The 288,358-nt window shown below is 41.9% G+C and overlaps 4 protein-coding genes, 1 long non-coding RNA gene, 1 other non-coding gene and 1 pseudogene across 22 annotated transcripts; 3 read left to right on the top strand and 4 right to left on the bottom strand.

The window, feature by feature from the left end:
• Positions 1 to 14,047: 14,047 nt before the first annotated feature.
• On the bottom strand, positions 14,048 to 44,406 carry LOC126948920 (sulfotransferase 1A1-like). Its single transcript, XM_050781371.1, has 3 exons — positions 44,302 to 44,406; positions 34,189 to 34,326; positions 14,048 to 14,134 (listed from the first exon to the last, which is right to left on the bottom strand). Exons 1-3 carry the CDS (start codon positions 44,404 to 44,406, stop codon positions 14,048 to 14,050), a joined length of 330 nt encoding a protein of 109 aa, XP_050637328.1.
• SLC35G2 (solute carrier family 35 member G2) lies at positions 43,481 to 80,986 on the top strand. 10 transcript variants are annotated; one of them, XM_050779631.1, is made up of 5 exons: positions 61,461 to 61,707; positions 63,454 to 63,536; positions 66,692 to 66,774; positions 67,101 to 67,260; positions 79,546 to 80,986. In XM_050779631.1, exon 5 carries the CDS (start codon positions 79,564 to 79,566, stop codon positions 80,800 to 80,802), a length of 1,239 nt encoding a protein of 412 aa, XP_050635588.1. In that variant the 5' UTR covers positions 61,461 to 61,707; positions 63,454 to 63,536; positions 66,692 to 66,774; positions 67,101 to 67,260; positions 79,546 to 79,563; the 3' UTR covers positions 80,803 to 80,986. The 10 variants fall into 10 exon arrangements, with proteins under 10 accessions (XP_050635587.1, XP_050635591.1, XP_050635586.1 ...); XM_050779632.1 differs by lacking the exon at positions 67,101 to 67,260; XM_050779638.1 differs by lacking the exons at positions 61,461 to 61,707; positions 63,454 to 63,536; positions 66,692 to 66,774; positions 67,101 to 67,260 and adding exons at positions 54,684 to 56,693; positions 61,093 to 61,435.
• Positions 80,987 to 87,623: 6,637 nt separating this feature from the next.
• On the top strand, positions 87,624 to 179,410 carry NCK1 (NCK adaptor protein 1). 7 transcript variants are annotated; one of them, XM_050779647.1, is made up of 5 exons: positions 87,624 to 87,776; positions 140,840 to 140,930; positions 158,358 to 158,601; positions 175,878 to 176,590; positions 178,539 to 179,410. In XM_050779647.1, the coding sequence occupies exons 3-5, from the start codon at positions 158,376 to 158,378 to the stop codon at positions 178,731 to 178,733; spliced, it is 1,134 nt and encodes a 377-aa protein (XP_050635604.1). In that variant the 5' UTR covers positions 87,624 to 87,776; positions 140,840 to 140,930; positions 158,358 to 158,375; the 3' UTR covers positions 178,734 to 179,410. The 7 variants fall into 7 exon arrangements, with proteins under 7 accessions (XP_050635604.1, XP_050635606.1, XP_050635601.1 ...); XM_050779649.1 differs by having other exon boundaries at positions 87,624 to 87,742; XM_050779644.1 differs by lacking the exon at positions 140,840 to 140,930.
• LOC126949398 (U6 spliceosomal RNA) lies at positions 103,136 to 103,242 on the bottom strand. The gene has a single exon (XR_007723704.1). It is a non-coding gene; the product is annotated as a U6 spliceosomal RNA (small nuclear RNA).
• On the bottom strand, positions 127,347 to 128,396 carry LOC126948921 (RAD51-associated protein 1-like; annotated as a pseudogene).
• LOC126948168 (uncharacterized) lies at positions 176,281 to 203,680 on the bottom strand. The gene is made up of 4 exons (XR_007723352.1): positions 203,528 to 203,680; positions 184,844 to 184,918; positions 181,496 to 181,705; positions 176,281 to 176,626 (listed from the first exon to the last, which is right to left on the bottom strand). It is a non-coding gene; the product is annotated as an uncharacterized LOC126948168 (long non-coding RNA).
• Positions 187,734 to 231,325, top strand: IL20RB (interleukin 20 receptor subunit beta). 2 transcript variants are annotated; one of them, XM_050779654.1, is made up of 7 exons: positions 187,734 to 188,300; positions 201,930 to 202,056; positions 203,625 to 203,815; positions 209,722 to 209,846; positions 212,223 to 212,373; positions 215,672 to 215,814; positions 230,352 to 231,325. In XM_050779654.1, exons 1-7 carry the CDS (start codon positions 188,213 to 188,215, stop codon positions 230,460 to 230,462), a joined length of 936 nt encoding a protein of 311 aa, XP_050635611.1. In that variant the 5' UTR covers positions 187,734 to 188,212; the 3' UTR covers positions 230,463 to 231,325. The 2 variants fall into 2 exon arrangements, with proteins under 2 accessions (XP_050635611.1, XP_050635612.1); XM_050779655.1 differs by lacking the exon at positions 187,734 to 188,300 and adding an exon at positions 191,601 to 191,701.
• The last annotated feature ends 57,033 nt before the right edge of the window (positions 231,326 to 288,358 follow it).

Consider the following 288,358-nt stretch of genomic DNA (forward strand, 5'->3'; position numbering starts at 1 on the left):
AGACCAGCCTAAGCAACATGACAAGGCTCTATTTCTACAATTTTTTTTTTTTTTTAATTAGCCAGGTGTGGTGGCATGTACCTGTAGGATGTTTCTCAGGAGTAAGAGGGTGCAGTGAGCTGTGGTCACGCCACTGCACTCCAGTCTGGATGACAGAGCAAGACCCTGTCTCTTAATAACATTAGGCGGGGCAGGATGGCTCATGCCTGTAATCCCAGCACTTTGGAAGGCTGAGGTGAGTGGGTCATCTGAGGTCAGGAGTTCAAGATCAGCCTGGCCAACATGGAGAAACCCCATCTTTATTAAAAATACAAAAAATTAGCTTGGCTTGGTGGCGGGCACCTCTAATCCCAGCTACTTGGGAGGCTGAGGCAGAGGAATCACTTGAACCCGGGAGGCAGAGGTTGCAGTGAGCTGAGATCACACTATTGTACTCCAGCTTAGGCCACAGAGCAAGACTCCCTCTCAAAAATCATCATCATCATCATCATCATAGAGGAAAAAAATGTTTCTAAAGCTAAACAATAGTATATTATATATTTTCACATATTTATTTCTAGAAACTGAATACAATTGCAAATATCATTTTTATATTTTTCCTCTGAGGCTATAAAATAATTTCATTTAAATAATTACAACATACCACATATAGATGACATAAAAACACTAATATTGATATTTAAATAATGAAAGAGGTATAAAGATTACTGCATCAGCTGATTACTGGTGGCTCACACCTGTAATCCCGACACTTTGGGAGGCCAAGGCGGGTGGATCACGAGGTCAGGAGTTCGAGACCAGCCTGACCAACATGGTGAAACCCGTCTCTACTAAAAATACAAAAAAAAGAAAAAAATTAGCCGGGCATGGTGGTGGGCGCCTGTAACCCCAGCCACTCAGGAGGCTGAGTCAGGAGAATCGCTTGAACCCAGGAGACAGAGGTTGCAGTGAGCTGAGATCGTACCACTGCACTCCAGCCTGGGCGACAGAGCGAGACTCTGTCTCAAATAATAATAATAATAATAATAATAAATAATTGCATCTAGGTTGGGCGCAATGGCTCATGCCTGTAATCTCAGCACTTTGGGAGTCTGAGGTGGGCAGATCACTTGAGCCTAGGAGTTTGAGATCAGCCAGGGCACCATGGCAAGACTCCATCTCCACAAAAAATAAGCTGGGTGTGGTGGTATGCACCTGTAGTCCCAGCTACCTGGGAGGTTGAGGTGGGAGGATCACCTGAGTCCAGGAAGTTGAGGCTGCAGTGAGCTGTGATTGAGCCACTGAACTACAGTCTGGGTGACAAAGTGAGACCCTGTCTCAATAATAGTAATAGTAATAATAATTGCATCTAATTTTCACGTGTGAGAAGATTCTTTTAACTTAGGGCTAAAGCAATCGATGGTCCTTTTAAATGAGTGGTTCCTAAGCATATATGCCATAATCAGACATCTAGAACTGGAAATGGACCATCAGATCAAAGTCCATGAGGACTCCCACTAGCATCAGTCTCCAAGAATCTGTATGTGGCTCCCAGAGACTGAGACCAAGATACATTGTGAGTTCTAAAAGGAATTTCCCTTCTGGTAGAAGTCAGGGAGAACCTGAGAATGGAGGAGTGCCCGTAAGTCATGCTTTCATTCATTTAACAAATATATTTAAGTGCCTATTATATGTAAAGTACCATGTTAGGCGCTAGGAAGACAAAGATTCACAAGAGATAGTCCTTGCCCTCTTAGAAATTTATATTCTAGGCTGGGCGCCGTGGCTCAAGCCTGTAATCCCAGTGCTTTGGGAGGCCGAGACGGGTGGATCATGAGGTCAGGAGATCAAGACCATCCTGGCTAACACAGTGAAACCCCCTCTCTACTAAAAAATACAAAAAACTAGCCGGGCGAGGTGGTGGGCCCCTGTAGTCCCAGCTACTCGGGAGGCTGAGGCAGGAGAATGGGGTAAACCCGGGAGGCGGAGCTTGCAGTGAGCTGAGATCCGGCCACTGCACTCCAGCCTGGGCAACAGAGCGAGACTCCGTCTCAAAAAAAAAAAAAAAGAAATTCATATTCTAGCAGAAGATAAACACACTAAACAGCTAATTATATAACTTTTTATAGATAAATGACTAATTATATAAATAGTAGGTATATAGTAACTATTCTGTTATATTAATAATTGTTATAAGTGCTATGAAAAGTACGGGATTCTATGAAGCTACATAATTGGGGCACCTGACTAATGTGGGAATTATCAGAAAGGCAACTTCAAAGACAAAATGCTTTAGCTGACATCTGAAGAAGATGGGTTGCTGAAGTGAGGAACCCCTTGTACAAAGGCCCTTATCAATAAGGACCTGAAGCATTCAAGGAATTAAAGAAGGCCAGTATGGAGAAAAGGCAGAAAGCCATGGGAGAATGCACAAAGCACTGCATCCACTCTGGCCCTTCTCCAGCCACTCCCTTGCAATGGGGTGAGGAATTCACAGAAGTCAAGAGGACGTGCCCATCTGAAACCTGCATCATCCTTCTTTCTAGAACACACTCTGGGTTCTCTGAAATTCCCAGCCCAAATGTCTCTGAACCTGCTTCCAGGGCCTGTGCAACCCTCTTTCCTGGTCTTTTCTTTTAAGTGTGGACCTGGTCACTGATATGCACACTGCTGGGCCCAAAAATTGTCTAAAGGGCAGCTATTTATCAGGGATGTGGAACATGCAGACTTGGGTGAACACACATGTGCAAGTGAGGTCCCTGTGATGCTGAATGGAACCTGGCGTGGTGAGAAACATAAGAGCCAGGGCTTGGGGCTCACCTCTCCCTGAGCCAGAAACTTCACGTCTGAGAATTATAAATGTAAATCTGGTCTCATTGGGAGTCATGAAGATATATTTGTCAAAATAGGAGGATATTACATATTTTTAAAATTTCTTCATCAGCTTGTTTTATAACTTTTAAATATCTAAAAATTTAGTATGTCGGCCTCTATTTGTGTTCTTGTTTCAGCCTGGTAGATGTTAGGGATGAGCCTGACCATGTTTCTAAGTCTCATTTTGATCTTTATTCTAAGAACAATAGGAGACAATTAAAGGGTTGTAAACAGAAAAGTGATTTGATCAGATTTACAAAGATCACTAGTTGCTGTGTGGACAATGGATTAGAGATGGACCAGAGGAGATGTACAAAGGTCTCCTGAGTAGTGCAGGCTAGAATGGAAAGCAACTTAGACAAGTACAGTAGTGGCAGAGACATCAAAAATCTCTTTAAGTGATGATTTGGCAGTGACAAAATCCAAGAGACAAGATAATTGATAATCACAACCAGAGTTAAGATAATTGATTGAATATAAATGACTCTGGAATTTCTGACTGGTGCAACTTGATGGAGAGTCGTACCATTCACTGAGATGAACAAGAAGAGGACTAGACCTTTCTTTCCTTTTCTTTTCTTTTTTTGGTTGGGGGTGGATAGAGTCATGTTCTAGCTAGAACCATGGCAATTACTTCTTTAAATAATATTCGATCATGTGTTTTACAATTACAAGTAATGATTTTCGCTAATCAAATGGAGCTCTTCTTTTTTCTCTCAATCAAATAACTAATAGAGGGGGAGGCAACTTATTTAAGGAGGCACCAGAGCCAGTGCCCACAGGAAGAATGGTCGACAGGTGCACTGGGGTCAGCACAAACGACTGCAGCTATGGGTCATGAGCAATGGCAGGACAACTCAGCAGTCAAGAACCCAGCTCCAATGGAACAGTAAGTCTATGCTGGGGTGGGAATGGGGTAGGTGGGCACCTCTGCTTTGCCCCTTGACAGGAACTGCACAGGTGAGAGAGTTACCAGATTCACTGATATGTGTTGATAGGCTCATTGTCTGTGGGAAGCCTCCTGTACTGTGGAGAATGACATGGACAAGGCTAGAGGAGGAAGATGGATGGTTGCTTCTCTGGCCTCAGTGTTAAGGATGCTTAGAAAGGAGACAGCTCCATCTTCATTGGATTTCCAGTCTACACCAGATGCCAAACCAACATGAAGTAGAAACAGGGGGAAATTTTGTCACAATTATCTGCCATAACGATTTCTCTTCTTACCACCCTGTCTTTTTACACTTTGACTATGTGTTGCATTAAATATTTGAATTTTGCAGTGAAAAAAGGTTGCTAAGCAGGATTTACACGATAAATTTAAAGGTAGAAACTAGAAAAGATTTCCATTCACATTTTTAAAAGCAATTAAGTAGAGAGATATAAGGAAGACAGAGTGAACTGAATGTTTGTGTTACTCAACTGTCAATAGGCAATTAGAATAAAACTGATGTGTGAAAAACATGACCGCATCATCAGATGGAGGACAAGGCTGCAAGGGCCAGCAGCCAATGTAATTGGTGAAACAGTTGTTGCAAGTACAACTTTACAATGTTACTTTAACATAACACACATTGTCTTTTTAAACAAAATTCATAGTTCTTCCATAAGAAATGAATCCTGCGGCTGTGGGGCATGCTGTGTCTCACGCCTGTAATCCCAGTACTTTGGGAGGCCAAGGTGGTGAATCACAAGGTCAGGTGTTCAAGACCAGCATGGTAAACATAGTGAAACCCCCGTCTCTACTAAAAATATAAAAAATTACCCGGGTGTGGTGGTGGGCACCTGTAATCCCAGCTACTCGGGAGGCTGAGGCAGGAGAATCTCTTGAACCTGGGAGGCAAAGGTTACAGTGAGCCGAGATCATGCCACTGTACTCCAGCCCTGGCTACAGTGCGAGACTGTGTCTCAAAAAAAAGAAAAAAAAAAAAAAAAAGAAATGAATTGCCTGGCTGGGTGCGATGGCTCAGGCCTGTTATACCAGCACTTGGGGAGGCCAAGGTAGGCAGATCACTTTAGGTCAGGAGTTCAAGACCAGCCTGACCAACATGGTGAAACCCTGTCTCTACAAAAAATACAAAAATTAGCCAGGCGTGGTGGCAGGTGCCTGTTATCCCAGCTACTGGGGAGGTTGAGGTAGGAGAACTGCTTGAACCTGGAAGGCGGAGGTTGCAGTGAGCTGGGATTGTGCCACTGTACGCCAGTCTGGGCATGAGACTTTGTCTCAAAAAAAAAAAAAAAAATGAATCTCCTATGACATTGCTTATCAATCAGTACTTAGGGTTGGTTAGTTTGTGCCAGCTAATTACGCGCCTCTTCCAGCAGTGAGAGAGACTGTTGCCCCTCTGCACCTACAAGCAGGAACAAAGGAAGGAAGGGGGCTGGACCAAGTGATGGCACGTCAACGCAAACACTGTTTGGGGGAATGTACATTATCTAGCACGGTGTTTTTGCAAATCTGGGGTGTGGAATGATCTCAGGTGTTACAAAAACAAGCCATGGAATTACACTGAATCAGAGAGAGAAAAATATTCCTCTTTAAAATAACTTTCAATTCTCCTAATTATAGAGAGAAAATTGTCGTTTGCTGGTAGGTTATTGTTGATACTTGTTGACTTCCTTTTTAACCAAAAATAAGTTTTGACTGAGAGGTTAAAGGGACCTTATTTAGCTAGAATTTTTTAATTTTTTAAATCTATTTTTTATTTTTTGAGATGCAGTCTCCCTCCGTGTCACCCAGGCTGGAGGGCAGTGGTGCGATCTCGGCTCACTGCAGCCTCCGCCTCCCAGGTTCAAGCGATTCTCCTGTCTCAGCCTTTCTCGAGTAGCTGAGATTACAGGCACGTGCCACCACATCTGGCTAATTTTGTATTTTTGGTAGAGACAGGGTTTCACCCTATTGGCCAGACTGGTCTCAAACTCCTGACCTCAGGTGATCCGCCCACCTTGGCCTCCCAACATGTTGGGATTACAGGGGTGAGCCACTATGCCCAGACAAGACTGTAACTTTGAGAGAGGATAATCTCTTTAAATGAGAAAATCTCTGAAGGGGTTGATGATTGAAGACTATCTCTGCCAATACCACTCCCAGCAGTTGGGGCAATAATCCTTCATTGAAGAGGATTTGAGTGGCATATCACTATGTCTATGACAGTCACAAAGAAGAAACTCACCTGAGCTAGACAGCCCAGCTGTCTAGATGCAAGGAGATAGCCTTTGGCATTGTATTTACGAAAAATGAAAATTCAGTTGGAAATCATAACTTCAAAAATTTTAAGTTCTATTCTATTTTCTAATGCATCACTAAATAGTCTCACAAAAATATCACCAATATTTGGAGGACATTTCTCAGAAATAACAGTTTCAAACTTTGGGGGTAGTTTCAAACTGAGAAGTGAGAGAAGGGTCACTCAAAAGTAGCCAGCTGACTGAGTGCTTGAAATTTTATAGTTTCTTCAAATTTGGACTTTGTAATTTAAAAAAAAAAAAACTGGTTGTTTCTGACCAGGCATAGTGGCTCATGCCTGTAATGCTAGTGCTTTGAGTGGTCAAGGTGGCAGGATTGATTTGAGGCCAGGAGTTCAAGACCAGCCTGGGCAACACAGTGAGACCCTGTCTCTACAAAAAAATTGGAAAATTAGCCAGGCATGTTGGTGCAACCCTCTAGTCCCAACTACTCTGGAGGCTGAAGTGGAAGGATCTCTTGAGTCCCTGAGTTCAAGGCTGCAGTGAGCTATGATGACACCACTACACTCCAACCTGGGAGACAGAGCAAGACCCTGTCTCAAAAATAATAAATAAATAAATAACTGATTGTTTCCCTTCTACCTTTGATTCTGGCACAATGCTTGTCCACTTCTTGAAATTCACTGATGTCTGGGTGTGGTGGCTCATACCTGTAATCCCAGCACTGTAGGAGGCTGAGGCAGGTGGATTGCTTGAACTTAGGAGTTTGAGCGATCAGCCTGGGCAACATGGCAAAACCCCATCTCTACTAAAAATACAAAAAAATTAGCCAGGTGTGATGGTGCATGCCTGTAGTACCAGCTACTCAGGAGACTAAGACATGAGAATCGTTGAACTCAGGAGGCAGAGGTTGCAGTGAACTGAGATCACACCACTGCACTCCAGCCTGGGTAACAGAGCAAGACTCTGTTTCAAAAAAAAAGGAAAGAAAAAGAAATTCATTGACGGTTAATTCTTTGATCTTTTTGACAACAGCAAAGGAGCAGTGAGGCATATGTTTCATATTTCTTGATGGAATCTTCTCTGGCCCCTAGCCTGCTGGCTTCTTGAAATGAAAGAAATATAGTGCCAACAAGGGCCCTGAGTGAATGCATCCCAACCTGCACTCACCACGTGCAGCTGCAGCCTCTGGAAAGGGCTGATTTCAGCTTGCATGTGGCCAGGAGGCAGAGCTGAGAGGTCAGCACAGAAGCTGGCCCTCATCCTGTCCTAATTCTGCTTTGAATGGAACATGTAATCACTCTGGCATCCCAAGGAGAAGTAGCAGAGGGCACAGGACTTAGTACCTCCAAAGCTGATAGGAGTCTTGAAGGACATCCCAGATGTGAAAATGCTCCATTAACTGCGATGCACTGGACAATCACCAGGCAAGATTTCTGTTTGTGTTTCTACAGTGTGGCTGACCTTATAAAATAAATACTGTTTCCTTGGCAAAAGAATTTAAGTTCTCTCCAAGAGCTAGGGCACCCTGATGCCCTGGAACATGCCTTCGGCTTGACTCACAAGTCAACACGAGGTTTGGATTCTAATCCTCGATCTTCTGTCACCTTAATCTCACTTAATCTCTCCTCCAAAGCAAGAGAATTGGATTCCATGAATACTGAGTTCAGGCCAGTTAGGTTAAACTGATGGGTTCTAAAGGGAATTGGACACATTGAGGTGCAGGACAAACTAGAATGCAGAGAAAAGAACACTAATTAGAGTCCCTGTCACCAGGACTCTGCCTCTCTATATTACTCTTTTTTCTTCTCAGTTAGCTGTTCCCAAAAAGGGCTCAAGCAGCTGCAGGCAGGCATTCTCCTAATTTCACAGTGAGCAAAAGGAAAGATTATTTTCCCTCATGGTTCCAGAAGAAGTTGCAGAATTAAATCTCATTGCCTAAGATTAGCTTGGTTGGGACACATGCAGTAGTGGATGTTTTGGCACTCCACTCAGATCCCTTTTATCAGCTGGTGCCTCCCTTCCATTCCTTACCCTCTCCCCCACTCTCTGCAGTTATTTTGAGGCTGTGGCCAGCAGTTTAAACCCGTGATCTTGGTTTATGAGAGGGGTTTTTGGTTGTCAAAAGCCTCCCAGCCTAGGGATGCTGGGAAAGTTACACTGTCTCAATATATAGACTAATAACCGATAGATACGGAGTTTCTTAACAGGCTAACCTCCTTGAATCAAGGCAGAAACAACTCGGTAGTGCAATTTGTGTTCCAGAGGCAAGCTTCCCCCTCCACATACAAAACCAGATCAAGACTAGATTTTACCTGACACCAGGTCGTTACTTGGCTCCTTCCCCTTCTCTATCTTGCTCCCTTAGAGGTTTCTTTAACAGCATTCCCTGTCTTTCTTACATCTGAATCCTTGCCTCAGGCTCTGCTTCTAGGGAACCTCATCCAAGACACATTTCTGAACCAGTCATTGAAGGAGTGGCTAAGTGTTGTTTAGGGACAAGCCAGGTCATAGGCCCACCTACACCTCATAAACCTGAATTCCTGAATGTTTCATAGAGGACTTTGATTTGTTTACTACCATAATCCCAATATTCAGAATAATCCATTTACTTGTATTACTAAAATAAATCAAGGAAAGAATGTACTGAGTGTGTGTGTGTTTGAATCCTTGAAATGGAAGAAACATAGTGCCAAAAAGGGCCCTGAGTGAGTGCAGCCCAGCCTGAATTTACCACGTGCAGTCAAAACAGCTGCTCTCAGCTTGCATGTGGCCAGAAGGCAGAGCTGATAGGTCAGCACAGAAGCTGACCCTTGTCTTGTCTCAATTTTTTTTCCTTTCTCTCCTTCTCCTCCTTCTCCTTCTCCTTCTCCATTTTTTGAGATGGAGTCTCACTCTGTCACCCAGGCTGAAGTGCAGTGGCATGATCTCGGCTCACTGCAACCTCCACCTCCCGGTTTCAAGTGATTCTCCTGCTTTAGTCTCCCTAGTTAGTAGCTGGAATTACAGGTGCCCGCCACCATGCTGAACTAATTTTTGTGTTTTTAGTGGAGACAGGGTTTCACCACGTTGGCCAGCTTGGCCTTGAACTCCTGACCTCAAGTGATCTGCCTGCCTGGGCTTCCCAATGTGCTGGGATTACAGGCATGATAAACTTTTGTGTGTGTGTGTGTGTGTGTGTGTGTGTGTGTGTGTGTGAGACACAGTTTTGCTCTGTTGCCCAGGCTGGAGTGCAGTGGCGCGGTCTTGGCTCACTGCAACCTCTGCCTCCCAGGTTCAAGCATTTCTCCTGCCTCAGCCTCCTGAATAACTGGGACTACAGACATGTGCCACCACACCCGGCTAATTTTTGTAGTTTTTTAGATACAAAAAAAGAGACGGGTTTCACCATGTTAGCCAGGCTCGTCTCGAACGCCTGACCTCAAGTGATCCACCTGCCTCAGCCTCCCAAAGTACTGGGAATTACAGGAGTGAGCCACTGCACCCTGTCCAATTTTGTTTTGAATGGAACATGAGATCACTCTGATACTCAAAGGAGAAGTAGCAGAGAGCACAGGACTTGGTGCCCTCCAAAGCTGATGGGAGTCTTGAAGGATATTCCAAATGTGGAAAAAAAAAATTTTTTTCCCAAGAAAATTTGTTTGTGTGAATGTGGGTGTGTGTGTATGACTGTTACTAGAAGAAAGGGGATTGAATGTAGGAATGTGAAATGATAACTATGGACTACAACGATAAACAAACAAGCGGAACTGAACGTAAAAACCAAAGCTTTCACTCCACCAAAGACCAAATTTTTGTCAACGACCATATATGCCAAGCATTTGTGATTCTAAGCACTGCTTTCACTTTAGGATTTAAAAAATATTCTAGGAAGTGTGTTTGTTGCTTATTTGTTATCTGGTGAGTAATGGAATTACTTCCAGTAGATAATGAAAATCTGCTTTTTATTTAATATAAGAATTGCAGAAAGCAGTAACTAAAATCCTGTAAACAATTTCTTGCTGAGTCATTCACCTTTGCTCAAGACAAGCTTTCACTTTGCTTTGAATTTTATTTGGTTTTTTTTTGTTGTTGTTGTTGAGACAGAGTCTCGCTTTGTCGCCCAGGCTGGGGTGCAGTGGCCAGATCTCAGCTCACTGCAAGCTCCGCCTCCCGGGTTTACGCCATTCTCCTGCCTCAGCCTCCCGAGTAGCTGGGACTACAGGCGCCCGCCACCTCGCCCGGCTAGTTTTTTGTATTTTTTAGTAGAGACGGGGTTTCACCGTGTTAGCCAGGATGGTCTCGATCTCCTGACCTCGTGATCCGCCCGTCTCGGCCTCCCAAAGTGCTGGGATTACAGGCTTGAGCCACCGCGCCCGGCCTTTTGCTTTGAATTTTAATGTGATGTTTCTTCATCTTCCTCCGCCTTCTCTACCATAGTCAGCTAGTCAGTAATTTATCTTTGGCCAGAGTGATACTGCCCTCCCAGAATGGTCAGGCAGACTGCTGAGACATTTCTAGGGATCTCCACACCTTTTCACTTCCAAGGATCCATTCATGATCTTTCTCCCAAGGGTCCATGGGTGTAAGACCACGTTGCAACACTAACTATGCATCTGGAAAATAATTCATTTGTATCCTCAAAATTTATTAATTGTAGTAACCATGCTCATATAACTCCAGCACAAACTAAAGTAGTTTTTTAGTTACTTTTAAAAGCACTGTCATGAGTTAAAGTGGGATTTCTATCAAGCTTTCTGAAATAACAAAAATGTTGGAAGTCATTGAATAATTTTATTCCAGGGAGATACATGTTTGCAAAGATAATTCTGGTTTGGGTATGAGAAAAGCCAAGTCAAGGAGATCTGCCAGAAGACTGTTTTGGTCATCCAAAGAGGGACAGATTTGTTAATAAAGAGAAGCATGAGAAATGCCCTTTGGAGTAAAATTGACTACCTCAGAGTGTCTGGCTTCACTGTGCTAAATAAGGTAGGACCTGCTGTGTGGAGACCAAAACTAACAAGTCTCTCAGAACCACTGTACTCAGTATCTCCCCTGAACAGTCTGTGTAGCTGTCACCAGGTGGCAGGTGGTAGGAATCTGGGTCATGGTGTGTAACCTTCCTGGTTAGGCCATGAAGAAGTGAGAGAAGTGCAGTCCTTATGATTTGGTCCATAAATACAAAACTTATCCTTGATATCAATTAACCAACTACTAACAGGGCCAAATTATAACATTCATGAGCTTTGGGGGGTTTTGAATCTGTGGGCCCCTTCCTCCATAATAAATATTAAAAATTATATTTTACAACTGCATTGGTATAAAGATGAATACAATCCATGCTGGGTTCTTTTTTATTATTGTGGTAAAATATACATAACATAACATTTCCCATTTTAACCTTTTTTTTTTTTTGAGACAGAGTCTCGCTCTGTCGCCCAGGCTGGAGTGCAGTGACCAGATCTCAGCTCACTGCAAGCTCCGCCTCCCGGGTTTACGCCATTCTCCTGCCTCAGCTTCCCGAGTAGCTGGGACTACAGGCGCCCGCCACTACGCATGGCTAGTTTTTTTGTATTTTTTAGTAGAGACGGGGTTTCACCGTGTTAGCCAGGATGGACTTGATCTCCTGACCTTGTGATCCGCCCGTCTCGGCCTCCCAAAGTGCTGAGATTACAGGCTTGAGCCACCGGGCCCTGCCCATTTTAACCATTTTTTAACTGTAGAGTTCAGTGGCTTTAAGTACACTGGATTATTTTTATGTATTTATTATTGTCTATTTATTTTTATTTATTCTGATTTTAAAAGAAATTAAAATTAAAACAGTTCTGCAGGCCCTTAAAAGTATCTCAGTCCCTAGATACTGTTCTAACTGTAGCTAATGGATGAGTTGGCCATGACTATTAGACGGCAAAAAAAAAAGGGCAAGAAAGAGCAACTTTGAAATGTAACCAAACTCATTTTACAGTTCACACACAAAATGACATTCAAACTTACTTTTCCTTTCTGCAAGGAGACATTAATTCTAGGAAGCAGTGTGTTTACTGGATGGAACACAGGACTATGGCACACTGAGATCAAGCATTATTTTTGTCCCATACTAGCTATGGATCATACTCAGCACAATGTGCAGTTCAGACAGGCCCACCCGAGGAGCCCAAGGGAGTCAGTGCCAGCAGACTCAGAAATAGCACCAGCTCCAGGGTAAGAGGTTGGGGCAGAGACTCCAGATGAAGGCCAGGACAGCTCCCAAGGGGTCCAATAGGAATAATCCAAAGTTTAGTGGGGGACATATGTACCAATCATAGCCACAAACTAGAGGATGGAAACAAATAAGCAAAGGAGAGAACTGAGGTAAGAAGACCAAATGCCAGCCAGGCCCACTTGAGCCTCTTTTATTTTATTTTAAAATTTTTGAGGAGACAGAGTCTTGCTATATTGCCCAGGCTGGGCTTGAACTCCTGGCCTCAAGTGATCCTCCCACCTTGGTCTCCCAAAGTCTTGAGATTACAGGCATGAGCCACCATGCCTGGCCTGAGTCTCCTTATTCTTTTTTTTGTTTTGAGTCAAAGTCTCACTCTTGTCGCCCAGGCTAGAGTGCGATGGCGTGATCTCTGCTCACTGCAACCTCGGCCTCCTGGGTTCAAGCGATTCTCATGCCTCAGCCTCCTGAGTAGCTGGGATTACAGGCACCTGCCAGCACGCCCAGTTAATTTTTGTACTTTCAGTAGAGATGGAGTTTCACCATATTGGCCAGGCTGGTCTCAAATTCCTGACCTCAGGTGATCTGCCTGCCTCGGCCTCCCCAAGGGCTGGGATTACAGGCGTGAGCCACCGTGCCTGACTGAGTCTCCTTGTTCTTATTGCAAATGCTACTGTTGCCTGGAACTGTGTGCCCTCGGGCATTTCTTCTCTCCAAGCCTCAGTTTCCCCATCTATGCAATTAGAAATTGGACTAATGACCCCTCAGATCCTATAAACCTCTTTGCCTGTTTCCAGCTTCTTAGTAGCACCACCCTTTTTCCTGTTCTAGCACTAGATGATTGAAATTCAGAGATTAATGCTCAAGTTTTAGAGTAGAGGTTGCAAATTGATAGCTGCAAGGCCAAATCCAGCCACAGGAGAACTTTGTTTGGCTTGCTCAACATCTTAAAACTTCGTCACACCTGTGATCCCAGCGCTTTGGGAGGCCAAGGCGGGTGGATCACAAGGTCAGAAGATTGAGACCATCCTGGCTAATGCGGTGAAACCCCATCTCTACTAAAAGTACAAAAAAAAAAAAAATATTAGCCGGGCGTGGTGGCACGCACCTGTAGTCCCAGCTAGTCAGGAGCTGAGGCAGGAAAATTGCTTGAACCTGGGAGGCAGAGGGTGCAGTGAGCCGAGATTGCATCACTGCACTCTAGCCTGGGCAACAGAGTGAGACTCTGTCTCAAACAAACAAACAAACAAACAAACAAAAACTTTGAATTAATTCCCAACATCCAAAAAATCAGGAAATTACTCATAAAAATCTGAATTTCTGCCTTCTCTTGAAACGTTGTCAGCTCTCCCTTCCTTGGCTTTGTGTTCCCACATGACCTTTGCTGGAACTGAGTAGAATCTATTCCTTCTAGATGAGGCACAAATTCCCCAGGGTGCCACAATCTCCCCCAGCCTACTTCACTATTGCCTTGTCCCTGTAGGCAGTTGGACGTGCTCCCTCTGCAGTCAAAGGTCAAAGTTTTTCTTACCTTACTCACCTCTCCAGGGCCCAAGTACTGCCCATCATGAGGCTGCTTGAAGCTGAACTTCAGGCCTCCCAAGCCATCCCCTTGTGGCTAAGTCTGAACAAAGCCTTTGAGCACTAAGTCATCCACAGCACATCTCCCCAGGGTGACCATGATCCACTGAGTAGTTTTCCCTGTTACTCATCTGCCTCCTGATAGATGTACTACATCTGAAGATGTGGAATTCCTCTGCCAAGATGTGCCTCCGTCCTTTTGGGACATTGACTAGATGGTCCAGAGGTGCCTGTCTCCAAGGATCCAGTCATCTAGAGGCTGAAAGGCTGAAGAGGGGAAGCATCAGCTGGAAGTTCTTGCCAAGAATGAGGAACCAAGAGAGCATGGGAATCAGAAACCTGGAAATTTTGGAAACACTCCTAAGGGTTATTAGAATCAACCTTCTGGCTGGGCGCGGTGGCTCATGCCTGTAATCCCAGCACTTTGGGAGGCTGAGGTGGGCAGATCACGAGGTCAAGAAATCGAGACCATCCTGGCCAACATGGTAAAACCCCGTCTCTAAGTCTCTATCTCTGTGGAGATAGCACAGACTGTGTGCCCACCTGCCACAGGAAGCCCCCTATAAAATCTATCTCCTGTGTCTCCTCATAAATGGGCTCTGTGGCTGGGAGCAGTGGCTCACATCTGTATTCTCAGCACTTTGGGAGGCCAAGCCGGGTGGATCATGAGGTCAGGAGTTCAAGACCAGCCTGGCCAAGATGGTGAAACCCCATTTCTACTTAAAAAATAAATAAATAAAAAAGCCAGGCATGTTGACAGCTGCCTGTAATCCCAGTTGCTTGGGAGGCTGAGGCAGAGAATTGCTTGAACCTGGGAGGCGGAGGTTGCAGTGAGCCAAGATCGCGCCACTGCACTCTAGCCTGGGCAATGGAGCAAGACTCTGTCTCCAAAAAAAAAAAAAAAAAAAAAAGAGAAAGAAAAAAGAAAAAAGAAATGGGCTCTGTGTTTCCTGTATAAGACATCTCAAATACAACTGGTATAGAATAGAATGAGCTCTTAAAACAGCTCTACATGGTTTTGCTTACAGTAGGTTGAAACAATTCCACCAAAATGATATATAAATGGAATGAGGAATTAAAGAGCAGTGACATTTTCTGGATTATTTTCCTGAGTCAGTTCTAATATTGCCTACTCTGCAATATCTTTTCCTCTTCCCCTCCCCTATCACTAAACATTGTTATTCCTACCAACGAAATATCCCTGGGACCTCTGCACTTCACTCCCAGGGCCTCTGCTTTGGTTCAAGCAGGTTGGCCCGCCCACAGTTCCCCAGTGTCTCTGACCATCTCCTCACAGCTGTCAGGGCAAAGGTTCTAAACACAAATCAGCGCATCTTACTTTCCAGCTTAAAATCTCTCAGGGGTTCTCACTGCTTCCAAAGTAAAAGCTACGTTTCCTCACTTGATGCCAGAGTCCTGCTGACACCTGGCCCTGCTCTCTCTCCAGCCTCATCTTGTGCTCATACTCCCATCACATACAATTACCCATAGAGCCTCAAAAGGTCCCTTATGTTTTCTGCCTCTCAGCTTTGGCTCTTGCTATTTCTCTGTGCCTGGAATCCACTTTTCCCCCTTGTGAAACTCCCCTCAGCAAACTCCTACTCATCCTTCAAGACCCTATCCAAGTGATTCCAGATCAATGAAGCCTCCTCTGTCTACCTTGCAAGGGAATAGCACGGGGCAGAATGACTACATGACAGTTCCTTGTAGGCTGAATACCAAAAAGAGATGGGGCTCTGGCCATGGGTAGGGATCAAAGGAATAGATCAGAAGTTGCAAACTCAGAACTTCTCCAGTCCTTATTCTGTCTCCAGAAGTGTTTTCTTTGTCAGGCATGAGTTTCAATTTTTTAATTTTGAGCAGCTGTTCTTCAGATCTCAATTTATGTTAATGGTTGGTCCCGGAGGGCCTCTGGGTAAATGGGTGAAGGGGTTGTGGGAGGGGAACTGTTAAGAAGGGATATATAGGGCCATATGTGGTGGCTCATGCCTGTAATCCCAGCACTTTGGGAGGCTGAGGTGGGCGGATTATGAGATCAGGAGTTCGAGACCAGCCTGACTAACATGGTGAAACCCCGTCTCTACTGAAAATACAAAAAAATTAGCCTGGCGTGGTGGCGTGTGCCTATAATCCCAGCTACTTGGGAGGCTGAGGCAGGAGAATTGCTTGAACACAGGAGGCGGAGGCTGCAGTGAGCTGAGATCATGACACTGCACTCCAGCCTGGGCGACAGAGCAAGACTCCGTCTCAAAAAAAAAAAAGAAGGGCTATATAAGTATTTGGTATTTTTGGTTTTTGGACAGTAACATCTCTCCGATACACAAGGAAGAGTGTGGTGCTCTACTACTTGGTATGTGTATGGCTCCAACCATAAGACTTCTTATAAGTTCGGTTAGAGGCACCCATGAGAGTAGCTGTGCTCAAAGCTAATTGTACAAACAGAGCCTCCTCAACAAGATCTGCCCCTTGCTGCCTGGGTATGTAGCTGGAAGGGCTAGGGCTGAGTACTCACAAACTGGCAATCAGTGGTACAAGGCTGGCCACCATCAAGCCCTGTTCTACCTCTCTGTCATCTTCGTGTCACAAGCTGAAATTGGAGTGCCATGTTTACTTAATTGAGAAAGAAAGAAGGCAATTTGATTTTCATCCTGCTGGTAGAGTCCTGTATCTTTTTCTGTATCCAAATAAGTCAGAACCAAGGTAGAAGCTTGCAAAAAGCTTCCCAGGGAGCTCAAATACTCTCATGCTGCTTCCCCCTCCCCTCATTGCTTGGCCCCTTCTGTTCTTTGTATGTGCTTCTGTCATAGCACGTGGCACACTAGTATACCAAATGTTTTCCATTCCAAAACACTATAGATTGTAAGACATCTTTTAATCTATTAATTTACTAATAGAGAATTTAATAATAGATATTTGTGTCAGGGGAATTCAAAAGATTAAATGAACTCATCTATTCATGCATCTGACTTTGGAAGCTTTAAAATGTTTTTTAAAAAGCATCTTTAAATTGAGGAACTAAGTCAATGATTTTTTACACTGTTTCTCTTCAACAGAATGTGAACTTGGTAAAGTCAGGGACAGCACATTTTTGTCCCTCTTCTCCCCAACTCCCCACCTCCAGGCCATGCCTGTTGGTATCCTGAATGAATGTTTCATTTGGAAATTTTTCTAGAAGCTCCCTTGGTTACTATGGTAACCCAAAATTTGTTTCAAAGCCCTGTGTACCAAGGGAAGCCCTGCTGAGGATGGCTGCCTGCTGACCTGGACTCTGAACCAGGCTGCATATGCTGACCTCCCTTACTGGGCAAACAGAAAAATGATGGAAAAAAAACACTTTCGATAAAAACTGCAGAGATGGCAGCTTTGCTAATATAAAACATTTTTAAAAAATAATTCTGTTGACATTTTTCAAACTTTTTACCAATGCAAAAAAAAAAAAAAAAAAAAAAAAAAAAAATCTGACCTCTCAAAGTGTTTTCTCAGTGAGCTCCTAGACAATTTGAACAAAGGACCCTTAGTGGAGAGTTAGAAAATCTGTTCTCATGGTTCAGTAATTTGTTGAACTTCTGTTGAATCCATTTATTCTCTGAAAATATAAAGATTCCAGCTAAGAAAGACTGCATATAAATACAATAATAGTGCCATTTCCCAGGTGCCTATTCATGCTCCAGGTACTTCACATAGACTTACTTGACAAACACTGGTATATCATTTACTGTGTACTAAGCCCCTTTCTATATTCCTTACACATATTAATTATTTTGATTCTTATAACAAGCCTATGAAGCAGCTTATGTTGTTATTCACATTTTAGAGATCAGAAAACTGAGGCATAGAATTGAGGCATAGAGGTTAAGTAACTTGTTCAAGGTCACATAGCTAGTAAGCTCTAGAGACCAAATTAAATCCCAGGGTGCCTGGCTCCAGAATCTGTGCTCCTCACCAAATTGCTACACTGCCTCTTTCAATCTTTTCAATAATCCAATAAAATAGTGACATCTATTTTATTGAATTGTACCAATTGAACAGATTTGATACTGAAGCTCAGTCAGGTAACATGTCTCCATAGCTTCTCTGCATCTGACCACATTCTGCCCTGGGAAAATTCTGAAAACACTCCCAAGGGTTATTAGAATCAACCTTCTGGCTGGGCATGGTGGCTCACGCCTGTAATCCCAGGACTTTGGGAGGCTGAGGCGGGCAGATCACGAGGTCAAGAAATTGAGACCATCCTGGCCAACATGGTAAAACCCCGTCTCTATTAAAAATACAAAAATTAGCTGGGCACGGTGGCGCATGCCTGTAGGCCCAGCTACTCAGGAGGCTGAGTCAGGAGAATCACTTGAACCTGGGAGGTGGAGGTTGCAGTAAGCTGAGATTGCACCACTGGACTCCAGCCTAGCAACAGAGCAAGACTCCGTCTCAAAAAAAAAAAAAAAAAAAAAAAGAAAAGAAAAAAATCAACCTTCCATCTCCTACTTCCCCAAACACATACATTCATAGGAAATGCATAATGTTTCTCTCAAAGTTATTTTTAGGAGTCTAGGTGCCCCAAATGCACAGAGACAAATTATTTTGAAGTGATGCTCTAAGGCATGCACTGGCAGGAATTGAATATGCAAACATAATGAGTTCAATTAATTAGAAGAGAGTGTTTCTTTTAAGACCACAAAATAACTGCTGTTTGAAGTGTGAGCTCATAATCAGAAATCCTGTAACTTAAATGCCTAAACTGTTTGAACTGTATTAGCCTAAGAAAATGCTCTTGGGATATGGAAGAGCATTGTCTTCCACAGACCTGTCAGCTGGGAGAAGATATAATACCCTAAGGCTGGTTCCACTCCCTCAGGTGAAATTTTGAGTCACTTGAACATACAATAGTAGGGTAATCAGCCATTCTGATTGGCCTGGGACTATCCAGGTTTTAGCACAGAAAGTCCCTCATACCAATGAAACCCCTTAGTCCTGGAAAAATTGGGATGGTTAGTCACCCTCAATTAAGAACCAGTTATGGTCCGGCAAGGTGGCTCATGCCTGTAATCCCAGCACTTTGGGAGGCTGAAGTGGGTGGATCACCTGAAGTCAGGAGTTCGAGACCAGGCTGGCCAACCTGGTGAGACCCTGTCTCTACTAAAAATACAAAAAATCAGTCTGGCATGGTGGTGCACACCTGTAATCCCAGCTACTCGGGAGGCTGAGGCAGGAGAATCACTTGAACCCAGGAGGCAGAGGTTGCAGTGAGCCAAGATCGTGTCACTGCACTCCAGCCTGGGCAACAGAGTGAGACTCAGTCTCAAAACAAACAAGCAAACAAAGAAATAAACAAAACAGTTATAAGTGACAATTTCTGGTAGAAATTCCCTTTTGGCTGGAGAAGAGGAACTGAGGGTAGTGAGAGGTAAAGTTCATGCCAGGCAGAGAGAGCAGCTTGAGCAAAGTCCCAGAGGTATGAAATGTTAGGGGGGTTTTAAGAAGTTGCAAGCCTCCCTCATGGCTCTGGTTTAGAGTTGAGGAGGAATGCAGAGCAGAAAGTGAGGGGAAAGGGAGGTGACTGGCCAGATATTAAACTAATGGAATTTGAAATTCCTGGATAGAGCTTTATGAGCCTGGTTCAATATTAAGGAGCTGTCACCAGGACCAAGAGCACTTTTCTGGTGATGATGGTCTTTTTGAGTCTTGGTTAAATTAAAAACAAAAGAAAACACAACAAAATGGGCTTGGGGCCGGGAGCAGTGGCTCATGCTTATAATCCTAGCACTTTGGGAGGCCAAGGCAGGCATGTCACTTGAGCTCAGGAGTTCGAGACCAGCCTAAGCAACATAGGAAACCCTGTCTCTACAAAAAACACAAAAATTAGCTAGGTCTGGTGGTGCATTGCTGTAGTACCAGTTACTCGGGAGGTTGAGGCAAGAGAATCACTTTAACCTGGGAGGCGGAGGTTGCAGTGAGCTGAAGTCACACTGCTGCACTCCATCCTGGGTGACAGAGTGAGACCCTGTCTCAAAAAAAGAAAACAAAAAAAGTAAAACAACAAAAAAAGGCCTTGGCTTATAGAATCTTAAATCAGTGGTCATCAAACATTTTGACTCACATGTTCCCTAAAATAATTTGAAAATTATGTATCTCCTTGTATATTTTTAAGTTGACATTTAACATTTTTATCGTTAAGTTTAATCCTTGCAAACTATATAGTTTCTGGCACTTAAAAAATATAGACATTTAAAAATAAGTCAGGCCGGGTGCGGTTGCTCAAGCCTGTAATCCCAGCACTTTGGGAGGCCGAGACGGGTGGATCATGAGGTCAGGAGATCGAGACCATCCTGGCTAACATGGTGAAACCCTGTCTCTACTAAAAAATACAAAAAACTAGCCGGGCGAGGTGGCAGGCGTCTGTGGTCCCAGCTACTCGGGAGGCTGAGGCAGGAGAATGGCATAAACCCGGGAGGCATAGCTTGCAGTGAGCTGAGATGCGGCCACTGCACTCCAGCCTGGGCGACAGAGCGAGACTCCGTCTCAAAAAAAAAAAAAAAAAAAAAAGTCATTATATAACTTTAAAATAAATCCAGTGGAATCTAAATAACAAAGCAATTCAATGTTTGATATCCTCCCCATCAACATTATTATTATTATTACTATTTATTTATTTATTTTTTGGAGACAGAGTCTCGTTCTGTGGCCCAGGCTGGAGTGCAATGGTGCGATCTTGGGTCACTGCAACCTCTGCCTCCTGGGTTCCAGTGATTCTCCTGCCCCAGCCTACCAAGTAGCTGGGATTACCAGGCACCCACCATCATGCTGGCTATTTTTTGCATTTTTAGTAGAGATGGGGTGTTGCAGGAAGTCAGGGACCCCAAACAGAGGGACTGGCTGGAGCCATGGCAGAGAAACATGAATTGTGATGATTTCATGGACATTTATCACTTCCCTAATAATACTCTTATAATTTCTTACGCCTGTCTTACTTTAATCTCTTAATCCTGCTTTCTTTGTAAGCTGAGGATGTATGTCACCTCAGGACCCTGTGATGATTGTGTTAACTGTACAAATTGATTGTAAAACATGTGTATTTGAACAATGTGAAATCAGTTCACCTTGAAAAAGAACAGAATAACAGCGATTTTCAGGGAAACAAGGGAAGACAACCATAAGGTCTGACTGCCTGCAGGGTTGGGCAGAATAGAGCCATATTTTTCTGCTTGCAGAGAGCCTCTAAATGGACATGCAAGTAGGAGAGATATCACTAAACTCTTTTCCTAGCAAGGAATATAATTTTAAGACCCTAGGAAAAGAATTGCATTCCTGGGGGGAGGTCTATAAACGGCCACTCTGGGAGTGTCTGTTGTCCTTGTCCTGTTTCCTCAGAAGCATGTGATCTGTGTTCTCTTTTTGCCCTTTGAAGCATGTGATCTTTGTGACCTCCTCCCTGTTCATACACTCCCTCCCCTTTTGAAGTCCTTAATAAAAACCTGCTGGTTTTGTGGCTCAGGTGGGCATCACGGACCTACTGTTATGTGATGTCTCCCCCAGTGGCCCAGCTGTAAAATTCCTCTCTTTGTACTCCCTCTCTTTATTTCTCAGACTGGCCGATGCTTAGGGAAGATAGAAAGAACCTATATTGAAATATTGGGGGTGCATTCCCCCAATAATGGTGTTTCACCATGTTGGCCAGGTTGGTCTCAAACTCCTGACCTCAGGTGATCCACGCATCTTGGCCTCCCAAAGTGCTGGGATTACAGGCATGAGCCACCATGCCTGGCCAACACTCTTTTTTTTTTTTTTTGAGATTGAGTCTTACTCTGTCACCCAGGCTGAAGTGCAGTGGCAAAATCTTGGCTCACTGTAACTTCCATCTCCTGGGTTCAAGTGATTCTCCCACCTCGGCCTCCCAAGTAGCTGGGATTACAGGCATATGCCACCATGCCTGGCTAATTTTTATATTTTTAGTAGAGATGGGATTTCACCATGTTGCCCAGGCTGGTCTTGAACTCCTGACCTCAGGTGATCAGTCCACCTGGGCCTCTCAAAGTGCTGGGATTACAGGTGTGAGCCATCACGCCCAGCCCCAAACCAACATCCATTTAAAAAATACATGAGTAGTCCATCTCAGTGGTTCATGCCTGTAATCCCAGCACTTTGGGAGACTGAGGCAGGCAGATCACAAGATCAAGAGATGGAGACCATCCTGGCCAACATGGTGAAATCTTGTCTCTACTAAATATACAAAAATTAGCTGGGTGTGATGGTGTGTGCCTGTAGTCCCAGCTACTCAGGAGGCTGACGCAGGAGAATCACTTGAACCCGGGAGGCGGAGGTTGCAGTGAGCCGAGATGGCGCCACTGCACTCCAGCCTGGTGACAGAGTGAGGCTCTGTCTCAAAAACAAAACAAAACATGAACAACCTCTTTTTCAGCAGAAAATTTTACATTGGTCTTTTTTTCTCCTTGAACTTATATTTCCATTCCACTTTCTCCACAGATTTTTTTTTTTTTTTGAGACAGAATTTCATGCCTGTTGCCCAGGCTGAATTGCAATGGCACAATCTCGGCTCACTGCAACCTCCGCCTCCCGGGTTCAAGTGATTCTCCTGCCTCAGCCTCCCAAGTGGCTGGGATTACAGGTGCCCACCACCATGCCCGGCTAATTTTTGTATAGTAGAGATGGGGTTTCACCACATTGGCCAGGCTGGTCTTGAACTCCTGACTTCGTGATCTGCCCACCTTGGCCTCCCAAAGTGCTAGGATTACAGGCATGAGCCACTGCACCCAGCCCACAGAATTTTTTTATACTTGAAAGTCTTTTGTTGATCATACCATCATACTTCTTGGCAACAAAAATTATGCATGTAAATTAAAATGGAATTAATTAGAAATAAGTTTATTAATGAGATGGAAGCCTATTTTAAAAAATTGTTTCATGAATGCATGGGTGAAAATTTTTTATTGCTGAAATGAGATTGCATTTAGAATCATTCATATTTCTTTTTTGCTTATGTTTGTATATATATATGCATTATATATGACTGAGAAATCTTTATATAAATAAGATGATGGGAATAGAAGAATGGAAGATATTTTGTTATAACCAAATATCACTCAAGCTTCAAACTCCTCCTAAGTTATATGCCAAAAGAAGATATATAATAAAAAATTATTTTTGTTGAACTATCAGCTGACAACTTGATTAGATCCTCCTTTGATTTTGTTGAAATTAAAGAATAGGAAACACCAGGCTTACAAATAATCTTGTTATCCAATGATTCACTTTCTCAACACTAAGATCAAAATATCGAACCTCCCCCAACACACACGGATGCATGCATGCACACGCATGAACACACACACACTACACCACCACAGACACACACCACCCACACACCCTTTCACTCTTTCTTGGTGCACTAGAGTGAGATTCAGGATGGGTGGGAGCTGTGTGCTTTTTTTAGTACAGAGGGGGAAGGATAACTGTAAAAATGGTATATAGGAAATGAGAACCTGAGAGAAAAATCAGTACCAAACATTTAGAAAAAAAGAAACAAGAAAGTTGAGGATCTGAAATTTGATTTTCTTTTCTTCTATTCTTTCTTTCTCTCTTTTTTTTTGAGATGGAGTCTCGCTCTGTTGCCAGGGTGGAGTGCAGTGGCGCGATCTCGGCTCACTGCAGCCTCTGCCTCCCAGGTTCAAGCAATTCTCCTGCCTCAGCCTCCCCAGTAGCTGGGACTACAGGCGTACACCACCATGCCGGGCTGATTTTTGTATTTTTAGTAGGGATGGGGTTTCACGATGTTGGCCTAGAACTTCTGACCTCGAATGATTTGTCTGCCTTGTCCTCCCAAAATCCTGGGATTACAGGCGTGAGTGGCTGCATCTGGCCTGAAGTTTGGTTTTCTTAGAACTATCTTGCACTTGAATCCTTTGGAAAGTCTTCACATACTTCTAAGGCTACACACATTCCTCAGGTGGAGGACCATTGTATTAGAAGATATTATTGCTGTCCTGTGTGGGAGCAAGAATGGGAATGTCTACCTCTCATGTCCAGAATAAACTTTCTAAACAAGAATTTCCTAAGAAAAGGAAATCCCCTCCTTGTATCTTGCCATATTGGCCTTGCCTTAACCTTGAAATGCTTGTCTTGGGGGTATTCCTTCTGCATCTTGAGTTTTTCTGTCTGTACATGATCCTTTTTCAGCTTCATTTCTTAGCCTTGGGTCCTTCCTTGGTGGTGTCCTCATAGATGAAAAATACTAGGGGATGTCTTTTCTGTCTCTATCCTGATTCACAGGGATTGACCCCAGGAAAAGACTCTAAGACAGTCATTATCTTTGGTGGAGGAGGGACAGATTCTTGTTTTGGACCTACAGAAAAGGATATGAGAATGGATCCGTAAGTCTGATCCAGTAAGTCTTCAAGCTGGGTGCATGACACAAATTTCCCCAATTCTGACTATCCACACGCCTCTAAACGCTCCCTCCACACCAACTCTCCCAGAAACCTGGAAATGTTTTAAATAGCAGAGAATCTATTTGGCAGAAGTGTGGAAAAATGTATTGAAAGAGTCAAGACTAAAAGCAGTGAGATCATTTAGGATAACTTTGGGACCACCTAAAAGACCTTTATGGTCTGTGCAAGAGATTATGATGGCCTAAATTCAGGCAGGAGCAGTGGGGATGGAAGGAATGTGTTAACTTGGGAGATGTTAAAGAAGTGGAAAGAACTTACTCAACTTAATGACTGATTGGATGAAGGTGATGACAGAGGGTATGGTTTAGGATGAGCTCCATTTTTCTGATATGGGCAACTAGATAAATTGTAGTACAGGTATGGTTTGGATCTGTGTCTCCATCCAAACCTCATGTTGAATTGTAATCCCCAATATTGAAGGTGGGAGGTGATTGGATCATGGGGGCAGTTTCTCATGGTTTAACATCATCCCCCTTGGTGCTGTCATGGCAATAGTGAGTTGTCATGAGATCTGGTTGTTTAAAAGTGTCTTGCTCCTGCTCCAGCCATGTAAGAGAAGCCTGCATCCCCTTCGCCTTTTGCCATGATTGTTAAGTTTCCTGAGGCCTTCCCAGAAGCCAAGGAGGTGGCCAGCATCATGTCTCCTGTACAGCCTGCAGAACTGTGAGCCAATTAAACCTCTTTTCTTTATAAATTACCCAGTCTTAGGTATTCCTTTATAGTACGTGAGAATAGACTAATACAAGTACCATTCACCCATTAGCACAAAGAAAAAATGAATTTGAGGAGAAGATGGCAAGTTCAATTTTTGCATGATTAATTTGAGGGAGCTGCTGGATAGACAGGAATACTTATAAAGTAGGTGGTTCAATACATGGGTCTGGAGCCCAGGAAAGGGCTCTGAGTTAAAGATACAAATTTAGGAATCAGGAGTGTATAGGTGTAAATTCAAGCCATGAGAGAGGATTAAATTACCCAGAGAGAGGGTATAGAAAGGGATGAGAAAAGTGCTAAGTGCAGAATGCTTAGAAAAACAAACACAAGTCTGGGTAAAGAAGAGACACCAGCCAAAGGCGTGTTTAAAACAGAAGAGAGGGAGGAGAGCTTCCAGGAACACATGCATTGTCTTAGAGTCATATGTCTCAAAATATGAGTGGATTTTTCTTTCTTTTTCTTTCTCTCTCTCTCTCTCTCTCTTTTTTTTTTTCTCTTTTTCTGAGACGGAGTCTCACTCTGTCCCCCAGGCTGGAGTGCAGTGGCATGATCTTGGCTCACTGCAACCTCCGCCTCCTGGGTTCAAGTGATTCTCCTGCCTCAGCCTCCCAAGTAGCTGGGATTAGAGGTGCCCGCCACCACGGCCAGCTAATTTTTGTGTTTTTAGTAGAGATGGGGTTTCACCATGTTGGCCAGGTTGGTCTGGAACTCCTGACCTTAGGTGCTCCACCCACCTTAGCCTCCCAAAGTGTTGGGATACAGGTGTGAGCCACCACGTCTGGCCTTTTTTTTTTTGAGATGGAGTTTCTCTCTGTCACCTAGGCTGGAGTGCAACGGTGCAATCTCAGCTCACTGCAACCTCTGCCTCCCGGGTTCAAGTGATTCTCCTGCCTCAGCCTCCTGAGTAGCTGGGATTACAGGTGTGTGCCACCATGCCTGGCTAAGTTTTGTATTTTTAGTAGAGACGGGGATTCACCATGTTGGTCAGGCTGATTTCGAACTCCTGACCTCATGATCTGCCCACCTCAGACTCCCAAAGTGCTGGGATTACAAGCATGAGTCACTATGCCCAGCCAAGTGGATCTTTCCTAGACAAATGCAAATAAAATTAAAACTTTATTCAATCCCATTGCCCCATTAGTGATTCCCCCTTTTCTTTCATCTACATGCTAAACTTGTTGAAAGAGTTGTTTTCCATTTCTGTCTCCAATTCCTTATCTCCAACTCTTCTCTTAGAATCCAGCCATGTAGTTTCTGCCTTTTCCATTCTACTGATCTTGACCTCTCAAGGATCTTCAGAATATATTATCAATGGCTTTTTCTCATCCCAGACTTTTGGAGATGATGCAAAGAAGCACCAGTAGGGGTGTAAGGAAATGAGAAAAAAAAGAGAAGGGAGATAATAAATGGTGTATTTTCAAGTCAGTTACCACTGTGGGTAACTGGAACTTAATTCTGCTGGGGAACTCTCAGAGTCAGTGTACAGCACAGGCTCAGAGTTATTCTAAGGGGTGAGGAATCTGGTGTATATACATACCAATTCTAGTCAGTCCTTGATTGAGGGTTGCTACACTGGGGTGAAGATGAGGAAGCATTAATTCCCCTATACTTCTGGCTTGACAGTGCTGAGGCCGAATAGGATCCAACGACTAAAGGTCCTAAGACATTAGGAGTCAGGAGTCCTGCCCTATGCAATAAGACCTGAGAAGATATGGACAGGACACTAAATGGGTCTGCCACATCCCTTCTTGGTCTCCCCAACATATTTTACTCTGCCATACACTCTTTTTTGAAGTATTCTCTTTCTTTGATTCCTGTCCTGATACCCTAACCTGGTTCCTATTCCCATCTTTGCCCTCTCTTCACCTTGAATAGTTACTTTTTTCTTTCTTCTACCTCTTGAACAGGAGCAAACTGGAAGATAGAACTTCAGTTGTCAGTCCTCTGTTCTTTGTTTCTTTATAGACTCACTTGATTATTTTTCTAACTTCACTACCTCAACTCTTGCTTTTATGCAGATTACTCCCAGTATGTTGTATATAATTACGTTCAATGACTTAGCTGTTGAGATCAAGATTTATTTGAAGGTCTTCGGAAAAAAAAAAAAAAAAGACCTTGGCTATCTTTTATAACTCAACGGACTGAAAAATCTATAAATGTCTGCTGGGAGTCATTCAAGAATTACACTTCCAGCTGACAGTGTGAGAAGCAGGCTCAATAAATGACTCAGCTTGCAATCAATAGAGCATTATGCTTCAAGGAAATGGGAAAGTCTCATACCAATTTAGAATTTGTCACTAAATTTAGTCTGACTCTTTGTCCAGAAAGAAGTGCAGCTCTCTACTGTCAAAAGCTGAGCTCTTGGGAATTTTTTTGCCTATTTCCTGGGCAGAGCCATAATTAACAATGTTTGCTCTCAAGAAAAGCAGCATGACGCATGTCCTTAAATCAAGCCAGTGTGAGTGAGTGAGTGTGTGTGTGTGTGTGTGTGAGAGAGAGAGAGAGAAAGAGAGAGAGGGAGGGAGGGAGGGAGAGAGAGAGAGACAAGGAGATGATCATGTGGTGATCAGGGAAAGGTAGAGTGAAGGAATTGGAGCCTAAGGGAAGAATAAAGGGATGGCTTCTGGCTCCATCCATCTCACTGGCTTCTAGGAAGTAGCGTGGAAATGAGGGAATTTTAGATTTTTAGACTGTGCTCCATCTTTTTTCATGATCATTTACAAATTTCTTTGGGCCTCTGTCTGATACATAAGAGGGGAACACTGAAAATTTTACTGGAAGCTCTGGGCACATAGGAGGGGCTTGGTAAGAAACCCAAGAATTCTGATTCCTGATTTTTTACTGTGGCCAATTTTAAGCATTTTGGGGGCTTTGTTTGTTTTCTTTCTAGATCTTGGAGATCTGTTTGTCCTCAAGGTTCTGAAATTTCACGAAGCTATGCTCCGGTGTGGGCAGACTTTAGAGTGCTATACCGGCACTCCATAGGCCCTTTCAATCTGCAAACTCTAGGATATTGTCCTGAATTATTTTGAGGATTGTTTCCTTCCCTCTTTTTTCTCTTTGCTTTTTCTAGACTCTGTATTTGGATGTTGGACTTCCTGACAGGTCTTCTAATTTTCTTACCTTTTCTGTCCTTTATTTCATCATTTTGTCCTTTTGTTCTATGTTATAGGAGACTCTCTTTCAACCCATTTACTGTGTATTTGTTTTTTAAATTTTTACTGTCTAACTTTAAATTTTCAAGGCTTTCTTCATGTTCTCTGGGTATTCCTTTTCATAAACACACCATTTTCCTCTTTCATTGATATAATATTCATCTCTCTGAAGATTTTTGGTGATTTATTTTCTGTTTTCTTTCTTTCTTTTTTTTTTTTTTTAGAGACAGGGTCTTGCTCTGTCACCCAGGCTAGAGTACAGTGGCATGATCATAGCTCACTGTAACCCTGAACTACTGGGCTCAAGTAATCTCCTCAGCCTCTGAAGTACCTGGGATTATAGGTGTGCACTACCACACCTGGCTAATTTAAAAAAAATAAAAATAAAAAATAAGCTTTTTGTAGAGATGGAGTCTTGCTATGTTGCCTATGCTGGTCTCAAACTTTTGGCCTCATTCAACACTCCTGCCTTGGCCTTCCAAAGTGGTGGGATCACAGACATGAGCCACTGTGCCTGGACTAATTCATTCTTTCTATTTGTCATCTTAATTTAGGTGTCCTGAGACAAAACCTTGGATGGTCCACCCTACTTAGGGCCCTCTTCTAGGAAACACAGGTAGTGAGGGAAAGGTGTGAGTCACTGGAGGTGCCCCTGAAGAAGGGAATTCTGTGAACCTAGAAAATTTAATCTTTCCCCCAGACCAAAGAGAGTGGGGATTCCTGCAGTTCAGTCCATACTGCTTCCTGGGGCTGTGTATCTGCTGAGGTTCGCTGGAGATTCTGTAGGGGAGGGTCAGGACTGACAAAGATTATTTGCTTGATCAAACTTTAGCCAAGCTTCTAACACTTCTCTTAGGCCCATTTGTACACTCCTTTGTAAAATCCAGTTTTAGCAAAGAACCTGCTAAGTTGGTTTACCAAGACCCTCCCACACTTGATATGTGATCACCCTCAAGATCTGACCAGGTTCCACATCCTCCACCATCCCCTAGGTGATGTCTGATCATCCTGGCGTATCTTCAGCAAGAATCCTGTTAGGTTGGTTTAGCCAGAATATCCTCCTTGTCCCTGATGTTTACTCTTTTTATTTATTTATTTATTTATTTATTTATTTATTTATTTATTTATTTAGATTTCCTTCCTTCCTTCCTCTCTCTCTCTCTCTCTCTCTCTCTCTCTCTTTCTTGATGGAGTCTTGCTCTGTCACCCAGGCTGAAGTGCAGTGGCATGATCTTGGCTCACTGCAACCTCCACCTCCCAGGTTCAGATGATTCTGCTGCCTACGTCTCCCAAGCAGCTGAGATTACAGGTACACACCACCACACTCAGCTAATTTTTATATTTTTAGTAGAGACAGGGTTTCTCCATGTCTCTGAGGAACTTGTAGGTCCAGAGGGGTTAATTGGTTTGCTCAAGGTCACACAGCTACTAAGCAGCAGAGCTAACAATAGAACTCAAACCTTCCATCCCTCCTCAGGAGCCTGTGCCTAACACCACCTGCTGTGTGGGCAGGCTGCCAGTCTGCATGTCCGCATCTCCTTAAAGATCATTAACGTGGTTCATAAACCACCTTCCTGCTGAAGAAGATTTCACTCTAATTTTATCACATTTGTTATTATTACATATAACATTAAATACCCACAGTGAGCAGTCACATCTTTTATTTTACTTATTTATTTATTTATTTTTGAGACAGAGTCTTGCTCTGTCGCCCAGGCTGGAGTGCAGCCGCGTAATCTTGGCTCACTGCAAGCTCTGCCTCCTGGGTTCACGCCATTCTCCTGCCTCAGCCTCCCGAGTAGCTGGGACTAGAGGCTCCTGCCACCACGCCTGGCTAATTTTTTGTATTTTTTGTAGAGACGGGGTTTCACCATGTTAGCCAGGATGGTCTCTTATCTCCTGACTTCGTGATCCGGCCATCTAGGCCTCCCAAAGTGCTAGGATTATAGGCATGAGCCACCGTGCCCAGCCCCGAGCAGTCACATCTTGAGTTTTAAAATGAAAGACTCTTTCTGGATTAATGGAGAGAGAAGTTACTCTGCATTTAGGAAATTTGGTGGCAGGCTGATTGTTCTTTGCCATTAGGCCCCCAATACTTCCACTGGGCCTAGCTCTGGTGATTCCTCACAGCAGATTCCCTCCCCACTGCCATGCCTTTTGTTTGTATTTTCACAGTTAAATCTGAGCAGAGGACTCCTAGGTAGTAGATTTTAGTGTATCAGGTGCAACTACTGGATATTATTTAAACATTTTTTTTTCTAGAGCACAGATCAGGAGTCAAAAAGGATCTTGATGCAGAAGTACTGACCACAGGAAAGAGTTGCCAAGATTAAGTTGTTTCTGTTTTGCATTATTTTTTTATTTTTTATTTTAATTTTTTTTAGTATTCTGTCCAATAAATGCTTGTTGAGCAGTAAGTCAAATCAGATTTGGTAGATATCAGAGGTGGTGAATATTTGCTGTTCTGGGCCACTCAACACAAATTTCCTCTTTTCTTAGAACTGGTATCTAATATTTATTCCCAGGGTCCACGTACCTCAGGGAAATCTGATGCTATCCCTCTTCTGCTTTAGAAATGGGATATTGATATGGGATATGAAGCTATCTTAAGCTAATAAACATCACCCTTATAACCACAATGATTGGACAGGGAAGAGAAAGTCCAACCAGACTCAGCTCTGGACTTCGGTTCATCACTCAGAGTGGAGAAGTGCTCGTCTTCCTTTCATGTGAACAAAGAAGCCTGTGGATCCAGGAGCCTTTGATAGTCATCTTAGAACGACAGTGAGAGAAGCCTGCCAAGAATGAAACCAACAATGAAGAAGTAGAATTGAGAAACAGAGAGAAACTGGGTCTTGATCTCGTCATTTTAGGAGCTAAATAAAGCCTGGCCTGGAGCTCTGGACTGTTCAATTACATGAACACTTATATTCCCCTATTGCTCAAAACAGCCTGTTTTACTTAATTTAAAATAATATATCAAGGTCAGTCTCATGCCTGTAATCCCTTTGGGAAGCTGAGGTGGGCAGATCACTTGAAGTCAGGAGTTCAAGACCACCCTGACCAACATGGCAAAACATACAAAATACAAAAAATACAAAAAATTACCCAGATGTGGTGGCAGATGCTGTAATCCCAGCTACTCAGGAGGCTGAGTCAGGAAAATTGCTTGAACCTGGGAGGCGGAGGTTGCAGTGAGCCAAGATAATGCCACTGCACTCCAGCCTGTGTGACAGAACATGACTCTGCCTAAAAAAAAAAAAAAAAAAAATTTACGTATTCTTCTCTTTTCCATTTCTTTGTATATGACCTTCTCTACAGTCAGACACAAGTATCTACCAACCACTGGGGATGGCAGTGGAGATTAGTACTCCTAAAAAAATAGAATTAATTTAGGAAAAAGAAGAGTCAAAGTTTAGCTTTTTACTTGGGTGCAGAAAGGGTAAAAAGGGGAGATAGTGGAGTAAGTAGCCAGACTCTTGTATCACAATTTTAACCTTCAGGCAGAAATTCCATGAAGGCTATTAAATTGACTGTGAAGAAAGCTGAAAGTAGAGGGTCTTGGATTCCACTCCCTGTTTGGAAATACGACAGGAGAAAGCCTCACAGGGTGGCTCTGCACCAATACAGGATGGCTAAAGCAGAGTGAAAGAGCAACACGGCACAGACAAACAGAGTGAGGCCTGAGTTGACAGTCCTGATTCTATTCAGGCTTTAGCATGGTATGGAAGGGACTCACAGGTTGCACTGTTAGGTACTTAGAAAGTAGCTGATGGTGCTAGCTAGTCTGGCAGAAGGTTATCTTGGTGGCAACAAAGTGACCTTGTAGCCAAACCTACAGGCAAATTACCTGGGTTGGCAATTCTCTGGGAGTCACAGCCAGACATCAGGGCGATCAACAGTGCCAGTGTCAACCAAGCAGGGACAGAGATAATCTGCCCTGTTGCATTGACTTGAGTTTCCCTCATATGATTTAAAATGTTTTAAATGTACTCATGTTTTTCTCTGAGAGTACCGTGTACTATGGGTGGTGACACACTTGACATTTGTGTTTGCATTTTTCAGCCAAAAAAAATATTTTTTTTTAAAGACAAGGTCTTGGTCTGTGGTCCAGTCTGGAATGCACTGGCATGATCCTAGCTCATTGCATCCTTGAACTCCTGTGCTCAAGTGATCCTCCTACCTCAACCTCCTAAGTAGCTAGGACTACAGGTGTGTGCCATCACACCTGACTGTTTTTAACTGTTTTATTTTTTGTAGTGATCAGGTCTTGCTATGTTGCCCAGGCCAGTCTTGAATTTCTGGTCTCAAGTGATCCTCCTGCCTCAGCCTCCCAAAGTGCTGGGAATACAGGTGTGAGTCACCGCACCTGGCCCAAGTTAACGTTTTTTTATTGTGGTGAAATATGCATAAGATAAAATTTACCATTTTCACCATTTAAAAATTTGTAAACTTCATTTTATTATTTAATTTGTAAGACTAATAAAAATACCATGAAAAGCAATTAAAATCATAAAGATAGTATTGTGGGTTTTTTTTTTTTTTTTTTTTTTGGAGACGGAGTCTCACTTTGTCGCCCAGGCTGGAGTGCAGTGGCCGGATCTCAGCTCACTGCAAGCTCTGCCTCCTGGGTTTACGCCATTCTCCTGCCTCAGCCTCCCGAGTAGCTGGGACTACAGGTGCCCGCCACCTCGCCCGGCTAGTTTTTTTGTATTTTTTAGTAGAGACGGGGTTTCACCGTGTTAGCCAGGATGGTCTCGATCTCCTGACCTCGTGACCCGCCCGTCTCGGCCTCCCAAAGTGCTGGGATTACAGGCTTGAGCCACCGCGCCCGGCCGGGGTTTTTTTTTTTTTTTTTTTTTAGATGCTGTCTCGCTCTGTTGCCCAGGCTGGAGTGCAATGGCCTGGTCTTGGCTTATTGCAACCTCTGCCTGCCGGTTCAAGTGATTCTCCTGCATCAGCCTCCCAACTAGCTGGGACTATAGGTGTGTGCCACCACACCTGGTTAATTTTTATATTTCTAGTAGAGACGGGGTTTCATTATGTTGGCGAAGGAGATTCAAACTCCTGACCTTGTGATCCACTGCCTCGACCTCCCAAAGTGCTGGGACTATAGGTGTGAGCACCCGGCTTGTATTGTTTTTTTCTATGTAGACTTTGGAATTCTTTGATTATTGTATTATAAACCATTAATCCGAGTAATTAAGGAAACATCACTAGAGAATTTTCTTTCACTAAATGTTTAAAGGAATTTCTTTTCTTTTAATTTAGATGCTAGTTAAAAGAGATGGAGAAAGAGTAGGTCCTTTTTTTTTTTTTTCCTTTGAGACAGTTTCGCTCTTGTCACCCAAGCTGGAGTGCAATGGCGCGATCTCGGCTCACTGCAACCTCTGCCTCCTGGGTTCAAGCAATTACCCTGCCTCAGCCTTCTGAGTAGCTGAGATTACAGGCTCCCACCACCATGGCTGGCTAATTTTGGTATTTTTAGTAGAGACAGGGTTTCACCACGTTGGCCAGGCCAGCCTTGAACTCCTGACCTCAGGTGATTCACCCTCCTCGGCCTCCCAAAGTGCTGGGATTACAGGCATGAGCCACTGCACCTGGTGAGCAGGTCCTCCTTAGATTTCTGATTGAAACTGCAGTGTAGACCCTTTCATTTTCTTTTCATAATCTTCAAATTTCTCATACTAAGCGACAGAGAATTGATTCTTCCAGTCTGCAGAAATATCCTTTCTTATGAAGGGAGACAGAATGGTCCATCTGATTATTTTCCATAGTGGTATAATTTCCACTAGGATTCTGCTTTAGCACATCAGAAGAGCTATACTAGAAGATTTTTCCCACAGTTTCTTCTGGCATTTCTTTTTCTATTTAACAGCTTCTGAATTCCACACTTTGAATTCTCTTTCATGTCTTCATAAAAATAGGTAAAAGATACAAAACCCTTTCCTCTTCTCCCAGCAGTTTCATACCATAAAAGATACATCATAAAAGATACATCAAAAAAGATACAAAACCCTTTTCCTCTTCTCCCAGCAGTATAGTCATACCAGAAACCAAAACACACCTTTACAGCCATGAATTTATCCAGGAACTCCTCCCAGCTTTCAGGCTCTGGGTGCATTTTTGCCAACTGGTAGAAATAATAAGACACAGCCACATCTTTGGCATTCCATGCCATGTAGATTATCCTGCAGTCATTCTTCTGAAATAAAGAATGGAGAAGTTGAATGTGTAGGTATGTTTTCACCAATCAAGGAGATTGCATGTTTTTATTTCATTTATTTTTATTTTTTATATATTTTTTGAGATGGAGTCTCACTCTGTCACCCAGCCTGGAGTGTAGTGGCGCGATCTCAGCTCACCGCAAGCTCTGCCTCCCAGGTTCACACCATTCTCTTGCCTCAGCCTCCCGAGTAGCTGGGACTACAGGCGCCCGCCACCATGCCCAGCTAATTTTTTTATATATATATTTTTAGTACAGACGGGGTTTCACCATGTTAGCCAGGATGGTCTCGATCTCCTGACCTCGTGATCCACCCGCCTCGGCCTCTCAAAGTGCTGGGATTACAGGCGTGAGCCACCACGCCCGACCAGCGATTGCATGTTTTTCAACTGCTCAATACCACTTGTGAGTCTGGGAATTATAAATTCCATGAAAGGCACTTGGTTTGTATATTGCAACCCATTTAAATTTCTCTGCATCCCCATTGTTACAGACCAAATCCAGTGTTTCACAGATCCGGTTTTGGGATAGATGGATGTCGGAAGGTCCTTTGGTTGTGCCTCAAGCAACCCCACCTGGGACCACTCCTTAGCAATGCTCCAGAGGAGGAGAATATGCTGAACATTCACTCATTCCCTCCTGAAGCTATTCTGCTTCTTGTCAATTTGAGGAGATTTTTCTGAAGTGCAATTTTTTATCTTCCTTTGTTTCAAGCTTTTTCAACTCCACCCCTGCCTTATCTCATTCAAATTGATTGATTGATTGATTGATTGAGATGGAGTCTCACTCTGTCGTCCAGGCTGGAGTGCAATGGCATGATCTTGGCTCATTGCAACCTCTGCCTCCCAGGCTCAAGCGATTTTTCCCGCGTCCGGCCTCATTCAAGTATTTTTTATTTAAAAAGATTACAGGGTGGGCTCAGTGGCACATGCCTGTAATCTCAGGACTTTGGGAGGCCAAGGCAGGTGGATCACTTGAGGCCAGGAGTTTGAGACCAGCCTGGCCAACATGGTGAAACTCCCATCTCCACTAAAAATACAAAAAAGTAGCTGGGCATGGTGGCACAGGCCTGTACTCCCAGCTTCTCAAAGAACCTCTTGAACCTGGAGGTTGTAGTGAGCTGAGATCAAGTCACTGCACTCTAGTCTGGGTTACAGAGTGACTCTGTCTCAAAAAAAGAGAAAAAGACAAGACAAGAAAAGGAAAGGGAGGGGAGGGGAGGGGAGGGGAGGGGAGGGGAGGGGAGGGGAGGGGTGGGAAGGGAAAGGAAAGGAAAGGAAAGGAAAGGAAAGGAAAGGAAAGGAAAGGAAAAAAGATTATGGTTATGGCTCAAACTATTTGGCAAAAGACAATGACAAAATTATAGGCTGTGCACGGTGGCTTACGCCTGTAATCCCAGCACTTTGAGATGCCAAGGCAGGCCTCCCAATCACCGATCACCTGAGGTCAGGAGTTCGAGACCAGCCTGACCAACATGGTGAAACTCCGTCTCTACTAAAAATACAAAAATTAGCCAGGCGTAGTGGCAGGCGCTTGTATCCCCAGCTACTTAGGAGGCTGAGGCACAAGAATCACTTGAACCCAGGAGGTAGAGGCTGCAGTGAGCCGAGATAGCACCCCTGCACTCCAGCCTGGGCAATAAAGTAAGACTCTAAAAAAAAAAAAAAAGTTATAATAAATTTAGCTTAAATACTTCAGTTGGCTTTATTTGTGATTCTAGAATCAAGACAACACTTTATTCCTTAAAATAGAGTAAGTGTTCCCCCATTTTTGTTATTTTTAAGTGAACAGTTCTATGGCATTAAACACATTCACATTGTTGTTCAACCATCACCACCACCCATCTACAGAACTCTTCTGTCTTTCCCAACGGAAACTTGGTACCATTAAACACTAAGTCCCCATTCTCCACCCCAGCCTCAGTACCACCATTCTACTTTCTGTCTGTATGAATTTGACTACTCTAGGTACCTCATATAAGTGGAATCATAAAGTATTTGTCCTTTTGGCCTATTTCACTTAGTATAATATTATTAAGGTTCATGCATGTAATAGCATGTGTCAGAATGTCCTTCCTTTTCAAGGCTGAATTATATTTCATTGTCTGTGTATACCGTACTTTTTAAATTCATTCATCCATTGACAAACACTTGAGTTACTTCCACATTTTAGCTATTGTGATTAATGCTGCTATGAACACGGTGTACAAATACCTGTTCAAGTCTCTGGTTTCACTTCTTTTGTTAGTGTATCATAAGTAAAATGACTGGATCAGGCTGGGCACAGTGGCTCATGCCTGTAATCCCAGCACTTTGGGAGGCCAAGGTGGGCAGATCATCTGAGGTCAGGAGTTCGATACCAGGCTGGCCAACATGCTGAAACTCCGTCTCTACAAAAATTAGCTGGCATGGTGGCACATGCCTGTGGTCTTAACTACTCTGGAGGCTGAGGTGGGAAGATCACTTGAACCTGGGAGGCAGAGGTTGTAGTGAGCTAAGATCATGCCATTGTACTCCAGCCTGGATGACAGAGCGAGACTCTGTCTCAAATTGAAAAAAAAGAAAAAAGAAAAAAAGAAAAGGAAGTAAAATTACTGGATGATATGGTAAATCTGTTTTTAATTTTTTGAAGAATCATTACACCAGTTTCCCAGTGGCTATGATGCACGATTTTTTACTCCTTAGTTCAGTTAAAATCCAGAGTATTGTCTCAGGACCAGGAAAAATTAGGCATGCAGACACATTGAAGGGTAAGGAGGGCAGATTTATTGCGTGAAAAGAAAACTCAGCAAAGAAAGAGGGGGTCCTGCCAACAGGATCTCACCTCACAGATTGAATACCAGGCCACCACACATGTGCTGAAGAGGCCAGGCTCCTCCCCTTATATAAAGTGTGAATTCCCGGTGGCTCCACCCCACTCTCTCAGGGCACAGGCATTGCAGGCATGCCCAGGGAAGACTCTGGGCAGGTTCCCTCATCTGCACAAAGGCATCTGATATTTGGGATAGTGAGAGATTCTCTGGGAACCCTCGCTTATTTGCCTCCTGTATCTATCAGCTATAGCATTTTACAGTTCCCACCAGCAATGCCAACAACGCCAATTTCTCCACATATCCTTGCCAAGAATTGTTAATTTTTGGTGTTTTGATAATATTTTTCCTCATGAATATGAAGGGGTATCTCATTGTGGTTTTTAATTTGCATTTCCCTAATAATTAGTGATGTTGAGCATCTTTTCATGTGCTTATGTGCTTATTGGCCATTTGTATATATATCTTCCCTTTTTTTTTTTTTTTTAGACAGAGCCTCCCTCTGTCACCCAGGCTGGAGTGTAGTGGCATGATCTTGGCTCACTGCAACCTCTGCTTCCTGGGTTCAAGGGATTCTCCTGCCTATAGTCCCTCCCTAGTAGCTGGGACTACAGGCGCGTACCACCACGCCTGGCTAATTTTTTGTATTTTTAGTAGACATGGGGTTTCACTGTGTTAGTCAGGATGGTCTCCATCTCCCAACCTTGTGATCTGCCCGCCTTGGCCTGCCAAAGTGCTGGGATTACAGGCGTGAGCCACCTTGCCTGGCCTTTTTTTTTTTTTTTTTTTTTTTTTGAGATGGAGTCTTGCTCTGTCACCCAGGCTGGAGTGCAGTAGTAGCATGATCTTGGCTCACTGCAACCTCTGCCTCCTGGGTTCAAGTGACTCTCCTGCCTCAGCCTCCCAAGTAGCTGGGATTACAGGCACCTGTCACCATGGCTGGCTAATTTTTGTATTTTTAGTAGAGACAGTGTTTCACCATGTTGGCCAGGCTGGTCTCAAACTCCTGACCTCAGGTGATCCGCCCGCTTCAGCCTCCCAAAGTGCTGGGATTACAGGCGTGAGCCACCACACTCAGCGCATTTATATATCTTCTTTAGGGAAATGTCTATGCAAATCCTTTGCCTGTCCTTCCCCTCCGGCTTTTTTTTTTTGAGACAGGGTCTCACTCTGTTGCCCAGGCTGGAGTGTACTGGCTCTATCTTGTCTCACTGCAACCTCCTATTTCTGGATTCAAGTGATCCTCCCACCTCAGCATCTCAAGTAGCTGGGAACTACAGGGACATCCAGCTAATTTTTTTATTTTGTGGGGTAGAGATGCCCAGCTAATTTTGTATCTATAGTAGAGACAGGGTTTCACCATGTTGGTCAGGCTTGTCTCGAACTCCTGATCTCAGGTGATCCGCCCGCTTAGGCCTCCCAAAGTGCTGGTATTACAGGCGTGGGCCACTGCACCCAGCCTATCCTATGTTTTCTTCTAAGAGTTTTATAGTTTATGCTCTTATATTCGGGTCTTTGATCCATTTTGAAACTCCACACAGTCAATAATCCACACACAACTTTTGACTCCCCCCAAACTTAACTATTAATAGCCTACTGTTGACTGAAAGTCTTACTGATAACAGAAACAGTTGATTATCACACATTTTATATGTTATATGTATTTGGTGTGTATTCTTACAATAAAGTCAGTTAGAGAAAAGATAATGTTAGTAAGAAAGGTAATCCACCCGCCTTGGCCTCCCCAAGTGCTGATATTACAGGCATGAGCCACTGTGCCTGGCCGCAGTTATGATTTAATACTGCATCTTCATGTTTGTTTATATTTCTCTTGACTGCTAATGGTGACATATACAATCTGTGTTTGCTTAAGTTTTGATAAGTTTTTTTTTTTTTTTGAGATGAAGTTCTGCTGTTTCACCCAGGCTGGAGTGCAGTGGTGCGATCTTGGCTTACTGCAAACTCTGTCTTCCAGTTTCAAGTGATTCTCCTGCCACAGCCTCCCGAGTAGTTGGGATTACAGCCACCTGCCACCATGCCTGGCAAATTTTTATATTTTTAGTAGAGACAGGGTTTCACCATGTTGACCAGGCTGGTCTCAAACTCCTGACCTTGTGATCTGCCCGCCCTCGTCTCCCAAAGTGCTGGGATTACAGGTGTGAGCCATGGCGCCTGGCCCAGTTTTGATAAATTTTGACTTTTTTTTTTTTTGAGAGAGTCTCACTCTGTCACACAAGTTGGAGTGCAGTGGCGCAATCTGGGCTCACTGCAACCTCCACCTCCTGGGTTCAAGTGATTCTCCTGCCTCAACCTCCTGAGTAGCTGGGATTACAGATGTGCACCACCAGGCCCGGCTAATTTTTATATTTTTAGTAGAGATAGGGTTTCCCCATGTTGGCCAGGTTGGTCTCGAAGTGATCCACCCACCTCAGCCTCCCAAAGTGCTGGGATTACAGGTGTAAGCCACCACAACTGGCCTGATAAATTTTAATGTTTTATAATAGATCTGTGTATATTTTATGATAGTAAATGATAGAATGGACTAGTATCTACATATATTTTATGCATTCATGACGTACCTAACTTTTTCTTATTTTTTTTCTATATTTCTAGGCTATATGGTTTGCAAATTTTTTCAAATGGTCACCAATTTTCAAAAACTTTTCCAATATATTTACTGAAAAAAAAGGCCCACATATAAGTGGATCTGTCTAGTTCAAACTGATGTTGTTCAAGAGTCAACTGTATTGAGTTTTGTATCTGATTATGAGAGTGAAGTCGATGATGTTGATAAGAGGAAATAAGTATCTCCAGAATGGTAATGAGGAACTCTGGTAACTTATTCAGGGCTGTGAGGATTCTAGTTCTTTTCTGGGATCAGAAAACGGGACTTTTTACTTAAATAAAAATTGTGAGTATATGAAAACTCAGACTAAAATACATTTTAAGAATCTTTTCTGGTATCTCTTTGTATAGGAACAGCAAGACATTTCACTTTATTTTTTGTTTTGTTTTTTATTTGTTTTTTTTTTTTTTTTTTTTTTTTTTCCCCTGAGACAGAGTCTTGCTGCAATGCCCAGGCTGGAATGCAATGGTGTGATCTCAGCTCACTGCAACCTCTGCTTCCTGGGTTCAAGCGACTCTCCTGCCTCAGCCTCCCGAATAGCTGGGATTACAGGCACATGCCACCACGCCCAGCTAATTTTTGTGTTTTTACTACAGACGGGGTTTCACCATATTGGCCAGGCTGCTCTCGAACTCCTGACCTCAAGTGATCTGCCCACCTTGGCCTCCCAAAGTGCTGGGGTTACAGGCGTGAACCACTGTGCCGGCTGACATTTCACTTTATTTTTTAAGTTAAAGAAACATTTCAGCTGCCTTGCTGTCATTTTCAAAAGAAACACTAGTTTGGTGTCCACAAAAAATACTGGAAAGCAATATACATCTTAACCGAAGTTGTTTTGAGAGGTACCTATAGTGGATATTTTCTTTTTTCACCTGCCCATCACTATATGGTTTCTTCTGGTAAAACGAATCTTGATTTTCTTTTGGAGGATGAGCTCTCCCCTATTCTCTGTCTCTAGATTTTTCTTTTTTTTTTTTTGAAATGGAGTTTTGCTCTTGTTGCCCAGGCTGGAGTGCAATGGCATGATCTGGGCTCACTGCAACATCCGCCTCCTGGGTTCAAGCGATTCTCATGCCTCCACCTCCTGAGTAGCTGGGATTACAGGCATGTGGCACCACGCCTGGCTGATTTCTTTCTTTCTTTTTGAGACAGAGTCTTGCTCTGTCGTCCAGGCTGGAGTGCAGTGGCACGATCTCGGCTCACTGCAAGCTCCAACTTCTGGGGTCATGCCATTCTCCTGCCTCAGTTTCCCGAGTAGCTGGGACTACAGGCGTCTGCCACCACGCCTGGCTAATTTTTTTTTTGTATTTTTTAGTAGAGACAGGGTTTCACCGTGTTAGCCAGGATGGTCTCGATCTCCTGACCTCATGATCCGCCCGCTGCAGCCTCCGAAAGTGCTAGGATTACAGGCGTGAGCCACCGTGCCCGGCCCTAATGAGACGGGGTTTCTTCATGTTGGTCAGGCTGGTCTTGAACTCCCGACCTCAGGTGATCTGCCTGCCATGGCCTCCCAAAGTGCTGGAATTACAGTCATGAGCTACTAAGCCCGGCCCTGTCTCTAGATTAAGGTATATGAATTTGCCAATGAGACATAAACTTAAGATTTTATTGGAACTACTGGGAAATAAGTGCTCTGCTTATTTTGGAATGGTTAGCTATAAAGATGATATAAGTTGAACACTGGGGAAAGGTGGGGAGGTGGCAAGAAATCACTATGTGAGAACAAACTCTTTGAAGTCAACAAGTAGGAAAGGAGAGATCATGTCCTGATGTCAATGTTTACATTCGTGAATCTAGTCATATCTGAAGTTACCTATCTATGGATTTTTCAGTTATTAAGCCAAATATACTCCTTTTCTTAAATCAGTCTAAGTTTTTGACACTTGTAAGGAAAAGCCCTATGTATCATAGCACAAAATAATTTCATTTATTAAACATCACAAAAAGTCTAAAAATCCTCTTTCATATCTTTCTATACCTTGGTGTCACTCAGAATGTCAGCTGTGCTAAATCCCTAGTCTCACTCTCTCAAAACTCCCAGAAACCATCTCTCCTAGAGTCAGCTCATTCTAGGTCTTTTCTTCTTACGCCCTTACTCAAACTTTGCTGGTTGTCTTCCTTATCCCCACCCCATCCCACCTTCTCCAAAACAAAAAATCTAACTGAGCCTTGCAGATCAGCCTAGCCTTCTGAAGCTCCTTTTGCTTCTTTACCTCTACTCCTTATTGAGATCAGCACAATTAATGCCTGTTTGAACAACAAATGATCCTTTCTCTTTGGAAGGGTGAAAGTATGGAAATATTTACATGTTAAATGTTCTGTTCTGGTCTCATTTGTATTCAGTACAAATAGTGTGTTTGCTTGGACATTAATTTTATTTGCAAATAGCTACAGCTGGGGGTCCCTTTGGGTAAGTCTTGCTAAGATACTGCATTGGTGGGTTTTTTGTTTGTCTGTTCATTTTGTTTTTGTTTTGTTTTTTAAGGGGATGGGGAAGGAATCAAAGTAGTCAAATCAGTTTGGTTGTTTTTACAAGCCTGAGAAATGGTCAAATTCTGGATTCAGACCAAGCACACCATAGTGTGCTAGAGGCAATTTAATGACTTCCCGCCCTCTTGCCTTTTTCCCCCTCTTTGGGAACATTCTTGGATTTTCTACAGAAACAGCCAGAGGCTCCCAACTGACAATTGCCTCACTCAGCAGTTTCTTGTTAGCACATTTATCAGCCACTGTTCCCAGGACTCTCTTAAGTGTCCTAAGAATATTGACTCATTCAAAAGCAGCCCAGTTGTAGTTGGGAGAGCACCAGCACTTGCTCTATAAAGATCTAGATTGTCTCTCTACCTCAAGAGGAATCCAAAGTCCTATTATGCTGGACTCTCAAATGATCCCCAGCCCTTTGGTGCTCACAGTGTTTATGAGCAGTCTGAATATCATTCTTGGGTCTACCTAAACCGGCACCCTCGGGCTATGGGGCCCAGTGGGGAGACCACCTAACATGCTGGCTGCCTGGAGCCCAGGGAACTGTCAAGATGGCTCTGGAAGACTTCTCACCTTTTAAAAGCCCCATATTTCTTTTACATATCTTTTCGTCTTCATGAATTTTGCCAACCACAAAGGACTAAAATCTATTATAGTGTCCTGGAAAGGTGGGGAAAAGATGAGATAGTTGAATAGAGTTTAATGAAGGGACTATTTAAAAAGGTGTGGATGGGGTTAAAGGAAACCTCTGGGCGTCATTACCCACCCCAGGCCTGAAGCGGCAAGGGTAGTTAGTGGTAACCAGAACCTGGAGGAAACTGCAGGAGAGGGCCACAGGATGGGAGTAATGGCTTTCAGATGAAGAACATAGCCACTGCTAACAGGGTGGCCCGCTGGGGATGCAGGGGAGGTCCTGAATCACATTCTGCCTTCAGATCTGCTGGTGCTTCCCACTTGCCAAAACCAATTGAAAGCCAGATTATAGTTGACGTAGCCCATAAAGGTCAGTCCTGAGTCACAGAGTGGAGTGGACAGTGGGTCTGAAGGGACAGAGGAAAAAGCAACAGGCAACTCTTGTTTTTTCCCCACAGTCAGCACCTTGGTTCAGCCCTCACCCTTTCTTGCCTGTTCCCTGGACCCATCAAATCCACTGCTTTTGATGACCAGTCTGTTTCCAAGAGGCTATATTCATTCCACTTGGGACTGCGGCATATGGACCTGGGTAGAAGAACCAGGTGTGCAGTGTCAAGACCCTTCCTTCAGAGACCTCATCAGTAAAATGTCGGGTGGACTCGGGATGCCCGAAGACTTTTCCGGACCAGGATTTTCCGATGCTGGACACATGTTTAAACATCAAGGAATCGACTTGCGACTTTTAAGCACAAACAATGGGTGGAAATGGACAGAAACTGCCTCCCTGCCCACTTGCAGCGGACTACATAGCCCTGGCAGGCAATTTCTTCAAACAGGCGCCCTCCAAGGGCGTAAGCTAGAGGGGCCCGGGCAGGCGCTTTCCCGTACTTTGACCCTCCCACCTCGCGGGTAGAGGAAGTCCTTCAGTTCAGTCACAACCCTCGGCGCCCCCGGCAGTCTCCGACTCCGGCGCGAGTCAGGTTGTGGGGCGGGGAGGGGGTGGTGGCGGCGGAGAGCGCAGGCGCAGAGTCTGCGCCGGCGGCGCCCCTCTCTCTCCGCACCCCTCCGGGCAGCGCCCGCCTTGATTTTCTCAGGCGAGTGCACGCCCGCCTCAGTCGCCTCTGGGGGCACCTTCCTCGCCGCGACACGCAGGTAACCGGGCCCCGGGAGCCGGTCGGCGGCGGCGGACTGGGACCTTGACCCTGCCTGCCCGGCCGCCCCACAGGGGAATGAGAGCGGACCCCGAACTCCACACACCCGCGTTTAGCCGCCACACCTAAGGGGCAGAACAGTCTTTTTGGGTAAGGGCCGGGTTGGAGGCGACGCGCCCCGCCCGCTTTGCAGACCTCGGGGTGCTCTGCACGACGCCTGAAAGGCCGCGGGGCCCGCATTTCTCTGCGCTCACCTCCTGGAGAACCGGGACACGGGGACGGCAGGGCCAGCATCGGCTACGGCCCGGTTTCCCGTTTCTTTCCGCTGTCGCGTGTCTGGGCCCTCCTGCAGCGTCCATGATGAAAGCCAGGGGCTGTTGCTTTCCTCTCGCCCAGTAGCCCACCCAAGCAAGGGGTGAGTCCCTGTGGCGTCATGGAATCAATTTCAAATACAAGTTTTAAAAAAGGCTGGATGATTTTAGAAATATGGTCAAGAATGTGTATTTTCCATTACTCTCTTGTCTCATGTCCATGACTCTTGAACGCCAGTCTATGGGCGCTGAGATTTTCGTGGTACATCGACAGTTTGTAGAAATATTTTCCCAAGGGAAGACGAGGGCAAGGGTTAGTGGAGGAAGGGCCTGGTCACGGCCGAGAGTGGCGGAGGCGGCTCAGGGCAAGTCAGCTCAGCCTCCAGCAGCCACGGGGAGGAAAAGGCGAATCTTTCCTGACGGTGCTCTGGGCGCTGTAGAATTTCTACGCCACGTGCACCCATTTGGCCTCATTTGAGAGGAGGAGAGGGAAAAAGGGTCGCGTGGACCGGCAGGAAGTCGTGTTGCGGCGTATGAGGGCTCAGCGCGGATTTCCATCTCGGGCCAGGTTTTCTCCCGGCTCCGCGAGGAGCGAGGCGGAAAGCTTGCGGCCGAGTGACGATCAAGGGCGCGGAGATAGTAACGCCCAGGGTTCAGAGGGCTGGGGGCAGCTCCCGAGGAGCGATCTTCCTCCGCGAGAAAGGACTTGGATCAGGCTTGCCTGTGTCCGTGGTGCTGAAGTGCCTCGCGCGCCCTGGTCGACTGACTTCCTGGGCGGCGGCCTGCGTTGCCCTTCTACTCTGCACCTTTGCCAAAAATAGCCCATCTCCACGGCAGGTGGCCAGAGTGGAGCAGGCCCAACACTGAAACCCTTTTCAGACAAGTTGAGGCTGGTTTCCTGAACATAACATGAAAGCGAATTGTGGCTTGCCTTGGAGGTACAGATAAGCATATGCATAACAGATTTTATTACCTATGAGAAAGTACACACCATGAGCATAAACAGGAATTCTCACATATACTTAGGAAAGATACAGGGATGTGTATTTACACACAAACCTAACACACATGCAAATACACTCATCCCTTTTGAAAACCATCATACACTACGAGCCACACATTTTTTAGAGCTTTTGTAATCCATCTTTATTTTTTGACACTTCTAGTAAATGTGAACTCTGCAGCACCATTTATTTTCATAATCATCTGTTCCAAAGGCACAGAGCCTGTGGATTGAAGTGTTTGGTATTTGGCTGAGCGATTAAGTATTTACACTTATTTAAATTCCAGAACAAAGTCTAGGAAGTTGTAAAATTGATATTGATAGCAAAAAAATTCCTTAAAGCTTAAGGAAAATGAATTAATGTAAATTTTAATAAGAACAACATATAACTCTTATAGAAATTTATAATCTGAAGAACATATGACTAAAATGTATCATAATGCAGACAATTTTAAGTATATTGGTGGTATGTGGTTTGTGAAGTTCTTAAAGTTTACATTTGTATTTTTCAAAAACATTGGTATTGTTTTTTCTCAAAAAAATATATGCTCATTGTAAGAAATTTAGGTAATAGAGAAATGCATAAACATAGAAAACCATTGTAAACAGATTTTCATTTAGATGAACATACATACATTTTAAATGGACCAATCCTCTATTGGTTGCATTTTTGCTATATAATTTATAATTAATGTCTTTCAAACCAATACATATAAAACTAGGTCATCATTAACAGTTGCATAATATTGATCTGTGTGGACAGAATGTAAGTAATTTAAACAATCCCATAATAATGAACATTTACGTCCAATTCTTTGGACTTTAAAACGATTATTGTGGAAAGAATATGTAACATGAGATCTGTCCTCTGAACAAAAAAATTTTTTCTTTTTTTTGAGACATTGTCTTACTTGTTGCCCAGGCTGGAGTACAGTGGTGTGATCTCCGCTCATTGCAACCTCTGCCTCCCGGGTTCAAGGGATTCTCCTGCCTCAGCCTCTGGAGTAGCTGGCCACCACACCCAGCTAGTTTTTGTATTTTTAGTAGAGACAGGGTTTTACCATGTTGGCCAGGCTGGCCTTGAACTCCTGTCCTCAGGTGATCTGCCTGCCTCGGCCTCCCAAAGTGCCAGGATTACAGGTGTGTGCCACTGCACCTGGGCCTATCTTTTTAATAAAATTTTAAGTGTATAATACATCATTGTTGATATATATTGTTGATAGATGCGATGCTGTATAGCAGATCTTTAGAGCTTATGCGTCTTGCTTAACTGAGTCTTTATGCCTGTTGATTAGTAACTCCTGATTTTCCCCTGGCCTCCAGTCCCTGGAAACCACCATTCTACTCCTTGATTCTATGACTTGTGACTACTTCATTTTAATTTTAATTTTTAATTTTTGTGGGCACATAGGTATATATATTTATGGGGTACATGAGATACTTTGATATAGAGATGCAACATGTTTAATAATCACATAATGGTAAATGGGGTATCCATCCCCTCGAGCATGTATCCTTTGTTTTTATAAACAATCCAATTATAATGATTTTAAAATGTACAATTAAATTATTATTGACTATAGTCATCCTGTTGTGCTATCAAATACTAGGTCTTATTCATTCTTTCTACTTTTTGTATCCATTAACGATCCCCAGTTTTCCCCACACCCCCAACCCTCTCCCACTACCCTTGCCAGCTCTGGTAACCACCATCCTTCTACTCTTTTTTCTGTTTTTTTTGGAAATTGAGTCTTGCTCTTGTTACCCAGGCTGAAAGCTGGAGTGCAGTGGCATAATCTCGGCTCACTGCAACCTCTGCCTTCTGGGTTCAAGCGATTCTCCTGCCTTAGCCTCCCAAGTAGCTGGGCTTACGGGCACCTGCCACCATACCTGGCTAATTTTTGTATTTTTAGTAGAGATGGGGTTTTACCATGTTGGCCATACTGGTCTTGAACTCCTGACCTCAGGTGATCTGGCTGCCTCAGCCTCCCAAAGTGCTGGGATTACAGGTGTGAGCCACTGCGCGCAGCCTACTCTCTATCTCCATGAATTCAATTGTTTTGATTTTTAGATCCCACAGATAAGTGAAAACACGTGAAATTTGTCTTTCTGTGCCTGGCTTATTTCACTTAACATGATGACCTTCGGTTCCATCTATGTTGTTGCACATAACAGGATCTCATTCTTTTTTATGCCTAAATAATACTCCATTGTATATAAGTATTTGTTGATGAACACTCAGGTTGCTTCCAAATCTTGGCTATTGTGAACAGTACCGCAACAAACATGGGAATGCAGATAACTCTTCGATATACTGATTTCCTTTCTTTTTTTTTTTTTTTGAGACAGAGTCTCGCTTAGTCGCCTGGGCTGGAGTGCAATGGCGCGATCTCGGCTCACTGCAAGCTCCGCCTCCTGGGTTCACGCCATTCTCCTGCCTCAGCCTCCCGAGTAGCTGGGACTACAGGCGCCCGCCGCCTCGCCCGGCTAATTTTTTGCATTTTTAGTAGAGACGGGGTGATTTCCTTTCTTTTGGTTATATATCTAGCAGTGGGATTGCTGGATTGTATGGTTGCTCTATTTTTAGTTTTTTGAGGCACCTCCAAACTGTTCTTCATAGTAGTTGTACTAATTAATATTCTCACCAACAATGTGTGAGAGTTCCCTTTCTCCACATCCTTGCCAGCATTTATTATTGCCTGGATTTTGGATAAAAGCCATTTTTACTGGAGTGAGATGATATCTCATTGTAGTTTTGATTTGCATTTCTCTGATGATCAATGATGTTGAGCACCTTTTCATGTTTGCTATTTGTATGTCTTCTTTTGAGAAATGTCTATTCAGATCTTTTGCCACTTAAAAATTGGATTATTAGATTTGTTCTGATAGTTATTTACCATTCCTTATATATTCCGGTTATTAATCCCTTGTCAGATGGGTAGTTTGCAAATATTTTCTCCCATTCTGTGGGTTGTCTTTTCACTTTGTTGACTGTTTCCTTTGCTGTGCAGAAGCTTTTAAACTTGATGTGACCCCATTTATTCATTTTTGCTTTGGTTGGCTGTGCTGGTGGGGCATTACTCAAGAAATTTTTGCCCAGAACAATGTCCTGGAGAGTTTTCCCAAGTTTTCTTGTAGTAGTTTGTAGTTTGAAGACTTATATTTAAGACATTATTCCGTTTTTATTTGATTTTTCTTTTTTCTTTTTCTTTTTTTCTTTGAGGTGGAGTCTCCATCTGTCGCCCAGGCTGGAGTGCAGTGAGTGCCGTGGCTCAATCTCTGCTCACTGCAACCGCTGCCTTCCAGGTTCAAGCGATTCTCCTTCCTCAGCCTCCTGAGTAGCTGGGATTACAGGCATGTGCCACCACGCCCAGCTAATTTTTTTTTTGTATTTTTAGTAGAGACGGGGTTTCAGCATGTTAGTCAGGCTGGTCTCGAACTATTGGCCTTGTGATCCACCCACCTCAGCCTCCAAAAGTGCTGGGATTACAGGCTGATTTGGTTTTTCTATGTGATGAGTGATAGGGGTCTAATTTCATTATTCTGCATATGGTTATTGTTTTCCCAGTATCATTTATTGAAGAGACTGTCCTTTCTCCAGTGTATGTCCCTGGCACCTTTGTGGAAAATGAGTTTACTGTAGCTGTATGGATTTGTTTCTGGATTCTCTATTCTGTTTCATGGGTCTATGTATCTGTTTTTATGCCAGTACCATGCAGTTTTGGTTACTATAGCTCTGTAGTATAATTTGAAGTCAGGTAATGTGATTCTTCCAGTTTTGTTCTTTTTGTTCAGGATAACTTTGGCTATTCTGGGTCTTTTGTGGTTCCATATAAATTTTAAGATTTTTTTTTTCTATTTCTGTGAAGAATGTCATTGCTATTTTAACAGGAATTTCATTGAATCTATAGATTGCTTTGGGTAATATAGACAGTTTAACAATATTGATTCTTCCAGTCCATGAACATGAAATATTTTTCCATTTTTTGGTGTCCTTTTAAATTTCTTTCACAAATGTTTTATAGTTTTCTTTGTAGAGATCTTTCACATCTTTGGTTAATTCTTAGGTGTTTAAATTGATTTGTGGGTATTGTAAATGGGTTACTTTTTTGATTTCCTTTTCAGATTGTTCACTTTTGGCATTTAGAAATGCTGCTGACTTTTGTATGTTGATTTTGTATCCTGCAACTTTACTGAATTTGTTTATCTGTAAATAATAGTTTACTGATAAATTCTAAAGTTCTAACAGTTTTTTGGCGGAGTCTTTAGGTTTTTCCAAATATAAGATCACATCATTTGTAAACAAGGATAATTTGTCATCTTTTCCAGTTTAGATGTCCTTTATTTCTTGCTTTATTATTATTATTATTATACTTTATATTCTAGGGTACATATGCACAACGTGCAGGTTTGTTACATAGGTATGCATATGCCAGGTTTGTTTGCTGCGCCCTCCAACTCGTCATTCACATTAGGTATTTCTCCTAATGTTATCCCTCCCCCAGCCCCCGACCCCCAACGGACAGGTGTGTGATGTTCCCCCCGCCCCGTGTCCATGTGTTCTCATTGTTCAACTCCCACCTATGAGTGAAAACATGCAGTGTTTGGTTTTCTGTCCTTGTGGTAGTTTGCTTAGAATGATGGTTTCCAGCTTCATCCATGTCCCTGCAAAGGTGGATGTCCTTTATTTCTTTATGTTATCTGATTGCTGTAGCTAGGACTTCCAGTACTGTTTTGAATAACAGTGGTGAAAGTGGCCATCCTTTTTCTAGATCTTACAGGAAAGGCTTTCAGTTTTTCCCCATTCAATACGATACTAGCTGTGGGTCTATCGTATATGTCTGTTGTTCGGGCTGGAGTGCAGTGGTGCCATCTTGGCTCACAGTAACCTCTGCCTCCCAGGTTCAAGCAATTCTCATGCTTCAGCTTCCCAAGCAGCTGGGACTACAGGCATGCACCACCATGCCAGCTAATTTTTTGTATTTTAGTAGAGACAAGGTTTTGCCGTGTTGGCCAGGCTTGTCTCAAACTCCTGGCCTCAAGTGATCCGCCCCCTCAGTCACCCAAAGTGCTGGGATTACAGACATGAGCCACCATGCCCAGTCACATATGGCTTTTATTATGTTGGGATATGTTCCTTCTATGCCCAGTTTTTTGAGGATTTTTATCATGAAGGGATGATGAATTTTATCAAGTGCTTTTCCAGCATTAATTGAAATGATTATATGGTTTTTGTTCTTCATTCTGTTGATATAATTTATCACATTGATTGATTCACACATGTTGAACCATCCTTGCATCCCTGGGATAAATCCCACTAGGTCATGATGAATGACTGTTTTAATGTATTGTTGAATTTGCTTTACTAGTATTTTGTTGACAATTTTTGCATCAATATTCATTAGAGATATTGGCCTGTAGTTTTCTTTCTTTGATGTGTCTTTGTCTAGTTTTGGTATCAGAGTAATGCTGGCCTCATAGAGTGAGTTCGGAAGTATTCTCTCCTCCTCTATTTTTGGGAACAGTTTGAGCAGGATTAGTATTAATGCTTCCTTAAATGTTTGGTAGAATTCAGCCATCAGGTCCTGGGCTTTTCTTTTCTTTTCTTTTTTCTTTTTTTTTTTGAGACGGAGTCTCGCAGTGTCACCCAGCCTGGAGTGCAGTGGCGCAATCTCTGCTCACTTCAAGCTCCACCTCCTGGGTTCACGCCATTCTCCTGCCTCAGTCTCCCAAGTAGTTGGGACTACAGGCACCCGCCACAATGCCCGGCTAATTTTTTGTATTTTTAGTAGATACGGAGTTTCACCATGTTAGTCAAGATGGTCTCGATCTCCTGACCTTGTGATCCACCTATCTCGGCATTCCAAAGTGGTGGGATTACAAGTGTGAGCCATCGCGAGGTCCTGGGCTTTTCTTTATGGGGAGGAAAAGAACTTTAGGATACAGTAAAGTTGCAGGATACAAAATCAACATACAAAAATCAGTAGCATTTTATTGCAACTTTGATCTTGTTACTTGTTATTGGTCTGTCTAGGTTTCAAATTTCTTCATGGTTCAATCTTGGTAGGTTATATATGTCTAGGAATTTATCCATTTCCTCTAGATTTTCCAATTTATTGGCATATAGTTGCTCATAGTAGCCACAAATGATCCTTTGAATTTCTGTGGCATCAGTTGTAATGTCTCCTTTTTCATCTCTAATTTTATTTTATTTTTTAGAGATATGGTCTGTCACCCAGGCTGGAGTGCAGTGGTGCAATCTTGGCTCACTGCAACCTCTGCCTCCCCTGGCTCAAACAATCCTCCCACCTCAGCCTCCCAAGTAGCTGAGACCACAGGCATGCACCACCACACCTGGCTCATTTTTTATATTTTTGGTAGAGATGGGGTTTCACCATGTTGCCCAGGTCTCAAACTCCTGAGCTCAAGTGCCTACCTCACCCTCCCAAAGTGCTAGGATTATAGGCATGAGCCACCTTGTCCAGCTGCCTCTGATTTTATTTATTTGGGTCTTCTCTCTTTTTCTTAGTCTGACTAAAGGTTTGTCAATTGTGTGTATCTTTTAAAAAAACCAACTGTTTGTTTCAGTGACCTTTTGTATTGTTTTCCTCATTTCAATTTCATTTATTTCTGCTCTAATCTTTATTATTTATTTTCTTCTACTAAGTTTTTTCTTTTAAACAGAGTCTTGCTCTGTCATGCAGGCCAAAGCGCAGGTGCATGATTATAGCTCACCATAGCCTTAACCTCCTGCTGCCCAAGTGATCCTCCTACTTCAGATTCCCGAGTAGCTGGGACTACAGGTGTGCACCACCACGCCCAGCTAATTTTTGTATTTTTTATAAGGATGGGGTTTTGCAATGTTGCCCAGGCTGGTCTCAAATTCCTGGGCTCAAGCAATCTGCCAGCCTCAGCCTCTCAAATTGCTGGCCTCTTCTACTAACTTTGGGTTTGGTTTGCTCTTGCTTTTCTAATTCTTTAAGATGTGTTATTAGGTTACGTATTTGAAGTTTTTCCTCTTTTTTTGATGTAGGCACTTATAGCCATAAGTTTCCATCTTAGTACTGCTCTCACTGTATCTCATAGCTTTTGGTATGTTATGTTTCCATTACCATTTGTTTCACGAAATGTCTCAATTTCCTTAATTTCTTCATTGACCTCTTGGTCATTCAGGAGCATATTGCTTAATTTCCGTGTTTAATTTCCATTGCTTAATTTCCAATTTTTTTTTTTTTTTTTTTTTTTTTGAGACAGGGTCTTGCTCTGTCTCCCAGTCTGGAGTGCAGTGGCAAGATCTCGGCTCACTGCAGCCTCCACCTCCTGGGTTCAAGCGATTTTCCTGCCTCAGCCTCCCGAGTAGCTGGGATTACAGGTGCGCACCACCATGCCCAGCTAATTTTTACATTTTCAGTAGAGACGGGGTTTTGCTATGTTTGCCAGGCTGATCTCGAACTCCTGACCTCAGGTGATCTGCCCACTTCAGCCTCCCAAAGGGTTGGGATTACAGGCGTGAGCCACTGCACCTGGCCTTTTTAATGTTTTAAGACTTGTTTTGTGACCTAACATGTATTCTATTCTTGAGAATGATCCATGTGATGAGGAGAATATGTATTCTACAGCAGTTGGATGAAATGTTCTGTAAATATCTATTAGGTCCATTTGTTCTATATTGCAGATTAAGTTAAATGTTTCTTTGTTTATTTTCTGTCTGGATGATCTGTCCAGTGCTGAAAGTGGGGTGTTGAAGTCTCCAGTTATTATTGTATTGAGGTATCTCTCTTTCGCTCTAATGTTTAATTTACATATCTGGGTGCTTCAACACTGGGTACATATTTATTTATAGTTGTTATAGCCTCTTGAAGAATTGACCCTTGTATTATTATACAATGACCTTCTTTGTCTCTTCTTACAGTTTTTGTCTTGAAATCTATCTTGTCTGATATGAGTATAGCTACTCTTGTCCTTTTTTGGTTTTCATTGGCATGGAGTATCTTTTTCCATCCCTTTATTTTCGGTCTATGTGTATCTTTATAGGTGAAGTGTGTTTCTTGTAGGAAATAGATTCACTGGGTCTGGCTTTTTAATCCATTCAGCCAGTCTATGTCTTTTGATTGGAGAATTTAGTCTGTTTATATTCAATGTTATCAATAAGTAAGGACTTCTGCCATTTTGTTATTTGTTTTCTGGTTGTTTTGTGGTCTTCTCTTCCTTTTTACCTTCCTTCTTGTCTTTTAGTGAAGGTGATTTTCTCTTGTGGCATGATTTAATTTCTTGCTTTGTGTGTATCTGTTGTATGTTTTTGACTTGAGGTTACCATGAGGCTTGCAAATACTGTCTTTTAACTCATTATTTTAAACTGATGACAACAAAGATTGCATAAACATGCAAAAAGAAAACTAATAAAAACTCTACACTTTATCCTTCTGCTTTTTAACTTTTTGTTGTTTCTCTTTACTTCTGTTGTACTATGTCTTGAAGTTATTTTTGATTGGTTTATCATTTAATCTTTCTATATAAGAGTAGTTTACATACCACAATTATAGTGTTATAATGTTCTATGTTTTTCTGTGTGCTTACTATTACTAGTGAGTTTTGTACCTTTAGATGACTGTTTTTTTTTTAGATGGAGTCTCGCTCTGTCACCAGGCTGGAGTGCAGTGGTGCCATCTTGGCTAACTGCAACCTCTGCCTCCCGGGTTCAGACAATTCTCCTGCCTCAGCCTCCTGAGTAGCTGGGACTATAGGCGGCCACCACTATGCCCGGCTAATTTTTGTATTTTTAGTAGAGACGGGGTTTCACTATATTGGCCAGGCTGGTCTTGAACTCCTGACCTTGTGATCCGCCCACCTCAATCTCCCAAAGTGCTGGTGTGAGCCACTGCGCCCAGCCTCCTTTAGATTATTTTTTATTGCTGATTAATGTTCTTTTCTTTCAGATCGAAGAGCTCCCTCTAGCATTTCTTGTAGAAAAGGTCTGGTGTTGATGAAATCCCTCAACTTTTATTTGTCTGGAAAACTATTTCTCCTTCATGCTTGAAGGATATTTTCACCAGCTATACTACTCTAGGGTAAATTTTTTTTCCCCCTTGGCACTTTAAGTATGTCATGCCACTATCTCCTGACCTGTAAGGTTTCCACTGAAAAGTCTACTGGCACACATATGGGAGCTTCATTATATGCTGTTAATATTAAATATTAACATTTAATAAAGGTAAGTAATATACAATGCTATTGTATACAGTTACTATACAACACCATATACAATACAATAGCATTGTATATTATTAACCTTTATTAAATATGTATGTTAATATATATTACAATACATAGAATTAAAGACCATGAGAGTTTAAAAGACTTTGGGGATCATCTACTCCAATTCCTTTGAGAGTAACTGTATCCTCTCTCTTGCTGCTTTTAGGATCCTTTCTTTATCCTTGATCTTTGGGAGTTTGATTATTAAGTGCCTTGAGGTAGTCTTCTTTGGGTTAAACCTGCTTGGTGTTCTATAGCCTTCTTGTACTTGAATATTGATCTCTTTCTCTAGGTTTGGGAAGTTCTCATATTATTTCTTTGAATAAACTTTCTACCTCTATCTCTTTCTCCATCTCCTCTTTAAGGCCAATAACTCTGAGATTTGCCCTTTTGAGGCTGTTTTCTAGATTTGTAGACATACAGTCTTTTTTTTCTTTGTCTTTTTTTTTTTGACGGAGTCTCGCTCTGTCGCCAGGCTGGGGTGCAGTGGCCCGATCTCAGCTCACTGTAACCTCTGCCTCCCGGGTTCAAGCGATTCTCCTGCCTCAGCCTCCTAAGTAGCTGGGATTACAGGCACGCACCACCACGTCCAGCTTTTTGTATTTTTTTTTTTTTTGAGACAGAGTCTTGCTCTGTCGCCCAGGCTGAAGCGCAGTGGCACAATCTCAGCTCACTGCAAGCTCCGCCTCCCGGGTTCACACCATTCTCCTGCCTCGGTCTCCCGAGTAGCTGGGACTATAGGCACCCGCCACCACGGCCAGCTAATGTTTTTGTATTTTTAGTAGAGATGGGGTTTCACTGTGTTAGCCAGGATGGTCTCGATCTCCTGACCTCGTGATCCGCCCGCCTCGGCCTCCCAAAGTGCTGGGATTACAGGTGTAAGCCACCGTGCCTGGCCTACTTTTTGTATTTTTAGTAGAGACTGGGTTTCACCACACTGGCCAGGATGGTCTCGGTCTCCTGACCTGCTGATCCGCCCACTTCAACCTCCCAAAGTGCTGGGATTACAGGCATGAGCCACCGTACCCAGCCCACATCATTTCTTTTTATTCTTTTTTCTTTTCGCTCTTCTGACAGTGTATGTTCAAATAGCCTGTCTTTAATCTCAGTAATTTTTTCTTCTACTTTAAGAATTCTGCTGTTAAGAGACTCTCATGCATTCTTCAGTATGTCAATTGCATTTTTCAGCTTAACACTATTTTATAGTTATAACCATATATGAACTCAATCCACATGCCTGCCATCTTTACTAAAGTGTGTTTAATCATTTTCTAACTGTATAAAATCACTTGCTTTGTATCTCTCTTTTATTTAAGACCCCAAAGTATCAGCAACTTTACTGAACTCTTTTACTTTAGGAACTCAATGAAGGAAAGAAGAAATATTAGGTGATCTCATTTCCCATTTATTTTGCCTCTGGTTTCTGTGTAACTCTGGCTGGCCACTGTTGTAAATGTGAGTGAAGACCCTGAAAAATGAATGAGGCTGCTGAAGAGGATGGTGGACAACAGCCAGATACTCACATTGCTTATTGGATTCCCTCACTTCAGAGTTAGGAGATACAAGACAGAGTTAGGTTGCACAATTGTGACAACCAAAGCTCTGCACTACAACTAATTAGATCCAGAATTAGAGGTGCTTGGTTAAGAAGGTGACTTTCTCCAAAGCATGTCAGCTAAGCCAGAGGACTCATTCATTCTCCCAGCATTTGTTGAGTCTTACACTGAGCTAGGAGTTGGAGATACTAAGAAGAAAGATAAAGACATACATAATGCCTTTTCTTGGAGTGGTAACACTTTATCAGGGGATACTGGTATATAGGCACCTCACAATGATACAGTATGTCAAGGATGAATGTAGAGCCCTGTAGAAAGTGTTCTAGAATCCAGAGAATGAACAGATTGTTCAGTGAGGGGTTTTACAAGTAGGTCACCAGGGAAGTTTTAGACACGTGGGTGGGAATTTGCCAGAGATTGCTTTGTTGGGCATTAAGTAGCTGATAATCTCAAGTTGTAAACGAATGGCCTGGAAGGTGACAGCCTGGGTTTGAAGCCTGACTGCACTATTTAGCACCTTGGTAAGCTTGGGCAAGTCACCAAACCTTGCTGAGCTTCATTTAAGTTTTTTTAAAAAAGGAGTAATACTAGTACCTACCTTGTTGAACTTGTGGGTTTAAGTGAGATAATACATGTAAAGTGCTTGAGTCTAGTCTTTTTTTTTTTTTTTTTTGCCTATTTAAAGAATTGCATGTAAATCACTCTGCACAAATAATTATTATTCCTGTTGTCAGAGCTCTCAAGGGTTAAAAAACTGTATAAACTCTTTGTGTCTTCTGCATTTGTGTGATCATTCTTCTAATCTAGAAGTTTTTCTTTTAGTGTAGTTTAAATCTCAAACTGCTCCTTTTCACCAATTCTCATGCTATCCCAAAACAAATTAGTTCTAGGCTGAAATTGTCATTACTTTTGCTTTGTTCTCCCATATTCTTATGTTAAAGCAAATCTATAGTTAATTGTATAATTTCCTTCCTTTAATGTGCATAGTACTTGTTGTGTCTGTTTTGTGGCATTTATTACCATACATCTTTTCTCACCCATTAACATGTATGTTCCTTAAGAGAAAGCTTATGTCTTCTTGGTCTTGTCTCTTATAATATCTTAGCATGGTGCCTTCCACATCACAGGCACTCATAAATACTGACTGAATGAAGGAATAATCATGAATGCATGAGATTGCAAGATAGCTGATGTGATCTCAGACTGCCTTCATAGAAACAAAATCCCCCTGAACAGGACAAAGTATAGAAACTGAGGAGAGTGGTTAAGATAGTGAGAGGACTGAAAGCCATGATTATACATGGAATAATTGAAAACTCGGGGGATATTCAGTTTGGAGAAGAGGAAACTTACAGTGGGAGAACTTAGTTGAGGAGGGTAGGGAATAGTAGTTTTTGTTATCGAAATGTTATGTGGAAGAGGGAATCAATTTGTGACCTCAGAAGACATGTATAGTAGCAGCCTCTGGAAATTACATGGAGAAAGATTTTGACTCATTGTTAAAAAGTAACTTTCTAACAATCAGGAATGACTTCCAATTGGCTGTTCTGAGAAGGAGTGTTTCCTGTCATTGTAGGTGGTCAATCAGAAACTACTATTTGATGGGGATGCTATAGAGCAGTGATCCCCAACCTTTTTGACACCAGGGACTGGTTTCATGGAAGATAGTTTTTCCATGGAAGGAGTCAGCGGGGTGAGGGGTGTGCTCACTAATGGTTTCAGAATGAAATGGTTCCACCTCAGATCATCAGGCATTAGTCTCATAAGGAACATGCAACCTAGATCCTCCACATGCACAGTTCACAATAGGGTTTGTGCTCCTATGAGAATATAATGCCACTGCTGATCTGACAGGTGGTGGAGCTCAGGCAGTAATGCTCACTTGCTCTCCACTCACCTCCTGTTGTGTGGCCTAGTTCCTAACAGGCCACGGACCAGTACTAGTTCATGCCCTGAGGGTTGGGACCCCTGCTGTAGAGAGAGGATACAGTTACTCTCAAAGGAATTGGAGTAGATGATCCCCAAAGTCTTTTAAACTCTCATGGTCTTTAATTCTATGTATTGTAATATATATTAACATACATATTTAATAAAGGTTAATAATATACAATGCTATTGTATTGTATATGGTGTTGTATAGTAACCGTATACAATAGCATTGTATATTATTTACCTTTATTAAATATGTTAATATATGTATATATTTATGTATTGCATATTCTCATTATCACCATATTGCCTAAATTAATGAAAGGTGAAAATGGATTTTTAAAAATTTGATCTTGGATTATTTAAAAAATATTACTAACATGTCTTTTGCTTGGGGACACTAGTATATAAAACATTATATGAACAGTGTTTAAATTGCAATAAACAAATTGACATTGTTGTTAGCATGTCAAATGCAAGTAAATACTATTTTAATTTCTTTGTTAAATCTAAAAGGAGAAAAGTGAGCCAGAGTCAACTCATCCCAATTCAGATGAATTGTGTGTTTATTGTTTATTTATTTTTGAGATGGAATTTCACTCTTGTGACTGAGGCTGCAGTGCGATGGCGTGATCTCTGCTCACTGCAACCTTGGCCTCCTGGATTCAAGCGATTCTCATGCCTCAGCCTCCTGAGTAGCTGGGATTACAGGCACCTGCCACCACACCCAGCTGATTTTTGTATTTTTAGTAGAGACAGGGTTTCACCATGTTGGCCAGGCTGGTCTTGAACTCCTGACCTCAGGTGATCAGACTGCCTTGGCCTCCCAAAGTTCTGGGATTACAGGTATGAGCCACTGCGCCTGGACAAATTGTGTGTTTAAAATTCAGGACTTCACCACCACCACCACCACCATTGTCTATCACCATCATTGCTAACATATATCTAGCATTTATTATGTGTCTAGCTCTGTTATAAACATACCACAAATACTAATTCATGTATTTTTACCCAAAGTCCAAAGAATTAAATACTGTTATTGCCATTTTCTTAACTTTTTATTTTGAAATAATTTCAAACGTATGTAAAAGTTGCAAATATAGTACAACAAACTCCTGAGTAAAAGATAACTCTTTTATTATTCTTCACCCAAGTTCTCCAATTGTAAACATTTTACATTTGTTTTGCCATTCATTCTCTTTTTCTGAACCAATTGAAGTAAGTTGCAGAGGTGACATTCAATTATCCTTAACTACTTAAGTGTTTTCCTTTAAGACAAGCACCCTCTCCTGCATAACCACAGTATTATCACCAAAATCAGAAATTTACCGTTGATATAATTCCTCTAATCCACAGACCACATTCAAAATTTGTCATTTGGTCAAATAGTTTCCTCTTTGAAAAAATATTTCTTACTTTTGGTCTAGAATCAAAGTCAGAATTATGAATTGCATTTAGTTGTTATGTCTCTTTAATCTTTAATTTGTGACATTTCCTCAGTCCTTCCTTGTTTTTAGTGACCTTGACATTTTTGAGTTCAGGCCTTTCCCTCCCTCCCTCCCTCCCTTCCTTCTTTTTCTTTTCTTTCTTTTCTTTCTTTCTTTTTTTTTTTGCAGAGTTCCTCATTTTAGGTTTGTCTGATGTTTCTTCATGATTAGATTCAGGTAATACATTTTTTGGCAGGAATGTGATAGAAGTGAAATTGTATTCTTCCAAGTGTATCATATTAAAAGGCACATAATATTGACTTGTCTTTTTGCTGGTGATGTTAACTTTGATGGCTTAAGGTGATAATTTCTCCACTGTTAAGTTATTCTCTTTCCCTTTGAATTAATAAGTATTTTGTAGGAGGACACTTTGAGGCTATGTAAACATCCGGTTTCTTAAACTTTCACTTGCTTATTTTATGATTCTTGCATAAATTGTTACTAGGATGATTGCCAAATTGTAGTTTTTCCAATTAAAACATTTGTTTTCCATTTACTAGTTGGGATTATATTGTATAGAAGTTTTTTCCTCTCCCTTCTTATTTGCTTATTTCCATCAGCATGGACTTGTGGATTTCTATTTTACCCAATAGATTTTTTTTTTTTTTTTTTTTTTGAGACGGAGTCTTGCTCTGTAGCCCAGGCTGGAGTGCAGTGGCCGGATCTCAGCTCACTGCAAGCTCTGCCTCCCGGGTTTGCGCCATTCTCCTGCCTCAGCCTCCTGAGTAGCTGGGACTACAGGCGCCCGCCACCTCGCCCGGCTAGTTTTTTGTATTTTTAGTAGAGACGGGGTTTCACCGTGTTAGCCAGGATGGTCTCGATCTCCTGACCTCGTGATCCGCCCGTCTCGGCCTCCCAAAGTGCTGGGATTACAGGCTTGAGCCACCGCGCCCGGTCTACCCAATAGATTATAAGCCATTACTATCACCATTGGTTTTAATGCTGAAAATGCTCCAGTTCCAGCCATTGGGATACCCTTCAAGCCAGTTCCTGTGTCCTTTTGACATCTCTATGTCATTCTGAGAGTACTTTCTTTGGGGTGCAAGACATTTCAGGCTCTTCTGATATTTTTTCTGCCACAATCATTGCAGTTATTTCATCAGCTGTTTCTCCACTGAGCTCTGGTTCCTTTTACTTGAGAATGCATTTTTAGAACCAAGATCTGGATGCTAGGTGTGGTCATTGCTACTGGAGTGTTACTGTTTTTAGGTCATTTTAGCAGACAGAGCTAGGGAATTCACACACACACACACACACACACACACACACACACACACCCCTATATCTATTTATATATCTTTCTGTCTATTTATATTAAAACTCATGAATTTACTCCAATATCTCTAGCTCTACTCCAACACTACAGGGTTCATTCTAGTCTTCACCCTTATTGTATTTGTAACTTCCTTCTCTCTTGGTAAAAAAAATCTGACTTCCATTATCCTTGATATATTTAACTATTTACTCATTCTTCTTTTATGTAACCAATCTCTTGACCTCACAGGCCAACTCCTTAATTGTTCCTCAGACTCAGGCCTGCTTATCCCACCAGTCTCTTCCCAACATAAATCAAACAACTAGAAAATTGTGGAGCAGAAATTTAAACCTCAGTGCTGTAATTACTTGATAGAGAGCCCTTTATTAGGTCTTCAACACCAATGGAGTTGATTTGTGAAACAGCTTCTATGAAAATGCTCATGGAAAAAAAAGCCCTTGGGCTAATGAGATGAAGATTTATCCAGGCAGAGTGTCAGCCCCAGAGATGTGCCTTCCATAAGAAGCTTGGGAGCATCAAGCCAAATGCTACTACCTGCCAAGAACCACAGCAAGGGGATTCTCCAAAATTGGTGAGGTTCAGGGACCAGATAGCCAGCACCACCAGTGCCATAAATATCCCACTGTGTTTCATCATATCAAGAGTACATTTCATTAAGATGCAAATATATTACTTAGTTATATTTCTATAGAGGGAAATATTGCTTTTATTACAGATTCTTAGATTGAAATTCTAGGAGATGGATGATGGTGTCTCCTGTTTTAGTGCTGACTTCATTTCCTGGTCCAGAAGATCAGAAATCTGTTCATGTTTTAGAGAACAGCATGAGGTCCATCTGTTCAGGTCAGATTTTTCCACATTAACATAAAGATTTATGGGGTGGTAACTTACGTAAGAAAAGCCAAAGGTAATTATATTCTTTGCTGCCATTTGGAACCTACATTATGTTTTTGGTTAGTAATGAAAATATACTAGTATATATCTACACACACACACACACAGAGAATTATTTCGAACACTATGATAAAGTCATCCTCTTCAGTTTATATAATATTTCACCTTTGTTTTGGTTTAGGCACTAGACACCATTCATTCAAATTTTCTCTGTAATATGGTCTGTTTATACACAGTTTTCCTTCCAACAGAAGGCACAGAAATAAAAGAGCTACAATTGGCTTCTTGGATGACTATTTTAGTGTGACTGAAATACAGAGTAATGATTTTTTTCCTCTGATGAAAATAGCTTGATTTTTTTTCGGATTTTAAAGGAAATATATACTTATATGAAAAATAAACAGAAAAGAGAGAAAATACCATATAATTGAATTTCCACCATTTGCAAGGATGAATAGAATCACATCATGAATACTCATTGACATCTTTCTTTTTACTCAGCAATATGACATGAGGGTTTTCTTATATCTCTCTCTATATGTAAAAATTACCCTTTTAGATGGCTGCATATTACATTAATGATTTTCTTTAACCAGCATCCCATTAATGAGCAGTTTATTTCCAATTTTTCATTGTATAAAGAAAGCCATGATGAATATTCTTACATGCACATCTTTATATACTTTACTGGTGATGATCTTAAGATATATCCCTGAAAATAGCATTGCTGGGTCAAAGAGTTCACATAATTTTACATTTTGACACATGTTCCTGGTAAAATTAACTTTTTTTTTTTTTTTTTTTTTTGAGACAAAGTCTTGCTCTGTCACCCAGGCCAGAGTGCAGTGGTACAATTTTGGCTCACTGCAACCTCTGCTACCTGGCTCAAGCAATCCTCCAGCCTCAGCCTCCCGTGTAGCTGGGACTACAGGTGGGAGTCATCATGCCCAGATCATTTTTGTGCTTTTTTGTAGAGTTGGGTTTTTGCCATGTTGCCCAGGCTGGTCTCAATCTCCTGAGCTCAAAGTGATCTGCCTCCCAAAGTGTTAGGATTACAGGCATGAGCCACTGTGCCCGGCCATAAAATTAACTCTTGATGAGGTGAATTACAGTATGTATAGTCTTATATATAATGTCCCTGTCAATGACAGAACTTGGTAAAGTCTCTTTTTAACTTTGCAGTAGTATTTATATATACATATATATATAATGCACACGCACATGTGTGTGCTTGTGCATGCATGTTCTCCTATAAAGGACTGCAGTGATTTTAATAAATCTAGGTGTGCTACTTAACCAATCAGGTATTGTTAGGTTTATTCAAAATTTGACCTATGGTTTGGTCTGAAACGATGGCATCTGGTAACCATTTCTTATCTTACGTTGATTTTAATGAAATATGGTATATGGGAAGAGGTGACTGAGTTGTAGTTTTAGTGAGTGGTATCTATGGTGTGAAGAATCAATGGTGTCAATAGTATGAAGAATCAGTTATGATTAAGCCAAACCAAATTTGTAAAATTTTGAACTGATTCATTTGGTATATTTTAAAGTTTTCACCCCAAGAAGGAGTTCAGGGTTGGCTTTTTTGTGGATAAGTAGTAGCAAAAACAAGACAAATGTGAGCATGTGGCGCATGTAGTGTTTGAAGGATTTGATAGTAGCTTCTGTTGATCCTGGGGTGTTCTTTTTTAGTTCAGGAACTGATGCGTATCCTGGGCAGTTGGAAGCCTTCTTTGAACTCAGCTGGGCTGTTCTGAGGATCTCTCAAGAGTTAGGTAAATTACAAACAACCAAGAAGTACAACTTTAACGTGCATATTGGAACAGCCCAGTAATTTTACATTTAATTAGCATCTAACCTAAATGGGTATTTAACCATTTAAATAGAAACATAAAAAATCATGGAAATAGAAAAGGATCATTTTATTCCTGCTCCTCCCCCTTCTAGTGGTGGCTCCTTCCTACCCTTAACAGCTTCACCCAGCACAGCTGAATTTAAAGCTGCTGACTCACAGCAAGGTGATTCTGCTTTTTTTTTTTTTTTTTTTTTTTTTTTTTTTTAAACAGAAGGAAAGTTAAGTGGTAGATGATAAATATGTGTTCATTGAGGATGGCATATTTTATGCAAATTGATAAGTCCACTGATTCGAAGATTAGAAAGGCCCTTTCCTGGAAAGGGAAGTGTCGATTATAAATGCTGAAAGACTTGCATACTTGCATTCTAGCAAGTTCTTAGCTGCCAGTCGACACATTCATCACCGTGTGCCAAAATGGATTTTAAAATGTCACAGCACAAATTGCTCTGCTCCAAATCAGGCACCATCACAGTCACACAAGCCAAACCAACCTGCTTGTTTAAAAGTGCCACATAAAGCTTTTTTTCCAACCTCAGTTAACCTTTTCCTTTCCTGGTATGCATGGTTCATTACAGTCTCCTAAAGTCATGAACCATGACTGAGTAAAGTGAGGCCAGGCTTCTCCCTTTGACTTTGCCTATACAGCAACTAACTGGTCCAGGTGCTTTCAAACTAATGATAAGACTAAATGTTTAGCCCAGCTCTAACCAGCCTGATAACTCTCACCCCCTACTTTTTCCCCTCATACCTTCTGCTCTCATTTATTTATTTTGTTTTTCTCAATCTTTTCCCTCCCAGAGCCAGCTGTTGACTTCTAGAAGCTACTGCATAGCCCAATAGCCCCTGACTATTCCTTCCCTAATTTTCTGCTTTAGAACTGTCAGTGGAGTGTCCAGCTCAAACCTGGGCTAGCCCTCCTGTTTGATGCTTCTCTTTCCAGCCCCTACCTCAATACCATCAGATCTGTCTTCTTACCTTCCCTCATCTCCAAGTCCCTTAGCTGTAATTTCCACCCCCTCCCATAACCCAGACTGACATAGCTCGGCAAAATCCTCAGGTCTGTCTACCATTCTCCTATAGCCTAGCTCAGCCCAAAATGTCTTAGTCCCCTTAGATCACATTCTACCGTGCTCCTCCCAACATGGCCCACTCTGGAATCCAGTATCCACTACTTTTCCTAGTCCAACTAAGCAGCCTTCATCCCCAGCCTAATTGGTTGGGGGGACTGCCATACCTTCAGCTTCAGTGTATCCTCCCTCTTGGGAAGCTTCTGCTTTTCAACCCAAAATAAGGGTTCTCTTGTACCCAGGTAGCCAGCCCTCTTTTAAGCTGATTTTGGCTAGCATGCCAAGGAGCTTATCATTCAGCCTAGTGTGCCCAGAATTTTTTCTAGGCTGCAATGAGTGAGCTGTCATCCAGTTCTGGCACTCTTGTGCCGCCATTAGTACTGCAGGGAGTCATCCTCAAAGAGGATATCACCACTGACCTGTCACCAGAAAGGCACAGTGATGATGATAAATTTGGGCTGATTCATCCATATTCTTCCCCTGGTTGTTGCCCTTCTTTTCTTTCTTCTTCCTCCTCCTCCTCCCCTCCTTCCCTCCCTCTCTCTCTCTCTCCCTCCCTTCCTTCTCCTCCTTTTTTTTCTTTCTCTTTTCTTTTCTTTCTGTCTCCCTCTCCCGCTCTCTCTTTTTTCTTTCTTTTCTTTTCTTTCAACAGAGTCTCACTCTATCATCCAGGCTGGAGTACAGTGCATGATCTCGGCTCACTGTGACCTCTGCCTCCCTGGTTCAAGCAATTCTCCTGCCTCAGCCTCCCTGGTAGCTGGGACTATAGGCGCATTCCACCATGCCTGGCTAATTTTTTTTATTTTTAGTAGAAATGGGGTTTCACCATGTTGGCCAGGCTGGTCTCGAACTCCTGCCCTCAGGTGGTAAGCCCGTCTCAGCCTCCCAAAGTGCTGGGATTACAGATGTGAGCCACTGTGCCTTGCCTTTTTTTTTTTTTTTTTTTTTTTTTTTTTTTGAGATAGGGTCTCACTGTTGCCCAGGCTGTAGTATAGTGGTGTGATTTTTTTTTTTTTTTTTTTTTTTTTAAGAGACAGTTTCACCATTTTGCCCAGGCTGGTCTCCAACTCCTGAGCTCAAAGTGATCTGCCTGCTTCAGCCTCCCAAAGTGCTGGGATTGCAGGCATAAGCCACCATGCCCCACTCCTTCCCTGGTTCTTCTAAGCAAGAGGATGCATTTGCAAGATGGTTGGCAGGGTCAGGAGTGCAGTCAGTGGCTATGGAAACAAAAGTTAGTTGTTGCTATGGTAATACAGAGCTGCACTCTATCTAAAGGATGGACACAGCACCAAAACTAGATTCTGGAATGTAACAAACTTATCATTCCTCAGACTCTCAAACTAAATTTTTTTCTTAAGAACAACGAGCTCATGGATAGAATGAAGGACTTCATATCCTACTAATTTTTGAGTCAGGTATCAGTTCCCTACTGGCCAATAATGTGAATATAAATATCAGAGTCGATCCCCAAAATAACATTTTTAGCATAAATACCTAAGAGTCACCATCAGACAGTCATGTCCACAAATTGTGTGGAAAAACCCCAGTTTGTAGTCAAAGTCTAAAATTATATCCTTTTTACTCTGAAAAATCTAAAATGTAGAAGAGAATCACTTCTGACTAGTATAAACAAAAAGTAATAAGCAATCATTTTAATACAGGATTTAATAAGTTGTCTTAATATTTCTGATATTCAGATGACTACTTTGAAGTATTTTGAAATAAAGATACTTTTCATATTTCATAAAGCTACTTTTAATATATTAACGTTTATTGCTGTTGAGTTCAAAGTATATCTTATTCTAGCCACCAAAACATTTAGAAAATAGAAAAAAAGGTAAAAACTAATGTTTTTGTTTCTTACATTCCAGACACTTAATACCCTTACCCCATTCACTGAATGCAATTCATTGCTATTTCCTTGTTTTGTCCTTTTGAGTGGTTTGGGATCTGCTTCAAATGACAAAGAGATGTGAGTAATAGGGTTCAATGTCTTTCTTATTTTCAGATTTAAAGCTCTTCAATGATGTAGCTCAAAATGAAAGTTCCTTCAATCCAACAACTTTGCAGAGATGCTGATCCCTCTCCCAGGTGAATCCTGGCCAGGCCTTTCTGACAATCCTGGGATACCCTGGGGCCAGTATAGAGTTCAAGGGCAGACCAGACTGGCAGAGGGGTTCCTGAGGGACCTGGAACCAGCGTCACCAGCATAGTCAGAATTGCAACCTAGTGGCGAAGATAACTGTGAGAACAATCTCAAAGGTGGGGCCAGGACAGAAATGGTAGAATAAATAGCAGAGCTTGTGATGGCTATTATAGGATGGGACAAAGCTCAAGGAGCAGTTGTAGAATGCAGTTCAGGACGAAGTCATTATTTTTGTTTAATCAACTTTTATTAAATGTGCTCTGTGTGCCAGGAACGCAAATATGAATGAGAGCTCTCTTGCCATCATGGAATTCACAAAGGAGACTGTGACTTGGCATGCCCCAGTTAGATGGTGCCTGGATTTGTTGGAGGAGTGGACATGGCAGCTTAAATGAGCCATCTTGGGCTGTGCACAACCCAGAAATTTCGAGGTGTGCCAATGTGTCTGTCTAGTATCATTGTAGGAGGATGTAGAGTCATTCTATGATTGTTTCTGATGTCTCTGTGGCTCTGAGTCTTTTTAGAAGGAGCACTTTAAAAATCAGAGTTCTGGGTCGGGTGCGGTGGCTCAGGTGTGTAATCCCAGCACTTAGGAAGGTTGAGGCGGGCGGTTCACTTGAGGCCAGGAGTTCGAGACCAGCTTGGCCAATGTGGCAGAACCCTGTCTCTACTAAAAAAAATACAAAAATTAGCCGGGTGTGGTGGCACACACCTACAATCCCAGCTGCGTGGGAGGTTGAGGCAGGAGAATCCCTTGAGCCCAGGAGGTGGAGGTTGCAGTGAGCTGAAATTGCTCCACTCCACTCCAGCCTGGGCGACAGAGTGAGATCCCATCTCAGAAAGGCCAGGCGCAGTGGCTCAAGGTTGTAATCCCAGCACTTTGGGAGGCCGAGGCGGGCGGATCACCTGAGGTCAGAAGTTCGAGACCAGCTTGGCCAACATGGTGATACCCTATCTCTGCTTGAAAATACAAAAATTAGCTGGGCATGGTGGCGCATGCCTGTAGTCCCCGCCACTGAGGAAGCTGAGGCAGGAGAATCCCTTGAACCCAGGAGGTGGAGGTTGAGGTGAGCTGAGATTGCCCCACTGCACTCTAACCTGGGTGGCAGAGTGGGACTTTGTCTCAAAACAAAACAAAAAAATCAGAGTTCTGAGTGAATTTTACTATGTACACGTTGACACTTACCCTTTGCCCTGAGCCTAGCTGAGCCTAGATGAAGGTTTGAATAGAAGTTATTGGGAGGTGGACAGGATGTGCAAGTTATAAGAAAACAAATTTGCTGGCCGGGCACGGAGAGAATCAAAGAGAATTGCTTGAACCCGGGAGGCAGAGGTTGCAGTGAGCCGAGATTTCGCCACTGCACTCTAGCCTGGCGATAGAGTGAGACTCCGTCTCAAAAAAAAAAAAAAGAAAAAGAAAACAGCCGGGTGCGGTGGCTCACACTGGTAATCCCAGCACTTTGGGAGGCCGAGGTGGGCGATCATGAGGTAAGGAGATGGGGACCATCCTGGCTAACATGGTGAAACCCCATCTCTACTGAAAATACAATAAACTAGTTGGGTGTGGTGGCAGGCGCCTGTAGTCCCAGCTACTTGGGAGGCTGAGGCAGGAGAATTGCTTGAACCTGGGAGGTGGAGGTTGCAGTGAGCCAAGATTGCGCCACTGCACTCCAGCCTGGGAGACAGAGTGAGATTCTGTCTCAAAAAAAAAAGAAAACAAATTTGTTGACTGGGCGTGGTGGCTCACACATGTAATCCCAGCACTTTGGGAGGCCCAGGCTGACTGATTGCATGAGGCCAGGAGTTTGAGACCAGCCTGGCCAACATGGCAAAAATCCTGTCTCTACAAAAAATACAAAAATTCGCTGGGCGTGGTGGCTCACACCTGTAGTCCCAGCTACTCCTGAGGCTGAGGCACGAGAATTGCTTGAACCTGGGAGGTGGAAGTTGCAGTGAGTGGAGATTGGGCCACTGCACTCCAGCCTGGGCGACAAAGCAGGACTCCGTCTCAAAAAAAAAAAAAAAAAAAAAAAAAAAAGAAAAGAAAAAACAAGACAAAACATTCCTTCATGTACATTCAATGGAAAAACTTCAAAATTGTTATCTGTTTATTTTCACATATGTGGCATTTCCTGTTATTGCTATGAATCTAGCCCTGCATAAGGGTAGTTTGTCATCCCATTTGCCTTTCAGCATTAGGAGGGCTGAAGTTAATGTGTTCAAAGCCCTTCTTGGCTCCATATTAACTAGCCATTAAAAGTGATATTATGTAATTTTTAATGACATGGAAAATGTTTACAATGCATTGTAAAATGGGAAAGTTATAAAATAGGATATGATGTTTGATATCATTTTTGCAAGAAAAATCTTTCTAGAGGAGTCTGTAGTTGTCTCTGGTAGGATTATGAGTGATTTTTATTTTCTTTGCTTTCTCACATTTCTAATTGTTCTATAGTAAACACATATTGCTTTTGTAATAGGAATAAACAAAATGTTATTTATTTAGAGATCTGATGGTGGTAAATAGAATAAGCTCTTGGGTGAGAAGCTTATTCTGAACAAGCTCAGATATGGAACCACTGGGAAGCTCCTGATGTGGAATCACTGTGGATTTGCTGGTGCTGGGACTCACTTGACTGGGCCAAAATGTAAGGCATACACTGGGAAACTATCAGGAAACTAGCAGTTGAAACTCAGCCTGAAGATGCTGAAACACATGTATTTCCAGCACCCTTCAGAAATGACTGAGAATAGTTTAATTCTCTAGTGGTTTAAAGCAGATACAAATTACTTAAGGAACAGCTGCAGTTATGCCCTAAAAATTTAATTCTTTTCTTTTTTTTTTTTTCCGACACGTAGTCTTGCTCTGTTGCCAGGCTGGAGTCAGTGGCATGATCTCGGCTCACTGTAATCCACCTCCCAGGTTCAGGCAATTATCCTGCCTCAGCCTCTCGAGTAGCTGGGACTACAGGCGCGCGCCATCATGCCCAACTAATTTTTGTATTTTTAGTAGAGACGGGGTTTCACCATGCTAGCCAGGATGGTCTCGATCTCTTGACCTCGTGATCCGCCCACCTTGGCCTCCCAAAGTGCTGGGATTACAGGCGTGAGCCACCGTGCCTGGCCCCTAAAAATTTAATATTAAAGGAAATTTGGGAGACCTAGCAGCAGAAATAGTGCCAGGGGTAGAGAAGCTGAATACACAAATTCTCTTAATAGCCAAACTGTATACTGTGATGTTTTATTCTTGAAATATTAGGAACTTTAAAGTGTTTTAATGGATAAGGCTTCCTATTTGAGTTGCTAGCCATTTAAATCCATTTATTTATATTATTTATATTTGGTTGGTACTAAATTTTGCTTCATTAAAAAAATGGTTATTCTTCATTTGACAATTACTGAATTCTCATCTCATGCCGAGTACTATATTAGATGTGGTTTCTGTAGTTGAGACCGTCACAGGTTCAGTGGAAGAGAAAGACAAACATTTGTAATTCAATATGGTAAATTCTGTGACTAAAGGTATAATGAAAGTTATATCCCCCACTCAGGTGCAGGTATCTAACTCAGATTGGATTGGGAGGTAGGCCTAGGGAAGTTTTTGAGAGAAGGTGATATTTAATCTGGGCCTTGAATAATGAGTAGGTATTAACCAGGTGAAAAAGCAGGAAAAGAATATTCCATAAAGAAGGAACAGCATATTAGACAACCTAGAGACATGAAAACATGATGTGTTCAAAGAATTCCCAGTAGTTGGGAATAGTCAGAAGCTTTGTGCATATGGGAGACAAGCAGGGGATAAGACTGATGGTTACTTTTCTTTTTTTTCTTTAAAACAATCTTTTTTTGTTGCTTTTTAATGTTTTCTTTTTCTTTTTCTTTTTTTTTGGTCTTCTATTATTTTGAGACAGAGTCTTGCTCTGTCACCCAGGCTGGAGTGCAGTGGTGGCATCTGCCTCCTCTGCAACCTCTGCCTCCTGGGTTCAACCGATTCTCCTGCCTCAGCCTCCTGAGTAGCTGGGATTATAGGTATGTGCTACGACGTCCAGCTAATTTTTGTATTTTTACTAGAGATGGGTTTTGCCATGTTGGCCAGGCTGGTCTCGAACTCCTGGCCTTGTATGAGCTGCTACACCTGGCCTCTTTAAAAAAAAAAAAAAAATTCTATGGTTACTTTTATGTGTCAACTTGGCTGGTCAAACATTATTCTGGATGTTTCTGTGAGAGTTTTTGGATGAGATTTACATTTGGAAGGGTGGACTTTGGGGGAAAGCAAATTGCCTTCCATAATGTGGGTGGGCATCGTCCAATCAGTTGAAAGCCTGAAGAGCACAAAAGACTGACCTCCCCCAAGCAAGAGGGAATTCTTTAGCCGACAGACTTTGGACTTAAACGGCAATACTGGCACTTCTCTGGACTGGCCTGCTACCCACTCTGCAAATTTTGGACATGCCGACGTGCCAGCCTCCATAATTGTGTATTACTTTTCTCAACCATAGGAATGAGGTGGTCTCAGGCCTCATATTCTGGGATCTAGCTTGGAAAATAGTTCCTCTTTTGGATAAAAATAGTGGTTTTAAGCTCGCCACACTGAATGTGCCCATTGTTCAAGCAGACACCAAACTGCATACTTTTAATCCATTTGTATCCAGTATTTTTGGTGGAAACATTTGTAGCTAAGCAGACTAGACTTCTGGTTCTATTTCATATTCCCTCTAATTAGCTGAGTTGCTCTGCACTGCTGAAGTAGACACCTCTGCCTTAGTGGTCACTTTCCCCATGTGAATCCTTGTCAGAGGAACTAAAGCCATGATACTGGTTTAGAGCACTTGTCTCTGAGGAAGGAGGAAAAGTTGAGTTGGCACTTTGATCAGAACAATTTAGAGCAGACTGCAGAAAGTTACAGTGGCTAAAGTACATAGTGGTCTTGCATTGGGAGAAATATCAAAACACTAGAAGTATGAAGTCATTAAAAAGACAAACCGATTGTGAAGACATGTCAAAAGATCCCAACAGTTACCATCCAAAACACTTTCTCTTAAGACAGACAATAATTATTACTCTTGTTGGTGGCCAAACCAGAACTCAAAATTTCTGAGTCTTAAATTTCTTATCTCTAAAATAAAATTTCCGGCTGGGCATGGTAGCTCACACCTGTAATCCCAGCACTTTGGGAGGCTAAGGCGGGTGGATCACCTGAGGTCAGGAGTTTGAGATCAGCCTAGCCAACATGGTGAAACCCCATCTCTACTAAAAATACAAAAATTAGCTGGGCGTGGTGGTGCATGCCTGTAAACCCAGTTACTCGGGAGGCTGAGGCAGGAGAATCACTTGAACTTGGGAGGTGGAGGTTGCAGTGAGCTAAGATCATGCCACTACATTCTAGCCTGGGTGACAGAGTGAGACTCTGTCAATAAATAAATAAATAAAATTTCCTAGTTTCCTGGTGCCAAGTGAATACTGTTGGTTCCTGCCCAGGACAGCTGCCTACTAGGCAAGAAGACCAAACAGCAAAAATCTGTGGACTCTTAAGTCTCAAAATGTAAGGCTCTCCCACATCAGGGATTTGTACTGAGGAGGCCCTCCAGATTTTACCTGAGATAACCTACATTTGGACACTTGCAACCGAGAGAATATTGGTGGCCTATTAGAGTTAGCAGAAGACAACAAGCAAGGAGAGAATTCTAACGTATATCAGAGTTAGGAGTTAATTTGAAACACAGAACCAGTAGGGGATTTATTATAAAGAATTGGCTTCATTGCACTTCATTGCACTCCAGCCTGGGCAACAAGAGTGAAACTCCATCTCAAAAAAAAAAAAAAAAATTGGCTTATGTTCTTGTTGGGGGCTGGATAAGCAAGTCTGAAGTCTGTAGGCAGTCATTCAGGAAGGGGAGATTAAGGGCCAGTTAGGGCTGGGAGCAGTGGCTCATGCCTGTAATCCCAGCACTTTGGAAGGCCGAGGCAGATGGATCACTTGAGGTCAGGAGTTCGAGACCAGCCTGGCTAACATGGCGAAACCCCACCTCCACTAAAATACAAAAATTAGCTGGATGTAGTGGTGGCGGCAGTGGGTGCCTGTAATCCCAGGTACTCAGGAGGCTGAGGCAGGTGAATCGCTTGAACCTGGAAGGCAGAGGTTGCAGTGAGCCGGGATTACATCACTACACTCCAGTCTGGGTGACAAAGCAAGACTCTGTCTCAAAACAAAACAGAAAAAACTGGTTAGAAACCCATGAGCACAGGATAATGCTTGTTGTCCACAGGCAGTAAAGAAAAAATCATGAACAGGCTGGAACCCCAAGGGTATAAGCTGTTTGGAATCTCTGAATTTAAGGAAGGCCTAAGCTCCCACCTTTAAAGGGCTCCCCTTATTAAGTCAGGCCTACCCAGGATAAAGTCAACAGATTAGGGGCTATTTATTTATCAACACATTTACAGCAAACAAAAGGGACTTTTATCACATCTGTAAAATCTCTTCACAACAGCAACTTAGATTAGTGTTTGATTAAATAAATTGCAAAGTGTAGTTCAGCATAGCCAAGTGTACACACCAAAAAGCCATCAGAGGCTGGGTATGGTGGCTCATGCTTATAATCCCAGCACTTTGGGAGGCTGAGATTGGTGGATCACTTGAGCCCAGGAGTTTGAGACCAGCCTGGGCAACATGGCGAAAACTCATCTCTACAAAAAATACAAAAATTATTAGGTGGGCGTGATGACAGGCGTCTGATGCCCCAGCTACTTAGGAGACTGAGGTGGGAGGATCACTTGAGCCAGCCATATTCACTGGGTGATAAAGTGAATCTAGAGTGACAAAAAGCCATCATAGTCATAAAAAAGAATGAAATTATGTTCTTTGCGGCAACATGGATAGAGCTAGAGGCTATTATCCTAAGTGAAATAACTCAGAAACATAAAATCAAATACAGCATGTTCTGTCTTATAAGCTCTTATTAAGTGGGAGTTAAACAATGGGTACACATGAAGATGGAAATAAAAGACACTGGAGACTCCAAAATGGGGTAGAGTGGGTGGGAAGAGAGGGTTAAAAAATTACCTGTTGGGTACAATGCTCACTATTTGGGTGATGGATACACCAGAATCCTAAATCTTACCATTACATAATATATACATGTAACGGACCAGGCGTGGTGGCTCGTGTCTGTAATCCCAGCACTTTGGGAGGCCGAGGCAGGCGGATCACCTGAGGTAGGGAGTTCAAGACTAGCCTGACCAACATGGAGAAACCCTGTCTCTACTAAAAATACAAAATTAGCCGGGCGTGGTGGCACATGCCTGTAATCCCAGCTACTCGGGAGGCTGAGGCAGGAGAATCGCTTGAACCCGGGAGGTGGAGGTTGTAGTGAGCCGAGATCGTGCCATTGCACTCCAGCCTGGGCAACAAGAGCGAAACTCTGCCTCAAAAAAAAAAAAAAAAATATATATATATATATGTGTGTGTGTGTGTGTGTGTGTGTGTGTGTGTGTAACGAATCTGCACAGGTACTCCCTGAACCTAAAAAAAATTATGTATTATAGTACCTAATTTTTATTGTGTGCTAAATACACCACAAGTTATGCCATTTAATTTACATATATTTTATCATTATACTTTGTAATAATCAGAGGTAATAAGTATTATTATCTCTTTTATACATGTAGAAACTAAAGTTTATGAAAACAAAATCATGTACCCAAAGTCATGATTAATAAGGGGTAAAGTTGAACCCAACTTTTTTTTTTTTACTTTAAGTCCTGTGCTTTTACTTATTTTTATTTTTTATTTTTGACACAAGTTCTCACTGTGTCTCCCAGGCTGAAGTGCAGTGGTGCGATCTTGGGTCACTGCAACCTCTGCCTCCTGGGTTCAAGTGATTCTGGTGTCTCAGCCTCCCAAGTAGCTGGGACTACAAGCATGTGGCACCACGCCCAGCTAACTTTCTGTATTTTTAGTAGAGATGAGGTCTCACCATGTTGGTTAGGCTGGTCTCAAACCCCTGACCTCAAGTGATCTGCCCGCCTCAGCCTCCCAAAAGTGCTGGAAAATGATATTGATGGACCCAAGTGATACAGTTTGTGCCAGCATATTGAGAGATTGGATCCTTCTAAATTCTTCGTTCTGCTCATGACCAGTTGCCATATACTGCAGAATGTCAACTGCCTACAAGGTAAATTTCACATTGGTCGACTCACCCTTCCTATCACTCCTGATAATGCACTCATGGTTTATGGGTTGTTTTAATAGTATGTGGTGAACTATAAGCTGTTACAATGGGAGAAGTTTTTTTTTTAAACCTCTTAAAAGTTGATGTATATATATATACTTACCACTAAGCATAACTTTTGAATTAGGCATGTGGCAATTCCTTTCTTGATGTTTTTAGGGAAAATGAGCCAAATAATATTTTAAAAAATGTATATGCCAGGCTAGTTTCTATCCTTTCCTCTATTAAACTCAGGATCACACAAGTAGGCACGAGTGTGCACAAATATTTATACCTTGCATTGTTCTGAGAATTAGTAAAAGAATATCTTGAAAGCATGATATAACTTTGTGTCCAATAATATAACATATAAAGTTGTTGAATTAAAAAATAATAATAATAATGCCACGGGGCGTGGTAGCTCACGCCTGTAATTCCAGCATTTTGAGAGGCCGAGGCGTGCTTATTGCTTGAACCCAGGAGTTTGAGATCATCGTGGGCAACATGGCAAAACCCTGTCTCTACAGAAAGTGTAAAAAATAGCCAGGAGGGATGGTGTGCAAGTGTCTCAGCTGAGGCTGAGGTGGGAGGATTGCTTGAGCCCTGGAGGTTGAAGCTGCAGTGAGCAGTGATCACGCCACTGCACTCCAGCCTGGGCAACAGAGTGAGACCCTGTCTCAAAATAACTATTATTTGACATATCAAATTTGGGCACAGTGACTAGAAACAAAATTCCACTGAGTTGAGACAGCTAGATCACAAAATTATTAGATTACAAAATATTAGGTTAGAAGTACTACTGCAGATGTTTAAACAAAGAAGAAAAACATACAAGTGGCTAGAGGTCAGGAAAGGCTTGTTTCTAAAAGATAGAATTTGTACTGGGCCTTTAAAGATGAACAGTGTTGACCGGGCACGGTGGCTCACACCTGTAATCCCAGCACTTTGAGAGGCTGAGGCGGGGATCACGAGGTCAGGAGATCGAGACCATCTTGGCTAACACGGTGAAACCCTGTCTCCACTAAAAATACAAAAAATTAGCCGGGTGAGGTGGCGGGCGCCTGTAGTCCCAGCTACTCGGGAGGCTGAGGCAGGACAATGGCGTGAACCCGGGAGGTGGAGCTTGCAGTGAGCCGAGATCGCACTACTGCACTCCAGCCTGGGCAAAGAGTGACACTCCGTCGCACAGGACAATGGCGTGAACCCGGGAGGTGGAGCTTGCAGTGAGCCGAGATCGCACTACTGCACTCCAGCCTGGGCAAAGAGTGACACTCCGTCGCAAAGGGAGATAAACAGTGTTTACAAAGTTGGAGCAGAAGGGAAACTAGTGAAAATAAAAGCTTAAGATACATATGGAGAATGAGGACAGGGAAGACACTGGACTGACTGCTCAGAGCAAAGTAGGCGTGTTGAGCTAAGTACTCAACACGTGTTGAGCTAGATTAGCCAGGTTATGGAGAGCCTGGCAGAGTAGCTGAAATTTGATAAGGTAGAGATTAGCAAATCACTGTAGGTTCTTGAATGGGGAAAGCTTGAGAAAAGTTTTTTTTTTTTTTTGAGACGGAGTCTCGCGCTGTCACCCAGGCTGGAGTGCAGTGGCCGGATCTCAGCTCACTGCAAGCTCCGCCTCCCGGGTTCACGCCATTCTCCTGCCTCAGCCTCCCGAGTAGCTGGGACTACAGGCGCCCGCCACCTCACCCGGCTAATTTTTTGTATTTTTTAGTAGAGACGGGGTTTCACCGTGTTAACCAGCATGGTCTCGATCTCCTGACCTCGTGATCCGCCCGTCTCGGCCTCCCAAAGTGCTGGGATTACAGGCTTGAGCCACCGCGCCCGGCCTTTTTTTTTTTTTTTTTTTTTTTTTTTTGAGTCTTTTAAAGGCAGATCAATGTGACAGTGGGATAATATAGATAAATTTTAGAGAAGGACTGGGATCCAAGGGAGGCTAGTTAGGATGCTTTTGCAATATTCCAGATAGGAATTCCCAATAACCCAAACCACAATTATAAAAGTTACATAGAATTGGAGGAGAAAGGGAAAAACTGAGAAAGGGAAAAACTGAGGAATATTTCAAAGACAAAAACAGTAAGATTAGTGACCAAATGCAAGTAAGATGGCAGAAAAGATAATTCACAGTATTCCCTAATCTCTAGCTTGGGGAACTGGAGAAATTGTGGTATCACAAACATAAATGAGGACATTAGGAAAAAAATCTATTTGGGAGAACAAGACTATTCAGTTTGCGATGACTGAAGCTGAAGCTATGATTTGACATGTCCTGGCAAAAGTTGGAAATAAAGAACAATCAGATTAGGCTGATAGTGGTGTGCAGGAAGAAGGGCTGCAAATGGGACATCCAGGCTAGGAAACAGAAGGGTTTGGAGGCACAGGTGATACTTTTTTCATGACTTCTTCCAGCTGAAGGTGGTGCCTTTTCAAAAAGAAAGGAGTAAATAGGAATACAACAGTTGGCTCCCTAGATGGTGTCAAAGAACAAAATGAGATTTTATTTCTGGGCCATTGTTTAAGATCTTGGAACCGATGAGTTTCTGGCAAGAAATCAGGGAGTCACGAGGAAGAAAAAAAGATTTCTTTTTCTTTTCTTTTGTTTTTTTTTTTTGAGATGGAGTCTTGCTCTGTTTCTGACGCTGGAGTGCAGTGGCACAATCTCGGCTCACTGCAACCTCTGTCTCCTGGGTTCAGGCAATTATCCTACCTCAGCCTCCTGAGTAGCTGGGATTACAGGTGTGCGCCAGCACACCCAGCTAATTTTTGTATTTCTAGTAGAGATGGGGTTTTACCATGTTGGCCAGGCAGGTCTCGAACTCCTGACCTCAGGCGATCCGCCTACCTCGGCCGCCCAAAATGCTGGGATTACAGGCATGAGCCAGAGTTCTTGGCCTCTTTTTTGTTTTTTAACTGGGAGGAGAGGAATCATTGGGAAAGAAATAGGAAATTGCTGAAAGGAAAGAAAGAACCAAATGAAAAAATAAAGGTCTAAAAGAAATAATAATATTGTAGAAGATACCCAGTGTTTCATAAAGTTGTTATAGGTGAAAGGAAGCCAAATTTATTGCTAACATTTATTGAGAGTTTACTACATGCCAGCACTGTGGCAGATTGTTTATGTGCATTATTTTATTTAACTCTTACAGTAAGTTCAACTTTTTTTTCCACTTGACATTATATAGTGGACATCGTGTTTTTTTTTTCTCTTTTGAGACAGAGTCTCTGTCACCCAGGCCGGAGTGCAGTAGCACAATCTTGGCTCACTGCAACCTCTGCTTCCTGGATTCATGTGATTCTCATGCCTCAGCCTCCCGAGTAGCTGGGATTACAGACACATACCACCAGGCCTGGCTAAATTTTATATTTTTAGTAGAGATGGCGTTTCACTATGTTGGCCAGGCTGGCCAACTCCTCTCAAACTCCTGGCCTCAAGTGATCCCAAAGTGCTGGGACTACAGGCATGAGCCACTGTGCCTACATTGTCATTTTTAATAGATAGATAGCATAGTATTCCATTGTATGAACATTCGTTATAGTAAGCTACAATGAACTCTCCTGTATGTATATTTTTGCCACATTTTTGGGTATATTCTTTTTCTTAAGTAACAGATAAACATTTTAATTCTATTTTTTTTGGATAAAATCACAATTCAAAAATAAAAATGTAAAAAAAAAAAACAAAAAGGTTTTCTTCCATTGTGTTCCTCCTGTCACCTGAACCACTATTAGTTTTCTTGGTATCTTTTTATAATTTGTTGTGTAAGCAAATATAAATATGTATTATTATTCCCCCCCTTTTTTATTCAGAATGTAAAAAGCATATTGTGATCATCTCTTTAGCATAAAATCTTAAAAGTGGTATTGCTGAGGGTAGTTAAAATCTTAATACATATGGCCCAGTTGCTCATGAGAGAGGTTGTACAATTTAACCTTTCTACCAACAATGCATGAGTGTTACTAAATTCATGTTATTTATGTTCTAATTGCAGTGTATTTTTATATCTCAAAACTTATGGGGAGTCCAGAATAAATATTTTAAAATCACTATAATTTATAAGGTGAATTCTGGTATTATACAGAATTGATTATACAAAATACTTTGGACTTATAATTTATAACAGACAAATGGACCCAATGAGAAGGAAAGGTTTGACCTAAGTTATTATTTATCTTTCTGTGTTTTGCTTGTTGGATAGGTAGAGAAACAGGTAGAAAAGATGGAAAAATCGGTTTGTAGTATAAAGATAGAAAATAGAGCTGAATGAAACAAGCAAGCAAAGAGAAATGGGGACAGACTTCAGATGAGAGTGAAAAAAGGGTAAACAATTCCAGTAGGTACCATAATCTGATAAGGCATATTGCCAGATCATCTCTATTTTTTTTTTCTGGACTACTGTTACAGCCTCTACTTTCTATCATTGAATTGGTGCATATGATTATAATAGAAATTAAATTTTCAATGAAATGAATGTCTTTTTGTCATTTTTTTTCTTTAAATAGAATTGACTATCTGAAGAAATGGATACTTCTCCCTCCAAAAAATATCCAGTTAAAAAACGGGTGAAAATACATCCCAACACAGTGATGGTGAAATATACTTCTCATTATCCCCAGCCTGGGGATGATGGATATGAAGAAATCAATGAAGACTATGGAAATTTTATGGAAGAAAATCCAAAGAAAGGTCTGCTGAGTGAAATGAAAAAAAAAGGAAGAACTTTCTTTGGAACCATGGATACCCTACCTCCACCAACAGAAGACCCAATGATCAATGAGATTGGACAATTCCAGAGCTTTGCAGATAAAAACATTTTTCAGTCCCGAAAAATGTGGATAGTGCTGTTTGGATCTGCTTTGGCTCATGGATGTGTAGCTCTTATCACTAGGCTTGTTTCTGACAGGTCTAAAGTACCATCTCTAGAACTGATTTTTATCCGTTCTGTTTTGCAGGTCTTATCTGTGTTAGTTGTGTGTTACTATCAGGAGGCCCCCTTTGGACCCAGTGGATACAGATTACGACTCTTCTTTTATGGTGTATGCAATGTCATTTCTATCACTTGTGCTTATACATCATTTTCAATAGTCCCTCCCAGCAATGGGACCACTATGTGGAGAGCCACAACTACAGTCTTCAGTGCCATTTTGGCTTTTTTACTTGTAGATGAGAAAATGGCTTATGTTGACATGGCTACAGTTGTTTGCAGCATCTTAGGTGTTTGTCTTGTCATGATCCCCAACATTGTTGATGAAGATAATTCTTTGTTAAATGCCTGGAAAGAAGCCTTTGGGTACACCATGACTGTGATGGCTGGACTGACCACTGCTCTTTCAATGATAGTATATAGATCCATCAAGGAGAAGATCAGCATGTGGACTGCACTGTTTACCTTTGGTTGGACAGGGACAATTTGGGGAATATCTACAATGTTCATTCTTCAAGAACCCATCATCCCATTAGATGGAGAAACCTGGAGTTATCTCATTGCTATATGTGTCTGTTCTACTGCAGCATTCTTAGGAGTTTATTATGCCTTGGACAAATTCCATCCAGCTTTGGTTAGCACAGTACAACATTTGGAGATTGTGGTAGCTATGGTCTTGCAGCTTCTCGTGCTGCACATATTTCCTAGTATCTATGATGTTTTTGGAGGGGTAATCATTATGATTAGTGTTTTTGTCCTTGCTGGCTATAAACTTTACTGGAGGAATTTAAGAAGGCAGGACTACCAGGAAATACTAGACTCTCCCATTAAATGAATACTTGATTATTATTATCTCCTTAATGTTCAATTATTAATACGTATACTGCCATTTTAATGTTTACCTATGAATGTCTTTTGTGTTATATAATTGACAGAGTACTATATAATATATACAAATGCAGAAAATTTATTCTAGTCTAATATATTCAAATACAAATATTAAATTATAAAATACGTTATGAATCTGGTATCTTTATTGGTATTTATCAGTGTCTTTCCAGGTAAATTGTAGTAGAAGGAGAATGTTAACTGCTATTACTAAATAATAGAAGACTCAAAGAAATGACCCCTTTCAGATGGAACTGAAGTTCAGAAATTAGAAATGTTCTACAAATGTTCAACAAAACTCCTTCATTTGTGAAAAATACACTATAAGGTGAAATGTTGAACACCAAACCCTGTTTTGTCATCTACTTGCATTAGAAAACTAGAAGTCATACGGCTGGGTTGAGGCAGGAAAAGAGGAAACAAGGGAAAAGAAGTGGCTTTTTAATGACAATGGGTGGTTGTCCAAAGTTAGAACAGGAAATTGGTATTCCCCTTATTATGGCTACATTAGGTGATACATAGGAAACAGAAATAGGGAGAAGTGTGGATTCTCGCCAGTCCCACCTAGTCCATGCCATTTTGTCCCTGATGTTCGGAGACTTAACGTTGGGGTAGGGTCTGCTTATCCTCAGTTATGTAGATCTCTTCCAAGGCTGCCCTTGTTTATGATTTTGTGGCTAATGTATGTGTAAACTGCAGTAAACGTACTCCTTACTCCTGAAAAAGGCACCAACAGTAATCACAGTATAGCAGAAAATTGACATGGTATCCTGAGATTCTTTTCAAAAAGGTCTAAAAGTCTGTAAAAGGCTATATGATGGCATTAAGTCTCATTTTGGCCATTCTTACCAATTTAGCACAAATAAATGATATGGTGCTGGTTATTAAACTATTGTCTCAGGTCCACATTCCCCCTTCTATACTTTCCTCTGTAATGCTATGGCTCAAACCCTGCAAAGTACATTTTTTCTATGCCAGCTGATGTCTCACTAGGTTCCATCAATAAAGGGCATTAGAGGGAGTCTGGAAGGCAGAAGGCAGGAAGGGACTTCCTCCTTTCCATTTGTTTGCAGTTTCTGTCACTGTTATCCCAGCAACAAGCAAGAGCCCTTTGCTCCAGCAGCAGCAATTGATTTCAGCCTTGAGCTTCTTTTGACATCCTCCCCACCCACAACTAGTCTCATCATATCCTTCCCCGAAGTAGTAGGATCAGCCAGACAGCATCCTCTCGGGGGTCTGAGCAATACTCAGCCAGGTCATTTGTCTAGAGTTTCTGAGACCTCATAGTCCACCTTGATTCTCCCTTCTCATTAGATCTAACATTGATAGCTGCTCCCTGCAGCTGTCACCTCTGGGTGACCTCAGTGTTCCCTTTTTGCTTTTTCAGTCAATGAAAACTCAATAGTAAATCCTCTCTGTAGTAATACCATCTAATTTCTGATTTCCTGACTAACATATCTCTAAACCTTCCCCCAAAGGAAACTATAGCCATCAGCAGGGCACTGTGCTTTGGGAAAATGTCAACATTTAGATTTTTTCAGGGATTACTAGACAGTGGCTCTCAATAGAAATTATGCAAACTGAAACACAGAAAAAGATTTGGAAAAAAAGAATGAACAGAGCCTGAATGACCTGTACTAAGTACTGAGAAGTCTAGCATGAGTTTAATTGTAGTCCCAGAAGAAGAGGAGAAACAGAATGGGATAGAAAAAAAAACATTTGAAGAAATACTGGATAAAAGTCTTCCAAATTTGATAAAAGAATTAAAAAAGAAAGAAAGAAAATGAGAAAACAGCAACCCACAGATCCAGAGAATGAAATGAACCCCAAGCAGGATAAACAGAAAACCAAAACAAACATCACAGTGTAATGAAACATCACAGTGTAACTTTTCATAAATATAATGAAAATCTTAAAAGCATTCATAGAAAAAGACACCTAGAAACATCAGTGTAACTTTTGATAAACAAATATAAACAAAATCTTAAAAGCATTCATAGAAAAAGACATAAGACATACAAGAAAACAATGATAAGAATTACAACTAGTTTCTCACAGAAACAATGGAGGCTGGAAGATGAGAATGACGTCTTTAAAGTGCTGAAAACAAAAACAAAAACACCCTTTGATGGCTTCTCATTGCCTACAGAATAAACTGTAATGTGCTTGACTTCCATAACCTGGTTATTGATTGTATTTCTAGCTATCTTTTGCTGTAGCAATATTCTACTGTTGTTTAATGCCTTTTTATTATGCAGGCTCCTCTATGTGGACAGCTTTTTTCTAGTTAATTGCCTGACTAACCTGACCACACAACTCCTTTCCCCTGTGGCTTAATGTCCTCCTTGCACCTATCTATTTTTGTATTTACTAAACTAATAACAAATACCTGTTTACATTTCATTCTCTGACACTGGTTTGAGCACTGTTTTTGTTTTTTTTTTTTTGAGATGGAGTCTTGCTTTGTTGCCCAGGCTGGAGTACAATGGCTCGATCTTGGCTTACTGCAATCTCTGCCTTTTGGGTTCAAGCTATTCTGCCTCAGCCTCCCAAGTAGCTGGGATTACAGGTGCACACCACCACGCCAGGCTAATTTTTTTTGTATTTTTAGTAGAGATGGAGTTTCACCATCTTGGCCAGGCTGGTTTTGAACTACTGACCTTATGATCCACCAGTTTCAGCCTCCCAAAGTACTGGGATTACAAGCGTAAGCCACCGCACCTGGACTCCCTGTAACAATTTCTAACTATAAGCTATCAGGTTTCTGGGACAGGTCTTGACATGGAGGCTTATTTTTCCCTTTCTTGTGTTCCCAAATTCTTTTATTTGGGATTGATAAAGTAAGCCACCTGCGTGTTTTTAATCGTAGACAGATTAGCTGCCCATATCCAAAGCACCACCTGTAGTCCCTAGATAAATTTTGTTTTTGTTTTGAGACGTGGTGTGATCATAGCTCATTGCAGCCTGAAATTCCTGGGCTCAAGCCATCCTCCCACCTCAGCCTCCAGAGTGGCTGGGACTACAGGCACGTGCCACTATGCCCAGCTGATTTAAAAAAATTTTGTAGAGACAGGGTCTAGCTCTGTTGCCAGGGCTGATCATAAGTTTTGACTTACATTTTCTTGTTGCCTGATTCTGGTTAGTCCCTGATCCACTCAGCACTAATTAGCAAGGCTGATTCCTGTTTTTGGTTTGAGTTCCCCCGAAAGAGAGGAAGCAGCAGCCATGTGCATGTTTATATTTGGAAGCTGGGTAGACAGACTGTGAAAGGAAGTCTCTGGGACAGCTCCCACCCCATGAAAACATGTACTGCATCCCTTCTAAGTGCAATTTCATAAATGCCTTTCTGCCTATCTGCCCTTCCAGTCTATGCTTTCCTTTTTCATTGCTGTTTCCTTATTCTTCTTCGACTCCTCTTTTGCATATATTTTTGGAGGTTTCTTAAATTTTTTTTTCAGAGTTCCTGGTAAGAATGAGTGATGAGAAAGATTAAAGAAGGAAAATTAAGATAAAGTGGCTGGGTGCTGTGGCTTATGCCTGTAATCCCAACACTTTGGGAGGCTGAGGTGGGTGGATCACCTGAGGTCAGGAGTTTGAGACCAGCCTGACCAACACTGTGAAACCCGTCTCTACTAAAATTACAAAAAATTAGCCAGGTGTGGTGGTGTGTGCCTGTAGTCCCAGCAACTTGGGAGGCTGACGCAGGAGAATTGCTTGAACCTGGGAGGTGGAGGTTGCAGTGAGCTGACGTGGTGCCACTGTACTCCAGCCTGGGCAAAAAAGCAAGACTCCATCTCAAAAAAAAAAAAAAAAAAAAAAAATCTGAATGTATGACTTAAGCATATTTTTTTCTGGGTTAGTTTTCCCCACTTAAGGTGGTGGTAAGCTACGTGAAGGCAAGAACTGTACTTCTGTCTTTTACCTGTTGTATTTGATTTCACACCTTCTGCCTCCATCAGATGTTAAGTATGTAATTAGAATTAAAATTGAGTCAGGCTGTGCTAACAATTTGATGGGTGATTTTGCAGCAATAGTTTTAACTCTGGACAAGTTTCTTCAAAAATGAATATAATATTAATATCTCAGTCTGTAAACTTTATAAAATGTATCAACAAATAAAACCATTGTATTAGCTTGGGCTGCCATTAACAAAATACTAGATTGGGTGGCTTACACAACAGAAGTTTATTTTTTCAAAGTTCTGTAGGTTGGGAGGTCCAAAAGAGGGTGCTGGCATGGTCAGTTTTGGGTGAGGGCTCTCTCACTGGCTTGCAGATGTCTGTTTTGCTGTGTTCTCAAATGCAGAGAGCTCTCTGGTGCCACTTTCTATAAGGACATTAATCTTACGGGATTAGGGCCCCACTCTTATGACCTAATTTAATTTTTATTACCTCCCTAAAGGCTTAGCCCCAAATAGAGATAGTCCCTGACTTAAGATTTTTTTGACTTTATGGTGGTGCAAAAGCCATATGCACTCTAGAATCTGTACTTTGAGTACCCATAAAACCATCCAGTTTTTCATTATTTAGTAGATTATATGAAATAATACATTATTAAAAAATAAGCTTTCTGTCAGATGATTTTGCCTAACTGAAGGCTAATGTAAGTATTCAGAGCATGTTTTAGGTAGGCTACACTAAGCTATGATGTTTGGTAGGTTAGAAGCATTAAATGCATTTTTGACTTACGATCTTTTCAACTTATGGTATTTTCAATTTATGGTGGGTTTATTGGAACATAACCCCTTTGTAAGTTGAGGGACATTTATATAGTCACATTAGGAGTGAGGGCTTCAGCATATGAATTTTTTGGGGGGATGCAATTCAGTCCATACCAGTCATGATAAAACATGCAAAGCTATTTAAACCCTTAGAATAAACTCAAAATCCACCGCCAATATTCACTTTGGATGCCAATAATAGAATGTAGACATAGAGTAGCTGTTGCCAAGTTTCACGGTCTACTTGTCTCAGCCAATCTGAGGATAGTACAGCATAGATAGATAAATTTGTGCTTGACCTTGTGATCCTACATATGGCAGGTTGTCTTAGTCCCTTTAGTGCTGCTAGAAAGGAATACCCAAGGCTGGATAATTTATAAATAAAAAAGGTTTATTTGGCTTACGGTTCTGATGTCTGGAAAAGTTCAAGACTGAGCATCTGCATCTGATGGGAGCTTAAGACTGCTTATATTCACAGCAGAAGGCAAAGGAGAGCTGGTGTGTGCAGAGATTACATGGCCAGAGAGGAAAAAAAAGAAGGGAAGTGCGACGTTCTTTTTAGCCAGCTCTCAGGGAAATAAAGAGTTACCCCCTTCCCAGGGAGGACGTTAATCTATTCATGAAGGAACCACCTCCATGACCCAACACTGCCCATTAGTCCCTACCTCCAACATTGGGGATCAAGTTTCAACAGGAGGTTTAGGGGGACAAACATCTAAATTACAGCACAGGCTAACCACATGCATGCATTACCAATCAAATAATTTGAAGTTAAATGCAGAAAACTGCAAACTTTTGAGGCTTATAGCCAGGGCCAGGATTAAAATAAATATTAATGCCTTAAACAGTATTTACTGACCATCTACCCTACTACAAGGCCCTAGGGAGAAACTGAAAGGACATGGTTCCTGATTCAGTGGAGTTTACAATCTAGGTAGGGATACAGGCAAACCATTTCAATAGCTCGGATGGAGAAAATACCTATGCTCCAAAGAAGGTACCTAACTCAGCAAACTTCCCTGAGGAGCGACTCTAAACTGAGCCACAAAGATGGTTAAGAAGAAATGAGGCGGCTGGGCGTGGTGGCTCACGCCTGTAATCCCAGCACTTTGGGAGGCCAAGGCTGGCGGATCACGAGGACAAGAGATCGAGACCATCCTGGCCAACATGGTGAAACCCCGTCTCTACTAAAAATACAAAAAAAAAAAAAAAAATAGATGGGCGTGGTGGTACACACCTGTAGTCCCAGCTACTCGGGAGGCTGAGGCAGGAGAATCTCGAACCCGGAGGCGGAGGTTGCAGTGAGCCGAGATCGCGCCACTGCACTTCACCCTGGCGACAGAGCGAAACTCGTCTCAAAAAAAAAAAAAAAAAAAAAAAGAAATGAGGCAGGTACCGGCGAGGGGAAGAACCAACTTACTGATACCTCAGCCAGTGGCTGGAGCCCTAAGAATGGGCAGACCTGGCTCCGAAGGTGGTCTTCATAACACTACTGTCGCCAAGAATGTAATGTAAGTAAGCTGCCCAAGCACAAGGACACTTTTAGCGGGCCCTCAGCTTCTTTTGGTCTGTGCCTCAAATTAAGCACGTCTTACATTTCTCCCAGGTCCCAATTTTCAGGTCTGCTTTTCTTTGTCTTTCTTTGTCGCTCCCCGTTCCTAAGAACCTTTCGCTGGGAAGACATTCCTCAAGTGCAGAAACCGGGGGAAGCTCCCAGAAGAGTGGGGGCTGAACCCAGGACACAGTCATTCTTGCTGTGGAGTCTCTCCTGCGGCGCTGAGAAGGAAGGCTCGAAGTAACCAGCCAGAGCAATCGCACAGGAAAAAGCGAAGACGGTTCTGGTCGGGCCCGGCGCTTCTCACCCTCCAGCTCCCTTCGCTCCGCGGCTCAGCCTCCGCTCCCTTCACACCGCGCACGGCGCTTGATTGACATGTGGGCCCGCCCAATCCCAGTGTGGCACAGACCGCTGTCGCATCAGGGACCGGGAAAGGGGGCGACTGAACGTATCAGATTGGGCCGAGAGTGGGTTTCCTGCCCGCGCGGATCCGCCTGCCCACCGCGCGTGCCCCGCCCCTCTCCCGAGAGCTACGCGTCGGCGGCAGAGCGCAGGCCTCGTGCCGTTACGGCCATCACGGCGGCCGCGGTGGCGTCCTGGAGCCCTCCTCAGGTGAGCTGGAGCTGCCCAGCTCGGCAGCAGGAAGGTGAGACGGCCTTGCTAGCAGGCAGACACACCCCCACCCCCCTTCAGTCGGCTGTCCATCCACACAGCCTGTTAGTCGCTGCGTTGCTTCCTCTTCCCCGCTGAGTTAGCCCCGGGGGCGCCGTCTGCAGGCTCGGAGCTGAGCCGGAGGGGGCGCGGAGGCTGCTCAGAGGGTCCGAACTTCTGCACCGGGATTCCGCGAGGCCCTCGGGCCGTTGCCCCGGGGAGCGCGACCCTGCGGCCTCCTTGTCAGCCCCTGGAGCGCTGCGTCGGGGTGAGAGCCCGGGCGGCCGCCCCTGCGAGGCTGGGAGGTCGAGTGTGGGGCGCGCTGGCTGACTTGTCTGTTTTCTCCTGAAAAAGACCTTTTGCCAGCTGTGGCGTAATCCGAGGCCGGGAAGGTAGGACGTGGTAGGAGGAAGGGCGCTCTCACCTCCAGCGCGAGAAGAGGGGAGGCGGCAGCCTGCGCGGTGCTGCGGGTGGACGTCTTCGGGACGCGCCCTCGCCCCTCCCCCCACCCGCCTGACGTTTTCTAGTCCGGGGCTGTGACTTTAATCGTCTGGACCTGCTTCAGATTCGTACGCGAGTTGCTGGGGCTGTGAACTTTTGACTTGAGTTGTAATATGTTTGGTTAAAAAAAAAACCATTTCGATAGGTTTTGTAACCTTTCTTCTATATTAACATGCAAGTTAAATTCGCCGTTAGAAGCTCAGGAAGCTGAGTTTTGTTCAGGGCTGAGGACGTAGAAACCGTAGAAAGGCTCTCGGAGTCAAACTGATGAACTTGGAGTCACCTGATCATAATTATACACGTTAGATTAGGTAAGAAGCCCTAGAAATTAGGAAAGAATGAGGTTAAGGAGAATTTCCTAACCCTTCTTTGGGTGGGGAGCAAAGCAGCTCAATGTCCCTCCAAAACGAGTAAGTGTTGCTAAGAGGTACTCATTTTTAAAATCTTACTTTGTTAGACTTATGACAAACCATCTATAACGATTTCTTCAGCACCTGGAAACCAGTGTGCCTAAACTCTCAGCCTTCAGCGAGGTCACACAGTAAACGGAGAAATAACCTAGGAAGAAAGTTTTGTTCGGTAATTGTCAATAATATTCGTTCTTTTCTTTCTAAAACACTTTATTTTCTTGTGGGAGTGAAGTCAGTGATGTTCTTCAATAGGCATCCCATTCACAACTTGATAGTAGTGTGCACTGGTTGATAAATGGTACTGTCTTTTCAATTTGACCACAAACTCTGAGACTTCTTTGGGAAAATTGTGATCTGTGGGAATTGTCTTTAATATCCATAACCATAGTTTGCAGAGTGTTCAGATCTACTCAGCTGTTGGCTCATGTATTACATTTTAAAATGTGTGCTTATTTTTCCAGGCATTATCTTTTGTCCAGATTTCTGCAGTGCTTTCAGGTCCAACTAAATAAAATTTGAAACCTACGTGTAATGTTGGCGGGGCGCGGTGGCTCACGCCTGTAATCCCAGCACTTTGGGAGGCCGAGGCGGGCGGATCACGAGGTCAGGAGATCGAGACCAGCCTGGCCAATATGGTAAAACTCCGTCTCTACTAAAAATACAAAAATTAGCCGGGCGTGGTGGCACGCGCCTGTAATCCCAGTTGCTTGGTAGTCTGAGGCAGGAGAATTGCATGAACCCGGGAGTCGGAGGTTGCAGTGAGCCAGGATCGCCACTGTACTCCAGCCTGGCAACAGAGCAAGACTCCATCTCAAAAAAAAAAAAAAAAAAAAAAAAAAAAAAAAAAATTTACGTGTAATGTTTTGTTAGATACTGAAGGAGACCCAGGCAGGGTAGTTCAAGCCTGTAATCCCAGCACTTTGGGAGGCCAGGATGGGAGGATAGCTGGAGGCCAGGAGTTTGAGATCAGCCTAGGCAATATAGTGAAACTCTCTCTAAATTAAGAAAATTAAAAAAAAAAAAGGAAAATAATAAAAGATATTAAGTGATACTTCATGGTTCTGGGTTTTTTTCTTTACTGTTTTTTTTTTTTTTTTTTGAGACAGAGTCTCACTCTGTTGCCCAGGCTGGAGTGCAGTGGCACGATCTTGGCTCACTGCAACCTCTGCCTCCCAGGTTCAAGTGATTCTTGTGCCTCAGCCTCCCTAGTAGCTGGGACTACAGTGTGTGCCACCTTGCCCAGCTAATTTTTGTGTATGTATATATATATATTTTTTTCTTTTTTTGTTGAGACGGAGTCTCGCCCTGTCGCCCAGGCTGGAGTGCAGTGGCACGATCTTGGCTCATTCCAACCTCCGCCTGCCGGGTTCAAGCAATTCTCTGTCTCATCCTCCCCAGTAGCTGGGATTACAAGCACCCGCCACCACGCCCGGCTACTTTTTGTATTTTTAGTAGAGGCAGGGTTTCATCATCTTGACCAGGTTGGTCTTGAACTCCTGACATTGTGATCCACCCGCCTCGGCCTCCCAAAGTGCTGGGATTACAGGCATGAGCCACTGCGCCGGGCCTGTACTTTTAGTAGAGACGGAGTTTCACCATGTTGACCAGGCTGGTGTCGAACTCCTGACCTCAAGTGATTCACCTGCCTCGGCCTCCCAAAGTGCTGGAATTACAAGTGTGAGCCACTGCACCCGGCCTATATTCATTTTTCAAAATTCTTCTAGAGTTTTACCTTTTCATTGTTTTGTACTTTTACTTTGTCTTACTTTACTTTTTCACCATTGTGTTTTTCAAAGCTGAAGGTATATATGATGTGATTGTTATAAATCACTTGTCAGGAAGACTTGACTTAGTGAATACAGATACAGTTCATTTTAAAAATCATGGTTTAATAATTTTTAGAATTTATAATATGGAAAAATACCAAATGTTCTTCATCTGCACTAGAAAATTAAATGATTATTTCATTGATAAGTAAAATTGAAGGGAACTTTAAAAATCACTGAACCTTTAACAAATTCTCTATAAATACTGTGATGTTAGGAAGACGACAAGGCTAAATATGACATTTAAAGATTTAAGGCAACTTTATGTCTTGCTGATCCTCACCTTAAACTCTAGTGAAGATAGAAATGATAGTCTTCCCTTCAAAACTGATTCCATATGCTGACTTTGTTTTGGTGACATTATCATGCTTTCAGTTGCCCAGACACAAACTTTGGTGTTATCTCTATGCACGTAACAACATTGGCCGATTTTTGTCAGCCATTTTTATCTTTGAACTACTCATGGGCCTTTAATTGGATTTTCTGCTTGGTTTTTCTCTCTAGTTAGTATGTCTTCCTAAACCTTAGAATCATGCTTCAAACATCCTTCACTTTTCGGAAACCAGTGATAACTGTTATCTTCAGAGTATAGGTCAGAATTCATAGCCTTCTAATAGTCTGCTCAAATCTGTTTTTCTGGGGCCAGCACTGTTTCTTTATAGGAGCTGTCCACTCTCACCAAACCAATCTCTAATTCTTATTTACCCTTTGTATTTTTCTACCTTCATATCATTCCTCTTTCTTTCTTTCTTTCTCTTTCTTTCTTTCTTTCTTTCTTTCTTTCTTTCTTTCTTTCTTCCTTTCTTTCTTTCTTTCTTTCTTTCTTTCTTTCTTCCTTCCTTCCTTCCTTCCTTCCTTCCTTCCTTCCTTCCTTTCCTTCCTTTCCTTCCTTTCCTTCCTTTCCTTCCTTTCCTTCCTTTCCTTCCTTTCCTTCCTTTCCTTCCTTTCCTTCCTTTCCTTCCTTTCTTTCCTTTCTTTCTTTCCTCGCTCTGTTGCCCAGGCTGGAGTGCAGTGGTGCGATCTCGGCTCAGTGCAACCTCTGCCTCCTGGGTTCAAGCGATTCTCCTACCTCAGCCTTCCTAGTAGCTGGGACTACAGGCATGCGCCACCATGCCTGGCTAATTTTGTATTTTTAGTAGAGACGGGGTTTCTCCATGTTGGTCAGGCTGGTCTCAAACTCCTGACCTCGGGTGATCCACCCTCCTTGGCCTCCCAAAGTTGGCCTCCCAAAGTGCTGGGATTACAGGTGTGAGCCATTGTGCCCGGCCTCTTTCTTTTTCTTTTTATTTGAGGCGTCTCACTCTGTCACCCAGGCTGGGGTATAGTGGCACCATCTTGGCTCACTGCAACCTCTGCTTCCTTGGTTCAAGTGATTCTCCTTTGTCAGTCTTCTGAGTAGCTAGGATTACGGGTGCATGCCTGGCTAATTTTGTATTTTTAGTTGAGATGGGGTTTCACCATGTTGGCCAGGCTGGTCTTGAACTCCTGACCTCAGGTGATCCACATGCCTCGGCTTCCCAAAGTGTTGGGATTACAGGCGTGAGCCACTGCACCCGGCCAGGTTGCCTAGTCTTTAAACAATTTTTTTTTCTCCTAAATTACCAAGTAGCAAATGAAGTAAAATTTTGTTGAAGTTTCGCTTTTGGTCCTTTGGTGCAGCCTTCCAAATGTTTTTCCTGTTCCCTATGTTGCTTGCTTATTCTCTTTTCTTTTTCTTTTTCTTTTTTCTTTTTAACAGGGTCTTGCTCCGTTGCCCAGGCTGGAGTACAGTGGCCTGATCACAGCTCCTTATTGTAACTTGAACCTCCCAAAGGCCAGGATTATAGGTATGCATCAATGCCTGGCAATTTTTTTTTTTTTTGCAGAAATAGGGTCTCACTGTGTTATTCAGGCTGGTTTTGAATTCCTGGCCTCAAACGATCCTCCCACCTTGGCTTCCCAAGGTGCTGGGATTATAGGGGTGAGCCGCTGTGCCTGGCCTGTTGCTTTCCTTACCTCTTGTTATTTTATTATCCCCTTGGTTTTTGATCTTATGTGGACTCGTATCATAGAATCATAGAGCATTATTGCTAGAATGTTGGAATCCAACCTTGTGTATTATAGATAAGGAAACTGAAACACAAATAGACTAGATGCACCAAAATTCAAACATTTAGTGATGGGGGCAGAACAAAGACTCTAACCTTAATCTTCTAATGTAAATTCTGTGTATTTATGAAACCATACTACTACTCATCTCTTGTAATTTTGCATTATTTGCCTCACATTATTTTGCATTTTGTGTATTTATGCCTTCTCATAGATTGAAAACTTCAGGGCAGGGGAACCTTCATACATACATTGTGAATTTTCATTTGTTTATTTATTTTAAGACAGTTTCACACTTTTTGCCCAGGCTGGAATGCAGCGGGGCTGTCTCGGCTCACTGCATCCTCTGCCTCCCGGGTTCAAGCGATTCTTCTGCTTCAGCCTCCTGAGGAGCTGGGATCACAGGTGCCCGCCACCACACCTGGCTAATTTTGTAATTTTAGTAGAGACAGGGTTTCACCATGTTGGCCAGGCTGGTCTCAAACTCCTGACCTCAAGTGATCCGCTCACCTCGGCTTCCCAAAGTGCTAGGATTATAGGCGTGAGCCACCGTGCCCAGCCTTACATTGTAAATTATTTAAACAATGATTTAAAGTCTGTATACAGTTTTTTTCCCCCATGCTTGTTAGATGTATTAACATCATTAACAATAATAATATTGTCATGTTTACCGTTGAGTTTTTTTTTCTTGAGACAGAGTCTTGCTCTGTCACCCAGGATGGAGTGCAGTGGCGCAATCTTGGATCACTGTACCCTCTGCTTCCCAGGTTCAAGGGATTCTCCTGCCTCAGCCTCCCAAGTAGCTGGGATTACAGGTGCCTGCCACCATGGCTGGCAAATTTTTGTATTTTTAGTAGAGACAGGGTTTCACCATGTTGGCCAAGCTCCTAATCTCAGGTGATCTGCCTGCGTTGGCCTCCCAGAGTGTTAGGATTACAGGGATGAGCCATTGCACCTGGCCAGTGTTTACCATTGAGTTCTATCATCTACTAAAAAATGAATCTCTTACAGGTTTTACTGCTGAAATTTAGTTTGTCTTTTCGAATCTCTTGATAATGCAAATTAATCTTTGGAGGCCTTGAATGTGGATACAGAACAAAGTAATGGTTTAGAGGAAACCTGGAGGGCTTATCATATAACTAGATGCAATGATCTAGCTGTAATGTTCTTTTTCTCTTTTTTGAGTGTTAGAACTGTAACACTTTTACATTTTGCTACTTGTCCTCTTGTTCATCTGTCAGGAACCATCAGTTCTTGTTGAGCAAGACAAGACAAAATGTCTTGTTGAGGCCAGGCGCCGGTGGCTCGTGTAATCCCAGCACTTTGGGATGCTGAGATGTGTGGAGCACTTGAGTCTAGGAGTTTGAGACCAGCCTGGCCGGCATGGTGAAACCCCATCTCTACTAAAAATATAAAAAAATTAGCTCACTGTGGTGGCGCATGGCTGTAGTCCCAGCTACCTGGGAGACTGAGGCAGGAGAATGGCTTGAACCTGGGAGGCGGAGGTTACAGTGAGCCAAGATCACACCATTCCACTCTGGTGTGGGTAACAGAGCAAGACTCCGTCTCAGAAAAAAATTTATTCCGCCAGGCCTGATGGCTCACTCCTGTAATCCCAGCGCTTTGGGAGGCTGAAATGGGCAGATAACTTGAGCCCAGGAGTTCGAGACCAGCTTGGCCAACATGGTGAAACTGTGTCTCTACTAAATACAAAAATTAGCTGAGTGTGATGGCGAATGCCCGTAATCTCAGCTACTGAGGAGATTGAGGCAGGAGAATCACTTAAACCGGGAGGCGGGGTTTGTGAGGTCGTGCCACTGCACTGTGGCCTTCGGTGGCAGAGCGAGATTGTCTCAAAAAAAAAAAAAAGAAAAATCATTTGTTCCATTTGGTGAGGTAGAGTGCTTTTATATGTTTGTTCTTCATGTTTATTTTTCCTCTTAACTGTATAAAGTTTCTGTAACAGAAACAATGTAGGGTTGCCTTGGTATTTTTCTTATGTATATGTAACAATAGTAGAATGCTGTAAGACAGCATAGAAAACTCTCTCTCTGAAGGTAAAATCTCTCTGAAGGGAAAGGAATGCTTACTCTTTTGGTCTGTTTTTCATTTATTTTTTGATTGTTAATAGTTGCTTTTTCTGTATGTTTAAATTATCAGCTAAAAAAAACTGTTAAAACACTGATTCTCTTGTTTCTTATTCCTGAAATTGTAAGTAATGATTGCTGAATTGGACATGAATATGGTATGGATAATTTTTACTTTTGTTCAAACAACCAGTTGAATAAAACAAGCAGTGAAAATACGTGGAAATGTTTAAAAGAATGGATGTTTCTCAAAACTTTTTTTTTCTTTAGAAGAATCATCCTGGCCGGGCGCAGTGGCTCACGCCTGTAATCCCAGCACTTTGGGAGGCCAAGGCAGGTGGATTGCTTGAGGTAAGGAGTTCGAGACCAGCCTGGCCAACATGGTGAAACCCCGTCTCTACTAAAAATACAAAATTTAGCCGGGTGTGGTAGTGCATGCCTGTAATCCCAGCTACTTGGGAAGCTGAGGCAGGAATCATTTGAACCCGGGAGCCAAAGGTTGCAGTGAGCCGAGATTGTGCCGCTGCATTCCAGCCTGGGCAACAAGGAGAGACTTCGTCTCAAAAAAAAAAAATAAATAAAAATAAATCATCCTTTTCTTCCAAAAACTTTAGCACATATTTTCATATCATGTTAGTATGTAGATCAACTCAAATAATAGATACAACAAAGATTGTAATATGCTGTGTACCTTTTAATTATTCCAGCTGTATTGCAGAAATATTTTATTAATAGGGCTGGGCAGTTTTCTTTGGAAATGTTTGATCATTTGCAAGTACTACATGCTCTTGAATAATATATTTCCATTTTTAGAAACATTTAGAATATTTAGTGTACAACCCCTGTCTCCCAGTAATTCTGCTGCCCAAGCAAATCAATTACTTTTATTTTTTATTTTTTTTCATTTCTTAGCTATATTCTTTAAAAAAAAAAAAAGGCCTCTGAGGTATTGCATAATTTGACTTTTGCCTACTTCTCATTTCGTCTCTTGCTTTTGTGTCTTTCCTCTTTCAGCCTTGAATACTTTAGCCCTTTTTTGCTTTGGTGTCAGTGATCATGCTCTTCCCTCAGGGCAGATGGCTTCTTTAGGTTAATTAATCAGCATTAAGTTTGACTGCTAGTATCAGACAGATGCCAAATATTCATCTCTCTCACATTAGAGAAATCCAGGGTTGGCATGGCATTCATTTATTAAATGTTATTTCCAGGTGTGTATGTGTTCTGCTATTGTAAATTTTGCAATAAAGATCTTTGTATATAAGACTTTACTTTTTTTTTTTTTCCTTTTGATTAATTCCTGTTGTGGATCCAACTAAAAAGCTTATCAATTTTTTAAGAAAAAATTGTTTAGTCTGGGCATGGTGGCTCATACTTGTAATCCTGCACTTTGGGAGGATAAGGTGGGAGGATGGCTTGAGGGTAGGAGTTAGAGAGCAGCCTGGGCGATATAGCAAGAGACGGCCTCTACAAAAGTAAGAAAAAAATTTAGCCATGTTTGGGTGTGAGCATCTGTAGTCCTAGCTACTTGCAAGGCTGGTGGGAGGATTGCTTGAGCCCAAGAGGTAAAGGCTGCAGTAAGCTGTGATCGTGCCACTGTACTCTAGCTTGGGGGACAGAGTGCGACACTGTCTAAAAAATAAAAAAATTAAAAAAAATTAAAAATTTGTTTAGAGAAGGTATCTTTAAATTTTTATTGAAAACTGCAAAATTTAAATGTATAGAATTTTCATATTTGTAGATATCTATGTAGTCATCACTCAAATCCAGATGTAGAACATTTTTAGTGTTCGAAAAGGCTCTCTTGGCCTCCTCCAGTCAGTGTCTCTTATCCTCTCAAAGTAATCACTATTCTGTCCTCTTATCACCATAAATTATTTTTGCCTGTTTTTGAACTTTATATAAACGTAACTGATACGGTTTGGCTGTGTCCCCACTCAGATCTCATCTTGAATTGTAACTCCCACAATTCCCATGTGTGGTTGGAGGAACCTGGTGGGAGGCCATTGAACCATGGGGGTGGACCTTTCTCGTGCTATTCTTGTGATAGTGAATAAGTGTTGTGGGATATGATGGTTTTTAAAACGGGAGTTTCTCTGCACAAACTCTCTTCTCTTGTCTGCTGTCATGTGAGAAGACATGCCTTTCACCTCGTGCCATGATTGTGAGGCCTTCCCTGCCATGTGGAACTGTAAGCCCATTAAAACTCTTTATTTTGTAAATTGTCCAGTCTCAGGTATGTCTTTATCAGCAGCATGAAAATGGACTAATACAGTAAATTGATACCAGTAGACTAGAGCGCTCCTGAAAAGATACCCGAAAATGTGGAAGCAGCTTTGGAACTGGGTAACTGGCAGAGGTTGGAACAGTTTGAAGGGATCAGAAGAGGACAGGAAAATGTGGGAAAGTTTGGAACTTTGTAGACTTGTCGAATGAGTTTGCCCAAAATGCTGATTGCTGTATTGACAATAAAGTCAATATTGTCCAGGCTGAGGTGGTCTCAGATGGAGATGGGGAACTTGTTGGGAACCGGAGCAAAGGTGACTTGTTATGTTTTAGCAAAGAGACTGGCGACATTTTGCCCCTGCCCTAGAGATCTGTGGAACTTTGAACTTGAGAGAGATGATTTAGGCTATCTGGTAGAAAAAACTTCTAAGCAGCAAAGCATTCAAGAAGTGACTTGGGTGCTGTTAAAGACATTCAGTTTTACAAGAGAGGCAGAGCATAGAAGTTCAGAAAATTTGCAGCTTGATAGCACAATAGAAAAGAAAATCCCATTTTCTGAGGAGAAACTCAAGCTGGCTGCAGAAATGTGCATAAGTAACGAGGAGCTGAATGTTAATCCCCAAGACAATGGGGCAGATGTCTGCAGGTCGTATCAGAGGTCTTCATGGCAGCCCCTCCCATCACCGACCTGGAGGCCTTGGAGGAAAAAATTGTTTTGTGGGCCAGACCCAATGTCCCTGTGCTATGTGCAACCTAGGGACTTGGTGCCCTGCATTCCAGCTGCTCCAGCCGTGACTGAAAGGGGCCAGCATAGAGCTTGGGCTGTGGCTTCAGAGGGTGCAAGCCCCAAGCCTCAGTGGCTTCCATGTGGTGGTGATGCTGCAAGTGCATAGAAGTCAAGAATTGGGGTTTGGGAACCTCCACCTGTGTTTCAGAAGATGTATGGAAATGCCTCAATGCCCAGGCAGAAGTTTGCTGCAGGGGTGGAGCATTCATGGAGAACTTCGCCTAGGGTAGTGCAGAAGGGAAATGTGGGGTCAGAGCCCCCACACAGAGTCCCTACTGGGGCACCACCTAGTGGAGCTGTGAGAAGAAGGCCACCATCCTCCAGACTCCAGAATGATAGATCCACTGACAGCTTGCACCACGTGCCTAGAAAAGCTGCAGACACTCACTGCAAGCCTGTGAAAGCAGCTGGGAGAGAGACTGTACTCTGCAAAGCCACAGGGTCGGAGGTGCCCAAGACCATGGAAACCCACCTCTTGGATCAGCATGACCTGGATGTGAGACATGGAGTCAAAGGAGATCATTCTGGAGCTTTAAGATTTGACTGCCCAGCTGGATTTCGGACTTGCAAGGGGCCTTTAGCCCCTTTGTTGTGGGCAATTTCTCCCATTTGGAATGGCTGTATTTACCCAATGCCTGTACCCCCATCTTGGAAGTAACTACCTTGCTTTTGATTTTACAGGCTCATAGGCAGAGAAGGGGCTTGCCTTGTTTCGGATGAGACTTTGGACTGTGAACTTCTGAGTTCTGAAATGAGTTCAGACTTTGGGAGACTATTGGGAAGGCATGATTGGTTATGAAATGTGAAGACATAATATTTGGACAGGGCAGGGGGTGAAATGATATGGTTTGGCTGTGTCCCCACCCACATTTCATCCTGAATTGTAGCTCCCACAATTCCCATGTGTGGTGGGAGGAACCTGGTGGGAGGTAATCGAATCGTGGGGATGGGCCTTTGCTGTGCTTTTCTTGTGATAGTAAGTCTCACGAGATCTGATGATTTTTAAAAATGGGAGTTTCCCTGCACAAGCGCTCTTGTCTGCCGCTACATGAGACATGCTTTTCACTTTGTGCCATGATTGTGAGGCCTCTCCAGCCACCTGGAACTGTGAGTCCATTGACCCTCTTTCTTTTGTAAATTGTTCAGTCTTCATCAGCAACATGAAAGTGGACTAATACAGTAACCATATAGCATGTATACCTTCTTGTGGATGGCTACTTTTGCTTAACATTGTGTTTGTGAGATTCATTTATGATGTAGGGTGCAGCCATAGTTCCTTTTCAATGATGGTAGTATTCCATTGGATGAATATAATGTAATTTTAAAAAAATTGGACATTTGGTTTTCAGTTTTTGGCTATTGTGAATAAAGCTGTTGTCAGCATTCATTTACAGTTTTTAAAATTTAAAAAAAAATTTTTTTGAGATGGAGTCTTGCTCTGTCACCCAGGCTGGAGTGCAGTGGCGTGATCTCAGCTCACTGCAACTTCCACCTCCCAGGTTCAAGTGATTCTCCTGCCTCAGCCTCCCAAGTAGTTGGGATTACAGGCACTCGCCACTACACCTGGCTAATTTTTGTATTTTTAGTAGAGACGGGATTTCACTATGTTGGCCAGGCAGACTGACCTTGAAGTCCTGACCTCAGGTGATCCACCCGCCTCGGCCTCCCAAAGTGCTGGGATTACAGGCATGAGTCACCACGCGTGGCCCATTTACAGGTCTTTAATGAACATACGCACTCATTTCTTCTGGCTGGTATCATACATGCATTGGAGTAGAATTGTGCTGTCTTTAGCAGTTTTTGAACTTGCTTGATCTGGCCCTCTATGGCTGATACATAGTAGTTTCCTGGCATTTCTTCCTTTCTGATAAAACTAGCGACTCCCTTTGTCTTTCTGCTGTGTTAAATCTTTTTTTTCCCTTTCCGTGAATCATGTAGTGTTTTTGTTTGTTTTGTTTTTTGTTTAACCCCTCCATTTGATGGAGTATATCATACAATAGATTCCTGTGGAAGACTGAGATCTTGCATTAATGAAAACTTTTTGTTTGTTTGTTTTCATGCTTGATTTGGTTGGCTAAGGATTCTAGGCTGGAAATAATTTGCCTTCAGAATTCTGAAGGCCTTGCTTCATTGTTTTCTAGCGTGTCATCCTTTTGAAAGTCTGAAGATATTCTAATTCTTGAGTATAAAAATGTTTTGCTTTTCTGGAATTTTGTGTTTCCTATATTCTGAAATTTCATAAGGTTGTAGCTTGGCGTTACGTCTATTTTTAACATTTTTTCCTGGATATTTGTGTACCTTCTGACTCTGTAAAATTCATTAGTTCTGGGACATTTTCTTTAATTATTTTATTGACAGGTGTATTAGTCTTTGAGCACTGTCATAACAATACCACAGACTGGGTTTTTTAAACAACAAATGTATTTTCTCACAGTTCTGAAGAGTAGAGTTCAAGAATAAGATGTAGCTGAGTGTGGTGACTCACGCCTGTAATCCCAGTACTTTTGGAGCCTGAGACGGGGAGATCACTTGAGGCCAGGAGTTTGAGACCAGCCTGGCCAACATGGTGAAATCCCATCTCAACTGAAAATACAAAAACAGCTGGGCTTGGTGTGAGTGCCTGTAGTCACAGCTACTTGGGAGGCTGAGGTAGGAGAATCACTTGAACCTGGGAGGCAGAGGTTGCAGTGAGCCAAGATCATGCCACTGCACTCCGGCCTGGGCGACAGAAGGAAATTCCATTTCAAACAAATAAACAAAAAAGAATAATTGGCTATCAGGGTTAGTTTCTGATGAGGCTTCTCTTTCTGACTTGTAAACCACTGTCTTCTTGCTGTGTCCTTACATGGGTTTTCAGTGGAGAGAGAGCTTTTTTTAATTGGATTAGGGCTCCATCCTATGACCTCATTTAGTCTTAATTATCTCCTAAAAGACCTTATTTCCAAATACAGTCACATTAGGTGTTAGGGCTTCAACCTAAGGATTTGGAGGGAGGGGAGAACAGACACAGTTCAGTCCATAACAATGGTTTTCTCCCTATTCTTTTTCCTGAAACTTTTGTCATTTATTTGGGTCTCTTAGGCTAGTTTTCTAATTTCTTTTTTTCTCCTATTTTCCACCTCCTAGTCTTTTGCTCTGTTTTATTTGGGACATTGCTTTATTTCCCAAGCCTTCTGTTGAATTTTTTATTTTTGTTGTCAAGATTTTGATTTCTCAAGAGATTTTTTGTTTTCTTAAATATTTCTTTTTATATAGCATCTGGTGTTTTTTCATGTTTCATGGATGCGATATGTTCTCTAATTTCTGAGCCTATAAATGACTTTTTAAGTTTTTTTGAGACAGAGTCTTGCTCTGTTGCCCATGTCAGAGTGCAGTGGTGTGATTGGGGCTCACTGCACCTCGACCTTCCAGGCTCAAGTGATCCTTCTGCCTTGGCTTCCTGAGTAGCTGGGACCATGGGTGTACTACCACACCTGGCTATTACTATTTTTTTTTCCAAGTAGAGACAAGGTCTTACTATGTTGCCCAGGCTGGTCTCAAACTCTTGAGCCCAAGTGATCCTCCTGCCTTGGCCTCCCAAAGTGTTAGGATTACAGGTGTGTGCCACCACATCTGGCCTAAGTGACTTCTGTAAAAATATTTTTTCTCCTTGCAGATTGTCTTGTTTTCTTGTTTTTTTTTTTTTTTTTTTGAGAGAAGGTTTTACTCTGTCACCCAGGCTGGAGTGCAGTGGTGCAATCATGGCTCACTGCAGTCTTAGCCTCTCTAGTTTCAGCCTCCCAGCCTCAACCTCCCCAGGGGAGATAATCATCCCACATCACCTTCCTCAGTAGCTGCGACCACAGGCAAGCACTGCCATGCCCAGCTAAGTTTCGTATTTTTTGTAGAGACAAGCTTTTGCTATGTTGCCCAGGCTGGTCTCAAGCTCCTGGGCTCAAGTGAACCTCTCGCCTTAGCTTCCCAAAGTGTTGGGATTACCGATGTGAACCACTGTGCCTGGCCGCAGACTGTTTTTTCTAAGTTGACTTTTCTCCATTTATTTGTTTTGGTCTCTAACTTGTATGTCAGTCTTACTTCAGGTATCAGTAATGCTTGGGTGATTGATAGCTGAAAACCCTGAATTGATTGGGATTTACAGACTTTGAATTTCATTATCCAAGTGAGCATTTTTTTATTTTGAGAAAACTCTGATGCCCAGATGTTTCCTATCAGGCCACGTTCATGAGGGAAAACTCAGTTTGCTTGAGGGTTGAAGGATGGCCACTAGTTTTTTGTTTCATTTTGGTGTGCAGGAGCAGACTGTCTTTCCCCTATTTTTGATAGAGTACTTAGACCTTTAATTATACTGGTGATTCCTAGTTCAGGGACTCTGAATAAAACAAAAACAAGGCTGGGCATGGTCATTCACACCTGTTAATCCCAGCACTTTGGGAGACTGAGGCGGGCAGATTGTCCGGAGCCCAGTAATTCGAGACCAGCCTGAGCCACGTGGTGAAACCCCATCTCTATAACAAATACAAAATTTAGCTGGATATGGTGTGCGCCTGCCTAGCCCAGATACTTGAGAGCCTGAGGTGGGAGGATTGCTTGATCTCAGGAGGCGGAGATTGCAGTGAGCCAAGATGGGGATTGTGCCATTGCACTCCAGCCTGGGTGACAGAGTGAGACCTTGTCTCAAAAAACAAAACCAAAACCAAAAAAGGCTTTCTGGAGAATAAACCAACAGACTTCTGTTACTGAGAGTGGGTAGCCAACCATCAGGTAGATTTGGGTAGCTTCTAAGGATGTGTCTGCTTCTCAGGCAGCTTTCACCCAGTCTTCCTTAATTTCCTCTTCCATCCAGTTCAGGCAGTACCACCTGGTGCTGCCAATTCCTGTATGTTTGGAGGATTCCAAGATATAAATTGGGGTTTTCAACTCAGGGTTTAGGCTTCACCTTTCTAGAATTTACTAAGTGAGTGAGTTACCAGTTGTCCATCTTTTAGCTTCTGAAATTTTGTTGCTACTGTTTGCTTGTCTGTATATTTTGCTCTTGTGGGTTTCTTTAAAGAAAACATTTATGTATTAAATCCAGTTTTAATTATCACCTCTCCAAAACAGTTATTTTTACTGCCCTAAGAATGGTTTTTACATTTTTAAAGGGCTGGGAAAAAAATGGATATGTGACAGAGACTCAAGCCCACAGAGACTAAAATATTTACTTTTCTTTTTAACAGAATGAGTTTGTTTACTCTATCCTTGTTATAAAGTTCCTGATTTCCTTTAATAAAGCTATTTTTAAACTACTACTACTTTTATTCCTATAAAGAAACTTCAATTTATAATCCTGAAACTTCCTGAAGCTCTCTGATTTAGTCTAATGCATATGATGGAAGTTACAAGTAAAAATTGCTCTGCTCTCCAAGGGATGAGATACATTTTTTAAAAAATTTAAAAATATGGAACACTTCATGAATTTGTGTGTCCTCCTTCTGCAGGGGCCATGTTAATGTTCTCTGTATCATTCCAGTTTTAGTATATGTGCTGCTGAAGTGAGCACAAGATACTTCTTTAATAGAAAATCTTAAAGAGTAGGAAAAGCAAAATGTTGAAAAAAGAAATCACAGAACACATAATGTGTATACACATGCATTGTTCTTGTCATCTAAATGCAGAGCATAGGAGGCTCATATACTTTAAAGAGGGCTGATTTTTAAAAAAAGGCTCATTTAAAATATGATTTGAGCCTATTCTTTTGGGCCTACAACTGCCCGTTTCCCCATTCTTCATAGTTAGCATATCATAGCTGCGGGAATAAATTGGCTTTAGTTAAGAAGCTGAGGCAGTAATATACATATATTTATATATACATATATGTGTGTGTTGTCTGTATTTGTATATTTTCCCGTGATGTCAGAGGTGAGAGGGATAATTAATGTGGGTCATGTGTTATACTCAATTACATTGTTCAGGAAATAGAGTAAAATGTGTTTTTAAGTCTTGGCTTCCAGAAGGCTCAGGTATGTTTCATCTTAATATGAGCAATCTAATTTCTAGTAATTATAAAAGGCTTCTTGTATAATTTTGTTTTTCTTTCCTCTAAATTATGTCTTTGTCATTTATTGTTTTTTTAGACTTTTGTTTGTTTTTGAGACAGGTTATGGCTCTGTCACTCAGTTGGAATGCAGTGGCGTGATCTTGGCTCACTGCAACCTCCACCTCCTGGGCTCAAGCAATCCTTCCACCTTAGCCTCCCAAGTAGCTGGACTATAGTCAGGTGCCACCATGACTGGCCAGGTTTTGTAATTTTTGTAGAGATGGGGTTTCACCATGTTACCCAGGCTGGCCTCTAATTTCTGGGCTCAATTGATTCACCTGCCTTGGCCTTCCAAAGTGCTGGGATTTACAGGTGTAGGCCACTGTGCCCGGCCAGTTTCTATGAACATGTAAATTCATGCACAATTGAAAAAAAATGGGATCACATGCCATACTTTGTTTTCTAGCTTGGCTTTTATAAACATCCTTCCGCATCAGCGTATGTATAAATTTAAAGGTGTTTTGTTTTGTTTTTTAAGCCAAAAAACTTTGCCTATTTTGTTTCTGTTATAAAGTTCTTGATTTTCTTTAATAAAGCTGTTTCTCCTTTTATTCCTACAAAGAATATACTTTTTTTTTTTCTGAGACGGAGTCTCACTCTGTCGCCCAGGTTGGAGTGCAGTGGTGCAATCTCGGCTCACTGCAAGCTCCCCCTCCCGGGTTCACGCCGTTCTCCTGCCTCAGCCTCCCGAGTAGCTGGGACTACAGGCGCCGCCACCATGCCCGGCTAATTTTTTGTATTTTTCAGTAGAGACGGGGTTTCACCATGTTAGCCAGGGTGGTCTTGATCTCCTGACCTCGTGATCCACCTGCCTCGGCCTCCCAAAGTACTGAGATTACAGGCGTGAGCCACTGCACCCGGCCACCACAGGGTTTCTTAACTGTGTTACCATTCTTTCTAATCTTTGCCAGTATGGTAGGCAAAAAATGGACAAAACTAAAAGGAGAATTAGACAAATCGGTAAGCATAATATGAGATATTTCAGCATGCCTCTCTAATTAGAATAATGAGACAAAAATATATAAAAGATTTAAACACTAATTATCGAATGAATCTGATTGATATGCATTAAACATTTCACCTAATACCTACAGAATGCAAACTTTTTAAGTGCCTATGAAAGTTTTTCCCAAATTGACACATGCTGGACAATAAAAAAGTCAAAATGATCAATTCTTGAGTATTTTCTGACATGTTGGAATTAAGCCAGAAATGGGTTACCAAAAAATCTAGAAAATTGTCAGCTGTTTGAAAATAAGCAATATATTCCTGAGTAATTCAGGTATTAGAGAAGAAATAACATTAAACTATTTTGAAAAGAACCATGAAAATATAGTATAGCTTAAAGAATGTGTATAGAGCCATGCTTAGAGGAAGAGTTACAGCCTTCAGATCTATACATGAGAAAGAATGAAGGCTAAAAATAATTGAAAGGACTTCTAAGTAAAAATGTCTCAGTGAAAGATGCATTTACAGCCGGGTACGGTGCCTCACACCTGTAATCCCAGTACTTTTGGGAGACCGAGGCGGGCAGGTCACGAGGTCAGGAGATCCAGACCATCCTGGCTAACATGGTGAAACTCCGCCTCTACTAAAAATACAAAAAATTAACCAGATGTGGTGGCAGGTGCCTGTAGTCCTAGTTACTCTGGAGGCTGAGCCAGGAGAATGGCCTGAACCTGGGAGGTGGAGCTTGCAATGAGCCGAGATTGTGCCACTGCACTCCAGCCTGGGTGACAGAGCGAGACTCCATCTCAAAAAAAAAAAAAAAAAAAAAAAAAGACACATTTACTTTTACTCCCTTTGATAGCCCAGCAAGGTGACAGTAAAGGATACTTTTAGAAGATTTGAACTACACAAGTGGAGAGAATGAAGGAAGAGACAGTAACAATAAAATTTGGAAATTGGAAAGCAAGTGAACTGGTGATAAACTTCTTAGTAGACTTAAAAATGTTCAATCCTAACTGGCAGGAGCAAAAGTAGAAAATACTCCTCAGGCTCAGGAATTGGTAGCATCAGGTATTTTTGGCAGGGAGGAGGTGAGAGTGGTGCTAAAAATAGGAGGGTTTCTTGAAAATCTGTTTAAGAAGCAGCTCAATCATAATAGCCCCAAAGTAGAAGCAACTCAAGTTGTCCATCAGCTGATAAGGTTACATATAATGTGTATCTGCACAATTGAATACTATTTGGCAGTAAAAAGGAATACAGAACTGATACATGTTATAACATGATGAACCTTGAAAGCATTATGCTGTCAAAGAAGCCAGTCACAGACAACCACAGAATTGTATGATACATGCTATAACACAAATAAACCTTTAAAACATGCTAAGTGGGCCAGACACGGTGGCTCACACCTGTAATCCCAGCACTTTGGGAGGCCAAGGCGGGTAGATAACTTGAGGTCAGGAGTTTGAGACCAGCCTGGCCAACATGGTGAAACCCCGTCTCAGCTATAAACACACAAATTAGCTGGATTTGTGGTGGCGGGCACCTATAATCCCAGTTACACGAGAGGCTGAAGGAGGAGAATCATTTGAACCAGGGAGGTAGAGGTTGCAGTGAGCCAAGATAGCAACACAGTACTCTAGCCAGAGTGACAGAGTGGGACTCTGTCTCAAAAACAAACAAACAAACATGCTAAGTATACTAAAGACCACATTGTATGATTCCATTTGTATGAAGTGTCCAGAAATTGTGTATTTGTAGAGATAGAGTGGTTGCGTAGGACTGGGAGTAAGGGAGGTTAGAGGGAAATGGGAAGTGACTCTAGGGTATGGAGTTTCTTTTTGGGGTGACAAAAATGTTCTAAAATTCATTGTGGTAATAGTTGCACAACTCTGGACAGACTAAAACATTGAATTGTACTCTTTAAATGAGTTTTATGATATCTGAGTTATATCTCAATAAAGCTTTTTTTTTTTTTTTAAAGAAAGCTTGAATCTAGATTCCTTCGTTAGTTTGTATTGCCGAATGACTGCCTTCTTGAATACCCCAGCAGAAGACTGACGATTGTTTCTGACACTGAGGGTGGGCAGTAGACACAATTGGAGGTCAAGTGTTCTACAGAAAACACTGAATTAAGTTGAAGTGCTCAGTATTGAGACCCTTACTGAGGCCTCTTCTCTTTGGCTTCCAGAATTCTGACAATCAAGTAGGAATTTGGAGGATGGTTCTCTTACTAGCCCAAGAAGAGAATCTATGTTATTTACAATAGCTTTTATGACCCTCCTTTTAAATATGAGGAGATAATCAAGTATCACCAGGCATATGAAGAAAACTTCTCATATAAGAAACCAAAAGAAATAGAAAAAAAAACTGGGAACGATCAGAACAACAAAAAAAAAGGCTCAATAGAACACTCAATAGAAAGGTTGAAGTTAGAGTAAAGGAGTCCTTTCATAAAGTACAGGAAAAGATGGAAAATAAGTGAGAAAAGAAAAATAGTCAGAGGTCAACTTCCAAATAACAGAAGTACTAATAGACATCAGAGAAAAGAAGGAATTATTAGTAAAATATTCAAGAAAAATTCCCAGAATCAAGGAACATGATTTTGCAGAATGAGAGGCTCTCTGGGTACCCTGGAAAAATGAAAGAAAATAGATATACACTTTCAATTAAAGCCCAGTCAGGAAAATAGAGACCATACCAATTACTGTAACAGAATCTAAAATAAAAAGTTGTTTAGTCAGATATGGGTTGAGTTACATCTCCCTCAAAAAGATATGTTGAATTCCTAATCCCTAGTACTTAAGAATGTGACCTTATGTGCACTATTCACGATAGCAAATACTTGGAAACAACTCAAATGTCCATCAATAATAGAATGGATAAAGAAAATGTGGCACATATACACCATGGAATACTATGCAGCCACAAAAAAGGATGAGTTCATGTCCTTTGCAGGGACGTGGATGAAGCTGGAAACCACCATTCTCAGCAAAATACCACAAGGACAGAAAACCAAACACTGCATATTCTCACTCATAAGTGGGAGTTGAACACTGAGAACACATGGACCCAGGGTGGGGAACATCGCACATTGGGGCATGTTGGAGGGTGGGGGCTGGGGGAGGGATAGCATTAGGAGAAATACCTAATGTAAATGATGAGTTGATGGGTGCAGCGAACCAACATGGCACATGTATACCTATGTAACAAACCTGCACGTTGTGTACATGTACCCTAGAACTTATATATATGTGTGTGTATATATATTTATGTGTGTATATATGTGTATGTGTGTGTGTATATATGTGTGTGTGTGTGTACATATATATGGCCGGGCGCAGTGACTTACACCTGTAATCCCAGCACTTTAGGAGGCCGAGGCAGGCAGATCACGAGGTCAGAAGATCGAGACTGCCCTGGCTAACGTCGTGAAACCCTGTCTCTACTAAAAATACAAAAAAATTAGCCAAGCGTCGTGGTGGGCGCCTGTAGTCCCAGCTACTCGGGAGGCTGAGGCAGGAGAATGGCGTGAACCCAGGAGGCGGAGCTTGCGGTGAGCTGAGATTGCTTCACTGCACTCCAGCCTGGGCGACAGAGTGAGATTCCGTCTCAAAAAAAAAAAAACAAAAACAAAACAAAAAACCACCTTATTTCAAAATGGGATCTTTACAGAGGTAAACAAGAGGTTATTAGGGTGGACCCTAATCCAGCATGACTTCAGACCTTTTACAAAAGGGGGAGATTTTGACACACAGACAGAACACCAGGGAGAAGATGACTATCTACAAGCCAACTAGAAGGGAGCCTGGAGCAGATTCTTCCTAGCATCTTCAGAAAGAACATGTTCCTGCCTGAAGTACCTTGATTTCAAACTTCTGGCCTCCAGAACAGTGAGAATGTGTTTCCTTGATGCTGCCACTTGATATCTCATGGATATCTTGAACTTAAGACAATCAATAAACTTTTTTTTTTTTTTTTTTTGAGGTAGCGTCTTGCTCTGTGACCCATGCTAGAGTGCAATGGTACAAACATGGCTCAGTGCAGCCTCAACCTCCTGAGTTGAAGGGATCCTCATGTTTCAGCTTCCCATGTAGCCAAGACCACCTAGGTGTGTGTGCCACCATACTAGCTAATTTTTAGACCCTTTGTGGTGATGGGGTTCTCACTACTTTGCTCTAGCTGGTCTTGAACTCCTGGGCTCAAGCAGTCCTTCCATCTCAGCCTCCCAAAGTGTGGGGATTACGGGTGTTGGGCTACCACACCTAGCCAACAGACTGTTGATCCCTTCATTTTTAAACTGCACTCCAGGTCTGCTTTCTGCCCTCCACCCTACATTTGTTCATTCCTGTCTTTATCATTTCATTAAATGGTATTGCCATCCACTCAGTAGCTAGAAGCCAGGTGTCATACTTGATACCTTTCTCTTCCTCATTCTAACTCTCACATACTTCCAGTCCATCAGCAAATCCTATCTTTTCTACCTCCAAATACATCTTGAATTCTTCTGTTCTCTATCTGCATCACCACACCACTCAATTCAAGCAACCATCATCTCTTCACTTACACTGTTGGCCTCTTATTTTATTTTATTTTTTGAGACAGAATCTCACTCTGTCACCCAGGCTGGAGTGCAGTGGTACAGTCTTGGCTCACTGCAACCTCTGCCTCCTGGATTCAAGCAGTTCTTCTGCCTCAGCCTCCTGAGTAGCAGGGACTACAGGTGCTCGCCACTATGCCCAGCTGATTTTTGTATTTTTAGTAGAGATGGGATTTCACCATATTGGCAGGCTGGTCTTAAACTCCTGACCTCATGATCTGCCCGCCTCGGCCTCCCAAAGTGCTGAGATTACAGGCGTGAGTCACCATGTCCAGCTTCTATTTTTATTGTGGTAAACTGCATAAGCGTAAAGTTGAACTTCTTAACCATTTTAAGTAAACAGTTCAGTATTGTTAGGTATAATCGCATTGTTGTACAACCAGTCCCCAGAACTTTTTCATTTGTAAAACTGAAACTGTATGCATACTAACAACTCCCCAAGTCTCCCCTCCTCCTAGCCCCTGGTAACCACTGTTCTTTATGTTTCTCCTTTATGTTTGTGTAAATTTGTTTGCTCTAGGTATCTCATATAAATGCAGTCACATATTGTCTTTTCATGACTGGCTTATTTCACTTAATGTCCTGAAGGTTCATCCATTTTGTAGCACATGTCAAAAATTTTCTTCCTTGTTAAAGCTGAATAATATTCCATTGCTTATATATACCACATGTTGTTTATCCATTCATTTGTTGATTGAGCAGCTTGGGTTGCTTCCACATTTTAGCTGCTGAGAATAATGTTGCTATGAACATGGGTGTAGAAATACCTGTTCAGGTTCCTGCTTTCAGTTTTTCGATATACACTCAGAAGTTGAATTGCTGGATTATATGGTAAACTATTTTTATTTTTTGAGGAACCACCATACCATTTTCCATAGCAGCTGCACCATTTTACATTATCACTAACAGTGCACAAGAGTTCTAATATCACATTTTCACTAACACTTGTTTTCTGTGTTTTTTTTAAATAGTAGCTATCTTAATGGCGGTATCTCTGGTTTTGATTTGCGTTTCCATCATGGCTAGCGATAATGAGCATCTTTTCATGTGCTTGTTGGGTATTTGTATATATTTTGAGAAATGTCTATTTCGTTCGTTTGCCCATTTTTCATTTGGGTTATGTTTTTATTGAGTCTGAACTGGTCTTTTTATTTTTACTTTTGTCTGTCCACTTAACTCATTCTTCACACAGCAGCACACAACAGCCAGAGAAATGTTTTTAAGATTTCTGCATTAACGATATAACAGTAAATCTTACATGGCAGCATAATACAATGAAAGTTTACATTGCTTTCTCACATCACAGGGGGTGTGTGTGTGTGTGTGTGTGTGTGTGTGTGTGTGTTGAGGGGCACCTTTGCTTCATGCAGTCACTTGGAGCACAGGCACCTGTATCTTATGTCGCCACCATAATCAGCTTTGGCTTCTCAGATTGTTTTGGAAGGGGTAGTGTGTGTGGAGAAAGATTTTAGGGTCGAGACTAGAAGTGGCTTATATCACTTTTACCCTCTCAGTTCCATTGGTCAGAACTGAGTCATGTGATCTTATCTAATTGCAGGGTTGGCTGGGAAATGTAGTATAGCAGTGTTCTAATGAAGAGAACACAGTCATTAGTGAATACTAGCAGTCTCTGTCACAGCGTATATTGGATTATAATTTCCTTGCTTAAAACCCTTCTTATTACATGACTTTTTTAAAGACAGAGTCTCATTCTGTTGCCCAGGCTGGAGTGCAGTGGTGGGATCTCAGCTCACTGCAACCTCTGCCTCTCGGGTTCAAGCAATTCTTGTGCCTCAGCCTCCCAAGTAAATGGGATTACAGGCATGCGTCACCGTGCCCAACTAATTTTTTATGTTTTTCAGTAGACACAGCGTTTACCATGTTGGCCAAGGCTGGTCTCGTACTGCTGGCGTCAGGTGATCTGTCCACTTTGGCCTCCCAAAGCACTGGGATTACAGGCATGAGCCCCCATGCCTGGCCTACTTCTTATTACTTCTTATTACATGTAGAATAAAATTGGCCTGTCTCTCTCCCAACCTCACATTGTACCACTTTTGCCCTTGTTCTCTAGCCATGTTAGACTCGGTCATTTTCTATAACGTGAGTTTTTTTCCCCCTCCTGGAACCTATGTGCTTTGCAGTTTCTTTCGCTTGGAGCACTCTACTGTAAATATTTACATGACTGCCTCGTCATCCTTAAAATTTCCACTTAAATTTTTTATCTCTAACTGAAAGCTCTAATGAGAGTAGCACTCATATTCTCTGTCCTTTATGATAGCACTGCGTTAATCTTTGTCATAGCATTTTTTGCAACCTATAAAATATTTTATTTAAAAATATTTTATTTCCTCTGCTAGAAAGAGGTGTCTGTCTTGCTCACTGTTGTATCCCTGCATTAACTGGCCAATGCTTAGGATACATTAGTCATTCAGTAGATATGTTGTTGAAGGGAATCTGTTATATAGAACAGACTGAAATGGAGATAGTTGAATTTTAACCAAGGGCTCTTATGATAATTTAGGTGAGTTGCTGAGGGCTTGAGTTTTAGTGGTGTCAGTGTAAATGGAACAGAAAAGGATGGATGAGAGACATTTCAAGAGAAAAACCAACACAAATTGATGTGTGACTTAAGGAGCCTGGGTGAATTGGAAGATAATGATCTATAATTAACAGATTGGTAAAGAGGATAGAAGAGCTGGATTTTTGGAGATGATGCATATTCAATTTGAGGGGATGGCAAGATATTTAAGTAGAAATGTTGAGGAACAGTAGCTTGGATTAGAGAACACAATTGAAATTACAGAGCCTAGGCCAGAGGTGATACGATGAAGTTGTCATAAAAATGAACAAGCTATCTAGAGAGAGGGTATATGTGAGAAGAGCAGATGGCTCAGTGGAAGGAAAATGAGGAGCCAGAAATGGAAACCAGAAGCAGGTGGCACGGAGGGAGGGAAATCAATTTAATACAGGGGTAAGGAAACCAGTAGTTTCAAGAAAGAGGGATGATTAGGTTGGCTGCCTCCAGTATAGCTATTCCTTGTCATATGCATTTGAAAGTTGTGAAATGTTACCTTTTATTAAGTAGTTTGAGATCAGAGGGTACCATGGGTTTTATTTATTCTGTAAGAAAGTATAGTTTAACGAGAATGATAGAGTACAGCTTTGAGTTATTGTCTTGTCTTTTTTTTTGAAACAGGGTCCTTGCTCTGTGGCCCAAGCTGGAGTGCAGTGGCACAGCCTTGCTCACTGCAACCTCCATCTGCTGGGTTCAAGCGATTCTTGTGCCTCAGCCTCCCAAGTAGCTGGGATTACAGGCACCTGCCACAATGCCTGGCTAATTTTAGTATTTTTAGTAGAGACAGGTTTTCACCATGTTGGCCAGGATGAGCTCGAACTCCTGACCTCAAGTGATCTGCCCACCTCGGCCTCCCAAAGTGTTGAGATTATAGGTGTGAGCCGCTGCACCTGCCGAAGTTCTTATATTTTAGAGATATTTACTTAAATATTTATGGATGAAAATGTTTATTTTTTAGAGATATACACAAATATTTACAGACAAATTTTTAGAGTTATACACTGAAATATTTACAGAAAAAAGTTTTTTGCTTCAAAATATTTCAGCAAGGAAACAGGAATGGGTGAAAATATGGATATTGTGGCCATGGACAAGTGACCATGAATTGATGATTTTAGCTACATAGTGGGTTTAAGGGGGGGTTTGTTCTCTTCTTTAATCTGTGTTTGAAATTTTGCATAATAGAAATTATGAAAGGAAGGAATTGTCTTTTCCAGCTATAACCTTGGGCACATTACTTAAACTTTTTTGAGACAGGGTCTTGCTCTGTCACCCAGGCTGGAGTGCAGTGGGTCGATACTCTTCAGCTCGTTAAGTAGCTGGGGCTACAGGTGCGTCCCACCATGACTGGTTAATTTTTGAGTTTTTTGTAGAGACGGGATTTTGTCATGTTGCCCAGGCTGGCCTCGAACTCCTGGGCTCAAGTGATTTCGCCTGCCTCGACCTCCAAAAGTGCTGGGATTACAAGTGTGAGCCACTGCGCCCAGCGTAGTTAAACCTTTGAAGCCTTAGTTTCTTCAGTTAAAAATGGTGATATTAATACTGATTTTATCAGTTTGCTGTGGTGATTAATGACAATGTGTTAAAACCACTTAGCATGCTTACTCGGTGCACTCATTGTCCAGTAAATATTTCTGAAGTGAAATACAGTGAGATAATACAGTTAGGCATCAAGGTTAAGGGGTTTGTAACAGGAGAAAAGGTTCTGCGCTCTTTATAGCAACCTTTCTTAAGAGATATGTTCTTTTTAGAATGCTGTAAAGTTGGAATGACTAACTTAAAAGCTTCCATAGACATTTGTTTATTTTGGCATGTTTTTAGTAGGAGTTTTCTCATCTGAACATGTACAAAAGCAGCAGTACAGTGGTATTTCGTCTGTTCTAAACCACATCCTTTTACTGAATCTTATTCCGGAAGCATTTATAAGGCAGGTGTCCCTTTGAAAGACATTGTCCTTTAAAATAGTTTGAAAGTAAATTTTCAATTAACATTAAAATCAAATGAGGGAATACTTAAAATGGAAGCATGGGTTAATAAAATTGTATTAACACTAACTTCTTAGAGCACCTGACTTAAAGTATATGTTTTTTGGTAGTAACTTGGCTATAGGTAGTATATAGTTATCGTTTTATTTATTCTTTTGTGGTAAAACTTGGTTATGGATAGATTGTACTTGTCCTTTGGTATCCATGAGGTATTGGTTCCAAGACTCCTTGCAGAGACCAAAATTTGAGGATGCTTGAGTGTCTTGTGTAAAATGGGGTAGTATTTACATATAACCTATGCACATTCTCCTGTATACTTGAACTCATCTTTAGGTTACCTAATACATTGTAAGTGGTATTTAGGTAGTTAATACTGTATTGTTTAGGGAATAATGACAAGGAAAAAAAGCCTGTATACGTTTAGTACAGGCCCTTTTTTTTCCCTGAATGTTTTAAATCCACAGCTGATTGAATTCGTGGATGCGGAACCCATGGATACAGAGCCAGCTGTACTAAGAAATTGCTGTCACAGTCTGTAGATGTCATACAATTTTGTCTCCAGATAAATAAGAGACCTGTGAACACAAAGGAAACTTTCCTTATGCCTTTTCATTCTCATGTTTTTAAAGTTTGTTCATTTTTTGTTTAGGGAACTTTAATGAGTCACTTAAGCAGAGTTTGGAACTGTCCTGTAGCTACATGATCAGTCATTTTTTTTCCTATCTTTCTTTTTCTTTTTTTCTGACATGGAGTTTTGCTCTTATTGCCCAGGCTGGAATGCAATGGCGCAATCTCAGCTCACTGCAACCTCCACCTCCCGGGTTCAAGCGATTCTTGTGCCTCAGCCTCCCAAGTAGCTGGGACTACAGGCGTGCGCCACCACACTCGGCTAATTTTTGTTTTATTAGTAGAGACGGGGTGTCACTATGTTGGCCAGGCTGGTCTCGAACTCCTGACCTCAGGTGATCCACCTGCCTCGGCCTCCCAAAGTGCTGAGATTACAAGCATGAGCCGCTGTGCCCAGCCCCTATGTTTTATATTGTATTTTATTTCTATAGAAATAAGGTTTCACTGTGTTTTCTGGACTGGAGTGCAGTGGCTATTCACAGGCACCATCATAGTGCACTGAGGCCTCCAACTCTTGGCCTCAAGTGATCTTCTCACCTTACTCAGGAGTGCACCGCCATGCTCAGCATTTGTTTTCTATCTTAACATAAAATGGAAAAAAGTTACTGTTGCCTTTTCTTCTGATAAATAGCAGCCTAAGTAAGACTGGTAGTTTGGAATAAAGGATAAGTTACAAAGGCAGGAAGGTGAGGAAAGAATTGTTTAAAAATGAAGGTAAGAAGGAGAAAAAGAAGTTGAGAGATAAAGTTTATATTTTCCTGTGCTTTAATATCATCTTGCAGTGAATTAGTTGAAAATTGCTTTGCCAGTTACATGTAATTGGTGACTTTTAAGTTATTTGCCACCTGGAACAGACATAACTTCTTTAACATAAAACTCAGATAACAACTGTCATTGAATTTGTGTTTCCACAAAATTGGTGGTGGAATTTTTAGCATTAGGTAGGAGAATAGGACAGGGAAAGACAGCTATGTCTCAGACACTGTACTGTTTTACCTATTTTGTTAAGTCCTCACAGCAATCCTGTAGGTAGGTGTTATACTGAGGCACAGAGTTTTGATAACTTCATCAGTGTTACACAGATAATAAATGACAGAGCAAGAATTCATACTGTAATGTTTCTGTTCTCGTTATCTTTTATTCATTGCCTTTGTTATTCTTTCCTTCTTCTCCTTCTCCTTCTCCTTCTTCTCCTCCTCCTCCTCCTCCTTCTCCTTCTCCTCCTCCTTCTCTTTCTCCTCCTCCTCCTTCTCGTCTTTCTCCTCCTCCTCCTCCTTCTCCTCCTCCTCCTTCTCCTTCTCCTCCTCCTTCTTCTCGTCTTTCTCCTCCTCCTCCTCCTTCTCCTCCTCCTTCTCCTTCCTCGTCCCCACTCCCCCCTTCTCCCCCCTTCTCCCCCCTCTCCCCTCCTCCTCCTCCTCCCCCTCCTCCTCCCCCTCCTGCTCCAATAGAGTCTTGCTCTTGTCGCCCAGGCTGCAGTGCAATGGCATGATCTCTGCTCACTGCAACCTCCTCCTCCTAGGTTCAAGCTATTCTCCTGCCTGAGCCTCCCAGGTTGCTGGAATTACAGGCACCTGCCACCACTCCCAGCTAATTTTTGTATTTTTAGTAGAGACGGGGTTTTGCCATGTTGGCCAGGCTGGTCACGAACTCCTGACCTCGTGATCTGCCTGCCTCAGCCTCCCAAAGTGCTGAGATTACAGGCGTGAGCCACCGCGCCCGGCCCCCCCTTGCTTTATTTTATGATTCCATTCAGTTATTAGTCTTGTTGGTTTTTAAAAAGAGTTTTATTGAGATATGATTCACATACTATACAGTTCACTCATTAAAAGTATACAATTCAGCTTTTAGTATATTCAGAGTTGTGCAACCATCACCACAATATTAGAACTTTTTTTTTGACACGGCGTTTCGCTGTGTCACCAGGCTGAAGTGCAGGGGCGAAATCTTGGCTCACTGCATCCTCTGCCTCCTGGGTTCAAGTGATTCTCCTGCCTCAGCCTCCTGAGTAACCAGGACTCCAGACGCCTGCCACCACGCCTGGCTAATTTTTTGTATTTTTAGTAGGGATAGGGTTTCACCATGTTGGCCAGGATGGTGTCAATCTCTTGACCTCGTGAGCCACTGCACCTGGCCTTATTAGAACATTTTAATCACCTCCCAAAACAATGCCATACTCATTAGTTGTCACCCCTAACCTTCCCTCTCTGCGTCCTAGGAAACCGTTAATCTGCCTTCTGTCTCTATACATTTGCTCATTCTGAACCTTACATATAAGTGGCATCATATAATATATGGTCCTTTGTGACTGCTTTCTTTCACTTAGCTCAGTGGGTTTTTTTTGTTTGTTTGTTTTGTTTTTTTCTTTTTTGAGGCAAGGTCTTGCTCTGTCGCTCAGACTGTAGTGCAGTGCTTGATCACGGCTCACTGCAACCTCTGTCATCCAGGCACAAGTGATCCTCCTGCCACAGTCTCCTGAGTAGCTGGGACTGCAGGCATGTGCCACCATGCCAGGCTAATTTTTTTTTTTTTTTTTTTTTTGTAGAGAGAGTCTCACTATGTTGCTCAGGCTGGTCTTGAACTCCTGGGCTCAAGTGATCCTCTCACCTCTGCCTCCCAAATAGCTAGGATTATAGCATGAGCCACTGCACCCAGCAACTTGATGTTTTTAAGGTTCATCCATGTTACAGCACATACTATTACTTCATTCCTTTTTATTGCTGAATAATACGTAATTTTACAGTTAATACCACATTTTATCCATTCATCAGTTTACAGGCATTTGAGTTTTTTCTCCCTTATGGCTATTACAAATAATATGGCTACTGGCATTCGTGTACATGTTTTTAACAAGTTATTGTGGTAAGATATGTGTAACATAAAATTTACCATTTTAACCATTTTTAAGTGTACAGTATTAAGTATATTCACATTGTTACGCAACCATCACCACTACCAGTTTGCATAACTTTTTCATTTTTGCCACCTGAAACTCTGTACCCGTTAAACAACAACTCCCAAGTCTGCCATCCCCCCAGCCTCTGGCAACCACCATTCTACTTTCTGTCTCTATGAATTTGACAAGTCTTGGAACCGTGTATAAGTGAAATAAATCATACAGTATTTGTCCTTTATGACTGGCTTATTTCACCGAGTACAGTGTCTTCAAGGTTTATTCACATTGTAGCATGTGTCAAAGTTCCTCCTCCACCAAAGGCTGGTACTTTTCCACTGAATCTATATTTACCACATGTTATTTACTCATTCAACTGATGATGGACACTGAGGTGGAGTTTTGCTCTTGTTGTCCAGGCTGGAGTGCAGTGGCACGATCTCTGCTCATTTGCAACCTGCGCCTCCTGGGTTCAAGTAATTCTCCTGCCTCAGCCTCCCAAGTATCTGGGATTACAGGCATGGGCCACCACGCCTGGTTAATTTTGTATTTTTAATAGAAATGGGGGTTTTGCCATGTTGGTCAGGCTGGTCTTGAACTCTTGACCTCAGGTGATCCACCCGCCTCAGCCTTCGAAGGTGCTGAGCCATCATGCCCGGCCTGATGATGGACACTTCGGTTGCTTCCACTTTTTGGCTATTGTGAATAATGCTGTTACAAACATGGGTGTACAAATATCTATTTGAGTTCTCACTTTTACTTTTTTTGGGTTTATATCCAGAAGTGAAATTGCCTGGATCATATGGTAATTCTGTTTCTTATTTTTTGAAGAACTGCCATATGGGTTTCCACAGTGGCTGTACCATCTTATCTTCCCACCAGCAATGCACAAGGGTTCTAATTTTCTACATCTTTACCAACAATTGTTATTTTCTGTCATCGTCATCTTTTTTTAAATAGCCATGGTGATGGTTGTGAGGTGGTATTATCTCATTGTGGTTTTGATTTGGATTTTTCTAGTGGCTAGTGATATGATCATCTTTTCATGTGCTTATTCACTGTTTGCATATCTTCTTTGGAGAACTGTCTATTCAGTTCCTTCCCCATTTTTGTGTTGGACTTTTATTTTATTCTTTTTAGAGACAAAGTCTCACTGTATCACTCAGGCTGGAACGCAGTGACATAATCATGGCTCATTGCAATCTCATCCTTCTGGGCTCAAATGATCCTCCTGTCTCAGCCTCCTGAGTAGCTAGGACTATAGGTGTATGCCACTGCCTGGCACATTTATTTATTTTTTGTAGAGATGGGGGTCTCACTATGTTGCCCAGGTAGGTCTTGAACTTTTTAGCCTCAAGGGATCCTCCTATCTCAGCCTCCCAAAGTGCTGGGATTATAGGTGTGAGTCACCACACCCAGCTGGATTGTTTGTTGTTGTTGTTGACTTGTAAGAGTTCTTTATATATTCTGAATTTCAGTGTCCTGTCAGATGTGATTCCAAATATTCCTTTCTGTAGGTTGCCTTTTCACTGTATTAATTTAGTGTCCTTTCATATACAAAGTATGTTAAAAGATCTTAATTTTGATGAAGTCCAGTTTCACTCTTTTCGGTCACCTGTGCTACTGATGTCCTGGATTATCTGAGTGGGTTCTGGTAATCACACGAGTCCTTATCAGAGGGAATCAGTTAGTCCAAGAAAGGGATGTGATGATGAAAGCAGAAATCTTGATGATGCGACCAAGAGCAAAGGAATGTAAGCAGCTTCTAGGAGCTAGAATAGACAAAGAACAGGTTCTTCTCTAGAGCCTCCTGAAGGAATGCAGGCTTTGATTGTAGCTTTGTAATCTACTCCATCCAGGCTGCTGCAAATGCCAAGCATGCCTGTAAGACCTGTTTTAGACTTAATGACCTGTAGAACTGTAATGACCTCTAGAACTGAGTAAGTTCTTTAGTGGTGGTTTCTGAGATGGGTACAACTATCACTCAACAGCAATGTACACTGTACTCAATGTGTAGTCTTTTATCCCTCACGCCACCACCCTTATTCATATGCTTTTGCGTCCTCATAGCTTAGCTCCCACTTATGAATGGAGACTATATGACGTTTGGTTTTCCATTCCTGAGTTAATTCAGTTAGAATAATGGTCTCCAGTTCCATCCAGGTTGCTGCAATTGCCATTATTTTATTTCTTTTTATGGTTGAGTAATAGTCCATGGTATATATACACACCATATTTTCTTTACCCACTCGTTAATTGATGGACATTTGAGCTGGTTCCATATTTTGCAGTTGTGAATTGTGCTGCTGTAAACATGCATGTGCAAGTATCTTTTTCGTATAATGACTTCTTTTCCTCTGGGTAGATACACAGGAGTGGGATTGCTGGATCTACTTTCAGTTCTTTAAGGAATCTCCATACTAGTTTACATTCTCACAAACATTGTAAAAGTGTTCCCTTTTCACCATATCCATGCCAACATCTATTTTTTGATTTTTTTTTATTGTGGCCATTCTTGCAGGAGTAAGGTAGTACTGCATTGTGGTTTTGATTTGCATTTCCCTGATAATTAGTGATGTTGAACGTTTTTTCATATGTTTGTTGGCCATTTGTGTATCTTCGTTTGAGAACTGTCTATTCATGTCCTGAGTCTGTTTTTTGATGGGATTGTTCTTCTTTTGCAGATTTGAATTCCTTGTAGAGTCTGGATGTTAGTCCTTTGTCAGATGTATAGATGGTGAAGATTTTCTTCCACTCTGTGGGTTGTTTACTCTGCTGATTGTGTCTTTTGCTGTGCAGAAGCCTTTTATTTTAATTAAGTCCCATCTCTTTATGTTTGTTTTTGAGGCATGAGACTGTTGATAGAATCTACATCTTGCTTTGCTCAGATTGGCTTAAACCCTACATAGATTCTAATCCATCACCAAGTGTTGACATCTTCCATGGAAATTTGAGAAGGGTTAGTGATATAAGCCAGTGGTACCTGTTGCTTCTACTGGTATTGAGGCAGGAATTACTATTCATCATTACCTTCTTTTACTACCTATTCTAGATTTCCTTTATGCTGGGCCAGCATTTAAGCTGGTTTAAGTTGCTTGTGTCCTTTAGGCTTCCATCCTTGTGGGACTTGAGCCTTTAGTTGCCTTGCCTGTTTTGAGCCATGGTTGCTGTAATTTCCTGTTTGCCCTATTACCAAGCGTGGAAATACCCTGCATTCCAGATTGCTCCCTAATCCCATTGTGTACAACAGGTCCTAATAATCAGGGTCTCTTATCACTGCTAGTATATTTATTCCTTTCTTTGCCTGCTTGTTCATCAGTATGAGAAGCCCATAGTGACCAAGTGGTGGTTGTGGCTTTAGGCTCTGTGAACCCCTACTGTGGAAGCATTACCCTCAGGATCTCTAGTACAGCAGAGATTTTAAATTGTGGGGATAGGAAATCCACATGCTGTAAGTGCGTTACTGGGAGTGATGGTGAAGAGTCAACCTAACTTCTCTACACCTTGGTTTTAAGCCTAGCCATTGGTTCAGTGCATATGCTGCATCCCAAATGACCAGCAGAATGACTTCTTAATCGAGCTTTTAATTTAATGCACCACTTTATGATTTTGTTAGCCTCACAGTTTCTAGGTGATGTGGTATGTGGTGTAGGACCAGTGGATGCCATGGTCATGTGCTTAATGTTGTATCTTCTTGCCCATTAAACGAGTCCTTTGGTTTGAGGTGATGTTAAAGGGAATCCCAGATTGGCAAAGCAAACATTTTGAAGCCATTGAGGTACTGTAAATGTCCAGAGACACTCAGGGTTGGAAAGGCAAACTCATTTCTATAGTAAGTGTATATCCTACTTCCCCTGGAATGCAAAGGTTCCAGTTCCATCCTGCTACCTGCTCAGTTCTGTTCTGGTAAGTTGTTTCCTGCATTTTGCTGTGTTCCTAATTTTGCTAGATTTTCTTCTCTTATTAGTACTTTTAATTATATTTTTCAGAAATAAGCTGTTGTTTTTGTTTTGTTTTTTTGAGATGGAGTTTTACTCTTGTTGCCCAGGCTGGAGTGCAGTGGCGCTACTATCTCGGCTCACCACAGCCTCCACCTCCCGGGTTCAGGCAATTCTCCTGCCTCAGCCTCCCAAGTAGCTGAGGTTACAGGCATATGCCACCACGCCCAGCTAATTTTGTATTTTTAGTAGAGACGGGGTTTCTCCATCTTGGTCAGGCTGGTCTTGAACTACTGACCTCAGGTGATCTGCCCGCTTCGGCCTCCCAAAGTGCCAGGATTATAGGCATGAGCTGCTGCGCCTGGCAAGCTGATTTTTTTGATAATGGGGATGTGCTGAACAGTTTTCACTTTAACATAGTCAACTATATGATTCCATTTGTATGGAATTCAAGAAAAGGCAAACTGATGACAGCCTATCAGTGCTTGCCAGTCTGGAGAGAAATGACTGTAAAGGGGCATAATATAACTTTTTTGGGTGATGCAAGTGTTTTAGATCTTGATTGTGGTGTGGGTTACACGACTGTATACATTTGTCAAAACTCATTAAACTGTACACTTAAAATTAGTTTTGTAGGTGAATTATATCTCAAAGCTGATTTTGAAGAAATAAGAGGAAATTAATGTACTTATCCTTTTCCATAATATCTTTTCCTTTGTGGTTTATGCTTTTTGATTCTTAAGTTTGAGAAACTCTTCTCTACTCTGGGTTTTTTTCCCCTTATTTTCCAATTCATTAATTACTGCTATTTATTTCCCTTCTTGTCTCAAAATAAGATATGGTAAGACCTACAGAGACCAAAAAGACTGTCATGGAAGAAGAGTTTTGTACTCACTGTTACCTAGAAACAGGAGACAGGCATGTTATCGAAGGCCCCATGGGAAAGCACCAAGGTTGGTCAGGAAGCAGAAGGAGTAGAAAAGCGTAGGCCAGAGCTTATATTGTGGTTTCTGTGGAAAAGAATGGGCGACTGGGCGCGGTGGCTCATGCCTGTAATCCCAGCACTTTGGGAGGCCGAGGTGGGTGGATCACGAGGGCTAGATATCGAGACCATTCTGGCCAACATGCTGAAACCCCATCTCTACTAAAAATACAAAAATTAACTGGGTGTGATGGGGTGTGCCTGTAGTTCCAGCTACTGGGGAGGCTGAGGCAGGAGAATCGCTTGAACTCAGGAGAAGTGGAGGTTGCATTGAGCAGGGATTGTGCCATTGCCCTCCAGCCTGGCGACAGAGCGAGACTCCGTCTCAAAAAAAAAAAAAAAAAAAAAAAAAAAGAGCAAGACAGGGTAGACAAACTTGAGTAAATTTGGATCATTTGAAAATTTTGGTGGGTTCTGGGTTATAGGTATGGTCCCTGGTTGGCCGGTACCTGGCCCTGGGGTATATTAGGGCAGAAGGAATACTAGCCTGGTGTGTGAGAGTTATTTAAAGAAGATGGTTGTGGTATAGACTCTAGATTGCTTAGTTGCATATCAGAGGTGTGTTCAGAGGCAAGTTGCTTGCTATCTCTAGGAATTAACCCTGGGAGGTACAGTCGCTCCCGGGTTTGTAGGACCCAAGATGTCAAAACATCATAAAATGTAGAGAAAATTTAAGAAGATTAACATACTTATGTTTTCTTTAGGTTTACTCTTTTTTTTTTTTTCCTAGTTTCTTGATTGAGTATATTAGTTAAGCATATTCAGTCTTATTGTTTTGTTTCAAGAGCATTAAGACTGTAATTTTAGCTGAGCTGCACATTTTGATGGCATGGTATATTTATTGTCATTCAGTTCTGATTTTTATAGTTTATCATTTTAAATTTAGAAGTTCATTTCTAAGTTAACAAATATTTGAAAATGTTGATTTCAACATTATATCATGGTTAGATATAATGTCTTAGATAAAAGTTCCTTGAACATTTTTTTGTTTTTCATTGTGACTTTATTTTGAAAATGTTTCACATGTACTTGAAAATAATTATATTTTTATTTTTTTGTTTGGTGGAGGGTTCTTTATATAACTTAGATCAAATTTACTAACTTTGTGGATCAAATATTATATCTACTTACTGGTGTTCAGACATTCTGATCTGTCTGTTTCTAATGTAAGTAAATTAGAGGCTCATGCAGTGATTGAAGATTAATTTTTTTCTTGGAACTTTCTTTTTGCCTTATTTTGATAGCTGTGTATAAGGCTTTGGTATGTTTTTAGTTTATTTTATTATTATTTTTTTATATATATATATATCTCATGTCTCCATACCTTCTAATATTGCAATAAAATTGTTTTGTCTGATGTTAAAATTGCTATAACACCTTTTTTTAAAAATGGCCATACCACTTTTTTTAAAAAAAGGTTTGCCAGAATTTAGTTTTTTTCATCTTCTCTTTGTTAATGTTTTAGTTCACTTTTATAAACAGCTTTAGTTGAATTTGTGTGTTGTTTTTATTTTCTATTACTTTATTTTATTTTATTTTATTTAGTTTTTGAGACCGAGTCCCACTCTGTTGCCCAGACTGGAGTACAGTGGCACAGTCTCGACTCACTGCAACCTCTGCCTCCTGGGTTCAGGTGATTCTTGTGCCGCAGCCTCCCGAGTAGCTGGGATTACAGGCGCACACTCCCACACACCCCGTAAATTTTTGCATTTTTAGTAGAGATGGGGTTTTGCCATGTTGACCAGGCTGGTCTCTTAACTCCTGACCTCAGGTGATCCTCCCACCTTGGCCTCCCAAAGTGCTGGGATTACAGGCATGAGCCACTGTGCCCAGCCTGTATGTTATTTTTGTTATTTTCTGTTACAAATGAGTTAAATTCATTCACATCTATTTTGATTATGATATATCTAGATTTTTGTCATGTTGCTTTGTTTGCCATCCTTTTTCTTTGCTTCTCTTCTCCTTTCCTGTTGTTTTTTATTGATACATAATATTTTACATATTTATGAGGCACATGTGACATTTTGTTGCATAGGATGTGTAGTGATCAAGTCAGGGTATTTGGGATATCTATCACCTTGAGTATTTATAATTTCTATGTTTTGGCAACATTTAAAGTCCTCCTTTCTATCTACTTTGAAATACACAGTTTTGCTAACTGTAGTCACCCTACTCTGCTATAGAATATTAGAATTTTTATACTTTAACAATATGTTTGTGTACATTGACCAGCCTCTCTTCATTACCTACCACCCATGCACCCTTCTCAGACTTTGGTGTCTGTCATTCTACTGTCTACCTCTATGAGATCAATCTTTTAAACCCACTGAATGAGTGAGAACATACTTGTCTTTCTAGTCCTGACTTATTTCACTTAACATAATGACCTCCAGGTCCATCCATGTTGCTGCAGATGACATGATTTCATTCTTTTTTAATGACCGAATAGTATTCCATTGTGTATATATGCTGCCTATATCCATTAATCTGTTTTTGTTTGTTTGTTTGTTTTTAAAGACAGGGTCTCACTCTGTCGCCCAGGCTGGAGTGCAGTGGTGCAATCATGGCTCACTGCAGTGGGTAGCTGGGACCACAAGCATACCCACCACACCTGGCTAATTAAAAAAAACATTTTTTTGTAGAAATGGGGGTTTCACTATGTTGCCCAAACTGATCTCAAATTCCTGGGTTCAAGCAGTCCTCCTGCCTTGGCCTCCCAGAGTGCTAGGATTATAGACCTAGCACTGTACCTGGCCGTGTGTATCTGTTGATGAACACTTAGCTTAATTACATATATTTGCTATTGTGAATAGTGCTACAATAAACACGCAAGTGCACGTATCCCTTTGATACACTGATTTCTTTTTCTTTGGATAACTACCCAGTAGTGGGATTGCTGGATCGTGTGGTAGTTCTGTTTTTAGTTTTTTGAGAAATTTTCATACTGTTTTCCAGAAAGTATGTACTAATTTACATTCTTACTAACACTGTGTAAGAGTTCCCTTTTTTCTATCCTTACCAGTGTCTTTTTTGTCTTTTGTTTTCTTTTTATTTATTATTTCGAGACGGAATCTCACTGTTACCCAGGCTGGAGTGCAGTGGTACGATCTCAGCTCACTGCAACCTCTGCCTCCCAGGTTCAAGTGATTTTCCTGTCTCAGCCTCCCAAGTAGCTGGGACTACAGGTGTGTGCCACCATGCCTGGCTAATTTGTATTTTTAGTAGAGATGGGATTTTGCCATGTGTTGGCCAGGCTGGTCTCAAACTGCTGACCTCAAGTGATCTGCCTGCCTTGGCCTCCCAGAGTGCTGAGATTACATACGTGAGCCACCACACCTGGCCTTTTTTGTTATTTAAATAATAGCCACTTTAACTTGGGTGAAATGATATTTCATGTGGTTTTCATTTGCATTTCCCTAATGATTAGTGATGTTGAGCATTTTTTCATATACTTGTTTGCCATTTGTATGCCGTTTTTTGAAAAATATCTATTCATGTCCTTAGCCTACTTTTAAATGGGATTATTGGTGGGGATTTTGTTTTTGTTGTTAGAGTTCCTTGTATATTCTAGATATTAGTCACTTGTTGAATAGTTTGCACATATTTTCTCCCATTCAGCAGATTGTCTCTTCACCCTTTTTTTTAGACAAATGCTCACTTTAATCACAATTCTAAATTAATTATTTTCACATTAACACAGATGTTCCCATAAACTGAGAAGAATTAAGTATTATACATTTTTAAATGGTTAATATGATTTGAAAATTTTTTATAAAAATTGATCAGAAGCTAGTAGAAATTCCCACTGTAAATATAAAATATTGGTTACAATTGTTTTTCACAGTAAACTGAGATCTAAGCTTCCTAAGAAGCTGTATTATCTAATATCATAATAGGGATGGCTAAATACTTGACAACTACTTTCTGAAGAACTGGCTTAACAAAAAGTTAATATTTGAAGAAACAGCTTTTCCCTTGTTTATAAGAAAAAGGCTCACATTTTGGCAGAGCTCTCATTTTATAGTGTGGACAATCAGAAGCAGGTGGATGTTGGTGGGGCGCAGTGGCTCATGCCTGTAATCCCAGCATTTTGGGAGGCCAAGGCGGGCAGATCACTTGAGGCCAGGAGTTCAAGACCAGCCTGGCCAACATGGTGAAACCCTGTCTCTACTAAAAATACAAAAATTAGCTGGGTGTGGTGGTGGTTGCCTGTAATCCCACCTATTCGGGAGGCTGAGGCATGAGAATCACTTGAACGTGGGAGGTGGAGGTTCCAGTGAGCCGAGATTGCACCAGCCTGGGTGATAGAGCAAGATTCCCTCTCAAAAAAAAAAAAAAGAAAAAAAAAAGAAAAAAGGTGGCTGCAATGGTATCAAGAAAAAAGCATTTCAAAACATTTCCACTTTTATTAAAGGTTTTGACAATGAAAGTATCATTAAATGTCTTTAAATTATATTTGCTATAGAATAACCATCTAAATAGGAGACACATGCCATAATACACCAACCATTTTAGTATGTAAAATACTTCTGAACTCTTACTATAAAAAGATTTGGCTAAAATACAAAGCATCTTTGCAGTAAAACTGATAATGTAGCTTAAGTAGCTTATGAGATTTCAGAAATGTCTTATGAAAGAAATGAGAATGTTTCCCTGTGTGAGATAAAACTGAACGGTTAACGTTAAGGTGCTATAAACTAGACAAAGCTAGAAAGGCACATCATGTAACCAGAAAAGAACGGCATGTGATGTGGACTTCCTCCATGTCAAACTGACAGGAAAATAGAATATGCTCTCCAGAAGGAAAGGCATGAGAAGATAATTCTTACAAACAAAGCTCTCATTGAGATATTGAAGAGCTTTACAGAGAACATAATCATAAAATGGCTAGAGATCATTTATAGGACATGGTAATGGAATCCTTTATATTACAATACCTGCCTCAGATATAAACACAAATCAAATACAAACACCCTTGTGAAGCTGTGCTGCTTTCAGCCAAACATTTCGCAGGTACCACAGTCAGCGTCTAGTAGCATTTGGATGCAAAGGTTTAACTTGTGCTGATCTGGACAAGCCACAGCAGAGACTCTGATTTGGAGACTTCATGGACACTCCTGCCAGTGGGCTGCTGCTATTGCTGCTATTTCCAGATGCTGGTGGAACCATTTAGGTCTCTTGCTTTCAGCTGAAGGACTGCATATTTGTAATGGTTTCCTAGTAGCATCTGAAGAAAGATCAATCTCTTTTGGCGAGGACTGAGATTCTGATTTGACAGCAGCCGGAGCAGTCTACCAAAGTCACTAAAGGATTACATTTGGATTTAGATTTCTTCTCTTTCTTTTCTACTGGGGATTTACCTTCACTACTACTACTACTACTTTTTTCTTTGGTTAATTTCTTTAACTTTACTTTTTCTCATAGAGAAGTCTGCGTCATTATCCACACTCTCACCAAAATCAGAATCAACCTCAGAATCTTCACCAGTTGCCAAGTCTGGTTCAGTGTCATTAGCACTATCGCCATCACTGCCTTCCAGAAGAATTTTCCTCTGTTGTACCGCAGCTTTAGATGCTGCTTTTCTTTTCCCTTCAATGCCACCATCGTCTTTCTCGGTAATCTTATCCAAATCTAAATAATCACTGGCTACACTGCAATTAGAGATATGAGGAGACTTATTCTCTGTTTCTGTTCTACTATTGCCATGTTTTTCAACTCTTTTATCTTGAGACTTCTGCACATTAGTGGTGACTGTTGGAAGTTCCTTCACTGATAAAGCTAGTGCAAACTTCTAAGTCTCTCTGGTAGAGCTTGTCATCTAAAGCCATTCTTTTTGTTAGGGGTTTTCTCTTCTAGTGGGACTTCTTTCTGGAGATCATTCAAATTAGGTTTTGGTTTATCTTGTTTTAACTCCTTTGATGTTCTGGATTTCTTGTTTAAAGGTACAGTTGCAAAAACAAAATCATCACTGTCAGAGTTGTCAAACTGTGAGTAATTGATTGGTTTCTTACATCTCACAGGCTGCAGCATGGTCCCTTTCAAGGCTTGATATTTATACTTCCCAAGTTCTTGTTGGCTGTAGTGGTTGTTTCAGTTCCCACCCAAAACCAGACATTGGTGCTCTCCCTTCACTCTCGATTGTTTCCTTTGTTGTGCAGAAGCTTTTTGTTTGTTTATTTAATATAATCAGTTGGCTTTAAATATGTGGATTTATTTCTGAATTTTCTGTTTTATTCTATTAGTCTGCGTGTCTGTTTTATACCAGTACCATGCTGTTTTGGTTACTGTAACCTCGTAATGTGTTTTGAAGTCAGGTAGTTTTATTCTTTTTGCTCAAGATTGTTTTGGTTGTTTGGGCTTCTTTTTGGTTTCATATGAATTTTAAGATTGGTTTTTCTATTTCTGTGAAAAAAGACATTGGTGTTTTGATAGTAATTGCATTGAAAATGTAGATTGCTTATGGCAGTATGGTCATTTTAATGATGTTAATTCTTATCCTTGAGCATGGGATGTCTTTCCATTTGTTTGTGCCCTCTTTAATTTATTTTATCCAGTGTTTTGTAGTTTTTATAGCTATTGTAAAGAGGGAATGCCTCCTTGATTTCTTTCTCAGCTAGTTTGGTTTATTGGTGGATAGAAACAGGTTTTGTATGTTGATTTTTTTTTTTTTTTTTTAACATTCCCTACTTCACAGGTGGATGCATATTGATTTATGTGTGTTGATTTTGTATCCTGCAACTTTACTGAATTTATTTAGCAGAACTAAGAGCTTTTTGGTGGAGTCTAGGTTTTTCTAGATACAAGATCATAGCAGCAGCAAAGAGGGACAGTTTGACTTCCTCTTTTCTAATTTGGATGCCTTTTCTTTTTTTTCCTCTTGCCTGATTGGTCTGGCTAGGACTTGCAGTACTGTGTTGAATAGGAGTGGTTAAAGTGGGCATCCAAGTCTTGTTCCAGTTCTTAGAGGAAAGGGTTTCAACTTTTCCCCATTCAGTATGATGTTAGCTGTGGGTTTGTCATATATGACCTTTGTTATGTTGAAGTATGTTTCTTTTATGCCTAGTTTGTTAAGAGTTTTTATCGTGAAGAGACACTGAATTTTATCATGTGCTTTTTCTGTGTCTGTTGAGCTGAACATATGGTTTTGTCCTGTATTCTGTTGATGTTATGAATCATATTTATTGATTTGTGTAACCATCCTTGCCTCTCTGGGATAAATCTCACTTCATTGTGGTGGTGTGTTTATTTTTTTTATTTTTTATTTTTATTTTTTAATGTTGTTGGATTCACTTTGCCAGTATTTTGAGAATTTTTATGTCTATGTTCATTAGGGATATTGGCCTGTAGTTTTCTGTATTTCTTTTTTTTATATTTTATATTTTTTATTGCATCCTTGTCTTGTTTTGGTGTTAAGGTAATGTTGGCCTTGTAGAATGAGTGGGGGGGAATTGGTGTTAGTTCTTCTATGAGTGTTTGGTAGAATTTGGCAGTGAAGCCATCCAGTCCCAGACTTCTCTTTGTTGGGAGACTTATTACTGATTAAATATCTTTACTTATTATTGATCTGTTGAAGTTTTGTATTTCTTCCTGATTCAATCTTGGTAGATTGTGTATGTCTATGTCTAGGAATGTATCAATTTCCTCTCAGTTTTCCAGTATGTTAGTGTATCGTTGTTTGTAATAGTTTTTAATGATCTTTTGTATTTCTGTGGAATCAGTTGTAATGTCTCCGTTTTCATTTCTGATTTTATTTGGGTCCTCTCTTTTTATGTTGGTTAGTCTAGCAAGTGGTTTATTGATTTACCTTTTCAAAAAATCAGCTTTTTGTTGCTCCTTTGTGCTTTTTAAAAAAGTCGTTTCATTTAGTTCTGCTCTGATCTTTATTATTTCTTTCCTTCTACTAATTTGGGGTTTGGTTTGTTCTAGTTCCTTAAGGTGCATTGCTACATTGTTTCTTTAAAATCTTACTGCTTTTTTGATGTAGGCATTTGTTGCTATAAATTTCCCTCTTAGTACTGTTTTTGCTGTATCTCATAGATTTTTGGTATGTCGTATTAGATTTTCATTTGTTTCAATAATTTTTTGATTTCTTCCTTAATGTCTTCCTTGACCTAGTGGTCATTCAGAAGCATGTTGTTTAACTTCTATATATTATATAGTTTACAAAGTTCCTCTTACTCTTTTTTTATTTTTTTTTCCTGAGACAGAGTTTTGTTTAGTCACCCAGGCTGGAGTGCAATGACACTATCTCAGCTCACTGCAACCTCCGCCTCCTGTGTTCAAGCAATTCTTGTGCCTCAGCCTCCTAAGTAGCTGGGACTACAGGTGCACGCCACCATGCCTGGCTGATTTTTGTATTTTAGTAAAAATGGGGTTTCACCATGCTGCCCAGGCTGATCTTGAGCTCCTGAGCTCAGGCAATCCACCCACCTCGGCCTCCTAGAGTGCTAGAATTACAGGCATGAGCTCCCCCACTCGGCCTATTATTCTTGATTTCTAGTTTTATTCCATTCTTATCTGAGGAGATAATGGATACAATTTCAAGTTTTAAAAATTTGTTGACATGTTTTGTGTCCTAACATGATCTGTCCTGGAGAAGTTCCATATGCTGATGAAAAGAATGTATATTCTGTAGATGTTAGATGAAATGTTCTGTAAATGTCTGTTAGGTCTGTTTGGTCTAATACGCAGTTTAAATCCAGTGTGGCTTTCTTAATTTTTTATCTACATGATCCATTTAATGCTCACAGTGGGGTCCTGATGTCCCTAACTATTATCATAGTGGAATCTATCTCTTCTTGCAGATCTAATAATACTTGCTTTATATATCTGGGTGCTCCAGTGTTGGGTGCCTTATATGTTTGGAATTGTTATATCCTCCTCCTGAATTTTTCCCTCTACTGTTATATAATGACCTTCTTTGTCTCTTTTTACAGTTTTTGACTTAGTTTGTTTTGTTCGATACTCGCGTATAGCTACTTCTAGTCACTTTTGGTTTCTGTTTGCATGGAATATCTTTTTCCATCCCTTAATTTCAGCCTATATGTCTTTACAGGTGAGATGAGTTTCTTGTAGGTAGTATATAGTTGGGTCATGCTTTAAAAACATTTTAAAAAATCTATTTAATCAGTATCTATCTATCTATATTATTTATTTGAGATGGAGTTTTGCTCTTGTTGCCAGACTGGAGTACAATGGTGCGGTCTTGGCTCATTGCAACCTCTGTCTCCTGGGTTCAAGCGATTCTCCTGCCTCAGCCTCCTGAGTAGCTGGGATTACAGGCACCCACCCCTACGCCTGGCTAATTTTTGTATTTTTAGTGGAGATGGGGTTTCACCATGTTGACCAGCCTGGTCTTGAACCCCTGACCTTAGGTGATCCACCTGCCTTGGCCTCCCAAAGTGCTGGGATTATAGGTGTGAGCCATACCGCGCCCAGCCAAATTAGTCTATATCTTTTAAGTGGAAAGTTTGATCAGTTTACATTCAGAGTTATTGATATGTGAAGGCTTATTTCTGTCATTTTATTAATTGATTTATGGCTGTTTTGTATATCATCTGTTCCCTCTTTGTCTCTCATTAATTATTATTTTGGTTTGGTGGTTTTCTGTAGTTGTAAGTCTCTTCCTTGTTTGTGTTTGCTCTATCAGTGGTTTTTATATTTTTTTGTGTTTTCATGATGGTAGATAGTGTTCTTTTGCTTCTTGATGTAGGACTTTCTTAAGCATTTCTTTTAGGGCCAGTCTAGTGGTGATATATTCCCTCAGCTTTTGCTTGTTTGTGAAATACTTTATTTCTTATTCATTTAGGAAGGATAACTTTGCTGGGTATAGTATCCTTGACTGACAGTTTCTTTTATTCAGCCCTTTAAAAAAAAACTATTTATTTTTTTAGATGGGGTCTTGCTCTGCCACCCAGACTGGAGTGCAGTGGTGCAATCTCAGCTCACTGCAGCCTCTGCCTCCAGGGTTCAAGTGATTCTCCTGCTTTGGCTTCCTGAATAGCTGGGATTACAGGCATGTATCACTGTGCCCAGCTACTTTTTGTATTTTTAGTAGAGATAGGGTTTCACCATGTTGGCCAGGCTGGTCTCGAACTCCTGGCCTCAAATGATCCACTTGCCTCAGTCTCCCAAAGTGCTGGGATTACAGGCTTGAGCCACCGTACCTGGCCTTCTTTCAGCACTTTGAATATATCATTTCATTCTCTACTGACCTATAAGGTTTCTGCTGAGAATTCCACTGTTAGTTTGATGGGCGTTCCTTTGTAAGCGACTAGGTGCTTTTCTTGCCATTTTTAGAATTCTATGTATTTGATTTTTTGACAGTTTGAATATAATGTGCTGTGGAGAAGACCTTTTTGATTTGTATTTACTTATAGATCCCTGAACTTGGTGTATCTGATGTGTAAATCTCTTGCTAGACTTGGAAATATTTTACCTATTATTTTATTAAACAGGTTTTCTAACATTTTTGTTTTTTATTCTCCTAAGACACTGAAAATTTGAATATTTGGTTACTTAATGGTGTTCCATATGTCACATAGGCTTTTCTCATTCTTTTTTTTTTAAATTATTACTTTTTGTCTCACTGGCTTATTTCCAAGGGCCTTCCTTAATGTTCTGAGAATCTTTCGTGTGCTTAATCTAGTCTGTTGTTGACACGTTCAAATGTATTTTGTATTTCATTCAGTGAAATCTTCAGTCCCAGAATTCCTGTTTGGTTTTTCCTTTTTTTTTTTTTTTTTTTTTTTGAGATGGAGTCTCGCTCTGTTTCCCAGGCTAGAGTGCTGTGGCGCGATCTCAGTTAACTGCAACCTTTACCTCCCAGGTTCAAGTGATTCTTCTGCCTCAGCCTCCCGAGTAGCTGGGACTACAGGTGCCTGCCACCACACCTGGCTAATTTTTTTTGTATTTTTTGTAGAGACAGGGTTTCACCATGTTAGCCAGGCTTGTCTCGAATTCCTGACCTCAAGTGATTGGCCTGCCTTGGCCTCCCAAAGTGCTCGGATTGATTACAGGCGTTAGCCACTGTGCCCAACCTGGTTTTCCTTTGTAGTATCTAGTTTCTTTAGTAAATTTCTCCTTCATATCCTGAATTGTTTTTCTGAAGTTTTTGTATTGTTTTTCAGAATTCTCTTGTATTTTTTTTTTTTTTTTTTTTTTTTTTTTTGAGACAGAGATGGGGTTCTGCTAGGTTGGTCTTGAACTCCTGGCCTCAAGTGATCTGCCTGCCTCAGCCTTCCAAAGTGCTGGGATTACAGATGAGGACCACAGTGCCTGGCCTCAGAATTCTCTTGTATCTTACTGGACTTCTTTAAATCAGTATTTTGTGTTATTTTTCTGGGATTTCATAAATTTCTTTTTTCCCCCCCGAGACAGGGTCTCACTCTGTTGCCTAGATTGGAGTGCAATGGTGTGATTATGGCTCAGTGCAGCCTTGACCTCCCTGGGCTCAGGTAATCCCCTCACCTCAGCCTCTGAGTAGCTGGGACTTTAGGTTCATGCCACCACACGTGGCTAATTTTTGTATTTTTTGAGAGATGGGGTCTCACTATGTTGCCCTGGCTGGTCTTGAATCCCTAGGCTCAAGCAGTCTGCCTGCCTCAGTCTCCCAAAGTGCTAGAATTACAAGTCTGAGCTACCGCACTGGGCCAGATTTTTTTTGATTGGGATGTATTGCCCGTGAATTATTGTGGTCATTTGGAGGTGTCATATTTCCTTGCTTTTTCACGTTTCCTGTGTCCTTACACTGGTATCTGTGCCTCTCATGTGACAATTGCTTCTTCTAGTTTTTTGAATTTTCTTTCATAGGGGAGGACATTTTCCTGAAGATGTATCTGTGGTGTTGGTTGAGTATGGCACTTTGGCTTTGATTCTAGGTATGTGTCGTAGTGTAGTCTCTGTGTGATTTCTTTCAATGTGAATGGTGTCAGTGGTGTCTGTGATTTCTTACGTGGCTTAGATTGTGGTTGTTAGTGGAGGCTGTGATAAAGTTTTTTTATGAAATAAATTTTAACTTTCAATAAAAGAGGTCTCACTCTGTTGCCCAGGCTGGTCTTGAATTCCTGAGCTCAGGTGATCCTCGCACCTCAGCCTCCAAAGTGCTAGGATTACAGGTGTGAGCCACCATGCCTGGCATGTGATAAAGTTTTGCTGAGGTCTGGGTTGCCAAGTAGGCCAGCCCTCAGACCCCAGTGGTGGCACCAGTGGGTTGAAATTGCCTGTCCTTGGGCTTCAGGGCAGTGTATGCTGGCACCAGTGTTAGCAGGTTCAGGTAAGCCAATTCTTGAGCCTCCAGGTATCTTGCTTGGGTACCAGGAATGGCACAGGTGAGCCAGACAGGTTGACAGGTTTTTAAGCCTCTGCATAGTGGGCAGGGTGTGGATGATGGCATTAGCTGTGGTAGGATAACCTTTAGGACCCAAGCTGTCTGTGCTGGTGTAGGCAGTAGCTGTGACAGGCCATTCCCCTAGGCTTGCAGGTGGCACTTGTGGTTAGTTGCCAGCTGTGGTGGTAGAGGCAGGTTGAATAGGTTCAATCTCAGACTCTGGGAGGAGTGCTTAGGTGCCAACAGTGGTGATCCTAGGCTAGGTGATCCCCAGGCCCACGGATTGCATGCTTGGGTACTGAGGGGGATGGAGCCAGGTTGTAGGAGCCTGTCCTTAGGCTCCCCACCGGTACCCACAGGTACTGGCTGTGGTAGGCAGGGGAGAGTGATCCTCGGACTGCCATCAGAATGCTCTGGTGGCAACAGCAGGGCTTGTGATGTGGCCTTTGACCGGGAAGGGGGGGTTGCTGTCAGTGGAAGCATTCATAGGCAGGTGGCTTGCGGGGTCACATACTTTGCTTGGGCCTTGCTCCTGCTGCTGCAGCAGCTATTGCAGGCAGTGGAATTTTTCCTCAGTGCATGAAAATGCATGGGTCCCCCTCTGCTACTGTGTAGGGAGACAGTTGCTGCCAGTGGCTGTGGTCTTGGACCCTATGGAGCAGCTATAGGTGGAGAATGTCAGTGGGGGCTCCAGGGATGTGGAGATGCAGGGTCTGTTGGGTTCCTGGGCATGACAAATTCTGGTGGGGGCTGGGCTCTCAAAATGGAGGTACACTGTACCTGCTTAGGTTTGTGGGACTTAGCGTGAGCTCTCTCTGGAATAATGTTGTGTGGTTTCTAAGCACCTCTTTATGTTAGACTCAGGGCCTGCAGCAGTTGAGGGGTTCTCCCATGGCTAGGATTGTAAGAGTCTGGTGGGACTGTGGACCGCTGGAGGTCTCTCATCCTTTCCCCACATTAGGTAGTCTCTCCAGGCTCTCTGCTGATCCTGGTTGAGCAGGCTGCCTTGCCTCCTCCTCCTTTCTTGCTTTCAGTGCTTCTTGTCACCACCCTGCTGAATTCCAGTGTTTTCTCTTAGATGATCTATTTGAAGTGTGATTATCTCCTCACTATTTTGTTCCCTTTCCATGGAAGAGGCAAGTACCATATGCATGTAGTCAGCCATCTTGAAGCTCCTCCCTTTCCTGTGTTTTTGATGAATTGATAATTGAATACTGTCCATGACTCAGACTGTAACACAGTGAGAACACAGAATCTTACCTATTGTCCTCATTGCTACAGGTATTATATCCTTATATATGTGGCATCAGCCTCAGTCCGCAGATCTTTGTGTGCCTAGTAAGCTAGGAACCGGTAATATCATGGTCAGCAAGAGAGAGAACATCCTTAACCAAATATTTAATCTCTTACTCTCCTTGGGAATATTTTTTTCAATCTTAGTAGTGATTTTTCAATCTCCAGTTGTTAAAGGTAGAATTGAAAGTGTTTACCATTCAAAAGTACTTCAGTGTTTTAGTAAAAACATACATTATAGTAAACAATGATAAATATGATTTTCAGGGAGAAAAAAAGCATGCAACTCTTTATAATAGCAAAATAGTCTGTTTACATTGGGTACATATGTCCACAACCGTATCACTTTGTCATATTAACATTCCTTCACCAATATTTGCAGGGACCCATATAGTCTTAATAATTAAAATATTTTTAATTAGTTTTTAAAAATATTAGAATGGATAATGTATGCCTGCTTTAAATACAAAGGAATGATAGGGAGTTTTAAAAGATAAAGCCTTGTTCAAAAATAAGGTAAATTTATCTGTAGAATCAGTGGACTAGATGTACAGCTTGCAAAGTGAGGGTGAGGCCACAGTGCCAGCATTTGGATATGGAAACAGGGTTGAGGTGGTTCTGAATTCATGTCCTTATAAGATCATCAGGACTGAAAGAGTCACACATGAAACTGGAGACCAAATCTGTGGATACTGAGTAAAACAAGAAACAGGGATAGGTTGTCCCACCTGTTAAAGGAAGCAAAGTGCAACTGATTACTGCCAGCGTGGTGACGTCTGACTCCAAAGGAGACTGACAATACATATTTTTATTGTGGTTGCCACATCCCTTACTCAAAATTGGTAGCGCTTAGGAAGAAAAGAACAGATAATAAAAGTAGACAGCTAATGGTTTCTGCATGTGAAGGTACAAAAATTATAAGAACATTACAAGAGAATTTCAGATTCAGTGGGATATGTACAGTATAGTGCTGTGGTTTGAATGTGTTCCCCAAAGTTAATGTGTTGGAAAGTTGATGCAGTGGTGTTGGGAGGTGGGGCACAAAGGGAGGTGTTTGGGTCTTGGGGACACTGCACTCATGAATGAATTAATGCTGTTATCTTAGGAATGGGATCCATGACTCCCCCCGCCCCAGATATTTGATGCCTTCCTCCTTGTTATCATGTAGCAGGAAGGCCTTCACCAGATGCTGGTGTCTTGATCTTGAACTTCCCACCCTTCAGAACTATGAGGAAATAAATTCTATCCTTTATAAATCACCCAATCTCAGATATTCTGTTATAGCAGCACAAAATGGACTAAGACAGTAAGAGAGAGGTAGAAGTTAGGTAGAATCACAGAGAAGGGAGTGACTGACTGCTCAGAGATATCTAGGCAAATGATGCAAAGAAAACATGTGAATTGGGTCTTAAAAATACGTAGAAGTTTGCTGAGAGGGGAAGGGCATGCTAGACTTAGGAATGAAACACTATATGAAAGGAGCTGAAACTCATAATTTTGTAAATGCTGAAAACCACATGCATGATATTCTGTTGAGGTGCCAGGGATACAAAATGAAACAAGGCTGTTTCCTCTAAGAGCTTGCTATATTATAAATAAGAGAGACAATTATTTAAACAGCCAGTGTCAATGGCAGGATGTCGAGTTCTGTAGTAATCTAAATGTCCCATGTGCACTTGAGAAGAATATGATTTCTGCTGTTAGATAGTGTTCTCTGTTACAGCTAATCGGTTTATAGTGTTAAGTCCTCTTTCCTCTTTTGTCTGATTCTTCTACCCATTATTGAGAATCAGGTATTGAAGTTTCCAGTGATTATTGTAGAACTGTCTTGTTTCTCCCTTAAATTCTGTTAGTTTTTGCTTTATATATTTTGATGGGCTGTCATTACATGTTAAATATTTATCATAGTATCTTCTTGCTATATTAAACTTTATTAATGTATAGTATCCTTCCTTGTCTCTTATACTTTCTTGTTTTATAGTCTATGTTGTCTGATGTTAATACAGCCCACCTCACTTCTCTTATGGTTCCTATGTGCATGGACTAGCCTTTCCCTCCTTACACGTTTTACCTATTTGTGTCTTTGGATCTAAAGTGAGTCTTTTACGGATAGCATGTATTTAGAATATTTTTTTCTATTCATCTTGCCAATCTGTGTCTTTTGATTGGAGAGTTTATTTATATTAGAGTAATTACTGGTAAGGAGAGACTGCTGTTATTTTGCTATTTGTTTTCTTTATGCCTTACAGCTTTCTTGTCACTCATTTGCTGCATTACAGTCTTTTGTGCTGTATTTAATAGAATAATTCCATTCTAATTTCCTTTTGTGTCTATTCATTAGCTATTTTTTGTAGTTACCATGGGGATTGCATTTAACATTCTGAAGATAAAACACTCCAGTTTAAATCTATACCAGCTTAACTTCAATAACATACGGTAACTTCCTGTACAGCTCAATTCCTACCCCCTTTTGGTTATTTTATGCATTTGTCTCTTATGTAGATAATAAAATGTGGAGTAACAAACTAAAGTTACAATTATACTAGCTTTTAGAGTAGTGTTTTTGTTGTGTAGTAAAGTTGTGTTTAAAAAATTACAAACCGAATAAACCTCAGAGTTACAAACCAAAGTTACAGTAATACTAGCTTTTATACTTGCCCATGCATTTACTTTTACTTTATATAGCTTCAAATTACTATCATCCTTTTATTTCAACCTGTTTGACTTCTCTTAGCATTTCATTATTCCAGTTTTAAATTTAATATTGTTAATTGGCAAATCATAATTTTATACTTTTCTGGAGTATAATGGGATGTTCTGACGCATGTATACAATGTGAAATAACATATCCATCACCTTGTTTACATATCATTTTCATAACAAGACATTTAAAATGTACTCTTAGTTATTTTGAAATATATGATACATTAATACGGCCTCAAAACTTAGTCCTCCTCTCTGAAACTTGATATCCTTTGATCAACAGCTTCCCATCCTGGCTTCTCCGTGGTCTCTGGTAACCATCATTCTACTCTCTACTTCTATGAGTTCAGCTTTTTTAGATTCCACATATACGTGAGACCATGTCTTTCTGTGCTGGCTTATTAAATTTAGCATAAAGTTCTCCAGGTTCATTTCTGTTGTTGCAAATGAAAGAATTTCCTTCTTTTTTAAGGCTGAATTTCACTGTGTACATACACCACATTTTTTGTTCATTAATCCATTGATGGACACTTAAGTTGATTACATATCCTGGCTATTGTGAATAATGCTGCAATGAACATGGGGATATAGATAGCCCTTTGCCATACTGATTTTAGTTCCTTTGGATATATACCCAGAAGTGGAATTGCTGGATCATATTGTAACTCTGATTTAGTTTTTTGAGGACCCTCCATACTCTTTCATAATGGCTATACTAATTCACATCCCCACCAGCAATGTGCAAGTGTTCGCTTTTCTCTGCATCCTCATCAACCCTTTTATTGTTCTTTTTGATAAAAGCCATTCTAATGGATCTTAGTGTTTTGAATTGCATTTCCCTAATGATTAGTGATGCTGAGCATTTTCTTATGTATCTGTTGCCGTTTGCACATCTTTTTTTGAGAAATGTTTGTTCAAGTCTTTTGCCTATTCTGAAACCAGGTTGTTTTCTTGCACTGAGTTGTCTGGGGTTCCTTGTATATTTTGGATATAACCCCTTATCAGTTGTATGGTTTGCAAATATTTTCTCCCATTCTGTGTGCTGTCTCTTCGCTTTTTTTTTTTTAGATGGAGTCTCACTCTGTTGTCCAGGCTGGAGTGCAGTGGCGCAATCTTGGCTCACTGCAAACTCCACCTCCCAGGTTCATGCCATTCTTCTGCCAGTACAGGATTCTTAGCTGACAGGTTATTTTTTTTTCTTCTTCTTCTCCCCTTTAGTAGATAATTAGACCATTAGACTATATTAGCCCACTGTGTTTTGGCCTTCAGAGTTGCTGATGAGAAATCTGCTTATAATATCATTGAGGATCCCTCATATGTGACAGATTACTCTTACTCCTTTCAAGAGTCTGTTTGTTTTTGGATAGATTATAATGTGTCTTGCTATGTGTCTCCTTGCAGTCATGCTACTTGGAGTCTGTTGTGCTTATTGAATATGTATATTCATGTCCTTCATGAAATTTGGGAAGTTTTTAGCTGTTATTTTTTCTTTCTTTCTTTCTTTTTTTTTTGAGACCAAATCTCACTCTGTCACCCAGGCTGGAGTGCAGTGGTGTGATCTCAGCTCACTGCAACCTCCGCCTCCCAGGTTCAAGCAATTCTCTTGCCTCAGCCTCCCAAGTAGCTGGGACTACAGGCACGTGCCACCACGCCTGGCTAATTTTTGTTTTTAGTAGAGATAGCATTTCACCATGTTTGGCCAGGCTGGTAGCCATTAGTTTTTCAAATAATCTCTTTGCCCCTCTTCTTTTGGCACTCCCATAATGTATATGTTGGTTCTCTTGACAGTGTGTGTTTGCCTCTGTTCACTTTTCTTCAGTCTTTTTTTTTTTTTTAATGTTGCCCTATCATCACACTTGCTGATTCTTTCTTCTGCCTGCTCAAATCTTTATTTGAATCCCTGCAGTGAATTTCCCATTTTAGTTATTGCCCTCAGGAGCTCCGCAGTTTCTTTTTAGTTTCCTTTGAGATTTTTTCCCTCCTCTCTCTTTTTTTTTTTTTTTTTTTTAAAAGACAGGGTCTCAGTTTGTCACCCAGGTTGGAGTTTGGTTGTGTGATCATAGTTCATGGGCTCACTGCAGCCTCAAACTCCTGGGCTCAAGCAGTCCCCCTACTTAAGCTTCCTGAGTAGCTGGAAATACTTCTGCTGCTATGCTTGGCTAATTTTTATTTTTATTTTTATTTTTTGTAGAAGCAGGGTCTTGCTGTTTACCACACTGGTCTTGAACTCCTGGGCTCAAGTGATCCTTCTGCCTCAACCTCCCAAAATACAAGGATTACAGGTGTGAGCCACTGCACCCAGCCTCCTTCGAGGTTTTCTATCTCTTTACTCATCTTCCTACTTTCTTTGTACATTATTTGCTTGCCTTTCTCTGTGTCTTCTTTTAGTTCTTTGCATACCTTTAAGGTAGCTTTTTTAAAGTCATTGTCTGTTAGGCCCATCTTCTGATCTTTCTCTGGGAAGTTTTCTGTTGGTTTATTTTTTTCCTTCATATAGGCCATACTTTCCCATTTCTTTGTGTCCCTTTTTGTTGTTGAAAACTGGACATTTGAATCTGCTAATGTGGTAACTCTGGAAATCAGATTGTCTCCTTTCCTCAGGATTTGCTGGGGTTTTTTTTTTGGTGCGCTTGCTTTTGTTTTTTGGGAGTCTCATTTTGTCACCCAGGCTGGAGTGCAGTGGCATGATCATGGCTCACTGTAGCCTTGACCTCCTGGGCTCAAAGGATCCTCCTGCCTCAGCTTCCTGAGTAGCTGGGACTGTAAGTATGTGCCAGTATGCCTGCCTAATTTTTTATTTTTTGTAGAAACAGGGTCTCACTATGTTGCCCAAGCTTGTCTAGAACTCCTAGGCTCAAGCAGTCCTCCCCCTGTGGCCCCTCAAAGTCTTGCAATTACAAGTTTGAGCAACTGCACCCAGCCCTTTTTGTTTTTTGATTGTCGTAGGCTATCTCAGATCTTCAAGCCTTTGGTTTTTCCTGGACATGCACAGTGATTTTCTAAATTCCCGTTTATATGGCTGCTTCTGAATGTCCTAGTCCTTTAATGTCTGGCTTCCAAAAAGGGAGAAAGAGAAAAATGAAGAAAGAAAAATAAAAGGCACTGGTCTTTTAAATCCCCTTCAGCCTGGCTGCGGGGAGCAGTGGCCTCTAGCTATTGGGAGGGAGGTGAATCAGTAGTTGCCTGCTTCTGTGTATGTATCTCAGTAATCAGAAAGCACATTTAGCTGTCAGAGCATAGATACCTGATAGTTGGAGGACAGGCCTTATTGCCCTAAAGCTGTGGAACACATGCATGTCTGCCTGGGGATTGGGGAATGGGTAGTCACTGCTGAACTAAGAGGTGAAATTGACTAAAAGTAACAGCAGTTTATTTCTAACCCTTTCCCTGGAAATTGCAAGCCTTAGAATGTGCTCCAAAGTTCCAAAATATTTACATAAGACAGATTATACTAGTACAATTGTTGTCTAGGTAGAGAGGAGATTCTTGTTGCTTCCTACTCTGCTTTCTCCCCAGAATCCTCTAATACATTTTAAAAAAGTTTCATTAGAGTTAGAAGAGTTCTTTTTCTCCTTAATTTTGAGGAACTCAAGAATAGTAAATTCATTATCACTCAAAATCCGTTTGAGACCTTTTATTTAGCTTTCATCTTCAGTTAGCAAACATTTATAGGAGGAATTTGTGTTTCAGATCTTTCTTGCCCCCTAATGTGACAACTAAATGCTTCCAGCTAGAATATACTGGGACTTGAAACTGGGAGATCACTTGCTATGGTTTGAATGTTCTCTCCAAATCTCATGTTGAAATTTGATCCCCATGTTGGAAGTGGTGCCTGTTGGGAGGTGTTTGGGTCGTGGGAGTGGATCCCTCATGAATACATTACTGCCATCCCTCTTAAGTAAGTGAGTTCTCACTATGTTAGTTCCTGTGGGAGCCAGTTGTTAAAAAGAGCCTGATACCTCCCCGTTCTCTCTCTTGCTTCATCTCTCATCATGTGATCTGTGTACATGCTGGCTTGTCTTTGCCATCTCTCATGAGTGGAAGCCTTCTGAGGTCCTCACCAGATGTAGATGCCCAATCTTGAACTTTCTAGCCATGATAATTGTGAGCCAAATAAGCCTTTTTTCTTTATAGATTAGCCTCAGGCATTCCTTTGTAGCAACACAAACGGACTAATACACACCTTAAGGAGGCTTCACCAAGTAGGTCGCATTACTACTAAGGTGTAGTAGTAGTGAGAATGGAGATACATGGATTCATTTGAGTCCTGTTAAGAAGATAAAAGGGACATGATTGGGTCTGTGGGGGGTTGACGTAGTAGCATTAACTAATCCAGACTACTGGATTTATGGTGGTACTTTTTCTTGAATTATAGATCACAGAAGCAGAAAGTATTGCAGGGAAAAGTGTATGAAGGTGTGTCTATGCAATAATATTGTAGAAGTTGCAAAGTTCTTGTATACCCAGGATTTTTAAGTAAGAATGTACGGAGTGTACTGGTTCCCTGTAACTCCAGTAGGTCTTATGGCATGCATAGGCCAAAATGACAATGGGAGACATGATAAACTTTAATAGGGCTGTATTAGTCTACTCTTATGTTGCTATAAAGAACTACATGAGACTGGGTAATTTATAAAGAAAAGAGGTTTAAAAGGCTCACAGTTTTCTCAGGCTGTATAGGAAGCATGGCCAGAGCAGAAGGAAGAGAGTGAAGGTGAAGGTGCCAAACACTTACTTTTTTTTGTTGTTTGAGATGGAATCTCACTCTGTCATCCAGGCTGGAGTGCAGTGGAGCCATCTTGGCTCACTGCAATCTCCGCCTCCCAGGTTCAAGCAATTCTCCTGCCTCAGCCTCCCAAGTAGCTGGGATTACAGGTGTGCACCACCATGCCTAGCTAACTTTTATATTATTAGTAGAGACAGGGTTTCACCACATTGGCCATACTGGTCTTGAACTCCTGACCCGAGGTGATCTGCCCGCCTCAGCCTCCCAAAGTGCTGGGATTACAGGCGTAAGCCACTGTGCCCGGCCTAGCCAAATACTTTTAAACAACCAGGTCTCATGATAACTCATCGTGGAACAACAACTATCACGGAACAACAAGGGGAGAAATCTGCTCCCATGATCCAGTCATCTCACAGTCATCTCCAGTCACCTGGGGATTACAATTCGACATAAGATTTGGATGGAGACACAAATCCAAACCGTATCTAGGGCTAAGTGGTAGAGTCCTAAAACCATTTTATGATAAAAATGACATAAATTCATTTAAGGCATGAGGGGGAATTGGAATTAAGTGCAGCAATTAATATGAAAAATACTCAAATGTTATGATTAGTCATAAGTTAAATATGTCTGATATTTCGGGTTAACACAGGTTTTATGTATGTGAACTCACTCAAGAGGGATGGCAGTAATGTATTCATGAGGGATCCACTTCCACGACCCAGACACCTTCCATTGGGCCCCACTTCCAAGATGGAGATCAAATTTCAACATGAGATTTGGAGAGAACATTGAAGTAAGCATATTCAGGTTTTATGAATATGCTTACTAGAAGAGATGACACAATCTAAACCTTAATAATAATGTAAAGCATGGGGAAATTATAGTCTTAGGGTCCTCTGTGTTAGTTTGTGTATATTCTTTTGGAAATATGTATAACTTGGAGTGACACTGAAATATGATAATTAGAAGAGTAAGGATCAGAATAATGAGGGTTTAATGTAATGAAAAACTTAGAAAACAAAACTAAGTTTGTTTAGTTCAAAAAATTGAAATTGTAATTTTAACAGTAAAAGAGACTTTTTTTATATTATCCAGTTCAATTCCCTTATGTTGTAGATAAGGAAATGGAGTTTCTGGGAGGTTGGTATGACAGGCCCTGAGTGATAACTAATGGCAGAGCAGTGGCTACAACCCGAGTGTGTGGCTAGGAGGGAAAATGAATTTATTATAAGCATATTTTGCTTATAGGGGCAGCCAAACAGGGCTGAAAACTAGGGTAAGATAAACAAGTTGCCTAAGGTGAAAAATTGTACATTTGTAATTTCATATGTAATTTCAAATGTAAATTCATATGTAATAGGTAAACATAGTATAAAATGTCAAATAATACTGAGACATTTAGGGATAGTCTGAAGGAGCTAGATGGGGTGTTACAGAAGAAGAATTTTCCCTTATGAATTAGTCCCTGTGTGTGCAGTAATCAACAGTTTGCAGGCACCTGTGGAGCATTGCTTCAGTTTATGTGAGAACAATGTGACATGTTCTATGTCAAGCTTGTCCAACCTATGGGCAGCATGCGGCCCATGACAGCTTTGAATGTGGCCCAACACAAATTTGTAAACTTTCTTAAAATATTATGAGCCCTTCCCCCCGCCCCCGAATCAGCTATCATTAGTGTATTTTATGTGTGGCCCAAGATGATAATTCTTCCAGTGTGATCCAAGGAAACCAAAAGATTGGACACCCCTGTCTATGTTAAGCCTCATAGATCCTTCTCAGGCTTGGCCTGGTTCCTATTCTCATTTTTTCCTTGAATCATATCTCAGAGACTATATTTTACTTTGCATCTTTAAAGTTGTTTTAACCTTCACAATCCTTTGGGGAGTTTTCTCCAGCTTTTGGAAAATTGGAGAATCTAGACAGTCTTCCTAGTGCCCTCTACCTTACAGCCCATGTAACCAAATATGGAAGCAATTTAGAGATAATAGTAAAAGGGAAATAAAGGATAGCTTATCTCTTCCACTTTTCCCGTCATGCCTCTGGTTTCTAGTTTGTGACTCCTGTTTTATTTTTGAGGGTCGAGTTACTTAGGTCAGTTCTCCTTAGGTAAACCGTCATGTTTCTTTATTTATAACAGTTCTTTCCCACAGCACTTACGAGTTAGAGGTGGTTTAGGTTGAATAAAATCTCTGCTTCCATGCCTCAGGAAGGTAATTCCCAGAACCTTCACAATGGATGACAAATACATCAGTAAGCTCTCCCCCAATATTAGTGCTTCCCTTTTTGGCATCACCCTTTGTGAGGAGAATAAAACCAGAATCCACAGTCTGTATCTTACAACCAGTGGGTATAAATTTCTTATGCTGCTTCTCTGGATCTGTCCTGTTTTATACCTGACACCTGGCCTGTCCCCAGGATCATTATTCTTTTTGTTGTTTACACCTTTAGAGTTCAAGGCAGGCCATTTGTTTTTACATTACATTTAAAAATAAATTGTTTATATGGAGGATTCTGGGAGCTAAGAGTTTATAAAGTGAAAAGATGGGTGGTTTTATTGATCCAGCCAGAGTTGGCTAAATGTATGAACAGGTAGCTGCACATTGGACCTAATTTACAAATGTGCAGTTGGCATAGTTTATGATGCTGATGGAATCAGGATAAGTTTAAAGTCAGTCAGCAGTATAGATAAAATAATATTAACAAGGAATACAGAACTTTTCCCACAAGCCTGAAAGCTTTTCCAGGATAGACACTATACTTGATTTAGCTTTGTAAGCTATATAGCTCATACTGTACCTGGCACATATTAGTAGGACCTCAAAAATAACTGGTAAATATGGTAAAATCAGTAGTTTGGTTGTTTATAAGCTCCATATAGCATTCATTCTTAGCTTTCATTAAGCCCAATCCAAAATGTAGACATACATGTTGTAAAACTGGGAATATCTGTTATTGCTAGTGTTAGGGTTTCCTTAATTCTCCCTCTGACGTTTTTATCCTTTTGTTCATTTTTCTCCATCTGGAATCTTTCATACAGAGTTTTTTTTTTGTTTTTTTTTTTTTTCTCTTTTAAATTTGATACTCTTCAGTCCAGATGCCTATTGTTCTGTATATTTTCCTTATTTGTTTTGTTTTAGCAGGCAGGTAATTTTTGGTTTACATAATGAAAACTTCACATAGAATCTGGATTGAGAATTTACTAGTCTCGGGGCTCAAAAAATGGAATTTAATCCTCTCAGCTTCATTGTCAGGTTTTACATGGTGACATCTACTCTGAAGTTTTCATGCTGTCAAGTTAAGGCCATTGGGAAAAGAGAGTATCTTTCCAGTAGCTCCTACAGACATTCCAGGAGTCTTTCTGAGTGAATAACTTGGGTTTTAAGTTCATTCTTGAATTAGTCACAAGAATAAGGGAATTTAACATTCTGATTGATCATGCGGTGAGTTGCATATTCTGCTCCTGAGTTGATGGAACTCTACCTGAATAATTTAGAAATAGAATTGGGGGATGGGGTTGTGGAGAATAGTTAATCAGAAGAAAGTTGAGATATTGTTACAAAAAGAAGAGAGAATGGATGCTGGTATAGCTTAAAAGTAACTTAATTTTCATTGACTTAATTTTGATTTTTAAGGAGTCATTGAGATTTTCTACATTATTTTTTAAAATTATCAAAGTAGTATATGAACATAAAGTCCCAAATAGTGCCACAGACATAGCTAGCGTTTCTTTGTTCTCCCCCTTGTTTATCCTCTGCCTTGACTCAATGGGTAATCGCTTTCAATTTTTTAAAGCTGTTTCTTCTGATACTCTTTATAGATATGAGAGTTGACAATGTGCTAGCAGCCCTCACTCTCAGCACCTCCTCAACCTCGGCGTCCACTCTGGCGGCGCTTGAGGAGCCCTTTGGCCCGCCCTTCTGCCCTCCACGGCACTGTGGAAGCCCTTCTCTGGGCTGGCGGAGGCAGGGTTGCCTCCCTCTGCTTGCCAGGAGGTGTGGAGGAAGAGGCGCGGGCGGGAACCCGGGCTGCGCGCGTGGCGCTCACAGGCCAGGGCGAATTCTGGCGGGCGCGGGCTCAGCGGGCCCCGCACTCGGAGCAGCGGGCTCCGCCGGCCCAGGGCAGTAAGGGGCTTAGCACCCGGGCCAGCAGCTGCAGAGGTTGCGCCGCATTCCCCAGCAGTGCCGCCTGCTGGTGCTGCACTCAAATTCTTGCTGGGCCTTAGCTGCCTCCCCAGGGGGCAGGGCCCGGGACTTGCATCCCGCCCTGGCTGAGCTCCGCCCCTGCTGTGGGCTCCCGCTAGGCCAGAGCCTCCCCGACGGGCGCCGCCCCCAGCTCCGTGGAGCTCAGTCCTATCGACAGCCCAAGGGCTGAGGAGTGCAGGCACGGCTTGAGACTGGCTGGCAGCTCCGCCTGCAGCCCCGGTGCAGGATCCACTAGGTGAAGCCAGCTGGGCTCCTGAGCCGGTTGGGGACTTGGAGAACTTTTGTATCTAGCGGGAGGATTGTATGTGCACCAGTCAGCAGTCTGTATCTAGCTAATCTGGTGGGGACTTGGAGAACTTTTAGGTCTAGCTAGAGGATCATAAATACACCAATCAGCACTCTGTGTCTAGCTCAAGGATTGTAAACGCACCAATCAGCACTCTGTGTCTAGCTCAGGGTTTGTAAATACACCAATCAGTACTCTGTGTCTGACTCAAGGTTTGTAAATACACCAATTGGTACTCCGTGTCTAGCTAACTCTGGGTCTAGCTAACCTAGTGGGGACCTGGGGAACTTCTCTGTCTAGCACTGTGTCTAGCTCAAGGATTGTAAATGCACCAATCAGCACTCTGTCAAAACGGACCACTCAGCATTCTGTCAAAACGGACCAATCAACTCTCTGTAAAATGGACCGATAAGCAGGATGTGGGGGGCGGGGGGGTTTGTCAGATAAGGAAATAAAAGCAGGCTGCCTGAGCCAGCAGGGGCAACCAGGTTCTCTTCCACACTGTGGAAGCCTTGTTCTTTCCCTCTTTGCAGTAAATCTTGCTGCTGCTCACTGTTTGGGTCCATGCTGCTTTTATGAGCTGTAACACTCACCAGGACGGTCTGCAGCTTCACTGCTGTCAGGAAGACCATGAACCCACCAGAAGGAAGAAGCTCCAGACGCATCTGAACGTTGAAGGAACAAACTCTGGACATACCACCTTTAAAACCTGTAACACTTGGGAGGCCGAGGTGGGCGGATCACGAGATTAGGAGATCCAGACCATCCTGGATAACACGGTGAAACCCCATCTCTGCTAAAAATACAAAAAATTAGCCAGGCGTGGTGGCAGGTGCCTGTGGTCCCAGCTACTCAGGAGGCTGAGGCAGGAGAATGGCGTGAATCCAGGAGGCGGAGCTTGCAGTGAGCCAAGATCATGCTACAGCACTCCAGCCCCGGTGAGAGCCAGACTCCGTCTCAAAAAAAATATAAAGTAAAATAAAAAAAATACTCACCGTGAGGGTCCGTGGCTTCATTCTTGAAGTCAGTGAGACCAAGAACCCACCAATTCCGGACACAGATACGTGTCTAAATAATATATATATATATATTATCTTTTAGTTCATTTCTATTAAGATAAATGAAGATACAGTCAGCCCTCCATATATCTGGGTTCTGCATCCACAGATTCAACCAACCACAAGTAAAAAACATTCTGAAAAAAAAAAGAAACGCTAATTAAAATATACAAACAAAAAACCCAATACAGTGAAACAACTATTCACATTTTATTATATTAAGTATTATAAGTAATCTAGAGATGACAACGTATACATGAGGTTGTGCATAGGTTATGTACAAATACTAGGCCATTTTCATATAAGAGACTTAAGCATCTCTGGATTTTGGTATTGAAGAGGAGGAAACTGTAACTGATTTCCCTTAGATTAAGCTTACCCAACCTGTGGCCTGTGGGCTGCATGCAGCCCGGGATGGCTTTGAATGCAGCCCAACACAAAGTCATAAACGTTCTTAAAACATGATGAGATTTTTTGGTGATTATTTTAAGCTCGTCAGCTATCGTTAGTTTAGTGTATGTTATGTGTGACCCAAGACAGTTATTCCAGTGTGGCCCAGGAAAGCCAAAATATTGGACAGTCCTGCCTTAGATACTGAAGGCCAGCTGTATTAATTCATGTAACCTTTCTTGGCCTCATTTTCTTGATAAAATGATATATATTCAGTGTTTTCATTAATCACCATGTAACCATGTGAGTATTGTTTATTACTGGCTTACCTCATATGATTAAATTTCTTTTCTTGTTTAACTTAGTTTTTCTTGAAATTTATAAAATTCTCATTAAATAAATGATGGTTGATCCATACAATGGACTACTCAGTGCTAAAAAGGAATGACGTACTGATTTACACAACACCACAAATGAAGCAAATACATTATGTTAACTGGAAAAGCCAGACTCAGCAGCTACATGTAACATTCTGGAAAAGGCAAAACTACATAGGGACAGAAAATAGATCAATAGTTGTCACAAACTAATGGTTGGGGATGGGTTTGAATACAAAGCAAGAAGCAATTCTTTTTTTTTTTCTTGAGAGGGAGTGATAGAACTGTTCTTATTTAGATTATGGCGGCGATTACATAACTCTTAAGTGTTTGTCAAATTTTATTCACTCCAAACAGTATAAATGTCACTGTATGTAAAATAAACAGCAAAAAAAAAAATATGGCCCTATTTTTATCCATCTGTTATGTATCATTTCTCAATATATATTGACAGAGTTTTGCAGATCTTACAAATACTGACAATGTAATTGAATTTCATGTAGCCTCTGGAATCTCCAGTGAAAAAGGAAATTAACATTCTAGTATTATGAAAATAGTTTTGGCTCCATAGACTCCTTAAGAGATCCATTTTAGTAACCGTTTCTTAGAGAACTGCTAATGTAAATACATGAATAATGCTAGACAAAACGTTCTTTCCCAAGCTACTTTTATAAATTCTGTAGGTGTAGCTATATATTAATGATACCAAGTTTGTCAAATCATTTAGTCAGTCATATTGTGTATGATGTGTAAACTCTGAGGAAGGATACTGTTTGCTGTGTATATAGGTCATGATAAATAGGACCTTTTTTGGCAAGTCAGTAGTTACACTCTAAGGAAAATGTAAGGAACCAGCTAGCAATAAAATAAAATTCTAAAGGGAAATCTCTTGTTCAGTTTTGGATTCTGTTGTACTTTAACACATAACTTGACAATTTCCTGCTTCTGATAAGAATCAGCTAAGTAACAATACCCAAGTGACTAAGTCCGGAAGTTTGGTTGGGGTACAGATCTCGCAGTAAACAATGAAGGGGGAAAAAGTCCCCATTAACTAACTTGGATATGCTGTAGGTAATGCAAAAAGACAAGGCAATTCATAAGATGATTTTATTCTCTTCAACTTTTTAAACCTTAGTATCTCATCAAGTAATTTATATTGGTAAATACTCTTACTAATGAAACAACTGATGAAACAGATCCCTCCACTGGGAAAACAAAAAATTACAGGCTAGTCAGAAATAAAGGCTACTTAAAAATTAGGTTTTTTTTTTCTAAAACAGTGTACGTCAAATAAAATTCCATCTAATTCTGTCGACTTTTGGAAATATCACTTTGAAATCATCCCCAGTATGAGAAGGCACAAAACAATGACAAAGGCAAAAGTACTGTGCATAGCACAATTTATTCACTTATTCACTCAACAAATGTTTACTGAGGTTAGTAGAGACTAGGAGACAGAGCCAAGGAATGAGAATAAAGAAAGATAGGCAAAAAGTTTGCTCTTTAAAAAAAACCTCAACTATAATTCTGTTTCTTCAACAAACTTATAAATGTCTTAGATATATGACATTACTCTCTATATGATTATTTTGTTAGACATTATAAAATATTACTTTTATTACCCCTCTGAACTATAATAAACTGATCCAAGATCAGTATCATCCTATAATCTGAAGATTATTACATTTTATCTAAAGAAAGAAGCCATTATGTGACTACAAAAGTAAGAGCAATAAATAATCTTGCCAAATTATGGGCAAATTAGATATAAACCACCAATTATGAAAACATGTAACATAATGAATTTAATGTCATAATTAACATGTAAGTACATTAATTCTTACTGTACTATATGGGAATTACACATAAATGGCCTTATAGTTTATTGTAATGATATTTTTAAATTTCTAAAAAATTGTGGTAAAAACAAATGTTATGAACTGAATTTTGTCCCTTCAAAAATTCACACACTGAAGTCCTAACCCCTAGTAGTTCATAATGTGACTATATTTGGATATAGTGTCTTCAAAGAGGTAACTGAGGTAAAATGAGGTCGTTAGGATGGACTTTAATCCATTATGACTCCTTTTCCTGGTTCACCTGGCTGAAAATATTGGCATTAAGTATATTCACATTGTTGTACAACCATCTATTTCTAGAATAATCTTCATCTTGCAGAACTTAAACTCTGTACCCATTAAACAATAAGTCCCCTGTATATAGATAGCCAAACTACCAATCATGTATGAGAGAACAAAATCATTTTCAGATACACATTCTAAAAAAATTTAATTCCAATATATTCTTAACTCAGGAAACAACTAGAGGACGTGCTCCAGCAAAACGAAGGGTAAAGCAAGAAAAAGTAAGACATAGGATCTAGGAAGCAGAGGAACTGTGGGCAGTAGTTCCAATAGTGGTTTCATTTTCTAAACTTTTGCTGTGGTGTTTGCATCTTTGCTTTATGGAGGGATGCGTGGGGCTTCAGTGGTGTTTATATTGTACTTCATTTCTTAATGCCTTTGTGATGCTTCTTTGGATATTCCATGCATTTCCAATTTGGGAGAGCCCAGTACTTACGTTGGTCCATAACTAGAATTATAGATGTCAAAGGTAAACTGGACACTAGTTAAAATGGTAAGGATAGATTTTATTAACTAACTACTGCAGTAGGGAAGAGAGTCCAGTGTGAACTCAACTCACTTTGGCCAAAACAAAAGGGGAAGAGACTTTTTAAGGGTTGAGTGTACTAAGGGAAAGACATTGCTAAGGAAAAGAAAGGTGATTTTTTTGTTTTGTTTTTGTTTTTGTTTTGATATGGAGTCTCTCTCTGTCGCTAGGCTGGAGTGCAGTAGCGTGATCTCAGCTCACTGCAATCTCTGCCTCCCAGGCTCAAGCGATTCCCCTGCCTCAGCCTCCTGAGTAGCTGGGACTACAGGCACACACCACCACACCTGGCTAATTTTTTTGTATTTTAGTAGAGACTGGATTTCACCATGTTGGCCAGGATGGTCTCAATCTCCTGACCTCGTGATCTGCCCGCCTCGGCCTCCCAAAGTGCTGGGATTACAGGAGTGAGCCACCATGCCCGGCCAGTGAGTGGTTTTTAAGGGGAGTAGGTAGTCCATGTGAGTAGGCAATCCGGGTTTGTTATTGGCATTTATCTGGAAGAGAAACAAACTTGTATTTATGACAGGAGGCAGTGATGCAAATTAGGCCCACCAATGTTTGGCCCTTACCCACTCACCAGGGACTGGGAACAAAAGTGAAAGTTATCTTTTTGATTGTTTGCATTTCAAAGAGATAGTTCTCAGGTCCTTGAGAAGATAGTTCTCGATGGTAGAAGATTTATGTCACAAAGGGGCAGAGAAGGGATTTATAATTTCAAGCTTTCTAAGGTAACTGCTCTAAATGGGGGTTCAGGCAACCAATCTGCCTATCACCAGATTTTGGCTGGAACAAATGGTAAATTCTGGCTGTGTGGAACCTTTTCAGGTAAGGAACTTTATGGAGTTGCAGTCATTATTCTAGGATATGGGGGAAAGATATGAACAAATAGTTCACACAGACAAAAGTAAATATCCCTTAAATATGGGAAAACATATCACTGTAATAAGAGAAATACAAATTACAACTCTGAAACACTATTTCTCTCCTATTAGATTGGCAAAAATCCAAAAGATTGACAACATAGTTTGTTGGCAAGGCTGTGGGGAAATAATCACTGATATATTATATTAGGAATTTTAAAAAATAGTTTATGAATACAGAATTTAGCAATATCTCACAAAACTATACAAACCTTAGCTATAACTCAGCATTCTTCTATGATTCCAACCCAAAGGTACACTAACAAAATCAAAATGACATGTATATGAGGCTGTTCATTGCAGCATTATTTAATCCCAGAAAATTAGAAACAACCCATTAACCTTCAGTAAGGTCTAGTTGAAGAAAGTGCTATTTACATAATGATGAAGCACTCTGCAATTGTTAGAAGTAGTAGATATATTAGTAAAGGAAGTCTCATATGCTGCTGTGGAATGATCTTAAGGATATATAGTTAAACTAAAAATGAAAAGATTCAGACAGTATAGTCTATGCCTGTGTGTATGCGTGTGCATGCGCACCTGTGTGCATGTGTGTGTGTGTTTTGTTGTGGGGGTAGATAAAAATTAGAATTTTTAATTTTCTTATATATTTTTCTTGAATACTTTCCTTAAAATATTTTTTTAAAAAAATAGAAACATAAACCAAAACAAATAAATGACTGTCCAGTTGGGTGGATGGGAGAGGAGAGAGATAAGAGAAGGTATGGAAGAAGACCTCTAAGTGTTTTAAATATGTTTGATATTTAAACATATTTAATGTTTAAACATTAATATAAACACTATTAAACATAATGTTGAAACATGTTTGATATTTAAACCTCTACCTTGCTTGATAGTTTAGCTTTTAGAACCATCCAAATGTTTTACATAATTACGAAACAATTACATTTTAAAAAGGGAAAATAAAGTGATCTTCAAAAAATGGAAACTAGTGAGCTTAACTCTACGTGCAGTTGGTGTCATAACCACACAGAAGTATGTATTCTACCTTTTCTGTAAGGTTGTATGTCTTAGGGTAATAGAACAATTAGGCAAAATTTTTCTTCGAGAATAATCACAGTTTCTGAAAGCAGGTAGAGCTAGCGTATCATCATTTTTGAAATAGTTGATCTAGGCAGTCATCAGTGGTAGGTAAAACCATTGGGTAGAGGTTTGATGGGGGAACTTTATAATGGATAAATCAGTTCAGTGCTACAAATCTACCATTCAGTCTTAACATCACAGAAAACGGTTCAGGCAGACATAATGTGCCTACTAATAAATGGCAGTAAGAAGTACACAAGAATACTTACGAATTATTCTTGCAACAATGACAAAACGACCTAGAAAAAGCAAAGCCTCTAGAAATAATTACGAGTTTATAGGGGATAGAGGGATAGAGGGATAGAGGAACACCATGAAAATACACATTAGCCAAACTCACGATGTGGGAAATGCTACAGGACAAATGAAGCCAGCTTCTTAAATGACATAGAGTGGGGAAAGAGAATGGTGTCAGAGACTTAAAACATATCAGCTTAAGTACAGTATATCGACTTAGTTTGGATCCCAGTTCACACCAACTGTAAGAAATGTTTAAAAAAATACACTCAGCAAAAATTGAATATTAGCATTAGATGAAGTAAGTGTTGCAGGAGTTCTTAATAAAGAAACACCTTTTCAAAATGAGCTTTGGAAAATATACTGATAATTTAATTTTAGTATAATTGACTTATTTGCAATCTTGTGTATTTTTATGCATCAAAAACATTGTGAGTAGAGGTTCTGTGTTTCACCACACTGCTGGAAGGCAGGAGGAGGGGAGGTCCATGGCTTAACCCATTTCTGCCTAGTGTTCCATTATTGGAATGCTAAGCTTGTGAGAGTTATTTATATCCCACTCAAAGTCATTACCAAGGTCTGATTTTTCACACATACACACAAATTGCAATCTCTGGCATAAATGAGTTAGAAAGGGGAAAAGGTCAAGAGCCCTTGATTTGTTCATTTTCAAGGGGTATGGGTTTTTAATCTGTTAGTACTTAATGAAATCATGGGATTCCAGTTCCCCCACCAAAAATTAGGGGGATAGCTGAACCAACCACAAGTCATAATATTGATAAAGTTGGGTGATAGGTATAGGGTTCATTATACTATTGCTCTCTTCTGTATATGTTGAAAAGTGCCATAACTAAAAGACTTAAAAGCATTATATAAATTTTTAGTTATTATACCAGTAATGTAGAATGCTATTTTTGTACATTCTGAGGAGCACTAGATAATATTGGTGATACTTTTGTCACCCTGATAAAGTATGGTATTTCAGTTTAGTTTTCATTTCTTTAATTATAAAGATATTCAGGATATTTTGAATACTTTTTGACTATTTGTGTTTTCTCTTTCAGTTTTTACTTTAATAAAACTTTTTATTTTGAGATCATTATAGATCCACATGCAATTCTGAAAAACTTTAGAACTTATTGTGAAATCCAGTGTATGTTTTCCTCCACTGGTAATACATCTGGCAGAAGTATAGTACAATATCACAAGAATATTACAAAATTTCTTCATGTTGCCCTTTTATAGCCATACTTACTTCCCTCCTGTTCCCACTACCCCGTTAACCCTGGCAACTACTAATCTGTTTCTAATTTCCATATTTTGTCATTTTGAGGGTTTTATATAAATGGAGTCATATAGTTAACCTTTGAGATTGGCTTTTTTCACTGAGCAATTATAATTCCCTGGAGATTCATTCAGGTTTCGTGCATCAGTTGTTCCTTTTTGGTATGAACGTACCAGTTTAATTATTTGCCTGTTGAAGGACATCTGGGTGGTTTCTGGTGTTTGACTGTTAGAAATAAAGTTGCTGTTATTCATGTAAAATGTAAACATAAGTCTTCATTTCTCTGGGATAAATACCCAGGAGTACAGTTGCTGGGTTATATGGTAGTTGCATGTTTAGTTTTACGAGAAGCTGTTAGACAATTTTGCAGAGTATCTGTACTATTTTACACTCTCATCGGCAGTGTATGAGTGATCCAATTTCAGCTTACCCTTGTCAGCATTTGGTATTACCACTCTCAGCCATTTTGACAAGTGTGTGTAGTGACATCTCAATGTGGTTTTAATTTGCATTTCCTTAATACCTAATGATGATGATTACCTTTTCATCTGCTTATTTGCCATCTGTAAATCTTCAGTGAATGGCTCTTTGTGTTTTTTTGCTCATTTTCTAGTTGGATTTGTTTTTCTAATGTTTCTTTAACTTTTCTAACTGCTTAAGATAGATACTCAGTTCATTAATTTATTTTTAGCTCTTTTTTAATTTATTTTATTTTATTTTTATTATTATTTTTTGAGACGGAGTCTCGCTCTGCTGCCCAGGCTGGAGTGCAGTGGCGCCATCTTGGCTCACTGCAAGCCCCGCCTCCTGGGTTCAAACCATTCTCCTGCCTCAGCCTCCCAAGTAGCTGGGTCTACAGGCACCTGCCACCACACCCGGCTGATTTTTTTTGTATTTTTAGTAGAGACAGGGTTTCACCGTGTTAGCCAGGATGGTGTCAATCTCCTCACCTTGTGATCCACCCACCTCAGCCTCCCAAAGTGCTGGGATTACAGGCATGAGCCACTGCGCCCGGCCACTCTTTTTATTTTTTAATGTTACTATTTAAAACTGAAAATCTGTCTATATACACTCCTCTTGCTGTATACCACAGGGTTAGATGTGTAGTTTTTAAAATTATTTACTTCTAAGTATTTTTAAAATTCAATATGATTTCTTCTTAGATTCATTAGTTTTTAGAAGTTTCCAAACGTGGTATTTCAAAAGTTATCTTTTTGTTATGGTTGTTGGAGAATGTGGTTGTAGGATACCAGTTACATGAACGTTGAGACATTCTTTATGGCCTGGCATTTGATTAATTTTTGTATGTGTTTCATTTGTATTCTGTTTGGAAGCAATATTCTGTATATTAACCAGTAAGTCTGATTTACAGGTTGTGATATCGGTTCTTCTCTAGCCTTAATAGTGTATTTATTTAGTTAGTTAGTTAGTCAGTTAGTTAGTTAGTTAGTTTTTTCAGACTGAGTTTGGCTCTGTCGCCCAGGCCTGGAGTGCAGTGGCACGATCTCAGCTAACTACAACCTCTGCCTCCTGGGTTCAAGGGATTCTCCTGCCTCAGCCTCCCGAGTAGCTGAGATTACAGGTGCCCGCCACCATGCCCAGCTAATTTTTTGTACCTTTAGTAGAGATGGGGTTTCACCATGTTGGCCAGGCTAGTCTTGAATTCCTGACCTCAGGTGATCCACCCCCCTTGGCCTCCCAAAGTGCTGGGATTACAGGCGTGAGCCACCAGGCCCGGCTGTTTTTACTTCCTTGATTGTTTTATTACTCTGATAATATGTTAAAAATTGTCCTCTGTGGTAATGGTTTTGTCAGTTTCTCCTTTTGGTTCTCTCAACATATTTTGGAACTATCTTGTTAGGTACATAAAAGTTTAGATATTACATACATTGAGTAGAATATTTTTCATTGGGTAGTGAACTTTTTTGCTAGTAATAGTTTTTGCCCTTAAAGTTTTGTTTGATACTAATAGAGCAGCACCAGTCTCTTTATTGATTGGTTGGTTGATTGATTGAGACAGATTCTCCCTCTGCTGCCAGGCTGGAGTGCAGTGGTGCGATCTTGACTCACTGCAACCTTCGCCTCCCAGATTCAAGCAATTCCCATGCCTCAGCCTCCTGAGTAGCTGGGACTGCGGGCGTGCACCATCACGCACAGCTAATTTTTGTATTTTAGTACAGATGAGGTTTCACCATGTTGGCCAAGCTGGTCTCAAACTCGACCTCAAGTGATCTGCCTGCCTTGGCCTCCTAAAGTCCTGGGATTACGGGCATGAGCCGCCGTGCACGGCCACACCAGTCTCTTTAAGTTAGTATTTGCCTCATGTATTTTATTCCATGTTTTTTACTTTTCATCTTTATGTCTTTAGATTTTTAGATGTGTCTCTTTTGAAAAGCATGTGAACTAATACTACTTCAACCTTACATAAAAATATTTTCCGTGTGTTTACAGTGCTGAAGCTGCTGAAAGATGGCAGAAGAAGTGGTGGTAGTAGCCAAATTTGATTATGTGGCCCAACAAGAACAAGAGTTGGATATCAAGAAAAATGAGAGATTATGGCTTCTGGATGATTCTAAGTCCTGGTGGCGAGTTCGAAATTCCATGAATAAAACAGGTTTTGTGCCTTCTAACTATGTGGAAAGGAAAAATAGTGCTCGGAAAGCATCTATTGTAAAAAACCTAAAGGATACCTTAGGTAAGATATTTTTTATTAAAAGAAAAGCAGCTTTGTTTTAAATGAAACCTGGAACTTAGTTCTTTGTACATAATTCTGGCAGCAGTGTGCATAATTGACTTGAAAAGGCAAAGACTAGGTAAGTTTGACTCATAGCAGGTGTTCAATGCAGAAGACCAGTGAAGGTCATAAGTGTTAACATGCAGTTTCTGTAAATCTAGGCCCACACTCCAAGTCAAGGCAGAGTAGTGCCAATGAGTAGAACTAACTCTCACCTTCTAGCAGGGGCTCTTTGGACCATGAATGACTGTTGGAGTTTAGACTTATAGGCAGAATTGCCTCTTTGGCACCAAGGCAACTTATGTACATGGCACATAATGAATTTTAACATCTAATAACTTTATGTTTTGAACTTCACTTAAAACCCACCATTTTGTTTTTCTATTTGATAAGAGAACTGTGGATCATTACTGTACATTAGCACCTACAGAGCTCTTTTCTATTTTGTTTCTCTTTTTCCCTGTCTTTATTTCTCCAAAGTTTTTGTTTTTTATTTTTACTGGCCCTCCCTTAGGGCCTGAGACAGTGGAGCCCACTTCACACTGGACTTGGCTAAGCTGATAGGAAGGAAATATGCATGGGCAAGGAACGGCCTCTTCTTTAAAAAAGTAAAATAAAAAATTAAACTCTCCTTAGCTGACAGGAAGGAATTGGGAGGGACAGAATTTCATTTTTGGTGTTCAGGCAAACATGCTATTTGTGTAATGGTTCTTTGTCTACATATAGAAGAAAAGTACAATTTCTCCTTGTACAGGCAGTTTGGGAGAAATATAGCATGACTGATAAATATGAAATACTGTTGACTCACTACTTTACATTAGTTTTTATTTATTTTTTTATGGTTTTTGTAGAGATGGAGTCTTGCTCTGTTGTCCAGGCCAAACTTGAACTCCTGGGCTCAAGCAACCCTCGCACCTCAGCCTCCTGAGTAGCTGGGACTACAGATGCTCACTACCATGCCCAACTTAGTTTTTGTTCTTATTCAGCATTATTGTTATTCTTGAACGTTCTTCTAATAATGAAATACAAATATTTAATGTTTTTAACCATTGTAAAACTGCAAAAACTAAAATATAGTACAATTTGGAGTAAGGTATAAAGTAATAGATTATCAGTTTCTGAGATAAAAATGTTTCCAGTGTTCTAAAGGTAATAATTAAGTAGATATAATAATGGTGATGTTTAACTGCTGAGGTAACTTTTTTAATACTTTCAAGTTTTGCAATTAAAACCATTATTTTTAGTTTTTCGATGGAAGACAAATCAGAAAGAGATTTTCCTTCAGTAGCAGAGGAGAACAGGGTTAGAATCAAGAATACTGGTTTTGTAAATACTGGCCATTTATTTAAAGCATGATGATTAGAGATATTGGGAGAAATTAAGGTAATTTCTTTCAAGAAAGTGTGCCTCATAGTGGTAAGTGCACAGGGTACTAACATATACCCAGATAGACTTTTTGTTCCATTTTAAAAGGACAGTGGTATCTTGGGATTAGAGTGAATGTGACAGTAATTAACAAAACATAGTGAAAAAACTAATAGAGCAAAGGGGGGAAGCATTCCAGTATTAGATATTACTGTATATAAATCTAAAAGCCCATTTAGATATAATTTTTATTATTTGTTAATACCCCAGGGATGCCTTCCATACTACATTCTGATGTTACTGAGACAGTTTTATCAAAGTTTTATCTCTAAGTCTTAGGAAATCTCTGGTAACTTTATTACTGTATTACAGTTATTACTACCTATATTCCAGGGTGCTTGGAAACATTGAGTTAGTAATCTGTAGTTAGCCTGTAAAGAGATGTAAGTCCAGCTTTTGCATTAGGTAGCCTTTTCCCTTTTCTCATAATTTCTGTGCCCCTTTTTGGTAACTTAAATGTCCAGTGTAATTAATGTATTTGTTTCACAATGATTGTGCTGGTGGAGACATTGTTTGAAAGTTGAGAAGGAAAAGGAGAAAACAAAAGGATTAATGCATGAATGTATTTTAACTATAAAAAATACATGTGCTTTAAAGCTTCTTCCAAAATAAGTCTGAATAATAAGGTCGTATTTTTGGCCATGATTATTTACTTGTTATACAGGCTGTGTTATAATTTAGAGGAAAAAAAGTTTTGTAAAGAGAAGCCTCAAATTTTCTATTGCCTGGATGTGGGCCAGGTCACATGGATTGGGTGTGGGAAGTTTCAGTGTTGCAGAACAGACCAGGAAGCTCACTGAGAATTATCCTGAGCTGTGTTAACAAACTGACAAAATAGAACACGGAATTTTTACTCAAAATGGATTGGTTAAACGTCTTTAAAGATTTTTTCAGTAAGTTAATCTGTTTATTAAATCCATTGTTTTCTTGAAGTTGTGAATTAGATTTTCTGCTTTTGTAAATTTAAAGGAAAGCTCTTATTTGGTGGGTTTATGTAAGCTACTATATTATGTTTATGTAATATAAACCAGATGATTGGTGATATATCCAAAAATTGTAGTTTGGACTTGGTAAGTAAAATAATTTTAAAATGTTTTAGCATGAATGTTTTAACAAGTAGAGAAAGGATATAAACCTTTGGTTTGAGTTTGATGCAGTTCTAATTCAGTAATTTTCAACTTAGCACAGACATTTGAAATGAATTAAATAAATTGTAAACATTAAAATCATTAGAAAAAAAGGATTAGGTGAACAAATTTCTTCATCCTCAACTTCCGAATTAACTTTTTAAAAACTACTTTTTACTTACTTTTTTTAGAGGAACAGTGTAAACATAATCTTTAATTAAAACACTAGTAAACAGAATATTTTTATTTAATGTAGTATTGCTAGAAATTGATGTTTTGATGAATGTGAGATTTGATATTTTGATATGAGTTATGAGAACAGCTGTACAACAAAGAGGAAAATACATAGTGAATTATTGACTGTTACTGAGTTTGGGTCATGAAGTAGTACTAATAATAATTTATAAGAGCCTAATTCTGCTGGTTCTGCTGGTAGCCTCCTTATGATCATATAGTGAACTTGATTTGATCTCCTTGAACATTTGCTTGGTGTTTCTAGAAAAATGAACAGAGGAATTATTATAGAAGTCTCTTACGCACAACAAGCCTAAGGAAACAAAGAGTAACCTGACAAGACATTCCAGAGAAAAGGGCAAAAGAGAAAAGGAATAAGCACTTTGTTGAAAAAGAATGTTGTAATTGTAATGTGAAGACTCATTTGTTAGCTTTAATGACTCCCTCTGGAATATGTCTCTTCCGTTTACTTTTTGCGGAGTTACTAAAATTTCAGATCTTTGCATTTTCATTTTTTGGGTAAGTTTTACCTTGGAAGAACTTACTTATTTGCTCATTAGTTTATCAACACCTTCTTATTGAGAGCCTACTCCAAGCCAGGCAGAAATCATAGGGTGAAAAACTAATACTAACTTAAGCAGATCTTACATTCTGGTGGAGAGGTATATGATGATTGTTTTTAATAATACAGTGGATTTCACATCTAGGTTAAGTCATAAGTGATGTTGACCATAAATCAACCAGAAATGACATAAAAATAATCCATTGTGGCCAGGCGTGGCAGCTCACGCCTGTAATCCCAGCACTTTGGGAGGCTGAGCACTTGAGGTCAGGAGTTTGAGACCAGCCTGGTCAACATGTTGAAACACTGTCTCTACTAAAAATGCAAAAATTAGCTGGGCATGGTGGCGGGCACCTGTAATCCCAGCTACTTGGGAAGCTGATGCAGGAGAATCGCTTGAACTCAGAGATGGGGGCTGCAGTGAGCCAAGATTGTGCCTCTGCACTCCAGTGTGGGCGACAGAGCAAGACTACATTGCAAAAAAAAAAAAAAATCCATTGTATCATTGATACAGGATTCAATATATATCATCAATACAGTGGTAAAATTATTCTTTCTGCTGAGTCTTAGGAAGTTGATAGTTAATGCATTTGCAGACTGAGAGTCAGGATTTGAAATCTGTAACCAAAATGTTTCTTTGCTCAATCCCTGCAACAACCCCAGATTTTTATTTATTTTGCCAGGCAGTTTGTCAGTTTGTCAGACAGGCTGTTCATCTACTTCCTCCCTGAATGGGCTTACAAAGTAGAAGAAACAGAGCATTATGTGCTTCTTGTGTGGCAGCCAGAATATCTTTGAAAACAAAAATTGCACAATGTTTTAAATAAAACAATAAAAAATAATTTATTTCGTGTGGATGAAATGAGCAGATGAACATATAAAAATTTAAATAAAAACCCGTAATAGAAAGAATACCATATATTTATATTTAGTATTTCTTAGTTCTGTTCCCAGATATCACTTACATGCCATGTGGCCTGCAAAATATAACTGAACTTTTGTGATTTTCTGTTCCTTGTAAAGGAGAGAGTTGGGCAAGACTAAATGATCCTGGAAAGTCCCTTCTAACTCTAAAAGTCTTACATCCTTGTAAACAACTAAGCAGTCTTAGGTGTGTCATAGGAATTGAGGGAAAGCAATGAGGGAGAAATTGGTTTTGAAGAAGTAGAAACATGGGAATGGAATTGTAGTTCACTAAGGAATTAGAAGCAGCAGGAAAACTTTCTTTGGCCCAATTCTCAACACTTACTCAGTGATACAGATGAAGGAAAAACGACGTGCTTAAACTAAGGAATACTGCAATCACTAACTAATAAGTACACTAGGTTCAGAAATATATTTGGAAACTAAAATTAAGATAGAAATAAGATGAATAAGAACAGACAGTATTGTAAAACTCTACATTAAAATTTTAAAAGGGATTGTATAGATTGGTGAGAACCTAGCCTGGCAGCAGCTTACATGAGTAAAAATCTTAGTAAGAGCTGCTGTGGTAATGTAGGTACTAAAAGTCTCAACACAGTCCATGGTGACACTGATATGAGTATGAGAGGTGCTTAGGTGGAGGTATACTCCCTTATGTGTGTGTTGGCCATATAAAACATGATGTAATTAATCCACTTTTGATAGATATTCTTTAACAATGGTATTGAGAAACTTGGATGCTTCCAAATACTGGCATCCAGTATATCAAGGATTTGGAAACCAGGTCACATAAGGAATACTTATGGACACAGAGACTTGCCTCAGGGAGCACAGCTGTCATATGAAGAAGGAATGTTCACAGTGCTTAACCAGGTTCTTAAAAATTCTTGGGGAGTTTATAATACATTGTTCTGGTTAAGAAACAGTGCTATAGGAAGAGAGAAGACCAGTGGGTCGTAGTGAGGGAAAGGTCAGAAATTATCCCTAAACTTTTTTTTTTTTTTTAATTTAAGCAAAGCTAACAATAAAAAACTGCCTCAGAATTGTGCACTTCCTCAGTGCTTAGATCTGAGCAATTTCCTTCCAACTACAGCCAGGTCCAGCTATATAATGCAAGAATAAAGATTTAAGTAATTTTTTTTTTTCTTGAGGTGGTCTCCCTCTGCCACCCAGGCTGGAGTGCACCAGTGCCATCTCAGCTCACTGCCACCTCTGCCTCTCAGGTTCAAACGATTCTCGTCCCTCAGCCTCCCAAGCAGCTGGGGCTACAGGCGTATGCCACCACGCCTGGCTAATTTTTTGTATTTTTAGTAGAGATGGGGTTTCCCCATGTTGACCAGGCTGGTCTCGAGCTCCTGGCCTCAAGTGATCTGCCTGTCTCAGCCTCCCAAAGTGCTGGGATTACAAGCCTGAGCCACCTTGCCCGACCAAGTTTAAGTAATTTTGAAAATTAAACACCAGAAGCACTAGAAGGTAGGAAAATAGTAACCACCATTGATGGAGTTCCTGCTATGTACTGTAAGTGCTTTACATATAGATTAAAAAAAATTTTTTACAAGCATTTTATGAATTTATTTTTTTACACACCACCATTGTACAAACAAGGAGACTGGAGTTTTCTTTTTTAAACTTTTAGGATTGGGGGTACATGTGAAGGTTTGTTACATAGGTAAATACATGTCATGGGGGTTTGTTCATATTATTTCTTTCTTTCTTTTTTTCCCCTCCACCCCGAGACCGAGTCTCATTCTGTTGCCCAGGTTGGAGTGCAGTGGCGTGATCTCAGCTCACTGCAACCTCCGCCTCCCAGGTTCAAGTGATTCTCCTGCCTAGGCCTCCCGAGTAGCTGGGATTACAGGTGCCCACCACCACGCCTGGCTAATTTTTGTATTTTTAGTAGAAATGGGGTTTCACCATGTTGGCCAGGCTGGTCTCAAACTCCCAGCGTCACGTGATCCATCCACCTCGGTCTCCCAAAGTGCTGGGATTACAGGCGTGCATCACCGCGCCTGGCCTGTTGTACATATTATTTCATCACCCAGGTATCAAGCCCAGTACCCAATCATTATCTTTTCTCTTACTCTCCTTTGCCCACCCTTCCCCCTCAAGGGGGAAGTATTTGGTTTTCTGTTCTTGTGTTAGAAACTGGAGTTTAAAAAAGATTAAATAATTTGACCAAGATCACAGAGCCAGGAGCAGAACTAAAATTTAAACTTGTATCTCCTATTAAAGTTCTCATAGTGGATCTTTTATTACTAAAGAGTAGAGAATTGGAGTCAAGCAGTGGGTTAGAAAGGTTTGATGCAAAAAGGACTAGTGAAGGTTAAGAGAATTGTGGTGAACTGTGAGGTCAGGAAGTGCTATGACCTGAGTGTTTGTGTCCCCCAAAACTCGGCACCATCTCAGCTTACTGTAGCCTCCGCCTCCTGGGTTCAAATGATTCTCATGCCACAGCCACCCGAGTAGCTGGAATTACATGTGTGCGCCACCATGACCGGCTAATTTTTGTATTTTTAGTAGTGACGGAGTTTCACCATGTTGGTCAGGCTGGTCTTGAACTCCTGACCTCCAAGTGATCTGCCTGCCTCGGCCTCCCAAAGTGCTGGGATTACAGGTGTGAGCCCCCGCGCCAGGCCATTCTTTTTTTGACATTGTGTAATTAGTCTTAGACATAATGTTTTTAAATATAAGCTTCCAGAGAGGATCATTCTAGGTTTTACTGATCTTTTGCACTTCTTATACCATACAAAACTGTGCAAATTCTGAATTTTCAAAAAAATCATTTGAAACTTAATCTGTATTTTCAGGTTTAACATTTTTTAAAAAAATTTTCCTCATATCATTATTCAGTTTTACTCAATTTAACATTTATTGAGAATCTGCTATGTGAAACAGCCACTGTTGGCTTTTGAATAGTGATGTCATGTGATTGCAGCTTTATAGGAAGATTAGACTGGTTGATATGAACGATGGGTTGACTGAGGGAGAAATTGAATTAATAAGGAAACTAGTTTAGTGGGGTCACGAAAGCTCTGGTACAACATAATAGGCCTGAAGAAGAGTGACCATAGTGAGAAGAGAAAGTGTTGCTTGTAAGGAGATATGATTGTGAGGATTTGATGTAAAACTCTTTAAAAATTTTTTTTGTGAGGTAAAATTTATATAACATAAAATTAACCATTTTAAAGTATGTAATTCAGTAGTATTGAGTACATTAACAATGTTGTGCAGCCATCACTTCTGCTTCCAAAATGTTTACATCACCTCAAAAATAGTCATTCTCAATCAGTCCCTGGCAATTACGAATCTGCTTTCTGTCTCTATGGATTTACTTTTTCTGGATAATTTATATAAATGGAATCATACAGTGTGTGACCTTTTGTGTCTGACTTCTTTCATTTAGTATAATATTTTCAAGGTTTATCCACGTTGTAGCATGTATCAGTAATTCATCCCTTTTATGGCCGAATAACCTTTTTTTTTTTTTTTTCTGAGACAGAGTCTCGCCCTGTCACTCAGGCTGGAGTGCAGTGGCGCAATCTCAGCTCACTGCAATCTTTGCCGCTTGGATTCAAGTGATTCTCCTGCCTCAGCCTCCTAAGTAGCTGGGATTACAGACACATGCCACCACACCCGGCTAATTTGTGTATTTTTAGTAGAGACAGGATTTCACCATGTTGGCCAGGCTGGTCATGAACTCCTGACCTCAAGTCGTCTGCCCACCTCGGCCTCCCGAAGTGCTGGGATTACAGATGTGAGCCACTGCGCCCGGCTGGCTGAATAACTATTACATGTATATATCACATTTTGGTTATTGTGAACAGCTGTGTGATAAACATTCATGTACAGTTATTATTTGAATATCTATTTTCAGTTAAACCTAAAATTGGAATTGCTGGATCATATGGTAATTCTGTTTTGCTTTTTGAGAAACCATCTGTTTTTCACATGGTGGCACCGTTTTACATTCCAACCAGTATTGTGAGGGAGATTCCAGTTTCTCCACATCCCTGCCAAGACCTGTTTTCTTTTTTTGTTTGCTTATAGCCATTGTAGTAGGTGTGAGGTAGGATCATTGTGGTTTTGATTTACATTTCTCTAATGACTAATGATATTGAGGATCTTTTCTTGTGCCTGTTGGCCATTTGTATACTTTAGTTGGAACAATGTTTATTCAAGTCCTTTGCCCATTTTTGAAGTAGTTGTTTTTGTTGTTGGGCTCTAAGAGTTGTTTATATGTTCTGGATACTAGACCATTATCAGAATTATGATTTGCAAATATTCTCTTCTAATTCTGTAGATTGTCTTTTCACTTTCTTGATAGTGTCTTATAGACAAATGTTTTTAATTTTAATGAAGCATAATGGATCTTGTTTTTTTGGTTGCTTATGCTTTTAGTGTCAGTATCTAAGAATCCATTGCTAAATCCAAGGTCACATATATTTACTCCTATGTTTTCTTCTAAGAGTTTTATAGTTTTAGCTCTGACATTTGGTCATTGTGAGTTAATTTTTATATATGACGGGAAGTTGGAGTCCAGTTTCATTCTTTTGTTTATGGATATGCATTTGTTCCAGTACCCTTTGTTGAAGAAACTATTCTTTCTTCCCATTGAGTGGTCTTGGCACCATTGATGAAAATCAATTGACCGTAGATGCATGGGTTTATTTGAGGACTCCCAATTCTGTTTAATTGCTGTATATGTCTGTCCTTATTCCAATACCACACTATTTTGATTACTGTGGCTTTGTAGTAAGTTTTGAAATCAGAAAGGGAGAGTCTTCCCACTTGATTTTCCTTTTTCAAGATTGTTTTGGCTGCTTAGGGTCCACCTTGCAGTTCTGTGTGAATATTAGAATCAACCTTTTCATTTCTTTGGAAGAAAAACAAAACACGATGGTTGAACTTTAGTAAGAATTGCATTGAATCTGTGGATTGCTTTGGATACTATTGCCATCTTACACAGAATATCTTTCCATTTATTTAGGTCTTCTTTAATTTCTTTCAGTGGTGTTTTGCAGTGTTTAGTTTATGAGTCTGATACTTAGTTAAAATTATTCCTATGTATCTTATTCTTCTTAATGCTATTATAAATGGATTGTTTTCTTAATTTTGGCTTTGAATTGTTCATTGCTAACATATAGAAATACAACTGATTTTGTGTGTTGATCTTGCAACTTTGCTGAATTTGTTTATTCTCACTCTGTGTGAGTGTGTGTGTGTGTGTGTATTCTTTCGGATTTTCTGTTTATAAGATCATGTCATCTGTGGATACTTTTTCCCCTCCCTAATTGCTTTGACTAGCACTTCCAATACAATGTTAAATAGAAGTAGTGGAAGAGAGCATCCTTGTTCTTGTCTTGTTCCTGTTCTTAGGGTGGAAAACTTTGTCTTTCACCATTGAGTGTGATGTCAGCTCCACAGTTTTTTGCAGATGCCCTTTATCATATTGAGGAAATTCCCTTCTAATCCTAGTTTGCTGAGCATTGTTATCATGAAATGGTTTTGGATTTTGTCCAATGCTTTTTCTACATCAATTGAGATAATCGTTTGTTTTTTCCCCTTTATTTTACTAGTATGAAGTGTATTATATTGATTTTCATATGTTGAACCACCCTTGCATAAATCCCATTTACTCATATACAGTCCTTTTAATATGCTTGCTGGATTTGGTTTTCCTAGTACAAATGATCCTTATTTTTCACAGATTCTGTATTTGTGAATTCACTTATTGGCTAAAATTTATTTATAAGCCCAAAGTTGATACTTGCAGTGTTTTGTGGACATGTGCAGTGTGGCAAAAATGTGAGTCATTTGATGTGCACATTCCGAGTCGAGGCGATATTCCGCCTTCTTATTTCAACTTTCATACTATAAACAAGTGTCCTTTGCACAGTCTATTTAGTGCCACATTTTTTGCATTTTTGTACTTGTTGATGATTTTGCTGTTTAAAATGGCCCCCAAGCATAGTGATGAAGTGTGGTCTAGAGTTCATAAACACAAGAAAGCTGTGAATTTGCCTTATGGAAAAAATGTGTGTTAGATAAGCTTCATTTAGGCGTGAGTTACAGTGATGTTGTGAATTCAATGTTAATCACAATTTATATTAAACAAAGTGTCTTTAAAAAGAAACACACATAAAACAAGGTTATATAGTGATTGGTTAGCAAAAACATGACTGGAGCCTAACCCTGTTTTTCCCTTAGGAGCTGTGGTTCAGTATTTGCTAATTCAGTATTTATGGTAACTTTATAGAATGTAACTATTGCAAATAATGAAAATCAACTGAATTTTGTTGAGGATTTTTGCATCTATATTTCTAAGTGATATTAGCCTGTTTTCTTGTGATAGCTTTGGTATTCTGGGTAATGTTGGCCTCACAGAATGAGTTAATAAGTATTCTCTCCCTTTTTCTTTTTAGAGATGTTTTAGAAGTATTGATGTTAATTCTTCTTTAAACATTGGGTAAAATCCACTAGTGAAACCATCCGGTCCAGAGCACATTATGTGCGAGATGTTTTGTTACTGATTGAATATTTTACTTGTTATATGTCTGTTCACATTTTCTATTTTTTCCTGAGTCAGCTTTGTGGTAGTTTGTGTGTCTCTTGGAATTGATCTTGTTTTCTAGGTTTATTAATTTATTGGCGTACAGTTGTTCATAGTACTCGTTTATAATCCTTTTAAAAATATCTGTAAGGCCTGTAGAAATGTTATTATTTTATTTATTTGAGTGTCTCTCGTTGGTCTAGCTAAAGAGTTTTTAATTTTGCTGATATTTTCAAATAACCGCATTTTGGTTTTGTTGATTTCCTTTCTTTTTCTGTTCTCTTTTGTGTATATCTCTGCTCTAATTTTTATTATTTCCTTCTTTTAGCTTTGAGTTTAGTTTTCCTTTTCCAGTTCCTTAAGTTGGTAATTCGAGATCTTTCTTCTTCTTTATGCAAGCTTCTAGGGCTATAAATTTCCCTCTGAGCATTGCTTTTGCTGCCTCCCATAGGTTTTCGTATGTTATGTTTTCATTTTCATTTGTCTCACAGTGATGTCCAATCTTGTGAAATTTCTTGGTGACCTATTGGTTTAAGAGAGTGTTAGTTGCCACACACTTGTTAATTTTCCAGTTTTCCTTTCTGTTATCGATTTATAGGTTCATTCCATTGTGGTCAGAAAAGATATTTTGTATGACTTCAATCTCAGATTTATTGAGGCTCTTTTTTTTTTTTTTAATAGAGACAGGGTCTCTCTTTGTTACCTAGGCTGGAGTGCAGTAGCATGATCATGGCTCACTGTAGCCTTTGAACTCCTGGGCTCAAGCAATCTTCCCAACTCAGCCTCCTGAGTAGCTGGAACTACAGGTATGCACCACCACACCTGGCTAATTATTTTGTTTTATTTTTTCTTTTTATAGAGACAAATTCTCACCATCTTGCCCAGGCTGCTGTCAGGCTCCTGGGCTCACATGATTCCCCCCACCTTGGCCTCCCAAAGCATTGCAATTACAGGCTTGAGCCACTGTGCCTGGCCTACTGAGCCTTGTTTTGTGTCCTAACATATGGTCTGTCTTGCAGAATATTCAGTGTACACTTGAGAAAAATGTGTACTATATTCTGCTTTTGTTTGATGGAATATTCTCTATATGTCTGTTAGGTCTAGTTGGTTTATAGTACTGCTCAAGGCCTCTATTTCCTTAAAGATCTTTCATTTAGTTCTGTCCCTTACAGAAAGTGGGGTATTGATGTCTCCAAGTATATTGAACTATTTTTCTCCCTCAATTCTGTCATTTTTTGCTTTATATGCCTTGAGGCTCTCTTGTTAGGTATGCATATATTTGTAACTGTTACAATTCTTGATGGACTGATTATTTTATCAATATTTACTGTCCTTTGTCTTTAAGTCTGTGTTGTGTGATATGTATTTATTTATTTTTAGACAGCGTCTTGCTCTGTTGCGCAGGCTGGAGTGCAGTGGCATGACCTCGGCTCACTGCAACCTCTGCTTCCCAGGTTCAAGCAATTCTTCTGTCTCAGCCTCCCGAGTAGCTGGGATTACAGGCACCCGCCATCATGCCCGACTAGTTTTTCTATTTTTGGTAGAGACAGGGTTTCACCATGTTGGCCAGGCTGGTCTTGAACTCCTGACCTCAAGTGATCCACCCGCCTCGGCTTCCTAAAGTGCTGGGATTACAGGCATGAGCCACCGCACCCGGCCTATGCTGTGTGATATTTATATAGCCACCCCACTCTCTTAGTTATCTTTTACATGGGATATCTTCTTCCATCCTTTCATTTTCAGACCTAGTTGCATCTTTGTTTGGATCTAAAGTGAGTGTCTTACAGATAACAGAGTTGCATCATGTTATTTTTAATCTATTTATATTTAAAGTCATATCTGATAAGGAAGGATTTCTGCTATTTTGCTGTTTTCATTTGCTCTTTTTTTCTTTCAATTCTTCTATTACTGTCTTCTCTGGTGATTTCTTTTTCTTTTTTTTTTTTGGAGGGTGGGGGTTAAGGTCTTACTCTGTCACCCAGGCTGGAGTGCAGTGGTGTAATCTCTGCTCACTGCAACCTCTGCCTCCCAGGTTCAAGCGACACTTATGCCTCAGCCTCTCAAGTAGCTGGGACTACAGGTGCATGCCATGATGCCTGGCTAATTTTTTGGTATTTTTTGGTAGAGTCGAGGTCTCAGCATGTTGGCCAGGCTGATCTTGAACTTCTGACCTCAAGTGATCTGCCCACCTCTGCCTCCCAAAGTGCTGGGGTTACAGGTGTGGGCCACTGTGACTGGCCTATTTTTTCTGATATATTGTTTTATTATCCTTCTCATTTTTCTTTCTGTATTGTTTTTGTTTTTGTTTTTCCTTAGTGGTTACCCTGGGGATTAACATCTTAGGTTTTTAACAGTCATGTTTGAATTAATACCAACTTAGTTTCAGTACTATGCATAACTCTGCTCCTTTGCAGCTACATCTTTGTATGTTACATCTTTACACATTAAAATATATGTCCATTAACCTAGAATTGAAATTTTTGTTTTATGCATTTGTATTTTAAATTATGAAGGAAAGAAAAGGAGAATTTACAAACAAAAACTGCAATACTACTGACTTTCATATTTACCTATGTAGCTACCTTTGCCGTTGCTCTTTATATCTTCATATGACTTCAAATTACTGTCTATGTTTTTTCATTTTAGCCTGGAGGATTCTGTTTAGCATTTCTTTTCTTTCTTTCTTTTTTTTTTTTTTTGAGACAGAGTCTTGCTCTGTCTCCCAGGCTGGAGTGCAGTGGTGCAGTCTCAGCTCACTACAACCTCCACCTCCCGGGTTCAAGCAATTCTTCTGCCTCAACCTCCCGAGTAGCTGGGACTACAGGTGCGTGCCACCACGCCCGGCTAATTTTTTTGTATTTTTAGTAGAGACAGGGTTTCACCATGTTGGCCAGGCTGGTCTCGATCTCCTGACCTTGTGATCCGCCCACCTCGGCCTCCCAAAGTGCTGGGATTACAGGTGTGAGCCACTGCTCCCAGCCTCTCTTCAGCATTTCTTAGCACAGGTCTGGTAGTGATGAATTCCTTTAGTTTTTGTTTATCTGGGAATGTCTTATGTTCTCCTTCATTTTTGAAGGACAGTTTTGCTAAATGTAGAATTCTTGGTTGGCTCCTCTGCTTTCAGCATCAGATTCTATCCCCTCCCCAGGGCTTATTATTTCTGCTTATTGTGAGTGGTTTTTGTTTGCATGTTTAGTGACTTTTCTAAGCTATTTTTATAAGGTCTATGGTTCTGGTCATGTGGGGCCACTGAAGTTGATTCCATTTGCTTGGTAATCAGCTAGTGTTTTTGACAGTTTCATTAAAACACCTGGAGCCAAAAGAAAAAAACAAAACAAAAAAAACCTCTCCCCATCTTTACAGATGGATTTATGTTGGGGCACTATTTGACCACTTAGTGATGCCATTTATAATTCTGCCTTAGCCTTTCTCTTACTGTTTGCTCAAGGCCTGAAGATCAGCCAGGGTGAAAGCTTAGGGTCTTCTTGGGTCTTTCCTGGGCCTTTCGTGAGTGTGCGTCCAGCCCTGGCCTTGTGCATGTCCTTCTTGATTGGCATACACACCCCTTATTACCCATGAATATCCTTTCCCATTCCCTTTCTGTCCAGGCTTTTCCATCTGTCTGTTTCTTGTCCCAGTTGTTGTCCCTTGCCCCAGGCTGCTGCATCAATTAAATGATTTTTGCAAAAACCACCCAGGAAGACTCCCTATACCTGGGAATGACGCAAGTCAGGCAAAGCCAAGGCAAGCCATTGCTCAGGTCCTTCAGGGAGCTGCCAGACAAGTTGAAACCCACAATCATAATTGTTTAAAAATGAGATCTGTATTGCTTCCTCTGGCATTAGGAGTGCAGGTTACTATCCACACACCCATCACTGACTTGGGGTGTGGGGGATAGTGGGCAGGCAACTTAGAATGCTGTAGCACTCTCTTTACCACAGAGCAGCAACTTCTTTCTTCACCAAGCCTTGCCCTAGATTTTATACGTTTGTTTTTTTTTTTTTTTTTTTTTTTTTTTTACTAGATTCCAGAATTCTGCAGAAGTTGAGTCTGACAGTATTTACCAGCTCATTAATTGCATTCATTGCTTTTTGCAGTGACAGTGCCATTTTTGGTGGTATCACCCCAAATGTAGGGATTTCTCAGAAGGTTATCATTAACCAGAAGTAAGAAAATTAGGAAGGAAGAAGTTGATTTATGGGTACAGACTGGACTATTTGTATTTGGACATGAATGTTGGGTTTGAGGTACTGATGGCACAATCTGTGGGTGTCTAGTGACAGTTAGAATTGTAGTGCCTGAATTCCAGAAAGGTCTTAGAGCTGCAAAGAGATCTGGGAACCTTCTGCACAGAAATTATAGAAAATGAAAGTGTATGATTTCCTCGGAATAGAGAGGAAGGTCAAGTATGGCATCTTGTGAAACACTTTCAGCTAAGAAATTCTTCATTCATTCAGCATGTTCGCTGACTGCTGAATAAATAATTTTGTTTTTCCTTTGTTCCTACTACTGATGTATGTACTGCTAAGCATTGGAGATAGAAAGGAATAAGATCTCGTTTTCTGCCCTCAGGAAGTTCACTCATATTGAGGAAGACAGACAAGTAAACAAGTACAATGCAATGTGATAATAACAAGGTTAGAGGAGCCCAGACAGAGGTAAACTAGAATATGTAAACAGGTCGGGAGGGAAAATAAGAAATTCAGGGAAGTCAAAGAAGGAGAAAACATAATGGAGAGAGTGGGCTGTGATCTTGGTTGCTGCATAGAGTTTGAGAAGGCTGAGGACTTTAAAAGTTACTGATTTGACAGTAAGGAGAGATGACATAATGTATTCATAAGAATGGTTTTAATTGAGTAGTTTTGTTAGAATGCTGGAGACAAAGGATCAGATAATAAAGAGTTGGGAGTGTGAGTAGTGAAAAAGTTGAGGGAAAAGGAAAAGACAACTTTTTTTTTTTTTTTTTTTTTTTTTTTTTTGAGACAGTCTCGCTCTGTCGCCAGGCTGGAGTGTAGTGGCATGATCTTGACTCACTGCAACCTCCACCTTCCAGGTTCAAGCAATTCTCCTGCGTAGCTGGGACTACAGGCGTGCACCACCACGCCCAGCTAAGTTTTGTATTTTTAGTAGAGACGGGGTTTCACCATGTTTGGCCAGGATGGTCTTGATCTCTTGACCTTGTGATCCGCCCGCCTCGGCCTCCCAAAATGCTGGGATTACTGGCATGAGCCACCACGCCCAGCTGGGAAAGACAACTTTTAAAAGAGTGGTATAAGTTTATTCTATGGGAAAATTGGACCAGTTAGAGAAAAAAAATAAATTAGCAAAATGTTACAGTTTAAAAGTTGTAGCAGAGTTAAAAATAACTTCATTTTGAATTAGAAAAGATTTGAGTGTGTTTTTAGATAATTGAAGGGACTGAATAGGAAGGAAAATAAGGATGTCGAGTCCCAAGAGAGTCCGGAAAGATAGTATTAAGATCCTAGAAGGATCAGGATTTGGAGACTTGAGTGAAGAGAGAGAGTGAGAATAATGAGAGTTTTGAGACAAAAGGAATTTGAGAAGTTTTACCTAGGGAGGCCTGTTTTCTAGGTAAAGTAGAACATAAAATCACACGCTAAGAAATGGGCAGCAGTGAAAATGCCTGACTGAAGTTGATGTAGCATACATTTGTATTGATAGTACCATTTGGTGATTTTCTCATTGCTTTCAACACATACGTATTTATTAAGCATTTACTGTGTACTAAGCACTGTACAAGATCCTTGGGATTCTATCTGTAAACAAACAAAACTCCCTGCCCTTGTGGTGGTTACATGTGACTGGGGTAAGGGGAGAAAAACAAATAAATAATATTTTAAAATAAACATATGAGGTAAATAACGCTACCTGGGTCTGGGAGCCAAGAAAGCAAATGGGAAGATTAGCCAGACATAACTGCAATTTTATATTGCATATCATATTATAATTTAAGATAGAAATAATTTTATTTTTATACAGCTCATTGTAGAATCTAGCTTGCTTTAAACTAAGACAAGAAGAGTATGGGTATGGTGGAGCCTTTGTGTACCTAGATTGTAGCTATGAAAGAAATCTATATTTACATTTAAGAGAGAATTCATCAATTTAGGACAACTTTATAATTATGTTATAAAGTTATTTCAGGGCCTTTGACAAGAGAAAAGATGGTGAACTGTCATATAATAACTGAAATTAAATATTTATTTGGTTAGAAAAAGATAATTTGCATCTTATTTCCAAAAAGATGATTTTTAACTACATAGAAATTTGTTATGTTTAAAGGCTTTAAAGATCTATATAGAGTTGAAGATCCCTTTTTAATAATGAATAAATTGGTTCTTTTGGTAATCATTTTTTTATATTCTCCTCTCATGGCCCTTTTTAATTTCAACAGGCATTGGAAAAGTGAAAAGAAAACCTAGTGTGCCAGATTCTGCATCTCCTGCTGATGATAGTTTTGTTGACCCAGGGGAACGTCTCTATGACCTCAACATGCCCGCTTATGTGAAATTTAACTACATGGCTGAGAGAGAGGATGAATTGTCATTGATAAAGGGGACAAAGGTGATCGTCATGGAGAAATGCAGTGATGGGTGGTGGCGTGGTAGCTACAATGGACAAGTTGGATGGTTCCCTTCAAACTATGTAACTGAAGAAGGTGACAGTCCTTTGGGTGACCATGTGGGTTCTCTGTCAGAGAAATTAGCAGCAGTCGTCAATAACCTAAATACCGGGCAAGTGTTGCATGTGGTACAGGCTCTTTACCCATTCAGCTCATCTAACGATGAAGAACTTAATTTCGAGAAAGGAGATGTAATGGATGTTATTGAAAAACCTGAAAATGACCCAGAATGGTGGAAATGCAGGAAGATCAATGGTATGGTTGGTCTAGTACCAAAAAACTATGTTACCGTTATGCAGAATAATCCATTAACCTCAGGTTTGGAGCCATCACCTCCACAGTGTGATTACATTAGGCCTTCACTCACGGGAAAGTTTGCTGGCAATCCTTGGTATTATGGCAAAGTCACCAGGCATCAAGCAGAAATGGCATTAAACGAAAGAGGACACGAAGGGGATTTCCTCATTCGAGATAGTGAATCTTCGGTAAGTTGATTTTCAGATGTAAATACAAATAGAGCTCTGTGTATTAAAAAGAAAAAGAAATGGAGAGGTTAAGTGGCTTCCCTAAAGTTAACCAGGTAACAAGCTGGGACATAACATAAGCATAAATGTTCCAAAGCTAAAGTCAGCATTCTTTCTAGCTATCTATTTTCAATGAAAAGAGAGTTGTGGCAGTGATGCTACATGCTGAGTTATTTGGTCTTTTCTAGTTCTGTTGATTTTGCATTCCTGATATATTTTCTGTTGCATTAAACTAAATGGAGAAAATGGAACATTGACTTCTTCATTGAATGTAGAATAATACTGTAGATTAAATTGGGAAACATTTTAAAAATTGCTATTGGATACAATGTGTAAGAAGATAGTCACTGTAGTCCTTATGACATAGGAAATCCCTGAATTTAAAAAATTGATACTAAGTTTCTTCATAAATTGGTTACTTGGAAATTGGAATACACTTTTTATTGTAATCTCAAAAAACCTATTTTAACACTGTGTTTGAAATGCATTTGCAATAAAAGGTAAATTATATTGCAATACTAGTAAACAAAACTATAAAACCATAAAAGTTGAAAAATAGTATGGTTTCATGGTCTCTTTTAGATACTGTTTAGGATATTAGAATTTGATGACACTCATTTTCCTTAAAAATGCCCTTTTCCTTGATAAAAGATATCATTACTTTTCCATTTATTAAATCATGATTAATCTTGGCTTTGTGTGAGTATATTTGTACAAAAGGGAATGTGTAATTGCACAAAATTTTGAAAGAAAATGTGTGGAAGTGGGGTGTGGTGGGGAGAGAGATTAATTGAACTTCTAATATGAAGTTCAGGAAAATGGGGCCTGTGCCTAATCCCTCAGAAAAGCAGTTGGTTGGCAGTAGGGAAGAGTGATGACATCCATTTTCTGTTAGTTGCCTGATCTGGCTCACTGTTTGAAACTTTGGGAGTAACTGTAGAAAAAGAGGCTTTTGGGGGTTGATATAGACTGTAACAACAACAACAACAACAACAACAAAAAACCTAATTAAAAAGAAAATAGCTTGAATGCAGAATTGTGTGTATTTTCTTGTGGGTAATTGAGCATAAATATAAGACAAAATACAATATATACCATTATTTTTAGCAGTATACTTTTTAAGGTTAGGTCTCAAGTAGGCATATTTTGTTTAGCCTTCACAGTGTTTTTTAAACGTTTAAATTCATTGCCCATATTTAAATATTAGGATATTTATTATAAAAATTCAGACTTTGGACCATTTAAAATTGAAAGAACTACCAACATTGAGACCCTATTCCTGCGGGGCAACAATCACAGCTGAGAAGTCACCACTTCTTTAGATTGGTGATACACTGTCATTTTCTCTGCCCATCTACGCTTCCACTCTGACACTTGTTTACGTTATTCTTTTGGCTCTTGTAGGCATTTGAGTTTGTGGCCTTTCCTTAAAGTTTAGATTAATTCTCATTTGTGTGTTCTTCATTTTTGGGAATTCAGCGTGTTATCCCTAAGACAGCTACTGTTAGCTACACATTGAAAAGGGGTTGGGTGGGTATCTTAGACTTTCTCATGTGTTTCTCTGACTGGAGAGAAGATAGCTCTTGTTCTTCAAATATGTAAGGGATTTGCTGTGGGTGTCTACTGGTGGAGCTGTGGGTGTTAAGAGACTTTTGATTACACAGGTTTGAATCCTGGCTCTGTTGTTAACTAGATGGATGATACTGGCCAATTTATTAATAGCTTCCCTGAGACTCAGTTTTCACATCTGTAAAAAGGGTTTTGTTTTAGGGAGTAAAGGAGATAAATCTATGTAAATAATTTACCATGGTACCTAGGACTTAGTGCTTAAATTTTAGCTTTTAGTTTAATATAAAAATACTGATAGAGGGCTTTCAAAATGTTTACTGTATTTTTTTTTCTCTTTTAGCCAAATGATTTCTCAGTATCACTAAAAGCACAAGGGAAAAACAAGCATTTTAAAGTCCAACTAAAAGAGACTGTCTACTGCATTGGGCAGCGTAAATTCAGCACCATGGAAGAACTTGTAGAACATTACAAAAAGGCACCAATTTTTACAAGTGAACAAGGAGAAAAATTATATCTTGTCAAGCATTTATCATGATACTGCTGACCAGAAGTGACTGCTGCATAGCTGTAATTTGTCATGTAATTGAAGACTGAGAAAATGTTGGGTCCATCGTGCTTGATTGGAAATTGCTGTTTCTAAACCTTTATGAGAATTGACAATAAGTATTTTTATTATAATTCAGCCCATACATATATACTATGTATGCAGTGCATCTGCATAGAACAGTTCCTTATCCTTGGCCTTCTGTTTTATTGTTTTTTTTCTTTGCTGTTTTCCCTTTGCTTCTAATATTACAGTTTTGTATTTTGAAAAAAAAATCAAATAATGCTTATCAGAATCTTTATATGGAAGAAATCCTTTATTGCCTATCCTTTGTTTCCTTGTAAAGGCGCCCTGTTCTGTTATGGTTTTTCATTATATAAAATTATTATATCTATATATGACATATGCTAAAATAAATTTCTTGGAGAGTGTTAATCTTTTCTGTGACTAAATAGCAATAATAAATGAAAAATTAGAAATTATTTCCAGGTATTGTATTTGTCACAGGCCATTGTAAATACCAAGTATATTGTGTCTGCCTTAATTTTAAAAAATGCATTCATTGTCTTCAGTCGTACAGAAAGACACATGAGACATAGATTAGAAAACATGTTGTACAATTTTAATTTACAACTGTTGGAAACAAAAATCACTTTCTTAATTTTTTTTCCAGTGCTTCTCCCTTATCTGGTTATTCAAGAAAGCCAAATTGTCTCTGAGATATTTAGCTTTTCAAACTATAAATAGATGCTCTAGTGTTATTTATTTTTTTTAATCCCACTTATTTTACCAGGGCATCTTGTATTAGGATATGTTATATTTATGCCAGTGGGAAACAAGTTATGGCCAAGTTTTGCAAAAATAGGAAGCAGTGAGATACTTGGTTTTTTCTCCTCACTAAATATCAGTAATTATCAGGAATGGTATTACCTATTTTCATTTCCTCTTTTCAGCTTTAAATTTTGTTGATTGGGACGCTAAAACTGATGTATACCTGAGGAAAAAATAGAATGTGCTCATGGTTAGGGAAAATTATATTATTTTTAATTTTTTCTTTTTTTTTTTTTAGCCAAGTAGGAATTTGGGTGTATGGATGAGAGGTTAATCTACTTCTGTAGGCTATAGAAGAAAACCAGTTGTATTTTATGGTCATAATTTGTCCCCCTGTTATTGTGGAAATTTAAATTTAAGTAAAGTAGCCGTCAATATTTTAATTGAAAAATACTAAAGCCACATAACTGAGTAGGATGTCATATGATACTTTCATCAAATTCCCTAATGCTGCCTAAGCATATGGATGTTTTAATTCTTTGCTATGTTATAAACAGATATCTAATACACCAGAATTATTGATGGTAAAATGGAAGTTGTGTAACTTGTGAATTTTTTTATCAATGTTTTAAATATTTTATTATTTAAATCTTAAAATCATTTAAAGACTTACGTTGCCACTGGGTGGCAGCCATGGCTTCTCCCACTAAGCAGCAGAAGTGACCAAATATAATAAGACAAATTTTCATCTCTATTACATCTGCTTTTAAAACATTTTAGTTCATATTCTATTATTTTTCTAACTCAGTGCTCCTTTGTTAAAGGTAATTATTAATAGTTAAGTTTTTAATGGAAGTAAAACTCATGTATGCTTATCTTCTTTGCTGTAAAATCACATGAATATAAATTGAGGAAAACTGTTTAAATGGTTGTAGGATGACTAGTAGTAAACATCGTCTTAATTTTTAACATATATATGATGAGGCTTTCCTTTTATTTGCTGTACGTTTCTGGGTTTTTCCCCAGTCTTCCTTATGAAAAAAATGTATGTTTGTAAAACAGGAACAATTAATGCTTTCCATCACAGACATAAACTACTCACAGTAAACTGCACTGAGCTGACATTAATAGAGCAGACTTTTGAGAAAGTAGGAATGTAGTAGCACTGGAAACACAAAATGCAAATTTCTGTTCCATATTTAGGTTTATCGTAGCTATGGAGCTCCCAGATAACCCATGTGTGCCAGTAATATCTATTGTGTGCTCTTAATACGGTATAAAAACCTCGCTGGAAGCTACTTATTTTGTACTTACACATTTTACCAGTTTTTAAAAAGTCTTAACACAATGCTTATACCAGTGACTGTTTTTATAATACTTGAAGTAACTTAAAGAACTGAAACAACCCTGGAAAACATCTACATAGCTAGATAGTAACAATACTTGTATTAGAAACCAAGTTTCCTTATTCCCAGCCTGGTGTGTGTATCATGACACACTACTCTGTGTATGTTTGGTTTTAGACTAGGAGGAGAGTCCTGGGAAGAGCAGTATGACAGAAGTTTTCTTCCACATGAGGAGAATGCGTAGTTTCAAATTTAAATACACGTAACAGATGGAACCCTGCCTAACTCCTACAAATGACTTCCCCAAAATCTTAGTAGAAGGTTTTTTAGAACATTATATAAGCTTTGTAACAAAAACAATTGCCATTGTGTCCCTTATTTAGTCATAAATCCTTAGGATTCAGCTGAATATATATTCACACGTATATTACACATATATCACTATACAGTTAACACATGCACCCTGCACTATTTAGTGACAAATAATATTGCTAAACAAAACAGGAAGGCTTCATGCAATCTATTGCCATTGCTAGAAGAATAAATAGGCCTAGAAGATGAGCAACTTGGGTGGTTAGAATAAGGTCATTCTTGCAGAATATGGCACTTAAATTACCTCCAGCTGTAATGTCCTACCTTATAATCCAGAGGTTGCATAGAAGCAGGGTTGTCACAGTCTATGCAGTACCTTTGTGAGAATTAGGAAAAGGCATCTTTTTCTCTAGGCAGGCCCAGCCCTTCTCTAGAAGTTTGAATTTCACTCCCACCTTGTTGCTGGGGTACCTTCCTCAGGGTACATCTGAACGCAGTGGCCTTATACAGAAATGTTGTTCAACCCACACAGTGCTTTAAAAAATTAATTGCCAACATTTAAAAATTAGGGAGTTTCACATAAAATTTTGAAGTCAAAATATAGAGACGAATCTCTGAAACGTTTTATTTGGGAAGCAAGAATTGTAATTCAGGGCATATACACAGATAGTAGTTTTTGGTATGTCCAAAGAACAGAGAAGATTGGGAGTTTTATTATAAAGAGAAATGTTACGTATGTTTTGAAAGAAAACTCTGGCTCTAGAGAAGTTTTTGGGAGCTGGCAAACTGGTGTGTGACAGTGATAGGTAAAACCAATCTTGGAGTCACAGCAGGTCATTTCAGCAGCTACTAGGTAAAACTGATCTGAGGGTTTGCAGTTGGCTGTTTCAGTAGCTGGGCTTGTGGAAAACAGTTCGTGGAGCAGCTGCTATGCCCTTCGAGTACTTTTTCCCCTTAGCGCATTGAATCTGATTTTGTTGGGTATGACAAGAATTACCCAATTTGTATAATTAACTTTCACACTCCCAACCCTTTTCCCCCTAGTTGAGATCTCCACATGCAGTTTACTCTCCCTATTTTTCCTGTAACATGGAAAGTTTTGGGTTTGGAATCTGGAAATTACCATTTTTTTCAGAAACTCTCAGTTACATTGTCCAAATCAAGAAATTAGGAGTGTGGCATTACAGTACTCCCTAAGTTTTCCATTTTAACACTTTGCTAGAAGATAAGAGGTCCTTTATAATCTTGCATTTATAGAACTTTTAACTTTCCAAATGGCTTCACAATCAAGGTCACTTTTTTCTTAAAGGACTTTTGATATAGAATAGATGCTATCTTAATTTTGTGGTTTGAACACTACCCTTTTTTAAAAAAATGACAGATGTACTGTTTCTGGAGAAACATTATTAGGAGCATTGGCTTGCTACTCGATTCTGATAGGCTGGTTTTGTTAGTGTTTAGCAAGTTTTTGTGACTCAATTCTCTGCTATCTTTTTAACACTTGACAGACCAGCATGATATGCATGCCCCACACCCTAATTTCTTGCTGTAACATGACCTAAACTAAATGACTTAGGAACTGAAATGTTTATTTCTACTCTACTAATGATGTGCACCTTTTATCTGAAAGTATACATAGTTTGCTGAGATTTGTTTAATGAGTAGAACTGGCGTTACGCTTGGTGGGGTTTTGAACAGAGGAGGAGTTTGAGCTGTCAGCCGCCATGTTCACAGAGGGAAGTGTTTTAAATTAGTGTCTTTGAGAATATTTCCTGGTGAGTTAAAGTAGATTTCTAAGGTAGTTGCTTTAAATAAATTTCTGTGCTCAGATAATTTATATCTTAGACTATGGAGAAACTTTTCAGATAGCCTTCATGAAATTACTGAGACGAAAAGGTGAATTCCAGAATGAGACTGTTAAGTGTTGTCTATTTTAGGCTAAACACAGGAATGGTTATTAAACTGATATTTTTTGAGTCCTTTTGAAGGAAACTTAGTAATCGAATAAGGATGGCTTATCTAGGAGAAGTAATGTCAAACTTGATATTTTCTCAAGGGGGATGTTATAGAGAACAAATTCATCAGGGCATATGATGATGTCAAGATGAAAATATTTTTTTAATGGTTACATCTCTCTATGTGTGATTTTATGTTTAAATACCTTTTGGAGATACTCATAATCAATTTATCCAACCAGCTCACCTCAAATATTGCTGAGCTGAGACTGTTCTAGCAATGTAATAGTGAAGAAAATGGACAAAGTTTTTTATAAAACTTATGTTTTAGTGATGTAATACATAATGGAGAAGAGCTCTGAATTAAAATAGAGCAGGGTGAGGGTTGAGTGAGGGTGAGGGTGTTAATTTATATAGGATGATAAAAAGAGGCCTCTGATAAAATTGACCTTTGAGTATACTGTGTGCTTCACTTAATAGAATCACTGATGACTATGAACAACCCGTGACTGAATAAAATACAGCAACCAAAATCATCTGAAAATTATGTGGAACTTCACTATTACAGAGCATTGTTTCTGGTTTTCAGATTTTAAATTTGACCAAAATGGTATTTTATTGAAATGCGGAGCATTTAACGACAGAAGGCTATTCTGAATAAACCCTGATTCTCCATTTTAAGAGGAGTTTTTTGGGGGGATGTCAGAAAAAGCTAACTACAGAAAGGACAGTTTGACCGACTTAAGGGTTCTAATTGAGCACACTCTAAGGAAACCGTGGAGGTTAAATTCCTGATGACCAGACAGTAAACATTTGGGAAGAAATTGAAAAATGGAAGTGTTTCAGAAGTGAAAAAGGAATGCAGGAGCCCTGAAAATTAGGTTCTAAAAATGTGTAGAAATTCTACCTGGGGCTGGGCACAGTGACTCACACCTGTAATCCCAGCACTTTGGGAGGCCGAGGCAGGCGGATCACCTGAGGTCGGGAGTTCAAGACCAGCCTGACCAATGTGGAGAAACAGAGTCTCTACTAAAAATACAAAATCAGCTAGGCGTGGTGGCACATGCTTGTAATCCCAGCCATTGGGAGGCTGAGGCAGGAGAATCGCTTAAACCCGGGAGGCAGAGGTTGTGGTGAACTGAGATCACGCTGTTGCACTCCAGCCTGGGCAACAAGAGTGAAACTCCACCTGGAACAGACTTGGTGGAAGCATGAATTAGAAGAGTCTAAGACAAATGGAATTCCGCTATTTAAATTCCCTATGTTACTTCTAGAAAGAAAAAATTGAGACAGTGAGTTCCAACTAAATGTCAGAAGTGCTAAAACACAGTATGTAGATATCTAAGAATCTTAATGCAAAGGGAAGGAACTATTCTGTGTTAAGTAGGGGAAAGGAAGATTACTGGAAAGTAGTAGTTGACCACATAGTTCATTGAAGGACACAGGGCCTATCCTGGACTTGCATAACCCTAAGAGTGAGTGCCTCCGATTTTGCACCCTAGGTGCTTCCCTTAATTTTAGTCTTGGCCCTGCAGGGCACAGAGAGCTTAGGGTTCTCTTCCTTGGCCACAAAACTTCCCATCCCTCCCCACTGCCTCAACCTTTTCATAAAAACCTTTTCTCTGCTGCTTTTCCTTCCATAATTAAATATCAGAGATTTAAGTGGCAAATAGTGTAATAGAAAAAAAAATCCTATTTCTGAACTGTACCTACTTACAGGAAATAGGTCTATTCTTCCAGCAGTTTATCTTCTGACGTGGATGATCCTCCATGGAAGGCACCAGAAATTAACCTGAGAAGTGCAGGAAACAGGATAGAGAATAGTTTCGTTGTGCATGTTGCATAGACAAGACATTACAACTTCTCTTTCTATAGAGGGGCACCCCAAAGCCAGAAGAGAAAGGCAAAATCAGGGTCAGGGATCGTCCAGGAATGTTAGGGGTTAGCAGGTGAGGCACAGCCCTCCAGAAGTCCTCACCCAGTGATACAGCCCAGGTAGAGGTGGGTGGTCTGAGTTACTTACTGGGTCATGACCCAGGCTTGAAACGGATTATTGTTCAAAAAATATGACAGGCAGATGGCATTATCTCTCAGTGCCCCTTGAGGTGTGCTGAGCCCAGGGCAGACTCTGTGCAATGGCTTACGAACGACTGGCAGGCAGTACTGTCTTGCCAGAGTATGGTAGTGCTGGACAGGAGTGTCTTGACAGGGACCCATGAGCAGGTGGAGCTAACTATCCATCGTAACACTTCAAAGTTTGGTGAACAACTCTTCTTCTCCGACAGCATAGCTACATGATTCTTATTCTTTCTTCCATTTTCTCGGTTTACTTTCCTTTTCATCCTCTTAATTCAGTCATGTTCCCCTCTACCTTTCCATCCTTGCTCATATCATTCTCCCAAAAGGAATGATGAACAGTGTGCCTCTCTTCCCCTCCTACCCATATCTAATTGGTACATCCGGAACCTCATATTGAGGTCTGCCTATTCCCTAAAGCCTTTGCTGATCTCTTGGCTCACTCCTCTGTCCCGCAGACACATTGAAGCATTCCTTTGATGCTAACTGGGAGGCAATTAAGGTGAGTGAAAAAAGCTTGGAGTTACGCAGACCTCAGTTGGAATTCCTGTTTCCATCCCTGACGAGCTGTGATCTACAGTAAGTTAATTTCCCTGAGCCCTGTGTTCTCACCTGAAAAGTGGAGAATCAAATCATATCTTACCTTGCAAGTCTGTTGTGTAATATATGGACATGTATATAGTGTGTAGAAACCCTTTAGGACAAATCCTGGCAGATAATAGATAACCAGTACACATTGGCTTATATTGTTAACTTTTGACATGCTGGAACTGTGAGCAGAAGTGAACTTAGAAGAGAGGAATCAGGAAGCCAAGATGGAGAACAAAGGTAAGATTGGGGACAGACGTTGAGGCCATGTATGAAGCACTCTTAAGAGGAGCAGTGAGAGACTGTACAGCAGCTAGTGACCAGAGGTCAAAGCACAGATGTGACTACTGACTCACAGTGCTGGGATCAAGGAAAATATGCACCAAGTTTTCTTGGCTATGGTGTGGTAAAAAGATATACAGCAATGTTTATTGTATACTTTTTTTTGTGCCAGATCCTGTTCTAAGTCTCACTTAGTCCTCACAACAGCCCTGAGTCAGATACTAATACTTGTTCCCAATTTTCAGATGAGAACCATAAAGCAGATAGTTTAAATGACTTGCCTGAAGAAACACAACTAAAAAGTTGACACCAATCAACCGGAAACAAAGATGATTTATATACTGGAGACTCCCCTGCCCATATAAGCATCTAAGTTCAAATTTCTCAAGCGGAACATGTGCAGCCTTTTTCTATAGCACCCCCAATCCTGCCTGTCCTGACCACACTCCACCCACTTCATTATTTCACTTGAGGTGCTGCCATCCACCCAGTTACCCAAACTCAGAACCTGAAAGTCGTGTTTGGCTCCTCCTCCCCAGCCCTCTTAATCCACTCAATATCCAGAAGCTTTCAGTTCTACCTTCTTTATCTTTTGAATTTGGTCATTTCTCTCTACAGACATGAGAAACCTAGTGGAAGCCAACAGTGTCTGTCGCCTAGATCACTACCGTAGCTCCCTCATGGCCCTCCTGCCTTCAATCTGGCCCCCTGTGCTGTTTTCTCCACCCTAGTTACAAACTTTTTAAAGCTCAAATGCAGGGAATGACATAGTCATATTTGAGCTTTGAACCCTTCCTTTGGCATTCATTCCTCTCAGGATAAATTCCAAGCTCCTCAGTAAGGCATTCAAAACTCTCTAGAATCCTGTTTCTGTCTGTCATTAAGCCCCATTTCTTGCCGTTTCAACCTTGTTCTCGTGTTGCACCAAACTTCTTCTTGTTTCCTAAAAACAACATTCCTGGCTGATTTTTTTTTTTTCTGGAGTTTAACACCCAGTCCTGGAGTCACCTCCTTCAGGAAGCTTTCTGTGATCCTACAAACTGGGTTAGATGTTTCTTTTTAGTGATCCTATATTCCCTTATGAATATTGTTGTCACTTCATTTTAAAAATGAACTTATGATTATTCCTGCGTCCATCTTCTCCACTAGTTGGGAAATTCTTGTTGAGGGAATGGACTGTTGAATTCCTAAGAACTAGCACATAGTAGGCCTTCAGTGAATGTTTCTTGAATGAATAAATAAATGACCAACTTTCCCAAGGTTACATTATAAGTTCTGAAACTTGAACCAAAATACATTATACTCTAGAACCCATGTTTATTCCACTATTGTATTTGCACATTAGGATGGTTAAAGTCCTTCAAGGGCTAAATTTTAAGGGGCTAAATACTATCATAAGGTTTTTCTTCCACCTCTTGAAATTGGTTTTAATTTTTCAGTAGTACATTCACATGACTCAGTAATCAAACGATATACAAAGATATTCAGTCAGAAGTCTTGTTCCCATTTTTCTCTTCCACCTTTCCAATTCCCACTTTGTCTGCCTCAAGGTAACCAATCTTGTTCATTTCTTACATCTTCTTTCAGTTTTTCTTTTTGCAAATGCATGCACATATGAAGCTATATATTCTTCTTTACCCTCCTGACTTTTAGAAAGGTATTTTAAATTTTTTCAAATATCTCTAGTTTTTCTGAAGTGGGCATTTATTAGAAAAAAGAGCTGCTCAGTACCCAGCTTGAATGAATTCACAGAGAAATTTAGAAGAGAACAGCTATTTAATGAGGGAGGGAGATAATCCTGCCGGCTCATTGGCTCCTAGGGATGTGCAGGGTCCTCTAGGACAGAGCCTGTGGTGCGGGTATTGCTCATAGGCAGATTCTCAAGCTCCCCAAAGTTACATTTTCTCTGGAACTCTCCTAGGCCACTCCCCGCTGATGCAATATCTGGGTTTGGGCAGAAAGGAGGGTGCTTCCGAGCCCGCCCTCTCTGAGTTTCCTGGGCCGGCTCTAGAACAATTCAGGCTTCGCTGCAACTCAGACCTCAGCTCCAACATATGCATTCTGAAGAAAGATGGCTGAGATGGACAGAATGCTTCATTCTGTAAAGAAACAATGTTCTAGGTCAAACTGAGTCTACCAAATGCAGACTTTCACAATGGTTCTACAAGAAATCTGGACAAGTCTTTTCATGTGGTTTTTCTACGCATTGATTCCATGTTTGCTCACAGGTAAGTATAAATTAGACTACATCCAATAGTTTGGGCCTTGAATATTGGTTAAGGCGGCAAAAAATACTTTCCCAGGGCCTGGGGTTGAAATATGTGTATAGAATATCTTATGTCTGTTTTATAAAAGATTTATCACCTCCTAAATCTCTATTCCCACATCCCAAGAAAAAGGCGTTCATTCTGTTTGGAAATCTCTCTTCTTAATGTCCACAGAACAATCTAGAAAGAGAAATCATCAAAATAAATAAAAGCAGAGCTCTGTGCACTTTGTTATTTATCTTATCGTATGGTTTTAAAGAGTGCAACATAGTTCTGTCAGACTTTCTGTGTGTGTCTTGGAGATGTTAACTATAAGAATAGATTAAAACAAAGATTCTAGCAAAATACACATGAATAAAAAGACAATTTGTGAGCTTAACATTGGATACAAGACTTAAAAAAATTGGATTTCTCTCCTGGTCATTGAAGAAAAGGTACTCCATAGCGTTCTAAAAAGTCTTTGGTTTGGGACGTTTTCCCTGACAGTGAGATTACATGATTTTCTCTGCTCCACTCCTGGTTGCTTGTATCTACCTGCTTTAATGTCTTAAACTTGGAACTCTTTAGCCTTTGATGTTTGTTCATGTCAAATCATGTTTAAGGAAAACTTTTAATTTTGATACTCCAAGACACTAGGCACTTTGCAGTGTTGATGGGAGCCTTGAGTACTTTCTCTCTCTCTCTCTCTCTCTCTCTCTCTCTGTGTGTGTGTGTGTTTTACACAGAACTAATTTAATTATTCTAGTTAGTTTAAATCAGGCAACAAGTCAGTACTAAGACAATTTGCAAAGGTGTAAAACTGGCTTAAACATCAAATTTATGGTGTTTTTTTCTTAAAAACCTTCACAGCTCCCAGTTGTTCAGCACATGGTGTCCAAATTCTGTTGTTTGTCTCTCATCACCCAGCATATTCAGGCCCCACCCTATATTTATTTAACCCTATTTCTCACTACTCCTTGAAAACAAATATGGACTACAAGCAGCTGCTGGCTTAACAGTCATCATATTATACCTTCATTTCCTCCTTCTGGCCTTTATTGTTATAATTTCCCACCAGAAGCACCATCTTCAGTTTTTCCTTCTACATCTTTTCAAGACCTCTCCCTTCTTTGACCCCAGGTACTTTAGCTTCGGGTGGTTACTTCTCTTTCCAGCACTGGCCTGGAGGGCCTGGGCCTGGGCATCTTTTCTGGTGTCGCCACATCCCCTAGCACAGGCTAAGCATGCTGGTTGTTTGGTTAGTTAGTTGGTTGGTTATTTAGTTGTTGGAACAAAACTGTTGCCAAGAAAACATCCCTCCACTAAGCTGAGATGAGAAGATGGGAGGGTGAACGAGAAGAGGAAAGCCCAGCATTTTTTGACTTGACATTTTCTTCAATGGCGCCAGTCTCATAAGTCTTTTCTTGAAAACTCCTGTTTTAAACAGATCTGGAGGTGAGTGTGCACTTCTGACACTTACACACTTACATAGAAAACACACACACACCAAAAAACCTCAGTGGCGAAATCACAAGGAGGTCAGCGCCAGAAAGACCTGTGTGTGAGTTTTGGCTCTGTCACTCACTAGCTCAGGACTCAATCATGTAACGTCAGTTTCCCTACCTGTGAAATGGTCATAATAGCCACTTTCAGGTTATGAGGGGTTGAATAAGATGACACAAACAAAAGCACTTTGAAGACTTCAACATTTCCCCACCCCCAAATGTTAGTTATTGTTATCTGTTGGTTATACAGATGATGGTATCAGTAGATAATTGCTTTAGCTGAGGTTGCCTTTATGCAGTTTTGACCATTTCCTCTGGATTGTGTAGGTGCCTGTGATGAATTCTGCAAATTCTGAATGAACTTCTGTTGGTTACTAGATCACTGGACAGATGGGTAGAGTTGTGGATGTGTTTTTTGTTTGTTTGTTTGTTTGTTTGTCTTGTTTTGTTTTGTTTTTGAGACGGAGTCTCACTCTGTTGCCAGGCTGGAGTGCAGTGGTGCGATCTTGGCTCACTGCAACCTCCACCTCCCGGGTTCAAGCAATTATCCTACCTCAGCCTCCCGAGTAGCTGGGACTACAGGCACATGCCACCACGCCCAGCTAATTTTTGTATTTTTAGTAAAGACAGGGTTTCACCGTGTTGGCCAGGATGGTCTCAATCTCTTGACCTCGTGATTTGTCTGCCTTGGCCTCCCAAAATGCTGGGATTACAAGCGTGAGCCACCGCACCCGGCCATGGCTGTCTTTCATAGAAATCATTTGCCTTGTCCTGTCCCTCCCAAATAATAGTGTGTGATTCAGAAAGCTGATTCTGCTACCAATAGTAATAATAACAATGACAATCACAACTGCTATTTCTGAGTACACATTTTGCCTTAGGTGAGCAAAAATGTTCTTTTGACTTCTCACATGAATCCTGCAAGGCAGGTGTTATCCCCACTCCACACATTAGGGATAGAGACTAAGAGAGGTTCAGTTATTTGTCCAAGTACATATATCTAGTAAGTGGGGGAATTGGGATTTGATGATGGTTTGGTCTGCTCCAGAGCCTGTGCCCTTTACACTTCTCTGCAGAAGAAGCTGAGACATTAAAACAAGGTAGAAGAAGGGAGGAGGGACAAAGGAAAGGAAATAAAGAAAATGGTGCTACCTTTTCTAATGCATTAGCCTTAAAGGCTGTTAGAGGTAAAGGTGACAGAAGATAGAGGTAAAGGTGGCAGAAGAAGAAGATAAAGGGAGTGGACATCAGACCCACTGAGCGTGCTTCAGAGAAGAGATGCAAAGATTTTTGCCTGGAAAGGTTGCCCCAGGGCTTTATGGTGGGTAGGCTTCACGCTACTTCCCTTGGACTGACTCACTCAAGGTTTTATGAAATAGGTGTTCAGCAGCAAAAAGGGTCTGATTTAAAGACGAATGAGAGTTAAAAGAGTTAGACCTAGGCTAATTTCCCCAAGGAAGCCAAAGCTTAGTTTACTTGTTCAACTTTCATTCTTTTAACACCATTTATATACCAGGTTCTGGGATGTGTGCTGATTGCAGAGATTTAAAAAATTTGTCTTCAGGGAGCCTAAGAGCCTGCTGAGAAGTACACTAAAGTCTTTGACATTTGGGAATTTAACAAAATTTTAACTATTCTTTAGCCACCAGAAGTAAAGTCTAGATCTGTGGTTCCCAATCTCAAATGCACATTGGAATTACCTGGGGAACTTTTTAAAAGCTAAATTCCGTGACTTCACAGCTAGAGATTCTGAGTTAATCTAGGGTGCTGTCTGGATGTTGGGACTTTTTCAAAACTCCATGGGTGGGGCTCCTTAGAGAAGTGATTGATTCCAGGACTGGGCAGGGAAAAAACAAGATGAGACAAGAGCATTTTGTGGTAAGTAATGAAGTGATTATAAAAGGATGAGGGCCTAAGTTTAACAGTTAACATAGTATCCTGAATTGGATCCTGGGATAGAAGAAAGACCTTAGTGGAAAAACTAGTGAAATTGAAATAAACTCTGGAGTTTAGTTAACAATAATGTCCCAATATTGGCTTTTTAGTTTTGACAAATGTTTTACGGTTACATAAGATGTTAGCATTCAGGAAGTTGGGTGAAGGATATATAGGAACACTGTGTACTATCTCTGCAATTATTCTGTAAATCTAAAAGTATTCCAAAAATTTAAATATCTATTAATAAAAATAACATGAGTAAAAGGGGTGGGAACAAGTTAAAAGGACACAGGCAACTTGAAAGTATTCCCATTGGCCAAAAGCTAGAACAATTTGAATAACAAAATAACAATAGTGTTGGACTTTACAGAATAAATTAAAATATCCATGAGTCCATACTGGTAAAAATAAATAATTGAATAAATAAATAAATGGTGGAGAAGGAACAGCTCTTCTTCACAAAAGAATACAATTAAATAAAATATCACTACTAGAACATCACAGCAATAATTGTTACAAGAAATATCCATCAGTAGATGTTAAAATTAATAGGTGAAAGTTTAAGGAGAAATGGGATATTTGCACAGTCTCAAAGTATCTCCCCCAAGGTATTTATTAACTATACAGGGGAAAATGGTAGCTTTACAGTAGAGACTTTCTTAACCAAGTGATCAGGGCAATTAACATCACCGGTAACAAAATGTATTGATATCATGTACTCCCTGTGAGTGTCTGGAAAAAATGTGTAACCTCAATCAAATCATGTGAAAATATCAGACAAAACCGAACTGAGATATGTTCTACAAAACAACTGATGAGTACTCCTAAAAAATGTCAAGGTCGGCCAGGTGTGACTGTAATCCCAGCACTTTGGAAGGCCAAGGCAGGCGGATCACGAGGTCAGGAGATCGAGACCATCCTGGCCAACATGGTGAAACCCTGTCTTTACTAAAAATACAAAAATTAGCCAAGTGTGGTGACATGTGCCTGTAGTCCCACCTACTTGGGAGGCTGAGGCAGGAGAATCACTTGAACCTGGGAGGCAGAGGTTGCAGTGAGACAAGATTGCACCACTGCACTCCAGTCTGGCAACAGAACAAGACTTTGTCTCAAAAAAAAAAAAAAAAAAAAAAGTCAAGATCATTAAAAAAGACAAAGACAGACTGAGAACAGGTTGGAGGAGACTAACTAGACATGACAGTTAAATGAAAATCCTGAATTGGATTTTGGCAGAAAGAAAGAAAGAAAGAAAGAAAGAAAGAAAGAAAGAAAGAAAGAAAGAAAGAAAGAAAGAAAGAAAGAAAAAGAAAGAAAGAAAGAAAGAAAGAAAGAAAGAAAGAAAGAAAGAAAGAAAGAAAGAAAGAAAGAAAGAAAGAAAGAAAGAAAGAAAGAAAGAAAAAAGAAAGAAAGAAAGAAAGAAAGAAAGAAAGAAAGAAAGAAAGAAAGAAAGAAAGAAAAAAAAAAAAAGAAAGAAAGGAAGGAAGGAAGGAAGGAAGGAAGGAAGGAAGGAAGGAAGGAGGAAAGAAAGGCATTAGGGAAAAAACTGATGAAATTTGATTAAATACTGAAGCTTAGTTAATAATATTGCATTAATATTAATATCTTAATTTTCTATAATTGTGCTATGGTTATGTACATACGGAGGGCTGAGTGAAGAGTATATGAGAGCTCTCTGTATTATTTTGCAACTCTTCTGAAAGTCTGAAATCATTTCAAAATACAGTTAATCTGTTCATTATTTCACTGGGCTAACATCAAGGTATGGGCAGGACTACATTCCTTCTGGAGGTTTCAGAGAATCTGTTTCCCTCTTCTGTGGTATGAATGTACTACAGTTTGTCTAACCATTCACCTGTTGAAGGACATCTGGGCCGATTCTAGCTTGACTACGAATATTTGTGTGCAGGTCTTATGTGATGTAAAGTTTTCATTTCTCTGAGATAAATGCCGAAGAGTGTAATTGCTAGATCATATAGTAACTACATGTTTAGTTTTACAAGAAACTGCCAAACTATTTTGAAAAAGAGTATCATTTTACATTCCTACCAACAATGTATAAGTGATCCACTTGCTCTGCATCCTTGCCAGCATTTGATTTTGTAACTTTAAAAACTTTTAGCCATTCTGATAACTGTGTAATGCTATCTCATTGTGATTTTAATTTGGATTTCCCTAATAGCTAATAGTGTGCTTATTTGCCATCTATATATCCCCTTTGGTGAAATGTCTATTCATATCCTTTGCCCATTTTTAAATTGGATTGATTTTTCTACTGCTGAGTTTTGAGAATTTTTTATGTGTTCTAGTTACTAGTTCTTTGTGAGATAGTGGTTTGCAATTTTTTTTCCACTTTGCAAATTGTCATCTCATCCTCTTAACATGGGCTTTTGCATAGCAAAAGTTTTTTAATTTTGATAAAATAAAATAATGTTTTGTCTTTTATGGATTTTGCTTTTGGTGTCAGGTCTAAGAACTTTTTGCCCAGCCCTGAAGATTTTCTCCTGCTTTTTTCCTAAAAGTTTTAGAGTTTTGTATTTTACATTATTTGCATAAGGTGTGAGGTTTAGATTGAGGTTCTTTTTTTTTTTTTTTTTTTTTTTTTTGCCTGCAGATATCCAATTGTTCCAGTATTACTTGTTTAAAGCCCTTTTTTTTTTGAGACAGGGTCACACTCTGTCACCCAGGCTAGAGTGTAATGCTGCAATCACAGCTCGCTATGGTCTCAACCTCCTGGATTCAGGTGACCTTCCACCTTAGCCTCCGAAGTAGCTGGGACTATCTTAGCTGGGACCACCATGCCTGGCTAATTTTTGTATTTTTTTATAGAGATGGGGTTTCGCCATATTGCCCAGGCTGGTCTCTAACTCCTGAGCTCAAGTGATTCACTTGCCTCGGCCTCCCAAAGTTCTGGGATTACAGGTGTGAGCTGCCATGCCGGGCCTAAAAGCCTGTTGGATTTTAGGATTACTTTTGTCTGGAATTGTCAAAAAGCAGTTGAGCACATTTGTGTGGATTTATTTCTGGAATCTCTATTCTGTTCCATTTATCTTGGGTCTATTCCTTTGCCAATACTACATAGTTTTAATTACTGTAAGTCTTGGAATTGGGTAGATTGATTCCTCTCACTTTATAATTAAAATGGTTTTAGTTATTCTAGTTTCTTTGTTTTTCTTTCTTTTTCTCTCTTTTTTTCTTTCTTTTCTTTCTTTCTCTCTCTCTCTCTCTGTTTCTCTCTCTCTCTCTCTTTTTTTTTTTTTTTGAGATGGAGTCTTGCTCTGTCATCCAGGCTGGAGTGCAGTGGTGCAATCTCAGCTCACTGCAACCTCCGCCTCCCAGGTTCAAGCGATTCTCCTGCCTCAGCCTCCCCCGTAGCTGGTACTACAGGCACGTGCCACCACACTCAGCTAATTTTTTGTATTTTTAGTAGAGATGGGGTTTCACTGTGTTAGCCAGGATAGTCTCAATCTCCTGACCTCATGATCCGCCCCGCCTCGGCCTCCCAAAGTGATGGGATTACAGGCATGAGACACCGCACCCGGCTTTGTTTTCTATTTTCTTTATTTCACACGGGGTAAATGTGAAATATTGTTACATGTATATAATGTGTAGTGATAAAGTCAGGGTACTTAGGAGAGTCATCACCTGAGTACAATACATTTTTGTTGACTATAGATAACCCTACTTTTGGCTGGGCGCGGTGGCTCACACCTATAATGCCAGCACTTTGGGAGGCCGAGGTGGGTGGATCACGAGGTCAGGAGATCAAGACCATCCTGGCTAACACGGTGAAACCCCATCTCTACTAAAAATATAAAAAAATTAGCCAGGCATGGTGGCGGGCGCCTGTAGTCCCAGCTACTCTGGAGGCTGAGGCAAGAGAATGGCATGAACCTGGGAGGCGGAACTTCCAGTGAACCAAGATTGCGCCACTGCTCTCCAGCCTGGGTGACAGAGCGAGACTCCGTCTCAAACAAAACAAAACAAAACAAAAAAAACCCTACTCTGCAATCAGGCATTGAATTTATTCCTTCTAGCTATATGTTTTGTTTTGTTTTGTTGAGACAGAATCTTGCTCTGTTGCCCAGGCTGTAGTGCAATTGTACCATCTCAGCTCACTGCAACCTCTGCCTCCCAGATTCAGGTGACTCTCCTGCCTCAGCCTCCCAAGTAGCTGGGACTATGGGCATGTGCCACCATGCCCAGCTAATTTTCGTATTTTTAGTAGAAACGGGATTTCACCATGTTGGTCAGGCTGGTCTTGAATTCCCGACCTCAAGTGATCTGCCCACCTTGGCCTCCCAAAGTGCTGGGATTAGAGGTTCGAGCCACTGCGCCTGGCCACTTCTATCTAACTGTATGTTTTTACCATTTAACCTACTTCTCTTCTTCTTCCCCACTCCCACCCACTCACTCTTCCCAGTTTCTGTTGTCTGTCTTTTCACTCTCTACCTCTGTATGATAAAATCGTTTAGCTCCCACATATAAGTGAGAACATATGATATTTGTCTTTTTGTGTCTGGCTTGTTTCACTTAAGATACAGTTCAATTCACATTGCTGCCAATGACATGATTCCTTTCTGTTTATGAGTGAATAAATAGTATTCCATTGTGTATATATACCACATTTTCTTTATCCATTCATCCATTATGGATGCTTAGGTTGATTCCTTATCTTTGCTATTGTGAATAGTGCTGCAATAAACATGAAAGGGGAGGTTTCCCTTAGACATATTGATTTATTTTCCTTTGGGTAGATACCCAGTAGTGGGATGGCTGAATGGAATGGTAATTCTATTTTTAGTTTTTTGAGAAATCTCCATACTGTTTTACATAGTGGCTGTAATAGTTTACATTCCCACCAACAGTGTGTAAGAGTTCCTTTTTCTCTGCATCCTCATCAACATTTGTTATTTTTTGTCTTTTTAGTAATAGCCATTCTGACCTGGGGTAAGATGACATCTCACTGAGGTTTCAATTTGCATTTCTCTGATGGTTAGTGATATTGGGCATTTTTTCATATATCTGTTGGCCATTTGTGTGTGTGTGTGTGTATATATTTATATACTTTTTTTTTTTCTTTTTTTTTGAGACGAAGTCTCGCTCTGTTGCCCAGACTGGAGTGTGGAGCACAGTGGCGCGATCTTGGCTCACTGCAAGCTCCGCCTCCCAGGTTCATGCCATTCTCCTGCCTCAGCCTCCCGAGTGGCTGGGACTACAGGCACATGCCACCATTCCCAGCTAATTTTCGTATTTTTAGTAGACACGGGGTTTCACCACGTTAGCCAGGATGGTCTTGATCTCTTGACCTCGTGATCCGCCCGCATCTGCCTCCCAAAGTGCTGGAATTACAGGTGTGAGCTGCTGTGCCTGGCCCATTTTTGCTTTTATTCTGGCTACTTTGGCTGCAGCATTAGTAGTATCTGTGATTTCATCAGTGGGTTAGGGTACAGTTATTGGAGTCTGTGGTGAAGTTGTGCTGTGGGATGCCAGGTGGGCCAGTCTACAGGCCCCAATTTTGGCACTGGTGGTCTGAGTATGCCTATCCTTGTGTCCCAGGGTTGTGTATGCTGGCACTGGTGTTGGTGGTTGCCAGCACGTTGATTCTTGGGCCTCCACATGACTTGCTTGGATGCTGGCAGTGGTAGTGGTGGACTGGGCAGGCAAGAGGGTTCTTGGGGCCCTGGACAGCTAGCATGGCACAAGTGATGGCAGTAGCAGTGGCAGGATAATTATCTGAGCTCTAAGAGTTGTCCTTTTATGATGGCAGTGGGTGTGATGGGCTGTGTAGGACAGTCTCCAGGACTGCAGGTGGTACTTGCCAGCTGACGTGATGGCAGCTGAGAGTTTAGACCCAACCACAGGACCCCAGAAGGAGTACTCAGGTGCCCAAGGTGCCCTTGTCACCCTCCAAGGCCGCGGGCTATGTGCTGTGTCTCAGAGAAGGGGGTGAAGCTGGGTTGGGTGGGCTTGTGCTCAGGCCCTTCAAAGTGGGAGCAGGCACCAGTCATGGCGGGTAGAGGTCAGGGCAATCCTCAGGTCTCAGGTGGAATGCATGGGTGAGGAGTGGTAGTAGCCATGCTGAGGTCCTCCCACTGGAGAGGGTGGGGCTGACCTCTGTGGCTACAGCCTGGGCCAGTAGGTGGGGAACATGTACCTGTCTCATGCTTCAGCCCTGGCGGAGCTTACCCCCCAGCCCTGGCAGCAGCTGGCCACACCTAGCTTGAGCCCTTACCTTGCTGCAAGAGCCCCCAACCAGCTTGTGACTAAGCCCCAGTGGCAACTTGTGCCTGTTTTCATCCCAGTCTCAGTCCTGGCAGCACTCACTTCCCAGCATTGAGAGCTGCAGCCCATGCCTCACTTGATTCTCAGTCTCGGCTGTGGGAGTTCATTCCCAGTTTGTGCCCTAGTCTCGCAGCAATAGCTTGAGTTTCTCTAATGGTGCTGCTGGCCACCAGGATAGCATGTGCATCTGCCAAAGACTAGGATTTAAAATGGTGCCTTGCTGTAACTGTTTGGGTCTCAGAAAAAGTATGGGACCCAGCATGAGTTCCCTTCTTGGGACAATTTTGTCCCCCATTCCCCTGGCAGCTCCCTATGTATGTTTTCAGGACTTAGGAGGGTTGAGGAACTCTCTCGCGGCCAGGACTGCATGATTCCATGGTGGGAATGAGGGCCACCGGAAGTCTCTCACTTACTCTTTCCCCACATTGAGAAGTCACTCTTGGCTGCCAGCTGATCCTAGCCAAGCAGTCTGCCTCTCCTCCTCTTTCCTTGCTTTTGGTGTTTCCTGTAACTTTTCTGTTGAGTTCCAGTGTTCTCTTGTGGATAATGTATTCAAAGTGTGACTGTATATACATGATTTCGGTTCTTCTAAGTGGAGGAGGTAAGCATGAAATGCTTCTGGTCAGCTCTCTTGAAGCCCTTCCCCCTCCTTTTAGGTATTCTAGTTCCTTTGACGTTTCTTATAAAATTTAGGAAAAACTTATCTATGTTAACAAAAAACTTGCTGGACTATCGATAGGAAGTGCATTAAACCTATATATCAATTTGGGGGAGAACTGGCATCTTAACTGTTGAATCTTCTGATGCATGAACACAGTATGTCTCTCCATTTATTTAAATCTTCTTTGACTTCATTTAGCATTGTGGAGTTTTCCCTATACAAACCCTGAATATATTTTGTTAGATATACACCTATTTTTTTCAGTGATTATAATTTTTAATGTCTGTGTATGTGTTTGTTGCTGGTATATAGAAATATAATTTTGTTGTTGAGACCGAGTCTTGCTTTGTTGCCCAGGCTGGAGTGCAGTGGTACAATCTCAACTCTCTCCAACCTCCACCTCCTGGGTTCAAGCGATTCTTCTGCCCCAGCCTCATGAATAGCCAAGATTACAGGCACGCACCACCACGCCCAGCTAATTTTTGTATTTTTAGTAGAGATGGGGTTTTGCCATGTTGTTCAGGCTGGTCTCGAACTCCTGAGCTCAGGTGATCCGCCTGCCTTGGCCTCCCAGAGTGCTGGGATTACAAGCGTGGGCCACTGTGCCTGGCCTAGTTTCAGATTTTTTTTTTAAGATTCTGTGGGATTTTTCTACATAGCATATCATGTCATTTGCATATAGGGCAAGTTTTACTACTTCCTTTATAATCTGTATTTCTTTTACTTCTTTTGCTTGCCTTATTACAGTGGCTAGAACTTTCAGTAGTATGTTGAATAGGAGTGATAAGAGTGTACATTTTTGCCTGTTCCTGATCTTGGAGAGGAAGCATTCAGTCCTTCACCATTAAGTAAGATGTTAGCTGTAGGTTTTTTGTAGATGGTCTTTATCAAGTTGTGGTAACTCCCTGCTGCTCTTAACTTGAAGAGAGTTTTTGGTTCTGTCTTGGTTTTTCTTTTTTTTTTTTTTTTGAGATGGAGTCTTGCTTTGCCGCCCAGGCTGGAGTGCAGTGGTGTGATCTTGGCTCACTGCAACCTCCATCTCCCAGGTTCAAGCAAGTCTCCTGACTCAGCCTCCCAAGTAGCTGGGATTACAGGCGTGCGTCACCACACCCAGCTAATTTTTCTATTTTTAGTAGAGACTGGGTTTCACCATGTTGGTCAGGCTGATCTCAAACTCCTGACCTCAGGTGATCCGCCTGCCTCGGCCTCCCAAAGTGCTGGGATTACAGGCATAAGCCACCGCACCAGGCCTGTTTTGTCCTATTTTTCATAATGAATGGATGTGGGTTTTGTAAATCCTTTTTCTGTGTCAATTGATATGATTTATGATTTTATTCTTTACTTTATTGACATGGTAAATTACATTAACTGATTTTCAAATGTTGAACCAGCCCTGCATACCTAGAACAAATCCCACGTGGTCATAGTATACAGTTCTTTTTGTACATTATTGAATTTGGATTGCTAATATTTTGTTGAAGATTTTTGTCTAAGTTTATGAGATATATTTTTATGTAGTTTATGTATATATTTTCCTTGTCTAATTTTGGTATCACAGTAATACTGGCCTCATAAAGTAAGCTGGAAACTGTTCTTTCCTATTCTGTTTTAGAGGAAATTGCATTTTGTTGATGTTGTCTTCTTTAAATGTTTGGTAGCATTTTCCATTAAAACCGTATGTGCCTGGAGATTTCATTTCTGAGAGCTTTAAGTTATATAATTAAATTATGTTAATTAATAAATGGATTTGTTGACATAATTTAATTATGTAATTACATTAACTAGTTTTATAAAACATAGCTTTATATTTATATGGCTTTATATTCCCCAAATAGCTGGCTAGAGAATTTTTTTTTTTATTTACCAGAGGAAGGTGTCAGAGGGGACCATTCCCTGTCCTCCTGTACCACTCCACCCCTTTTCCTTTCCATCCCTTGGGTGATTTCAAGCTTGGGGGTGGGTGGGGTCAGGAAGCCTGCCTTGTGGGTGCTCCCGGTGTTTCCCCACAGAACAGACTATGGATGCTGAGGGTGAGGTGGAGGTGCATCACTAGGGCCCTACATTAGCGAAGGAACAGGGAGACCAGGTGGGGTGTCCCCAGCAGCCTTCCATCCCTTTGTGGTCACAGGGCTTGATAACGAACAGCAGGTGCCAATCTGGAGATAGGCACAGAGATGAAAAGTCCCGAATGAGGACTCCAGCCCCACCCCTACTATGCTGTAGATGTTATCACTGTACTATAACAGCAAAGGGAGGCAGGTGTTGGGCATTTAAAGAGGAGCACAGCAGAGAGTTCAGACTGTACCTTGGGGTGACATGTGAGGATGAAGTGTTTGGCTTTGTGACTGCCCAAAGTCCTTATGAGCAGGTTCACCTTCATAGGGCTCTTTCGTTCTCTACAAATCGTAGTCCCACTGTGTGCATACTCTGGGCACACTGTGTCTGGGCACACTCTGGGCATACTGGTGTCCCAGACTGACTCAGGGGCCTGCAGTCTTTCTGGGGTGGAGTCGCAGAGCTGGCTTTGTGTCCCATTTGAATGGACCCTCTCCACAGCAGATCTGAGCCTGTACTTCCCACCTGGCAGCTGATGCCTCATTTGGCCTTGCTGAGGGACATGAAAGGATGTGCTTTGGCATCTGAGGATGGCAGTGGCAGGAGAGGGAGGTGATGAGAATATTGTGGTAGTCTGCATGGGTTTTCCATGAATGATTAAGAGGCTCATGTTTATGCACCTTGCTTAAAGCCACATAGTAAGTGGCAGAGTCGCTGGATCCTGGTCAGTCTAACTGAAGAGTCATAAATAATGTGACTCAGTTTTCTCATTTGTACAATGGAAAAACTAATGGTCTTTACCTCCCAGTATGGTCATGAGAATTCAATGAGACAATCATGTAAAAATCCAGCACGTGGCCTAGATAGAACATGGTAAGTATTAGATAAATATTAGTCATTATTAATATTGATATGTCATTTATCAACAAAGTCAGAATTACAATGATGGTATCAAAAATTTGTTTCTGGTTTATAAACATGTGAGGCCTTTTTTTTTTTTTTTTTCTGGAGACAGAGTCTCATTCTGTCATCCAGTCTGGAGTGCAGTGGCACAATCTTGGTTCACTGCAACCTCCGCTGGTGAGGCCCTTCATTAGACATTAATTTGAAGCTGTGGCATTCTCCCACTATGAGCCCACCTGTCAGCCTGGCTATCTGCCTTGATCCTAGATGAAGTGGCCATTCTGCCTGCCCCTCAGAACCTCTCTGTGCTCTCAACCAACATGAAGCATCTCTTGATGTGGAGCCCAGTGACCGTGCCTGGAGAAACAGTGTACTATTCTGTCGAATACCAGGGGTGAGTTTTTTTTGTTTTTTTTTCCTCTTATTTTTAATAGTTCTTCTCCCTTAGGCAGAAGTTGGTTCCTGAAGGCATAGCCCTTCCTCCTGAGCCCAGGGTGGCTTTTTGAGTCCAGGGATAGATTATCCCCAATGATCTACCCCCTCTGTCTGCATAGGCATTGAAAGAGTTGAAGAAGCAAGGGAAATTGTTCTGTGGATTTGACAGTGAACTCTCTGGGAAGACGAATGTGCCTAACACCTTTTGGTGGAGTTCTTTTAAAAAGTGAATCAACTGTTCAATGGGTTTGACTCTGACTTGAGATGGATAAATCATTGGAGACTCAGATCCTTTAAGGGTGGAGGAGTCCTCACTTTTCCTGACTGTAAGTTTATACCTAGAGCCAAAACAAACTATAACCCTAAAGGTCAGCTGGCCCTGGGGCCAAGCAGGCTCTAGTCTTCTCCAGGTGACCAGGTACTTGCAGCTATTGAAGATTGATAAGGACATAGAAATTGCTCCATATATTTCATTAACAATGAGTACAGGCTAAGCACCTACATATGTAGATATTCTTCTAGGCTCAGGGATATAGTTGACAAGGTTTCTGGATTTTGAGAGCTTACATCTAGAGGAGGATACAGATGGTAAATATATTAGGCCAGCATTCCCTAGTATGGTAGCCACCAGCCACAGCTGGTTATTTAAATTTAAATTAAATTAAATTAAAATGTCTGTTTCCTGCCACACTGGTCACATTTTAGGTGTTTAATAGCCACATGCGGCCAGTGGGTACCATATTGAACAACATCGATTTAGAATATTTGCATCATCACAGAAAGTTTATTTTTGGAAAGCACTGCTCTAGGGAATTTTGGACAGTAATCAGTGCTAGGAGGAAGCTAAAAGGCTGATACCATAGAGAGTTGACGCTGAGTCTCCTTTATATTAGATGGCCTGGGATGGCCTCTCTGAGGAGGTGATATTTATGCCATGTCTGAAGGACAAGAGGAGCTGGCCACGCGAACCGCAGGGGCAGAGCGTTTGAGATGGAGTGAACAGCTAGTCAAAGGTCCTAAGGCAAAAAGTGCTCAGCATTTCGGAGAAATGACCAGTGTGGCAAGAATATCATGCTTAGGAGCTGAATGAGAGAGAAGGCCAAAGCATCTTGTAGGCCACTGGCAAGAGTTTGGATCCCGTTCTAAGTCCTGTAGGAAGCCAGTAAGGAGAGAAATGCCATGATCTGCTGAGTGGTGAATGGTTTCGAGAATGGCAGGTGTGCAAGCTGGGAGACCACGGCAAGGCAAGGAATGACAGTGGCTGAGATTAGGGTGATGACCCTGGAGATGAAGAGGTAAGAGATACAGACACATTGATGTTTATGCCTAGCTTTCCCCATCTGGCGATAAAAGGAGTAAGGGAGAACGGATGGTTGGTAGGGAGGAGAGTGGAGGAGCTGGGATAATGAGCAAGTACTTACTTTACTTACCTGTACAAAGTAGGAGAATGAAGGCAGTCACTTGCAACCATAACAGAGCCTGTGTCAGAGGGGCTGGTGTAACTCTGTGCCCTCCTCTCTTTGACAGGGAGTACGAGAGCCTGTACACGAGCCACATCTGGATCCCCAGCAGCTGGTGCTCACTCACTGAAGGTCCTGAGTGTGATGTCACTGATGACATCACGGCCACTGTGCCATACAACCTTCGTGTCAGGGCCACACTGGGCTCACAGACCTCAGCCTGGAGCATCCTGAAACATCCCTTTAATAGAAACTCAAGTAAGGTCCTTCTCTCTTTACACTCCCACCCCCACCAGCCACTCCTTTGGGAACCATGTTCACCTAGACTTTCTAGACTTTTTTTTAACATCAAAATAGTCCTGCAAAGCCAGGGTATTGTGAACACAAACAACCCTTACTGGTCCATTTGAAAAATTGCCAACTGCTTTCTACGTGCTGTTCTCTCTCATGCCCTTTAACTTTACAAGTCATTCCTGATTGTCTGTGTCAGGGAGTGCAGGTGTTGGGGATGCTGACACTGGGAACCTGGAAGGAAAGCTGCTCTGGAAGTGAAGAGATGGCACCAGGACTGCTGCTCCCTACCCTGATTGTGCCTCCATAAATCTTACACTGCCTCCCACTTGATGCCTCATTAACTGCATATTTACTGCCCATGTAATCAGCTTTGTTGTGCAAGAGGATTTATACATTTAACAGAGCCACCGGAAAATTGCCTGTCTATAATGACTTTTGTGGGAAATAAATAACTTTTCTTTTGGAGTGGTACCTGGAAAAGGATTGAGAAAGAAATAATAGAGGAATCCAGATAGGTGGCCAAATATGGCTGAGTACAAGCACTGGCCATTGTGTAAAAGGACGTGTGTGTTTGGGGAACAGAGGAGGCAAGGGCTGATGGGCAGGGGGTAAGGAAGCAGCTGATCATGTGGTGAAGGGCTCTGACATGAAGCTTGACCAAGTCAGTAGAGGGGAGCCATGAAAAATGAGAGGATCTAGATCAGGTATATCCTTTTTTTTTTTTTTTTTTTTTTTTTTGATATGGAGTCTCACTCTGTTGCCCAGGCTGGAGTGCAGTGGCGCGATCTCGGCTCACTGCAACCTCCACCTCCTGGGTTCAAGTGATTCTCCTGCCTCAGCCTCCCAAGTAGCTGGGACTACAGGCACGCAACACCACTTTGGCCAGGCTGTTCTTGAACTCCTGACCTCAAGTCATCTGCCTGCTTCGGCCTCCCAAAGTGCTGGGATTACAGGCATGAGCCACTGCGCCCGGCCGACCAGGTCTGTCTTACAAAACAACCACTCTGACTGCTGTGTGGAAAGTGAACCAGAGTAGGGCAAGCCTGCAGGGCAGGGGAAGAGCAAGGAGGGGGTTGTAATAATCCTACTGATCCCAAGAGTTTGGAAGGGGATGGGAAGGAGATGATGAATCCAAGAAACATGACTGATTTAGAAAGGACAGAGCTTAGGGACCAAGTTTGTGGGGATGGAGAAGGGAGAGAGAATGATGGTGTCCAGCTGCCGATTGGAGTTGGTGAGAACACCAACTAAGGCCGCTGGTCTTGAAGAATAGGAGACACCCCAGGTTTTGAGAATGAGATTTCTGCAAGATGTCATGTCATGGATGTCTGATTGGCAGCCGGAAATCAGTCTCTGAGGCTCAGAAAGCTTAAAGCCAGATACATAATACAAAGTGGTTTTGTTCGTTTGTTTGTTTTATTTTGTTTTTGAGGTGGGGTCTTGCTCTGTTGCCCAGGCTGGAGTGCAGTGGCGCCAACACAGCTCACTGCAGCCTTGACCTCCTGGGCTCAAGTGATCCTCCTGCCTCAGGCCCCCAAGAAGCTGGGACTACAGGCACACGCCACCACACCTGACTAATTATTTTTTTGTATTTTTGTAGAGATGGGGTTTCACCATGCTGCCCAGGCTGGCCTCAGACTCCTGAGCTCAAGTGATCTTCTTGCCTCAGGCTCACGAAGTGCTGGGATTATAGGAATGAACCATCACAAGGGGCCATCACAAAGTTAACAGCTAAAGGTTTGGAAGTAGATGAGACTGTCTAGGGACAAGATGTTGAAGATGGAGAGAGGACAAGGTCCTGGAAAACCTCAGACTTTAAAATGTGGGTGGAGGGAAGGGCACCAGGGTAGAGAATCATGGTAGGGAGAATAGAACAGCTCCTAAGAGGCTGAAGGAAGCCCCTGGATGGGCCCTTGAGAAAGTAACTTCATGGAGTGGAGAGGATGACCATCTGGCTGCTGGGGTGGAGGACTGCATGGAGGTAGGAAGGGGCAAGGAATGGGTGGGAATGTAACCAATTTAGAGCTGCAGGAAAGGCAAAATAAGGGTCTTCCTCAGCCTCTGTTTTTGTGATGTGGCAGAAGAACTTCTGTTGTGAGTAATGGTGGAGGAAGGTTTGGGGCAGAATTTGCAGCATTTGGATGAGTCAAAGGTTACTGAGGAGTGTATGATATTAGATGGAAATTAGGAAGGTTTAGAAGGAGGGGAGCCCAAGCTGAAGAGCAGAGGAGGGAAGGGATGGGGCAGGAATAGGACCATTGGAATGGGATAACAAAAGGAATTTTGGTGCAGATCATGGGCTCCTTTGCCCAGGCCTCCTTCCCAGGCACCAGGACTGAAATGGAATGGAATGGAGTGACTTCATAGAATGGAGAGGATGATCATCTGGCTGAATTTGTTCCAGGAGGAGTTGGTCGAAGTGGCAGGATCTGGGGGAGATTAATGGGCCCTGGAGGGCACTGCAAAACTGCCACTACCTGCAGTGCCCAGGCAGCACCCAGCACCATCTCCCTCTGGCTCCTAAGAGCATAGGGATCCAGCCAAGACCATTGCTGGGGGCTGGCAGCTGTTGTTGGAAAGCAGGCATGGGTCACATAAAGATAAGGGAGTGCCTGCAAAACTATGTGGGTGGGGATGTGCTGTAACACCTTGTACTTAAGGAGGCCAGTATAAACAGGAAAAGAGCTTGCTGCAGGGGGAGCTGAGGTACAGGAGTCTGTCCTTGCATCAGAAGACGGAAGATAACGGTTCTATGAGATCCCTCTGTGATCCAAGCAAATGAACTGGGGTGGCATCATGATCTCTTAAAGGTATTAAGTTTGTCCTCTTCCATTTGAAAAAGGCCACTCAGACCTCTCTGCAGAAATATGAAAAATCTTGATTTAAGGCTCTCCTGAAAAGGATCGCTACTCTCTCTCTCTCTTTTTTTTTTTTTTGAAGCGGAGTTTTGCTTTTGTTGCCCAGGCTGGAGTGTAATGGCACGATCTTAGCTCACTGCAACCTCCGCCTCCTGGGTTCTAGCGTTTCTTCTGCCTCAGCCTCCCAAGTAACTGGGATTACAGGAATGTGCCACCATGCTTGGCTAATTTTGTATTTTTAGTAGAGACAGAGTTTCTCCATGTTGGCCAGGCTGGTCTCCAACTCCTGACCTCAGGTGATCCCAAAGTGCTGGGATTACAGTGGGATTACAGGCATGAGCCGCTAGGCCTAGCTGAGGGTCCACATTCTTAAAGGGAAGCTTTACTGAGAGCAAAGATTTTTTTTTTTTTTTTGAGACGGAGTCTCACTCTGTCACCCAGGCTGGAGTGCAGTGGTGTGATCTTGGCTCACTGCAAGCTCCGCCTCCCGGGTTCACGCCATTCTCCTGCCTCGGCCTCCCGAGTAGCTGGGACAACAGGTGCTCACCACCTCGCCCAGCTAATTTTTTGTATTTTTAGTAGAGATGGGGTTTCACTGTGTTAGCCAGGATGGTCTCCATCTCCTGACCTCGTGACCCGCCTGCCTCGGCCTCCCAAAGTGCTGGGATTACAGGCATGAGCCACCGCGCCCGGTCCAAGAGCAGAGGTTTTTAATTTTGCACATTCGAGTCACAGGGGAGCTTTGGAATCACTTTTGCCTGGGGCCCTTCCACAGAGAGTCTGGTTTAAATGATCTGCATGCATCTTGTTCACTGGGAGTTTAAAATTCTTCCCAGATTATTTTCATGTACAGCCAGGGTTGAGATCCACTAGTAAAGAGACTAAACACCCCACACGAGGGAGGTAGAAATGTAGAAAGAAATGGGCTCACATTCTGTAGATTAACTCTGTGACTCTGGGCATGTCACTTAATCTCTCTGTAAAACAGGAACAATGTTAGGCTGGGCGCGGTGGTTCACTTTGGGCGCGGCACTTTGGGAGGCGGAAGTGGGTGGATCACGAGGTCAGGAGATCGAGACCATCCTGGCTAACACAGGGAAACCCCATCGCCTGTAGTCCCAGCTGCTTGGGAGGCTGAGGCAGGAGAATGGCATGAACCTGGGAGGCGGAGCTTGCAGTGAGCCAAGATCACACCACTGCACTCCAGCCTGGGTGACAGAGCGAGACTCTGTCTCAAAAAACCGCCCCCACCCACCCCCCCCAATAAAAAAACAGGAACAGTGTTTACCTTCTAAAGCTTCCTGGGCAGATTAAATGAGATAAGCATGCAGAAGGCATAGGACAGAGGTTCCTGCCCTAATGCTGTCGAACAACTCTCCTCTGAACTGAAGCTTCAGATTATTTTCTCTAATTCTGGTCTTAATAAAGATGGAGATCAGAAGACCCAATTCTAATCGTATCTGACAGAAAAGTCGAGGAGTGAAATATCTGTTTCACTTCTGGAGATGTTTCAGAGGTAGTGCTAGTGGTGCTGTGTGGTCATATGAATCTCAGCACTGAGTGTGTTTTGCACAGTCGGCCCTGACTTCCCAAGTCCTCCTGACCCCTATCCAGGTAGCTCTCCAACAGCCAAGCATATACACTTCTCTGATGAGGGAGGCGAGGGGGAAAGGCACTGCCTTTCTTCTGAGTGTCCGCTGACCCCAGGGAAGGCAGATTTAGCCCAGAGCATGCCCCAGCCCACTTTCCAATCCAAGACCAGTGATCAGGGTGGCCCTTCTGGTCCTGCAGTCTCTGGGTCGGAGAGGCAGGTATAACTCCATCACCAGTAACCAGGGTGTAGAGACTATCTGTGTGGGCCCTTCTGCTCTTGGTCTGCTGATGGTAAGGAATTCACACAGGCTGTGGGCCTCTCTGCTGGGGACCTTGCAATATGAAAGATAATGTTTGTGCTTATGCTGTAATTTCTAGAGTTGATTATTGGAATCTGTAAAAAGCCTGTGGGCCGGGCGCATTGGCTCACTCCTGTAATCCCAGCACTTTGGGAGCTCGAGGTGGGCAAACTGCTTGAGCCCAGGAATTAGAGACCAGTCTGGGCAATGTGGTGAAACCCCATCTCTACAAAAAATACAAACAATTAACTGAGTGTGGTGATGTGTGCCTGTAGTTCCAGCTACTTGGGAGGCTAAGGTGGGAGGATTACCCGAGCCTGAGAGTTCGAGGCTACAGTGAACCATGCTAGTGCCACTGCACACTCCAGCCTGGGTGGCAGTGAGACCCTGTCTGAAAAGAAAAAAAAAAAAGCTGGTAACTTGCCAGCATCCCTTACTCAGGATATGAGATGAAAAATAGAATTGGGCTGAGAATAGAATGGCCAGCCGTATTCATGGGCTGCTCATCTGCTGATATGGGAAAGTTGTCAGTAGCCAGTACATGCCACAGATCTATGTGAGTTGTGGGAATGCACATGGCCCTGCCAGCTATGCTCATTCCTAGGGGGCAAAGACCGGGCCTGGCTGTTCAGTATAGACCTGAGCTCACATAGGCATTTGGCAAGCATTAAAATATAGCATCTGCTCACTTAGATGAGCCAAAATGAGGAGCAATTTCTGCTGAAAAAGTGGTGACAGGAGGGGCATGGATCATAAAATTTTAAAAGAGCAAGAGATAATGTTTACTGCAGTTTTTAATCACTTTTCTTGTGTCTATGTGCCTCCTGGAGAAGGAACAGTGGACTTTGTTAAAGGATTAAAAAAGAAGAGAATTATAGTGTTTGTCATTTGTTTTTTCATTCATTCATCACTCAAAAAGCACCTGAGCATACAGCACCTGAGCACCGGCTGCATACAGGAGCGTATTTGTGTACATGTTTCCATGAGCTTGAAGCTACAGCTGACTCCCTCCCTTCCCTACAGAGACTGGTATATTTCCATAGATGTCACGGTCATTGTGTTCCAGGGAAATCAGCCCTGTCTGGGGCTGGCTTTGACTCTCCTGTTGTCTTGCCAACAGCCATCCTTACCCCACCTGGGATGGAGATCACCAAAGATGGCTTCCACCTGGTTATTGAGCTGGAGGACCTGGGGCCCCAGTTTGAGTTCCTTGTGGCCTACTGGAGGAGGGAGCCTGGTGCCGAGGTGAGACTCCAGCCTTGGCCTTTGAGTCAGGCTTCGGGAAAGAAGGCACAAATCTCTGAGGGTGAGCAAGGGCAGGCGGCCCCTGCAGTGCTCACTGGGTGACCTAGGGATGAGCAGTTCTGGGTGAAGTGTGCAAAAGATGGGTATGCTGACCACCCCATCAGTCTGTTCTCCAAAGAACTGCCTTGGTCCATTCAATCATTCCTTGGCTGGGAGCCTTTCCAGGTCAGATCTCCTGAAGTGTGGGGCTGCCCCCTTACCCTAAACTCTAACCTAGCTGGACCCACAATATCTTTTCAATGCCTTTTTTCTCCCTCATCAGCTCATCTCCTCAGCCACTTAGGGGCAGCAGTCAGGATTTCTAGATCAACAGGATGATTTCAAAAGCACACAAGGCTGGTACAAACCTCCTGAGGGTGTGTATCTTGGCAGGATGAAGAGGTAGAGGCAGGGATCCAGGAGCTGGCTTATGAGTAAACCCATCTAACTATGAGCAGGTGGGCCACGCAGAATGCCCAGGTGGGGTGCTGCCTTCCCCATGGGAAGGGTCCTACAGCCTGGGATGGCTGGGAGGCCAGCCCTCACAGAGGGACTAGCCAGACAAGCAGCAGCAGTACAAGGAGTGGAGCATGAGCAGGAACTAGGGGACACTCAGACCTGTGGAGACTCTGTCCAAGCATATGGTAACAAAGCTTAGAGGCCCACTCCAGGCAGCACAAGCAAAGACAGGCTTTATCACAGGGATTAATACGGTGCAATAAGGAGCTCTTACAGATCTATGAACAGAGCTGGCACAGGGCCAGGCTACAGCCTCGCTTCCCCAGAGCCCTTGCTCCCCTAGAGCCCTTGCTCCCCTGTGGTGGGTCCCTGCTCTTGCACACTTTCTGTGGCCCTTTCCTAGCTTATTCCAGGCTATGATCCCTCATCAATGCTTCCTACTCATGCCTATGATGTGCCCCCCAGCCCCTCCAGGCCTCTTAGGCCTGACTCCTCCTCACTGTGTCCTCTCTCCTTTGTCCCTGCTTCTAGCTCTCGGTATTCAGTTTCCCAAGACCAAATCCTTAGAAGAAGAATCCAATTGGTCTTGCTCGTCTTATCAGGCCAAGCTTCAGGGGTTGCTGGTAGCCAGCTCGCCCCTGATTGGACCTTTCTTAGGCCAAGGGTACCCTTGATCTTATAGCAGTATCTGGACTCAGAGCACGTGCCTCACCACCCATTCAAAGAGGCCTGTAGGTTGGGTAGCTTCCCATGAAAGGTGGTGTGGGCAGGTACAACACTGGGTTTCAGTATTTGCCCCCTGCTAGGCAAGAGCCCACTGTAGGATATGGCATTGCCAGCCAGGCAGATGGAGTAGTGTTGGGGACAGGGCAGAGCCTGTGCAGGAGGAAGCATGCAGCTCCCTCAGATTCATTGGGATGGAGCCCACTACCCTCCCTAGGTAACTGGCAGTGCCAGGGCTAAGAGGGGAGCATATACCCTGAGTCATCTAGGCTTGGTTCAGGCAAGCCTCCACAGGTTCAGATGAGGAGCACAGCCTTAGGGAGGGGCATGGAGGTGGAAGGGTGAACAGATGGATGGACAGATGGGTGGATGAGTGAGGAGGTGCTGCTCATGGCTCCACTGCACTGACTCCCTGGCAGCAGTGGCCATGCCAAGCCCCCGCTCAAGTCAGGGTCTCTGCACAAATGTTACCCTATCAGAGAAGCCTTCTCTAACCACTCTGTTTAAAATGGTGCCTCCTCGTTACCATCCCTTTGCTCTGCTTTTTCCTTCACGGTCCTTATCACCACCTGATGTGTACTTTTTCATCATCTGTCTCACCCCATGTAAGCTCTATGAGAGCAATAACTTTGTCCATTTTGTTCAATGCTAGGTCCCTGTGCTTAGAGCAGTGCCTAGCACATAGTAGGTACTTAATAAATATGGTTGAATGAATGTATGCATAAGTGAGAGGGAACATTCTGTGTGCATCTGGAAAGGAAGTATCTGCAACTTTCCTTCTTTGGCACTTTTTGCCCTTTCCAGTCCTGCTGTCTTCTGGGAATAACTTTTCTTTTTCCTTTTTTTGAGATAGAGTCTCACTCTGTCACCCAAACTGGAATGCCATGGCATGATCTTGGCTCATGGCAACTTCTACCTCCTGGGTTCAAGCAATTCTCCTGCCTCAGCCTCCTGAGTAGCTGGGATTACAGGCACCTGCCATCATGCCCGGATAATTTTGTATTTGTATTAGAGACGGGGTTTCACCATGTTGGACAGGCTGGTCTTGAACTCCTGACCTCAGGTGATCCGCCCACCTCAGCCTCCCAAAGTGCTGGGATTACAGGCGTGAGCCACCACACTTGACCAATAACTGTGTTTTCTGGTCTCTCAAAGGAACATGTCAAAATGGTGAGGAGCGGGGGTATTCCAGTGCACCTAGAAACCATGGAGCCAGGGGCTGCATACTGTGTGAAGGCCCAGACATTCGTGAAGGCCATTGGGAGGTACAGCGCCTTCAGCCAGACAGAATGTGTGGAGGTGCAAGGTAAGGCTGGCTTCTCTGTCCCTGGAGCCCTGCACAGGTGATAGCCCTTCCTGGCATATCTCAGAGGCCTGCTGGGTTCCTTTGGTTCTGAGTTTTCCCTTGATTTCACTGACCTCCCTCATGGACCGGGTGGGTTCCCATGGTGAAAGTATGTTTGTCACTCTGATTCCCTAGAGGTGGGAGTCCACCCTGGGGCTGGGTGGGGTTACGAGCAGCTGTCTGAAACACTTTCCCCCTCAAAGCTTCCTAGGCCTGGGCGCCAGGTGTTGCAAGACTGGTTTACCAGATAGTTACTGCCTGAGAGTCAGAGCCGGCTGCAGGAGAGGCAGTCACGGGCTTCAGAGGGTCAGACCTTGGAAGGAGGCGCTACCTTGTATAACGCCACAGCCTTCTTCATCTGGAAGGGACCTTATGGAAAGTCTAGAGAATCCTCGTTTGAATTACTCTTTTCCCTTGAATATTTTAAGGTCAGAAAACCTACAATGTTTAAAAACCCTTTGAAAAGAAGCAAAACCAAATAAGAGCCTACATCCCATGATCTGTCACTTAAACGTCACTAGTTACATTTTTGTGTATAGCCTTTTAGTCTTAAAAAAAATTAATCTTTTTTAAAAGACTAATTATTACCTTAATTTTGTAGTACATGTATTTATTTATTTTTCTTTCTAAAAAAATTTATTTTATTGCATATGTAGAGACAAGGTCTTGCTCTGTTGCCTGGGTCTTGGCCTCCCAAAGAGCTGAGATTCCAGGTGTGAGCCACCACACCCGGCTCATTGAGGGCATCATCCTTCAGTCATTCCCATGTGTAGGCACATCCTGTAGTCCTATAACATACATTTTATGCCTGCTTTTTCACAAATATCATATGCATTACATTTTTCATGCAGATTTCCTGATTACTATTTTATACTACTTTATAAAATCATACAAGTCAAGCTTGCTTAACAATCCAAACAACACCAAAGCATATAAAGTAAGGGGTAGGACCAGGCATGGTGGCTCGTAGCTGTAATCCCAGCACTTTGGGAGGCTGAGGCAGAAGGATTGCTTGAGCCCAGGAGTTGAACACCAGCCTGGGCAATATAGCGAGACCTCGTCTCATTCTAATAAATAAATAAATGAAGAGATGAGTGCGCCCCATTCTTCGGCATATTACACAGGAGGTTTCCGTCAGTGAGTTTGGTGTTCAATCTTCCAGGCGTTGTCTGTGTGGTACCAATGCTCACACACATAGATGGGATGATATTGTACCTACTACTCTGTACTTGGCTTGTCTTCACTCAGTAGTATATTGTGAACATCTTTTCATGTCAATACATATGGATCTACCTCATTTTTTAAAATTATACTTTAAGTCCTAGGGTACCTGTGCACAACGTGCAAGTTTGTTACATATGTATACATGTGCCATGTTGGTGTGCTGCACCCATTAACTCGTCATTTACATTAGGTATATCTCCTAATACTATCCCTCCCCGCTCCCCCCACCCCACAGCAGACCCCGGTATGTGATGTTCCCCATCCTGTGTCCAAGCGTTCTCATTGTTCAATTCCCACCTATGAGTGAGAACATGCGGTGTTTGGTTTTCCGTCCTTGTGATAGTTTGCTCAGAATGGTGGTTCTACCTCATTTTTAAAGGTCTGGGTGTGGTGGCTAATGCCTGTAATCCCAGCACTTTGGGAGGCTGAGGCAGGTGGATCAACTGAGGTCAGAAATTTGAGACCAGCCTGACCATTGTGGTGAAACCCCATCTCTACTAAAACTACAAAAATTAGCCAGGCATGGTGGCGCATGCCTGTAATCCCAGCTACTGGGAAGGCTGAGGCATGAAAATCGCTTGAACCCAGGAGTCAGATGTTGCAGTGAGCCAAGATTGCACCACTACACTCTAGCCTGGGTGACAGAGCAAGATTGTGTTTAAAAAAAGCATATGTATATGTCAATATATGTAAATGAAAGGCTACTGCTCTAGCTCAGATGTTGCTAAGAACTGACTTATATATATAGTTGTTTCCTCCTTGGGATTAGTTTTTGGAATTAAAATTTCAGGAGTTGTGGAGAAGTGAGGATATGGGCACAAAGAAAAGAGAAAGAATGAATAAGACCTACTATTTGATAGCTACAATAGGGTGACTATAGTCAACAATAATCGAATTGTATATTTTAACGTCAGTTAAAGAGTGTAATTGTATTGTTTGTAACACAAATGATAAATGTTTGAGAGGATGGCTACCTATTCTCCATGATGTGCTTATTTCACATTGCATGCCTATATCAAAACATCTCATGTACCCCATATACACCCACTATATACTACAAAAATTAAACATTAAAAATTGCAGGAGTGGATGAAAGGGTATGAACATTTGTGTATCTCTTGATGCATACCACCAAAATATTTTCCAAAATCATTGAAACAATGTACAATGCCCCCAGCCACAAGTCCACCAGCTTCTCCAGTCTCATTGACTGGGCTACCCTTCACATTGCAGGTGAGTAGCCTGGCCCAAAGAGGCTAATTGTGTTGCTCAAGAGAGATGGGAAAATAACCTGTACCCTCTTCCGCATCTCCAGATGCTCAAATCTGGCCTTTTCTGCTACAATTATTTGGTAGAATGACTGTGAGCTTTGGAGCCAGTCCTATCTGGGTAACCTGGAGTAGGCCACTTAACTATTCTGAGCATAGATTCCTCTTCTATAAAAGCAGGGGTACTCACACTCATTGTGAAGAACAAGCAACTACACATCCAGCCCCTAGCATAGTTCTGGAAAGCAACAGTAGCCCTAGCACACAAAATAGGGGCTTGATATATTGTAGTTATTTTCTGACTGTTTTCTGAACCATTTCCTCCATAACATGAATCAATGCCAAGAGTGAATTGTGAAACATACTTTGTTTTCAGTTACCGCCCAGCCCCATTCTGTGCTGTTTCTTTCAATACCTCCCCCTCATCCTGCCCAGGGCTTGGCACTCTGCCTTCCTCCTGGCAGTGGTGCCAAGGTACGTGCTAACACAGCAATTGGCTTAACACATGATACTCCTCCCTTTTGTGTCACAAGAAAAAGATTTTAATCTTCCCTGGGGCTTTCTGGAAACCATGCCTTAATCTGGATTCTAGAAAAATGCTTTTAATGGTGGTAATTTTGGTCACTAAGGCACACATGAAATCTCAAGATGGTATCTGCCATCTTAGCCAATGTGCAGAGTCAACTCCAGGAAACTGGGGAGGCTCAGGATTGAAGATTTAATCTTCACTGCTGTTTTCTAAGCCTGTTTTTATCTTTTGTTTTCAGGAGAGGCCATTCCCCTGGTACTGGCCCTGTTTGCCTTTGTTGGCTTCATGCTGATCCTTGTGGTCGTGCCACTGTTCGTCTGGAAAATGGGCCGGCTGCTCCAGTACTCCTGTTGCCCTGTGGTGGTCCTCCCAGACACCTTGGTAATAGAGTAGTTCTTTATTCCTTTCAGTGTAACACTGACCAGATGTAGCTTGGACCTTAGCTGGGCATGGACACATGTTTCCATGTTTCCATCATGAGATTATAGGCATCTGCACAGAGAGGGGAGAGGAATACTTACAAAAGACTTCATTTCTAACTAGAGATACTGGAAGAAATCTCCCTTCTCCAGGGTGTGGTGACCTTCCTGAGGCAGGCCACCTCTGCTCTCTCCCAGGGCCTGGGATGGCAAAGAGAGAAGATGTGTTGCCCAGCCCAGGATGCTCAGCATTGCAGGAGTCACTCATGGTCTTCCCCTCCCAGACTGGCCTGCTGAGCATTCTTGGCCTCTTCCCACAATTGTAACAGCAACTACACCCAATAACATGTTCCAACCCAACTTATTCAATTCACATGCCAAAAGCCTCATTGTTCTCAGAGTGAAGATGTACATGGGAGGCATGGACTGTGCTTTGATTTTGGTGGGATAGGGTGGGGTGAAGGGACAACAATCTGGACCTTCATAGTGAGTGCCTGAGGTTAGGAGACCCTACCTGTCTTCTCAGATCCTCATGAGGCCAGAATTCTTATCTTACTCCTGAGGGCCCTGGACCACAGGTCTGGGTCTCTCCAGTGGGTATAGGACCCATGCACCCATACAATGGTGGGGGAAACCCAAAAGCAGGCCTCCAACAGCTCCCCCATGTTCTCTGGCTGCCTCTGCAGATGTTTCACCCCAACCCCCAGACCTCAACCACACAAAGTAGTGCAACAAAGCAAAACAAAACAAAAACAACAAAAACAAAATCAAAAAGCCCCATCCCTGTCACCCTAGGGAATTCTCACAGTTCTCTCCTGGGAGGAGGGAGCCAGTGTCAGCTTCTGGAAAGCAACTAAAGCCAGAACTGTCTGCAACTTATACATGCCCGTAGCTCCTTATCAGTCTGGAGTCATTGTTTCTGAAAGGAGTCATCCTCGTGACATCTCTGAGGCCCTGCTTTCTCGCCCTACACAGGAGGAATAATTCTCACTATAAATCAGTTTTCAGGACACCCCTCCACTCTGTTATCCTAATGCCAGATCTCCCTTCTCTCCCATACTTCTGGGTAGTCATAACAACAGAGCTAAGTGCCAGATACTGTTCAAAGGCTTTATATTTATTGAATCATTTCTTGTCATAAAGCTTGGCAGTGTCCTTTTTATCAGTTCCCCCTCCATCCTTCTCTGAATCACTGAATGACTTACTGCTATGCATAAAGGCAATGGGATATATCAAACCCCGGGAAAGAGAGTGGGCCTTTATTACCCTTCAGCAAGAACATGAGGGTCTCAAAGTATCTTGAAGCATGAAAGGATATGTATTCTGTAGTTATTGGGGAAGTATTTTATAAATATCGATTAGGTCAAAAAGTTTCATGGTATTGTTCAGATCATCTTTGTCTTTTTTTTCTTTTGTACAGTTGTTTTAATATCGAGAGTAGTATATCAAAATGCCACTATGAGTGCGGGCGTGTCTTTCTCTCTCTCTCTTCTCTCTCTCTCTTTTTTTTTTTTTTTTTTTTCGAGATGGAGTTTCACTGTTGTCGCCCAGGCTGGAGTGCAGTGGCGCAATCTTGGCTTACTGCAACCTCTGCCTCCGGAGTTCAAGCAATTCTCCTGCCTCAGCCTCCTGAGTAAGTGGGATTACAAACGCCTGCCACCACACCCAGCAAATTTTTGTATTTTTAATGGAGACAGGAGTTTCACCATGTTGGCCAGGCTGGTCTCGAACTCCTGACCTCGTGATCCACCCACCTTGGCTTCTCAAAGTGTTGGAATTACAGGCGTGATTCATCACACCTGGCCTGTTTCTCTCTTTATGTCAAATTTTCCTTAATGTATTTTGAGGCTCTGTTTTAAGTGTATTCACATTTTGACATTTAAGTGTATTCAAATTTTGTTATGATTTCCCAAGTAATGGAGTCTTTTATCATTATGATATGCTCTTCTTTACCTCTGGTAATATTTCTTAGTGTGATATCAGTATATCCTTTTTTTTTTAACATATTTTTACTTTAAATCTAGCTGTATATTTATATTTAAGGTGTGTCTCTTATAGACAGCATATAATCGTTCTTTTCTATTATTATTTTTTGGTATAAATCCATTCTGATAACCTCTGCCTTTAAACTGGTATTTTTAGTCCACTAACTTTTTTTTTTTTTTTTTTTTTTGAGACGGAGTCCCGCTCTGTCACCCAGGCTGGAGTACAGTGGCATGATCTTGGCTCACTGCAACCTCTGCCTCCCGGGTTTAAGGAATTCTCCTGTCTCAGCCTCCCGAGTAGCTGGGACTACAGGTGCATGCCACCACACCTGACTAATTTTTGTATTTTAGTAGAGACGAGATTTCACCATATTGGTCAGGTTGGTCTTGAGTTCCTGACCTCAGGTGATCCACCCGCCTTGGCCTCCCAAAGTGTTGGGATTACAGGTGTGAGCCACTGAGCCCAGCCTCCATTAAATTTAATCTAATGATTGATATGGTTGACTTTAGGTCTATGATTTTATTTTCTGTTTTTTTTCCCCCCTTCTGTTCTTCTTTTTCTGCCTCTTTTTGGGTTAATTAAAAAATTTTTTTTTGAATTTCACTTTAGTGGCTTTTTAGTTATTCTTTACATTACTTTTTCATGGTTGTCCTAGGAGTTACAATATACATATTCTTAACTTTTCACAGTCTACTTAGAATTAATATTATATCATTTCACATGAAATGTGAGAATCTTGGAAGAACGTTGGAATAATTTTTGCTTTACATAGTCATATATATTTTTAAGGTATTTAAAATAATCTTTTATATTTACCCACATATTTACCATTTCTGGAACTCTCTCCTCTTTTCTGAGATCTGCATTTCCATCTGGTATGGGCTTCCTGTCATTTTATAAAACTTCTTGTCTTTTTTCTGTCATAGGTTTAGTAATGTAGATCTGCTAGTGACAAATTCTCTTAGATTTCTTTTATCTGAAAATGTCTTTATTTTGCTTTCATTCTTGAAGGATATTTTTGCTGGATTCTTGGTTGACAATTTTTTCTTACTATATTTTTATTTTAAATATTAATTGTAATATTTCAAAAGTAATAACATTTTATTTTAATAGAGATGGCATCTTGCTATGTTGCCCAGGCTAGTCTGGAACTCCTGGGCTTAAACAATCCGCTTTCTCGGCCTCCCAAAGTGCTGGGATGACATGTGCGAGAGCCACTGCACCCAGCTCTAACTACTTTAAAAGTGTTGTTTAATTGTCTTCTAGCTTACATTGTTTCTGATAAGTAAATAGCCATGATTTTTTAAACATCATTCTCCTATGTGAATAGGTTCTCTTTCTCTTGCTGATTTTAAATTACCATTGGTTTTCACCGGTTAAATTATAACATGCCTAGATGGGGTTTGCATTATATTTATCTTGCTGATAGTATATTGAGCTTCTTGAATCTGTAAATGTGTATATTTTTAAGCTACAATTTGGAAAAATGTCAGCCATTTTTTTTTTCTTTTTGTTTTTTTAGAGACAGGGCCTCATTCTGCCACTCAGGCTGGAGTGCAGTGGCGTGATCATGGCTCACTGCAGCCTTGACCTTCTGGGTTCAAGTGATCCTCCCACTTCAGCCTCTTGAGTAGTTTGGACTACAGGCATGTGACAGAGCAACCAGCTAATTTTTAATTTTTTTGTAGAGACAGGGTCTTGCTATGTTGTCCAGGTTGGTCTTGAACTCCTGGGCTCAAGCAATCCTCCCACTTTGGCCTCCCAAAGTGCTGGGATTATAGGCATGAGCCACTGCGCCTGGCCACAGCTAATTATTTTATTTTTTGTAACAATGGGGTTCTCTGTATGTTGCCCAGGCTCGTCTGGATCTCCTGGGCTCAAGTTATATCCTACTGCCTTGGCCTCCCAAAGTGTTGAGCTTAATAGACATGAACCACTGCTCCCAGCCCATATTTCTTCAGGTTTTCTTTTTTTCTCATTCTCTTCTCTCCTTCTGTGAGTCCAATCTTATTTATATTAGACCTTCAGATATTGTCTCCATAGATCCCTGAGGCTCCATTTGTTTTTATAAAAAACTTCTTTTCCTCTTCTTTATTCTTCAGATTGAATAATTTTATTAACCTATCTTCTTGTTCCCTGACTCTTCTGTTATCACCAGTCTGATTTTAGGCACGTCTAGTGAATTTTGTATTTAAATTTCAGTTATTGTATTTTTCAATTCTAGAATTTCCATTTGTTTCCTTTTTATAGTATATATTCTCTCCTGAGATTTTCTATTTGGTCATTTATTATGAGACTATTTTCTTCTGTCTTTGAGCATCATTATAATACCTTTGTCTGCTTTACTTTAAAATCTTTGTTAATTTCACTAGGTGGGTCATGTCAAGGTTGGCCTTTATTGATTGTTTTGTATTTGGTATAGGTCACATTTTCCTATATTTTGTATGTCTAGTGATTTTGGATTATAGTCTGGATACTGCCAAAAATATGTTACAGAGATTTTGGATTCTGTCATGTTCCTCTGAAAACTATTGTTTTTTTTGTTTTGTTTTGTTTTTGTTTGTTTGTTTGTTTATTTGCTTTAGTAAGCAGTTAGTTTGGAAGACAGACTCAACTTTGGTCTCCTATGCAGTAGGCAGTTGATATCTATTAGACTGTTTAGCCTTAGACAGACTGGTAGGAGCTTTCCCCACACCTGCACCTCACACAGTTCGAAGATAAATCAGATATTTGGGCAGAATTTATGTACAGAATTATAGCTCCCCTTTTCTGGCTCTCTCCTTTTTGGGATTTTTCCTCTTACTTTCTAACTTCTGTGTTTGCACCAATCTCTGTTTTTTGGCTTTTCAAAAACAGTAAGACTTTTTATGGCACCAAGTGGGACCTGCCTTCAGGCAAGGAGCTGTGAAAAATGGGAAACTCACCCAGTGACATTCCCTTCTTCCAAGCATGAACTTTCAGTTGCTCTACCACGATTTAAGAATCTGTTTTTAACATTTGGGTCAGTTTTAAAAGTTGTTATCTGAGGAGTGTTGGTCTGATTGGCGCTCCTCTGACATAAGTGGAAGTACAAACCTGCAATAAAAGAGGAATTCCCTGACCTAATCCAAAGTGATGGTAATGGTAGGGAGCATTTCTGGATGAGGCATATCAATAGCTCTTCTTTCTCATACACGGTAAAAAGCTCAGCCTTCCTCAGCCTTCCTCAGCTGGGCTCCACCAGGTGGTTTTCTGTTGTGATTTCTCTCTGAACTCTGCTGTCCATGCTTATTCTTACAGGCAACTACACTCTTAACACTCTCTCTTATGTTTTCTCTTCTAGTTCTATCAGGGGGCCAGAAGAGTTTTTCTCTCTACCTCAAGATCAGGGGAATGAAGATCTTCCCAAGACCCAGTGCCTTGTTAGTGAGGAACAGGGTAAAGAGACAGGGAAAGAACCATGTAAAGGGTTAATAACTTATAGGATTTGAGGTACACAAGAAGAGTCTTCAACTGGTAAGATCTCCTAGGAATCCAGATGCATCACGAGCCACACCCTAAAATCAGCTTTTGGAGAAAACGAAATAGCTTAGATGAAACCAGAGACTGGAAGACTCTATGACAGTATGACCAATTTCATCCATGGCAGATAGATGTCACTACCCTTGACTACCTTTTGCTTCCCTGTTCTCTGTTACCATTCTTCCTACATCATTCTGATGTCTGTTCCTACAGACATTCCCTTCCGTAAGGCTTTTAACTTTTATTCTTATTTCACGCCAAGATTTTTAAAGTGGGCAAATTATCTGAGTCTATGCATTTCCCCACAGTGCTGTGTGAGAAGCAGATCACTAATGTCCATTGAATTCCACACACATTCTTGAGCTGTGAATCAATACTGCCACCTCCCCTCTCTCCGCTATGACTTTAGCATAGCCTAGCTGCATTTCTACATTTCTGTTACTTACAGATAATACTCCAAACTATTAAAAAGTGATATCTAGCCATCCTTGCAAAGTCGACTCATCTTTCCAACTAAACCATGGAAAATTACCAATCAGAAATCCTTGACAATTCTTCAAAAGGGTCCACTGAGTTTGTGTTTAATTTATCTGTAAAGATGAAACATTTCATGTCTATGTCTAAAATTTTATAGTAGGTGATGGTTGCACTCTGAAATATGACATTAAGAATTTTTTCCATTAAAGTGTATATCACCAAGTAACAATCTTTTTTAAAATTATTATTATACATTAAGTTCTAGGGTACATGTATACAACCTGCAGGTTTGTTACATAGGTATACATGTGCCATGTTGGTTTGCTGCACCCATCAACTCATCATTTACATTAGGTATTTCTCCTAATGCTATCCCTCCCCTAAGCCCACCCCCCAACAGGCCCCAGTATGTGATGTTCCCCACACTGTGTCCAAGTGATCTCATTGTTCAGTTCCCACCTATGAGTGAGAACATGTGGTGTTTGGTTTTCTGTCCTTGCGATAGTTTGCTGAGAATGATGATTTCCAGCTTCATCCATGTCCCTCCAAAGGACATGAATTCATCCTTTTTTTATGGCTGCCTAGTATTCCATGGTATATATGTTGATGGATATTTGGGTTGGTTCCAAGTCTTTGCTATTGTGAATAGTGGCACAATAAACATACCTGTACATGTGTCTTTACAGCAGCATGATTAATAATCCTTTGGGTATATACCAGGTAATGGGATTGCTGGGTCAAATGGTAATTGTAATTCTAGATCCTTGAGGAATCGCCACACTGTCTTCCACAATAGTTGAACTAATTTACACTCCCACCAACAGTATAAAAGCATTCCTATTTCTCCATATCCTCTCTAGCATCTGTTGTTTCCTGACTTTTTAATGATTGCCATTCTAACTGGCGTGAGATGGTATCTCATTGTGATTTTGGTTTGCATTTCTCTGATGACCAGTGATGATGAGCATTTTCTTCATGTGTCTGTTGGCTGCATGAATGTTTTCTTTTGAGAAGTTTCTGTTCATATCCTTTGCTCACTTTTTGATGGGGTTGTTTGCTTTTTACTTGTAAATTTGTTTGAGTTCTTTGTAGATTCTGGATATTAGTCCTTTGTCAGATGGGTAGATTGCAAAAATTTTCTCCCATTCTGTAGGTTGCCTGTTCACTCTGATGGTAGTTTCTTTTGCTGTGCAGAAACTCTTTAGGTTAATTAGATCCCATTTATCTATTTTGACTTTTGTTGCCTTTGCTTTTGGTGTTTTAGTCATGAAGTCCTAGCCCATGCCTATGTCCTGAATGGTATTGCCTAGGTTTTCTTCTAGGATTTTTATGGTTTTAGGTCTAACATTTAAGTCTTTAATCCATCTTGAATTAATTTTTGTATCAGGTGTAAGGAAGGGATCCAGTTTCAGCTTTCTACATATGGCTAGCCAGTTTTCCCAGCACCATTTATTAAATAGGGAATCCTTTCCCAATTCTTGTTTTTGTCAGTTTTGTCAAAGATCAGATGGTTGTAGATGTGTGGTGTTATTTCTGAGGGCTCTGTTCTGTTCCATTGGCCTATATATCTGTTTTGGTACCAGTACCATGCTGTTTTGGCTACTGTAGACTTGTTTGAAGACTAGTTTGAAGTCAGGCAGTGTGATGCCTCCAGCTTTGTTCTTTTGGCTTAGGATTGTCTTGGCAATGCGGGGTCTTTTTTGGTTCCATATGAATTTTAAAGTAGTTTTTCCCAATTCTATGAAGAAAGTCATTGGTAGCTTGATAGCGACGGCATTGAATCTATAAATTACTTTTGACAGTATGGCCATTTTCACAATATTGATTCTTCCTATCCATGAGCATGGAATATTCTTCCATTTGTTTGTATCCTCTTTTATTTCATTGAGCAGTGGTTTGTAGTTCTCCTTGCAGAGGTCCTTCACATCCCTTGTAAGTTGGATTCCTAGGTATTTTATTCTCTTTGTAGCAATTGTGAATGGGAGTTCACTATGATTTGGCTCTCTGTTTGTCTGTTAATGGTGTATAGGAATGCTTGTGATTATTGCACATTGATTTTGTATCCTGAGACTTTGCTTAAGTTGCTTATCAGCTTCAGGAGATTTTGGACCAAGATGATGGGGTTTTCTAAATATACAATCATGTCATCTGCAAAGAGGGACAATTTGACTTCCTCATTTCCTAATCAAATACCCTTTATTTCCTTCTCTTGTCTGATTGCCCTGGCCAGAACTTCCAACACTATGTTGAATAGGAGTGATGAGAGAGGGCATCCTTGTCTTGTGCCGGTTTTCAAACAGAATGCTTCCAGTTTTTGCCCACTCAGTATTATATCGGCTGTGGGTTTGTCATAAATAGCTCTTACTATTTTGAGATACGTTCCGTCAATACCTAGTTTATTGAGAGTTTTTAGCATGAAGGACTGTTGAATTTTGTCGAGGGCCTTTTCTGCATCTATTGAGATAATCATGTGGTTTTTGTCTTTGGTTCTGTTTATATGCTGGATTACATTTGTTGATTTGCATATGTTGAACCAGCCCTGCATAGCCAGGGATGAAGCCGAGTTGATTGTGGTGGATAAGCTTTTTGATGTGCTGCTGGATTCGGTTTGCCAGTATTTTATTGAGGATTTTCGCATTGATGTTCATCAGGGATATTGGTTTAAAATTCTCTTTTTTTGTTGTGTCTCTGCAAGGCTTTGGTATCAGGATGATGCTGGCCTCATAAAATGAGTTAGGGAAGAATTTCCTCTTTTTCTATTGATTGGAATAGTTTCAGAAGGAAAGGTACCATCTCCTCTTTGTACCTCTGGTAGAATTCAGCTGTGAATCCATCTGGTCCTGGACTTTTTTTGGTTGGTAGGCTATTAATTATTGCCTCAATTTCAGAGCCTGTTATTGGTGTATTCAGAGATTGAACTTCTTCCTGGTTTAGTCTTGAGAGGGCGTATGTGTCCAGGAATTTATCCATTTCTTCTAGATTTTCTAGTTTATTTGCGTACAGGTGTTTATAGTTTTCTCTGATGGTAGTTTGTATTTCTGTGGGATTGGTGGTGATATCCCCTTTATCATTTTTTATTGTGTCTATTTGATTCTTCTCTCTTTTCTTCTTTGTTAGTCTTGCTAGCAGTCTATCAATTTTGTTGATCTTTTCAAAAAACCAGCTCCTGGATTCATTTATTTTTTGAAGGGTTTTCTGTGTGCCTATCTCTTTCAGTTCTGCTCTGAACTTAGTTATTTCTTGCCTTCTGCTAGCTTTTGAATGTGTTTGTTCTTGCTTCTCTAGTTCTTTTAATTGTGATGTTAGGGTGTCAATTTTAGATCTTTCCTGTTTTTCTCTTGTGGGCATTTAGTGTTATACATTTCCCTCTACACACTGCTTTAAATGTGTCCCAGAGATTCTGGTACGTGAGGTCTTTGTTCTCATTGGTTTCAAAGAACATCTTTATTTCTGCTTTCATTTCGTTATTTACCCAGTAGTCATTCAGGAGCAAGTTGTTCAGTTTCCATGTAGTTAAGCGGTTTTGAGTGAGTTTCTTAATCCTGAGTTCTAATTTGATTGCACTGTGGTCTGAGAGACAGTTTGTTGTGATTTCTGTTCTTTTACATTTGCTGAGGAGTGCTTTACTTCCAAGTATGTGGTCAATTTTAGAATAAATGCGATGTGGTGTTGAGAAGAATGTGTATTCTACTGATTTGGGGTGGAGAGTTCTGTAGATGTCTATTAGGTCTGCTTGTTGCAGAGCTGAGTTCAGGTCCTGGATATCCTTGTTAACCTTCTGTCTCATTGATCTGTCTAATATTGACAGTGGGGTGTTAAAGTCTCCCATTATTATTGTGTGAGAGTCTTAAGTCTCTTTGTAAGTCTCTAAGGACTTGCTTTATGAATCTGGGTGCTCCTGTATTGGGTGCATACATATTTAGGATCGTTAACTCTTCTTGTTGAATTGATTCCTTTACCATTATGTAATGCCTTTCTTTGTCTCTTTTGATCTTTGTTGGTTTAAAGTCTGTTTTATCAGAGACTAGGATTGTAACCACTGCTGCTTTTTTTTTTTTGCTTTCCATTTGCTTGGTAGATCTTCCTCCTTCCCTTTTTTTTGAGCCTACGTGCGTCTTTGCACGTCAGATGGATCTCCTGGATACAGCACACTGATGGGTCTTGACTCTATCCAATTTGTCAATCTGTGTCTTTTAATTGGGGCATTTAGCCCATTTACCTTTAAGGTTAATATTGTTATGTATGAATTTGATCCTGTCATTATGACGTTAGCTGGTTATTTTGCCCATTAGTTGATGCAGTTTCTTCCTAGCATCGATGGTCTTTGCTATTTGGCATGTTTTTGCAGTGGCTGGTACCAGTTGTTTCTTTCCATGCTTAGTGCTTCCTTCAGGAGCTCTTGTAAGGCAGGCCTGGTGGTGACAAAATCTCTCAGCATTTTCTTGTCTGTAAAGGATTTTATTTCTCCTTCACTTATGAAGCTTAGTTTGGCTGGATATGAAATTCCGGATTGAAAATTGTTTTCTTTAAGAATGTTGAATATTGGCCTCCACTCTCTTCTGGCTTGCAGGGTTTCTGCCAAGAGATCTGCTATTAATCTGATGAGTTTCCCTTTGTGGGTAACCCGACCTTTCTCTCTGGCTGCCCTTAACATTTTTTCCTGTATTTCTACCTTTGTGAATCTGACAATTATGTGTCTTGGGGTTGCTCTTCTCGAGGAATATCTTTGTGGTGTTCTCTGTATTTTCTGAATTTGAATGTTGGCCTGCTTTGCTATATTGGGGAAGTTCTCTCAGATAATACCCTGAATAGTGTTTTCCAACTTGGCTCCATTCTCCCCATCACTTTCAGGTACACCAATCAAATGTAAATTTGGTATTTTCACATAGTCCCATATTTCTTGGAGGCTTTGTTCTTTTACTTTTACTCTTTTTTCTCTAACCTTGTCTTCTTGCTTTATTTCATTAATTTGATCTTCAATCACTGATACCCTTTCTTCCACTTAATCTGATTGGCTATTGAAGCTTGTGCACATGTCACAAAATTCTTGTGCTATGGTTTTCAACTCCATCAGGTCATTTAAGGTCTCCTCTACACTGTTTATTCTAGTTAGCATTCGTCTAATCTTTTTTCAAGGCTTTTAGCTTCCTTGCGATGGGTTTCAACATCCTCCTTTAGCTTGGAGAAGTTTGTTATTACTGACCTTCTGAAGCCTACTTCTGTCAACTCGTCAAAGTCATTCTCCATGCAGCTTTATAACATTGCTGCTGAGGAGCTGTGATCCTTTGGAGGAGAAGAGGTGCTCTGATTTTTTAAATTTTCAGCTTTTCTGCTCTGGTTTCTCCCCATCTTTGTGGTTATATCTACCTTTGGTCTTTGATGTTGGTGACCTACAGATGGGGTTTTGCTGTAGATGATCTTTTTGTTGATGTTGATGCTATTCCTTTTTGTTTGTTAGTTTTCCTTCTAACAGTCAGGTCCCTCAGCTGCAGGTCTGTTGGAGTTTGCTGGAGGTCCACTCCAGACCATTTGCCTGGGTGTCAGGCTGTAGAACAGCAAATATTACTGAACAGAAAATATTGCTTCCTGATCCTTCCTCTGGAAGCTTTATCCCAGAGAGGCAGCTGCCTATATGAGGTGTCTGTTGGCCCCTACTGGGAGGTGTCTCCCAGTTAGGCTACACAGGGGTCAGGGACCTACTTGAGGAGGCGGTCTGTCCGTTCTCAGAGCTCAAATGCTGTGCTGGGAGAACAACTGCTCTCTTCACATCTGCAGAAGTTGTCTGCTGCCTTTTGTTCAGCTATGCCCTGCCCACAGAGGTGGAGTCTAGAAGCAGTAGGCATTGTTGAGCTGTGGTGGGCTCCGCCCAGTTCGAGCTTCCTGGCTCTGTTTACCTACTCAAGCCTCAGCAATGACGGACGCTCCTCCCCCAGCCAGGCTGCCACCTCACAGATTGATCTCAGACTGCTGTGCTAGCAGTGAGCAAGGCTCCCGGGGCATGAGACCTGCCGAGCCAGGCACAGGAGAGAATCATCTTGTCTGCTGGTTGCTAAGACCTTGGGAAAAGTGCGGTATTTGGGCGAGAGTGCCCCATTTTTCCAGGTAGTCTGTCACGCCTTTCCTTGGCTAGGAAAGGGAAATCCCACAACCCCTTGTGTTTCCCAGTGAGGCAATGCCCTGCCCTGCTTCAGCTTGCTCTCTGTGGGCTGCTCCCACTGTCCAGCCAGTCCCAATGAGATGAACCAGGTACCTCAGTTGGAAATGCAGAAATCACCCATCTTCTGTGTTGATCACGCTGGGGGCTGCTGACCATAGTGTTCCTATTCAGCCATCTTGGAATGCTACCCCACCAAGTAACAATCTAAAGAAAAACTATATATGCAAGGAAAATTATATTAATTCTGCCCAGTATATATTCTCTGTTTAAAAATATAATTTATTTTCTTTGTCTTTCATCCATAATTGCTTCATGGGAATGGGTGCTTTGGTGCTAAAGGGTCTCCGTTTCCTTTCTGTGACTCACTTTATTCTTTCTCTTCTTGCTGTCACATTCTGCTGTAATGTAGGTAGCAAGCATAAAGATGGCCCCAAATTAATAATTCTTCAATGACCCATCCAAGTATGACCTTGCATGCTTCATAGAAAGTGGAGTTTGTGTGAACTCACATGCCTCTGAGTCCACACAGGCACTGGAAAGAAGAAAAAAAAAAAAAAGGAAAGAACTTGTAGTGTAATGAATGTAACTCAAGAGGGAGGGGGATGGGGATCATGGCAAATATGTTTCATCTTCTCAGTGACAGCAGGTTGCTACCAAGAGGAAGTGTGAGCCAGTGCTGCCAGATCTCCAAGTTTTAAATGAGAAGCCCAGAAACCTAGATTTTTATGAGAAATCTCTCCATTTTCAAATGTTGAAAACTGATTCCAGTTTTACAAAATATGCTGAGCTTTGCTTGAAAATTAGTACTAAACTGTGGGACCACAGTTTTGCACCTTCCAAAATTCTGAGATTATGCTGTTTGTTTTACTTTAATGTGCTAGAACTGCACTGTCTAGTATAGTAGCCACTAGTCACATGTGACTGTTAGACACTAGAAATGTGGCTCGTCCAAATTGAGATGTATTGTAAATATAAAATACGGAATGGATTTTGAAGACAGAATGAAACAAGTTTATAAAATATTTCAGTCATTTTTTAAGTGACATGTTAAATTGATAATATTTTGGATATATTTGTTAAATAAATTATTAAAATTAGTTCCACCTGTTTCTTTTTACTTTTAAAATGTGCTACTAGATTTTAAAAATTGCATATGTGGCTCACATTATATTTCTATTAGACAGCACTGTTCTGGAATTTAAAAAATAATCATGTATGACCACTGCAGATGTAGGGAGTTAGTGTCCTGAGAATCTGACTGCACCGGCAGCAGCGAGTCGAGGGCCTTCACACTAACACCCCTGCTTAGTGAGCGCTGCTTGTGCGTTGTCTCTTCCTGTTGGCATTTGCCCATGGACACCAGGAGTGAGTCTCTATAGCTGCCATTTTGCCAACAAGGATGAAGGGAGACTGGCTCAATGAAGCTGATGCCTCCTGAGGAACCGAGGTGGAGGAAACCACTGTGCCTATTTGTGCCCAGGTGGTACCCTTGGGAGTGATGAGGGGAAGGGCCAAGAGAGATAACTGTAGAAGAACTTAGAGATTTTGGCAGAGGTGAGCAGGTGAGTAATAGGTGGGAGAGTCCACCTGAAAAGTTGATGTCTGCATGTTTATAACTAGTAATGATTGTCTCCTGGGGCCACTGGGAGAAGATGGCGGGAACCTGATATATGAGCAAGGAACGGACTCCCATTTATGGAACATCCTCTCTGTACTGGGCACCATGCTAGGTGCTGTTCATAAAGCATCTCAGACCAGGTCATAATTCTCAGAGCTCTCTGCTGGAAGAAGGTTAGGGTTTTGTTGTTGTTGTTTTTGTTGTTGTTGAGACAGTGTCTTGCTCTGTTACCTAGGCTGGAGTGCAGCGGTGTGATGAGCGCTTACTGCAGCCTTGACCTCCCAGGCTCAACTGATCCTCCTGTCCCAGCCTCATGAGTAGCTGAGACCACAGACATGTGCCACCATGCCTGGCCAGTTTATTTTTTGTGGAGAGGGAGCCTTGCTATGTTGCCCAGGCTGGTCTCTAAGCCCTGGGCTCAAGCGATCTGCCTGTTTCAGCCTCCCAAGGCAGGTGTGAGCCATCGCACCTCCCTTTAAATTTTTTTCTAAGAACGAGAATTACATTCTGGGTTTTTGTGGGGCAGGGTCTTAGAATGAGGAACTCTGACCAAGCAGGGCTTCAAGGGAACTGCGGGGTAGTGAACTGGGAGATAATCTTAGCAGCTGTTGGAAGCCCCTCATCTAGGGGTTGAAATTGTTTTTCGGTTTTTGTTTTTGCTTCTTGGAAATTAATTAATCAAATAGTTAAACTTTTAATAATATTCTTTACTATTACTACTACTATCCTTTAATGAATATCAATGAAAATTATTTTTCAGAAAATAACCAATTCACCCCAGAAGTTAATCAGCTGCAGAAGGGAGGAGGTGGATGCTTGTGCCACAGCTGTGATGTCTCCTGAGGAACTCCTCAGGGCCTGGATCTCATAGGCTTGCGGAAGGGCCCAGGTGAAGCCGAGAAACTGGTCTACATGACGTGGAAACCATGAGGGGACAAGTCGTGTTTCTGTTTTCCGACACAGACAAGGGATGAGAGAAGTAGGAAGAGCCTGTTGTCTACAAGTCTAGAAGCAACCACCAGAGGCAGGGTGGTTTGTCTAACAGAACACTGACTGGGACTTAGGAGATGTGACCTCTAGACTGGGGGCTGCCATTTGCTGGCTGAGCAACTCTGGGAGAAGTGACTTTATCTCTTTGGTCCTAAATTTTCTCATCTGTAATGGGGGAATTACCTACACACCTGCTAAACACACAGACACAGAGTCTCTCTCTATAAACACACGTACACATATATACACTCAGCACTTGCAAGGCTAGAGGGAAACTGGTGACACTCTAAAGTCTGACTGATTCAGTGTTTTTGGAGAGCAGGACATAAATGTATGATAAGAATGATCAAGGACTCTACACACTGGATGGCTTGGAGAGCCCACTTTCCCAGAAGAATCCTTGAGAGAAAAGGAAGCATGGGAGCAGTGGTGTTGAGTTCACTTCAAGCCCAATGCCGGTGCAGAGGGGAATGGCTCAGTGAGCTCTCTACAGTAGGTGACCTGGAGGAAGGTCACAGCAGCAATGAAAATGGGATGTGCATGAACACAGAGGATCCATGAACTACTGTAAAGTGTTGACAGTGTGTGCACACTGCAGACAGCAGGAGAAATGTATGTGTGCAATGCGACAAGAATGCAGAAGTCAGTAACATGTGCATGTTTGTTGTGCTCCTTTTTTCCTGTAGAGTTGCTAAAGTACAGAATTTAGCAAATAAAAAGGGGCCACCCTGGCCAAAAGTGGTCTTTAAAGTTCTAGTTACATTGTCAACCTCAAGTCCAGAGAGACTCCAATGGACACCTTTGATCAAGAGGACTGGGGGTGGGGGTGGGGACAGGGGAGGAGCAGCCCCAGGAATCCAGAGTCCAGGGCTGCCTGGTTGGGGGCAGCCTCTGGCTGCATGAAAACCCCAACCGAGGCAGCTGGCATAAGCCTCACCTGGTCAGGGTTCTTCTAGGCCTTTCCTGGAGGGCCCACCCCATGGGAAATCCCTGGGGAACCCTCTTTTCCTTGACAGCTTCCTCAGGGTATCCCCAGCCCCTCTTAGTCTGCTCATTTAGGACCTACCTCTGGATGCCTCTCACCACCCCTTTTCCCCACCAGGTGAAGAAAGAGCCAACCGCAGAGAAGGAATGAGGGGAGGAAACTTCTTGAGGGGTGAAGGGATTGATGGGCAGGGCCTGCGCTTCGCTTTCTAACCCCCTTGAAGCTCTGGAGCCTCTGAGTTGGTTTATCTTCACCCCTACTTCCTGGGCCCTTTCCAGCCAGCCCAGTGATGGGACAGTCTAACTGCATTAACGGGGTGTTTCCCCAGAAGCCCACAGCCCTTCACCACCTGGAGGGGTCTCTCCAGGAGCATGAGATCGCTGAAGACCTGTTCCTTCTTTTCCTTTGTATTATTTTGTGTGCTTCTGTGTGTTGTTTGTTAGAGTGTGTGTGCTAATTTTATATTTGACCCAAACTGGAAACACACTTTCAGTTTGCAAAAACAAAGACCTTATTACTACACCAGTCATCACCCTCCCTCCTCTTTCTTCCTGCCCCCTTATGGTGGGGTGGTGGTGGGGCACTATCCTTCTGTCTCAGCCCAGGCCCAGAACTGAGAAAGGACCGTGACCTCCCTCTGCTTGAGTCTCTCACAACTAGTCCTAGTGCCCATGCATTTTTTGGCATCTATAGGTACACAGAAATTTATTTTGATTCTTCTGTTGTCTCCCCTTACCCTGAACATACATTTATGGAGCCCCAGCCATGCACCAGACCTGCCAGCCCCCAATGGTGGAGGGGCTGCCTCCTCTACAGCTGGCTGTTCCCTCTCCCCTGGAGCACTTCTGTCCCAAGTCCCCAGGCCTCCTCCCTGCCCCTCCAATGCATCTATCCCTACACCTGGACACTTACATGAGTGAAAAGGAATGTGATTAGTTATTACAGCAGGACCACAGCTGTAAACCAGGACTCCTCTGGGCAAACCAGGAGCCGGGTCACTCATCCTAAGGCACAACTTCCTGCCACACTCTTTTTTTCTAGAAGCTCCAACCCTCCAGATGCCCAGTCACCGAGTCCAGGGGCTCAGGCTCAGCACTATTGGTTTGCTTTGTTTTCACAGCCTCTCAATGAGTCCTGCAGGAACTGGGGAAATACTTGTGTGTGCGCGCGCGCGCGCTGGGGGGATTGAGTATCTGGGAGCGGCCTACAGCAGCTTCTGCTGTTTCAGTGAAGACTGTCTCTTGCAGCCCAACGCAGTAGAGTCCACTGAGCCCCCAGAATCAAGCCCAGCTTTCTTAGTCCTGCCTTTAGGGTGCAACTGCCAGGGTCCAGTGAATAAAATCCCTGCTCCATGAGGCTTACACTCCAATGGGGTAAGGGAGAAATAACAACACAATAACAAAGTATTATTATTAAGTGAATTATTTAGTATATTGGGAGTTTGTAAGTCACGATAAAATGAAAAGGTAGAGCAGGAAGCAGGGGCTGGGGGCAGGTTGCAGCCTCTTCAAAATGAAAGTGGATGGAAACAATGGACCCAGAAGTACCTGTCAGATAAGTCCCTGCATAGTCACATGGTGTGAGATATTATGAGAGATTCTAGAACAAAGTAATTTGGCAACAAATACTTAGGTGTATGTAGTCTAAAACAAAAACTTTATTCAGTATCTATACTGTTTGTATTGATAGCATATTTTCTGCAACTATTATCAGATAAAGCAAGTAAATAATATATATTTTGCATATTTTGATAAGAATCTAGACTTCAGGATTAGTCACAAGGAAGGCTATTGTAGGTTTCAAATTTGACTAAGAACAGGGTACTGTTGGTACTGAATCAAACATATTAATATGAAGTCATGTCTTTACAAAACATTACATTAAAAATATTTTGACTTTTTTCCACTGAAACGGCCCAGGAGAAATGTCACCTCCGCAATGCATCTTAATGCTGATTTTGGTTTCTAGTGTTAGTTTTCTCCCAAAGGAGCCAAAGTTTCTTGGAGCAGTAGTGGATGCCATCTCAGTTTGGAGTTGAAAGGTACAAGGTAATCCTAGAACGCCTACACCTTTTTGGGACAGAAAGCAAAGCGTTAAATAAGGGTCATTCAAAATTACAAAAGGAACAATCTATACAGGGCTCCTCCTGGCCAAAGTTGGGACAATACAAGCACCAGAAGGAGAATATTGGCTGGCACAATCGATACCATATATTTGAAAAGTCATCAGTCCATGACACCCAAGAAGAGCAAAGCTACCATAATTCTCAGAGAAGATGAATCTAATAGAATGCATTTCTACTTGTTATTCAATCGTGTTGGGCTTATCGACTCGTTTATTGTGTCAATGAAGAATACCAGTAAATGCAAATCCATCAGTCAGAGGGCATTTTTTCTCCTCTAAAGGCTCCTCTCTGCCCCTTAACGTCCAGTCTTTCCCAGCTTGGCTCTCCCTGTCCTGTCAAGGGGTTCGGTGGAAAAGTCTTTTAAGTTCCCTTCACAGAAGGATTGCAGACTCTGCCGGTCTAGTCTCTGGGCCAACCCTCCCCGTCTCTTTAATAAAGATGTTTTTTATTATTTTCCGTGTGCAGTATATTATCCTTAGGCTAGAGTACCTTTCCGGGCGTGCAGACCTCTTGGTTTCCTTTGAATCTGGAGGACTTGATCCCATCGCCAGCTTCCGGAGCTCACCAGGAGGGGAAGATCCCATTACATCCACGGGCGTCTGGCGCCACCTTGTGGTCAGTGCTGAAATTTTTTTCTCTTCCCTCTCGCAATGAAGCTCGCTGGGCTTCCTGGATGAAGAAAGGAAAGCTCAGGCCGGTTTCCCAGAATAATAACTCAGTTACACAGTTTCCACGGGCTTGGTCCTTCACAAACCTCCACTGTCACTGGTGGAGTTAGAATTTAGCAGCCACCCTCTCCTCGCTCTGTGTATCTGTCCCGAGCTCATGGTTTGGGGCTTCACGCTATACAAGGCTCTCCCTCCTTGCTGGGACCTTGGCCTCTCTTCTCTCTCCGGTCTGTTGATCTTTCCTCCACGCTACCATTCCCTATCTCTCGGAAATAGACTTTTTTGGATGTCTTTTTGTTTTCCTTCTGTGTGTCCTATTTCTAGGATCCCTTTACTAGACGGACTTTCCAGGAGTGTTCCTCAACCCCCGCACAGAGCAGTAGGGAGGAGCCTGCTGCTGCTTGCTCATGTTAAACCAGCGTGCTGCCCAGCCTGCCAAGTTTGGAACTGGAACACTAGAGGTGGCCCCAAATTACAGCTTTCTCTTGTGGCTCCTGGGACTCCCAGTTTCTTCAGCAACAACAACAAAACCTGGAAAAACGTATCCTTGCCAGAGGTGGGAGAATGAGGCTCACAAAAGGAAAACACGGACCTTTCTTGTCTCCCCCAGTGAGAGATTGCAAGACCAGGTTGTAAAACCCCATTAAGGACCTTAGAGGAAGAATTGAGCAAGGAGCCTTCTCAGGTGCCTGCAAACATCTCCAAGAGCAAAAGTATAAATCCTCATATTGTGGAGGAGATACATGTTCCTGGTTCCTTCACTGGACCTCATTGAGAAAATTAAACAAACAAACAACAACAACAACACTACGTTAAAAAACAAAAAACAAAAACAAAAACAAACAAAAAACCCTGGCGGCAGGGTGCGGTGGCTCACGCCTGTAATCCTGGCACTTTGGGAGGCCGAGGCGGGCGGATCACCTTAGGTTAGGAGTTCGAGACCAGCCTAACATGGAAACCCCATCTCTACTAAAAATACAGAAATCAGCTGGACATAGTGGCGGGCGCCTGTAACCCCAGCTACTCGGGAGGCTGCGGCAGGAGAATCTCTTGAACCCCGGAGGCGTAGGTTGCAGTGAGCTGAGATCCCAGCATTGCACTCCAGCCTGGGCAACAGAGCAAGACTCCCTCTCAAACAAACAGAAAACCAACCCTGGCTTTTGGAGAAATGAGTGCCTGAACAAACCTCAGTAACTTCTAAATTTTGTGTCTGTACTTAAAACAGCTCCTCTAGGAAGTGGCCACATGCCTCCAAATTTCCTGGAGATGCCAGCCAGTCTTCTATGAAATTGCCTTAGTATAAGATTAGGTCTACAAAACATCATCTTGAGTTTCTGGCCCTAGGAGATTACAGCCCAGAAAGTAGGCGCCTCTGATGTCATCCCACCTGCATTAATCACAAGGCAAGCTTCCCCAGGTGAAATCATTTCATTGACATTAACTGCTCACTGTCTCACTTGAACTTTTTTTCTTTTTTTTGAGATGGAGTCTTGCTCTGTCGCCCAGGCTGGAGTGCAGTGGTGCGATCTTGGCTCACCGCAACCTCTGCTTCCCGGCTTCAAGCGATTCTCCTGTCTCAGACTCCTAAGTAGCTGGGATTACAGGCACCTGGCACTATTCCCAGCTAATTTTTGTATTTTTAGTAGAGACTGAGTTTTACCATGTTGGCCAGGCTGGTCTTGAATTCCAGACCTCAGGTGATCTGCCCGCTTCAGCCTCCCAAAGTGCTGGGAGTACAGGCATGAGCCACTGCGCCCTGTCTTACTTGAACTTTTGAGTCTTACAGTTGGAAATAGATCAAAATGGAATGGATTTCCCCTTTTCTTGGCCTCACCCCAGATCAGGCCTAGATTATGGAGGGCCAGTGAGTTGGAACACTTACTGTGTGTTTCTGTTTTTGTTTTTAGACAGTGGTCTTGCTCTGTCGCCCAGGCTGGAGTGCAGTGGCGAGATCTTGGCTCACCGCAACCTCTGCTTCCCGGCTTCAAGCGATTCTCCTGTCTCAGCCTCCTAAGTAGCTGGGATTACAGTCACCTGGCACTATTCCCAGCTAATTTTTGTATTTTTAGTAGAGACTGGGTTTTACCATGTTGGCCAGGCTGGTCTTGAATTCCAGACCTCAGGTGATCTGCCCGCTTCAGCCTCCCAAAATGCTGGGAGTACAGGCATGAGCCACTGTGCCCTGTCTTACTTGAACTTTTGAGTCTTGCAGTTGGAAATAGATCAAAATGGAATGGATTTCCCCTTTTCTTGGCCTCACCCCGGATCAGGCCTAGATTATGGAGGGCCAGTGAGTTGGAACGCTTCTGTGTGTTTTTGTTTTTGTTTTTGTTTTTAGACAGTGCTCTTGCTCTGTCACCCAGGCTGGAGTGCAGTGGCGTGATCTTAGCTCACTGCAACCTCCACCTCTTGGCTTCAGGTGATTCTCCTGCCTCAGCCTCCCAAGTAGCTGGGATTGCAGGCACCTGCCACCACACATGGCTAGTTTTTGTATTTTTAGTAGAGACAGCGTTTCACTATGTTGCCCAGGCTGGTCTTGAACTCCTGGCTTCAAGTGATCTGCCCGCCTCGGCCTCCCAAAGTGCTGGGATTGCAGGCGTGAACCACCGCCTATGTTTTAAATGAAGAGTTTCAGTTTAGCTGATGGCAGCAAATAGATGCTGAAATTTAAATACAAGTAACATTAAGTAACGTCTTGCTCTGTTGCAACTTTGGGTTGACAAAGGCAAGCCTCAGGTTAAAGAACCGATAAAAAGCTTGGCCATGAGGTGTGGGTCTCAGCATGTTGCTTAAAAACAAAAAGCCCAGCTTCCAGAGATGTGCATGGTGTTGATTGTGGCAGAGTGTATAAGAAAGTGGGGCCCACTCTTTTCTTTGGCTAATGACTCATTTAAAAACTCATTTGTCACCTACATTTATTCCAAAATTGGAATTTTTGTATTAAATGCTATTTAAAACTTCAGAAAGGCATTAAAAACTTGATAATTGAAACAGGTGATATGTCAATTCACCTTTTAAATTCAAAGAATAGAATTCAGAATAAATCATAAAATTTGGGAAGAATTTGGATTTCTTCACCAACACTAAATAGCTTTACATAAATGTGTGCTATAATTGTAAACACTGGTGTGTTTTACAAACTGGTTTTATTGGAATCCACATAGTCTGAAAATTGTATGATTCTGTAAAAAGTTTCCGCTTGAACTTTCTGAGAATGGTTTAAAGGTGAAATAATCTGATACACTTCTCTGTCAATAAAAAATAAATCATGATACGATTGGACATACCTGCTTATGTGTTTTTTTTTTTTTGTTTTGTTTTTTTTTTTTTTTTTTTAGACGGAATCTTGCTCTGTTTCACAGGCTGGAGTATGGTGGCACCGTCTTGGCTCACTGCAACCTCCGTCTCCCAGGTTCAAGCGATTCTTCTGCCTCAGCATCCAGCGTAGCTGTGATTACAGGTGCTTATGTATTTTTAATTTAAACTTTATTGAAGTATATCTGATTGTATTGTTATGGCATTCTCATTTGGCTTCGGGAAGTTTGAATTTTCTATAGAGTTAATGTAGTTGGTAATTGTGTTTTCCAAAGACTTCTGAGAATTTGGAAATCTCCAGTCTATTGGTCTGTAATTAAAATAAGGACAACAATAATATATATGAAGCAAAGTCTGAATTTTTATTCATAAGTCAAAAGAGAGTTCCGGCCAAAATCTTAAGATACTGCATTTATAGCTACTATTCTTGGCTAATCATAAAGATTCTGATCCTCCTGTGAGAAAATAAAACATTTTGACTGGTTCTGGGTCAAGAAACTACTAATTGGGAGAACCATTTTGATTTTTTACTGAAAATGTTGATGTAACAACACATACCTGATATATTAGGTTGGTAAGGGGGTGTTGAATATTATAAAGGGAGGGAGAGCCTATAGCTCATAAAAAGGAGCAAGACAAATTAAAAGCTTGGAAGATAAGAGCAGAATTAAAAGGAAAACAAACAAACAAACAAACTCCTAAACCTGTGAAAGTAACATGGGTTTAATAGATTAAATGTTAGGGGCAGAACTGGCTAATTCAGCCAGAAATCATGTGTGCCAATCTGGATTATATCCATGTATTAAAGCATTGTAGATGGAGAAACACAACCATCATGCAGAATGTTGGCCACTGTGCTGCTGGAGGCTCCTCTATCACCTCACGGTAGGGAGGATCCCCTGTGTTCCTGGTGGCTGCCAGTCACCCCCCTCTAGAGCTTTGGTCTGTCAGCTGTTCTGATGCCAGGGCTCTCAAATTGCAAACAAAGGAGAACAGATGAGCCAACGCTCTATACAGAGCCAAAGAGTCAGAGATTATGAATGAGTTTGGAGCAAAGAGATTTTTAGCAAATCCTTAGTGGAATGCCATCTAAAAATAAACAAAAAAGAAGTATTAGAAAAGTCGAGGTTTATTTAATAATTGAAAAATTTGCATTAATATTGTAATACTATTTTAGAACTATTTTTTCCAGACAAATAAGTGATCGTTTATTTTGTCAGAAATCTAGACTTCTTAGCATAAGAGAAGAGGAACTACAATTGTAGAATCAAGAATTTGAGTAGGTGATGAATATTTCAATTACACTGATTTAATCTTTACCAGTTAGGTGAATGTATTAAATTATCACATGTACCCTGAAAATGTGTGCATCTATGACTTATCAATAATAATAATAATAAAAAAAACCCAGAATGGCACTGATGTTTCAAATTAGGCAAAAAATACCTTAATGGAATTCATAAAACTAAAATTTCTAAATAAAAACACTCTGTATCCCATAAATATGTACAATTATTATGTGTCAGCTAAAAATAAAAGGAAAAAAAGCAAAAAAAAGACTTTGATTAGGAACACTTTATTGTTAGAACTGGACTGAAAAAAAATCAAGATAAATTCAAGCTTTTAAAAGAACAAAAATGGCCGGGCGCGGTGGCTCAAGCCTATAATCCCAGCACTTTGGGAGGCCGACACGGGCGGATCACGAGGTCAGGAGATCGAGACCATCCTGGCTAATACGGTGAAACCCCGTCTCTACTAAAAAATACAAAAAACTAGCCGGGCGAGGTGGCAGCGCCTGTAGTCCCAGCTACTTGGGAGGCTGAGGCAGGAGAATGACGTAAACCCGGGAGACAGAGCTTGCAGTGCGCTGAGATTTGGCCACTGTACTCCAGCCTGGGCGACAGAGCGAGACTCCGTCTCAAAAAGAAAAAAAAAATTAAATAAATAAATAAAAGAACAAAAATAGTAAATTAAAAATATGTATCCATTGTCTCTCTATTGAAATGCCCAGGAGCCATGTCACCTCACAATGCACTTTAGCACCCACATTCTGGTCTCTAACGCTCTTCTTACCAAAAGCATCTTGGGAGGAATGACATATTCCACACTTTGAGCTGGAAGTTCAAGGAAAACCTACACACTGAACAACAAGGCCAGAAATCAAGAAAGTTTGAATAAATCAATAGAATCAAAAGGACAGAGGAGCCCATCTAAAAGGGGTTCTGCTGGCCAAAGTTGAGGGAACTTGAATGTCAAAAGGACAGTATTGGCTGAAGCCAATGGGCATACGGTGGATTGGAAAAGCCATGAGTCCAAGAAGATACATAAAAGGAGCAAAAGACTACAAGTGGTGTAAGAGAAAATGGAGGAAAAAAGAGAGGATTTGCCGGCCGGGCCCGGTGGCTTACGCCTGTAATCCCAGCACTTTGGGAGGCTGATGCGGGCAGATCACGAGGTCATGAGATCAAGACTATCCTGGCTAACATGGTGAAAGCCTCGTCTTTAATAAAAATATAAAAAAATTAGCCGGGCGAGGTGGCGGGTGCCTGTAGTCCCAGCTACTCCAGAGGCTGAGACGGGAGAATGGCGTGAACCCGGGAGGCGGAGCTTGCAGTGAGCCGAGATCGTGCCATTGCACTCCAGCCTGGGCGACAGAGCCAGGCTTCATCTCACAAAAAAAACAAAAACAAAAAACAAAAAACAAGAGAGGATCTGCTGAGTCATTTACATGTTGGTATTATGTTGGAGTTACTGATTTGTCTGTTGTGTAGATAAAGAAAACAAAAACTAGGAAACACAAATATATCAGTCAGAAGAAGTTGTACAGCTTAAGGGGAATATGAGTGGAATGACCCTGTAAGTTGTGACTTTGAGTCACACAATGCCACATAAAATATCACAATTAAATTGGGATACTTTGATTATACTCTTGCACTAGAAGGACCCATAACACTGATGCTTAGGAATTGAAGTTGGGTGGATTCCGGCTGCTGCCTGGTGGTCAGTCCCCCTCATTTCTTGCTGCATGGAGGTCGTAAGTTAATAGTAAAATTCCTACTGAAAAAAATTTTTTTAAATCTGTGTTTAATTTCCACAACATTGATCAAAAAGAAAATTCTCTTTCAAGAAATAAATTAACTCAAACTTCATAATAAGCCCGTACAAAGATGACAAACTGGGCAATGCGTGTCATTAATTCAAAGAGTATGTAAGTATTTAACTTCAGTCAGAGCACGAACACACTCACACATATTTATACACACATATGTATACACACATATGTATACACACATACACATACACACATACATATACACACATACACATATACACACATTCACACTCATACATAAATACACACATATATAAATGTATACTTGTATAAACACACTTATATGTCAAAACACACATATACACACATGCAAGTATACACACACACACAAACACACACGCACACTTTGAAATGCTCTGAAAACTTACAGTTCATATTGTTAACTTATTTTAAAAATGCCAACATTTATAAATTTAGAAAAGGAGAGATCTTTTGGATCAACATGTGGAAATGAGATTTGGACTCAGAAAAAAGCTTTTCAATAGAACTTTTCTAAATTTCTTATAAAGGGTTACAGCTTGCAAGGTGGCCATCCCACAGGCTGGAAAGCCTGCCTCTGGCCAAGACCAGAGACAGGACTCGGCAAATTCTCTCTCTCTCTCTCTCTCTCTCTTTTTTTTTTTTTTTTTTTTTGTGAGACGGACTCTCGCTGTGTCGCCCAGGCTGGAGTGCAGTGGCACAATCTCGCCACTTTGAAGGAGGAGGGGTTGGGGTAGGAGCTTTATGCTGAAAGGGTTGGCTAAACACACATGTTCAACAGGTTACAGGAGGAGCCTCCTGGGTTCAAGCGATTGTCCTGCGTCAGCCTCCTGAGTAGCTGGGATTACAGGTGTCCACCACCACACCTGGCTAATTTTTTTTTGTATTTTTAGTAGAGACTGGGTTTCACCATGTTGGCCAGGCTGGTCTCGAACTCCTGGCTTTAAGTGATCCGCCTGCCTCAGCCTGTCACAGTGCTGGGATTACAGGCTGCCCTGCATTCTTACTGCTGTGCTGTTTCCTGTTCTTTCTCAGGGAAGAAGGTCCTCACTGAACCCCTCCCAGCCCAGCCCCTGAGCTTCATGACCTTCCCAGCTCCAGGTTTCCAATGGTAACCAGTTTCTGGATCTAGGCCCCTTGGTTCAAATTCTTTTGAAAGAGAATCTGCTTGAGCCAGCTCATGAGTTGATGTCTGTCCTGGGTCTAGATAATTTTGGCTTAGGGGCAGGGCCAAAAGCAAAGGAGTGATCTGAGGAAGGGAGAAAAGCCTGGTGGCTGCCACTATCCAGGCGAGGGCATGGACAGACCCATAGTCAGGGCCAGCTTCATGGCATATGGCCAGTGCAGTTGCACTGTGAGCTCAAAAGGCTCCCGCCTCCTTGGAGTTTAGTGCTCTGTGGTTGCTGTTTCGAAATTCTTAATTTTACCTTTGAATGTGTGTTTTGTAAGTGAAGTCCAATGGGACAATGCAGTATTCCTAGGGCTTGGAGGCTCAGCTTACATGTGGGCCCACCTTGCACTGCCTCCTTGGCACGGTTTCTTAGCCACCCGCTCCCCTGCCCCTGGCTCCATGTCTGACGGACCTCCTGTTCCCTGCCTTCACCCCGGGACCATTGCTGCTCTCCACCTCTGCAGGGGCCTAGGTGGGGGCTCAGGGACTGCTGGGTGCTCACACTTTGTGATGTCTTGGGGCATGGCATGGTGGTGGCTGTCTTCAGGCTGCCATTGCCATGATGTGTCTGAGCCTCTCACTACCCTCTATCCATGTACCAAGTGCATCCCAGCATGGAGGTTTAGAGATCCTTGGGGATCACCCCTATGCTGTGGGTTGGGGCTGTGAGTCTGTGGGAAGTGGAGACACCCGCTTGAGTTTCCCAGGCCCTACCCTCAGGTGAGGCGGGGGGCACTGGATGGCTGGTGGGAGGTGGAACCCACAGGTAGTCAGTGTGCATATGCACGTGTGCTGTGTCACAGGGTGCCTGGGGAATCCTCCCTTCCTCCTTCTTTTTATTTATTTATTTTTGAGACGGAGTCTCACTGTGTCACCCAGGCTGGAGTGTAGTGGCATGATCTTGGCTCACTGCAACCTCTGCCTCCTGGGCTCATGCAATTCTCTTGCCTCAGCCTCCTAAGTAGCTGGGACTACAGGCACCTGCCACCACGTTCGGCTAAATTTTGTATTTGTAGTAGAGACAGTGTTTCATCATGTTGGCCAAGCAGGTCTCGAACTCCTGACCTCAAGTGATCCACTGGCCTTCGCTTCCCAAAGTGATGGGATTACAGGAGTGAGCCACCCCGCCCAGCCCTCCCTTCCTCTTTCTATACTTCCCTGAGTCTGCCTTAGGTTTGCCTCTTCTGGCCAGCTCATGGCACCCTCTGGGGACAAGCCATGAAGGAAGAATTCTGTAATTTCAGTGATTCTGCACCAAGTAAATGTTCTGGTATTTGCATTTAAAATTGTCATTGCATGCTATAAAGATGAGCAGTGAAGAGATTGTACTCATAATTTTAAATTTTTGACTTTTTTTTCACTTAGAATACCATTAAACAGCAAATAATAATAATTAAAAAAACCCACCATGACAATCCTAGAAAGAGATCACAAAAGAAAGGAAAAAGCTTTCCATGCACCTTTAATGACACTTTTTCTACTTCATGCACGAGGGCCCTCACAATGTGCGTAGTGGATACTGCTTGTGTTCAATGTGTGCAGCCAATGAAGGAAACAGAGGAGTCCAGGGCCATAGGGCAAGAATGGCGAGTTTGTGTTGGGATGTGTTGGGTTTGGGGTGCTGGATGTCTGGAAGGCTGTAAGAGTGGCAATCCCAGCACAGGTGATAGGCAGCATTTTATGCTGCTCCGAGAGGAGGCCCCTGGGTTTGGTAGGAGAGCTGTGTCAATAGTGGGCAGCTGCATGTCCCATGGAGGAGTGGAGGGGTGGCAGTCCACTCCTTCCAAAAGCATGAATGCAGGAGGAAAGTACCAAGAGGAGCAAGTCAAGGGTGGCTGGAGTAGGGGGTCTCAGCATGCTAGAGTCACCCGGGGAACATTACAAAGGGCAGATGCCTGTGCCTCACTCCAGATCATTTGAAGAAAAATCTCCTGGGGTGGGTGTGGTCATCTGCCATTCAAAAAAATCACAAACACATACACAAACAAAAAGGCAATAAGAAATGGAAAACAGCTCTGGGTTATGCAGAAGGATGGCGGGTTCTGAAGCATCAGGACGAGGCTGCTCTTGTTTAGAGATGCATTTTGGTCCTGGTGTAGTTGGTTTCTAGCTGTGTGACCTTGGACAGGTCACTGTCACTTTTCTCACTCTCATTTTCTGTCCCAGTGAACAAGGAGCTTGGACCAGATGGTCGTGGAGGGGCACTGGGCTCTGACTGTCTGTGGGGACAAGGGTCTCTTTCCCCGTCCACGCTGCAGACCTTCCTTACTCCCCACAGCCCTGGTCTGCGGTGGGCCCAGCACCGGCCCTTCTCATCCTGCCCAGAAGAAAGGAAACTTCTCCGTAAGAGCTAATGTAGCGGGGACCAGCTCGACACTCTGGAGAGTCATAGTGCCAGAGGAAGTGGAGCAGAGGGACAGGGAATGTGGCTTCCAGACTCAAGCTACCCACATTCTGACTCGATCACTGAATAGTTATGTGACCTTGGACAAATTCCTTGGCCTCTCTGAGCTTTGACTCCTCACCTGGAAAATGGAGCAAATAACAACACTTCCCACAGTAGGACGGGGAGAGGATGAAATGAGATGAGCGTGCAAGTTCTTAGTGCGGTGTCAGGGGTACGGTCAGCACTCAGTGATTCCAGCCCACTGGAATTGACTGTTATCCAGCCTTGCTGCTTGGCCACTTGCTCTGCTTTCAGACAGGGTGATCTGCGGGTTCTGAGGCTTGTGGGGTACGCTAGATGGGCTGCTTCCTTGCCAGGCTAATACAGTTCCTGAAACATCCCGGTTACCTCCCTGGGTGTAGACTCCCCACCTACCCCAGTGAGCTGTGTCCAGGCCCCTCTTCTTGCCCCTCTTACCTGAATTGGTTGTTGGAGTTTCCAGGCTTGGGAAGCTCAAGCCAGGCTGGGCTGGTGGTGTAGCCATAGGAGAGAACAGGAGCTTGTGAGCAGCACCGCTGAGGCCCAGAGCCTTCTGAGCCCTTTGGGGCAAAAGGGAGAGTCTGGTCTATGTGATACCAGCATTTGCACCTGAGATTCTTATACAAAAGTCCTGTGTCCCCACTCAACCCTCTGGGGTGAGAAAGGGCTTGGGGAGGCCTCTAGCACTGTGGCTTCTTAGAATATTGAGCCAGTCTCTCCTACATCAGCTCTCTTGGAGAGGCGTCCACGCTTGCGGGCAGGACGGGCGAGAGAGGGAGGGATTCCTGCCAAAGCCACTAATAAACAAATTCCTCCCATCACTGAGTGAAGATGTTGCCACTTTGGAAATGGGCTTGTCCACTCTGTCGGAAGGCCGAAATGTCCTGTGGCTGGGTCCCACATCTTGCTCAATAGTGTCTGAGACATGACTGGAAGACATCTGCTCAAGACGGTGGAGTGAGCACACATAAAACCCTCTCTGTGACCACCTCCAAACCTGGAGGAATGATGGGGACACACACATACTCTTTCTCTCTCTCTGTGTACTAAGAATGAAGAGTGAAACTGCAGGAGAAGCTGGTGAAGAGTAGCCCAGGGGTAGAAGGAGTTGGGTATACATAGGCTGGCTTTAAAGCTCTTGTGAGAATGGGGATGAACATGCCTGTGCTTGACAGGAGACCCGACCCATGCTCCCTGCATGTAGCTGGGGCTGAAAACACTCCAGATATGTGCTGCTTGCTCATGGTGCGGGAAGAAAAGGGCACCACGGAAACGTGAGAACCAGGCTGGTGCTGCACAGGGGTGCTGCATCAGGAATGTTTTTGGCTGACAGCCAACACCCCAAACTCCGTAACATAAGACCTGCTCCTGGGTGTGCAGATCAGGAAGAATGGGCTCAGGCAACTGCAAAAGCACCTCACATGGAAGCGCCTGTCCATCGAAAAAGAATTCCCATGCAGAATGAGCTACAAAACAAAAATTGCAAAGGACATGTCAACACTGATCATGAGGCATACTTCTCAGGCTTAAGCAAAATTAATAACAGTAGAGGTGGAAATTATGAACCATTTGAAAGGATGATAATTAGTCTCACAGAAAGTCTCTCATCCTCCCTTAAAATTTGTCTAGTTGGGGGCAGTATTTCCCCTACCAATGGATGACTTTCTGATCATTCCTGGGTAATAAAATGCTTGGTAGTCACATGAAACCATGAAACCATGGCTTTAATTCACAGTTAAAATAGTCTATTCCCAGATAGGAAAACAGTCTGAACTGTTGTTTTTTTAAGACAGGGTCTTACTCTGTTGCCCAGACTGGAGTGCTGTGGCAGGATGACGACTCACTGCAGCCTTGACCTCCTGGGCTCAAGTGATTTATCCCGCCTCAACCTTCCCGTAGTTGGGACTACAGGCACGTGCCACTGTGCCAGCTAAATTTTGTATTTCTTATAGAGACAGGGTTTGCGAACTCCTGAACTCAGGTGATCCACCTGCCTCAGCCTCCCAACGTGCTAGGATTACAGACATGAGCCACCACGCCCCACCCACTTTAAACTCTTATAAAAGATAAAGCCTCTTTTGTCTCCAGCAAGGGGCTTTCTTACTTCAGGGAGGGGTGTGGTCAGCTTCTCTTTTTTTCCTCCTCCTTTACCTGCTGCCGTTGTTCACCCACCTGGGATTGGAGTTCCAGAAGGGGAGAGAGATTGTAGCACTGTTCACAATAGCCAAGATTTGGAAGCAACCTGAGTGTCCATCCACAGACAAATGGATAAAGAAAATGCAGCACGTACACACAACGGAGTACTATTCAACCATAAAAATGAGTGAGAGCCTGTCATTTGCAACAACATGGATGGAGTTGGAGGTCATTATGTTCAGTGAAAGAAGCCAGGCACAGAAAGACAAACTTTGCATGTTCTCACTTGTCTGTGGGGACTAAAAATTAAAACAATTGAAGTCATGGAAATAGAAAGTAGAAGGATGGTTACCAGGGGCTGAGGAGGGCAGTGAGGATAAGTGGGGATGCTTAATGGGTACAAAAATAGAGTCAGACAGAATTAATAAGATCTAGTATGTGATAGCACATTGAAGTGACTACAAGTCAACAACAGTTTATTGAATGTTTTAAATGAGTATAATTGGAATGTTCATAACACAAAGAAATGATACATGCTTGAGGTGATGGAAACCCCATTGACCCTGATGTGGTTATTATACATTGTATGCTTGTGTCAAAACATCTCATGTACCCCACAAACATACACACCTATGTGTCCATAAAAATTAAAAGAAAAAAGAAAGGAAGAAGGGAGCTGGGCTCAGGAAGGTCTTACTTGATTGGAAGAGTTGAAGGCTGGTTGTGGCTCTCTGGGCCCTGTTGAGGTTTCAAGCTGATTCTTTCTCCTGTGAGCACTTTTCTGCGTTTTTTGTAGGCATGCCTGCTGAAACTCAGAGTGTCACTCCCGTGATGCAGGCAACACAGCTTTTTTCAAAGCTTTATTCCTTAGCCTCTGGTTTGCCCAGATGCCGCCTTCCACTCTGCAGCTGCAGGCTGTTTGGCTTCCTCAAGGTGAGCCAGGCTCCCACCTTCTTTCTTCCTCAGTGGCGGGGACACAAATCAAGCTCTCTGCATGGGACCCTAAGCTTGGGGCTAAGTGGTCATCTGCTCCATTCCACCCTTTCCCTGGGGCGATGAGACTTAGAGCGCTTCAACAGCTCTCTTCTAAGATATCCTCTTCACATGCCCTTGGAAATGTCCAATAACTCAATCCTTTTCATATGCTTTCAAAAGGTGGAAGGCATGACTTTTAAATATTACTTTTTTTTTTTTTTTTGAGAGAGAGTCTCGCTCTGTTGCCCATGCTGGAGTGCAGTGGCACGATCTCAGCTCACTGCAAGAGCTGCCTCCTGGGTTCATGCCATTCTCCTGCCTCAGCCTCCCAAATAGCTGGGACTATAGGTGCCCACCACCAGGCCGGCTAATTTTTTGTGGTTTTAGTAGAGACGGGATTTCACCATGTTAGCCAGGATGGTCTCGATCTCCTGACCTCGTGCTCTGCCCTCCTTGGCCTCCCAAAGTGCTGGGATTACAGGTGTGAGCCACCGCGCCCGGCCTAAATATTACTTTTAGTCTGGGTGTGGTGGCCCACACTTGTAATCCCAGCACTTTTGGAAGCTGAGGCAGATGGATTGCTTGAGCCCACGAGTTCGAGACCAGCCTGGGCAACATGGCAGAACCTCATCTCTACAAAAATTAAAAAATTAGCCAGGTGTGGTGACATTCGCCTATAGTCCTAGCTACTTGGGTGGCTGAGTGGGCAGGATCACCTGAGCCTGGCAGGTCGAGGCTACAATACGCTGTAATCACACCACTGCACTCCAGCCTGGGAGACAGAGTGAGACCCTATCTTAAAAATATTAGTTTTAAGATTAACATTATGTTACATACTGAACTGGTAAGGACGGAATAGTGTCCTTGCAATGAGAGCAGGATATTATTAAACAAAAATAGGCAGTCATGAAATATATTGCTATTGGAAATAAAAAAAAAGACTGCAACAGGCAGGATAGACAACAGGTGAAAATAGCTGGTGAAAGATAAGTGAATTAAAAGATAGAAATGCTGGTTGTATTGGCGCCCGTCTGTAATTGATTCACAGTGCGTTGGAAGGCCAGAAGTTTGTGACCAACCTGAGCAACATAGTGACACCTCATCTCTTTAAAAAAAAAAAAAAAATTAGATGAATGATGACATGTACCTGTAGTCCCAGCTACTTGGGAGGCTGAAGTAAGAGGATTTACTTGGGTCCAGGAGTTCAAAGTTGCAATGAGCTATGATCGTACCACAGCACTCCAGCCTAGGTGACAGCCTTCCTTCCTTCCTTCCTTCCTTCCTTCCTTCCTTCCTTCCTTCCTTCCTTCCTTCCTTCCTTCCTTCCTTCCTTCTTTCCTTCCTTCCTTCTTTCCTCTCTTTCTCTCTTTCTTTCTCTCTCTTTCTTTCTTTCTTTCTTTCTTTCTTTCTTTCTTTCTTTCTTTCTTTCTTTCTTTCTTTCTTTCTCTCTCTCTCTCTCTCTCTCTCTCTCTCTCTCTCTCTCCTTTCTTTCTTTCTTTCAGATGGAGTTTCGCTCTTGTTGCCCAGGCTGGAGTGCAACGGTGCAATCTTGGCTCTCCACAACCTCCGCCTCCCGGGTTCAAGTGATTTTCCTGCCTCAGCCTCCTCAGTAGCTGGGATTACAGGCATGCGCCACCATGCACAGCTAATTTTGTATTTTTAGTAGAGATGTGGTTTCTCCATGTTGGTCAGGCTAGTCTCGAACTCCTGACCTCAGGTGATCTGCCTGCCTCAGCCTCCCAAAGTGCTGGGACCACAGACATGAGCCATCGCGCCCAGCCCTGTTTCAAAGAGAGAGAGAGAGAGAGAGAGAGAGAGAGAGAGAGAGAGAGAAAAAAAAATGTACATATAACATAGCATCAAAAGATGAAGAAATGGAAATATGAATAAGAAGTTGAGAGCCATGGGAGATAGACTGAGGAATTCTGATACACATCCAAGAAGAGTTTCTGAATAAGAAAAATAGTGAGAACAGGGGAATGAAAATGAAATGTTTGCAGAGGTAATGGCTGAAAATTTCCATAATCAAAATAAAATTCCAGTTCAGGAAAGTGCACTGATTGTGATGGGGTAAAATAAGTAAAGTAATAAAATACCGAAATAATCCCTTCTGAACGCTACCATGACTCAGAGGGAGCAGAAAAAAAAGATCCAGGCTCAGTGTGGCTGTGAGCCCATGTCACACCTGATCACATTCCCATCCAGGGAAATAGTTGGCTCTGAGTGTCTCCTGACTTACATTGGGCCCAGGGTAGGAGAGTAGAGGACATATGATTGGAGTCTCCACAAATTTCTACTATTTCCTTCTTTCTCCATTAAGGTTATTTAGCTGATCTTTTCTTCCATTAAATTAAAAACAAAAGAAAGACTCTCTGCTGCTTCTGGTCCTCAGGCAGCTTCGGATGATCACAAGACACTTGTTATTTAGGGCTCAGACACAAGGCACAGCACACGGCAGGCACTTATTTCAGGATTTGCCAAGCACTGGAACCTGGCTCCGTGACTGAGGCCCTGCTGACTCCAGTCTTCTAGAAGAGGCAATGATGGGGACAGAGTGATGAGTGTGGAGACAGCAATGCCTTGTCTCCTCGGACACACTCTACTTGCTGTTCTGTGGCACAGCTTTCACAGGCTATGATTGCAAGAAGAGGAGGGAAAATAAGGTGTGGCTAATCTCCCAACCTCTAATATATCTCTCTATATATATTCTTTTTATATATATATTCTTTTTCTGAGACAAGGTCTTGATGTGTCAGGCTGAAGGCTGAAGTATAGTGGCACAATCACGGCTCACTTCAGCCTTGACCTCCCAGCTCAGCCTCCAGGTAGCTGGGACTACAGGTGCACACCACCATGCCTGTCTAATTTTTAAATTTATTGTAGAGGTGGGATCTCACTATATTGCCCAGGCTGGTCTCAAACTCCGGGTCTCAAGCAATCCTCCTGCCTCAGCCTTCCAAAGTACTGGGATTACAGATGTTAGCCATTGCCTTCAGTCTTAACCTCAAATCTTTAGACTAATTAAATTCATTTCCAAAAAAATACATGTTTATTGTAAAAACAATTTAAGTAATACGGAAAGATGTAAAACCAAAAGCTTCTCCCTTCTTTCTCTTGGTCTTATGCCCTGGACGTGAACTCTGTTAATATTCGGTTTGTGTCCTTCACATCCTCTGTCTCTTACAGCTAGGATAATATGTGAGGTTTCACCAGTTATGGTTCCCCCATTCCACACTCCCTTTTCTCTGGATTCCTCCTCCAACTACCATTTGGGGAAGTAGATGCAAGATATCCATTGGTTATGGAAGCTGTCACAGTGGAATCAGTGAAGAATATGCCAAATTCTTGAGTTTTAAGATAAAAGTTCTCAACCCAGATGTAAGATAGAAAAAAACTGAGCAAATTGTATATTGGCTCAATCAGTTTTTTTTCCCCTCTTCCCAACCCCAGATTAGATAAAGCTGAGTTGAGGGAAGAGGCGAAAAGGGGAGGAAGTAATGAGAAAAGCAGTCATGGTTTCCAAGAAGGGATATCCCTCTGTCTTCCTCTGGGGATTAGACGTAAAAAAGTATGGGAGAATATTATCGAATTCTCCAGATAAAGTTTGGGGACTCAGGTGCAGGAGTGTCAGTGACAAACTTCCACTTGGAGGTCTGGGGAGCAGACACCTCTCCCTGAGACTGAGATGTGAGGTAGATCTCTAAGCTTAGGAGCCAGCGTAAGAAAAAGAACACTTGTTAATTAACTAAAGTTAAATATAAAACGCCTGAATTTACCCGGAAATGACCATGACTAATTTTCTGCCAGATTCCAAATAAAGGTAAAATTGTATAATGGAACAATAAAAAAGTTATATTATGTACGCCCTACACTGCTTGAAAAATTTGTGTATCTATATATTTTGTATATCTACGCTATTCTAGCTCTTTTCCTTTTCTTCACGACCTGGCTTTATCCTGAGATGGATGAAAGAGCTATGATTTCAATTTCTCCTTCTCTTTGCTAAGTTAAGATATTTGAACACGAATTGTTGGTTTGTTTATCACCAAAGATCTGGTGAAAGCAAAAATTTGTTTCCCACTCCGTCCTCTTCCCGGATACTTGCAGACAGCAGCGTCAGTGGTATTGTTTGGCTTCTCTGAACGTGGCTTCGGCAGAGCCCTCTGGAGCCAGCTGTAGTTCCCGGAGACGCCACTAGGTGTCAATGTAGGTCTTGGTTGGCCAACTGCTGGCTACGGTTGATTTGGTTGGGTCCCCGCGGAGCCTTAGCGTCCTCTCCGGCAAAATAACAAATGTCCGTCGTGCAGGGCACTTTCTTCTGGAAGGACTCATGGGAGCTCAGAAGTTTGCATAGGAAGCCGAGGGAGCGAGGGGCTTCTGATAATGATATTCAGCGTCGAACGGAGTCGCTGATAGGCAGAGCCGGAATCTCTCCCAGCTTTGATATATGAGATTATTATGGAGAGTAATGCAGGCCGAGTGATGCTCGCTTGCCAGGCTGTGGATATGGATTCCTATGTGGATTGCGAGGCCGGGCGCAACAGGGATGTCGCTTCCTAGGGACAAAGAGGGGTGAGGGGAGAGATGGGGACGGCCAGGAACCTAGGACTGTCATGGGAGGGCCAGGCATCTCTGTCTGTTCTCAGCAACAATGGATTGGTCCTTTTCCGGGAGGTGCAAGGGAGGCCAGTGGATGGGCGGATTAGCATTTGCCCTCAGTCCAGTGGTGGAAGGCAGTGCGCTCCCAGGCAGAGCCACTCCTTGGTGAGATGGCCATAGGGCTGCTCTTCTGGACTCTTTATGTGGAGGAGCTTGTCACTCCCGGGCTTTACAAAGATGACCAAAGAGGAAAGGAAGACTGGGCGGGCACTGGAATGAGATCTCATTGGGGAGTCCTCTGTGGGCAGTTGGGGGCGGTGCTGGTAGACACCCTAGAGAGGGTTGTTAACAGAATAGCCTTTCCTGTCTTCCTGGAGGTTCTGCCAAACTCTCCCATTGCTCATTCTAGTTTAGACTGGAATGTTGTTTTCTTTTTTGTTTCAAGATTTTTGTTTTAAACCACACCTTCAGTTTGGAATAAAAATTCTATCCTCTTGGTTTAGTGTTTCTACTCACTTGCATGAGTCCTGACGAGCTCCTACTGCCAGGGTCATGAGAATCGCCCCTCAATACACTGTTCTGCCATGACAGAGGGTTTACCTCTGGTTACCTCTGGACACCAAGCTGTGATCACTGCCACAGCGCATCCTGTCAAAGTCTGGTCCTGGACAGATAGATGCTTGCCCTCTGCAGCGTGAATTCTCATACTTACATTAAAGTTATTGACTCAGTTTATTCTCATCTGCTCAGCTGTTACCCTCAGAATCAGGCACAGGCTCTAGCCAAGGGCCCTGCTAGGTCCAGTTCTTCCCTCACAAACCCTCAGGCCCCAGACCTCAGATATTTGGTTACAGCTCGAGTCCACACCCTCAGTTAGGGTTCCCTGCCCACAGACCTGTCTTCCCTGACAACTTTCTTGGCCCCAAGTCTGGATGTTAGACCCTTTGCTCCCAGAGACCCCAGCGTCTACCGCAAACTGTCCAACCCTTTTCCAGGTTCTGCAGATGTAGGGGCCTCAGGCAGGAGCATGCCTTCACGGCACCACAAAATCCTAATACACTCCTCCAGGGCATCAGCAATAAGGTTTTAAACACCTTATACCCCTGGGGGCCTTAACATCCTCTGCCACTATGTGTATATGTAAAAATAATATAGGCCAGGTGTGGTGGCTCATGCCTGTAATACCAGCACTTTGGGAGGCTGAGGCGGGAGGATTGCCTGAGGTCAGGAGTTTGAGACCAGCCTGGCCAACATGGTGAAACCTCATCTCTATTAAAAATACAGAAATTAGCCGGGCGTGATGGCACACGCCTGTAGTCCCAGCTACTTGAGAGGCTGAAGCAGGAGAATACCTTGAACCGGTGAGGCGGAGATTGCAGTGAGCCAAGATCGTGCTACTGCACTCCAGCCTGGGTGACATAGTGAGACTCCGTCCCCCACTTCCAAAAAAAAAAAAAAATATATATATATATATAGGCTTAATTTGCATAATTAATAAGGTTTCCCCCAAGGACTCCAAGGTGACTTGCTATCCTTAGCCAATGGACTAAGAGGCAGCCAGTGTAATTTGTTTGATTTTGGACTCCTTTTGTATCTAGTTATTTTGATTTTTGATAATTAGCTCATTATCTTTGTATTTGCAGATGTTCAAAGTAAAATCTCTAAATATCGATTTTTATGCATTGATTTTATGGGGAGGCACACAGTAGGCAGTCATGTCTGTTTTTTGTTTTGAGACAGAGTGTCACTCTGTTGCACAGGCTGGAGTGCAGTGGCATGATCTCAGCTCACTGCAACCTCCACCTCCCAAGTTCAAGTGATTCTCTTGCCTCAGGCTCCCGAGTAGCTAGGATTACAGGCATGTGCCACCATGCCTGGCTAATATTTGTATTTTTAGTAGAGATAGGGTTTCACCATGTTGGCCAGGCTGGTCTAGAACTCCTGACTTCAGGTGATCCACCCACCTCGGTCTTCCACAGTGCTGGGATTACAGACACGAGCCACCGCGCCCGACCCATCATGTCGGTGTTTGAATGAAGGAGCGCAGGGTTGCTGGCGTTTGTGCTCTGTGGAAGACTGATTGCCAGCATGGAGGGATGGGAGGGTGGAGGGGCTGCGTGGCCTGTGCTCATTCTCCCTCTGGCTCTCCGGCTCTATCTCCTCTCATTTTCTCACCCGCTCTCATTCCCTAGCCTCTCCTCCCTGAGCCTGAGCCTTCAGCCTGTTTCTGGGGTCTTGATGTTGGGTCCCTTGCCCTGCTCCGTGTTCTTTGCCGCTACGATCTATAATGACTGGTGCACTTCAAACAATGTTGGGTAGGAGAGGCTTCTTTCTGGGTCTGGGGCAAAACGCAGGCCTGATGGCACTGTCTGTGTGATACCACTGAATGTGCCTCCAGGCTCTAGCAGTTGAGGGCAAGGAGGAGGGTGTGTGAGGGGGGCATTGGGTTCCTGATTTAACTATTTTGTGCCCATTGTCACGTAGAAGGCAACATACATATGGTTCACTGATTGGCAGACAGGCAGTTGGGGGATGGGATCAGAAGAAAGGAGGGGGCCAGAGAGATGATGGGCCAGAGAGAATTCTGGAGGTTTAGCTCAAGCTCTGGGGAATGGCCAAGACTCTTTTCTAGTGTTCAGTCCTGTCCAGGACCCATTAATTGACCCCCCTGTGAAGGGTCTGAAGTCCAGAAGTGAAAAACATGCCAGTCATTAGGATGAAAGCACAGTGAAGCCAGGAGAGGGGCGCATAGCTAGGTGACAGAGCCAGGGGGATCTGAGCACAGCACCCACCCGAGTCCTCCCTCAGCCTTAGTGCGTGTGGTTTGAAACTGGAGCTGTCAAAGTGCACCCTCTTGAGGCACATGATGGAACAAAACCCAGCCAGCCCTGACTGAGGACTCACTCCTTTGGAGGCTTACTCTGCCTGTGCTGAGACCCGCCTGTTGTGGCCTCCTGACAGGTGCCTTTCTACACCTTGTGAGGTCCCCTCCTCTCAGTACCAATTCTAGTCTGGGCTGTTCTCAGGCATGGGGGCTCAGGCAGAGCTCAAGTGAGGTCCCCGGCCTGCGCCTCAGCTGCTGTCAGGAGGAAGAAGCCCTTAAATGTGTGGAGCGGGCCGACTAGAGTGCATTGTGCACAGACCATCAGAGTGCGCAGGGTGTCACTCCGGTTAGTCACCCCGGGTCTCTCACGGATGAGGACACTGAGGCCCAGAGAGATGGGGGCTCTCAACTTGCCTGGGGTTCTTCAGCCCCATGGGCTCCTGGGGCTGACCCTGGCTGCCCTGACTGATTTCATCACTGTCCATCATCTAAGTTTCTGCTTTCCTGGATCCAGAAAAATGGGAAACAATGTATTGTTCCACTGCTTTCTGAACACCTCCAAAACAGTTTCCCATGACTCTGAACTCCCCAGGGAGGGGAGGGTCTTCACAGGAGGACAGGAACTCTTTCCCACCCATGTAGCTGGGGCTCACTCTGTGGCACAGTAGGCTTCTGTTGAAGCAAACACGAGGTGGGACTGCCTGGGTTTCCCTAGACTGATCAGTTCCTGGATGTTAAAGAAGAAACAGCCCAGGGATGATGATGGCACTTTCTGTCCCCACTTGCCCCCTCCCTACCCTCTGCTAAGAGGGCTCATAAATCATTCTTTCTTTTCTGGGGGGCAAAAATGCCCGCCCACTTCCATACATTTAAAAACAGCAACGATGAGGCAGAATCATAACAGGCAGTATTTAACTAGTTCATTTGGCTCAGGCATCATGGCCTGGAAGTGCTGCTGAATCATCCGGAACTATTGAAAACCCCATTCTGAAAAGCCCACACATTTGACTAACGCATAGTTGATGTTCCAGTTTTATACATCAAGGATAATATGTAGTATGGGTTGAATCTGTGAATATTCCCCCCCCTTTTTTTAAATAACAGATGACATCCTGTGGTCTCTTTTCCTTTTTTATTTATTTTTTTACTACAAGTACAATGCACACCGATAAAAAAGATGTACGTCGCATGTATCCGTGATAATAGCCATGGCAAAGGCAGTCTGAGGCATATTAACAACAGACTTATCTATGGAGCAGCACCTTATGTAAGATGCATTTTCCTCTAGAGCCAAGCAGCAAAGAATTTACCTACACAGTAGATAAAGTGGCCCCTGGGCCCACATGTAGTCCCGTGCCAGGCCCTGTGGCCAGGAGAGTTTTCTCACCTACATAATTGACATAACAAGGGTAAGGTTTCCACTTAGCACAACAGAAGCTAACATGTAAATTGGCACCTGATGCTCGGCAGTCTGACTGTACTAATGTCACCTGTGGAACCCAAGATAATTTCAGTGACATCTTTCTTTTCTCTTGGGGAGAAGCATGCTGTCTGCCAGTGTCCATCTGACAAGCCTGGATAAACATTTTCTTGGCAAGTGGAGACACATGTTTAGGGTTTACTTGAATTTAGCCATTCAAGATGTTTTTATAAAATCTCTCTCATCCCCTTAAAAAACCCTATAGGGCTAAATAGTGACAGAAAACGAGGTTGAAGCTGATAGGATGACCTTGAATCCTCTCCCTCCTTATGGCTAGGCGCTCACCAGGCTACGGTAAGCAAACAGAACATCTAAGAAAAGCCTGTAACTTTCATCTGTGCAACCCTGTGCCAAGGGGTGTGACGTGGTCAGGGATGCGATGCTGTTTACCTCCTGCCTCCCTCATCTGGTCACAGCTTCCTCTTCTGCAGCCCCACACCCTTCCTCTCACGCAGTGGACCAGCAGTGCTGTGACCATAGATTGGCTCTCCATTCTTCCATGCAGGCAATCGTTGAGCTAGTGTTCGTGGGGACCCTTACCTAGTTCCTTATCGAGGCTGCTATCTGCCATCCCGTCTTCAGTTCTTGCTGCCCAGCCTTCCCTGGCTTCTCCGCCAGCTCAGCTTTTCTACTGTCACTCTCTCCAACAGCTCAGCATTGCTCCCCTCCCAGAGCCTCCATTCAGCCATTCTGTCAAGCCTCTGATCCAACCATGTCCACCGCTTGCCGTCTCTGCTCCTTATCCAGGCCTCTGAGCCTGCTCAGGGAAGTCATGCAGGTTGAGTCAAGACCTAACCTCAGCTGGACACACTGAGCCGTGTTGAATTCCTCTTCCTCTTGGGGCCCCTTCATGGCATATCTACCAAGGTGCCTTCAAGCCCGAGCCCCTCAAGGCCTGGCCTGTTTCTGCCTCCCTATGCTCAGGGTGTTTGTCACCTCCAACTTTCATATTTCAATGACTCTGTCATTCCTCATTCTCCTGTGGCCTGATCACCCCTTGGATAGCCGGCCTTTCCTTGTCTTCCATGGCTGGACTTTTCCAAGGAGTGGTCAACATTTCCGCCTCCTTTTCTTTAACATCTGTACATTCCTAATCTCTTGACATTTAACTTCCACCCCTTCTACTTTATGAAAATAAGTTTTTGAAGAACACAGATGAGACTATAATGCCTAGACCTCAGGGGCTTTTCCTCAAGACTAGTGGCAGCATTTGACCTGTATGAACATACTATTGCTCTTGTGGTAAGACAGAATAATGATCCACCAAAGATGACCATGCCCCAACCTGCTGGAACCTGTGAATATATGACCTTATGTGACAAAAGAGACTTTGCAGATGTGATAAAGTTAAGGACCTTGAGATGGTGATCCTAACGCAACCACAAGATTCCTCATAAGGGAGAGACAGGAGAGTGAGTTTTAGAGAAGGACATGGAATGATGGAAGCAGAGGTGGTGGTAATGCGAGGCTGTGAGCCAAAGAATGCTGGCAGCCTCTGGATACTGGAAAAGGCAAAAATTGATTTTGCCCTGGAGCCTCTAAGAAGAACACAGCTCTGTTGATACCTTACTTTTAGTCCCATAAGACCCATTTCAGACTCCTGACCTTTAGGACTGTAAGAAAATTAGTTTGCATTGTTTTAAACCACTCAGTTTGTGGTAATTTGCAGCAATGGAAGCAGCAATAGGAAGCTAATACACTTTTCACAACTCTCTTCTTCCAAAATTGTCATATCTAAAACGATGGGAACTCCTGCTTCTTCTGCTGGTGCTTTTCATTCTTTTCCCTCCAAGTTAGGGTGTTTAAGCCTCAACCCATTTCACTTGCCTTGTATTATCATTTTCACAATGAATGTTTGTAGAATACGTTTGTATGTCTGTTTAAGAATTCTGCCACAGGCCGGGTGTGGTGGCTCACACCTGTAATCCCAGCACTTTGGGAGGCTGAGGCGGGTGGATCATGAGGTCAGGAGATTGAGACCACCCTGGCTAACACGGTGAAACCCTGTCTCTACTGAAAATACAAAAAAATTATCTGGGTGTGGTGGCGGGCGCCTGTAGTCCCAGCTACTTGGGAGGCTGAGGCAGGAGAATGGCGTGAACCTGGGAGGCAGAGCTTGCAGTGAGCCGAGATTGCGCCACTGCACTCCAGCCTGGGTGACAGAGCGAGACTCCGCCTCACAAAAAAAAAAAAAAAAAAAAAAAAAAAAAAAAAAAGATTTCTGCTGTACTTGGCACATTTGGAGACACCCACCTCACTCACATTCCCTTCTTAGAGAATCTTCCTCCACTCACAGCCCTGCTGAGTAGACACCAGGCCATGTGACCTTACTCTTAGTCATATCTGGTAAGTGCCGGTGTATGTACCTCTTTTAAGGAGAGATCATGGGTGAGCTGACCTGGCTCAGAAAAGATCCGCTGGGCTGGTCAGATCTCCACTCTGAGGAATCTGTCCTAAGTGACCAAGACAATTTTCAGTTCGTGGTAGGTGCTGGAGTAGAAAGGCTGTGGTAGAGTTTTGTCTGGGGTGGCAGTAAGGGCCAGATGAAGTTACAGAAGAGGGAACACTCAGCGGTGGCTTACTGGGAGGGTGAGAAGAGAGCAGAGGTAATCAGAGAAGCTGAGGAGCCACTCAAGGGTGAGGAGCTGAGAGTCTGTTTCTTAGAGCAGCCTTCGTTTTGTCTTTTTCTAGGCCGAGTAATTTCTGCATTTCTCTGAGATGGCTTTGTGTGCTCACAAAACCCCTTTTTCACTTAAGCTAGCTTGCATGCATTTTTGTTCCTTGCATCCAAGATGGCAACTAGAATGATCTTTATTTGCCCAATTGCTCAGTCCAGGAAGTTGGGAGTGAGTCAGCTTTGATACTCCTTGCCTGCTCTGTTGTTCTAGAACCTGAGTCTGTGAGAAGAACTCAGGACAGACACTGATAAGTACCAACAGTTAAAGACAGGACGAAGAATCTTCAAAAGAGGATGAGAAGGATCAGGTGGGGCGCAGTGTCTCACGCCTGTAACCCCAGCACTTTGGGAGGCTAAGGCGGGCAGATCACCTGAGGTCAGGCATTCTAGACCAGCCTGGCCAACATGGTGAAACCCTGTCTCTACTAAAAATCAAAAATTAGCTGGGCATGGTGGCACATGCCTATAATCCCAGCTACTTGGGAGGGTGAGGCAGGAGAATCACTTGAACCTGGGAAGTGGAGGTTGCAGTGAGCAGAGATCGCACCACTGTACTCTCGACTGGGTGACAGAGCGAGACTCTGTCTCAAAAAAAAAGAAAAGAAAAAAAGAAGAAAAAAAAAGAGGATGAGAAGGATCAGCCCAGGAAGTTGGAGGGAAACTAGAAATGCATACTGAAGCATCCTCGGAACAAAGGGAGGCCGTGGTCGGAAGTGTTACACACCATCAGACCCTAAACCACGTAGCTTTTGTTTCGATGTCAAGAATAGTTTGGGGTGATGAGAAAATAAATATCTTTTCGGAAATTCAGTAACTCAAAATCAAGAGCTTGAAGAGCATTTGAGTGGCGGGACATGTAAATCATCCTCCAGGGGAAGCTAAGGAGACTTGTTGAGTAATACCAACTACAAAATACATACTGGGACAAGAAATTAGAGGTGAGGGATTTCAGCTAGATCTGACCCAGAGCTTCTCAAGGTCCGGGTATTGTCTTATTCAGCAACCTATTTGCAGCTTAGGGTCTAGCATTCATTCATTCTATTCACCTATCTTGGTTGCACATGTAGGTACCAGGCACATAGTAGGTAGTCAGTAAATACGTTGGGTGAATTAAGCTATTTGTATACACACACCATGCTCTGAAAAGTGTGCATCTAAAAAACTCCAGATTTGCCTGCCTTACAATTTTAGCTCTTAGAATGCATGGGAAGAAGAGACTTTGCAAGTAAAAATATTTTTCAGTTGCCAGTGAAGGAATCTAGATTTTCAGCAAGTCTTGAGTTATCTGATAATGAAAATACTTAATGAAAAAAATTGTTATTGGATGAATCTATACAACTCCAATTTTTTATCTGTGAGCAATTAAAAAATAAAGTATAGGAATATCCCTTACAAAAATGTTAAGGACAAAGGCCACCTGGGCATTGGGTTGAGTGTGACCCTGAATGAAGGTGATGTCCTGAATCTTCCGGGGAACTGCTCTGAAGTCACAGTGATTCATATGGATTTCTTTGTCCTAGCACAGGAGATTTAACATGGACCCTGGATCTTTGACACGGGAAAATAAACTCCCTCCCTTTGTGATTCATTTTGGAAAAAAAGAGAAGAGGAACTATATAATAAAATTTGCTCTTGGAGATTCTGGGAGCAACAGGACAGAAATCTTGCAGATAGCACGCTTTGGTTGGGTTGAAAACATGCTGTTTCTATGTCCATAGGAAGCCCTCCAGTTGGCCGCAGCCTGTCTTTATCAAAGCTGATTAGGATGCAAAGCAGTAATGCAGGCTTGTTCATGGAGCTTGTCTCACCTTTGTCCCCTCAACTCTGCCTAGGCCCATTCCTAAGTGTGAAAGTTCTGATTGTTATCTTGGTTACAGAATCTCATTCCTTGTCTGTTTTCTTTTGCCCTTATCCTCACATTTCTTTGAATGTCCTTTCATGGGATGCCTTGATCTGCTCCCAAAGAAATGCAATTATCAGAAATCAACCTCTCTCACCCATTTCTGCCCTAAGCAGCTTTTGCCCACTGGTGAATTTCACATTGTACTGAGAAAGTCAGCAACTAATACTAATAACAATAAAATATGTTTGTATTTTTAGATGACTTTTTCCACTGGGGACTCCCTGGTGAGAGCTAGGCGCTGAGCAGAGTGAGGGTGTATATGAGCCGGAAATAGAGAGCGAGAAAGAGACCTGGCCGGTTGAAGCCTTTTCTTGACAGCTAATTTCCATTTTTTGGTATCAAGGGGTCTGTGCCAGTAATTGGCATGCAGATTGTGTCTGATGGGCCTGTTATACAGAATAAAGGAATCTGCTAGTTAGAATAAGCCAACCCCAGGCTGATGGATGGGGCATAAGGAGGTCATTGCAAAAGAGAAATTGTGTGTGTGTGTGTGTCCCTGTGCGTGTGTGTGTTTCGCAAGAATTCCTACCCCCTCCCTTCTCCCTCTTTATCCAGCAAACTCTAATCTTTCATATTGCATTGAGACAAATATTGCTCCATTTCTCTCCCACTCTCTGTTTTTTCCTTGAAGGGATATTTGATGGAACCCACTCTAGGTTTTAATAAAGTGTGGGGGCAAAGGAGAAATTAAAGCAGTGTCATGGTTTGTTAGCAGCCCAGGATCGTCCAGAATGGGCCCAGGCTACAAATTATGCTCTGGAATTAATTGGCAGAAGGTAGTTCTCCTGTCCATCATTCTTAATCCAGCAGCTATGGGATATCAACAGGAAAACGTGTGCTGTTATCCATTTCCCGTTTACTTTGTTTAAGTCATTGGTCTGATTAGTCATTTTCTTGATCCCCACCCCATGCATTGATTAAGTAGGAGTTCTGCTATTTGCTGCTACCTCTTAGGTGAGCTACGCAATTCTAGGCATCCTCTTAAGGAGGTTGCTTTTAGTTCAGGTACCCGCCATGGGTCACAGGAGCTGACAGCTAGGCTTCCTATAGCTGTGGGAAGCTGAAAGAGAATTTAGCTTCCGTTTTCAAAGCTCTACTAAAACAAAAACCATTACAGGTTTAACTGTTATAAATGTATTTGTTTTAGAAAGACTATGTTTGGATTTAAAGAAATATGAAAACATAGAACCAAGCAGCTTCTGCTCACCTATCCTTGGTACCACTCTCAGACTGCAGTGGCAGTCTCTTAACTCTTCCTTGGCTTGATACTAACTCTTTTATCCAACATTCTGGGATGAACTAGAAAGTTGATCCCAACAGCATTTAGACAGCGTGGGAAATTTGATACCATTGGGCCACCCATAGCTTTCCCTAAGACCCCAAATCCTTACCTTGTATGAGGGAGAAAATGACTTTATATGCTCAGAAGACCTGGCTTTTTCTTTCCTGGCTACAAAAGGGAAACATTTTTGTGTGCCCGACTCCAGGAATTCTTAGGATAGACTTTTCCCGATTACAAAGAAGTAATCTCCTGTCTAGCTTTTTCTCTTTGTATATAAAACTGAAATTTATCTCATTTGCGGAGATGAATTTTTAAGCTCCTGTTTACAGTATTTGTGGTCCTCTTTATAGTTTCAGGCCTTGTATCTGACAGGACTTTTGTCAATAAAGTATGTGAGGCTTTTAAAAAGGCTTTTCTATAAAAACATAATCAAATAGAACATTATCATATTTAAAAAAGAAATAGATGAGTCCCTCATAGAAAATTCTTTGCTTTCTTATTTTTTATTAGATAACTTCAGTTGTGTCACTGAGGTTGCAAAACCCTTCTTTCGTCTTCCATACTGATCCAGAATACCCCATAGAGTGATCTCCTCAAGGAATGTCTTCCCCCAACGGTGCCTTAATGCCTTAGTAGGTGACTGCAGAAGAAATATTTGGGAGGGGTCAAAGTCATTTTTGACTCAGGCCTATTCCTTTGCTTGGCTCAGGCACTGCTTCTTCTCTCACTGACTCCCTAGGGGTGGGGCCACTGTCTGACCTTTCTGTTTTCACCTCCAGCAGCATGTGGAAAAGTGCTGGAGAGAAAGGGGTACTAGAAGGGAAGGAGAGGAAGAACTGGAACCTGGAGGCTGGGAGTGGGAGGGAGAGGCAGGTGAAGATGAAGAGAAAGGGATATAGAAAAGATAAGGAGAGGAAGGAGGAGAGCAGAGAGGGGAGGGAGCTGGATGGCCATCTGCGCACCCTGTCCTCCAGACAGAGGCCCCATCAGACCTGCCAGGAAGTCCTCAAGGTTCCAGGGCAAGGCTGCTGTGCCACCTATGGGCCTGGAGATCTTGCAGGAGGCAGTCATCATCTCTGCCAGGATTTCTTTTAACTATGATCAGTCCTTCCTTTTATGCCCTCTCCTGCCAAGGTGAGACCCACCTTCCTTCTGCCAAGTATACCAGAGGGTCCTTTGTTGGCTGCCGATGTAGATAAGTTCTCTCTGCTTCTCTCTGTCAGACATATCAGAATCTGGGAGTGTTCACTTTGGAATTGGAAGAGCAGAGGGGATTTTTTTTTCTTCTCTTTTCTTTTTTTTTTTTTTTTTTTTTATGGTAGGAGAGGGTAGAAAAGGAGAAGAGGAGAGTAGGTGAATGGAGTCCATGGTATTGCTCAAGGTTCAGCTGAGTGGACTGGGTGCGAGGCCCTATGAGCAGGGGCCGGGGGATGCTCTGGGAGACACAGAGGTCCCTGCTGGCACTCAGGTTTCTCCAGGTTGCCCAGGCCCAAAGAGTGAGGGCAGGGTGTTCTAGGAGTTGGTGGAGCTGCTTGGTGAGACTCTGGGGACAGTCAAAGCTGTTTTGGGGTCAGGTGAGGCAAGGTCCAGAGCTGGAGGTCATTTCCCCCTTCTGCACGGGGCACAGCACTGAGGGAGCATCTGACGATGGTGGCTTTGGGAGTACTCATCAATGTCTGGGGCATGGATAGAGGCATTCCCTGGAGGGGCTGGAATGGGTGAGGTTCCTGCAGATGGCTTTTTGGGTAGGGGATATGGACAAATGAGATGTGGAATAAAGAGGAAGGAGAGGCTGATGCTTGATGGCAGTTGCATAGACCAGCTTGTGAGTACACAGCGGTCTCCCTGCTGAGGTCTTTCAGAAATAACTTTGTGTACTTTATGTTTATCTGGGAATCTGGAGTCTTGCTGTTTTTTGTGTGTGTGTGGGTTATTGAGCTCATTAAAGGTCACATTTGACTTTCCAAGTCCCATGACCACCCTCTCCAATGATAGAAAAAATAAAAGGATAGAAAAGAAAAGAAGGCTGCAGCTATGATATCTTCGTCTGTTCAGGCTGCTGTAACAAACACCATAAACTGGATGGCTTATAAACAACAGAACTATATTTCTCACGGCTTGGGAGGCTGGGAAGTCCAAGATGAAGGTGCTGGCAGATGCAGCGTCTTGTGAGGGTCCATTTCCTCATTCACAGATGGAGGCTTCTCCCTGTGTCCTCACATGGGGAAGGGGTGAAGGAGCTCCCTTGGACCTCTTTTATAGGGGCACTAATTCCATGTGTGAGGTCTTCTCCTTCATGACCTAATCACCTTCCATGAGGTCCACCTCCTAATACCATCCCTGTGGGGTTAGAATTTCAACATAGGAATTTTGGGGGACATACACATACAGACCAGAGCACATGAGGAACATGTCACTTGTCAAAAGTGTGGGAATTGCCTTCTAATTAGGCATCTTCCAGCAGGACTGATGCGGGCACTGCCTCTCTCTGCTTCTCCAGAGGATGGGCTCGCTACATTTTATGCTCCTTGTCAGGGAGCCTCCTTCTTAAAAGTCCCTTCCTCTGTGTTCTTGGGACATTAAAAACGTTGAACAGGCCAGGCGTGATGGCTCATGCCTTTAATCCCAGCACTTTAGGAGGCCGAGGTGGGTGGATCACTTGAGTATGGAGTTTGAGACCATCCTGGGCAACATGGTGAAACCCCGTCTCTACAAAAATTAGCTGGGCATGGCGGGGCATGCCTGTAGTCCCAGCTGCATGGGAGGTTGAGGAGGGAGGATTGCCTCAGCCGGAAAGGTGAATGTTGCGGCGGGCCAAGATTGCACCACTGCACGCCAGCCTCAGTGACAGACCAAGACCCTGTCTCCAAAACAAACAAACAACCCACCCCCAAAAATCCCCAAACAAACAAACGAACCAAAAAACCTTTAACAAAGTTCTTAAGCCTCCGGGTTGGCTTCATATTATGCTCTATTGCTCTTTCTTCATGTTCCCCTTTATTTTCCTACTGCCTGGGGTGAATTTTGGTGACTATATACAGAGCCAATGCCAGTCTATTGGAATTGGAGAAAACTTTGGGTAACTTTTGTGCGAGTTCTATACAGGCACCCCGTCCTTGCGGGAATAGACTCATGCAGCGTGCATAGAGTGAAGCATAGGCTGCTCTTGTCCCCCCGTGGCCCCCTTGGCCAATGTCCTTGAACAGAACAAACTTAAAGGGGTGCTGTGTCTTCCACCTTCTCGCCTGTCAAAGGTACTAGCATTTTCGTAGGATAATTATGTCTCATTTTCAATATCTTTTTCTCATTACATACTTTGAGTTTTAAAAATTTCTACCAAAAATTATCTTCATATCCCCCTTAGGTCTGTGCTTTTAAAGCATTGCTCCCTAAGGATATGAGCTTGTTCTTGCTTGAGCCATGTGGCCCGTTAGGTATTAACTGAGAAAACAAAACCACTTCAGTTATTGCAGCAGAAGGAATTTAATGTAAGAAATTGATTAAGCAGGTGATAGAAGAGCTGAGAAGACAAATGGTGCATGAGGCAACCCAGAAGTTAGCACTGGAAGGAAGCTGCTCCCACCCCAGGATGAAGAGACAAAGGGAGGAGATGGTGCTATCAGGGACAGCCATCTTGCAACTGTGAGGTTGCAGGCATAAGGACCAAAAGCCAACAAGCGGAGGACAGGAGCATAGACAGATAGGAAATAAAGCATCATTAGGCTGTGAAGCCAACTCTGAGATCGCCTTTCTCCTGTCTTCTTGTTACCAAATAATAAATGCCAGCATTTGTTAGAATCTGTTAGTTAAATTTTCTGTTACTTATAGCTGAATACATCTGATGCAATATTTTTCCAAGTCCTAACCTATTTCCAAGTAACAGTAGTAACTGCATTACATTAAATAACTGCATTTAAATTCAACAAACCCTTTGAAAGCTGAGGCCACAGTGACCTTTTGGCCCAGCCTATGGGTACACGTGCTGCCCCAGGTCTGCAGGCAAATTGGAGGTGCTGGTCAGTGATCAGGAGCTGAGCTGGGGATGAAGCACACTGGAATTCAGTTCCAGGGTCTCCCGCTGGATGCCACAATTGTGAGGTTCATTCAGCAAACCTAGCCTTTGCATTCCTGCCAGGGGTCCCAGAGGAAGTCATTTCCATTTTCTTTTGGCCATCAGCGGACACAGGACTTCCTGATTGGCTCATGCAATATAAACACACAATTTAGTATTTATCCTGGAAGCTCCCCTGAGCCTTAAATTCAACAATGCATTGAAAGATCTCCTCTCCTTTCTCTCAGGTTCTGTGATCTTAGAGCCCTGAGTTAATGAAAAAAAGAGATTCCTTGAGGCAAGGCCCCATTTTCTCTCTTGCTGATGATTTTCAAATGGGTTGGTTTCACTTGTTTGTCACGAACTGCAGTGTGGTATATCTGTGGGAAACTGTACCTTGCAGATGTGACAGTAGCAACATTTGTTAAAATAATTGTTCAATTTGTTAAAACAATTGAACTATGTTTAGTTTTGCTTTGTTAGCTCAAATACTTCATAAATTGGTGGACATTGGTCTTGCAAGAATCAGAGAGTAAATGCTTTTAGATGGGTTTTGTCTTTTCTTTTCTTTTCTTTTTTTTTTTTTTGAGACGGAGTCTTGCACTGTTGCCCAGGCTGGAGTGGAGTGGTGTGATCTTGGCTCACTGCAACCTCTGCTCCTGGGTTCAAGCGATTCTCCTGCCTCAGCCTTCCAAGCAGCTGGGATTACAGGTGCCCACCACCACACTCAGCTAATTGGATTTTGTCTTTTCTTTCATCTTTTGTGTATTGTAAGGCTTTTTATATTTTGTCTTACAAGCGCTTTGCAGCCATTTTTAATTCTTAGTACAAGACACAAAGGTTTTGAAGTTGATATAATTAATCATCATCGTTACCATCACAGCAGAATATTTATAGGGCTTACTATATGTCAGGTATATGATATAAGCAGTTTACAAAAACTAACTCATTTTAGTAACTATAAAACCCTATAAATAAGTGCTAAGAGTTGGATTGTGTCCCTGTCCCTGTCCTAGCCCCCAGTACTTCAGAATGTGACCTTATTTGGAAACAAGGTCTTTACTGAAGTAATCAAGTTCAAGTGAGGCCATTAGGGTGGACCATGATCCAATATCACTGGTGTCTTTATAAAAAAGGAAAATTCAGACACATATCCATACAAAGAAGACAATGTGAAGAGACGGGGAGAGAAGATGACCATTTGCAAGCCAAGGAGAGGCCTGAAACAGATCCTTCCCTCATGGCCCTCAGAAGAAACCAACGCTGCCAATGCCTTGGTCTCAGACTTCTAGCCTCCAGCACTGTGAGACAATAAGAATCTGCCATTTAAGCCACCCAGTTTGTGGTATTTTGTTATGGCAGCCCTAGCAAATAAATGCAGTATGTATATACTTATTACCTAATAATACTATTATTATCTCCATTTTCAAATGAGAAAGTAGAGGCACAGAGAGGAGAAGCGACTTGCCTAAGTTTATAAAACTAAGTAGAAGATTATATCCCTAGTCCTCTGTGTAGGAGCCGGGGTGTTACTTCCCAGGCACACAGGTGTGCCGAAAGTAGTCAAATGGAGAGGGTGCCTTCAGTCCAGGTGGCCAGGTTTCATTTACCCCAGGCTTTCCTTCTTAAATCTTCCATTTAGGTGTCAGTGTGGAAGTGGATCTGATGTTTGCTTAACTGAGAAATGGGGCCATGTTTATAAGGAAACGTCATTTCATGTGACCCAGGATCCAGCTGTTCCCTGGACTATCAGAAGGTTGTGCGTTCTGCTGACTGCAGAGATGTTATAATGCTTCAAGTTACCTCTGCCCTTGACCCCCAAGTAGTGGAGCTAGACACAAGCATGTGTGCATGTGCACACCCACGCACCACTTCCTCCATGCACACATAGTAGTACACACACACCCCTCACCTACATCCACATTTACAAACAGAAATGCCTAAACACATCTGGACACATGTACACATACAGACAAACACACTAGTCCCCCAGAATATGCATGTACTCATTCTCAAGCAACATACCTATACACTTATAAACTTACACACCAATACACCTGCTGTCACACTCCCTTTCACACAAATGTGCATGTGCTTACACACAACTGAGATCACACACATGGTTAAGTGGGCTCCACCAGTGGACCTCTGTTTCATCAGAGTGTGTGACAAGCTAGTGTCATGTCTCAGGTCAGGTTGCCCAGAAGCAGATCCTGAGATGAGAGAGAGTGTGCAAGAGATTTGCTAAGGAAGTCCCCTAGGGGAGGCCAGTGAGGGAGAAAGACAAGCAGGACAAAAAAAAGAGGAGGAAGAATGCGATTGTAGGTGAAGTTGCAGCCTTGGTCTGTGGAGCCACTGGAGCACTCTGGTGCATTCTTTTGTCTTTCATCAAGGTAAAGGAGCTGGCTTTCATAGCCTTGCACCAGTGATGCATTAACTTTGGACAGCCCCAGGGACATAAACTCCTAGGGACTTCTGTCTATCACTGTTTCTGGTTAAAGAAGACTGCAAGGTAAGATCCCTTAGAAGCAAAGCACACTTTGGGAGAGGAATCTGGGGAATGGCACACAGAACTGGTGAAGGGGATGTGGGCAAGATACAGTGTATGTATGTGTGTGTGTTAGGGGAGTGCAGGCGCCTCTGGGAGCAGGGAGATTTCTTTCGAGGAGCAGAGGGATGATCCAGGGATGTGGGGGAAGAGCAGAGCCCATGGGTGTTGGTCTTGGCCCAAGAAGGCTAACTAAGCAAGGGCTTGAACAGAAAACTCAGTAATGGTGGCCCATGGGGCAAAGGCTATTTGCCCTCCAGCCATTTTCATGCTTCCTTGGCCAGGATATGAGGAAGACTAAGGTCAGCCTTGGCACCAGCTGCAACTCTGTGCCCTTGAGGGGAGGGGTGGATCAGAAGGAAGATTTCCCATATAATTTGGGGGATCCAGGTACACAGCAATATCCCCAGCCCACATCTTTATACCCAGGGTGTGGGGCCAGGCCCTCCCCACACTTGTTAGCCTCTAGAAGGCTGCTGGAGAGAACTGCTTCTGCAGGCATATCCATTGGAGGGGTGGTTGGGGTTTTCTCTACCATTCATTAGCCACTTTGACTGACTAGAGGTCAGTTTGCATGTATAGGATGGCAAAGTCCCAGGGTGGGGGCAGGGGAGGAAACTCACGTTTTCCTAGCATCCTTCTGGTAGGTATTATCATCCCTATTTTGCAGATGAGAAACTGAGACAGGAGACGTAAAGTGAGTTGCCCAAGGTCATACAGGGGTACGGTGGTGAGACTGGGGTTGAAACTCACACTTGTTCTCTTAATGGTTGGACTGTTTCAGGGTCCTGGGACTGCCAAGATGGAGGTGGCAATGGCAGCAGAAGTAGAGCCTTGAGTGTGAGGTCCTGACTGGCCAGGCCAGGAAGCACCTGCCAAGCCCAGCCCAGGTTCTTTTACCTCCCCGTGAGCAGATAATCAGGCCTCATGTTTCACCTGGCATGGGCTGGTCTGGCAATCTACTGGGAATAAGCAAATATCTCTCATGAACAAGCAATAATTTTCAGGGACTGGACAATTTAAATTTGTATTTTAAAATAATTTAATTGCAAGGACACAATCCTGATGAAACAGAAACCAAATTTTCATTACTGAACAGAATACTTAACATCTCAGTCAGAAGTATAGACTGATTCATGGTTGTTCTCAGAAAAAGGAGTAAGAATTGCTTTATCTCTGTCTGCATGACTAAAAAGGTCACCATAGTGGGCCCTCCCTGAAGAAAGAGAAGACCTGACTAAGAACAAATTCCTGCTTAAACTCTAGGAAGTAAAATCCACTTGGTTGCCAAAGTGACAGTTTTCCAGCTTCAAAAATTAAATTTCACCTAAGCAATAGGAAAGAGTTTTTAGCTTAAAAATATTAATTTTCTCTGTTATAAGTTGTTTCCTTGACAGCTGGTACGCTACCTTCAAGCAAGATTCCTTGTGGTCCTTAAAAATATTTAGTAATATGGCTAAAAACCAGCACCTAGGAACCTGCCTTGGGCCTTAACATTGCAGTGTTTGAAGACTGATTCCTCAAATAATGGGAGGCTGAGGATAAAGACTTCACAACTTGGTGGCCCTTGCATTAAGTAGCAGGGAATTGATGATAAAGCATAGCCATCCTCCAAGCGTCTACACTTTTATTGGGAGTCTAGACTTTTATTGGAAGTCTTATATTAAAAAGAAAATATCGGCCGGGCACAGTGGCTCACGCCTGTAATCCCAGCACTTTGGGAGGCCGAGGTGGGCAGATCACGAGGTCAGGAGATTGAGACCATCCTGGCCAACACGGTGAAACCCCATCTCTAATAAAAATACAAAATTAGCTGGGTATGGTGGCACATGCGTGTAATCTCAGCTACTCGGGAGGCTGAGGCAGGAGAACTGTTTGAACCTGGGAGGCGGAGGTTGCAGTGAGCCGAGATGGTGCCATTGCACTCCAACCTGGGCGCCAGAGCAAGACTTTGTCTCAAAAAACAAAAAACAAAAAACAAAAAACAGTAATGGAAGATATCATTAGAAACAAGGTGAATCAAATCAATTATGAAAGAGTTATGACTTTTGGTCATGAGAAAAGAGAGTAAATGACATAAAAATTAGTAAATTATTTTAATTATTATGAATAAAGCTTACAGTCCAAAATAGATGAGGAATCAACGATAAAGAGACCTGAATTCTACTTGATAATTTATCAAATGAAATGAAGATATTGTTTACCTATAAAGAAAGGAAGATATCTTCATTAGTATCACCTTTACAATTAGTGTCATCATATTATCATAATGGATAGATTTGCCCTATTAAAATGTCTTTTTAAATTTTAATTAATTAACTGGTTAATTAATTAATTGACCAATGGAGTCTTGGTCTGTTGCCCAGGCTGGAGTGCAGTGGCATCATCATAGCTCACTGTAACCTTGACCTCTTGGACTCAGTAATCCTTCTGCTTCAGCCTCCAGAGTAGCTGGAACCACAGGTGTCCACATTAGCATTCTTGGCTAATATTCAAAATTTCTTGTAGAGATGGGGTCTCACTATGTTGACCAGGCTGGTCTTGAATGCCTGGGCTCAAGCAATCCTCCTGCCTCAGCCTCCCGAAGTGCTGAGATTACAGGCATGAGCCACCATGCCCAGACTTTATTTTTTTTACAAATAGTAATTAACATGAAAAAATGTTCAGTCTGGATAACAAAGAAATACAAAGTTGAACAGCTATGGGGTGTCAACTTTAAATTGATAAAAATAAATAAGATCAATAAAACCCATTGTCTTAGATCTGCACATAAAATCCACATGCAGGGCTGGCTGTTCTGCAAGTTGTTACTATTTTCCGGAAGTGCAAGCTGGCAGTTTGTAATAAGGAATATGAAAACATTCATCCCCTTGGACTGTATAATCCCACTTTTGGGAACATACCCTAAGGTAATAATCTAAATTTAAAAAAAGCCATTATAGAGAGCTATGTATGGTAGCATGTTCATAATAGGGGAAGATGGTAAGTGACCAAAATGCCCAATGAGTGGGAATGGTTAAGTGAACCATAGTGTATCAGAATTCTCTGTGACCACTAAAACGAAAAAATATGTGAATTGTGCTCATTTGTAAAAATGTGTATACATCACAATGCTAAATGCAAAGCAAAGCAGAATGCAGAATAAAATACCACTCTTAAAACTATATAAATAGTGTCTGTGCTTTGATAAGTCTGGAAAAAGTGTAGATGGATATAAATAGATGAGAATTTTAAATTCATGGGCTATTCTTCGTATAAAATTATTTATTTATACATTTATCAAATATCTATTTGATGAAAATGAAACAGTGGGTAAAGCCTCATTACTTGAGTAATCCACGTAGTAAGTTGTTTTCTTTTTAGCACGTGGGGTGTCTCTAGCTTCCCTTAGTGAGCTGACCTCGCAGTTTCAGCGCCTGGGTCAGCCCCAGTGGTAGGGCCTGTTGCCTGCCCAGGAGGACATTATAAGGATGCTGCAAATATCTGTGGTTGCTCATGGAAGAGAGGGTCCCCCTTCATTCCTTGTTCCAGATGCTGTCTTTGTTCTTTCCCCTGAAGTGAATGCATCCTCTGAACCTTGAGAAAGACTTCCCACACTCCTGGGCTCAGAGGCGGAACCTAAAACAATATCAAGTGAGGTCAGGTTTGGGTTGGGCAGGTGAGGATCTGACCTTGTGTTCCTGGTCAAGCAACCTTTTTACCTCACATGTACCTACGCACCTTAGTAGGTATTATTCTTAGGTAACTTCTGATTGCAAGTTCTAGAAAATCCTGCCTCAATTGGCTAAAAAAAAAAAAAAAAAAAAAAAAAAAAAAAACCCAGAACAAATATTTTGTCTCTCATAACAAAAAGGTCACGATTGGGCAGCTCCAGGCTGGTTAACTCTGTGGCTCCAGGTTTTGTTTGTTTTTTCCATTCTGCCAGTTTCAGAGGGTCAGCTTGGTCCTTTCCTAGTTCTGATCGTGGTCCCAGCATGGCTGCTGTGGCTCCAGTCCACAGACATGACGCATACTATCAAGATTGTCTTTTTCCCTCTCCTTTCCAAAGCAAAGAAATATTTACCTAAATCTGCCTTATGCCCCACTCCTCCACACCCCAGCAGCCTTTCTTTCATTTCTCATTGGCCAGAACTGCATTCCCTGTTCATACCTAAAGAAATTGCTGTTAGGCCCAGTGAGACGTCAGTGAATTGCTATAGTTAGACTTATCAGGACTTGTTCCTGTAGCTGAGGATTGGGTCTTCTGTCCCTGACATTTATCGGTTCCCAAGGTCTTCCCCTCCTGGTCTTGCTAGGAAGTTGGGGCTTTAGTTTCCGTCTCTGCCATGTGTTTCCTGTGACTGTGCCTGCATCCAGAGCCATAAGGCGAGCGACCACATAGAGAAAAAAAGCAATGGGAATTCTCTCCATGCTATGCAGACCCCAGTTTCTGTGGTCAGAGAGAAGGCTTCCCTACTCTTGGAGTTTAGGTGCCTGCCTGGTGACTGCTCCCATTGCTCATGTTGTAAGGGAAGATTGTTGCCTGGGGGCTAGAAACTGAATGAAAAGCAACCCACCCAGGGTATTTCTCCCACTCTCTCTGACCAATAGGGACTTTCGTTCTTAGGCCTCGGCTTGGAGTTAGACATTTCTCTTGGAGTTCTTTCTATCCTTATCTAGTGTGCAGCTCAGGTTTCAGATTGCCTTTGAATCTAGGCTCAGAGGTATTGAGGGATAAAACCAGGAAACTCACCATTCTTTTGTTTGTTTGTTTGTTTGTTTTTGCTAGTTCTTCAAGTTCTGGTTTCCTTCCCCAATCTATTTGCTAGCATTTTACTTTTAGAATCCTTAGCTGCTTCATGCATTCTGTCCAGTTAGAAGTCAGCCACAGTCCTGGGGAACGATAAGATTGACTCCCAAACTAGATTTCCAAAGGAATAATTAACATTTGTTTGCCCTGGCTCATGTGGCTGGGAAGTGGCAGAAACAGGAGTCATCCTTGGTCTGTGGGACCAAACCTGCGTTTTTCACCACTACATCGTTCTACCTCTGGACAGGGAGCACAAGTGAACCAGAGTTCAAGTTAGGCTTGGTTCCTCCTCATGGCTGTCTTGGAGGCTCCAGCCTTCCTTTCTTTAGTCTTGCGTTGCCGTGTGGTATGGTAAGACAAGGTGCTCCTCTTGTGCCTCTCATAATCTCCTCTTGTGCTCCTCTTGTGCCTCTCATAATCTCTTTGGGATTTGCTATTGGTTAGAAAGTATGTTCTTACAGAACTGTGGGAGGGAGAGAGTCTTATAGGCTATTAATTCATCTGCATTTCACCAGGGCTGTCTCAAATAAGATATCTATAAAACTGTGTTAGGCTTACACAAAGCCTCAGGATGAAAACACAGCATCTTCTCCCAGAGAATTAAAGATACTCTAAGGCAAGTTATTTGAAGTTTTATTTGAGCATTAAAACAAATAAGCATGGCCGGGTGCGGTGGCTCAAGCCTGTAATCCCAGCACTTTGGGAGGCCGAGATGGGCGGATCACGAGGTCAGGAGATCGAGACCATCCTGGCTAAAACGGTGAAACCCAGGCTCTACTAAAAAAATACAAAAAACTAGCGGGGCGAGGTGGCGGGCGCCTGTAGTCCCAGCTACTTGGGAGGCTGAGGCAGGAGAATGGCGTAAACCCGGGAGGCGGAGCTTGCAGTGAGCTGAGATCTGGCCACTGCACTCCAGCCTGGGCGACAGAGCAAGACTCCATCTCAAAAACAAAAAAAAAAAAAAAAAAAAAAAAAAAAAAAAAAAAAAAAAAAAAACAAACAAGCATATATTATGAGGTAGAATGCAAAAATCACATGAATTTTGAAACATCAAGAAAGGTCAAACTTGAGGTAAGGTAGGCTGCTACTCAGACCATCAAGTTTCCTGACCCCAAACCAGGGTTCCTAACATCAACAATTATCACTGTAAATGGACTGACTTATTTGTCTGACAAATATGTAGTGAATTACAGCCCTTCCCTGTTCTGGGAGTCAGTGTCCTCATATCAGATATGAGGAACCCAGACAGAGGCCCTCTGAGGCCATCGATGTTAGCACTGCTCCCCACTTGCTTGCCATCCATTCCATACAATGCTGCAATTTTCAGATACGTCGACTTCCCAGAGAGACCAACATTTACAACATTTATCAGTGGCTAAGGTTTTCACAGCAGACACATGTAAGCAGGTGGCACTTCTGTACTGGGAGTCATCTTGAATGTGAGGAAAGAAAGGTAAGTTGGTTTCTTTATGGGTTGAATTGTGTTCTTCAATAAAGATACATTGAAGTCCCAATCCCCAATACTTCATAATGTGACCTCATTTGGAAATAGGTTCATTATAGGATAATCAAGTTAAAATGAGGTCATTATCAGGGCCCTAACCGAATTCGACTGGTGTCCTGATAAAAAAGAGAAATGTGGCCGGGCGCGGTGGCTCAAGCCTGTAATCCCAGCACTTTGGGAGGCCGAGACGGGCGGATCACGAGGTCAGGAGATCGAGACCATCCTGGCTAACACGGTGAAACCCCGTCTCTACTAAAAATACAAGAAAATTAGCCGGGCACCGTGGCGGGCGCCTGTAGTCCCAGCTACTCAGGAGGCTGAGGCAGGAGAATGGCGTGAACCCGGGGGGGCGGAGCTTGCAGTGAGCCGAGATCGCGCCACTGCACTCCAGCCTGGGGCACAGAGCAAGACTCTTGTCTCAAACAAAAAAAAAAAAAAAAAAAAAAAAAAAAAAAAGGAGAAATGTGAACACAGAGACAGACAAGGACAGAGGGAAGATGATGTGAAGAGAGAGGTGCAGGGAGAATACCATATGAAGATGAAGGCAGAGATTGTAGTGATGCATCTATAAGCCAAAGGTTCCCAGCAAACCACCAGAAACTAGGAGAGAGGCATGGAATAGACTCCCCTGCACAGCCTTCAGAAGGAACTGAACCTGCTGACACTGGGTTTTGGACTTCTAATCCCTCAGACTGTGAGACAATACATTTATGTTATTTTAAGCCACCCAGTTTTTGGTACTTTGTTATGATAGCCCTGGGAAACTAATCCAGCTTCTGAAGGCTCAAGAGAAGGAAGGCTTAGTCAGATACAGTCTAGTTTGAAGGATTAAAATGCCTCAGAGGACTTCCAGATAGAGTTGGTAGATTGAATGAAAACACACCTATTTCACCTTGCTTTTTCCTTGTGAGCTCATGAATAAAAGGGTTTTTGAAATTTATAAATTCACAAAGGCAAAGAAAGGGAATCAACCAAGTCAACCAAATATCAGGGGTGGAAAGCAGGTGGGCAAGTGGCAATGGCCTTGACTGACTTGAAAGAGCTACATCCTAACCTAGCAATGGGTAAATCCAAGAAGCAACTCAACTGATACCAGAACCCTCATGTCTACGTAGGAGACAGGAAGAAATGTCTCCTAGGAGTCTCATCAGGCTGAAAGGAAAGACTTAAGGACGCTGACACCCAGAGTGGGATGACAAATAGCCTAGCTAGATTACCTGACTGTGAAGATGAGAGTTGATTAACTCCCACCACATGCTTTGCACTTCCAATGACACTTTTAGAGTCACACTCTTGGAAGCAGATAGTCTAGGATCTCCATGTTATGAAGAAATCATCTTACGTGTAAGAGAGGGTGCTATGGTTTGACTGTTTGTTCCCTCCAAAACTCATGTGACAGTACTCACAGGGGGGGCCTTTAAGATATGTTTGGGTCACAAGGGCTCTGCCTTTATGAATGGGTTAATCCATTCATGATTTGTGGAGTAATGGAAATGGGTTAATGGATTTATGGGTTATCATGAGAATAAGATTAGTGGCTTTACAAGAAGAGAAAGAGAGATCTGAGCTAGCACACTCAGCTCCCCTGCTATGTGAAGCCCTGCACTGCCTCAGGACTCTGTGGAGTGTCCTCACCAGCAAGAAGGTCCTCACCAGATGTAGAAGAAAAGACCTTGGACTTAGCCTCCAGAACTGTAAGAAATAAATGCCTTTTTTTTTTTTGAGATGGAGTCTCACTCTGTACCCCGGGCCGGAGTGCAATGACGTGATCTTGGCTCACTGCCACCTCTGTCTCTTGGGTTCAAGTGATTCTCCTGCCTCAGCCTCCCTAGTAGTTGGGATTACAGGTGCCCACCACCACACCCAGCTAATTTTTGTATTTTTAGTGACGATGGGGTTTCACCATGTTGACCAGGCTAGTCTCGAACTCCTGTTCTCATGTGATGCGCCTGCCTCGGCCTCCCAAAGTGCTGGGATTACAGGTGTGAGCCACTGTGCCTGGCCTAAATGCCTTTTCTTTATAAATTACTCAGTCGCAGGTATTCTGTTACAAGCAACAGAAAATTGGCCAAGACGGAGAGACTAAAACAGATACAAACGTTTTGAAATAAATAATTCTGTAGTAGGAAAAAGTATGAAAAACGACTATCAATAATATTCTCAGAGAGATAAAAGAAGATATTGCAGGCCAGGCATGGTGGCTCATGCCTGTAATCCCAACACTTTGGGAGGTTGAGGCAGGAAGTTAGCTTAAGGCCAGGAGTTTGAGACCAACTGGGGCAATATAGTGAGATCTCTACAAAAAATACAAAAATTAGTGGTGTGCCCTTGTAGTCTCAGCTATTTGGGAGGCTGAGGTAGGAGGATCTCCTGAGCCCAGGCGTTGGAGGCTGCAGTGAGCTGTGATCATGCCACTGCACTCCATCCTGAGTGACAGAGTAAGACCTTGCCTAAAAAAAAAAAAAAATCAGTAATGAAACAAACAAACAACAACAGAAAAAAGGATTGCTATTAAACAAAGAACTGTTGGAATTTAAAAACATGTGAGATAAAAGTAAACATTCAATAGAAGGGTTAGAAGAAAAATTTGATGAAATCTTTCAAATGGTAGAAGAAAAATTCTAGTGATAGAAAATTGAAGTGACAATATAAGAAAGTTATAGGACCAGTATAGGAGGTCCAACATCCAAATAATAAAAATCAAAGGAAGAGAAGATAGAGATAGCAAAGAAGGATACATTGTTAAATAAATAGCTCAAGAGAATTTTTCAGAATTAAAAACATGATTATCCAGATTGAAAGGTCCCACTGAGTGTCAAACACAATGAGAGAAAATCAGCCAACTCTAAGACACATTATAAAATTTTAGAACACTGGGGATGAGGAAAGATGCCAAAAGCCTTTAGAGAGAAAAAGCAGGTTATGTTGTGAGGGTCAGGAATCAAATAGTATTGGAAATCTCAACAGTGACACTGGAAGTTAGTGTAGGATATAAAATAAACTATCAAAATATTGAGATGAGATGACTTTGATGCCCAGCTCTATCAGTCACGGGTCTCCAGAGAAACCAATAAGATATGTCCAATGGGATACACAGTCAGGCCTCCGTATCTGTGGTTCTACAGCTGCAGATTCAACCAACCTTGGATCAAAAATGTTTAAAAAATTCCCCAAAACCAGAATAACCCCTCACAACCATGAAAAGATACAAATTAAAAATAATACAGTATAACAGCTATTTATATTACATTAGGCATTATATGTAGTCTAGAGATGATTTAAAGTACAGTCATGCATTGCTTAAAGCTTGGGATATGTTCTGAGAAGTGTATAACTAGGCTATTTTGTTGTTGTGTGAACATCACAGAATGTACTTCCACAAACCTAGATGGTATAGTTTACTACTAGGCTCTATGGTATAGCCTATTGCTCCTAAGCTACAAACCTGTACAGTATGTTACTGTACTGAATACCGTAAATAATCATAACACAATGGTATTTGTGTATCTTTTTTTTTTTTTTTTTTGAGATGGACTTCTGCTCTTGTTGCCCAGGCTGGAGTGCAGTGGCGCGATCTTGGCTCACTGCAACCTTCACCTCCCAGGTTCAAGGGATTCTCCTGTCTCAGCCTCCTGGGTAGCTGGGATTACAGGGGCCTGGCACCACTCCCAGCTAATTTTTTGTGTGGTATTTGTGTATATAAACATAGAAAAGGTATAGTAAGGACATGGTATTATAATATTTTGTATAAGCGGTCCATTGTTGACCAAAATGTCATTATGTGGTGATGTACTTAGGTTATAAGCAAATACTATGCCATTTTATATAAGGGACTTAAGCATTCTCAGATTTTGGTATCCTAGGAGGTCCTGGAACCAATCTCGCATGGATACTGAGGATGACTGTATACGTAACATTATGTGTGTAGAATATATACAAATAGATTTATTTCAAGGAATTGGCTCATGATCGTGGGGGCAGGCAAGTCTGAAATCTGTAGGGCGGACTGGAGATGCAGGCAGGAATTATTGTTGTAGTCTTGAGGAAGAATTTCTTCTTTTTCAGGAAATCTGTTTTTGCTTTCAAAGCCTTTCAATGGATTTGATGAAGTCCACTCACATTACCGAAGGTAATCTTAGTCTCTTTTGCTTAAAGTCAATTGATTGTAGATGTTAAGCACATTTACAAAATACCTTCAAAGCAACATCTAGATTTGTGTTTGTTTAAGTAAGTGGGCAGTATAGCTCAGCCAAGCACATGAAACTAACCGTCACAAAACCTGAACTATCAATTAAGTGTGCCATTAGAATAAGATGTTTTCAAGGATAGAAAGTCTAAACAATTTCATATGCCATACACTCTTTCTCAGGAAGCTACTGGAGGACGTGTTCCAACAAACCAAGAAATTAAACTGAGCAAAAGAAAGACATGTGTCTCAGATGGTCTCCCTCGAAGACTTTGAGACATTGATTCTTGTGCAAGTGATTTATTAAAGAGACCTATAAAGGAGTGGAGGAAGCAGGACAAAAGAGAGAGGAAGCCAAGCAAGGTGATTCCAGGAAGCGTTTCATGGAGAGTGACTTCTATCTGATCCTGGAGAATTCTGTGGTATAAATGACTTCAGAGTTGTCCCAACCTGAGGCAAGGGAGCTGGCTTGCATATTCCCAAGCTAGTGTAAGAATCAATTGTATTAGTCAACGTTCTGGAGGGTGGGGGCTGGGAGATAAAAATTCCTGGGCACTTGGTTCTCTGGCTTTAGACAAAGCACCTCCAGTAGCCGAAAGCAGTCTTCTGAAGGGCTGTAGGTGCTGGCTCTTGGAAGCAAAAGCACTCTGAAGCCAGGAAGTGCGTGTGTGTGTGTGTGTGCGCGCGCGCGCGCGCGCGCACGCACACAAAAAATGGTGAAAGGGGGTATAATACTACAAACTGGGATACAGGAAACAGAAGATCTAAAACAGGAAACAAGATATCCCTAGGATGATGGTGAAGGGAAACCCAAAAACAACAGCTGTGCAAACATTTCAGATTGCCACAGTGGATCAGAAGACCAGCAGATAATTATTCAAGAAGGTAAAAATGATTAGATGCTGAATGAGTTTGAACACAGTAAGAAGACATTAACATATATGGGGAAGACTTTGAGGTTGAATTAATGATAAGGATATAGAAAACTGAACAAATGAAAAACCAAGACAAGCGTAAACTCAAGGGAAAGCAAAATGTATTATAAAGTAAAGTAATCATAGCTCACAAGCCTCACGAGTAAGTTGTGAATAGCATTTACATAATCATAATAATGTAAACACTGAATGTTTTGAATTTAACTAAAATTATGAATCAACTCCATTGGGAGGATCAAGATAGGAAGTAGGTGTGTGTGGTGTGGTTGCAAAGAATGGTGAAAAAGTTGCATCTTTCATATTGGGAAGCCAGTGGACAGTGCAATTAAAAAAATCAAGAAGTAGCAGTGTCAGCACATTACTTATAGATAGGGGCAAAAAAGTCCAAAGCATTTTCTAGAAGTCGAAAGTTGTTTCCTCTGGGTGGTGAAACTGGGGGTGGGATGGGGCAGTGTATGGAACTGCTATTTTTCATGGAAGTCATATGAAATGATCTGACTCTTGAAACTGTGTGCATGCAGAACATTTATTAAAAATAAAAAAAAATTAAAAAAGAAAGCAAGCCCTGAAGGCAGAGATGACAGAGATGTCGGAAATTAGGAAGAATAGGAGGCTGATTCAGATATATTTTAGCTGTATTAGTTTGTGGTCTCCCACTTCCAAGCAGGGCCCCAGTAGATAACAATGTCAGCAAGGAGGCTTTGATCTTCAGACTCTAGGAACAAAGAATCTTAGAATTTGAAAAGTTAAACTCATAGGGTCATAAAAGTTTGCAGATTTATATGGACTGAATCTCATTATAACTAATTTTCTAAAACTCTGCTCTGGCTGTAGTGTGCCATGATTGTACCTGTGAATAGTCACTGCACTGCAGTCTGGGCAACATAGTGAGACCTTGTCTCTAAAAAAAACACAAAAATAACCCTCCACTCAGGTTTTACTTCTTCTAAGAAAACTTTACTGATCCCTCCCTACATTCCCAAGACGACTGGGTTTCTTGCTGTCCAACACTCATCAGCCTATAGTAGCAGGTTGTTTACTTGCCTTCTCCTTCCACTGATGGCAGAACATGTGCTTGCAATCACTTCCAGGTAAATGCAGTCATTTCCAGATTGAACACCATTGTTCAGGATCCTGCCCTGAACTCCCACTCTTTCTCTGGAGCAGCATCAATTTACCTCAGCTTCGTGGAGAGCTCCTGGAGTCCGGTAACAGCAAAGTCCCTGTTGGTATCCGAGATGTGTAACTGTCTTCCTCTGGTTTGGTTCCTGGCATCCATCCTACTGACACCTGCTGAGATGTCTGTGCCATTGGTCTCTGCCTTTCTTGTCTTGACCACAGGGACCCTCCTTATCTTCTGTCCTCCTAAGCCACATCCTTGAGCCCCCTGGCTGTACTCCTGAGCCTCTGGAGGGCTGAGGAAGACTCAGAGTTGGCTATGCCCAGCTCTGTTTGCTCAAACATGTCCTGCTACCATTTTGCTCCACTACATCTGTACCATATTTGGGGCTATGAAACTCTTAGGAACCTCACTTACCCTGCTGGATCTTTCCTGGGAATGACAAACATCCCTTCTCCCACAGATCCCTGAACGAATCTGTCTTAGTTTCTATTGCTCTACAACTGTGTTATCACAAACTAGAACAACATATATTTATTATCTCATGATTTCTGTGAAGTCTGACCACTGCTTAGCTGGGTCCTTTGCAAGGCTGCAATCAAGGTGTTGGCCAGGACTGAGTTCTCATCTGAGGCTCAACTGGGGAAAAATCTGCTTCCAAGCTCACATGGTTGTTAGCAGCATTCAGTTCCTTGCAGGCTGCCAGACTGGGAGGGGAGTCTCAGTTTCTTGCTGGCTGTTCATTGGAGGCTGCTCTCAGTTCCTTACCACATGGTCCTCTCCATAGGTAATGCACACAGCAGCTGGCTATTTACAGCCAGCAAGGAAGAGTGTCTCTTTGCAAGATGGGCGCTATAATTGTATGTAGCATAATCACATGCACATAATCACGTACCTCTGTTACCTTTGCTGTATTCTATTGGTTAGAAGCAAGTCATAGGGTCCACCTACACTCAGGAGAGGGAATCAGGCAAGGATGTGAATTCCAGGAGGTGGCCAATTTTGAGATTTTTAAGCTGTGTTCTCTGCCAGAAATTTCAAAACTTAAAAGCTAGAAACTCATTTTTGTTCTTTATTTTTTATGCCTTTCCTTTCCAATTCAGTAAGCCCAGACTGCCCTAGCTATTGCCTGAGAGGTGGGGAAAGGTCATGGGCAAAAGTGAATGACTGGGAATAATATCACTATGCCCCGAATAATACACAGGGTCTGCTGGAATGAACACAGACACAACACCAGAGACCTGGGTACAAATCTTAGCTCTACTACTTACTAGCTTTGTGATCGTGGGCAAGTCATTAATTTTCTATGAGTCTCAGTTTCCTCACCTGTGAAACAGTGATAATGACACCTACTCTTATAATGGTGAAAGAATTATAGTAAAGTTGGTAAGACTCCTTTGTAAATTATAAAGTGTCATATATGTATGTATTACTATTATAGTTATTGATTCTCTGACACAAGTATGCAAGAGACCCTCTAACAGTGATTGCAGATCAAAATCAATTATGAAAAGGCTGCTTTGTAGTTCTGGAGTTGGCAGAGAGGCTAATGCCTTTGATAGAGGTGAAATGTGTGATAGCAGATGCTGACTACACACTTGTCACGATGTCTTGGGCAAGCTCTGGTTTGACATGAGATTTTACCAAATCAGCATCATTATACCAGATGATAATATTATGTGTGTGGATGCTTCAGTTAAATTATAGAGATGGAGTGAATGAACAGTCAGATTCCTAAACCCAGGCGCATCCACTCCTGGGAATGTTATTCCAAATTCCATTTGGAACAGTTTATTTATTCTCTGCACAATGTTCTTTCCATCACATCCATCATATTCCTCATTCCAGGCTCTGTGCAGGAGAGAGTTATATTATGCATAGATTTGCAGAAGTATTTTCTTCTCCTTTGACTTGCTCAAACAATATTAATTTTAATAAGCATTTATGGAGGCCCTGCTGTCAATGGGTGGTATGGAAGGCACAAACAGGCTATAAAATTCTTTTAACTTTTTCCCAAAAATCTCATCTTCTGTTGCCTAGTAGCTCATCTTTTTCTTGAAGGAAGAAATTGATACCTCACATTGCAGACTCAGCTGAAGTCCTATAAAATGAGGGAATCAGCCTGTTACATGGCTACGAAATTAGGGCCCCACTGATGGTAGAAGAAACTTCTTGAGAAGTCTGTCGCAATCTGGCCATAGAGGTTTTGAATTTGTCTTTCTGGACTCAATCTAAAGATCTTTGTCTCCTTGTTGGGGTCTTTCTGCATTATCTTTCTTTAGGCGAGCTGAATTGAACATGCAATGTCTGAGTAATGACATTATTTATTTAATATCCATAGCAGAGTGAATGTAATTTCACTTTGACATGGGATAAAGAAAGAGAGAGGGTGATTTAGTGATCTTAAATGCTGGTGTTTTGGGCCAAGTGAGACAAAAGGTGTGATTAACAAAGGGACTCCCTGTGGGTGTCAGAGTGAGAGGCCAGGCTTGCCTGACTGTACAGAGAGGAGATACAAGAGTGGGGTGTCCGTGTCTGGGAGGCTTCACCAGCCTTAGGGCTACCAGGGGATTAAGCACTGCTCCAAGATTGAGAGTGAGGTTTGTTTCCTGCATTCTTTCACTTTCCTTGCTCTAGCCCACAGGTATTAACTCTGGAAGGAGTAGACAAAGGTAGGTGGGGATTATTAACATTTGTGAGTTCTTACTATGCTCCAAGTCCAGGGTGAAGGACCTTACAGAAGGAGCCTCATTTAATCACAATAAGAATTGTGAAGCAAGTACAATGACTATAGTACAATAAGACTCAGATGAGGAGAAATGAAACTAAAAATTTCTCAGACATTGAATTCAGTTTGCAAATTCTTATTTTTGATTCTAGAAGAACGTGTAATCTAGCAATGTTTCAAGATTTTAGCCCAACATATCAATTTTTTTGGTATTTCTAGTTCAAAATGTAACCATTTTAAGGTCTCTGCCCCTCATGCACATGCATTTTATTCAAGGGAATCTTCAGAATCCAGTGGTCTTGGGGTAGCGGGTGTCTGGCATGTGGTTGTCTCATCAATGTAGCATCTGCTGCAGATGCTTCTCTTTGTCTCTTGTCCCATCTCAGACTGGGCACACTGCTTATTCTGGGAGCAGGGAAATCTTCCTTTGTTGACTTGGCCCCACTTTTGCTCTTGTGTTGCCGCTGACACCCTGAGTTCAGTTGCAGAGACTTTCGTCTGATCTGGTTGGGCAAGCATTGCCAGCCTCAGCTCTCAGGTTCACTTGCTTTGTGCTATGGTTACCTCCAGGCTGGCTCATGGGTGCTCATTCTCAATGACCTTCTTCTGCTCTCCATTTAGGCTCACACAGAATCCTAGGGCTCCTCCATCCAGGCCCATTACCTTTCACTGTCATCTCTCCAAGGCTGCTGGCTCATCTCAGAACTCTAGAATGAGCAACCAGTCCCCTTCACTCTCAGATCCTCTCTGCCCAGCCTGGGCTTGGCCCAGAGGGGAGAGGCAGGGAGTTGGGATCCTCCAGAGTGTATTCTTATTTCTTCTCTCAAAACTCTCTTCCTTCTCCTCCAGCTTTGAAGTCTTCCATTTTCTGTGGAGTACAAGGATATACCTGCTCTCTCTATGGGCATCCCCATTTCAAATTTTTCCTGTCTCACACCTAGAAAGTGTCATTTGACCTTAAAAGATTAAGAATGTAGCACATTTGTTCTCAAAGTTAACTGTTTGTTACCACATCAGGATGTCTTTCCCTTTAGTTGCAGAGCCTGGGTAGGACAGCGCCTATATAGCATCACATCGACTAATGCTATGGAATATAATTTTGCTGTACTAGAGTTATCCCCATTTCACACATGAAGAAAATCCAGAATTGCCTTAAAGCAGATATTTCCCCCTGAAATCATGCTACTCCCCAGAGAAGTCAGTGCTAGGTTCTCGGTGGGTAAAAGAAATGCTTTATAAGGCACTATAGACCCCAATGTCACACTGGAATTGTTGGTCTTGAAGTGAAAGACACAAGAGTCATCATTGGAAGACTGGCTCTGCTAGATGGGGCTGTAAGAACTATGTCAAGTATACAGGTAACAGGCAGGTTCTGGCAAACAGGCCCCTTATGCTTCGGCCAAAGCAGGAAGAAGGAAGTGGTTGAGTGCATTCCCAATATGCTGACTTTGCTATGCATTCAAGGAATCAGAGAAATCAATAAGAACCCCCAAGTAGGTTCTATCCAGTAAAGATAACTTTGGAGATAAAGGAGTTAAAAAATCAGGGGACATTCTTGACTTCTGAGGGCTGATTCACCAGTAGGCATAAACGCAGTTTTGGGGAGACATAGAAGACACATGAATCCCCAACTTCCCAGAAAGAAATATTAATTGTCAGAAATACAATAGAGGACCTCTAACTGAAGATGGTAGACTGAACTATGCACTTATTTCTACTTCTCACCAGATCTCACTGAAATGACAGAAGAAATAATAAAAATACAAACCCTCCAGACAAGGAATACAAGACAGGCTATACCTTCAGACATGCATTTTTGAAAGTTCCTCACAAAGTGCCTGGGTCACCACATGATCCCATGCTGTAAAGCCCACCAGCCAATAAGGCCCACCGAGGCACAGACAGCTTTTAAGACTTCATTTTTAGATAGAAAACCAAACCAACCAACAAACCAACAAACCAACCAACCAACCAACAAACAACCAAAACAACAACCCTACCCAAACCCAAACAGAGAAATCCCAAAGATCATCAGGCGTTTGAAAAACATCTCCTACAGGAAAGACAGTGAACAAAACAAGCAAATCAGACAAAATATCTCTGAGGAAACACAAGAAGGGGAGAAGAAACAAAACAAAACAAAATATGATCTATAAAATAGAATCTATAGAGATCCTCATAGAGAGATAAGAGGTAATATCATATGGGTATTTTCAGAGATAAAAGGTGATTTCACATGGAAGTGCTCCTGATAATTTAAAATATGATAAAATAATACAGTCAATAAATGAGTTGGAAGTTAACATTGAGGAAGATAATGTGGAAGATAATCTCTCAAAAATAGAACAAAAAGCCAAAGAGATGGAAAACAGGAAAAACAAAAATGGAGAATCAGTTCAGGATGGCAACATTGAGAAATAGGAGCCTCAAGGAGAACACCGAGGAGAGGAAACAATCGCAGAAATAATACAGGAGGAATTTCCAATGCTGCAGGACAGGAACCTCTGAATTTAAAAGCCCAGCACGGTGAATTAACATAATTTGACTATGAAGCTCATCTTCATGTAATTTCAAAATACCAGGAATATAGAGAAGAATCTACAATCTTCTAAGGAGAATAAGCAGATTACATGCAACTTACCAGAAGTCAGAATAGCATGGAATTTGTTAATAGAAACCCTGGAATCTGGAAGATAAGGAGTAATGCTTTCAAAATTCTAGGAAAATATATTTCAATCTAGAATTCCATACCATCAATCATGTGTGAAAGTAGAATGAATTTGCAGATGTGTAAGTTCCTAAACATGTATCTTCTTTGCATAATGTTCAGAAGGCTGCTGGGTGTGTGCTCCACAAAATAAGATTGCAAACCAAGAAAGAAAACGTCAAGTCAGTGCAGGGAAAGGCAACACAGAAGAGAGGCAAAGGGAATTCCCAGGATAATGGGAAGAGAAGTTTCAGGATTGCAACTACTTACTAGGTCTAGAGAGTACCAGTTAAGATTCAACAGAAGGATGGAAGGCTCCACTAGGAATGTCTCCAAGAAAACCACCGGAATTGATAGATTAGCTAGTATGTTTGATGGTATTTAACTGGTCCATATCTTCCACAGGAGGAAGTTGATATATAAAGTATAAAACAGAAAACTTAAGATTTCTATTAATATGGCTTAAAAATATGCAACCAGAAGCAGAATTTAAAAAATAACCCTGAAAATGGTTGGCTTTGAGGAAGGAGATTCAGGGGTAAAGAAGGAGTGATCCTAAAGACTGATGTTTTCATTTTAAGTCCGTAGTTCTTTTTAAAAGTATATATATGGGCCAGGAGCAGTGGCTCACATCTGTAATCCCAGCACTTCGGTAGGCCAAGGTGGGTGAATTGCTTGAGTTCAGGAGTTTGAGACCAGCCTGGGCAACATGGTGAAACCCTGTCTCTACAAAAAAATAGGAAAATTAGCTGGGCATGATGGCATGTGCATGTAGCCCAGCTACTTGGGAGACTGAGGTGGGAGAATTGCTTGAGCCTAGGAGGTTGAGGCTGCACTGAGCCAAGATTGTGCCACTGCACTCCACCCTGGGCAACACAGCAAGACCCTGTCTTGAAAAAAGGTATGTATATGCATTATTTTGAAAAAGATTATTTGGAAATTTGCTGATATTTGGCAGTTTTGGCCCATGAAAATTGTAATTTCACATGGTTCAACCTAAAATTAAATTAAATAGATATATGGAAGAATCTTTAAGGGTAATGCTATATACAGAAGGACATATACTACACGGTCTCACTTAGATGTGGAATCTAAAAAAGTTAAACTCATAGAAGCAGAGGGTAGAATGGTGGTTAGCAGGGCCTAGGGGTTGAGGAGGGTGGTTGGGAAGATGTTGATTAAAGGATACAAAATTTCAGTTAGATATAAGAGAAATAAGTTTGAGAGAACTATTATACAACACGGTGATTATGGTTAATAACAACATATTGTGTTCTTGAAAATTGCTAAGAGAGTGAATTTTAAGTATTATCACCACAAAATGATAAATATGTGAGGAAATGCCTATGTTAATTAACTCATTTAGCCATTCCACAATGTATATATGTTTTATTTGTCAATTATATAAAAAATAAAGTTGAGAAAGAAAAAGGGCAAATGATATACATACCAGTATTGATTAATTCTATGGCATTATTATTATTATTATTTTTTTGAGACGGAGTCTCGCTCTGTCGCCCAGGCTGGAGTGCAGTGGCCAGATCTCAGCTCAC

Source organism: Macaca thibetana, chromosome 2, assembly GCF_024542745.1.
Source record: "Macaca thibetana thibetana isolate TM-01 chromosome 2, ASM2454274v1, whole genome shotgun sequence".
Lineage (NCBI taxonomy): Eukaryota > Metazoa > Chordata > Mammalia > Primates > Cercopithecidae > Macaca > Macaca thibetana.

Bases quoted from the DNA above. Each gene is read 5' to 3' on its own strand.
- LOC126948920 (XM_050781371.1), bottom strand. From the start codon at position 44,406: ATGGACGCTGCAGGAGGGCCCAGACACGCGACAGCGGAAAGAAACGGG. The intron at 34,327-44,301 runs GTGAGCGCAGAG...TCTTTATTTCAG, and splicing joins GTGTCCCGGTTCTCCAGGAG to AAGAATGACTGCAGGATAAT. The intron at 14,135-34,188 runs GTGTGTTTTGGT...CAAAATTTCCAG, and splicing joins ATAAATTCATGGCTGTAAAG to GTTTCTGATTCCCATGCTCT.
- SLC35G2 (XM_050779630.1), top strand. From the start codon at position 79,564: ATGGATACTTCTCCCTCCAAAAAATATCCAGTTAAAAAACGGGTGAAA.
- NCK1 (XM_050779647.1), top strand. From the start codon at position 158,376: ATGGCAGAAGAAGTGGTGGTAGTAGCCAAATTTGATTATGTGGCCCAA. The intron at 158,602-175,877 runs GTAAGATATTTT...TAATTTCAACAG, and splicing joins AAACCTAAAGGATACCTTAG to GCATTGGAAAAGTGAAAAGA. The intron at 176,591-178,538 runs GTAAGTTGATTT...TTTCTCTTTTAG, and splicing joins TTCGAGATAGTGAATCTTCG to CCAAATGATTTCTCAGTATC.
- IL20RB (XM_050779654.1), top strand. From the start codon at position 188,213: ATGCAGACTTTCACAATGGTTCTACAAGAAATCTGGACAAGTCTTTTC. The intron at 203,816-209,721 runs GTAAGGTCCTTC...TCTTGCCAACAG, and splicing joins TCCCTTTAATAGAAACTCAA to CCATCCTTACCCCACCTGGG. The intron at 212,374-215,671 runs GTAAGGCTGGCT...TTTTGTTTTCAG, and splicing joins AGAATGTGTGGAGGTGCAAG to GAGAGGCCATTCCCCTGGTA.